Here is a 280,807-nt window from a genome sequence, read left to right as displayed (position 1 = left end):
ATTTTTCCATTGGTCATGTCTATTTCTAACAAGAATGTTGTTCTGGCCACATCTGTAAACCCCTTAAAGTGAGTTTCCTCCTTAAAATTTCATCTATAAACATCTGTCTTCAACCACAGTCACATCAATCCATGACACACGTTACAGAAAACTAAACCTCACAGGCCCTCCTTCCATGAACTCTCCTGGTCTTTCTCCAAAATTGTCCTACATCTACATAACTAAAAGCTCCCCCCTAAAGTTGGTTCATCTCAATTTTGTAATGGGTGATGTCTAAAGCAAATCAGATGCTATTAATAATTTAATAAGGATAGACTTTCTAGTTTTCAAACTGTTTGGAGTACTATTCACCACAGATCTCCTTCAGGAACTTCTCAGGCAATAGATCTCAAATGAATTGAAATATAGATCTCAACGAATTGATAAACCAGTTCCCCTGTGGTTCAAGAATCCTGTCTTTGCTACTCACTATCAGACTCAGACTCTGAAATTTCTTCTGTATCTAAGTAGTGTATTTCCTGGCATTTACCTCTCTTAAAGGTTAGTTGAAAGCTCATGTGAAAGCTACAAGGGTTGGATCTATGTGGTTTTAAAAGGCCTTTTGAAAACCAGGCAAGGAGATTAATGCTTAATTTTGTAAATGAAGAAGCCGAGTACTTAATTTCAAAGTAATAAAACATTAATTCTTGTCTTTATTAAGACTACAAATTTCAGCATATTGTGTATCAAGCTGTTTTCCAGCAAGGGATAGCTGTTAATTTTTTTTCTCCCTTTACCAAATGCTACTGTTAAGACATATATGCCTACAAGGTAAGACCAAGATTTCTATAAACTCTGGGGGTGGGGGAAGGGGAACAGTTCCAGATTGGAGAATTTTCAGTGCTCTTTAGTTTTATAATTACATTTCAAGAGGGAACATTTGCATATTCAAGGTGAAATTCTATGGAAAGACTCCTCATGCCCAGTTTTAGAGCATAATTATTTCTACATTTTTGAACTGGCACCACCTTCAAATTTGTCAGCTCAGACTGCACAATAGACAAAGGTATTAATTAGCCACGCTAATTATGTAGGCTTGTTTAGACTAAGCCTGTGATGAAATAGCTTCAATCTGTTGATAGTTTCCTTCCCCACCCCCCCCCAAACAACTAACAGTAAAACACGAACTTGTTACAACTAGTAAATTGCACAAACATAACTTGCAATAGAGAAAGAGATTCTGTGTTTTCCTGAATGTGGGCTTTTTTGCTCACTAAGTTTGGGTCTGCAGCCAACTCTGCCTCCAAAGGTACTTAGAAGAAAGGTCTTTCTGTCTCCTTACAGCGGAAAATCAATACAGCACGCTGGAGGGGAAGATGGAGAGTTAAAACGTCTCTTTACACGGGTGAGTAAATACCACCTCCCTCCTTCAGATGTCACAGAAAGGACCTGCAAACTCCAGATCCAGCCTGCTTTCCCCAGAGCAGAGCAGCCAGGCAGAACACGCTCAAGCCCAGGAAACTGGCACCGTGAGCCCTTGGCCTCAGATAATTTCATTTCTGTGCAACTGCAGATCCATGCGTGCCTGCGAAATTGCGTAATTTGCCATTTACCCAGCTGTGATCCAGCAAACCCATTCTTTTGCACACCCATTTGCCTGGGTGCTTAATAAACCCGCAGGAGGAGAGGACTCTGCACCCTCCGGCTGTGTCCTCAGCTTCTCCTTCCTCTCCGGATCCCTGCCCCTCCCAGATTTAGAGCAAATCACAGGGCCTAGAGCTTCCAAGAAAAGGGGCCTTGCCTTTGTCACCAGCTTGCTGGGGTCTTTGTATCTTAACCTAATTGTGTCTTCTTCTCCTGGGGCCTGAAGCAACGCTTCCCTTCCACTTGGCCTCTCTCTGGCTGCTCTCATTTTTTTTTTTTTTTGCCTGAGATGCCCTGGTATTTCTGGCTTCTCACCACACTGAGTCAGATCTGAGGGGGTTTGCAGAAAGCGTCTAACGTCATCACCAAATACTAAAGGTGGGCAGGCTCTGACAGCTCTTCGCAGCCCACTTCCTCTGGCTAGTATTTTTCCGCTACACTGAGGATGTAGGATTAGGATGCTGCTCCAATGTTCCGAAGCCGGGAGCCATCTAAGCTCAGGGCTTTGAAAATACAAAACTCTGTTAGTCCTCAAGGACAAAGTCCACATCTTTGTACCATCCCAAAACTCTCTGGGAAAAAATAATAATAAAGGGGGAGGGGCTCCTAATTATTCCCAATAGTGGGCTGATGAATAAAGACAAGGGACAGGGGACCCTCCATCTGCTGATGGAAGTGTAGAGAGGCTCTACTGCCTTCCCCCAAAAAACCTCCCTGAACCTACAAAGAGCCAAGGACTTTCAGTTGTTCTTCCTTATTCTTAGTAAAGTGAAGTTGTAAAATAATTCCCAAACTGTCCCTCTCTCTTAATATTAGACCACATGTCAGTGCTACTTGGATTATCAGCATATAAGGAAAATGCATACATGTTCCTGGGTTTACACAATAGATGTATATTTTGGAAACATGAGGGAATTATATTTTATTTAATTAATTTACATATCTATATTTATTTTTGGTGCTGGGGATAGAACCCAGGGCCTCATTCATGCTGGGTAAGCACTCTGAGTTCCATGCCCTACCCATGCCCTGCCTGAACTGTATTCTATAAATCAAATCAGAGCTTTGGGGAGCATCATTGTTTTAAGACATCTTACTCTATACCTACATATACTCATAGCATTTTTCATAAGTATAGTGCTTTTCTTGCATTTTTGAAATTTTTATTGTAAAGGTGACATACAAAGGGGTTACAGTTACATAAGTCAAGCAATAAGTACAGTTCTTTTTGAACAGTATCACCACCTCCCTCATTTTCTCCCAGTTTTTTTCTCCTCCTAACCCCTTCCCCAAGTTTTATAGTTCATTTCCAACATAGAATCTAGTGAGTATCGCTGCTGAATTGGTTTATCCTTTGTCCCGCCGTTTCCAGGCTTCATTTCATATGATCATATGCAAGTAGCTATTGAGCCCTTGAGATCCTCTCCTAAGAATATCCTCCTTTGGTCTCACTGTGTGAACGTTTAGTCCTGTTTATCATGTCCAAGTATAGTTTTTTGTCTTTTACTATCCATTGGACTTACTTGTAGATTTACAGGTACATTCTAATTGTTACAAATGAGGGAAACAATGAAACCCATGTTTCTTTGGGACTGACTTACTTTACTTAACATAATTTTTTCCAAGTCTTTTCATTTCCTTGTGAATGGAGTAATGTCATTCCTTTTGATGGAAGCATAGAATGCCATTGTGTATATATATACCTTGATCCATTCATCTACTGAGTAGTATCTGGGTTGGTTGCTTATCTTAGCAGTGGTGAATAATGCTGCAATAAACATAGTTGTGCTGGTAGCTTTAGTATGGCCTTGTTTGTGGTCATTTGGGTAAATGCCCAGTAGTGGGATTGCTGGATCATAGGAGAGCTCTATGTTTCATCTCTTGAGGAACCTCCAATACTGTTTTCCAGAGTGGTTGAGCCAGTTTACATTCCTACCAACAGTGTAGTAGTGTTCCTTTGTGGCCACATCCCTGTCAGCATTTGTGATTATTAGTTTTCTTGATAAAGGCCATTTTAACTGGGGTGAGGTAGAATCTCAGTGTAGTTTTGATTTGCACTTCTTTTATGACCAAAGATATTGAACAACTCTTTATATATCTATTGGCCAGTTTTACTTCTTCTTCTGAGAAGTCTCTTTAAGTCTTTAGCCCAGTTATTAATTGGTTGTTGTTTCTCTGAGGATTTGTTTTTGGGGGGGTTAATTTTTAAGTTCTACATATATTTTCGATATGAGGCCCTTGTCTGATGCATAGCTAGGAAAGGTCTTCTCCCACTCTGTGGGCTTTCTATTTATCCTGCTAGCTATGTCCTTTTTCATGCAGAAACTCTTCAATTTAGTGCAATCCCATTAATCCAGTCTCTCTTTGATTTATTGTGATTCTGGATTTTTTTAATATATTGTAAAGCTACTGTACAGAGGGGTAACAGTTATATGAGTAAGGTAATGAGTACATTTCCTCTCAAGCATTGTTATCCCCTCCTTTGTTTTTCCCCTACCATACCTTACTTCCCCATCTCCCCAACTCCTCCCTCCCCAACCCCTTGATTCTGGATCTTTACTTAGGAAGTTTCTACCCATGCCAAGGAGCCTTAGTGTTTCCCTATTCCTTCCCTTTAATATTTTCAGGGTATTTGGTCTTATATTGACGTCTTTGATCCATTTGGAATAGATTCTGATATCTTGCATTTTTTTCAAGTAGGAATTTTTCTCACTTGAAGATGGCATGTACAAGTGTATTTCTTCAAATGAAAATTCTGAATTTTAAAAAAATTGTCCAATCTATTGCAGTGCCCGTAAAGATTAGATTTTTGAATATCCCTAGCCAAATTCTAGAATAATCAAGACATAACTCCCATATCCCATAATAGGCCTTTCGCTTTATCTACTCAGGAAAACTCATTGACCTTGCCTTGGATTAGAGGGGGTGTTGTTGTTGTAGTTGTTTTTGATGATTTCTGCCTCTTGCTTAGAACTGCACCCTTTCTTAAGACAGAGATATCAGCAAAGGACAGGAATCATTGAGACACCTAACATCCCAGTTAGTCTCTCCTTTTACCTCTCTCTCTCTCTCTCTCTCTCTCTCTCTCTCTCTCTCTCTCTCTCTCTCTCTCTCTCTCTCTCTCTCTCTCTCTCTCTGTCTCTCTACTACTCTCACTATCTTTTTTTTCCTCCTTCCTGTCCTCCCAATTTCTCATGAGTAGATAGATTTTAATTCACTTTCTTTGATTTTCTAATACTTAGGGCTTCTTCTAAATGGAATGAGCTGATTTTTGCAAGATTGTATTATTTTTTTTCCTTAGTAAAAACATTCAGGTTCAGCCCAAATGGCTACTGATTAGGTATGCCAGGAAAGTGATTGAAGAGATTAAGGCTTGTATTAACCAACCTATAAGATGATATCCTTTTCAATTTGTGGAGATGAATGTATTTTTTTGTGCTCTGATAAAATGCTCCTAACATGAAAATTACCAGTAGTGACATTTAGTGTGTCCCTAATGATGTGCAAGCATCACCATTATCCAGCTCCAGAGTGTCTCATCATCTCTAAAGGAAGACGGCACCTATTAAGCAGTGACTCTCCCATCCCATCCTCCACCCTCCACCCTCCATCTCCTGGCAACCACTAACCTGTTTTCTGTCTCTATGGATTTGCTTACTCTGGATATTTCATATAAATGTAGTCATGATATGTGGTCTTTTATGTCTGTCTCCATTCACTTAGCATCCGTAACCCTTCTCTGCACAATAATTGCTAGTTAATTACTTTGAAATTCATCTTTCATTTCTATTCTCTCTGCCCTTCCAGGCCCTCTCTATGTGATTTGCATTGTGTTCCATGAGAAACCACAGACTCCTGGACAGCCTCTACCAACAGATATCAGGCTGACTCTCAGCTCAGCTGTGGGGGTCTAACTTTCCCAAAATTTCCAAATTTCAAAACAAAATGTAAGAGGCACTCCTTCGTGACAAATTCAAGTAATAATTACCTGCTAACAGAAAACCTCCACAGGTAGTGTCATGGTGGGCTTGTTCCAGTCTGTACTGCAGTTTCATTCCAAAATGACCATGTAAGTCTTAGATTGAAAGATCTGGTTATGATTATTCATACAAGGTGTGCAAGGCATACATAGTTATAAAATATCTACATTTTTGTTTTCTTTTAGTGGGGCAATCCTGAGGTTTGAACTCAGACTTCACACTCTGCTTGCTGGCACTCTACCACTTGAGCCAAGCCTACATTCATGCTTTCTGTGGGTTATTTTGGAGTTGGATTCTCATGAACTTTTCTGCACAGCCCGGTGTAAAACCAAGATCCTCCAGATCTCAGCTTTCTGACTAGCTAGAATTTTAGGAGTGATCCACCAATGCCTATTTTGCATTTTGATTTTGTTAACAGAAACAACAGAAGAAAGAACATAAGTCTGTGGTGTGGTGTGGTGTGATGTGGTAGGATGTGGCATTGAAGAATGAGGACTGGAGTCCAAGTGACAATGTATTGCTGCTATTCACTGCTGATATAACCAGGTCATGGAGCCAAGTTCAAAACATCCTGAGTCTTCAATTCAAAGGGAGGCTCAGTTTTAAATAGCAGTTTACCACTTATGGTTGTTGCCAAGACAGAAGCCAAGAGAACAATTACATACAGAAAAGCTCTTTGGAATCATGATCATATTCTACTAGCATATAAGCATTATGTTATGGACCAAATTGTGCCCCTCTAAACTTCATCTTTTGAAACCTTAACTCCCAATATGACAGTGTATGGGGATAGGGCATGTACAGAGATAGTATAAAAAAGTAAGAGACACCAGAGATCTCTAACTGTTTTTCTGCACACAAAGAAGATAGCCATCTCGACCAGCCAGGAAGAACACCTCATTAGAAACTCAATTTGTTTGATCTTGAGCTTCCAGACTCCAGAACTGTGAGAAAATAAATGTCTGTTGTGGTATTTTGTTAGGGCAGACCTGGGAAATTAATGGAGAAAATGAAAGCAGCAACTCTGTCATGATTTCTGCATCCAGGCTAACTTATTTGCTCAAGATATCATAGACACTCATGAGGTTCAAATTAATAAATGGAATAAAAGAACATGGTGTATTATCAGAAACCAGGGCCACACAATAACCCTCAAATGTGTGTCCTAAACTACCCAGAACCTAAGAGTGTCATAAAACATTCCTCTTCCTTTTAAATGCCATGGAAGTTAGACAGCAAACAAGAAAAATGATCCTACTAATGTGGGAAATGCAAAGGGAAAAATGAATTCAACTTCCAATAGGCTTTTATTATAGGCTTGAGAAAATCGACTCAAAAATTTCACTTCTTTTGGGATTCATTCTGCTTGCTCTCTACCCCACACCCACAATGTGATTACGCTGTAACTTCATGGCACTATTGCAAAGCGAATTTACTTGCTAATATGTGTGACATTGGAAGTGTGCTTATGTCAAGTCTAGAAGCTTCTCCCAATATGGAACTAGCTTACTTTCTCCCTCTTCTTCCTGCTTTTTTATTCTTTGTTTCTGTGGTGATTTTTTTGGTATGTTTCTCAGTAAACTTTTTAAAGCGTAAGCAGCAGAATTTAAAGTTCCTAATATCAATCCTATTATGTATTTCTAAATAACCATCATTTAGTTGCTTTCTTACCTACAAAGTATAGGGCCCAAGCCCCCTCTACTCCATCCTTGCCAACTTCTCCAGCTTCAACTCCTATTTCACATCTGCAGCTCCATCAAAATTGAATAGTACATCTTGCTCCACCAGCAAATCACCCAGCACCACCACCCTACCCACCACGCCCAAATTCTCACCATGGCATGTCCTAAGCCTCCTGCTAGCCATATTCACACTTTCCTCTCTAAGGAATGGGCCACCTGCCCTTTCCATGCTCTCTCTACCTGTTGACCTGAGTTTTGCATAGCATTGAAAAACCCCAGATTCAGTATCCCTTCCTCCAGAAAGTCTCCCATGATCCCACAGCCTTGATTAAGCCATTATTTGGGTTTCTAGAGCATCCTTATCAGTCTTTTTAAAGCACAGAGTACATTGTGCATCATCATCATCATCATCATCATCATCATCATCATCATCATCATCATCAGATAGGTCTACTCCTTGTTCTAGACCAGACATAATCCTCTCTGGGGTCAAGATCTTTGAAGCTGTGTCTCAGGGTCTCCAGGATACAGATCGCAGGATGCAATGCCAGGGCATTTAGCAAAAGAATCACAGCGAGTAAGACGACAGCAAGAAGAAAGTTCTTAGCAAAGTGAAATTACACCTTGAGGCATGAGGCAGGTAGTTGGTTCTCAGCTGACTGTGGCATGCTGTTGGGGCTTATGGGTTTACTGTCCGATAGGGTAGGTTTACTAGGTGATTAAAAAAAAATAGAGCCCTTCTCTTATGGTCCTCCCCAAAATGTTTCATGACTACACAGTGGCTGTCCAGATATGGAAGTTCATATAACTATGCTTGGTTGTCTTTTTTCAATGTGAGGTTGAACTCAGGACCTTGCATTTCATAGGTGGGTGCTCTGACACTTGAGCCAGACCCTCTTTTGTTTTCAGTGTTTTTTGGTTGTTTACTTGTTTTTTTTGTTGTTTGGGGGTTTTTGTTTTGAGGAGTATCTTTTCTTTGCCTAAGCTAGCCTTGAACCATGGATTGTCTTGTCTACCTCTTCCAAGAAACAGGATTACAGGTGTGCTCCATCTACACTTTTGAGAATAGGCATGATCTTGTAGACTGAAGGATTTCCTATTCCTGCTCATGTCTATCTATGTGCACTAATAGATAATTTTAAATATTTCAGAGAAAAAGATTATAATGGTTAGATCCACTTTAGATTAATATTATCAGATGCTAGTGAGATGATATTTGGAGCAAAAACATGCAGGGAATGTGATTATATAACTCTCTCATTTTCCCAGAAAGCACTGGACATCTGTATTCATGAACACCAATGAAACACTCAAAGTCCCACCACTAGAGAAGCGGCTTGCTTGAGTAAGATCATTCTGGGAAGACTGATTGATTGACTTTACAAAGGGACCATCTGCAAAGGGAGACTCCCTTGTAGAGAGTGTAAAGGAAACACAAGAGGATCTGGTAACCACTCCAGAAGTAACTCCATCAAGTTTGAACAGAACTTCCCAGTTTTGATCCTTGAATTCCCATGTGCTGGGCGGTTTAGATCTCCCTCCATTTCTTGCAAACTAGGTAGTTTCTTACCCTCCCTTAGGCGAAGGTAGGGAGGAAGAGAGTGGTTATGAAAACCTAAAGAGAAATACAGAACCAATGAAGAAAATGATGATACTCAGACAAGGTAATGTTTTACCCAAAGTGACTTTACAGGGACCTTGTCAAGTAAAAAGAAACCTTCACCCCACTCCTCCCCTTCCTTCTAAAGGCCTGCCAAGGTTTGGCTTTGAGCTCCTCATGAGACAAAGCCAGCCACAAGGCTGGTCCACAGAGCATTGAAAAAGATACAGAGTAGCTGAATGCTGGTGGCTCATGGCTGCAATCTTAACTACTCTGGAGGCTAAGATCTCAGGATCGCAGTTCAAAGCCAGCCTAGGCAAGAAAGTCCATGAGACTCTTATCTCCAATTAACCACCAGAAAACTGGAAATGGGGCTGGGCTCAAAGTGGTAGAGCACTAGCCTTGTGAAAAAGAGGTCAAGGACAGCTCTCAGGCCCTGAGTTCAAGCTCCATGGCCAACAGAAAAACAAAAGAAAAGAAAGATACAGAATGTACCCCTAGCCCAGCCAGCAGACCCTCAAAAAAGAGACCAAATAAAAATCCTCAAGTCTTGTTCAGTATGGGCCTTATTCCAAGAAAGAAGATGGCATTCCTAAATGCTTAATCCTTCTTCGTAATTTCCAAATAATTCCACCATAAAGGGGTTGGAACTGAAGAGAGAGTGCTTTGAAATTCTTCTGCTACCTTGCCTCCCATCCCTTTTCAGTCTGTTTCTCAGCTTGCTATCCCACATAAATGATTATCTCTGGGCTGCTGTATACAGGTTCAGGGGTAAGATGCAGTTCCTCCCTCCAATCCCACCCACAAGAAGAAACTCTACTCAGGACAAACAATTGTATTTGTCAGAGCTTACTGGAGATTTGGGGAGAAACCGAAGAAGAGTTACATACTAAAGAACTTCAAATTGGCAAAAACAAAAGACATCTTTATGCTTGGAAGCCCTCAACTTTCCCCCACCCAAACACTTCATGACTGCTTCATCTCTGGAATTCCCAAGTCTCATGCCAGATCTTCATATCCCTGGCACCTCTTCCCATTCATACACATATATGTATGTATTAAACTTTGTGGCTATACTAGACATTGAACTCAGGGCCTCATACTCGCTGAACCAGACCCTTAGTTCTGCTTTTAGTTTATTTTCAAGTAGGGTCTTGTGTTTGTGTTACAGACTACCATTTTGCGATCTCTGCCTCCTCAATGGCTGAGATAATAAACATGTACCGCATGCTCAGCTCTCCTCTCCTTTCTCTTCTACCTTCCTTTAATCATGTAAAAAGAGCTGTCTCTGGTCGTTGTGCCAAACAGTTTTTTCTTCCTTTCCAGGCCTCTACAAGACTGGTCCACACTCACACTTGGGGTTGTACCTTTTTCTTTTGGAGGATTCCTAGAGGACTCTGCCTTCCTGAGATGAATGCTGCCGCAGCTGATAGCCGAGAAGTTTCCCAGCTCCTGATATAACAGTGCTCCTGAGAAAGCAGTTGATTTGGGTGTAATCCTTTGAGAAGTGTATTAATCACTTGCACATGAGCCCGTATCTCTGGCTTTCTTGTTTCGTGGAATTCAATTCATTGTCTGAACATGTCACAGTGCATTACCCAGCTCAGAGTTAGCACATTTGAACATCTTGTCATCATCCAAATGGCACAGTCGTAGCAGACTCGAGCTCATCTTTTTCTTTCAGAGGCTGATTCTGGCGGCGTAGGATCTCAACTCTTTAAAATTGCATTGAGATGAGTCTTAACTGCATACACGCCTGTCTTTCCAAATGTAATTTTGATGGCTCCCTCTTAAAGAGTTATATTCAAAGTATCGAATGTACATCTAAGCCTTTTGCCAACCTTAAGTTTGCCCTTAATGTAAATGCAATGGTGAACAAAAGGCCAAGTTCTTTCAAGAATGCTCAAGTCTTAGAAGCAGCTTTATTTTAGATGCTGCTGGCCTTAATGTGAATAGCAAAGGGACGGGCTTGAACCCAGTGTACAGAGCTGGGGTCCGGCTCCCTGTTTGTGCTGTTTCTTTTGTGCATAATAAGAGACAGATTTCTGCAATACCAATTCCTGCTTGACTTCAAGGTAACAAAGGATCTAAAGGAGACTCCAGAGTTGAATGTCTGGGACAAATGAGGATGTTTTTAACTCATTAAAACCACAAAATGTAGGGTTTCAGAGCATCTGCATTGTTTAATTCAGACTTCAATATTTTATATTAATTCAATATTTTTTAATCTTAGGACCTCTATTTAGTTCTGCTTTTACTGTTTTTTTTTCCGTTGGATTTGTTCTAAAGATTGGCATGAATTAAATGTGATTTGAAAGTGGTCTCTTCCTAGGCGTTATCCACACATATTTTATTCCATTGTGGGAATATTTTATACTTTTTCTAATTTTATATACATGACAGAGAGAGAGAGGTATAAAATAAGAGTCATCATAGGTCAGAGCCTGAGGCTTTAGCCTTAGTTAATGGAGACATGAACTCTAAGAATTGAGATTTAGTTGCTGTTACATTGCAATAAGTCATAGGATAAAGATATAGCACAAAAAATACCTAATACAAGTCAGGCGTTGGTGGCTCACATCTGTAATCCTAGCTACTCAGGAAGGATCACAGTTCAAAGCCAACCCAGGCAAGAAATCCATGAGACTCTTATTTCCAATTAACCACCAGAAAACCAGAAGTGGTGCCATGGCTCAAAGTGGTAAAATGCTAGCATTGAGCTGAAGAGCTTAGGTACAGCATCCAGGCCCAGAGTTCAAACCCCACAGTGAACGAAGAAGGAGAAAGAAGAAGAAGAAGAAGGAGGAGGAGGAGGAGGAGGAGGAGGAGGAGGAGGAGGAGGAGGAGGAGGAGGAGGAGGAGGAGGAGGAGGAGGAGGAGGAAGGAGGAGGAGGAGGAGGAGGAGGAGGAGGAGGGGGAGGAGGAGGAGGAGGAGGAGGAGGGGGAGGAGGGGAGGGAGGAGGGGAAGGAGGAGGAGGAGGAGGAGGAGAGGGAGGAGGAGGAGGAGGAGGAGGAGGAGGAGGAGGAGGAGGAGGAGGAGGAGGAGGAGGAGGAGGAGGAGGAGGAGAAGAAGGAGAAGGAGAAGGAGAAGGAGAAGGAGAAGGAGAAGGAGAAGGAGGAGAAGGAGAAGGAGAAGGAGAAGGAGAAGGAGAAGGAGAAGGAGAAGGAGAAGAAGAAGAAGAAGAAGAAGAAGAAGAAGAAGAAGAAGAAGAAGAAGAAGAAGAAGAAGAAGAAGAAGAAGAAGAAGAAGAAGAAGAAGAAGAAAGAAGAAGAAGAAGAAGAAAATATCTACCACTAAGGAAATGGTGTTTTTATGATTTAAATGCCTCTTCACTGGGTTTTCTCTTATGGCAAGATGCTAGACTTGGCATATCTGCAATTCTTCTGATGTGAGAGAGCGTTCCCTCATGGTCTCAAAACGGCTATCAGAGATATAAGCATTTCACATGGCCATCATCAAAAGCAGAAAATAGGCATGTAGTCAGGGAAATCAGAGAGGAATTTCATTGTGTACTTCTTTCTTTTTATCAGTGAGGCAAAAAATCTTCCCAGAAACCACTAACTTCCATGTACTTCCTCTGCTGTCTTATTGCTCTGAACTAGGTCATATGGAAATATCAAGTTTCCAGAGAGCAGTATAACCTTACCATCTTTTAGAATTCAGGCAAACAAGGAAGAAATTGGCATGGTGTGGCTGGGGCGGTGGATCTTCTTGATAATTTTGCATGACCAAGGATAGCCACTCATAAGAAAATTATGTAGAACTTCTGTATTTATACTGATTTCACAGCCTCATGACAACCCAAATCATATAGATATATACATCCCAGACTGAACTGTATCTTGCATGATTCAAATGATGACAATAAGGAAACCTTGCTGTAAGGAAATAATTAAAAAAGAAAACCAGAACTTGGAATCAGGGAAAAGATTACGAAGAGTTTAAAGCTGTCAACCAAAAGATATCTCAAGCCTTTCATCAGTCAGCAGATCTTACTAATAAATCAAACCTGGAAGAGTGAGCAGTAAGTCTCTCACTAAATCATTCCATGTCCTGAATTAAGAATATATTGTCCTGATGAATTTAAATTAGAAAACAAATTGCTGAAGGTCTGCTTGTCTCACTTTTCAGACATCTCCCTGTAGCTCCCAGCACCCACTCTTAAGTCAATGCCATGAGCCCAACCTACAAGCTTTGTGCATAAAGAAGAATTAGTCAATGCAGAAATTAAGCTGCAGATTAACAATAAGCATTTAATGACTCATAGACATATACATCATAAGAGAAATGTCACAGACTTGGCAGGTACAAATGCCTAAAAGAAAACATTGCAACAGAATGTACTAAAACACACAAAATCCAAGCACCCAGCCAGGCTTTTTAAAGCAAATTCAGGGGTTGTTGGGAACATCAGAACACACACACACACACACACATACACACACACACACACACACACACACACACATCCCAAGTGTGTCTCTTCATTGTTTTTGGAAATGATACATAGGTTTATGAGGTTAAAGCTACTAGGCTGAGCAAATTTAGAAGGTAATTATTAAATACCTTTTGACCAGCTGGTCCTGAGTTTTTTACCTACCAACAAATGTCTTTCTGGGAAACTGACTTTAAAAAGGGGTTGTTCCAAGCTCAGTCTAAGCAGAGAGGAGACCTTGACCCAGTCTTCTCAAACAGAGATGTCCCCCTCCACACACACAGTGGTTTTTGTCATATCTTAGAAATGTTTTTATTCCCTATACTAGAGAATACCAGATCATAATATAATTCAGGGAACCTGGCTTGTTACCGTCATCCAGTTCTACAGCAATTTAGAACCCATTTTGGTGATCAACCTACTCTGAGAATCAAGGTAAATCTAGAAGGCTGTTAGAGGATGAATACTCTAGTAGAAAACTTAGGGCCAGGAACATTGATATACACCTGTAGTTGCAACTACTGAGTTGGGAAGGCTCCAGGAAGTGAAAATGGAAGGTGACTCTCTTTTTTCCTACTTGGTGAGAATGGACACAAAAGCCTGATGGATGAGTCAGACCAGCATTACGCACAAGAAAGTCAGGAGCACAAGAGTGTCACTCCAAAACCAGCGGCCCACTGCATTTACTCCAAGAGACATAGGATTGGGCTGAATGTTTGAGGCCATCAGAAGAATCCCTAATTCCTATATGTTGGAATGTGGTGGGACCTTTGGATCCCTCGCAAAAATGAGATCAGTGCTCTTATAGGAAGAGATCTCATTAGGTGAAGCTACAATAAGAAGGCCACCAACTTTAATCAAAAATACCTACCATTCTGGCACCATGATTTGGGGCTTCTAGAACTGAGAGAAATAAATGTTTGTTCTTCAAACCACTCAGTCTGTGGTGTGCTGTTGCTGCCACCCAACATGATTAAGACAAATTCTTTAACAATATTCTCTCCAATGGTCCCCAATCTCTATGTTAAGTAAAGGGATGCAGAATTAGTTGTAGCTGTCTGGCCAGAGAAAATATTCACAGAATTGGGATGGAAGGAGAGTTCTAGTTGCATATAACTGGGAAACAGCTCTATATAGAGCAATGTATTTTAAATGTGAGACTTCAAGAAATTGCCTACTTCAGTCTAAACAGGTGAAGCTGGGAGTCAAGTTTCTTAAACTCCCTCAGCCTTGGTTTGCCTACAAAAGTGAAATAATACTACTACCATCACAGTACCTTCCAGGATTGCAAGTAAGTCCCTCTCTGGACTGAATGTTCATGTTATTTCTTTGGAATAAAGAGAGAAGAAAGTCGTAGAACTCTAGAAGGCGAAGACAAGACAAGGGGAAATTTCTCTCTCTCTCTCTCTCATTCTCAGGCAAGAAAATGCTTTACAAAATACAGGCAATGCTATTTCTCTGTGTGTGTCTTTCTCTGTCTCTTTCTGTTTCTGTCTCTCTGTCTCTCTCTCTCCATCTCTCTGTCTCTGTCTCTCTGCTCTCTCTTCTCTCTTCTCTCCTCTCTCTCTCTCTCTCTCTCTCTCTCTCTCTCTCTCTCTCTCTCTCTCTCTCTCTCTCTCTCTGCTTCCTCTTCTCTGTCAAAGCTGAAAAGAATTGCACAGAAGTCTCAGGCCTCTAGAACTAGAACAGCTCACTTGGTCAGAGAAAAAGACCCAAAGGAGTCTGCCTGTAATCCTTGGGCAACATAGACAAGAACTGGCAACTGCTTCAAAGGCGAGAATGTTCTTGCGTTTTCATAGAATCCCCAAGTGGAAACAATAGAGGCAACCAGTCAACCAGCCATATTTTTATATAAATTCTTTTTTGAAAAATTGAAAGTGAACTGGCATAGTTTTAAAAAGAGATTTGTCCTAGGGAATTTGCAAACATGGCATGTTCTTTTCCATTTTAAATATGCATGCTCTATCATCTGGGAAAGGGCACAAGGATCTTTACAGTACCTTCACTAAGAAAGCAGCAATCATTACAGCATGTTAACCTGCTTTTTACCAAAAAGAAAAAAAAATGACCTGGTGAATATAAATGTCTTGAATGGAGGCAGGTGCATGGAGCTCACACATTCACTAGGTGCTATGAGGCTTTCGTGAAATCCACACAGGAGCGGATGCAGTGTCCTCCCAGTGTCTGTGCTTTCTACCCTTATTAAGAGCTGATTCTCTTCTTTCATTTAAGCTCATGTCAGTATGGTGGGCAGTGAAGATGAATACTTGAACAACTATTCCCTAATGCCTCTGATTGCCCCTAAAATGGAGCAAAAAGGCTAACACATTTTTTATGTTTTTTATTGTAAAAATAGTGTACAGAGGGGTTACAGTTATGAGTAAGGTAATGAGTACATTTCCTATCAAGCATTGTTACCTCCTCCTTTGTTTTTCCCCTACTATCCTTTCCCTCCCCACCTCCCCAACTCCTCCCTCCCCCTCCAAGTTGTAAAGTTTGTTTTCAACATAGTGTCTTGTACATCTCATTGTTACAATGGGTCAACCTGTTTCCTTATTTCAGCATTTTGTTTTATCCCTTTCCCTCCCCAACTTAGAAAAAAAGGTATAAACAAGATGCAGGGCACTGACATCAAATACAGTAAAAACGGGTTATACCGTGGAGGAAGAACACACAAAAGAAACAAAAAGAAATCACATAGTACATTTTAAATATGTTTAAAACAATAGCAAGAAAGAAAAAAAACATTTGTGTCCCTATCTTGAGCTTCATTTCACTTAACATCATCTTATAATGTCATACGTATATAGCTTTTGACCTTTTCTGCTTGTCCGTTACTTATACTAGTTATTGCAAGCTTTACATGCTGGAAAGAGTTATAACTCAGAGAATTGAGCATGAAATGTTTGATGGAAAGAAGAGTGGATTTTCACTTTTGATGTCACACTGCAGTCAAAACATTTAATTCTCATGTATTATCCCTGTAGTCCTCTACCTTTCTATTTCCCCATGCAATTTTGTGCAGTGATATGGCTAGCTTCAGCCCATAACCTGTCTGGGTTATTCGATGTTGAGTCTTCCAAACAGCCTTCCTTCAACAACATGGGAGAAGCCTGGATCACCAAGCTACCCACAGAACATGGCTTCTCAGGGGAGTGCCTAACCAGCACTAAAAATGAGTGCAGTGTGTAAATGTGTGTGTGTTAGGAGGGGATTATTGTGTGCATCCACTGAGATGTGAAAGTTAGTTAATGTAGCATATTATTTGACTATTGAGCATAACAAATTACTTCCAAGCTTACCAGCTAGAAGCAATAAATACTTATTATTTCACAGGTCAGGAATTTAGGAGTGTTTCAGGTTCACAACACCTTGTGAGACTGAAAGCAAGATGTATACATCTCAAGCCTTGACTGGGGCTGGAGAATCTGCTTCCAAGCCCATACACAGCTGTTGGGAAGTCTCAGCTCCTTGGTGGCTGTTTGCCAGACACCTCCCTCATCTCCGTAGAGCTGCTAATTGAAGAGCAGCTTGCTTCACCACAAGATAAAGGCCATCATCTTTTTATAACCTCAGCTCAGATGTACCTTCCCATAGATATAAATTATAAATATATATGTAGACCTAAAGATGTCATATGCATATATATACATATACAAACATACAAATTATAGTATATTCAGGGAAGGAGTTCCATGGTGTAACTCTTTTGAACAACTTATAGTTTAACAAAATGAATACCAGGAAGCTAGAACACATGTTTGTAAAGGACAGTGAGGTCAAGGGGAGGGGAATAGACCAAAGGAGAGGTGTAGATGTGTAAATGCAGTCCTAATATTCAATGTAGATATGTGAAAATGGAAGTAGGAAAATTGAGGTTATGTGTGGGGTTGGGAGAGAGACAAAGAATTATAAAAGGGATGACATTGATTGAGATGCATTGTTCTCACAAATTGGCATATTGAATTGAAAGTTTTTTGTACAATTACTTAAGGATAATAATTTTTTTAAAGTAAATAATATATCTAAACTACTTCCCCCCAAAGTACCTTCCCATCACTTCTACCTTGTTCTGTTTGTTAGAAGTAAGTCACTCAGTCCACCTTACCCCACTGGGGTAAGAAAAGCAGAAAGGCATTAATACTAAATGCCAATAACTGGGGACCAGCCTAGAGGCTAACTGTCATCAAGAGCATAGTCTAGCTGGTGTCAAGCAATGAAATATTCTTCTGTACTATTTGAAAACTTTTTACAGCAAGCATGAGTTACTTTTATAATCTAGCAATAAAACTTTATATGATAACCTAAAAAAAAGCTACCTGGCTAGAATTTCACCTACCTAATAAGAGAGGCAGAAAGGTAAAATTATCCATTTTGCCTCTCTCTACTCCAAGGAGCCCATTATTTTCAAGTTCTCAAAATGCACATCTTGAAAGTGACTCATTTTATCCCAGCTCCATTTATGCTTTTGTCACACCAAAGATATTTTCTTCACTAAAAATCTAAACTACTGGGAGGTCACCTGAGCATTTTTTCCAGAAAAAAAAAATGCTTTCTTTTCTATTTCCTAAGTGTTAATTGCTCAGAGCAGCCGCCTCTGAAGTGAAAATACAAAGCGAATCAGACAGCAGCTCTGTTGTAAAGTCAGGTCCTCAGAGTTGACAGCAAGCTTAGGAGGTGCCGCTTGGTAGCAATTAGCTCTGGATCTGCACGTGGCTGCTAGTGTACAGCCACTGTGGCTTACCTGCATCCTCACCAGAGCTCTTCAATATTCTAAGATAACAAGGCAACTGGGAGACTATGCTGTAACTCAGAGATGTCAGTTTGCCACACCAGCAGAATTTGAATCAATCTTCCAAGACAATCACTCATTTCAGGTATCTGCTTTCTCTATATTTTTAATTAATTAATTAATTAATTTTGTGTGCAGGTACTGGGGCTTGAACCTAGGGTCAGGAAACTCATTCTTAGCTTTTTCACTAAAGGCTGGCATTCTACCATTTGAGCCATACCTCCACTTCCACTGGTAAATTGAAGATGAGTCCCTTGGACCTTTCTACCAGGCTTTGAATGATAATCCTCAAATCTCAATCTTCTGAGTAGCTAAGATTACAGATGTAAGACACCAGCAACAGGCTGTATCTTCTTTTTTAAAGTATCTGAAAAGGCAGAATGAATTTTCATCAAACTGTGAATATCTTTAAATAAAGGTTAAAATTAAAATTTTCAAGAAACTTCCTCTATGTTTGGAAGGAAAGGACTAAACAAACAAAAGTATGGAGATAACTTCAATGAGAAAAAAATTCCAAGACATGAAAAAAAAAAGAATTGAAGGTTATCAGGAGATAAGATTAACATTGATGATCTGGTAGATTTCAACTTTCTAAATAGTCATCAAATTCCATGCCATTGTGAGAACAGACATATTTGACCATCTGTGAACTTTTTGTTAAGGGCTAGCTAAAATTCAAGAGAAACCAACAGCACAGTAAAGTGGGTGAGTGACTGTAAGTCATTTTTAATAGTTGCAGTTTATAAAATAATGGGTCCTGGGGGAAGAGAGTGAGAAATCTTACCACAGCTGGGTAGTCTCTATAATTTCCCTCAATTTTCCTCTAAAAATCCCACATCAGCAATGTAATTGTCTGCCTCGCTGTTTCCCTTCCACCCCAGATGGAAGATAGAGAGCACTGAAGAGAATAATAATGTGACATTCAATAAAATATGCTCAGCAGAGCCCCAGGCTGGACTGGGCAGGAAAGTGAGATCCAATGATGGCAGGCAGGTGCACAGTATGACTTCCGATTATTGTCCTGGGCTTTACCTGGCCACAACAATCCAATGGAACCCATGTAGGACCAGGAGAGAAATTCGAATATAGCACTGTCATCACTTTTATTTCAGAGCATTTTGGATTATGTTTATTTTACAATTCGACTTTCACCCTGGTTTTGTTTGAAAGCCCTTGGAGGCTGAAAAAGAAAGTGGTGGATGAACTATCTCAGAGATTTACTTGTTTGGTAATTGATTGTTCAGTAAATGAACTGGAATTTTTCAGGCACTGAAGGTAAAGAAATATACCACAAGCTTTTATCTTTCTACAAATGTCCAGGACCTTCTAAAGGAGAGTAAAACTCTCTACACTTGAGTTATTTCTCTTTGGTCTTCTTGTCTCAAAGGGTGTGGCTACACACAAATGATAATTATATTCTCAGGGTTACAGGTAGGGCTGCCTGTGATGGATACTGTAGTCTAATAGTGGTCTAAAAAAAACCAAACATATCATGGCTCCACAAGCCCTATGTGCCTGCCTTGTAGCTCATGACTCCACCATCCCTGAGGTCTAGCCCCTCTCGTCTTCCCCCTCTTCTCCCCAAATTGGAATGTACTTTAGGAACAAAACTGGTATTCCAGAGAGCAAAAGGAAGTAAGCACACTAACTCTCATTGCACAAGGTCTCCAGAGCTACCTCTGCCAGGTCACTACTGTGCAATAGCGCTGAGTTAAACTCTCCTTTGTTCACCACAATGTGGTGGCTCTGTTTCAGGCAGCAAGTCTGACCAGCCTTGGCACCATGCTGCAGTTTGGTCTCCTGTCTACTTTATGTGCATACACTCCATGGCCCAGGCCAATAGAGTTGACATTTTCCTTAAATCTGTCTTATCTGTGGAGGAGGTAAAAAGGAAATCAGAAGGAAAAAAAGAGAAAAGCGGAGGGTCTCCAGAGTATAAGCTTTGAAATGGCACATCACTTGTGCTGCCCACATACCACTGACAAAAGGCTAATCACACGGACAAGTTGAGTGTCAATGAGATGGGATGTACACTCTTCCCATGCAAATTTAACAGATAGGAGTGAATGGTTCTGAGCAATATTATACTATATGATGGATCCTCTTGAGTCCCACCTGTAGGAGCCAGACAAGAGCCAGTAGAGGTAAGCATTCTGGGAAATTTGTAGGACTTCAGCAACTCTTGAGCTGAGTTAACATTCTCCCATACACTATTTCATACCTTCTAAATACAAGTATATTGGCCATGCCTAGGTGCGGGGTAATTTCTCCTCTAGGTAAATATATACAAATCTGAAAATCAGTTCTAATCTTGGGGTTCATTTCACCTAACATCAACTTACCTGATCATTTCTGCTTGTCTCAGACATATACTAGTTATTGCAAATAAGGGAAACCATGGGACCTATGTTTCTTTGGGCCTGGCTTACTTCACTTAACTCAAATGTTTTTTTTTCTTTCTTGCTATGGTTTCTAACATATTTATAAGACATTTCTTTGTTGCTTTGTATGTCCCTCCCCCACAGTATAACCCCTGTTTTCCCTGTATAGGATGTTGGTATAATTTGTGGAGGGGAAGGGAAAAAACAAATTGTTTAACTAGGGATACAGGTGGACCCATTGCAACAATGAGTTGTACAAGACATCAAGTCAAAAAAACAAACTTTACAATTTGGTGCGGGGGTGGGGGGGTGGTGTTGATGGGAAGGGATGGGAAGGGGAAACAAAGGAGGAGGCAACAATGCTTGATGAGAAATGTACTCATTACCTTGCCCATGTAATTGTAACCCCTCTGTACAGTATTTTCACAATAAAAAATAAAAATAAAAATAAATCAGTTCTACTCTTTAGGAAATAGTTAAGATGAGATTTTAGGCTGTCACTTTGAATAGCTTGAAGTGCACTGGAAAAGTGAGAGTAAGAGCAGATCAGAACCAGAGAAATACAACTGTTTGGCCACTGCTAAGAAAAATATAATGTTGTGGCTCTTTTGCACAATGGGTAATGCATTAAACTACTAAAAATACAGCATTTTACCCCAACCAAGACATCATCAATTAAAAGATACTTCATGATTTTTAATACATTTAAGAAATTCAAGGCAAGCACTGGTGGCTCATGCCTGTGATCCTTGTTCCTAAAATATGAGGATCATGGTTTGAAGCCAGCCTGGTCAGGTAAATCAATGGGATTTATCTCCAGTTATACCAAAAATCCTAAAGTGGAGCAGTACCTAAAGTGATAGAGTTCCAACCTGGAGGGAAAAAGCTAAAGGACAATTCCCAGGGCCTGAATTCAAGAGCCATTATAGAAACAAAAGGAAGGAAGGAAGGAAGGAAGGAAGGAAGGAAGGAAGGAAGGAAGGAAGGAAGGAAGGAAGGGAGGGAGGGAGGGAGGAAGGGAAGGAGGGAGGGAGGGATGGGGGAGGGAAGGAGGGAGGGAGGAAGAGAAGGAGGAAGAGAGGGAGGAAGAGAGGGAGGAAGAGAGGGAAAGATGGATAGGGAAAGAAAGAAAGGAAGAAAGGAAGGAAGATAGAAAGAGTGGAAGGAAGAAAGATAGATAGAAAAAGCGATGAAAGAAGTTAGAAAAACTGCTGCTAAACAATGATGATGCTCTCATTTCAAACACTTACCCAAAAGTATAAAATTCATATAAAGTATAAAATTCAGCATTTGCATATAAACACAGTCAGATGAACAGCACCCTGATCACAAACAAGAGCATTGTCAGAATGGGAGACTGGGAGCTCAGAGTTACTCCAGCCCTCCAAAGGTAACCATTAACCTGGCTTCTAGCAATGTACAGAGCACCTACCTGTTTCTGAATTTTATACCAATGTAATTATATACTATGTACTCTCTTTTAGGTCAGGCTTTGGTTGCCCAATATTATATTATTTATTATTACTACACTCATCCATATGTCAGGATGTTCCTCAACCCACAATGGAGTTACAACCCAATAAGCCCACTACCAAATGAAAATATTGTAAGTTGAAGTTGCATTTGCATTTAATACATTTGCATATCATAACTTAGCAATGCCATTAGAGAGTACAGGGAAAAGTATTGTCACAGCACTTTATCATCAAGTGACTGAGAGCTGTGGCTTCCTGCTGCCAGCTAACATCAAGGAAAACTATCAAGGGGCTGTTGGAGGACAGACCTGTTGAGGAGAAAGTGGTTCCCCCTGTTTCCCTACAGTTTTGTTTAGTGTTTTATGTTAAGGTTCAATATGACCTATATAAATCTGGCGTTCACTATTTCTGGATTTGACCGGCTCTGGGTCAACAAATTACTGTCTTCCTCCCTTGACTTTCCATGTCAGTCTCTTACCTCCCAACTCCCCTTACAGCTATGCACCTATTGTCTTGTTTCAGACTCATGGCATTGCACCAAAAACCTGGGTGCCTGTAACCCACTGTCTTCCTTCTGCATGTATACAACTTCAAGGGAGATAAAAAATAAAGCATTACGTGAGATGATGGATAATCAGTAATTGCAGTATTTTGTACTCACGGTTGTATGGTACAGCAGATCTGCAGTATTGCAGAGTAAGCAACCATAGCTTACAAATATGACAAAAGTCACTGTCTATACAGACTTGCACAGACTTTTTTTCTTATCAGTATTCTCTAACCAATACAGAATAGCAACAATTTACATGGAATTTACACTGTATTATTATAACTAATAATCTAGAGATGGTTTAGAGTACACAGGAAGATATGGTAGTTTACATGAAAATATTACACCATTTTACATAAAAGACTTGAGCATCTGTAGATATTTTTTTTACAACTGTGGGGCTCCTGGAACTAATCCCTAGCAGAAAATAAAGGATAACTATATTTTGTTGTATGAGTCTGCACAATATAATGGCCCATTTTATTATTGATGGGCATTTAGCTCTTTACAGTTTGGGGAATGTTACACAGAGTGCTGCTATAAACATTCTCATTTTTTTGTTCTGATGAATATTTTAATTCATCACTGGTGGATATTTTATCTAAATGTATATTTAGTAGTTATTATGGAAACATTTTCAGGAGTCCGGTGCCCAGTTTCCACTCCCACAAGCAGCATTCCAGAGTCCTAGTTGCTCAAGAAAGCCACCTGATATCATCTTTCTAAGCTTCAGAAATTCTCACTGGTATGTCATGATAGAAAGATTAAGAGTGTGACTTGCATCCTCCTTAGAACTAGTGAGGTTAGGCACCATTTACTAATCATTTACTAATCATTTGGTATTTTCATTTGGTATATGTTCATCCAGGCTTTTGCTCAACATCTCTGCCAGAATATTTGTATCTTTGTTGTGAATAGGTAGGAGATCTTTTCTTTTTATCATATTGACTTTAACCCTTTGTCAGACATATATGTTGTAAAATTGTTCTCCCAGATTTGAGCTTATTTACCACTCTTTTAAGGGTGTAAACAAGTCAAATGATGCATTCTAATGAAAAGCATCATTTGTAATTGAACATTCTCCAATTTATATAAATCTTGCTTAATAAATATTGGTACCATGCAAGCTCATGAAACTGGTCTCCCATATTACCTTACAACAATTTCATTATTTGACCTTTCTCATATAGATCTACAATCCTTCTGGGGTTGATTTTTAAGTAAGGGGCCAGTTAGAAGTTTGAAAAACATTTTCCAATATGATTAACCAAAAGGCTAACTTTTCTTCACTGAATTAGTGTTACCTTATTTAAAATCATCATTTAAAATTTTTGTAGTTTTGAAAGAGTTCTTTTACGATTATGTTGATAAAAGTTATTACATAGTCACTATTTCTCATATATTTAAAGGAAAATAAAAGCCGAACAAATAGGCTAAAACATTTCAATATTCAACTTACATTGATGACTGTTTTTCTCTGTGTTGGCAAGCATGTTGATAGAGAAAAAGGATATCACTCTATTTATCCCAGGCTTTTTACAAAGACTTGGAATTTATTCTGCATATTTTTAGTACAAAGTACCAAAAAAGGGATAAAAAGAATGATGTCAAGGTAGCCAACTTCAAAATTGTTAAAATATGAAATGGCATGTGGCTTAAAATCAAAGAAATGTGATTCTTGTCTTAGGTCAGGTTACTAGAAGCTTGAGACCGATTTCAGTGCATGTCATTAAGTGAGGAAATACTTTCCAGGGGAAATTACCCACTAAGGTAAAACAGCAGAACAGAAAAGAGAAAGAAGTTGAGCAAAGATATGCTCTTAGGAGATCTTAGATTTAGCCTGCGGTATTCTGGGGATGAAAAAGATGAACAATCAGGCAGAGCCTATAGCCTTTTCTAATATCTGCTATTCAGTCGCTGGCTACCAGCAACAGAGAAAAGGGTGGGTGGCAAATCCTTCATCTAGGTTTCTTCCCCTTCAGGACAATAAGTCTTCAAAAAAGAGATTAGCTGAGCTATTTTAGCATCAACACTTGAAGTACCTTAGCAAAGGGAATATGGACTGGACAAAGTATTTACTGCTATAGTCCTTATGACTACATGGCCACTTACTGAATACCAGGCATTTTCTCCCTTTATTTTTTCCACATAAGGAAATTAAAGTTTGAGATATCGTTGTAGTTATACATATAGCTGGTCAATGGCAGAAATTGAACATAGGTCAACTGACTCCAGAATCCTTGTGCTATAATTTAGATCCTAAGTTTTTCTACCAAGGCCTATATACTAAAGGCTTAGCATCCCTCTTGTGTAATTTAAGGGGTTGGGCCCAGTGATAAGTGTTCCAGTCATTGAGAGTAAACTCTTGAGGAAAAGAACCTCCATTCCTTCTCTTCCTCCCTTTTATATAGCAGGATCAGAAAACAAGGGTTTGCTTCAGCACGTGCATTCCCACAATGAGCTCCTCCCCAACCAATGGCCTAAAAGCAAGGAGTCTGCTTCAATATAAACCCCCCAAACCAGGAACCAAAATACATCTTTTCTCTTTGTGAAAAGATGCATGTCAGTTATTTGTTACAGTGATGGAAGGCTTGCTAAAATGCCTTGCTTTTAAGAACTATACCGTTCTGCTTCTAAACAGACTCAAACAGACACGTTATGTGGGGGAAAATCTGGCTAAATAAGCAGAACAGAGAGATTATACTGAGCTTTTAAATACAGGTGAATTTTCTAAACTCACTCTTTTATTTAACTTCAATCTCATTTTCTTTAAATCTCCAGACAGTGTCTGGAGCCAAAGGAGGATAACAAAAGGAATTGATCATACCTCGTGATGCTCCTTTAACTCTGGACATTAATCATCTTAGTGTGGGTCTCTTGGATAGTTACCATTGCTCTTCAGAATCGCAGTTAAGCCTTGGGTCATGAAGGAACTTTGCAACACACATGGGCTGATTTTTCTTGAGTGGCAAGGATTACTTTGAATCTTGCAATCTAGATTCTCCTTCATTCCCCCTTTGATAATCCAAACTGTTTCTTCCTACATTTCTCCAATAGCTTTAAGTAGCCATTTATAGACACACACAGCAGGTTACCAATCACCTTTGTTTCTATACAACTAATTTGGCCGCAAAAAAAAAAGCAAAAAAAGAAAAATGCATCTTTACAAACCTATTTAGTCTCATATTGAAATTCTCTCATAGGGTTGTTTTTTGTTTTTTTTCTTTTTCTTTTTTGGTCTCAACTATCATTGCATCTCACATTTTTCTCCTGCTTGCCTATCTTCCATTGCAGATCCATCCATATAAGGTACTATTTAAAAGAAAGTAGCACCTTGAAGTGTTAAACCTCATGTAAGCAATACAACATGTAAGTCTGGGGTCCAAAATATAAACTAGTGTCTAAAAACACTTTGCATTGCCATCTCCAAAATCGATTCTAGGATGCCCCCAAGTTTGTCTTACCAGCGAAACAAGCTCAGGTTAGCAAGGCAACTGGGGACTATACTTGAATCCCATAGTAGCTCAAAGTGACTTCATGCTTCACAACTGAGCCAGGTAATAGGCAACAAAAAGCCTCCAGCGATTCTTAGGGGGCACAATAGGAGAAAAAATAGAGTACTACAATGTTGCAGGAGTGAGTGTCAGCAATATCTGAAACCAGAGGAAGTTAAAACACTCTAAGGGCAAAATGGATCTCCATCTTGAAAATTGTGTTTGGCCTTCAATTTGCAAGTAAGACACCTAGGGTTGAAAGGAGCAGACAGACACCTCTGTTTTAGTCCTTATGGTTCAGAATCTTTTATTGTGCTTAGAAAGAGTCTGGCTGAGGCCAAAGGAAAATACTGCTCAGTAGGACACAAAGTTGGCCTCAGGTGTCTTTTCACGTCCTTTTTAGCCTTTGCGTTTCTATCTAGTGCCTACTGCTCTGGGTTTCATTTCCTCTCTTGCTTTTGTATGATAACTGAAGGGGTGTGAGCAGAAATTCATATCTTCATAAAAAGGTATGTCCATTTTAGACAACAGTGACAGAACTTTCAGAGGGAGAAAGGAGCCTTCAGGTTGATAATCCTACATAAGCAAAACCAATTACTAAGAAAGCTCTGCTGATCTAGAAACCCCTATTGATGAGGGGACTTTGGAAATCAGGAATTCTTATCTCATTGCTCTGTGTTTTTCCAGTTACATTCTCCAGTTTTAGTGGGAAATAGGACAACTAAGGATGGAACTTCTGACTTTATAAAAAAAAAAAAAAAAGCAAACACAAATGAATAAAAGGATTCACTTCTTTAGTGTGATAAAATGGAATAATGCTGAAATATTTTCATGGGAACTTAAATGTCTTTTGACACAATAGTCAATTCCCTTCAAACTTGGAATAAATGACTCCAATAATTAGAGTCCTAAACAAAATGCTTTCTCAAAGTGCTTTTTTAATCTATCTTCCCATAGCTCTATGAAACTTTATGAAATAGGCTGGCCCATGTATGCAGGTACCATTATTTCCACTCTAGAGATTGACAGGCCCAAGTGTACCCTAAAGAGAAACTAGGTCAGAGTGTGGCTCATCTTCTACTATACCTCTTTGACTCAGTCATCTTCCCACCTGTGATTCTAAGGTTTGTGCAGGTACTGAAATCTGTGGTGATAGTTACATTAACCTCAGCTGTTTTTCTTTCTTTTTTGTGATTTATTTACTTTCTCTCAGTACTGGGGTTTCAACTCAGTGCCTCATGCCAGAACAATGTGCTTTATTGGCAAGTGCTCTACTGCTGAGCCACACCACTATCCCTTTTTTGTGCTTGTTATATTGAGATAGGGTCTCATTTTTCACCCAGGCTTGCCCTATATTGCAATCCTTCTATTTTATGCTTTTCGTTATAGCTGAGATATCAGATGGCAGTTCCTTCTGTTGAGATATAATCTCAAAAACTTCTTTTTTGTGCCTGAGCAGGTCTAGAATCATGATCCTCCTGACCTCAGCTGGAATTCCATTTGGCTAAGATGACAGACACATGCCACTAAACCCAGCTATTGGTTGGGGTTTCACAAGTTGTTTTTGTCCTGGCTACTTTTTAACCCTAATCCTACCATTTCAGCCTCCCGAGTAGCTAGACAGATGTGAGCCACTGGTGCCCAGCTTCCACTCCATTTTCATGAGTCTCACAATCTAGAGTAGCTCTGTCAACAACTCCATTCAAACTCATTTCATGGTTTATCCCTCTGTCCTGGTTTCATTTGTTTTTGCCTAAATCGGCTCCCTTGATCCCTTTTCCTCTTTCTGTTAAGATAAAACACACAAATGAATTGTGTCCTCCACCTGGAAAGGGAGCGCAGTGAGACATTGATAAATCAAGCAAAACAGAGCAAAGAAAAATGAGACAGAAAGCCCGTTTCCATTATTACACTTGAAAGGAGACTGCTTTTTTTACAATAAAAGCTACTCAATACCTTTCTTGAAAAACCTTAGTAAACCACAGTGAAAGGTCATTTCAGTGTGCGGGCCTTTTTGAAGAATTGAAGAGCTGACGTGTTTGTGGGAATCAAATTCAAGGAGCAATAGGGTCATTGTGGGAAGTGTTTTTATTGGCCATCCTTTATTTCTGACAATCGTGATCTAGCTAATGACAAGTACTGAAAGCAAGTATATCCCATGTCTTATCAGCAGAGTGGCTGCTGAGAGGACATTAGTGAACACCAGACATCAAACATTTCACCCTCAGAGACAGACAAGGAACTATAAAGTAACAAGATATTCAATGTTAAACATTGAACATAACTTCAATGTGTTACTACTATAGAGGAAGAAAAGGCAGGGTAGGACACAAGAAATGGTGAAATCTAGCACTTACAGATGGTCATTGTAAGAAGGGTGCTAGGCTGGGTCTCAGTAAGAAAGTGCCACTTAAAACGGACTTGAAGGAATAGGGGCATTAGCTAGAGTAAGCTAGTGCAAAGGCCCTGAGACAGGTATATGTTTACATACTAGAAGAACAATGAAAGCCAGTGTGGCAGGAGCAGAGAGAGCTGCTTTTGTCAGGCCTCAAAAGCCGCAAGGATTCAGGCTTCTCCTCTCAATGAAGAGTTATATTGCTTCTGAGAAGATGTGACACCAAGTGTTATGGATTATTTCAGAGGCTCAGGTATGAAAACTAGTGAGAAAGGAAAGGGAAATGACACTGGGGTTTGTGGTTGGAAGAACACCTCAGTTGATGAATTCCTAATATCTCCTTATATAATATAGGCATTGCTCATAAAACCAAGTTCTTATCACTTTGGAATTCTTCATAGATGGTCTGACATTCGATTATGGAAATACTCAGAATAAATCATGTTAAACTTTGAGGCTTCATTCTCAATGAATGAAAATTTCGTTCTCAATGGTGCTAATGACCTAGCCCCCCTTAGTATCTTATTTACTGCCCTGAGTAAGAAGATCTGCTAAGAATATGTCAACAAAGATGATGAAACTTCTTAATCTTAAAAGGCCTAGAGGCTAGTAGCAGGACAGTCCTGGAAATAATAGTTACAATACTGAAAAACAAAGATGAGTACAACAAGAAATGTAGGGACTGCATGGTATGGTAACATGGGATAATTAATTTAGCTGGCCAGAAGAAGAAGGCTCCTGGCATGGAGTTCTGACTTGTAAGTTGAGTAGGGAGTAGGCAAGTGGAGATGAGAAAACAATGTTTCAAAGAAAGGAAACAGTTTGACCTCACCATAAATGCTGGCAAGGGCTTGGAGGTGCAGCTCAGTGGCAAAGCACTTGTCTAACATGTACAAGGCCCTTGGTTCGATTTCCAGCACCATGGAAAATAAAGAATTCCATAGAATGCTAGCATTACATAGCAGGTTCAAGGACTACATAGGCACCAAGTGAAGCTGGCTTATGACAAAACAGGTTTGAGCCAGGTAAGTTGGCTCATACCTGTAATCCTAGCTACTCAGGAGGCTGAAATCCAAAACTTATTGTTCAGATTCAAAGACAGTCAGGGCAGGAAAGTCTGTGAGACTCTCACCTGCAATTAACCACTAAAAATCCAGAAATGGAGTGATGGTTCAAGGGGTATACCCATGAGTGAACAAGCTACAGGACAGCTTCTAGGTCGGGTTTACGCCCTAGAATTGGCACACATACACAAAGAAAGAAAGGAGAGAGAGAGAGGAAGGAAGGAAGGAAGGAAGGAAGGAAGGAAGGAAGGAAGGAAGGAAGGAAGGAAGGAAGGAAGGAAGGGAGGAAGGAAGGAAGGGAGGGAGGGAGGGAGGGAGGAAGGAAGGAAGGAAGGAAGGAAGGAAGGAAGGAATGTACTCATTGCCTTATTCATGTAACAGTAACCCCTCTGTACAGCATCTTTACAATAAAATAAAATTTTAAAAAAGAAAGAGGGAGAACAAAAGAGGGAGAGAGAAACAGGGAGGCAGGGAGGGAGGGAGGAGCCTAGTATCCTAGGCTCATGGGGGACCATGATGGCTGGGGCACAGTGGCATGCACTCATCATGCCTGGGAACATGCAAAAGCACAGAATGAGGAGTGTAACCCAGGCCAACCCAGTCAGAAAGCACAACCCTATCTCAAAATAATCAGTCCAAAAACAAGGGGCTGGAAAGGTGTGGCTTAAGTATTAGAGCACCCGCCCACCAAGCAGAAGGCTCTGGGGGAATCCTTGGTATGACCAGAGAGAGAGAGAGAGAGAGAGAGAGAGAGAGAGAGAGAGAGAGAGAGAGAGAGAGAGAGAGAGAGAGAGAGAGAGAGAGAGAAAGAGAGAGAGGGAAGGAGGGAGGGAGGAAGAGAGGAAGGGAGGAAGGAAGGGAGAGCGGAGAAAGGAGGGAAGGAGGGAAAGAGACACTACAGATAGACTATGGAAGGGATAGAGTGTGGTAATCAAGACAATGATAAAGAAAAGGAGATAATAAAAATAAGCAAAAGAGAACTGGGAAAGTGGCTTAGTGGTAGAGTGCTTGCCTGGAATGCATGAAGCCCTGGGTTTGATTCCTCAGTACCACAGAAACAGAAAAAGCTGGAAGTGGCACTATGGCCAACTGGTAGAGTGCTAGTCTTGAGCAAAAGAAACTCAAGGACAAAAAAGCAAAGCAATTAGAACAGTGATATCAGAGAGAATATACAAAAGAAGTAGGTACACAGTGATGGTCACTTTTCTACAAATTGAGATTATTTTCTTCACTTTTCAAGTGCTTATTGCCTGCCAATATTTCTCTACCACAAACTTATCACCCACAGAGCTTGAATACAATCTCTGAGTAACTAAGTAAAGAAAGATAAAATCAGGAAGGCAGTGTTAAAAGGGAAAAACTTCACATAAGTTAAATTTGATAGAGTTCATTTGAGTAAAGAACATTTGTGCACCTTTCAGGACCAAAAGAGGCTCAGAGATACCCACTGCCAGCAATGGAAGCAACAGGCTGAAAATAGAAGCAAAGTAGAGAGACATTACACCCAAGTGCCTACAGTTAGTCAATTGTGGTACTTGGGCAGGGTGTGATGGGATATCAAAGCTTACTGAGCTGATCAGTTGGCTGACTTACAATTTGCTGACGTTCAGCTGTTAGTTACAATGTGCTCTAAATTAGATTCTGGCTTATTTATGTAGACAAGCTAAGTACAAGACAGCTTCAAATCAATGGCCTTCTGAGTCTTTAACCTATTAGTAGTAAGGAAAAATAAGAAGCCATGTCTCTAAAATCTGGTTAAGATCTCAACTGCCATTAGAAGTGCCCCCAAGGAAAGGTGTCTAGAAACCATAAAGCCAATGAACAGGTCCACTTGTTGCTGTGGATCCTCAGCCAACAGGCCTGTCTTCCCTGACCTGTTCTCTGCGGTCTGCTGGTGATATGGAGTCGTGGTGAGGGTGTTCAGGGAACCAAGGGATGGGTTTTCCCAGCTCCTGCTAAAACCACTTTCTGACAAACTTGTCCTTCCGACAGACTATGTCTTGGCATGTAGTTGAAAACATTTTTTCTTTTCAAATATTTCAAAACATATCAGCACTTGTCAAAAATGCAAAATACAAAAAAAATAAAATATGATTAATTTTTTCCTAATACTGAGAACTATAGAATACACAGAATAAGACATTCAGGCTGTGCAATTTCCTTACTTTCTCTCTGTCTCTGTCCCTGTCTCCCTCTCTCCCTTTCTCCCTCTCTCAGTCTCTCTCTCTGTCTCTGTCTGTCTGTCTGTCTCTGTGTCTTTGTCTGTCTGTCTGTCTGTCTGTCTGTCTGTCTGTCTATCTGTCTGTCTGTCTGTCTGTCTGTCTGTCTGTCTGTCTGTCTGTCTGTCTGTCTCTCTCTCTCTCTCTCTCTCTCTCTCTCTCTCTCTCTCTCTCTCTCTCTCTCTCTCTCTCTCTCTCTCTCTCTCTCTCTCTCTTCATTAGAGAAAAAAGCCAGTTGGGCAGAGAGAGGAAGAAGCAACTTATGGAGAGAGATGTAAATGGGCTAAAAGACAAGACAGCAAATCAGAGAAGAGAGGTAAGAAGAGGGAGAAACAGAAGAGAGGACAATGCTAAGCCCAATCATCAGAGCCAATTCAAATAGGAAGAGAAATGTCTACAGGAATGGCAGTCAGCAGAGCGAGCGATCTTTCCAGCTTAAGATGGGAGCAAGAGGTATGGGCCATCCTGGAAAGCCAACGTCAGTTGCATGCACCTGTTCCCCAACTGTGTACCTGGAGGGGGCGACAGAGATGCGACCTGTACCTCCATTTGGTGCTTGGATTTAGACAGGACAAGTTGTTACCTTTTTTTTTTCCTTCTCCCAGTTTTAACCGTTTGAAAGACACCATTTCCATTGTATAGCTGCTTTTCTTTTCAGAATTAGTTTAAAAGCATCTGCTCATTCATCGGCTACCCGGTCTTCTCACCCTATGGCCCTTCCTCTAGGCTTCTGGGTGATTCCTATGCCCCAGACTCAGGGACAGACTACTTCCCAGTCACGTAATCATGTGGTGGGAAGGTCATCGGTCATCTCATCACAGAAAGCTTGCTCCATCATCAGAAGAGGGAGAAGTCACTCAAGCTTTGTGGCTCCGAAATTGAATGCCTCTCAAATATAAATGAGGCCACCATGGCCAGCTCACAAATTATTTTCTCCTGCTTTTCCACCTGTTGCAGATTCCTGGAGGAACCTTTCCCTCACTACTACTACTAATGAAATTTTTTGTATTTTTTGTTGTTATTATGAAGGTGATGTACAGAGGGGTTACAGTTACATAAGTCAGGTAAAGAGTACATTGCTTTTGGGGCAACATCACCCTTTTCCTTGTTCTCCCGTCCCTCCCCACAAATTGTAGAGTTCACCTTCCACATAGTGTCTAGTGAGTACCTCGCCTACATTTGTTCACTCTTTGCCCTTCCACTACTGCCCCCCTCACCCTCCCAAAGACAGATAAATGAACAAACAAGATAGAAAGAAAAGAAAACAAAAACAACAAAGGAAAGCCTCTTGTTTCCATTTCCTGGAGCTCATTATTTTTTATGATCAGAGGCTCCTTTGTGTTCCTCCCCTAAGAATATCCTCCTTTGGACTCATTGTTTGTGAATGCCTAGAAACCTGTAGAATTTATCATGCCCCAGTGTATTCAGATCTCGCTTCCACATATGAGAGAAAATGTGTGCAGTTTGTCTCTCTGAGCTTGGTTTATTTCACTCACCATGATTTGTTCTAGGTCCACTCCATTTCCTTGCCAATGACATAAGATTCTTCTTTACAATAGCTATGTAAAGTTTCATGGGGCATAGGTACCACATTTTTTGGATCCACTCGTCTATTAATACTACTATTTTTGTAAAATATCCCGCTGTGACCTTTCATTTCCAATTCAGTTCCCTTCCTTCTGTATGACCTTCCTAAGAGAATGGAGGATGTAGCTACCCACCTCAGACAACAGATCCTTCAGTGCCACAGAGAGTTGCTTCTATTGCCTTTCCTCCAGGCAGAATCCTCACACTTCCTCTACTCGCTCCGGGCAGGTACTGCTTAGATTGTTCAGCCTCCTGGCCCATCAGGAACAAAACACAGAAGGAATAGAATCCAAGAACCAAACATAGAAGGTTCTGGAAACAAAGCCAGAAGAAAGAGGTAGAAAGAGTAAAAGGTTTTAGAGAGCTGGAAAAGAGGAGACAGATGGGTTGTCCCCATTACCTGAGGACGCATTAGCACATTAGCCTTTTACTCCTAATAGTGACTTGCCACTCATAGGGCAGTGACACCCCTGAGCCTGCCCAAGCAAAGGAGCAATACTGCATCTCCCCTACACAAGGCCCTGCACAAATTCTTTATATTTCCATCCTAGAGATAGTTCTTTCCTCCAGCCTTCCTTCTCTGGGCAATGGAAGTTAAGTGATTAATGAGTTGTCTCTCCTTAGCAGATTTGTACTTCTTTTCTCTTCTCTTTTGTTTTCAGTCCTGAGGATTAAATAAAGGGCCTCACAAAGGCTATGAAAGTGCTCTCCTACCTGAGTCACGTATTTGTATTTGCTTTTGAAATAGAGTCCAGGCAACTTTTACATGAGCTATCCTTGATCTTGTGATTTTTCTGCCTATCCCTCCAAAGAAGCTGGGTTTACAGGCCCAAGCCACCACAAGTGACCAGAAAGCAAGTACTCTTTTAAGAAAGACAGCTCAGCCATTCAAGTCAACATCAATATTTAACACAAGGGGGTATTCAACATCTTGAGACCAGGGATGGAGATGGAGACATTGGGCTGCTTGCTCTCAGCCCCGTAAATTCTACCTTCTCTCCTACTCCACCCAGACCCAGCTGGAACCTGCCCACAACCCCTCAATTATTTTGCCAACAACTCCTCTTGTATTTTCAGTGATCCTCCCAGACTTCTCTCCTGTGAAATTCCCTAGGCCTTCTTGTAAGATAACTTGACTTTCAGGCCTCCTTCTCCAGACTCCTCCTTTGCTGTCACTTTGAGCTGCACCAGGCTCTCTAATGAAGTGGTAACTTCATTACAGATGGCTTGATTGCTACAATGATGAGAGTGCCATTCTTAACAGTACATAGAGCTGCAACACACATTTGAAGGCGTGCTACACAACCTTCCATCCAGCTCATAGGACAGTAATACAATTAACTTCCTTAGCTACCAGTTTCCCCTGCAAAAGATTTAGTACTCTGGGCTGTGGGATTTATTTATGGTCTATATTCCTTGGAATATAGAGTTGTTATTTTCCATGAGAATTGCAAACATCTTTATGTTTATGGTAAGTTGTCTATCCTCTGAATTTGTAATTCTATAAGTATTAGTTATGACTTATCTAGGACTTAAGAACTGGAAAGATGATACTGCTCCAAAGTGCATTAAATAATGTAATGTGTAAGCTCCAGCTGGGTAAAGAAATTGTAAAGCTAAAGAATTCAATTTAGTTTCCAACTCCCTCTGGTCTATGTAACCTTACAAAGCCTTTGAGGCCATGTTTCAGAACTCCTGCAAGGTTGAACTGGAATATTGTTTTAAACATGTTTTGAATTAAATGGAGGTGGGGGGTCTCTGGGATTCCACAGAAACTGTCCAAAGTAATGCAGTAGTTTCCATCCCCCACCCCACCCCTAGGAAATGTCCTCTTGATCTATGACACAATTCACCTCTAAATGAATGGTTTCAATCTATGAGAGTATCTCAAGAAAACCACTTTGCCCCAATCCAGCTTCTAAATAGAGCTCCACTGCCCCATTGTCCATTATCACTGGAGCTTCAAGTTCTGAACTCATTTAATAGTTTCTGTGCAGACATGCTCCAAGATGCCTCAAATGACCTAAATACTGCTGTCACAGTCTGACTTTGGTTGGTTATCTGGGAAACTCCCAGCACAGCAAATTAAGGACAAATATGAAATTCTTTCAGACAGTCGTCTAGATGGCAAGGAGAGGCAGTCCCACCCACAGGGTTGGCACTGCAATTTGGCATCTCCCTTTCAAGCCTAGCTAAGTCATGCTGCCTCAGAAAGATGCCTAACGGAGTTCCCAGACGTGAAACCAGCACAGCTCTGTGCGCCTGTACTTTGGGTGCAGTTGTGAACACCCTCTACAGAGGAAGTAAAATGTTTTTCAAAATGAGAGCAGCTCTTTGTTCCCAAGAACAAAGCCATGACATACAGTAAATAACCCATATGAAGCATGTTCATATACATAATATTATTCATCTTTATAATGAACCCAGGAGGGCAGCTGTTTGATGTCTTTTACAAAGAAGTTGTCCAAGGTCATACAACTATTGAAGAGTACAGATTGGGTTGGAGACACTGGGTTTTTCATTCTGATTCTCAGTTTTGTGCTACTTGTGTTATTCTGCATTAGACTTGTACCAACGTGTGTTTCTAGATGTTCAGAAAGACAATTTGACTAAATAGGTAAGTGATTCACTACCTTTTTGGTCTTAGGGGTTCAATACAAGTTACATGCTACTTGAGAGTTGCCAAGTTCATCATCAATCAAGTAAGATCAGTCCTTTAAGTATTCAGCTTAGGCACTCATTTTAGGAATCCTTAGAATTGCATAGTTAAGGGCACTTAGATTGGGTGGAACTTAGGAGACAGCAAGAGCCACAGCCAATAGACTGGCCAAATTCAAAGGAGATAGAAATCCTATTATGTCCTTCCAATCTTATCTTTGCCATGTGCAAGATAAAACTAAACCTAGATATTTCCACAAATATCCACAAATGCCAACATAGAAAATTTTACTATTTGAGATTTTTGTATTATTTGAGGCAATTGCATCTTAACCAATAGTGCTAAAGTGATTGCTTTTAAAAACTTAGGGAAAATTGGGAAAGATGGAGGAGAATGCTGGAAGAAGTGACATTGATCAAGATGGAATTTACTTATAAACCTGTTTGTTGTACTGAAACTTCTTTATACAACTATTTAAAGATTATACATGTATACATATCAATGTGTGAATATATATGTATAAAACTTCAAACTGGTCAAGTATAATAAGAATACAGGAAAGTACACATACTTTAATTACATGGTTTGATTGATTGCCATCTACCACATTACCAGCATCCAAAATAAAAGAATTAATTCTTAGCCCCTCTCCCATCTTTTCTTAAAGTCTTCTCTTAAGAGTCATCTCTCTACTAGTTATAGATTTGATCCTTCTCTCTAAAAGAAATAAAGAAATGTGTTAAAATAATTTATTTGGAAGCACTTCTCATCAGTATTTAACATGAGGAAGACCTCAAGCAATTGTCAATTTATAATAGGCCGCTATAATAACAGTTCAGTGAGTACAGTCGAAGCACATAAAACCTATTTTTGAAAACGTTTTATTCTTCACAGAAACCTAAGGAGACTGAGATGTGAAGCATTCAAAGAGAGTCAGGCCTGACATCTGAATCTTCAACTTCTTCTCAGAAGAAATTCTTTTGTAAGATGATAAGCAAGAGTAAATATTTTCAGACAATTTCAAGAAACGCTTTTGAAATGTCTTCTATATGAGCTTGAGTCAAGCTCTCCATTTCTATCTGTCTTCATTCTTTCCGTTAAAATCTTGATCCATTGTTCAGCACGAGGATTATTCCCCTGTCAAACCCAGAGCTACATACGTGTTGTTAGAAAAGTAGTTAGTATTCAAGGCACCAGGGGAAGCTCTTTCTAAATTAAATGAAATTTCAATGTGGTTATATAATACCAAATCAGATTGCCTGATTTTTAACAGAGATTTGGTTAAACTCAATTTTATATGTAATTTTCTATTTGTAGAAACTAATAGAAGGAAATTGTAATAGACATGAAAGAGAACAGGAATCTTATAGAGTTTGTCATATTCTGTTATGTATTAAAATGATAACACTGATTTCATGGTCCACTATTTCATTAAGTTTCCTGCTGTCATTAATGCTGTTATAATTAAAATAACCTTAAATTTAATTCAAAATGAAGTCCATATTTACAACCTTACTCTAACACTTGCAATCCGATTTTTGAGGGTTTTCTCCTTAAAAGGGTGTGATTAACCTTTGCACCAGAGCCTATATTTGATTTTGACAACCAGTAAAAAGAAAAGAAAAAAGCTTATTCAATAGAAATTCTGCATAAAGTATTTCCTAGTAGGTAGGATTACACAGCAAATAAGGCATAGTGTGCTCTAGGAGATTTTCTTCTGAATTATTAGTCTCTTATTGAGTGCTGTCTAGCAGCACTGACTTTCAACCATCTGGGGTTCACTATTATCTGCAATTTCATAAACATACTATTCACATATAAACCTACCCACATATACAAATTATGTTTTCCTCCTCATTCGCTGTATATCTATATAAATATGTAAGTTATATATACATATATAAAGAACATATATAAATATGTATGTTATATATACATACATATTTATATATGTTCTTTAGTTACCTGTGATATTTCTTTTTGTTATGAATTATGGTCTGTGTGCACATGTGGATGCATGGGTTACAGGTGATAGATTCTAATTCAATTATCTGAATTCTTATGACTTTTTCAAATAGCTTTGTGATTCATTCCACTGTCAGTTAAAACTAATAATAGCCAACGTTTATGGAGTGTTAAGTGCCAAGCATGTTGCTAAGTGCATCAATCCATACAAAGAGCTTACAAAGTGGTTGCTATTATAAGCCCCATTACACTCATGAGAAAACTGAGGTTTATGTTGATAGGGGTGACATTAGTCAAGATGACTTGTATTCATAAACTGCTTTGTTAAATGGCAACTCATTTGTACACTACTTAATGATAATACAAAAAAGAAAATAATAATAAAAATTCAGTGCCTTAGTCAAATCCCGCAGCTATCCAGAAGGGCCAAGGCTCAAATTCAGATCACCCTAAAGGCAATGTCATACAATTTATCTGCTCTACTATGCTTCTGCCTACACACGCTCAACCACTGTGCCTCTTATCTGTCTTCTGTTTTCTAGAATTTCACTGGTAACTCCTTGAAATGATCTTCATATTCATTTTAGAATTAAGAAGAAATATGTCCAAGTACCTATCTGGATCTTGATTGGAGATGCATTTAACCTGTAAGAATAGCTGAGAATTGATTTTGTATTTCTTTTTTATTATCTTTAAGTAGATTTACAAAGGGGTTTCAGTTCAACATGTCAGTTTATGAGTACAACGCATCTTGATCAATGTCACTCCTTTTATCATTTGATAAATATTTTATCAAATTTGATGAATATTTTATCTCCCCATGTGAGACATGACATTGCTTTCTCTGCTTCAATTTCTTTTTATAAACCACCTTTTCTATAAATTATCCTTATGTAAGCCACATCTTTACTACTGTTGATAAAAAAAGACCCCTCAGTGTGTATGTGCATGTGGGGGGTATGTGTAGGGGTGTGTGTGTGTGTGTGTGTGTGTGTGTGTGTGTGTGTACGCGCGCGCACGTGCATGTGTGTAGTATTACTTTGGTACAACTGTGTATCTCAGAATTCACATGGTTGGAATTAAATCTCCAAAGTCACATGTTCATGGTACCTGGAGATGGTACATTCAGGATGCAGCTGGACCTTGAGGGATTCATGGATGAATGGATTAGTGAATTATAAAACCAAACTGTCAGAAATATACTCCTTACCTTGCTCATGTGATTGTAACCCCTCTGCACAGTATTTTCACAATAAAAAAAACTTACTAAAAAATAAAAATAAATAAAACCAAACTGTCTAGGTAGCTTGCTGTATCTCACCATGTGATGTCCTCCACCATTTTATGCTTTAGCAAAAAAGCTCTTCACCAGATACCAAACAGAAGTTGATGACATACTGTTGGGACTGCCAGCATCTGGGACTAGTTGCTAAACAAACCTCTATTCTTTATGAACTACATTGTCTATGAACTGTAGTTATAACCACCAGAAAAATGAGTAAGATGGATATTAAATATGCATTACAGTTATTGTCAAGAATTGTATGGATCTATGATTTTTCACCAGTTACAAGCTAATAAGCCAACCTATAACTGTCTTGTGAATGCTGGAATCAGAGAGGAGGCTCTTAGATTAGAGAAAGTACTTCATTATTCACAGCAAAAGCAGTAAGCAGAGTGTCAATAGGGAATGCATATTTTCTTCCTGTGGGGGTAAAACAAAGGGCCTATTTATGGAAGGCTTCACATGCAGCAAGCTACATTTAAATTCTTTTGAGTTTACATTACCTTTCTCTCTGACTATTTTCAAAGGTGAGGTGTGAGGATTCATGCGTGTAATCCCAGCAATGATGAAGTGGAGGCAGGAAAACTGTGGTCACTATTCACCCTGGACAAAAGCATGAGACACCGTCTGAAAAATAAACTAATACACATGGGGCTGTTCACCACTTGCATAAATAACAAAAGCAAACCTTTCTTTGTTTTTTGCCTAGGTAGAGACACTCCTCATCACTCACAGAAGCTTGCTGCAAGCATAGCCAGAGAGAGGACAGTCATCAAGAATAATCAGGTCAGGGGTTCGCATTCTTGGCATAACCAATAAAACTATGTGTGGCCACTTACAGCCAATGGTTGATTGCCTCTCACAAATGTATACATGAATGCTGTTAGGTTTTATGCACTTATCTTGTATGTAGCAAACTTACTGAAATCATTATTTTTGATAAAGTGTGATCATTACTTTCTCTCCTCTCTGTTTCTGTCTCTGTCTCTGTCCCTGTCTCTGTCTCTGTCCTTCCCTCTGTCTCTGTCTCTGTCCATCTCTGTCTCTGTCTCTGTCTCTCTCGATCTATGACAACATGATCAAGACTACCTAGATAGTAAATTCCATATCTGGAACTTAAACTCTACTATTCTAATTTAAAATGCTTTACCTCTTCTTTTCACCATGCTGACCAAGCCAAATTATGTCTATTTTATGAGAAAAATATATTTTATAATAGCATTTCTATCACCATATAATATTGTCAATATCCATTCATACATACATTGATCCATCTGTCTTGAAACACAGACTGTAAATTCTCTGAACAGAGATGTAAGTCTATTCACTTTGCAGCCTTAGTGTCTCATTACAGGGACTATAAAAAGCTAGAATAGGGAAGAAGTAAGAGGGAGGGAGAGAGAGAGGGTGAAAGAGAAGGAGAGAGAGATGGCAAGAAGAGGAGGGGAGAAAAGAAGGGAGAACAGATAGATGGATGAATGAATACTAAATGGATATATAAATTCATTTTTGCCCAGTGTTGTCATACATCCAAGAATAGTGTTTCTTTGATAAACATGTTCCCCAAAAATTCTTTAAATAACTGATTTTATTCGATTATTTCTGGATAAAAAGAAACTACCAGATGGGTTTCTAAAATGGTATGGAGCAGTTTAATTGATTTATATGATTTTAATGAAGACCATAAGATTGATGAAGTTCAATAAATGAGTCTTCACATTTACTGTTTTTTATTTTTTAAAAGCCAACATGAAGCAAAATCAGCATATTTTTAAGCACCCTTATTCTCAGCTTACACTTCCTGTATAGACACAGCCTTTATATAAAAAGATGGTGATAAAAGTCTGCACTGCCAAGACTTTACAATTTGCTTTATAGCATATGTACTATCAGGTTATGTTCTCAAAAATGCACATCTGATCACATTATTTCCCTATGATGGAAATAACCCCCCCCTCCCACACACACACATTCCAATGATACCTGTTTGCCTTCAAGATTAAATTGTCAGGTAAGGGCCACAAACCTCTGTGATATGTTCACTTCTCAATCTGTTTTTGTACATTTTTTATTGTAAAAATGCTGTACGGGGAGTTACAGTTACGTTAGCAAGGTAATGGAGTGCATTTCCTATGGAACATTGTTGTCTCCTGCTTTGTTTGCCCCTACCATTCCTTCCCTCCCACCTTCTCAACTACCCCACACAAACCCCCACCCCCGGCCGTAAAGTTCGGTTTTCAACATAGTGTTTGTACATCTCATTGATACAATGGGTCAACCTGTATCCTTATTTAAGCATTTTGTTTTTTCCTTCCCCTCCCCAAATTAGAGAAGTGTAAGATGAAGGGCACTGACACCAAATACAGTGAAAACAGAGGTTATACCGTGGGGGAGGAACATACAAAGAAACAAAAAAGTCACATGGTAGGTTATAAATACATTAGAAACAATAACAAGGAAGAAAAAAGATATTTGTGTCCCTATCTTGGGGTTCATTTCACTTAACATCATCTTATATGGTCATATGTACATAGCTTTTGGCCTTTTCTGCTTGTCCTACACATGTACTAGTTAATGCGAATAAGGGAAACCATGGGACCTATGTTTCTTTGGGCCTGGTTTACTTCACTTAATATAATTTTCTCCAAGTTTTTCCATTTCCTAACAAATGGGGCAATGTCATTCTTTCTGATGGACGCATAGAATTCCATTGTATATATATAACACATTTTCTTGATCTGCTCATCTATTGAGGGACATCTGGGTTGGTTCCCTGTCTTAGCTATGGTGAATAATGTTGTGATAAACATAGTTGTACAGTAACCTTAGTATGGCCTTGTTTGTGATCGTTTGGGTAAATGCCCAAAAGATTGCTGGGGGGAGCTCTATGTGGAGTTTTTGGAGGAACCTCCATACTACTTTCCAAAGTGGTTGAACAAGTTTCCACTGCCACCAACAATGCAGTAGGGTTCCCTTCTGTCCACATCCCCTCCAGCATCTGTTGTTATTAGAGTTCTTGATTATAGCCATTCTAACTGGAGTGAGGTGGTATCTCAATTTTGTTTTGATTTCCATTTCTTTTATGGCTAGGGATGTTGAGCATTTCTTCATGTGTCTATTGGCCATCCTTCTTTCCTCTTCAGAGAAGTTTCTCTTCAAGTCTTTAGCCCACTTATTTATCAGGCAGTTGTTTCTTTGATGATTTGTTGTTGGGGGATTTAATTTTCACTTCTCAATCTTTGGCCCGCAGTGTGCTATTCCTGAGTCTATGTTTCAGTCTTTCAACACAGTTGGCATTTCCCAAGCGAGTCCAGCCCCAGGTCTTCCTATGTCCTGTTTCCTCAATCTGGAATGCTTGTCCATATCTTCTCTCTGGCCAACATTTTATCAGCTTCAAGATCTACTTCAAATTGCACATTTTATCAAAAGCTTTCCCTGAATGCTCTTCTCAGTAAACTGATAGGATTCTATATGGTGTGCTGGCCAACTATTGGCTTTTCTTCCTCGTCCTTTAACCTTCTCTTCATGAATAAAAATTTATTATCAATAAGGATATTCCTTAGTGACTGTATCTGAGACCTACCTCTCCTGAAAAAAGGCAAAGAAGTGGACATCTTAAAGTGATACGATTTGCCCTGTGAACACTTCTTAGTAACTAGGATGTCTACAGAAGAGACATTCTACATGCCCTGAGAACACAAGCTTAGGGGTGGGGTCAGTATCCACTCGTGCCAGGATGCAGAGCGTCCATCACAAAAGCACAGCCAGTCTCAGTAGGGTGCTGTGGTGCTCTGCCAGAGAGGAGAAGATAAGGCCTCAGGTGACTCCCTCTCTAGAAATCATCACCAATCTGAAAGATCATTCCAGTGCCTGATTTGCCTTTTACTTCTAAATTAATCTAATTTTTGGTGGTAATGAGGTTTGAACGCGGGACCTTGCTGAGAAAGAGCTTTATCATTCGCAACATGTTTCCAGCCCCTTTTGCATTAATTTAATTTTCAGAACACCATGCCCCACCTTTGAAAAGGGTCTGATAGGAAATGTAAACTCAAAAGAACACATCAAAGCATCAAGTAAAGATATTTGGGGCAAGTGGACAATCCATGTACCTATCTAATTCAGATTCAGCTATTTCATCTGCCTTTTGAAGTCAGGTAAGGTAATTTATACATACCTCATGCTGTCTAAAACTACAGGGGGGATAAAGGAGAATGTTTTCTCTTTTTCTTCTTTCTTCCTTTCTCTCTTTCTGTTCTCTCCCTCTCTTTCTTGCTTCTCACTCTCTTTTTCTCTCTCTTCATCCTTTCTCACTTGTATAAATATAGACATTATTACTTTCCTTTGTAATAAAAGGAAAGACACAAGATACTATCATTTCTAAAGTAATTCTTCAAAAGACAGCATGAAACTGAAGAAATAATAATTAAAACTAGATACATAAGGACAGGTAACCTAAAATGGTCCCAGTGATAAAGTGCTGGAGAATGAGGCAGCAGCTGAGCGGCTTCCTAATGACTAACAGCAGAGAAACAGTCGCATGCTCAGAAACTGCATATGTGCTGCTAGCTGCCCACACTCTGATGCAGGCTAACAACACCAGTTATTGGTACCAGTTGTTAAAAATAAACTGTTGAGTTCTCATTACTGCACTGAGGACACACCATGAGGGTTTCAGCAAGGTAGCTCTCACTGCCTGACTGTGAGAGAGAATCCCCACAGTGAATGCAATTACCCCAGCCCTCCAAGTAGCCCCCCACCTCCCTAAGATAAACCCAACCAGAGATTATCGCTTCCTAACCTGGAAAGGGACAGGAAGAAGCAATATTGTTACATTCTCTGTGTGGTAGTCATGTTTGCTACTGGATTTTCAGGAGAGACAAAGCCATCTCTGCTGAGCCTTAGGAATGAAACGGCCAGCATTTTCTTGCAATTTGACATGTGGGTTCAATAAGAAAAAAATTCTCCACAATTTTCTGAGGATGCTTTCTACTGCCTCTTGAGCTCATGGGTAGTTTAAGAGAAGATTAATCCAAGAGCTTATTATATTACACTTACCTCGTTAAAATATCACATTGGAAAATGTGTTTAATACCCAAGAATCCGGCTGATCCTCTTTAAAGGAAGTCTTTAAACAGTGAGCAGAGCTGAATATGATAATGTTCATTTAAGCTCAAGATTCACGTCCCTACCAGGGTGCTTACATGCAACGTTAGATGATCCCTGAGGATGTCTTGGCACTGGATTAGAAGTCTATAAGACATATATATTATCCTGAACTTTCTGGAGAAAGAGGAAATGAAATTGCTCTACCCCTCCCCCGGGTACTCCTATAGAATAGATGCCAAGGGTTAACAAGTTGGTTATGCATAAGGCAAGCATTGTTCTCATGTGGTCAATAACGTTTTGAAATAGATGCTGTTGGAAACTCTCTTCCAGATGAGAAAACTGAGGCTCGTAATTTGCCCAAGTAACTTGTCCACGATTCATCCTTGTGTACTGTAACGTCATTTAGGTTATCACCAATTCTTAATATCTCTCTGACGGAGATTCTAGCTCTAAAAGAGTGCTCTTCACTGTACTTAGCCTTAACCATTTTTCCCTTCAGGGACCTATTCCTTCTGTTCTCTCTTCAGTCTTTAGGCCATACATCTTCTAAGGGAAGCAGAATCATTACAGCCAAAGAACTTCCCTTGGCTTTGGAAGAATATACTCCTTTTGCATCTTTTCTACTCTGCTTTTATTTATTTTTTATTTGGTGGCACTAGGTTTTGAACTCAAGGCCTCAGCTTGCTAGATAGGCAATCTACTGCTGAACCTTGCCTCCAACTCTGATTATTGCTGGTTATTTTTTGAGGTAAGGTATTGTTTCCTATCCAGCCTTGTATCTAGACCAAAATTCACCTGTTCACCTTTCCCATTATTAGGGGATGACAGTCACACCCCACCATGTCCAGCTTTTTTCTATTAAGATGGAGCCTCTGGAACTTTACTGCCCAGGCCAACCAGGAACTGTGATCCTCCCAATCTGAACACTACACAGAGTTTGTTTTAGGGCATACACTGCCCTGAGCTATATACTGAGAAGGGGTTTTGTGAACTTTTCTACCCTGATTGGAATTAACTGGTAAGCCTCCCATTCTCAGGCTCTCAAATAGTCAGGATTACATGTATGAGCCACTGGCACAGAGCTCTGACTTGACCACTTTGACCTGAATCACCTGCATGTCACTGAGCCCCATTCTTGCTTTAATGAGAGTTATTATGAGATATGAGCCACATGAAATAATGAGAAACAATCTGAAATAATATGTGTGCAAATCAAACTGCAACATATAAAATGTTCACTAACATTAGTCACAATTAGTAAAATAAAACACATGAAGTATTCAATGGCAATAAAAGAAAATATGACATTATGATATGAACCTCTTAGGCTTCAAGAGTAAAACAACCAGAGTGGAGGTATCTCAATTAGGAAGTTCCTATGATAGAACCCAGTGATGACTAGTCTGACATTAAACTGAATCACTAGTTTGATTGTGTTGTCAGTTAACAAAAGAGCTTAATGCAGATGGATAGGACCTGGCAAAAAGAAACTTAGGGAGGGGGCTGGGAAGGTGACTCAGTGGTAGAGCGCTTGCCTTGCATGCCTGAGGCCCTGGGTTCCATTCCTCAGCAACACATAAGCAAAAAAGAAAAAAGCCGCAAGTGGCGCTATGGCTCAAGTGGTAGAGCGTTAGCCTTGCGCTGAAGAGCTGAGGGACAGCACCCAGGCCCAGAGTTCAGGCTCCCGATCGGACCCCCCCCCCAAAAAAAAGAAACTTAGAGAGATGATAGGATCAATGTTTGCCCATGCTATGATTTCTAATTACATTAATTGAACTTTTATAAAGCTGTTTCCAAGCATTAGAGTGAAGGTCAAACCTCAATAAAGTAATGTAGAGCTTTTTGATGATATACAAAGCAAAGAAGCTGAGCCGGGAAGGGCATCTGTAGTCTTAATCACCACTTGAATAAGTCTTGCCAACTTGGGCAAGACAAAGCTCTCTCATGTTCCCTTAAGGACAAAAGATCTATACAATGTAAGCCTAAAAGTGGGGACAGCAAAAGTATCAATGGAAACCAAGAATATTGAAGATACTGAGCTTCCCAGAGAGTGATGTAGCTGGTAAACTGGAGTGGACCTGGGATCCAAGGTAATTCTAGATCTCCACCTACTCCACCCACTGGAGCTTACAGAATTTCACTGTTAACATGAGTTCCACCTTCTGTCCCTCCTCCTATTTCTCTAACTAGTACACACAACTACCCATGGAATTTGGCTTCTACTTTCTAATAGCTTCTGCTTTCTCTGTTATTTATAATTCTTCTTTACCCTTCTGCCTAGGACCTTGCTACCTTCATTCTTTGGTTTCTCTTTAGAGTCTTGATTTGTCCAATTTAATTCGCCTTGTTCTGGTTGAACAAAGTTCTTGTTCTGTACCCTCATGGCTATAGATAGCTTGTCCTTGGTCAGATGCATACATCTGGTCCAATCTGTCATTTCCAGGAAGATATCGTGCCAACCGGAACCTATTTATTTAAAGAACTCCTGAGGGCCATTCAGGCAGGAAGGAAGGTGGCTCTCTAAAAGAAGAACACAGACATTGCCAGAATTCTCTAGTGTAGTCTAGCAAGTGTGGCAAGCTCAACATTAGAAATGTGTTGGAAGAAAACTATATAGGCCCTTCAAACCCAGAAAATATTTGAATTTAATAAAAGGACTTTGGCACTTGATGGGGCATAAAAGAAGTATCAGGGTCTAGGAACACAGACCAGAATTGTCTAAGTCACTTAGGATACTTGGAGGGAAGAAAGCCACACCAGCTGCATATTCAAACATAAAGCATTAGAGGTTTAATGCTATGGAGAGATAATAAACACTAATACTATTCATGCAGGCAATTTATTGCCATAGAACCGTTTAGGTTTTGGTACACTGTGAATTTTTCTAATTCCTTATTTTATTCAGAAATAGGCCAATGCAAACAAGAGTGACACTTGCCTGATATAAGAGACATAAGTTAAATTCAGAAACTGTCCTTTGCCCCAAGACTTTGCTCTCTGAAATTCTCATTCATTTTATTATTACACAACCAAGAAGGGCTTAAAGAACATGACAACTAAATGTAAGGTGCTACCCTAGATGGGATCCTAGAATAGGAAAAGGGCCAGGATAAAAACTAAAGAAATTGGGCATAACTAGAGGTTTCTGCTACGAATAATGCATTATTTCCTTGTTTATTCATCAGTGATGGAAAAGGTAATCTATAAATGTGAAATGGGCGAGGGTTGGGTAGGAACTCTCTGCTCTTGATTCTTCTGTAATTCCAAAACTGTCCTAAAAAATAACATCCATTGGTTTTTGTAAAAAGACTTGTGCTTAGCAATACATAATTCAGACACTTATTTACATGGCAAGTGATTTAGGGCATGGCTATAACAGAAACTTCTTGATAGTGATAAAATATAAATTAGTCAACTAGGAGATGATTGTGAGAGGAAATGCTAACGTTCTCATTTGTCTGCGCCATTATCTGACCTTGTCAGCAATCAAGTTAGGCAAGCTGTCATCGTTTATGCTCCACAAGCAACTGTAACTTAACTATCAGAGAAACTTAATCAGGGGAAGCTTCATGCTACAATTCTAAGGCCAGCACTCTAGGTTTCAATTCTCAATGTAATAGGCCATTTGACTTAAAAGAAAAATAAGAGTAAGAAAGTACCAAACAGGTGGCACTTGACAGAGGGCAAGAATAGAACAGAGCTCCTCATAATGAGAAAGCATCTAGCAAGAGCCATTTCAGACATAATCAGCTCAAGAAAAAAAAACTCAGCAGAACAGAATGAACATTCTAATTCAATTTATATTATTATATTGATGATGCATTTATGTAGTACTTTTTCTCGCCAAGGCTGTCAAATATATTAGGCTAAGTTTTGCACAACAGAATTCAAAATATTGAACAAGAGCTGCACTGTAAAATTCCTCACCTTCAAAAGTCTTTGAAGGAAGCTGGGTGCTGGTGGCTCACACCTATAATTCTAGCTACTCAGGAGCCTGAGGATCTCAGTTCAAAGCCAGCCTGAGCAGGAAGGTCCATGAGATTCTTACCTCCAAAAAAAAAACAGAAGTGGTGCTGTGGCTCAAAGTGGTAGAGTGCTAGCCTTGAGCAAAATTGCTCAGGGACAGCATCTAGGCCTTGACCTCAAGCCCCATGACTGACCAAAAAAAAGAGTCTTTGAAGGAAATCTACAAAATCACATTTGAAGAAAACTATGTGCTAGAAATAGTGTGTGTGACTTGGAAAAGCCAGTGATTGAAAAGAGAATTACCTTCACCAGTTTCACAGTCTTCATGGCCAAGGGCTGAAAATTAAGTCTAGTTTGGTGTTTTCTCTTGTTTGAATATCTGTGTCCCTTCAAAATTCATACTGAAACTTAATCTCCAACACCAGAGTAATAACAGGTGCCACATGTAGAAACTATTAGGCCGTGGGACCTATACTTCTTGGATGGGATTAATGCCCTTATGAAATGTATCCCCTTTTTCCTTTCTGCCTTCCACCATGTGAGAATATAGCAACAGCTAGGAAGCCAAAACCCTCTTGGACGCAGAAGGCAAGTCCCTCCCCATCAGCTACTAAACGTGCCCACACATTGATCTCAGATTTGCCAGACTCCAGGATGATGAGAGGTTAGCTTCTTTTGTTTTTACCATACCCAGTTTAAAGTATCTTGTCATCGCGTTAAGAAGAGAATAAGACTGTGCTAGACGTGTTGAAGGCGATAGGTAATAGTGAATGAATAGTGGCATTCATTCAGAGTTCACTGCCACTGCTAGTTGTAGACTACTGCTTGTTTTTGAGATACATGCATCTGTCTTTATGAAAGCCATCTCAATAAACAGAAACTCTCTTCAATTGATTAGGATGAAGGAATTTTTATTAAAAAAAATAAAATATAGTATGTAGGTGTTGTGAAAGTCAGCAATGAAAGAGAGTTGGAATGTGTGATCGTGAGGTTGTGTCCATCCACCCTGGGTGGCCCATTGGCTCTCAGGTCTGCTCCTGTCTGGGATCTGTCTTCCCCTGTGTTCCCTCTTTGCAAGCTAGATTTCTGGGCTTGTTCAGGGCCTTTTTCCCTCTCCCATATTTCTGTCAGGGAGAGCTTTGACCTATCAAAGTGCCAAATCTAGATCTTGCTCGTATTACCTTTCCGTTGTAGCATTCATCACGTGGTTCTACCTGTCAGTATCTCAATTCCCAGAGGCGATGGTTCAAACAGACTGAGTCCTGTGACACACAGTACTGCTAGCTCATCCAGGAACTGAGGACCACTGACAGCGAGTCTCTAAGAACGAAATGTGAGAAGTGAGCAAGTGATTGCCTTGTCAATATTCTCATCTCTCCTTTAAAATCTAACTTATTTATATTATTATACCAGTAATTTACATTCTTTACTGACAAATAAAGATATCAAGATAAGCAAACATCTTTAAATGCCTGTAATCTTACTACCTAAATATAACTAGTGCAAACATTTTGGCACAACCTCTCAGAATTTTTTTAAATGCATCGTTTTAGATGCAACACTTTTTTTTACAAAAATAATATCCCTTTATGCGTGCTATTCTAAAAATCTTCTTAAAATATATGTGAACATATTGGAACATATGTGAACATATTCTATGCACATAAATCAGTATCATTTTAATTACTACATAATATTCATATGAAGAATGTAATGTAATGCTTGACCTGTGTTTCAGTTTCTTTCATGTTAATAAAGAACTGAAAACATTTAGATAAATGTTTTTATATCTCTTCTTCTATATAATAGCCAAAGACTTTGCTCAGTTTAAATTCTTTCAAGAAGATTTTTGTTGTGGTGGTTGTTTTTATTGTTTAGAAGACAGGAGACATATGACCAGTATAAATATGCAGAAATGTGGTTCTGATATACATTTCTATGGGTACTTTATCTATAGGATGTGCCAGCTCCCTCATTTTCTGGGTGTTATCATTCTCTTTAAACTATCATAGTTTGCTTCTTAACTGTCTTATTTCCCCCTGATTTGCCATCTGGGAGGCAACTGGGGCTAAAGTCATCTTGGTTATAGCACCCGTTAGACTCATTAGCTCATCTGTGTCTCTCCTTGCGAACATGTTTCATTTGACAAAGCATTATTTTCAGTCTGACCTTTTTCTTCCTTGCTGTCTTTGTAACTTGCTAAAATATTTGTGGTGAGCATCTGCCTCTCCTTTACTAGCTGGGATGAATCCAGGCATGTAGCTTTCCTTCTGTACTTAAAACCTGTCAGATTCACCATTTCCTGTTTTAGCCCGAAGAATCTGTTGAGCACTCACCTTTGGTCAGAGTGTGCAGTCCTATTGCTGATACAATGAACAATCTGGCAAATTATCTGAGCACCTTACACAGAGTTACGCTTTGCCATATGTTATTTTATATTTATTAAGGTGTTTTAATTGTATATATGAAGGGGGTTCAGTGTCATAGTTAACACATGCTTACAGCATATACTGACAAACCACAACCTCCTTTTTATCTACTCCCAACCTCTAGTATTCATTTTTCTAAGTTAATTTCTACCTTTTCAAAATTCATGTATGAGATTCACTGTATTTAATGTTGATATAATTTGTGGAGGGGAAGGGAAAAAACAAATTGCTTAAATAGGGATACAGGTGGACCCATTATAACAACGAGATGTACAAGTTGTTATGTCGAAAAACGAACTTTACAACTTTGGCTGGGGGGGGATGAGGAAGGGAGATGGGAAGGGATGGGAAGGGGAAACAAAGGAGGAGGCAACAATACTTGATAAGAAATGTACTCATTACCTTGCCCATGTAATTGTAACCCCTCTGTACGATATTTTCACAATATAAAATAATAATAATAAAAAATTCATGTCTGTCAAGTTCACTTCACTGAATACAATGCATGTCCTCCAATTCTATCAATTTTTCTGAAAATGACAAAATTTCCTTGTTTATATGGATGAATAGTATTCCATGGTTTATATACCCCATGCTTTCTGTAACCATCCACCCACTGATGGACAGATTGATTCCAGATCATAGCTATTGTGAATAGTGCTGTAATGAACATGAGCACATGGGCTTGGAATGTGGCTCAAATGCTTCCCTAGCAGGCAGAAGGTCCTGAGTTAAAACTGTAGTGTGGGGGGAAAAAAGTGGGCTGCAGGTTTGTCTTCGGTATGCTGGCCTCATTTTATTTGGATATATATTCAAACACGAGATATCTAAGTCAGCTGCTTGTTGTCTAGGAAAAATACATATTCATCCATCCCTCTACTCATTTACTTATCCTGTATCTACCCATGTTTGCAGCAACTATTCATTTGTAAGTCTCTTCACTCTCTAAGGGAAAAAATTTAGCGAACATTACCCATAAGTAAAGCTTTTGGTTTTTTTAATATTTCAGCATGCTTTATTATTTATATTTTCATTAAGTAGTTGCACAAAGGAGTTACCATTCAACAAATCAGGTTATGAATAACATGAATTTTGATCCATGTAACCACTTTCATCATTCTCCCCCATCCCCCAGCCTTATCTCCCCTCAATTTTCTTAATTTTGTGGGATATGCATTAACTTTTATGACTGTATTCTCCTCCCCCCTTCCTCTCTTTATTCAAGTCAGTCTTTTAATGCTAAGGAGTTTATCAACAAAGACAGATGAGAAACAGGTGGGTGGTGACATGCTTAGGTGACGAGTAACAATATGTTCATGATTTTTAATAAAAGAAAAAATATGATTAAAGTAATTTCTTCAAATACAGGACAGCCAAAAACAAAATCCATCTGTAATTATATAACTCAGAGATAATCAACAGAAACCATACATTTAATTTCTATTTTCTGAGTCTTTATTTTCAGCCTCATCCCAAATAATAGCTGCTGAAGCATCACTTCCAAGGGAGCCTACAGGATGCAATTGAAAACATCTCTAATGTGGTCATTTGTATGAAATGAATGATAATAATTAAGCCCAACAAAGGACAGTAGCCATCTGAGCAATGATGAAAGGCAGAATGAGGGAGTTAAGGAGAGGGACGGGAGGAAGAAATAACAAAGATAGAAGGTAAGATCTGGGAAAAAAGAAGAAGAAATAAACAGAAAATGACATATGAATGAATGCAAATAGCTAATGGTTTAGAACAACAAAAGGAAACATACAGGAGAAAAAGAAAGAAGAATCCAGCATTACAGCAGATTTTTCATCCCTCCCCCTCTCTCTTTTGCTCCCACTCCCATCCATGGGCCTGGGCACTGTCCCTGAGGCTTCTTTTGCTCAAACCTATGGTTCTCTGCTCTCCTTCCTTCCCCTCCTCTCCTTTCCCTTTTTCTCCTCTCCTTCTCTTCTCCTCTTCTCCTCCCTTTCTCTTCTCTCCTTTCTTCCCCCTCCTCCCCTTTTTTTCCTCTCCCCTCTTCTCTCTCTCAACCTTTTTTGGTTTCAAACCATAAGCTATGAACCTTGTTTTTAATTATTTTACCTAGTATACCTTGTGTTATTGAAGCAAGAATTTGCTTAAAAACACTATGGCAATTTCCTTTGTACAACCATCTGAAGCAGATCATTATCTTAATCCATCTGACCTACTATGCGGTAAGTGCGTAAGAACAGGGGATCTGATTGATATAGTTTATACTACTGATTCCCCCCCTCTCCAAGCTCTTGGTGAAATATGACTAGCAAGGCTAAGAAAATATTTGCTAAGCTGGGCTGGGAAGGTGGCTCAGTGGTAGAGTGCTTGCCTTGCATGCCTGAGGCTCTGGGTTTGATTCCTCAGCACCATATAAGCAAAAAGAAAAAAAAACCGGAAGTGGCACTGCAGCTCAAATGGTAGAGTGCTAGCCTTGAGCTGAAGAGCTGAGGGACAGCGCCCAGGCCCAGAGTTCAGGTCCTATGACTGACAAAAACAAAAACAAAAAACAAAAAAGATTTTGCAAATCCAACCTTTCTGTGACTTTTTCAAATCATATTTAATTGACTCCAATATTTTATTGAGTGTCCAAGACTGTGCAACACATCATGCAAGGTACTTACATTGGTTCAATAAAATTATTACTTACTTTCAAAAAGATAAAAGCTTCTGAAGGCAAAGTTAGACTGCGACAGAAATAAAAAGTAGGCAAGTAAAGTTGAACCATTGTTTGCTGACAAGATGTGGGGGATGAAGCTGACAGCTTCAAGCTGGCTACAGATCTGCAAACCCTTCAACAACTCTTACATCCAAAAGCCCAACAAGCTAAACCCAGCATTTTACTGTTGCTGTTTTAAGATCAAGCACAATGACTCATAAAGGCTGTTTTTCCCCTTTCACCGTCTTGTTCTCTAAAGAAAGGCAGGGAAAGTTACTCTGTTTGAAGAGTCACAATTAAATTGGAGCCATCGCCATATGTTAACTAGATTGTTTGGGAGCTGTTGCAGGTCATTTAAAAATCTACTGAGTTTAACTGGACATTTAAACAACATTTAATCGCATTGCCTAGTTTTGGTTTGATTTGGGTTTCTTTGCCCTTCGTTATTCCCTTTTTGAGAGTTTAGTTTTTGTTCACTCGGCAAAAAGTAAGTTTTGCTTTAACTTCAATACTATGTGCACTGCCAAAGAGGAAGATTTTTTTTCTATTCTCTCCAATCATGATGCTTCTTACATTGAAAAAAAAAATCATGTTCCCTTCCCCCTGAAATTGTTGGAATAGCAAAGCCACTCCAAATAAGTCTAAATTTCATAAGTTATCCAGCTCCAAAAAATACCAAGAGAGTAATCTTTTGCTTCTTAGTCATCCTGGGAATAAATGGTCACAACATATGACATGCTATTGGGAGAGGAGACAATATTAACTAGTTATGGGACATACCTCTAACCACTCCCACATGTGGGACATGGAGAACAGAACAGTGAACACAGCCACTAATCTAAGCATGTCCCTCTTAAATAGTGTCCTTACCTCCCAGAATGGCTGGACCTCTCATGGTCTCCTTATGTACAAGTAAGCCAGGGATTCCTATAGTCTCTTCCGTACTCTTTTTAAAATATAAGGAATAATTATCTCCTATTTTTCCATCAGAAAAACAAATACCAATTAGATGTTATGAGCCTGTACATTATATGGAATCAGATGACTTCTCCCTCTGGTTATATCTCAGAGGGCTTTTATGCTTCCTTCCTTCAAACTACAAATGTCCCTTTCTTCTCTTTCAGCTGTGTCTTTTCCAATTTTTCATCTTTTACTATATGCTTCCTGAACTATTTTTAAGATTTTATTTCCAATCGTTGTAATAGAATTATTTTTTTTTTGGTGGGGGGGTCCAGTCGTAGGGCCTCAACTCTGGGCCTGGGTGCTGTCCCTCAGCTCTTCAGCTCAAGGCTAGCACTTTGCCACTTGAGCCACAGCGCCACTTCCGGGTTTTTTTCTTTTTGCTTATGTGGTGCTGAGGAATCGAACCCAGGGCCTCAGGCATGCAAGGCAAGCGCTCTACCACTGAGCCACCTTCCCAGCCCCTATTTTTATTTTTGTTATAACATTTGTAAATTCTAAGCACTCTCACTAGGATTGTGGCTATTTCTTTTTTTAGTACTCTGTTCTTGTTTCATTGATCCGGTATCTTTCCAAGGATATCAAATAATACTTTCAAAAAGTCATTCCCTGTCTGAATTGGTTTTGTGTCTCCTAGGTTAATTTTTTTTTCTATTTCTTTTGGTTGTAAATCTTTTCTATATACACTTCCTCAGTTGTCTGTTGTCTTCTCTAAATATACATTCCTCAATTGTCTGTTGTCATTTTAGGATGAGACCAAAAGTTTTATAAGCTTTGCTTTTGCTAGACAGTGATCTGACTGAATCATTTTATTGGCCACTGCCATATTTCAGCATCTTTTTTGGTGGTGGGCTGGGGTGGGGTGTTGTTGTTTTATGCCAGTCCAGGGGCTTGAATTCAGGGCCTGGGCACTGTCCTTGAGCTTCTTTTGCTCAAGGCTAGCACTCTACCACTTTGAGCCACAGCACCACTTCTGGTTTTTGGAGATAAGAATCTCATGGATCCCCATTTCCATATAATCTAATCATTCTTTTTAGATTCTGAAGCTAGGGAAGTGCACATCTTTGGTTGCCACAGTCTCTCTAATCTTCGATTGTTTTCAGGATGTCTTAATCTATATTCTGTAGTATAACAAAACACCTGATGCTGGGTCCTACTGAGATCAGAAAAGTTATCACCATGTTCCAAGCTCACATTGCTGTTTTACAGGATCTGAACTACATAAAGGATCACTGCTTTAAGCTACTGTAGTATGAAGTCATTTTGTTACAAAAGCCATTTCATACAGCCTTTGAAAATCCCCTTGGTGTGGAAATTTAAGGGTTGAATGCAGGTACATGTGTTCAATTCCCCATCTTTAGGAATCCTTAATTGATTATTTTCTGAATATGAGATACATTCGGTTGGGAATCATAGAGTCATGAATAGATACCCTGTCAAAATTTAGTTGTAAAAATTTATCCATTTATTTTTAAATTCATTTCCTTGATTATTACAAAGCAACAACTTCACCAAATGCATAGCTGACAGTCTATGGTGATCCCTGTTGGTCAAAGAAGCAATTGCTATGATGATACATAGCACTCTGTGTGAAGTGTATGTTTATTCTTGATTCCTTAACTAAGAAAATTATGCATCTTTTTATCCAGCCTTTTATGCCTACCCAGTGTTCTTATTAGGGAGTCCTTTGACATCATTAACATTATATTCAAATCATTTTCTCTATTTTTTTGCTAATTTTCCATAAACAGGGATAAAGTTTTTTAACATAATAATATCATAGAGTCCACAGTTCAGCATCTTAAATCAAAATAGTAAGTTCTATGATCTAAGGTCTTAATTTATATTTCCTTACATGTATAAAGCCTTGCTTTGTTAGCATTCATAAACTGATTTTAGTTTTATCAACTTTCAAAACATTAGCAATTTTTATCATCTGAAGTTAATCATTTCCAAGTTTGATCACAAAAGAAGTGAGTGGAAATACTTCAGTAATCCATTGAGCAAAACAAAGGGCCTTCCATATATATGAAGAAAAACTGTGGTGCTTTTGGCTCTGATTATCAAACCAAAGCAGGATACTACTCTAACCAATAAAACAATGACTGTAATCTATCCTAATATAAAGTCCAGGAATATAATCATAATTACTTACAAGCTTATAATAATTTTTCTCAGCACTTAGATTTTGCTAAATATATTATGATTAAATGTGCTTATTTTAGCCCTAAATTTGATAATAGCTAATTCACAGCATTTTCAGGCCATGTAAAAGATTTCTGAGCAATATAGAGCAGACAATGAAAGGAGAATGCAATCATCTTGTAACCTATTAATAATCTATTTTATTTTTATTTATTTTTGATTGTAAAGTGGGCTTAGAGTTACATAAGTCAGATATTGAGTATATTTCTTTTTTGACAATGTCACCCCTTTCCTTGCTTTCTCTCAGTTTTTCCCCTCCTGATCCCCTTCCCTAATAATGTATTATAATCTAACCTATTGGAGTCTATTAATAGCTTGGTGCTTATTTTATATCCATCAATGATAATCACAATTTCCAACCCATAAACAAGAATGCCAATATCTTGGATGTAGCAACTTGTCAGGAACATATGAAAGACATATCATCTGGGAAGCATATAGAAAAAAATCAAGTCTCCATGAGAACAGGTGCTTAAAAATGGCAAAGAAAATAGAACATGGCAAGAGTCCAAAGAAGAAACTGATGAATAATAATAAAAGCTAGCATATGAAAGCTTATTTGTGTGTGTATATGTGTGTGGGGGGGGGTGTCCATACCAGGGCCTGAACTCAGAGCTTTGTGCTCCTGCTCTTCTATGCTCAAGGCTGTCTAAAACTTGAGCCCTGCTGCCACTTCTCCCTGTTTGCTGGTTAATTGGAGATAGGAGTCTCATAGGTCTGTCTGCCTGGGCTGGCTTTGAACAGCAATCCTCACTTCTCACCCTCAGTTCACACCCCAACAAGTATGAAACACTGGAATCCAGGAGGAGTGCTTCGTATTTTGCCAGGTGCCAGTGGCTCACGCCTGTAATCTTAGCAACTGAGGAGGCTGAAATCTGTGAGACTCTAATCTCAATTAACCGCCAGAAAACCAAAAGTAGCACTGTGGTTCTAGTGGTAGAGGGCTCACCTTGAGCTGACAAGCTCAGGGACAGCACCCAGGCCCAGAGTTCAAGTCCCATGACTGACCAAAAAAAAAGAAAAAAGAATGCTTCCTACTTTACCTCTGCTCACCAATATTATCAGATAGAAACATTATCATCCTTGTTATAAATATAAAGCAACTGAGAAATTAAGAAATTAATTAACAATTAACAAATTGATACTGCACAGCCAGAATGGAATATGGTGGGTGGTTAGATCCAGGTAGCTGCACCCCTAACCATTCTTATGCACACCTCATCCCTCAATGCAGCTGTGTATACATTGCTTTGTATGAATTTGGCCTTCTCAAACCCATTTTCCTCTGGCACTCTACAAAAATCCTGAACACATGAAAATGACTGCATAAGTATAAGTAAATTTATCTGAGGAATTGAATCTGCTTTTAAAATGCCTTTTTCTTGATGCCTCTTCTTAAAACTTCTTGTAGCCTGCTTTTTGCCTTTTGCCTTTTTGTTTGCTTCTGTTTTGACTTCATTTTTATAAAATGTTGATGGCCTATTTAACCACTAAAAGAATGATGACTTTCATGATTATTGCAAGAAGTCATAGTTTCTTTCTTGTTTGCACAGGTGTATAATCAATGCACCTTTTCAATTCTATGGAGTGTGGTCCTCCTTCTAATTGCACTAAATTGGTTGCACTAATCACTTTGAGTTGTTGGCCAACATAGTTATAGATTTGTACCAGGTGTTCTACCAGAAGATAATTGCTTAACAGTGCAGTGTTTCAACAGTCTTGATTATTTAAAAGAGAGAGAAAAAAAATCCAATGTAAACTCCAAATGCAGGTTTCAGAAGTCGTTCATTCTTTCACTCATTCAAAGGATGCATTGTATACCAAGTGTGCGTTAAGCTTTAAAAATAAACATTGGAAAAGTAAAAGGCAAGAGACACATTTCCTGGTTTTAAGAATCACAAAATTCAGTGGATATTACAATGAAGCCCAGGATGTCAAGAGTCACCAGGAAAAAGGGGCTATATAAAAATTACCATAAGACCACCCCCCCCAAAAGGAATGACTAGCTCTGCTTTAGAGTCATGGAGTCAGAGCCACAAAGCAGATAATGGCACTCAAGCTAAATCTTGAGGAATGTGTTCGGAATTTACTACTGTAGGGAAAGATGCAGTTCCTAGGAACATCAACACGCTGTGTGTCTGACATGAGTGGGCTGGGGGTTGAGGAGGGGGGAGCAGGGAGTTCTAGCAATGAGGATGTTTGCAAATGGATTTGTATTTCAGAACTTAACCTTTTTTTCATTATTAACAGGAAATGGTTGGACACTGTACTTTGAACGAAACACATAGCATATTGTCTTATATCTGTCTGGTGGAAGAATCCCTCTCAGCCTAGAGTAAGGGCAGGCAAGTTATTCCAGCAGTCCAGGGGAGTCGCCTGGTCTTTCCTCTACCTTTCATGCCCTATGATCTTCTTTGGGACTCATGCTATGAAGCCACTCATAAGTAAATTATGTGCATCCTTTTGTCTGACTCACATATTCGGCAAACATTTTTAGTTTAATCACATTGTATGATATAGTGATGTTTATCTATCTGAACTGTTGGAATTCCAACTATGATAATGCCTGCCTAAATATGGTGTCACCCGACATCAGCAAAATTCTATAGCAGCCATGCAACAGTAATAGGAGGCAAAAGGGTTATAAATAAGAGAAAGGGTATATGTTAATAAGATATGGAGAATGTAGATGATAAACTATAGTGAGGGTTCAATGCACATTTAAGTACCGTACTTTATAGCAGGAGCAGGAACTTTTGATAGCTAAAGAGCTAGAGAATAAACATAATGATTACAAGGGAAATGTTTAGAGAATATGATAGACCAAAAATAAAAAACACTATAAAAGATCAACTACTTCTTATAGTGATACTAGTGGCATTATGTATTTATGAAAATAGAAATCATTTTACCTGATTTTTAGAAGTACCTCTTGAAACAAAAGAAGTGAAAACATTTTTAACTTGTGTTCTATTCATTATCTCCAATTCTTCTTATGACTCAAATTGTTCTCAGTTAAAATCGTTTTCTTCCCAAATTCAAGCAAGGGATATAAGCAATCATTTTTCACCACTCCCTTTGTCTCCTACCATCCTTCAAGGCCCAAAAGGCTTCTAAATTACATTACCAGATATATTCCTAGCAGCAAGATTTTCCCAAGTGGGAAAATTATAAGCAGAAGAAATCAAACATTAGGAAGTGAATGCCTTTCTGTTTTAAGCACCAAGATGATTAATTCTCACATCACACATTCATAAACAAAGGCAAGATCGATACTAGGCCGTGGTGCTGAGACACAGACAAACAACATTTGAAAAAGCATCAGGCTATGAACAGAATTTTTTTTTAAAAATCAAGAGAAAGAAATGACTTGGTTTAAAGATATTAAATTTTGCCTTGGGCAAAGCTAGTTTGTGAGGAAGGAAAATTCACTTCTATCTTGATAAATGTCTTCCTTCATTCTTTATTCTGATTTACATAAGAGCTTAACCTAAGGAAAATCCAGTGCTTAAGATCTATAAAAATATATCTTCATCCTCATTTTTTTCTTTTTTTTAAATTTTTGTTGGTTGTGGAGCTTGAACTCTGGGCCTGGGCACGGTCCCTCAGCTCTTCAGCTCACGGCTAGTGCTCTACCACTTGAGCCACAGCACCACTTCCAGTTTTCTGGTGTTTTATTGGAGGTAAGAGTCTCATGGTTCCATATCTTAGCTATAGTGAAGAATGCTGTGATAAACATAGTTGTGTTGGTAGCTTTAGTGTGGTCTTGTTTGTGAACATTTGGGTAAATGCCCAGAAGCGAGATTGCTATGTCATAGGAGAGCTCTATGTATAGTCTTTTGAGGAATCACCATACTTCTGGTTGAACAAGTTTACACTCCCACCAAAAATGCAGTAGGGTTCCTTTTTGGCCACATTCCCTCCAGCATTTGTTGTTATTAGATTTCTTGATTATAGCCATTCTAACTGAGGGGAGGTAGAATCTCAATGTTGTTTTGATTTCCATTTCTTTTATGGCCAAAGAAGTTGAGATATGGAACCAATCCAGATGCCCCTCAGTAGATGAATGGATCAAGAAAATGTGGCAGAAAAGCTCAAAAGCTATGTATATATGACCATATAAGATGATGCTAAGTGAATGAACCCCAAGATATGGATACAAGAGTCTTTCTTTGTTGTTGTTGTTTTTAATGTACTATGTGATTTTTTTGTTTCCTTTGTATGTTCTTCTTATGGTTTATACCCTGTTGTCACTGTATTTGATTTGGTACTCTGCATCTTGTATATACATTTGTCTAATTTGGGGAGAGGAAGGGGAATAACAAAATGCTGAAACAGGACACAGGATGACCCATTGCAACAATGATACCACAATACAGGATATTGTAAATATACTTTACAACTTTGAGGGGAGGAAGAATGAAGGAGGTAGGAGAAAGGAAGGGATAGTGGGAGAACAATAAGGAAGGGGGTAACAATGCTTAACAAGAAATGCACTCATTCCCTTACTCATGTAACTGTAACCCCTCTGAATAGCATCTTTACAATAAAATAAATTTTTAAAAGTCTTACGGACTTTCCTCCCCGGGCAGCTTTGAATTGAGATCCTCAGATCTCAGCCTCTTGAGTAGCTAGGATTATAGGCATGAGCCACCAGTGCCTGGCTTTGTTCCCATTTTTTAAGAAATGAAATAAGCAAGAATATGGCAATAGAATGCCACTAATATTGGGAAATTGTATACAGGACCCTTGTTATAATTTTAAAGAAGTCTCCCAAAGACCAGTGATACAGGCTTCTTCATCACCCATGATATTGCTGGAAGGAAGTAGAGCCATTAGCAGATGAGGCCTAGGAGAAAGAAAGCAGATTGTTAGAGAATTATTCTTTCAGGTGATATTGACACTGAAGCTCCTTTCTGTCTCTCTCTTTGTTTCTAGCCACTGCCATATAAATACATTTCTTCTGCCTCACGATCCCCCTATAAAGTAATACTTTACCACAGTTCCAAAAGCAACAAGGCCAACCATTCATAAAATGTGCAAGACTGTGAAATAAACTTTCCTCCATATAAATCGATTACCTAGGGAAATTTGTCACATTAATGGAAAGCTAATTAACAAAACTCTCATGTCAAAGTGTCCATTTCATCCCTTGTTCTTAAGATCTACAGCTTGAAATCTCCCTTAATACAACTAAACTCTTGAAGGTCCACAGAGAACAAGATATTTCGAGTTTAAAACTCACTCATTTAAATCTATTTATTGTAACAAATGGAACAGCTTCTTATCAGATCAATGAATACATACAAGAATATACATCTGTTCTAAGAGGAATTTCTATCTCAAGCCACTTATTTTGGGGGAACTGACAAGTGTGATTTTCCTGGCCAGCAAGGCCTTGTGCCAGTGCTGGGGCCAGTGCATGCCGTGTGTCCTTTCTATTGATTGAATCAGAAGCACAACACAATCCAGAAATAAGTTAAAAGGCTTTCTTCTGAGGATTGAGCAGTATGGATTATTGGTTTTCATTTCTTGGTAACATCAAATATAACAATGCTTTTAATTAATTTTTGCTGAAAGGATTCATTGATTAATCCATACATTGGCTTATTTTTTTGTTTTGCCAAGGAGCCAGTTGATATGAGAACATTGTTTTTACATAGATATGTATCAACAATATACTCGTTAAATAGCATGTATTTATGAAGATCTTCTGTCTTTCACATACATATACACACCACATTTAAATTTATTTTGTATGTGAATGTACATGTGAATGAGAAAGAGATTTCTTGATGAGATGAGAGTGTACAAGTCAAACAGGAAGTGAGTTTTTTGACTTCAGAATCAAGGAGAGTTTCAGGTAGGAGTCATCTGCATAGAATTAATCATCGAAAATATTGGTATCACTGGGCTGTGGTGGCTCACATCTGTAATCCCAGTTATTCAAGAGGCTGAGATCTAAGGATTAAGGTTCAAAACTAGCCAGGGCAGGAAAGTCCATAAGACTCTTATCTCCAATTAACTACCAAAAAAAGTCAGAAGTGGAGCTGTGGGTACAGTAGTAGAGCACTAGCCTTGAGCACAAAAGCTCAAGGATAATACCCAGGCCCTGATTCCAAGCTCTAAAACTGGCAGGGAAAAAATAAACTCAGAAAGAAAAAGAAAAAGAATGAAAGTATTGGTATCAAAAATGAAAGAGAATACTTTAGTGAATGTTGATACTAAACTGGGCCTACAAATCCTTCAGAATTTGAGAGAATCATAACCCAATTTGTCAGCTAAACTAACTAAATATCTAATTTAGGAATATAATTTTTTCTTTTTTTTTTCTTTTTTTCTTTCTTTTTTTTTTTTTGGTCAGTCATGGGGCCTGAACTCTGGGCCTGGGCGCTGTCCCTCAGCTCTTCAGCTCAAGGCTAGCGCTCTACCACTTGAGTCACAGCGCCACTTCCGGCTTTTTTCTTTTTGCTTATGTGGTGCTGAGGAATCGAACCCAGGGCCTCATGCATGCAAGGCAAGTGCTCTACCACTGAGCCACCTTCCCAGTCCCCCATTATCTTATTCTTTTTGATAAATCCAGAAACTTGAGGGCCAGAAACACAGGCAACAAGTACAGGATCAAGATTCTAGCTGAGGCATTCTTTTTTTTTTTTTTGTCTTGGGGCCTGAACTCTGCTGGGCGCTGTCCCTCAGCTCTTCAGCTCAAGGCTAGCACTCTACCACTTGAGCCAAGCACCACCTCTGGCTTTTTCTGCTTATGTGGTGCTGAGGAATCAAACCCAGAGTCTTATGCATGTAAGACAAGCACTCTACCACTGAGCCACCTTATCAGCCCTAGGGATATAATTTTGTGTGTGTGTGTGAAAATACCATACAGAGGGGTGACAATTACATGGGCAAGGAAATGAGTACATTTCTTATCAAGTATTGTTGCCTCCTCCTTTGCTTCCCCTTCCCATCCCTTCCCATCTACCCCCACTCCCCACTCCCCCTGGCCAAAGTTGTAAAGTTCGTTTTTCGACTTGTACATCTCACTGTTGCAATGGGTCCACCTGTGTCCCTATTTAAAGGATTTGTTTTTTCCCTTCCCCTCCACAAATTATACCAACATCAAATACAATGAAAGCAGGGGTTATACTACGGGCGAAGGACACACAAAGCAACAAAGAAATCATCTTATAAATATGTTAGAAACAATTGCAAGAAAGAAAAAACATTTGAATACTTATCTTGGGGTTCATTTCATCTAACATCAACTTATCTGATCTCATATAGCCATCTAATCTTCAATAAGGGAGTTAAAAAAAAAGAATGGAAGAAATACAGCCTCTTCAGTAAATGGTGCTGGCAAAATTGGTTAATCACTTGTAGAAAACTAAAGCTAGATCCTTATATATCAGCCTGCACCAGAATCAACTCCAAATGGATCAAAGACCTCGGAGTCAAAGCAGACACTCTGAAAAAGTTTCAGGATGGAATAGGAGAAACCCTAGGTCTCCTTGGCACAGGCTGAAATTTTCTTAATAGGGATATAATTTTTAAATGAATAGAGGTGGAGGCATAGAATTCCATTGTGTGTGTGTATATATATACCCCACATTTTCTTGATCCATTCATCTACTGGGGGCACCTGGGTTGGTTCCATATCTTAGCTATGGTGAATAATGCTGCAATAAACACAGTTGTGCTGGTAGCTTTAGTATGGCCTTGTTGTGATCATTTGGGTAAATGCTTAAAAGTGGGATTGTTGGGTTATTGGGGAGCTCTATACTCTTTTTCAAAGTGGTTGAACAAGTTTACACTCCCACCAACAATGCAATAGGGTTCCCTTTCATATTGATTTTCACAATGATTGCACTAGTTTACATTCCCACCAGCAACATATGAGGGTTTCATTTACCTTTCATCCTCACCAGCATTTGTTGTTTATTTTGTTGATGACTGACATTCTAACTGCAGTGAAGTTCACTCACTGTAGTTTTGAATTGCATTTTACTCATGACTGAGGATGTTAAACATTTTCTCACATATCTATTAGCCACTTAAATTCCCTCTGAGAATTCTGTTCAATTCACTTGCCCATTTATTAATTGGATTGCATATTCTTCTGACGTTTAATTTTTGAGCTCTTTGGGTATTACTGCTATATATTAATTGGACAAAGTTAAAGGGTTCATTCAAAAAAATCCAATTTAACCAGCACAGTCTTCTATGGTTGTATTATGTCATAGTGCAGAGGATGGAGTGGATAATGCAGTATTAGACCCAGTTGGTGCAATGGCAGCCTAGAATAAAGGCAAGAAAGCATTCCCTTCCTGACCCTCAACAGCCCAGTAAGACTATGACCTTGTGTTTGCATAGCACTAGGCTCCATGCTCAGAAGAGCCAGATAGCATCCAAGCTGTTGCTGCATCTCATTCACTTCTGCTTCCTGTCCTTTAGTACTGCCTACTCACTTTCTGCTGCAGAGCTCTCAGAACCTCTGCTGGTTTTGAGGGACAGCCAATCTGCAAATTATCATTTGCTCTATTAAACCTTTATATTTGATTCATTGGAAGTTTTCAGTTTTAACCATTCCAATATTTGAAATTTTGAGTTTATCTCGATACCATTGAATAGATACAGAGCCTTTGTTCTTTTTTTGTTTGTGTTTGGTTTTAGATTTGCCTGCCTGGCATCAGGCTTCATTTGAGGATTCCAATGATGGTAACATCTCTCCTTTCGAGGATGAGCACACTTCCCCCTTCAACCTGTGCCACAGAAATCATTCCAGCGTCTTGTGCAATCAGGAAGACCAATTCATTTTAGCTGCAGCTGCTAAGTTGGAGGGTTGTAAAGCCTCGAGCTGTTGTTCAGTCTTACCTTCCTTCCTCTCTGAGAAAGCAGGCGGCGGGTCTGTGTGAACACAGAGGACAAAGGCTTCCAGGTGCAGAGAGTAGGCTTCCTGGTGGCCTACTATTCGTCATCTGTTCTATCAGATCATATTGTATTGGAGGTCCAACTACCTCTGGAATTGTCATTTGCCATGAAAAAGATCCTAATTAATTCAGGAATGAGTCAGCATCAGAGAAGGAAAAAAAAAACAGTCTCTCATGAATTTATATCTGTTATTTAAAGAAGGAAACATTTTCCTTGTAAAAGCAAAATTGCCAGTAAATTCTCTCTCTGTTGAATTGTTTGGTTTATTTCTTTGTTTTGAGGTATATAAACATTAATCTTTCCAGATCCGAGTTATAAAGACACAAACTTTCAGAATTATGGGACAGCCACAGAAAACTGGAGGACCCCCTGCCCCTCCAAGAGAAGCAAAGGAAACAATTAACTGGGGAGCTGCTATAATAGCTCTTCATTTTTCAAAATGGCTGCCTCTTAGCAACCCCCAACCTCCTCCACACTGCAAGCAATCATAGTTACTCAACTTCTTCTCCCTGGCTCTACTAGTTTTCCTTGATTCCAATCTACTAGTCTACTCAACCTCTCAGGCCAAATTCATATGCCATATGTCAAATGTAAAGTCATTTATAAGAAATAAGTTGGTGCCTATATTCATGTAGTTGATGTTCTAAAGAGAAACACTAATTTAGCTTTACATGCTCTGACAACAATTTGAGGCTTTCAGAATCCAGAAAAAATGTGAGAGTATTACTAGAATACAATAACCCCTACCATGTACCACAATGAAATACTTTAATTCCAACATTCTTCAGAACTGTAACCTTATCCTACCACACAGATATGACAGTAATGACTTACCTAGGTCACAATGAAGGAAAATATAAACAGCGCTATCATGAACTGAGTCTAAAATCCATATTCTTAACCACTGGGTTATATTGCTCCTAATTAACTTCTCTGCTTGAGGAACTATAGAGTGATATTTTTGCTACAGGGACTTTATTTGTAATGGTTCCCCCCAGGCCTTGAGCAAACAGAAAGAAGCCTAGAAAGAAACTTAAAAAATCATTTCTAAACTCCTAAATTATTGAAGTTATTGCAAAAAAAAAGTGAGCAAGACTCTAATTCAAGCTCCACAGTAGTGTCCTACTCAGTACTTCTATCAGGCAAGAATCATTTCCCTCCTGTTTTCTTCCCCACTGGGCTATGAACTTGTGGAAAAGAGAGACCATGTGCCATTGGTCTCTGAATCCCTTGAAGTTGACTGCAATGCTCCACCCAAGAAGATACTTATTTATGATGCGCTCCTATTTTCTTATTCCAGTCTACTCTTTTAAAATATGTTTGTTTATTTTTGGAACTGGGAATTGAACCCAGGATATCACACTTGCTAGGCAAGTGCTTTGCCACTAAATTAGGAAAATTAGTCGCAAGAAACAGGGCATAATTATGAGTCTTTATTGGAGAGCCAGAGGACTACTTGTGAACTTAGTCTCAAAGACCAGCAGCAGTGAATGCAGTTAGCACGAAGTTTATATAAACAAAAACACACAACGTGTGTGGAATCAAACCCAACAAAAGTGTTATTGAGCAAAGCAAACCAGATAAGGACACTTAAACCTAATAGAAAAGCAAACCATCTAGACAAACAATCAGGGGAAATCAAGGGCCAATTACCTAGGGGAAGGAAGCATAGACCCAGTCTCGTTATCACTACATCCCAACCCTAAAATTTATTTTTTAAGGTTCCTGGTTTTGACCTACTACCTTGATTTGTGACTCACTAATAAGTAAAAAGCCTACATGTAAAAACACTGCTATGAGTGTCACTATTATGGTTTGCCACTACAGGACTTAAGTGTTATGTTAAGCTAAAACTAAGTTATCAGCTACAGAAAAATCACAGGGCTTGTGAAAAAGTGAAAGAATCCCACAAAAATCTTAGAAAAGCTTCTGGTAGGATTGTTGCCAGCAAACAAAGAAGCCACAAAGAGCAATTTTTGTTTCTCAAAGCCGTCACAAGATCAATTAAATGGAGAAATCTTTGCTAAGCAGAATATGGCAAATAAGAGCAGGCCCTCTGATCGTTCTCCATCAGGGTCTTTTGCAGCTCAGAGAATGCTCACAGAGTAGCTGAAGGTTTTCTGACAGATGATGTGTGGTTAACAGGAACCATCATTAAAGCATCAGAGTATTTGGATGGAGAGATTAAAGTGCCCAGAGGTCTGAACTTTCTTCCTTGTCATAGACCTTGTCATCTATGAAATAAGGAGAATTGTTGAGTTTTTCAACACAGTCAGGAAGAGTAACAATTTTCTGCCTGGAAATCCAATAGGGTTAGAGGCCCAGAAACCCACAGAAACACTGAGTTGTCAGCCTTTCGATTTCCGGTGGCCCAGAAAAGAGAGTAAATGGCTATAATTTGTAGTGAGAGCCTCATAGCAAATGCAGTGGTAAGTACAACCTGCTGATACAATTCAAATCAAGGAAAAAAGAAAAGGTAAAGTGATGGCAAAAAGAGATGAGAATTACAGGCTAATGCATCTGCCTCCATATTTTATGGAGAGCTAAGTATTTTCAAGTATAAAACAAAAAGATGAAGAGTACAGTGACGAAAGTCTGATAAATAAAGTAACCAACCACCCTCATTTTCCTATAACTATTTCAATTTAGCACTGACAATCATTAATACCAGTAAAGCCCTCAGTGCTGAGCAACTTGTGATAAGTGGGCAATCCAATTAATTTACACCTTGCTAACAGTGACTTTTACAAAATTACAAATACTATGACTAACTCAACATCTATGAGCTTTAGTTTCCTCATCTATAAAATAGGGATAATAGAGCTAGATGCCAGTGTCTCATACCTGTAATCCTACTTGGGAGTCTGAGATTGGAGGATTGTAGTTTGAAGCCAGCCCAGGCAAGACAGTCCATGAGACTCTTCTTTCCAATAGACTACTCAGAAAAAAAAAAAAGAAAAAAAAAAAAACAGAAGTAGCAGTGTTGCTCAAGAGGTAGAGCACTAGCCTTGAACCAAAGAAGCTCTGAGACAGCATCCAGGCCCTGAGTTCAAGCCCCAGGAAAGGCACCGAAAAATAAATAAATAAATAGATAGATAAATAAGTATAACAATGTTTACCTATCACCAGTAAAATGAAACCATCAATTATTTTTAATAGTTCTGTACTTGCACAGTTGTAGGGGCTCTTCTTAGAGAATCAACTCTAAACACAGTACACCCAAGACAAAAATGCAGGAGGAACTGATTGAGTGATCCCTCTGTATGTAATTTGGCAACAGAAATATTGTACGTATTACTTGGGCTATGACACTCCTGAAAGCCTTTCGTACCTTTGTGACTGGGACAGCAACAATGGCCTGGCCACAAAGATGCTTTGAAGAACTAGAAAAAGATAGATTTTTATTTTATTTATTTATTTATTTTTGTCGGTCGTGGGCCTGAACTCTGGGCCTGGGTGCTGTCCCTCAAGGCTAGCACTCTACCACTTGGCCACAGCACTACTTCCAGCTTTTTCTGCATATGTGGTGCTAAGGGATCGAATCCAGGACCTCATGCATGCAAGGCAAGCACTCTAACACTGAGCCACCTTCTCAGCCTGAGAAAGATTTTTTAAGAGTAAATTCATTGTAATTTTGTACATGTACCCTGAAATGCCCGTGACAAATATACAAGCTCTCTAGCTTATTTTGCCTTAAAAGCAGAACAAAAATTATGGAGGATATAATTAATAGAAGGCATTAGTGGCAATGTGTAGTGGGGAGGGCGTGTGTGTGTGTGTGTGTGTGTGTGTGTGTGTGTGTGTGTGTGTGTGTGTGTGTGTGTGTGTGTGTGTGTGTGTGTGTGTGTGTGTGTGTGTGTGTGTGTGTGTGCTGCTCCTGGGGCTTGAACTCAGGACCTGACTTTCCCCCATTGGTCATGAGGCTTGAACTCTGGGCCTGGGCACTGTCCCTGAGCTCTTCAGCTCAAGGCAAGGTGAGCACTCTACCACTTAACCCTCAGTGCGACTTCCAGTTTCCTGGTGGTTAATTGGAGATAAGAGTCTCACAGACTTTCCTGCTGAGATTGACTTTGAACAGCCATCCTCAGATCTCAGGCTCCTGAGTAGCTACTATTCCAGACATGAGCCACCAGCACCAGGCTTGAGGACCTGACCTTGTTTTGCTCAAGGCTAGCAGTCTACCACATAAGTCACAGCTCCCCTTCCAGCTTTTAAAAATAAGAATCTCATAGTCTTTCCTGCTCAAGGCTGGCTTTGAACCACAAAGGTCAGATCTCAGCCTTCTGAGTAGCTAGGATTATAGGTGTGAGCTACCAGCACCAAGTGCAATTATTTTACAATCCACACTTGATGTCCTCTACATAGTCTCTATTGTTGAAGGTAGTTTTTTGCCTTGCTTAAATTCACGTAGCTGGCTATTCTTATTTGAGTAGCTTCACTCTGAGATTTCTATGTTCCAACTGAGTTAATAGCTCCTGGTTGTTTTTTGTTTTGTTTTGCTGTTGATATAGGCTATTACTAAGCTACTTCGTATTTGTATTTTTTACTTCTTTTGTCAAATACTTCTAGAAAGTGACCATATAATAGTGTTCAAAGAAATCCATATTTCCGGGGCTGGGAAGGTGGCTCAGTGGTAGAGTGCTTGCCTGGTGTGCATGAGGCCCTGGGTTCAATTCCTCAGCACCACATAAGCCGAAAAAGCTGGAAGTGGAACTGTGGCACAAGTGGTAGAGCATTGGCCTTGAGCTGAAGAATTCAGGGACAGCGCCCAGGCCCAGAGTTCAGGCCCCACGACAAAGAAAGAAAGAAAGAAAGAAAGAAAGAAAGAAAGAAAGAAAGAAAGAAAGAAAGAAAGAAAGAAAGAAAGAAAGAAAGAAAGAAAGAAAGAAAGAAAGAAAGAAAGAAAGAAAGAAAGAAAGAAAGAATAGAAGGAAAGAAAGAAGGAAAGAAAGAAGGAAAGAAAGAAGGAAGGAAAGAAAGAAGGAAAGAAAAAAAGAAGGAAAGAAAGAAGGAAAGAAAGAAAGAAACAAACAAACAAACAAACAAACAAACAAACAAAGAAACAAAGAAAAGAAACAAAGAAAGAGAAAAAGAAATCCATACTTCCTCCTTGGCCAACTTGGCCAAGGATCAATACAATCCTTCTAGAATAATACTCTCTCAAGGTGGTGTGTCCCAGTGGTTAGAAAGGGCTATTTTTAGCGTAATGTCAAGGAAGCTGTGGCACGGATTCATGAATGGCTAACAGAGGTAAAATGTAAGCAATTAAACAAAGACTATGATCAAGGATGATGAAATCTGGGAGGATTCAATAAGCTAATAGAAGCCTTATAAGCTTATATGAAGGCTAAGAGATTTTCCAGAGCAATGAAGCACAAATCTCAGGAAATGAATGAAGACCTTTAAACTATACTTGAGGCAAGAAATGAAAATAATAGAAACAAAATTTCAACATGACTGAGAGAACATAATGTTTAGGCTTTCAGCTTTGCACCTCATCCTGAATGTCAAACACTGAATTAGCTTTTCTCCTTGCATAAATTTTGTACTGGAATCATATTAAATCTGACAAAGGGTAAAGAACAAAACAATACTACAACATTGTTGTTGTAATTATATATATATATATATATATATATAATTGTTGCAGTATATATATATATATACATACACAAACACATATATATATACACAGAGATATGTCACTGTATTTAAAAGCATATGATTTAAATAGCAATAAAACTTAAGAGGGAAATAATGTTGGACATTGAAATAGTCTCATTGGAGAGTCTACCATTCCTCATCTTGAAAGCATCTCTAAAAGGTAACATCTGAGCTGTATATCAATATAGTTCATGTCACTTGATGGTGGGAAGATGTTTCACAGTTCTGAAGGTATCATAGAATGTACTCACATGATCTAAGAAGACAAGGGTAGAGCTGGGCCTTCACACTTGTAATTCTAGTTTCTTGAGAGAATGGGAATGGAAGGATCATGGTTCAAGGCAAGTCTGGGCAGAAAAGTTTATAAGGCCCCTTCTTAACCCTTATCTGAACACAACGACACTGTCTATCATCCAAATGACAACAAAAGCCAAAAAAAACAAGTGGATCATGCCTCAGGTGAGCACCTGGGGTTGAAGCTAGACCCTATCCTAAAATTAAGTGAAAAACAGGAGTTGTGATTCAGCATAGCAAGTATGAGGCACTGAAGGAAAAAAAGAGAGAGAGACAGAGGATGTCACTGTCATATAATGCCATGGTACCGCCTATGTTATATGATACGTGATTGTACTTTAAAAAGTTAGTGGAGATGGGAAGGAAAGGGAGTCCATCATTAAAAGGTCAAATTAAATTACAGACCATTATAAAAGACCCTGGCATGGCTTCAAGACATTTACAAGATGACAAAATAAATGCATTGTAACACAGTCAGAACAAAATACCTTAGGTCTGCAAATGGGAAGGTAAGCATAAAAGTGTGTTCAGTTCTGAAGTATTTTGTCTGAACGTAGCATTCTGCCTGTGCACATCTCTGTTAAACACACAGGCTCTCTCCTTAAGTCAAGAGGTTTATTTGGTACATATGCCTCTGTATTCTCATCTGAATGTGGCTCAGTGGTAGAGTGCTTGCCTACCATGCATGAAGCCCTGGATTCTAGTCTGTTAGGTAATTAATAGGTAGGTTTAATTAGGTAACTGATAAAGAGAACACTATGCAGTATTCAGGCAGGAACAGAAGTTTATTTACCTAACTGCTACCCAGCCATGCATGATGGAGAAGCAGATGGCTGAAGGAGCAGGCCAATGTCCCACCTGGGGTGAGGAGAAGGTGCAGCCAGGTAAGGAAGGTGTGGCAACACCAGATGCAGAAGTGACTTCAGAGCCTGGGACCCTCCCACAGTCCCACAGTCCAATGGGAGAGCCCAGGATGTGACCTGGGAGGAGGGGTAGGTGACTGCCTCCAGGTGTGCCAGTTACCTAGATGACAAAGGTAATGGGCAAAGACTTCACCAAGAGGAGGGAGGATTCGGCCTGGCCTTCTCAAGGTGAACCTTACCGATTCCTCAGTACCACATACACAGAAAAAGATGGAAGCGGCAGCTGTGGCTCAAGGGGTAGAGCACTAGCCTTGAGCAAAAGAAGTTCAGAACAGTGCCCAGGCCCTGAGTCTAAGCCCCAGCAATAGCAAAAAAGGAAAAAAGAAAAAGAAACAACTACCTCAAAATTGTCCCATGGACAAAGAGCCCCAAACAAATAATATCACAAAAGTCCTAGCCCAAGATAAAGTTGGTCAATCAATCCACCTGGAAAAAAAAAAAAAAAAAAAAGCGTAACTCCGAATGACTGAATAGACAAACAAGGGAGAGACTCTGCATGGTGCCTTTTTTAAAAAACATATCCATGTGGAGTTTCTTATAAAAATTTAAATAACCAAGATGTCTGTACTAACAAAAATGTACCAACCATAGGAGCAAATAAGAAAGAGAAAAACAGATGAGCATTGGAGAGTAGGAAAGAAGAAGAGAAAATAAAGAGGCGTTACATCAAGCCTCCAGAAAAGAGAATGAAGAAAAGAGAAGGAAGTCCCAGAGGCTCCTGCTGATGTCTTGCCATCCAAGAAAAACACCAGGTTCCTGAGTCTTAGAGTCCCACAGGCCTTGTTCCTGAAAGGCACATCAAGGAGGCTTACATAAAACATGCAGGACTGGATTTGTTTATCTCCTACACAAACATTACTTTCCATCTCCCTCAGATTGCACTGATTTGGATGTTTTGTGAGCAGAAACATTATGGCAGAGAATTACAGTGGTTATTTGTTTTCATGTAATTCACAAACATGTACTGAGGCCCTGTTAAGGTAGCAGCTGTCCTGCAGGGCCCAGGAATGGGGGGTGGGGGCGGGGAGCACCCTTTCACTGTCAGTCCAACTGGAGCAATGTCCATGGGTGTGAATTCTTGAGGAAATGAGATCAGCCTCCTTAGTACCTGTATACAAGTTCTTCCTGAACTGAAGATTAGAAAAGACACAATGTTAAAGCATCACTGTAAAGCTAATTGTGAGTCAGTGTACTCCCTTTGGAATGTGAAAAGGGAAGTGTGAGAAATTTGGTCAATTCCCAGCCTCCTGAAGGAGGTCTGAGAAAACTAGTCGATTCTTCACATTTTCCAGTGCTATTTAACATTCCACAACAGCCCGTGGAAGAAAGCACTGGCTACTACTTATTAAAACTAATAGCACTATAGAGAAAAGATACGTGTTTTTAACGTTGTCAAAACATGCATTCCCAAACAAAAAAAAAAATAAAAGTTGAATGGAAAGAAACAAAACACTATTTGGGGCTTAGCTAATGCTTAGTATCATCTATAGTTCACATTGCAAAGCCTTGAAAAAACAAAGAACATAGACAAGAAGCAGAACGCCCACTCAGCAGCGAAATCAATACAGCATCTACCACTTTAGCATTATGCTTTATAAAAACCTCAGCTTTCTCTCCAATGGTCTTGGTGTCTGCATTTTAAATGATTGTAATGATTTTATTCTCAATCTGAGCCAGAACTATGTACCTTTCCCAAACTAGTTTTCATGAGAGTCAATTTCACTCACTTTTGCTCAAACAAATCTATCGGCTTAGCAACAGGACTGATGGGGCGGGAGGAAGGTGTCAGGTGCAAAATACATAACCGAAAGATGCCTCCTGGGCTTTCTGGGATTAAACGAGGAGGAAGTCAATTACGCAAAAGTATAACCTAACTTCGGAACTTTACAAATCATCTGCACAGAACTCAGGAACAAAAGCTAGAATCTGAGTCAAGCATGTTACATTAATTTACCACATGCTATGTCACCTTATTCCTTTTGTTTTGTTCTGTACTTGTTTTGTCTGTTGTTTTTATTTTGTTCTTTTTTGTGTTTTTTTGTTTATGTTTGAAGTTTTGGTAGTACTGGAAAACCTCACACTTGCTAAACAGGTTCTCTACTACTTCAGTGCTTTCTGATTCGGGTTATTCTTTTTATTTTAGTTTTATATTTATTTTGTTTTATTTTTAGAGGCAGCTTTGCCTTTTTCATTCCAGGGCTGTCCTTAGACTATAATCCTTCTCCTTCTATCTCCTTTGTAGCTGGAATAACAGAGTAAACCACTACATCCAGTTTCTTGGGGGGAGGATAGGATCTCCCTGATTTTGCCTAGGCTGACTTCAAACCACAGTCCATCCATCTCTACTTTTCCCATAGCTGGGGTTGCAGAGTTTCTCTGGTACTCCTGGCCCTTTTTTGACAGAGAAGTGCAGATACTGCTATCCCCACATCAGAAAACTGAAACTGTCTGAGCCATTAAGTAAATTTCCCAAACCAGAATTTAAGTCCACATCAGTTTCCAAACTCTACTATGCTATTTTTACTGAAGATGTCTTCCCTTCTATCTTTTCCAAGAAAAGACATGGAAATGCCCAAATTATACTTGATTTTTTACATAGTGTGTACAGAGTTAAAGAATGGGAAAGAATTCTGAAAGTAATCTGATTAAAAGTCTTATCTGAGATGAATTTATGTCAATTACCTACAATGTATGTGTGACTGAAGACTTTATGGTTTTAGACACAAGTAAGTAAACTGTCCCTATATATTGGCAAAAAGACACCGCATTTCTAACCTTATTTTACTAGCTTAAGCTTTAGCAAAAGACTTGGGACTCAAAGTCATTTGTCAGTATACTGTTGAACTAAGGGCCATAACTAGGAACTGAGAATGCAGATTGGCTAGACTTGGTCCCTCTGAACACAGGATTAGAGGTAGGTAGGGATCTAAAGGAAAATTGAAATGCCATTAGCAGTTATGAACCCTGCAAGCTTTTTTTTCTTTCATTGCTTGCCAGTACATTAATTTCCTTTAGTTTGTTACTACCATAAAAAGTAATGTAAGGGCCAGACGCAAGTGGCTCACACCTGTAACCCTAACTGCTCAGGAGACATGAGGAAAAAAGTTTGAAGCCAGCCCAGGCAGGAAAGTCCATGAGACTCTTATCTAGAATAAACTACTTAAAGGCTGGAAGTGATGCTGTGGCTCAAGTGGTAGAGTGTTAGCCTTGAACACAAAGAGGCTCAGGGACAGTGCCCAAGCCCTGGGTTCAAGCCCCAGGACCAGTTAAAAAAAAAAAAAGAGGAAGGAAGAAGAATGGGGTCAACGTTCAAATCTTCAATATCAGAATATCAGGGCTTGACTTTGGTGTTGCTTCTTTTCCTTTCATTTTCTTCCTTCCTCTCTTTCCTTCCTCTTTTTCCTTCCCACCTTTCTTCCTTCCTTCCCTCCTTCCTTCCCTCCTTCTTCCTTCCTTCCTTCCTTCCTTTCTTCCTTCCTTCCTTCCTTCCTTCCGTCTTTCCTCTTTGTTTTGTGATGCTGGAGCCTAAACTTAGGTCCTCATGCTCGCTAGGCAGCTGGTACACCACTAGAACCACGCCAAAGTCTCTGCCCTACGCCTCTGATTAGCATTTCAAACTTTGTTAACCTAGGTGAATAGAGGGGAAAAAAAGATTCTAAAGTTCAGAGGGAGAAAGAGACTTATATATGTAAGAAGAGATGAGACAGCAAGTAAGTCCACCATTGTTATTCTATGTGATGGTGTTGCTTGAAGTCAAGCCAAAGGCAGCCTCAAGATTTTCTACACTTCTTCTAACCAACTGCCCAACAGAGGACACTAACAGGAGGAGTCCTCAAGAAAGTACAGGCCTAGTTGCACTGGGTAAGCTCAAGTACTACTAAAGAATCAAGGTAAGTTATCATATAGAAGAGACTGGATACAACTGGTGGCTCATTTTGTACCACATTTGCTAATGTACACTTAGAAATTCTAGGCTGCATATAGGACAACATTATGCATATTTTATGCAGCATACACTAAGTTATTGAAATGTAATGCAATCATACTGAGGCCCAGGTACATTAAATAGCTTTTTGAACACAGGGCTGCCCACATGTTAGGCAGGTGCTCTACTACTAAGCCACACTTCTAGCCCTTCATTGCCCTGGTTATTTTTTTTGGGGGGGGTCGGTCGTGGGCCTTGAACTCTGGGCCTTAGCGCTGTCCCTCAGCTCTTCAGCTCAAGGCTAGCGCCTTACCACTTGAGCTACAGCACCACTTCCGGTTTTCTGGTGGTTTACTGGAGATAAGAGTTTCATGGAGTTTCCTGCCCGGGCTGGCTTTGAACTGAGATCCTCAGATCTCAGTCTCCTGAGTAGCAAGGATTACAGGCATGAGCCACCGGCGCCCGGCTGCCCTGGTTATTTTTGAGATAGGGTTTCACCTCCTGCCCTGGCCTGTGTCTGGAACACTAGCCTAATTTTTCACTTCTCAGTGTAGCTAGGATGACAGGCACCTGTCACCGTATCCAGCTTCATTCTGTTAAGATGGACTATCACAGGTTCATCTGCCCAGACTGGCCTTGCACCGTGATCCTCCCATTCTCCGCTTCCCAGATAACTTGAGATCACATGTACACCTCACTTTGTCCACCAACTGGGGATTTGTTAACTTTTTTGCCTGTACTGGCCTGGAACTGCTATCCTCCCAGTCTCAACCTCCCAAAGTAGCTAGCTAAGTAGGAACCACTGGCATTGGCTTCAAATAGCTTATTGAAGGTCAAAATCTGGAGGCACCAGAGGCAGACATTGAAAGCAAGTCTACTGACTTCAAGAGCCTGAGGTTCTCTCGCGGATTCACTGTCATTTCCACCCCAGCCTCAACTGGGTCCTTGCTTCTTTCCAGTATATTTCTTTGGTGCTAACCTTCCTATCGCTTTCCTGAGTCTCTTAACTGTCCTCCACCCCTTCACTTCCCTTGTGAGGGTCAGCCCTCCATCTCCCTGGTGCCACTTTACTTAGCTACTACTTGGTTAATGAGCTTTCTCATTCAGTGACTCATCAGCTGGATGATTTTCTTCTAGAATTTGGAGCTTGGTACCTTGTCTTGCTTACTTCCTCCTGTTAGCCCACCTTTGGTCCTCAGCTCCACCCAGACCTGATCTCCTCCCGGCCCTAGAGTTCGCTCTATACAGCTGGCCCCTCCTTCTCTTGGCCCAGACCCACCTGAGATCCCATCTACCTCACTTCCTACCCCCTGACTCTGCTGCTACACAGATAGTGGAGGCCACCACGTGATCTCTCTCCAGGGAAAAACATGGCTCCTCTAATAAACCTTGTAATAATCTCTCTCCTATGCCTGCCTGCCTCCCTGTGGTCCCTTGGGATGGATGTGATGGATCCTTTCACCTCCAAGGTAAATTACTACCTGCCATTCTACTCTGCTTGCTGAAGTTAATGGGATTGAAAATAACCTTTACCAAGTTCCAAGATGATCACAGTCATGATCGGTTGATTTATTTAGATATGTTTGTCAACAAGAAATTTTGAAAAGGTCTTTAGGTTTTCTTCCAGGAAAATAAAAATAAAAACTTCCACTTGAGGCTTTTGACCCACAGCCTCTTAAGAATAGGTTCAATGAGATGAGACTAGGACCTATATAATTTAAAAGCACATTCTGTTATTGAGAAACTCTCCAAGGAATAACCATTACTGTAGCTACTCTGTACTGTAGCTTGGCGATAGAAGTAAATTTGACATATACTTGGATTTTAACCTCCCAGACCTGCTCCTGGGACTCCATACAGACAAACAAAAGCTTTTAAGTTTAACAGTAAACATATGTTTGTGATGACACTAGGTAAAATGGCAAAACTTAAAACTATGTCTTAGAAAGAAGTAGCATAGGGGCTTGGAAGGTGGCTCAGTGGTAGAGCGCTTGCCTTGCATGCATGAGGCCCTGGGTTCAATTCCCCAGCATCACATAAGCAAAAAGAAAAAAAGCCAGAAGTGGGGCTGCGGCTCAAGTGGTAGAGCGCTAGCCTTGAGCTGAAGAGCTGAGGGACAATGCCCAGGCCCAGAGTTCAGACCCCACGACCGGACCAAAAAGAAAGAAATAAAGAAGTAGCATAAATCACGGTACCTTCAAGGTAAAAGTGAATCCTTTTTAAATAGTAAGCGAGATTTATATTTACCCATGGGCATCTTGATTCCTTAATCTGAATGTCAATGACTCACACCTGTAATCCTAGCTACTCAAGAAGCTGAGATCAGAGGATCGAAGTTCAAAGCCAGTTCAGGCACACAAACTCAAGAGACTTTTATCTCTAGTTATCCAGCAAAAAGCCAGAAGTAGAGGTGTGGCTCAGGTGATAGATTACCAGCCCTGGGTTGAAAAGCTAAGGGATGGAGCCCAGGTCTTGAGTTCAAGCCCCAGTGCCATCTTTCTCCCTCTCTCTCTCTCTTTCTATCTCTCTGTCTCTGTCTCTGTCTCTCTCTGTCTCTCTCTCACACACACATACACACACACACACACACACACACACACACACACACACACACACACACACACACTTGATTATGCATGCATCTGCCTGAAAATCTGAGTTGTGCGACCAAGTATTAGAAGTTTGGAAAACCTTCTCCCAACATACTCTCAGAATGCTGAGAGTTTCCTGGAAAATTCAATCAGTCCTGGCTTAACAGAAATTAAGATTTCTATCCCGCCTGTGGTCTAATTCAACCCTTAAACTGCTTTGAGCCTAGGGGTAGACTAAGGTTTATGCAAATTATAAGCTGTTTACTGTTTGGCTCTAGTTACCAAGATGAGGAAGTCACCTACCACTTCTTGTATACAAAATATGGTCACATGTTGATGTTTATACCTCACCTTCTGCACATACTTCCCCAAGCAAAACACAATAAAAACTTTGGTTAGTAGAACCTTGGGATCTGAAGCTGGCTGAAGGCTACACAGGTCCCCTGGTACCCCAAACCACATTTCCACAGCCTGGTCTCCATTGCTGCCTTGTCCCAGGTCATGTCAGGTTGCCGCATCCATGGTGGTCTGCAACACACATCCAGTGAACACAAGTGTAGGCCATTCTATTGCTTCACTGAATCTGGCTTTTTCCTAGCTCTCCCCACCTCTAAATTCCTGAGTCATTCCTCCTTGTAAATGCTTTGATATTTTACCTGATGACCCTTGGTACAGGGTCATCCTAACATTCAACTCTCAGTGGTCTTCAGTGAACTCTACATGCAAATAAAGAGCAATGTCTAGATTACTGTTGAGAAATTATATTCTAGCATATATTTTTTAATATAAACCATGTTTAACAATATAGATGTAGCGGTAGATATAAAGATTCACATTTATATAGATTTGATTAAAGTTGTTGAGTTGTTTTTCCTGCTCATTTTCATTGGTAACTTCAGATGACAAGGATGGGAATGGAGATCTGGGGAGAGTACATTGCCGCATTTTTTTAAACTTACAAATCCTTGATTTATTTCGATTGTTAAGGCACCACATTTAATTAATAAAGATAGTGTTAGAAGTGGATCTTCAATAACAAATGTTCAAGGGAAAAGCTTCTATAAATATACCTATATTTTTCAAGGATGCCATTCATCTATACATGAATGCCATTTTTCTCCTACTTCTTTGAAAGACACCTCAGAACACAGTATGAATATTGCTTTCTGGAGTTACATAATGCAGAAACCTGACAGAATACATTCTTGGCAAAAGGAGTAGAAAGGTGGGGAGGAGAGGAGACACTAATGGTGTGAGGAGACTGGCTCCCCTGTAGACGAATGCAGCACTAACGGAGAGCAAGAGAAGCTAAACTGGATTCTGCCAGCAGATCTCAACATGTTTTTCTCCAAAAGAGACATGACAGATATTCTGATTCACAAATTCTGATTCACAACATCCCTCTGTGGGCACACCACCATCTGATTTAAAACAAACAAAAAAAAAAACTGCAGAGTAATAATCCATAATCACCTATCAGCCTATTAGGGATGGTTACAGCTCTCAAAAGATTTCAGCATACATAAGATTAGCTTCCAGTTATAAGCAATTCCCCCAAGAAGTGCTTGTAACATTCTACCTCTCATTTTCAGTCAAGCAAACCTCTCAAAGGCAAGGAACACTGACTAAAGCTGAATTGGAGCAGCAATCCACTCTAATACGTGTTTGTTGGGTAGTATTTGTTTCTTTGTTCCCGTACTAGTGCTTGAACTCAAGGTCTGGCGCTCTCACTTGGCTTTCTTGCTCACAGCTAGCACTCTACCACTCGAGCCAAGCCTGTCATTTTTTTATATCATTTTAAAACTTCAGTTCTTCTTATGAGCAATAACTTACATGAAGCACACCTAACTGTGACTGTGCACACGTAGATGGAACAACCGTCTATCAGAGTATTGTACAAAACAGTATGGCTCTAAGGAAAGTTTTAAGCATTGGTAATATGGTGTGATTTGATTTTCCAAAGTGTACCTTAACAATGGCAAAGGAACTGTACCTGACCTGCCTGTCCCCCACCCCACTGTGACACTCCAATCACCATACATTCACCTGCACAACAACAGACAGGAGCCTTGTGTGTTCGTCACCTAACTTCATCCTGACTTGCTTGTCTTTACCCAACTCAGATTTTTAGTTTATCCCAAATGAACCTATTTTTGTCCCCTTTGGCTTCTGGTATTTGGGCCCATCAATGTTTTGAGACTCTGTTTTCCCATAGACTGGTTTCAACACGCCTGCTTATGCAGGCTGAGCTTGCATAAATACTCAATATTTATGATAATAATCAATATTTATCACTGTCCTTGGAGGGAATCCTAACCAATGAAGTCCCAGACCCGCCCTAAGGAAAGGACTGGAAATGATGAGTTAGGAATAGGGGAAAAATTGAAGAAAGAAGTAACCAGGTGAGAGCAAAATTACAAGAAAGCAGACCAGAAACAGTGAGAAAATTTTAAATTTGGAAAAGGAACAGTACCTTAAAAAAAGAACTGAGTTGGGGCTGAGAATGTGGCTCAGTGGTAGAGTGCTTGCCTAGCACACATGAAGCACTTGGTTCGATTCCTCAGCACCACATAGACAGAAAGAGCCTGCAATCCTTCAGCAAAAGAAGCTCGGGGACACTGCTCAGGCCCTAAGCTCAAGCTCCAGGACTGACAGGAAAAAAAAAAAAAGAACTGAGTTGACAGTGCAGTTTTATGTGAACAGATAAATTCATGCATAGTTTACTAAAGTTGCTAACTTAAGTAAATTATACCCACATACCATGTAGAAAAAAAGAAAATATAAATGGAAACTTTAGTATTTATTCTAACCTCTCCATACTTGGAAACTTACTGATTTAAAACAAAGCAAAACAATAAAAAAAATCCTCATCCATATATCTTTTAAAGATATTATTCTGAAATATTCTTGTAGTCCCTTGCTTGTCTCCATTAGAAGGAACATTTCTGGTTTTAAGGCTTTTACAATCATTGCAGAAAATTCTCTCACTGCATGCAATTGTTCAAAGTTCAGGCTTTAAGCACAGTATCTTATGATTCATAAATCAACCACAGTGTGTTTTATGTGGTCATTTTTTTCTTTTAGCTCAAATTGTATCTTGAAAGGTATTACAACTTGATGGGTGTTATGCTTGATGGAAATAAAGACACCAATACCTTACTTGCAACATCCTTCCCACTTTTATGGGAACTTCTTGTCCCTGTTTACATTTATGTGACTTGCTTGGCCCCTCTAAGCATTTCCATTTACAATCCCTCGTATTATTTTCATAGCTTTACCTATACATCTTTCTACCTGCTATCGTTCAAGTACTGGTAATATGGATTTAAAGGGGTTTCACTCTCCTACAATATTCATTTTTCATAGTTGTCTGCTGCTGACTGTTAACCTAGAAATTCTCCAAACCTCTCAAACTCCATCCTCTCTTTCCCACTTGATGGTTCTATCCCTCCTCCCTTATTCTTTCTCCTACCTTAATCAGGGATTATAAGTAATTCAGATTAAGAACTGCCTGAAAAATATCCTCACCCTATCAAAGTCATCACACTACTTCACAGGCTGAGTTAGTGTATTAGGCATCTGCCTGGGCTCTAACAGGCAACTGCTAGAAGAGCACTAAAAAGTACCTTCATGGCCTCCACAAAGCCCAAGCAACACTATTTTTGCAAGAGGTTAATTAATTAGAACATGAAGAATCTTCCATCTAGCTCAGTTAGTTCGTAAGTCATGTGATTAGACAGGCGTAGACATGTTTTTAATCAAGTATCTAATCACATCATATGTTCAAACCATCACCATAACAAATTACTTGTATTACTATCTTTAGATATGACCTTTTTTTTTTCTAAATTCTCCATGTTTCACATATCTCTACTTGGAAATGTGGTAGCATGGACAACATTTTTTATATTGGTGAGGTTAGGATGGCCACCGTTTATATGGCAGATAATTACTTGACTCTACCAGTGTTACAGACTGAAGACTCTTGTTGCCTAAAATTCATAGGTCAGAGGTTGTAGCCCTCACCCCCAATGTGACTGTGATGGTAATTGTATAAAGAATTAGTTTTAGTTTAGGTCATGAAGGTGGTTAATGCCCTTAGAAGACAAGATAGGTAGAGATTCCCATGGTATTCTCTCTCTCTCTCTCTCTCTCTCTCTCTCTCTCTCTCTCTCTCTCTCTCTCTCTCTCTCTCTCTCTCTCTCTCTCTCTCTCTCTCTCTCTCTCTCCCTCTCTCAACAACCAAGGAAAGGCCATATAAGCTTTCAGCACGAGGCAGTAGTCTAAGCCAGAACTATGAGAAATAAGTATTTGTAAGTCACCCAGTATTTTGTCACAGCAGCCCCAACTGAGTAAACCACCTAGTCACAAGTGCAATAATCATAAAAATCAAAAATAATAAACTATAGTTGCTCACCTAATGGCCAGTCCTTAGCACACTAATTTCCGTGTACATAGAACTAGCCATGTTGTTTACTCATTGGTCACTGAATGAAATTAAGACAGGAAACAGTAAGTTTATAGTTAGTGCAACTTATGTAACAGGTAAATGATCTTTCATTTGAGGGAACTAAACAGAATATTCTCCACAGATGTAACTTAAATTAATGCTTGTTCCATAAAAATCCAAGCTGAATTTTCTGTTTGGATGGTTTCAGCCCCAGTGGAGTTAATAAAAGCTGCTCACATTCTTGTGGCTTGAACATTGAATTGTTTTATTTCCTCACCCTTCCATGCTTTATCTGCGAGAAGAAATCGCAGATACTATGTAAAGATTTCAAGGCCAATTAGGTTATTCAAAAATTATTTTTATTTCCTGCTCTGTATGTTGATGGTTTCTTGCTCATAGAACTTCCTGATGATTATGGTATTCAACAATCTTTCTCTTATTCTTTCATGTAAGGAAAAAGGCTGCACCCAGGATTTAACATAAACGGACCCCCTCTTGCAAGCTCCTAAAGTGGGTTGTCTGTACTTGTTCTGACAGAAGTAGAACTTAAAAACATTAGAAGCTAACAAGAAACATCTGCCTTGCTGAACCAAACAATCTAAAGCTCTCAGAATTAGAACAAAATTGGACACAATGTGCTGTAGTTACAATGTGTTCCTCCTGAGACCCAAGCAAACTTGGTGGATTTATGTACATACACAGATTCCCTGGATTTGTATAGTTTTTATTTCTTGACTACATATAATTTTTCCAGAGCTTTTAAAAGTATGTCTTTTTCTGCTTTTATGGGTAATTGCCTATTATTGCCTGCAAGGATAATCAAATTATTTTTTATCACTTCTTCCTGGTCATTAAAAAAGATAAGTGGCCCTAGAATAATAACCCCTCTAGCGTTCTTCTAGACAACCTCTTCCTCACTCAAATCACAACAGGACCATGTTTCATTATGTGTTAACATGTCCTTTCCAATCTGTTCTCCACATGGGAGTTCAAAGTGATTTTTCTAAGACATGTCACCACTCAGCCTGAAACCCTTTTACTACCCTCTCATTAAACTTATAGGAAAATCAAAATCTTGATTGTTCCCTCAGCTCTTTAGACTTAGTAGTACCATTTTCTTCTGTATCTGTACCCTGGTTACAGTGGACACTTGTTAGGCTTTCAAAGAGAACAACATACCTTTTGCCTTAGGGCCTTTATACAAACATGGGCCACTGGTCTGTATTTTGGAGCTTAAGTTTAACTAGCTTCTTATTGACTTCCTTTCTTCTTTCTGAACTTCTTTTTATTATTTTATTGTCAAGGTGATATACAGAGGGGTTACAGTTACATAAGTAAGGTAGTGATTACATTTCTTGTCTTTTTACACCCTCCCTCATTTTTCTCCCTCTTTCCCTTCCCCAACACCCCTCCCCAAATTGTACAGATCATTTCCAACATATTGCTTTGTGAGTATCACTATTGCATAGGTTTCAGACTTCTTAATAACATGTGGCACAACTAAGTATTGTCTGTCTCCTCAGTTTGACTATGAGTTTCTAAAGGCGGGCTTGGGTTGTCCTGCTCATCACTCCATCCTCTGGTATGCATTATAGGTATTCAGTGAATATTTAGGGAATGAACAATTAAATGAGGAAGCAAGCTTTTGAATAATAAACTGACTTCTAAATCATGTAGCATTTTTCTACTGAAAACAAAAAGAAAAAAGCATTGTTTTCCCTTTTCAGTCATTCAGTCATCTCAGTAAAAAGAGGCAGCACACACAAACACACACACACACACACACACACACACACACACACACACACAAATTGACAATGCATAAAATTTCAGTTTAGGGAGAATGGTGAAAGGTGTGTCACTGATCAAAACACATGTTATTCATAAACCACTTCGTTGAATGGCAACTCCTTCATACAACTATTTAAATACAATAAAAATATATTTTAAGAAAGAGAAAGTTTGTGCCATAAAACTTGGATGATAAATCTACTATGTTTAAAAGCTTCTAATTTTGGACACATGTGACATATTCCCTTGGGATAATCTCCCATTTCTCATGAGATCACAAAGAACATCATAGTTTGAACAGTCTTTGAGCACAAAAGCTTATGGAATAAAAGAAGACTGTATCCTGTGATAAGCTAAAAAAAATTTTAACAATTGAGCATTAGAGAAAAGATATATAGTATTTTCTGGTTCTTATACTGCAAATACTCCCACTGTGGCCAATTTTAAGCTGTGTTTAATAACTAGCCTAAAAATTCCTAGAAATTCAAGAACTGGCTCCCTCAAAACTCTATAAGCATATCTAGCATCTCACTGAATACAAAATTTCACAAATATATTTTTATATTTTCACATACACATATAGGATATAGAATAAACCAAGTTCACTTTTAAAATACATGCTGTGTTGCAATATAATATAGAATAAAGATAAAAACACCTTGTAGGTGAGCAGGTTCCTTTTATGATCATTTGATTTCTTCATGTTATTCATATATACCTCATGCCCCATGAAACTTTACAGCTTAGGATCAACCTGTGTCACTTTACTGTAAACTTTTTTGGGGGGGGGTCCGGTCATGGGGCCTGAACTCTGGGCCTGGGCGCTGTCCCTCAGCTCTTCAGCTCAAGGCTAGTGCTCTACCACTTGAGCACAGCGCCACTTCCGGCTTTTTTCTTTTTGCTTATGTGGTGCTGAGGAATCGAACCCAGGGCCTCAGGCATGCAAGGCAAGCGCTCTACCACTGAGCCACCTTCCCAGCCCTATTGTAAACTTTTAAGTAGTCACATGGAAGGTATTGAATACCACAGTAGTACTTTCCTTTGAGTTGCTAGGAGCAACTAACGATAGCTTAACCCCAGCTCACTCACTGCCCTCACTCACTCATTATGGAACGTACTTTGTGTGTTCGTCAGGAGCTACTTACTGAGCTGTTAGGTTCTGGGAATTCAGACAGATATGACTCCTAGCTTTGAAAAGCTCATAGTCAAATCAGAAGATGGACAAGAACAACTCCTGGCAGGGGAAAAAAAAGAAATCTAGGACAGAGATAATCACAGGAGCCTAGAGAATACACAGGATGTTATATAACTCATCCTACATTGAAGTTACCTTCAATGAAGTTTAAGCTTAAAGGATAGAATTGGCCATGGAAACAATGAAGGGGAAAGCATTCCAGGAAGCAAGAACAATTACAAAATTACATGAGGACCGGGCATAGCCGTGACTGACTTAACTGTTGCACCAAGGGTAAGAAGAGATGGGAGGAATATTGAGAACTGAGGGACAGGTGGTGGGACAAGAGTCAGGGCTGAAAAGATCCACCTGTGCTGTGCAAAGGGGTTTTGATTTCATACCAAAGACAACATATTGGGAGGGGGAGCATTCAAGTCTTTTCACTTGATGAATAATTGGATTCTGCTTTAGAAAGATAGTTAGAATAGGACAGCAGTAAGGATTTTATGTTCAGTGGGGTGAGAAGGATTGAGAAGTTTTCCCCTGCTTCCTGAACACTTGAATTCTTTGTCGTTCTCTTTTTTATTTTGAAGGGGAAAAAAGGGTGTCACTCTTGTCTCTTTGCTCTCCATGTTTTCTCAGAAGAGCATTCAACATGGGTCAGCATTTTGCATCATAAACTTAAGGGTGGAAAAGGCACAAGGCTTGCGAAGTAAAGAGATCAGCTCTAGCTGGGCACCAGTGGCTTACATCTGTAATCCTAGTTACTAAGGAGGCTGAGATATGAGGATCATAGTTCAAAACTCCATGAGCCACCACTCCACCACCCACCCACTCACTTCCCTACCCCACCCCCCAAAAATAAAGACTAGAAGTGGAGCTATGGCTCAAATGGGAGAGTGCCAGCCTTGTGCACAAAAGCTCAAGGCCAGTGCCCAGGCCCTGATTTTAAGCCCCAGGATAGTACACATTTTTTAAAAATCAGATCTAACTTGGCACAGTGGCACACATGCCTGTCTACCTATGTGAGAGGCTGAGATCAGTAGTCATACTTCACAAGCCTGGTGAGAAGTCTTCAAGATTCCATCTCAACAGAAAGAAGCTGGGTATGTTTGCACACACCAGCCATTTCAGACAGAATGGGTGTGCCCCCATCTTAAAAATAACCCATGCACAAAGGGCAAAGGGCATAGGTCATTGGTAGGGCACCTACATAGCAAACCTGAGGTCTTGAGTTCAAGCTCCAGTACCACAAAAAAATAAAATAGATAACCAGCATGTGTTTAAGCTTGACTAGGGAAATATCATGGCTGTTTTAGTTATGCATTGCTAAAAAATGAACCACCTCAAACTACAATAATCACCATTGTTACCTCTCAGAGTTCAGACGATTGACATTTAAATTCATCTATATTACTTCAGTCTCCTCATGCTGTAGCTAGTTGTGGTGGCCTCAGTACTTACATATCTAGGGATCCTTGCTGACTATTGGTTGTAAGGAGGCCTCTCAATGTGGCCTGGACTTCCTCAGAGCACAGTAGCCAAGATTCCAAGATGAAGCAACCTGATCTAGGTATTCACAAAGTATCTACCATATTCCATTCCTTAGGAGTGAAGCATTATTCACAAAAAGATGAATGGGACATTTTACTGGTTTATGTTAGAACCATCACAATCATTTTCATGTTTTGATTAATACAAGCCATATCCATTTTGATTTTGGTGCAGAAAGCAAGTATGACAATACTCAATCATAACCGACAATATTAGAATATATCTAAAGGTCTTAACTCTTCGCACCTATAATTTCTGATAAAGATTCAGGTCTGATAAGGCTTTGCTTTAAGGTTATTACTTGAGCAAAAGCTTAGAACATGTCATAAAAGTTCCTTCGAAGAAGCAAACATTTCAAATACACTAAGAAGAGAGCTCAAGACCATTCTCTCAGCATTCCAATATGAGAAGAATCTGAAGATCATTAGTAAAAAATGTTTGTTGTGTGTGTGCATACACAAACATATAAAGTTGTAAAGTGATAAATAGTTACTATATACTATGGATTAAATAATTTTCAAATTATCCTTTACACCTTCCAGAGGTAATATTAAAAAAAAACCACCTCTACTTATTATATGTATAGATACCTGGGATGCCAGAGTGACAAAACTAGATTTCAAAAACTTCCCTGAAAGAATTTTCCCTTAATAACATTTATTTTTGTCCAGATATGATACACTTTTCATATTTACTCATGATGAGGAATATTTGAAATTCACAAATCTTTTAAATAGATTAAACTAATATAATTTACAATGTCTAAGATAGGTAAGCTTGTTTTTAATTTTTTTTAAGTTCTGATAAGAAGAGTGGCTCATGAATTCATTAGCTGTCAATGCTAAGACTAAAGGGAGGTTATTCTTTCTACCTTGGTTTAATAGTACTACTGAAATAGAAGTAGAAAGCACCTGTTTTCTTACTCCTTTATAGATTGTCCAGTTTCTCAATCTGTTCTTCAACAGGGCAATTGAGATTGAAAGAACAAAGTCAGAGACTGTTCTCCAAATGCCGGAATACATGATAGCACTACATTTATTAACTTACTAGTGGTCAAATGGTTCTCAAATTTTAAAGCTCACAAAATTATCTGTGGAGCTTATTAAAAATAGATTCCTGGGTGTCATCCCAGAGATTCTAGTTCAGCAGTGTTTGGGGTAAGAACTGAAATTAATTGAGTGCCTTACATGTGGCCATCACTACTTTAGGCAGAAAGAATATATTTGTGATTAAGACAGTCTCTGCTCTCATGAATCTGACATTTCACACAGAGTGATGGATAGCAAATGAGTAGGCATAAAATATTAAGCAATGATGTCTTATAAAAGAAAAAGAAGCATTCTAAGTATTTAAGTGGAAATATTTTCATTGTTTGTTATAAATGTAACTTGTCTAAACAAAAAAAAAAGTGTGCAATAGAAAGCACAAGTCCCTGGAGAGATAAAAATGATTAAATCGTGCCCATTTCCCTGGGCTACATCTTGAAAAGAAAATAATAGGAAACATCTTGAATATATTCATGCAGAGATTCTAAGACCCAACTATTCATTAAACAATTATCTTCTGCATACCACTGCCAACAACTGTTCCAGGAGCTGGGAGGAAGACAAAGCTCCTGCTGTCTTGGGGCTTACATTTTTTATAGTGGGGTAAAATTGCAAGTTTTGAGTAAATAATATAACTTCAGCTAGTGATAAATGCTATAAAGAAAGTTAAGCAGAGGAAGAATAATGTTCAAGTTTGAGTTACAAGAAATAAATGAAATCAAGAGTGAAAGTGTTTCTTGGCAAATAAAAGCAGAGAAATGTATATCAACAACAGAAAAAGAGCAAAGAGAAATGTTCGCATGACTGAGGGAATGAAGCTCATGTCAGCTGACCTTGCATTCTCACTCCAGTAAAAAGTCTTGTCCTTGAGAGTTAATAGGAAACTGGGATGAGGTCTAGAAAAATCGGAAAATCTGACTGAAAGTCCACTAGATAGGTATTAAGAGATAATTGAAGAGCTGAAAAGCTCCAGAAAGATCTAGACCCTGAAAAACTTGATGCTAGCCTTTTCTATCTCTCTCCTGAACCATTTCTATGATATCTGTCCACATTCGTCAAAAACCCTGGTAGGTTGTCTCCCTACATGCACTCCATTCTATTATCTACACTGAAGCCTGAACTAGGTGTCTTGTATTTCCCTGACAGACGGAGCTTTTCCAATCTGTTATACTCATCATCCTTAGTGATGAGGATTTTTTTCCAATTTTAAAGCATTTTAATTGACACATTCTTTGCACATACTAATGGGGCATAGTACAATAATTTGGTACATGTGCACAATGTATAATGATCAAATCAGTGTAATTAGCATTTTATCTCATACATTTATCATTTCTGTCTGTCACTAACCTTCAGACTCGTCCAGTTATTTTGAAATATGGGATATTTTTTCAAATTATGACATACAATGTCGGGGGGGAGGGGGGTATAATTGGGTGGGGGGAGGGGGGAGGCTGGGAAGGGAGGTGAAGGGTAAACAAAGAAGGAGGCTGCAATGCTTGGTAAGAAATGTAGGCATTATCCTGCCCATGTAATTGTAGCCCCTCTGTACAGTATGTTCTCAAATAAAATAAAATAATATTAAAAAAAATTCAGGAAAAAAAAAATAAATAAAATAAAATCTCATCTTTTCCATTTTAAAATCTTTTCTACTAAATAATATATAAAAAACCTATAAATTTTATAATATATTTATGAAGCAACATTATCTGTAACTAATGTTCAGGTTAAGAAGTAGAACTCCTCCAAAATGCTGTGGAAACTAGTTTAGAAAGGAAAGTCTGGGAGGGCCTACTGGATGATAGACATTAGTGAATCTTGAAGAGCTGGGAAGTATGGCACTCCAGACAGAAGGAGCAGTCATGGTGGAATCTCTGAACTAGAAAACTCCTGGATATGTTCTAAGATTAGCCAGAAGGCCTGTATAATTTCAATAAACAAGACCTATGACTTAACGTGAGACCAGAAAAGGCACTATCCATGGAGCAGATATCTGGGCAATGTAAATCATGATAAAAAAGTGTGGATTTTATGTTGAGTATGATGGAACTGCAAAATATGTTGAGTGAATGATGTGTTCAGATATCCCTTTTGAAATGATAGTTCTGGATTTTATATGGAAGACATCCCAGGGGGAAATACTGAGACCAATCAGGAAGTTACCTCAGTAGTCACAGCAGGATAACGAGGGAGGTTTTGAATCTGAGCAACTAAATGCATAGTTGTACCATTCACTGAGTTGAGGTTCCTGAAGAAGGGGCAGATTTCAAGGAACACATAAACATAATAGGTAAGTTTGGTATGCAAAGTAGATAGCTGAGTGAATTGATCAAAGAAGAAATGAAGGGCTGGGAAGATGGCTCAGTGGTAGAGCGCTTGCCTTGCATGCATGAGGCCTTGGGTTTGATTCCTCAGCCCACATAAGCAAAAAGAAAAAAGCCGGAAGTGGCGTTGTGGCTCAAGTGGTAGAGTGCTCGCCTTGAGCTGAAGAGCTGAGGGACAGCGCCCAGGCCCAGAGTTCAGGCCCCACAACCGGACCAAAAAAAAAAAAAAAGAAGAAGAAGAAGAAGAAATGAAGTGTTAAAGATATCTGTTCAGGGGAAACAAGACTTGGTAGTGAATATAAGGAAGTAGGGACTCATAGAGAAAGAAAAACTAGTCCTTTGTTCCCTAAAAGTTACAACAGATAAGGATTGAGGTGTATATTATAGGAAAAAAATAGACCTAGGCAAAAGATGAAAAACAAGTCAATGAGTTTTCTCTGAAAACAAAGGAAGAAAGTTTTCCAAGAAGAAAGTAATAAAAAGTAATGGAGGGGGTGGATTTGATACATTATGTACATGTGTAGAACACTATAGACCCTCCTTGGTACAATCAATATATGCTAAAATGCAAAAACAAACAAAAGAAACAAAATTACAGCAACCAAAAAGATTTAAGTGGAGCAATGACCTTGATAGAAAGCTACCAAGAAAGTAAGAATTTACCACTGTGACAAAACTAATGTCCTTACTAATCTTAGTAACACTCAAGAGATCAGTTTCTCTGAACAGTGGGAATGAAAACTTGTTTATAAAGGCTAACCTGGGGAGAGGAAACATGGTCAGAGACAAGTATAAAGAGGATTACTTTTTTTAAGATTTTTGCTAAAAGAGGTGCAGATAGCTACATAGGTAAAAATGATATGGAAAATTGTTTTAAAACTTGATAATAAGGCTGGGAATGTGGCTTAGTGGCAGAGTGCTTGCCTAGCAAGCCTGAAGCTCTGGGTTTGATTTCTCAGTACCTTATAAACAGAAAAAGCTGGAAATGGCACTGTGGCTCAAGTGGTAGAATGCTAGCCTTGAGCAAAAAAAAGCCTAGGGACAGTGCCCTAGGTCCTGAGCTCAAGCCCCAGAACAGGTTAAAAAAAAAAAAAAACCAACTAGATAGTAGATCTGCATATGCCAAAAGGAACAATCCAATAGACAAATACTTTGATAATGGAAAAAATGGGAATAGTATAATTGTAGCACAATACTTAAGTTAAAGGGGATAGAAACTAGTACTGGATTCATTTTTATACTACTGGGACAAACAGATTATTTCTGTCTTTCTTTTCAAACCCAAGGGAAAATAATTGCCTTCCTTAGAAACAAGGCTAGTTCATCCTTAGTAACAGCAGAATGGCACCATCATATCGATTTTTTATGTACCCCTAGGTTATTCTCATAATGCTTGACCCGTAACTACATTTGGAGAAAGACTAATTTAGATAAAGATTTTTCTATTTCAGGAAGGAGAAGAGATTCATTCGTGTGCTGATATGAGATCGGAGCTGGAGAATGAAATGTGAAAAGATATCTGGGTACTGGTAGCTCACATCTGTAATCCTAGATACTGAGGAAGCTGAGATCTGAGGTTCACAGTTCAAAGACAGCCCAAGCAGAAAAATTCACTAGACTCTTAGTTCCATTAAGTACAGCTGTGGCTCAAGTGGTAGAACACTAATCTTGAGCTCCAAAGCTCATGAACAATGCCATGACCTGAGTTTAAACCCCAAGAGTGGTATGTGTACGTGCGCGCGCACGCACACACACACACACACACACACACACACACACACACACACACACACACACACACACACACGCCAGATTTGAGGTCTTGACCCCATCTAAAATCTGAATTATTCACAGTGATTAAAGCCAATGTTACAATTTATGGGACTATCTAGATTTTAGATTCAAAAATATAAACAACTAATTTATTTCCCATTATAATGTGTTGCTACTTACATATAGTTAGAGAATCCAACAGACCCACAGAGAAAGTGCTAGTATAACAGTAATGTGCTTAGAACAAATTCTGTTCTCATTATAGGCTCAGAACCATTAAAGTGAGATTTTTACAGCTCATGATCATTTTAAGCACCATGGATTTACGAGTATGGCTGTTTCTACAGTTTCAAAAAGTTTACAGAAAAGTCTATAGCTTCTTGCAGTCCTCTAGTATGGAGATGATGTAACCACATTCTTTATTGCGGGAGGAGGAGGAAAGGATTGTGAGAAATTAAGAACAGAAAATACAATGTAATTGTGCTAGGCTTTAAAATAACATTTTCTTTAACATCTGTTGTATCTTTATCATTGAGATATGAGAATTATTTTTTCTTCAGTTTTCCTTTAGAGGAGAACTTTTCCTTTTGAGGCAGTGCCTTTCCATAAATACCTTTCATTTCTTCAGTCTTCTTTCGTCTCAGCTTGGCAGTGTTTTATAACTAGGTCTTTAAAATGTCCTCAGATGTGTCACATTTTTTTAATGTTTACTCATAACATACATCATGGCTAAGCAGAAAAGAGTGAGGGGAGGGCCACATTTCCTTCCTGAGGGTGATATTGCCTGCAATTCTATTTTCTTGAGAAAATAAAGGCAGTGCTACAACACCCCTTCTAGTTTGTCTGCCTTTAAGTAGGAAAGCCAACTCTTTTTGTGATAACATCTATGTCATAAAAGGGCCATGCTAAGATGCCTTCACATGTCAGGAATGACTAGTCAAGATGCTGATCCGTGTATTAGCCAATTGGTGAATTGTTGTTGATCCTTGTAACTTCAAGTTATAACATTCTAAACCAAACTTGAGTAAAAATGCATACTAATAAGTGAAAATATTTTCTTGCATTTTTAGAGTTACCTGTCTTATACTTTTAGATGTGAATGTCCCCTTCCACAATCCCAGTGTTTTTCTGTGCAATAGTAGAGCACCTCAGTACAAGCTTTTACCCAACCAGCCTACCTCTGAATGCTCACAAAGCCCCCAGACTGCATCAGGAGTCCAAAGATTCAGCTGATCTATTCCCAAATCACTTTGAATCTAAAACTCATAGAAGTTCCCTGGAGGCAGGTAGAAACCCAGCAATAATGTTGGTTGAGTTTCTTCAGAAGTTAACTTGTTAAAATGCAAATAGTTAATCTCTGTGTACCCAAGTCAATCCTTTGGTCTCACATGTTTCTACCATTTATAGTCATTTATCGTGGGATTTTATTATTGAGTTTTTAAGACCTACCCTGTCGCTTGAGTTTTCTAAAGACTGGCTAGTCTAACTCAATAAATCAGTATAGTTTTGAATTTGAGGGCATCACAATCTCTTCTGTTCTACAGGGTCACTGAATTCCTAATACAATTTATTTTACCTTCTCTTATCAACCTTCAAGTTCTATAGTGGAGATGCCAGAAACTAACCAAGTGTGACTAAAGACTATTAATACATTTTGTCACTTTGGGTGATAATTTTTGTGGACAAATTCACACACATGAACCCACACAGACACACATACACAGGAGAAGAAACTGCAGATTTTACCACAGAACAAAGTAAAGGTATTCTTTTGTAATGAAACTGCTGTGTACCTTGGTAGCTAACTGCCCAATAGTGGATTTGAGCATTAAGTTACTTGGTAAATCAATAGCTGTCAGTCACAGCATACAACACATCTCCAACTCCCAACCTTAATAGTGAGCACAGCAGCGTTAGCATAAATGTGATCATCATTACCAAGTAGGTAAGAAGACCTGTAAATCTTACTTATTTATAATTGTAGACCTTTATTATTTCAGCATTGTATTTTATTACAAATGCATCCCTAGTAGGCTTAGACATGACTATTAATAATAATCACAAAAGCTTTGCATTCTGGCCAACATTTCCTTATTTGATATGTATAGAGTTTTAAATGCATAACTATGGCAAAATATGCTCAAGGTTATTCACTACCAATGTTTACTCTATAAAGTGCCTTAAGGCATTTTTCAGTATAAGGATATTATATCAAATAATATTTTCCATTGCTATTATTATTGTAATAGCTAGAACACCTTCAGAGTTTTAAGGTAGGAAAAATCACTCAGCAATGTCTTCCACAAATAAATAGAAATGAAAGAGCAAATAAAAAATTTATGTCTATTATAGATAAAAATCACATTTGTGCTTAATAATTTAAACTCTGTACATACAACATTACACTGTCATTAATTTTTAACTTTCTTCTTCATACCTGTTTTCCTTTGTATTTTATATTTTGAAGGTTAAGCATTGATATTGTTTTCATTCTATTGAATTAGCAGCACAAATTATACATGGATATTCTTTTCTCTTTAGGAAATATAAAAATAGTAAAATGCAAAAAATAACATGTAAAGCTCAATTAAGTCCCAAAAGGAGAAGACCTACCTAGGTGTAATCCAGGTCAGCATATATTATGGGTATTTATTCTGCAGGGTAGGGACACATTCAACACCCCCAAAAGTCTCCCCCTGCCATATCTGTCCAGAGATGGACACAGTTATCCCTTGGTTTCAGCAAAGGATTTGTTTCTAAGACCTCTGCAGATATCAAAATCCAGGGATGCTCTGATAACTCATATAAAATGATGTGACCTATACTTATTCTCCAGTATAATTTAAATTATCTCTAGATTATTTGTAATACCTGATACAGTGCAAACGTGGTGTGAATAATTGTTACATTCAATTGTTCAAGGAGTAAAGACAAGGCATGTTCAGTACAATTATATTTTCATTCCATGGTTGGTTGAAGCTATAGCTGTGGAGCCTGTGGATACGAACAGCCATCTCTACTCTCCCAACTTACAGAATAATTGCCACCTGGCTTGGTTTTCGGTTTACCACCTGGGCTTGCACCCTCTACCCTGGAGCTCCTCTCCACCCCCTATATTAACTTTATGGACATTGAGTGTATACTGTGTCATTGAGTCTGACTTCCTTCACTTCACATTGCGTTTTGCAGGTTTATTGTCATGGGTATGTAGATGGCATTTCTTCATCTTTATTGCTCACTCTATTATATGAAAGAATGCAAGTGAGCCGGACTCCAGTGACTCACACCTATAATCATATCTACTTAGGAGGCTGAGATCTGAGGATTGCAGTTCATAGGCACCATGCAGGAAAGTCCATGAGACTCTTATCTCCAATTAACTATCAGAAAACCAGAAGTGAGGCAGTGGCTCAAAGTGGTAGAGCACTAACCTTGAGAGAAAAAGCTCCAGGATAATGTCTAGACCCTGAGATCAAGCCCCATAACTGGCACAAAAAAATGCAAGTTAATTATGCATTCTATTTTGGATGAATATTTGGATCATTTATAGTTTGAAACTAAAAAACTGATACACCACAGGTATTTGAAACAATGCATTTTTCTTATATACATATTTTTTATTGTACAGAGCGGTTACAGTTACATGAGTAAGGTAAAGAGTACATTTCCTATGGAACATTGTTACCACCTCCTTTGTTTTTACACCTTCCTGTAAAGTATTGTAATGTCAGCACAAACATAAGTAGATAGGTAATTATATCTAATTCCTGACACCTTTGTGGGCATATCTGTTGAATATGCACCTAAATGAATTCCTCAGGCACCAGGCATGTGTGTCTTCAACTTCCCATAGATTATATCAAAGTGTAATGCCAATATATACTCTTAGAATTAAATCAATGACCAATTGCTCTTCATTCAGACTTCAGTTTAAATTTGTCTCCTTTGAGTATCCTTTCCCAGCCATTCTAAATAAAGATTCCCACCTGCACCCATCCACTTGCCCTTAGTCCACCAGTGATTTATTTTCTTTGAGGCCCTTCTCATTACCTTATACCTTTTCCTCCTGGAGGATGAGCTCTATGAATGTAGGGACTTCCTCTTTCACATAACTATTGTCTGGAACACAAGAGATTCTTAACAAATGTTTGTTGAGTGACTATTATAAATAACATTCAATATTCAAATAACATCAATAGAAAAGAACTTTACAGAACATAAACTTTGAATGTCCTCTTCTAAGAAGCAATACTTTTTAAATAGGAGTTTCATGATCCATGAAATGTGTTTAATACCTAGCATTCAGAAAACAATTATCCATTTAGATCCCTCTGTAATGTGACCACATGACACATGTAGAATAATTTTGCCTGTTTCATGAACACAGGAAGCACCATTTCATATCTACTGTGAGAAAACAGGTGCTTGTAAATCAAGACTTCTTGTTTTTTAGAATACAATCCATAATAATCAATTGACATGCCTGCTATAAATAATAATGCATGGTTTCTCAAGGATTCAAGCATGTAATTGATCCTCTGCTCTGAAGAAACCGTGGGGCTATGGGTGTTTTTTCTTAATATTTCTGCTATCCTTCAACTAACTATATTGTCTTGCTTTTAGCCAGCACTTCAAATAAAATTCATGAATTTTTATTGTGCAGCCAACCTTTCTGGAATCAAGAAGTAGTAAAGTATGAATCTTGCAACATGCTCAGCCTCATCTTTGTACTTCTACTGTAGGGTCACAAAGACAAAAATCAGATGTCAGTTCTTTGCAGGACCAGACCCAATTCTGAGTGAATTTAAATTTTTGAGCAGACAATGACATATTAAACCATATTTCATTATAGGCTGATCTCCCTCAAGTCCTAAATTACTAAGTTCCAATCTTAGCAAAACATCAGGAAGGAATACTCAATGTTTAAGTTCGTTACTGGTACATCATTTCTTCTTCATAAGGAGAACTATCAGTGATCCTACCAATCTGACCATCTTATTTGGACCAGGGATGACTGCCTGACTCAAAACTGGCAGTGGCCTGTCCAGTGACATAATACATCTGTTTGCAAGGTTACTCAGGAGAATGACCAACTAAACAAACAGGATTATCTCTCTTAGAGAGTTTAAGTGCAGGACATTACAAGAAAGTTGGCGAGAGATGAGATAAACATAATGTGATTTTTTTAACTACAAAACTCAGGCAATACAAATCATAGTTTTATTTCTTCTGTAATCCGGCAAGTATTAAAATTATTCATGAAGCTAGGAAATAAAAAATAAAAGCTATGAGCATAATCTTGTGCAGAGATCTCTGATTAAAAACCTACACATCAATTTCTGTGAAGACGGCTACAAAGCCATCAGTTGGGAGAAAAGGCAGAGTAGGCAGAAGTGCAGGGGAAAGGCAAGAAGCATAACCATGCTGCATTGGAAGCTGGACAGTTTTAAAAGAAATAAGGAGAGAGCATAAATCAAGAGGTGGCAAATAGATTTTAATTAAAAATGGAATAGCTCCAACCCCAGAGAAGTTTCTGATTTGGTAGATCTGGAACATGATCTAGGAATTTTCATTTTATATATCTAAGTCTGAAATACCAGTGAATTATCTCCTAAGAATCACTGATCAAAAATCTCCTGAGACTGTATATATTTCTTAAAACTTCAGAAAGAAAAAAATCTACCAAACATACATTGCTTCTTGGTTTTTATAATCATCTTCACATTAAATACGATTTCTATAAATGATGCTTTTTAGATATTTCAAGATAAAAGGCCATTTCCAACTTGATCTCAGTGGACTGCACCAGGCTTGTATCCACTGTTCCCTTGAAGAATTCTGCACTTATCAAAATCACTGATTCCAAAATGGGCCAAATTCTGTTCATGTCGAAACCCACACATATGACCACCCATCCATTTTCCCATAGGGAAATAGTAAGGAATGAGCACTACAAAGCTTGTGTGGAATACTGAGTCATAACAGTGCTGATTCCCACGTGTTGATGAAAGGGGGAACTTCTTGTTAGAGATGGTCCAACCCAAAATAAAAAACCTGTTCAAGTCAAAGTCCACAGATGAATATCAGTGGAACAAACAAGTCCAAAGACCAATGTCAAACCTAGAGGCAGGAATCAAGACCAAGATCTCATAGGTAGAAGAAAAGGGCCAGTAGAAATATTGTCCAAGTGAAAAGGTACCAGACTATTTCGGATCAAATGGCGCAAGTGCCATCAGGAGGTTACAGTTTAAATGTATTGGCTGGTGGATTCATGATGAATGAGTGATTCATATTAGCCTCAAGCCTCTTATACATCAACCCTTCTCCTAACAATTTCTTTCAGATTCTTGTAGCATGGGAAGTTGGCAGAGATAGTCTTTGTTCAGATATTGTACTATTTATGGATAGACTCTCCTATGCCATTTGACTGATAGGTGTTGTCTGCTTGTGAAATGTTGTCTTAATACCCTTATCTGTAAAATGGGAATGATAGACAGCATATAACTTAGTAAATATTAGCAGGATTGACATATGAAATAATATAACCATCCCTAGCACTTGCCACCACTGTGACTGTATGTTATCATTGCTATTGGTTAGCTATTTCTTATAAACAGTTAATTATTTCTGACATCTTTATGCTAGATCTCTGGATACTCATTCCTCCAACAGGCCAGACCCCATGCTGGCAGCTATTAAGTCTCCTTGTAAGTGCTGTGTTTCAAGTTGAACTTTTTCCAGCAATGAGCCTGTCTGATTCTGGTGCTTTACTCACCACTTACTACTTCCTTAATATTCTTGAAAATATTCTTGAAGGCCTAACTCAAATTCTTCCTTCTTCATAAAGCTTTCCATAACCTAAAGGGTTCTTCTAGTTCTCTGGAATGCCTACTATACATGATCTGAATAATTAATCTACCAATTAATCATTTACTTGTTGGAATCTTTTCAGTAGGCCTCATGAATTGTTGTTTTAAGTTGCCCATTATTTATTTAATTTATCATAATCTCTCTTGTGTACTTAATAAAATGGTACCCTCTTGATAATAGCAACTATGTCTTATTTGTCTTTGTATGCCCCATAGCTAAAGCACCAGGCTTTGCACAGAGCTCAATAAATAAGTGTGATTTGATTTGAAATGCTTAGTTAGAATACCATAAATGACTGTACCATTCCACTTTCTGAGGAAGTCATTAAGATTTAAAGAGGCCATTAAGGACCAATCCAATAACTGAGAAGAGACTAAATTGCTTACTTTTAGGCAGATGTGCTAACTTTCTAGGCCACTAAGGCTCTATTTAAGCAATTTACTAAGAGCAGATTACCAAGTGGATCCAGGTAGTTCAAAAAGGTTAATACCCATTACTTCCTACTAAGACGTGAGTCATGAAAGCCAAGTCCATCTATTGCTTGTAATATATTGAGAATCATATTGAAGTGGAGTAACCATTTGGGTGGAACTGATATAGCTGATATAGTCCTGTCAACTGTAAGATTGCAGTACTCTGCCAGTATCAGTTGCTATTGACTTGCTATTGACATCATTCTTTCTTTCTATTACATATTCTAAAGTGCTTGTCTAAAAGATGAAGAATTAATTCAGTTGCTTTCTGTGTTAACCGATGCCAAAACTGCACCTAATGGTGCAGTTTTAACACAGAAAATGTCACACCTGCTTGTAGAATGACCATTCTAATTGAAAGTGAGGAGCTAGGGAGAGAAGTGAAATAGGAAGCATATGGACAATTGTGATACATGTTTTAATAATAACATTTGCAAGTTTTCTGGGAGATAGAGGAGAAAGGAGGAGTCTTGTGGCTTTGGAGGATAAGTGAGAGTAGCAGATATGATGGTGGTGGTTTGAAGGGTTGTTAGGAGTTCTTCAAGGAAGACAAAGAGAGGAAACATTCCATACAGCTAGAGATACAAGAACAACAAAATAGTTTGACAGGTAAATGGCAACAATTATGGAACTACAGGACTTATGAAGACCACTGAGAAACTTTAACCTATATCCTATATTTTATAGACTAAAAAAGTATTGAAAAGATGAAGACTAGTTAAGGGACACATTTTCACACAAATGGGAATGAAAAAAAAAACAACCTTGAACGTGCATCTGTCTAACTTATATTAAGTCTAGCATTTTGCCTACCTTGATAAATTGAATATTTAGCAGAAGTTCAAGGCCAAAAGAAGATTTGGTAAACAGCTTCATGGAGCATTCTACTTTGTTTACAGTTTTTTATTCACTCAACCAATCCTTATTAGCATCAACTCTAGTTAGTTCACTAAAACATAATAAATTAAGACTGCAATAGTCTTAAGCAGACGTGTCTGAAACAGATGTAAAATATGACCTCATGGAGCAAGCAAATTAGTGGAAATTATGGACAAATATGCAGGTAGTTATAATCAGGTTGAAGTGTTGTGACTGAGAAGGTAGGAAAGGCTATGGGAGTATGAAGGACTTGGGAAACGTTAGTGCAGAAAAGAACATTTCTCCCCAGGCAAAACTGAAGGATGTGAAGCCAACAAGATGTTCTAAGAGGCAATGGCACACATAAACGACCAATGGTAACAAAATTCCAAAAAGTAAAGGTGCATTGTGCATAAGAAGAACTAAAATTTCAAATGGGGCAATGTCATTCTTTCTGATGGAGGTATAAAATTCCAGTCTGGTTGGCTGCCTTCTTCCCTATGAATCCCTTGGCCAACTTCCATTAGCACCTTCATTGACTTTCTCAAAACACTGCATTTTTCCCCAGTGTGAACTGCAATTGTTGATTTAGGATCTGGTTTTCCCACCAAACTGTAGGATCCTTGAGGTCAGGAATGATGCCTTGGATCTCAGTTGCCTCTTCAATACCTCATATGTGGTCTTGTACAAGAATGTGTGGGAGTGAATATATACACATTGTAATAGACTGAAAATGCTCCCCAAAGATATCTAAGTCCTAATCCCCAGAACCTGCAAATATTTGCACATATGATCCAAATAAGGATTATAAGATGGGTAGATTGTTATCCAAGTGAGTCTAAATGCAGTAAGACAGAAGCAAAGGAGAAGTTGGCTACAGACAGAAGAAACCATATGACTACAGAGGGAGAAATGGGAGTGATGCATCCACAAGTCACCAGTAGCCCACAGAAGATGGAAAAGATAAGGACTAAGATGATTCTCCAGGGGAGAATCTCCAGGCTTTTTTATTTTATTGTAAAGATGCTATACAGAAAGATTACAGTTACGAGTAAGGTAATGAGTACATTTCTGCAGAGAATTGTTACTCCCTCCTTTGTTGTTCTCCCACAATCCCTTCCTTTCCCCACCTCCCTCACTCCTCCTTCCCCCTGAAGTTGTAAAGTTCATTTCCAATATACTGTCTTGTGGGTATCATTGTTGCAATGGGTCATCCTGTGTCCATGTTTCAGCATTATGTTATTCCCTTTCCCCTCCCCAAATCGGACAAATCTGTTTGAAGCCATCACATTTGTAGTCATTTGTACAATACCCACAGAAAACTGAATCAAAACAGAGTTATGTATGTTTTCTTGTAAAGAATTTTTTGAGGTGGTTCGGCTTTTTTTGTTTGAATCAATTCGTTTGGTTAGATTCGTAAAAGTGGAGTTGCCAATCAAAACATAGGAACTTTTTAAATAATGTAGTGAAGATCACTAAATTGATTTTAAGAACCAGTTTTTATAAACACCATTAATATGAAAGGTTCTACAAGTCATACCCTCTGCATCACTGAATATTTTCATAAATTTGAATGCGTGCCATCATATTCAAAACTAGTATTCAATCTAGTTTTAATTTACATTTCTTTGGTTGTTAATGAAAATGAATATTTTGCTATGCTTGTTTATTGGTTTTATTTTTTGTGTTTCAAGTTTATTTTTAGAAAGACCTGTGTGTATTATTTATAGAGAAAAAGGTATTGATTTTTATTTGTTAAATCTAATAAAAATGTTTTATTTTAATTCTATTGTTCACCAATTTATTTATTTAGGATTTAGTTTCTTTCCTATTTCTAAATGGACTATATAAAACTTTAACTATGAAGTACTGATCATTTCTTTGCAGCTTTTATTCTTTTGCTTCTAAGTTTAGAAAGTTCCCCTTTCCTAAAAGAAAGCCATAAAGAGTACATCTTACATTTATTTGTTAGCGTATCTATGGCTTGACTTTTAGGTTGAAGAATGAGATTATTTTCACAATGAAACAATGCCAATTGTTGTAGCCCTACTAAAGCATTGTTGTTTTTTTATTCAATTGCTATATCATACCTTATTATGTATAAAGTTTTCATATATTATGATGTCTTTTGTAGCTTATATATTATTTCTCTGATCCAATGGTCTATTATATCAATTTCATATATTTTCAATACTGAATTCTAATTTTTTTTGTTTTTTGTATGTGGGTGTGTATATTTGTTTGTTTGGGGACAAGACTTGACTATGTAGCAAAGACTGGCCTCCAACTCTGGATTCCCCTGCCTCCACCTCCTGAGGGCTAAGTGGTGGCATTTAAGATCATGCCCCACTCTTGAATTTTAAAATTTGTTTTCAAACCTTGTAGCTTCATTACCATCTGTAACATTTTTTAAAGTACTTCATTGCATTTTAATCATCCATACTTTTGTTGCATTTTAATCATCCATAACTTCGTAAGAGTTGTTTTAAGAATTTTATGTTATTTTAAGGGAGATTTTTATTTTCATTTATTTTTAAAGTCGAATTCATCTGATTTTCTCCACACTGAAAGGTAATGTGACAGATCCATGGTAAGTGCTTATAAATAGTAGCTATTATTAATATTACAAAGAATAACTTTCTTTTTCTTTTTTTTTTTTTTTTTTGTCGGTCGTGGGCTTGAACTCTGGGCCTGGGCGCTGTCCTTCAGTTCTTCAGCTCAAGGCGAGCGCTCTACCACTTGAGCTACAGCGCCACTTCCAGTTTTCTGGTGGTTTATTTGAGATAGGAGTCTCATGGTCTCTCCTGCCCGGGCTGGCTTTGAACCGTGATCCTCAGATCTCAGCCTCCTGAGTAGCTAGGATTACAGGTGTGAGCCACCAGCGCCCGGCTTACAAAGAATAACTTTCAAAACACACTGTAGTATATTTGCTTTCTGCACTATATAGGGTAGTTTTCATATTTTTTTCAATTACAAAAAAGAAAGCCTAAGCATGTTACCTAGCCTTCTTTTAGAGAATAATATTATATAAGCATCCCTCTTCCATATTGTTGTCTTTCTCCTTCTCCCTCCCTCCTTTTCTCCTCTCTCTCTTCCTCCTTCCCTTTCTGTGTCTTTCTCTCTCTCTTTCTCTCTAAGTAGTATCTGTATTAAAAGACATTAAAACATGAGTAGTGGAATAACTCTTCTCATTAATCCAGACTGCTTTCCAGAACTGTTCTTCAGTTCTTCAAAACCACTGACCAACACTTGACCTATGAACCTTGAAACCACAAATGCAGTAAAATCCAGGCCAATAGTAAACTGCGACTGGTAAAGAAACCACTCACTTCTACATTGTGTGTATCTTCCAAAGTATATAGCATTGCTTATTTGCTGATTTAACACTTCCTTTTAATCTCTTGCCATACTTTGCCAAGTCAATCTTTAGGAATCACCTACTTATACAGTCTAATGTTGTTTATTCTATTTCTGTTTGTGTCTTCTATGAGCTAAGTGTGGGTACAAGAATTAATGATTATGTCTGAGCATTAGGATGCTCAGACATAACAAGGGAAGCAGACATGTAAATAACCAGAATGGAACCCTGATGTAATGGCTCACTTCTTTCAAATGGGATTGGCAAAAGTTTTTATCTTGAGGTTAAGCACAGTAGAAACCACAAGAATCCCTTTCCTTAGCCCTAATTCATTAAATTTGAAATAACAACTGACACCTCTCATGATGATAAGACAAGGGAATTAAAACTGTGACAACAGACTTTGGGAGAGGCCCACAGAAAAGACTGTATTTGGGGCTGGGAAGGTGGCTCAATGGTAGAGCGCTTGCCTTGCATGCCTGAGGCTCTGGGTTCGATTCCTCAGCACCACATAAGCAAAAAGAAAAAAGCCAGACGTGGCACTGTGGCTCAAGTGGTAGAGCGCTAGCCTTGAGCTGAAGAGCTGAGGGACAGCGCCCAGGCTCAGTGTTCAGGCCCCACGACTGGACCCAAAAAAAAAAAAAAGAAAAGAAAAAAAAAGTGTCATAAAGAATAAGAGGTTGTTTAGGGTTTGGCTGTGTGTGTGTGTCTGTGTCTATGTGTCTGTGTTTCTGTGTTTCTGTGTGTGTCTGTGTGTCTGTGTCTGTGTCTGTGTGTCTGTCTGTGTCTGTGTCTGTGTGTCTATCTGTGTGTCTGTGTCTGTGTGTCTGTGCCTGTGTCTATGTGTCTGTGTCTTCTCTGTATAAAATGACGGAAAGCATTTCAGGAAAATCTTCTGAGACAAGAAATATCACCAAAGTTTTTGGAGTTGAGTTTTATACAAATGTAGAAAAGATAAGACAGCACATAGCAAGTCAGTCTTTTGCTAAGCTAGAGAAAGAAATGCAGCACATTTGCATTTCTGTTGTCAGCAAGAGCCACATGAAGTCCTAAAGTAACTATGTAAGGTGACTCAGTCCTTTCTGTATCTCACCAACATCATTTAACTAAAATCATTCTTATTGGAATACCAAGTCTCCATATTGTGAAAAGATAATGCTATTGGATATATAATAAAAGGTTGATAGACAATGATTAAGACTGGGACAGCAGTGACGAAATTAAAGCAAAAAATGATGGAGACTTGAAAAAGGGAATTGGGAACCATACATTGCTATATAGAATGATTACCAAGAAAGTTCCTAGATTCTCCAATGGACCAATCTGTGGTCAGTCAATGATAAGGAGAGGGTAGTGAGGAATCTAGGACCATTTTATGCCTCCATATTTGGCCAATTGCATGGGGAAGATGAGCAGTTAGAAGAATATGATAGTCATTTCTACAGGAGTCTATGCTGAATTTGAGTCTAGGTTATTCAGGAAAATGGTTCAAAATAGAAATGTGTCTGATGTGCAAAAGTAAGATGTGGATTTGGAAATTGTGTTTGTTCCTATTGACCTTTTATTCTACTACTGTTCTCATAAATTTATAGCTGAATCTGTATGTTCGAAAGGATGATCACCTTATATCCATGCTCCAAATAGCAATGTTTCAATCGTCAAATGACCATTTATATGAGGGTGAACCAATAAGACTGTACACAACTGAAACTTCCTATTACCCAATGACATCATAAGCATCATGGAGTAATAGAGAATGCATCACTCATGTTTGTGATGCTGGTGTAAACAATCCTACAATATTGTTAGTTGTATAAAAGCTATACTATAGCATATACATTTATTGCTTGAATGGGATAATAGGCAGTCATTTTATTGGTTTCTATAGCTACTGTACAATGCCATTTATCATTATTTTAGGGTTACTCCTATCTATTTTTAAAAAATGACTTTCTTAACCTATACCACCTAGGTTTATGGAGGTCCACTCAATGATGTTCACACAACTAAATTTCCCAAAGATGCATCTGATATGTCATCTTAGCCAATATTATTTAAGTCATTTATAAACTTTAATACTAGAGAAGAATTGAGTGACATGGTTGTGAACTTAAGATGATGTCTAGATGTTGTCAGAGTACAAATTGTGAAGACCACCATGATATTAGCTTGTGAGAACATGCCCACAATATGAAAACGCATCCTTAGATTCTCCTGATATTGCTCTAATTCTATTCTTTGAAAAGACAGATGAATTTTAAGTGAATTTTTAAGTATTTTGTATTTATCAGCCTACTTCAATATGGCTGTCACAGCCACTGTTCCACAGAAACCATTATTATTAAGATCACCAATAGTTTTTGTGTTACAAGTTCAAAGGACATTTTTTTCCTGACCTTATCTTAAGCAACTTTCTCAGCTTTCCAAAGGGAAGTGCTTTTCCTTCTTGACACAGTTTCTTGCTTGGCTTGGCTTTCTCCTAACTCACTGGTTAGATCACCTCAGTCTCCATGGCCACTTCCTTCTCCAGTATTTGACCCCTAAATATTATATTTCTTCAGACTCAGGGAAGGAGGAGAAGGAAAAATGAGGGGGAATGAGAGAGGGAAGGAGAGAAGGAGGGAGGGAGGAAAAGAGGAAGGAAGAGAGGGAAGGAGGAAGGAAGGAAGGAAGGAAGGAAGGAAGGAAGGAAGGAAGGAAGGAAGGAAGGAAGGAAGGAAGGAGGGAAGGAAGGGATTGAGTAATAGGGAGAAGGGAAGGTGATGGAAAGGGAGAGGAGTTGAAAAAAGGGAAATCGTGAAATAAAAAAGAAACTGATCATAGGAAACTAGAAACCAAGGGTTTGGTATTCAGGAAAACTTTAGAATATATGTAAAGACTGTAGCTTCAAAGCTGGGCACTTGGTGGCTAACCTTTGTAATCATAGCTACTCAAGATCAAGGTTCAAAGCCAGGGCTGGGAAGGTGGCTCAGTGGTAGAGTGCTTGCCTTGCATGCCTGAGGCCCTGGGTTCGATTCCTCAGCACCACATAAGCAGGAAAAAAAGCCGGAAGTGGCGCTGTGGCTCAAGTGGTAGAGTGTTAGCCTTGAGCTGAAGAGCACCCAGGCCCAGAGTTCAGGCCCACCACTGGACCAAAAAAAAAAAAAAAGGTTCAAAGCTAGCCCAGGGCAGGAAAGCCTATGAGACTCTTTATCTCCAGTTAATCACAGAAAAAGCCAGAAGTGACACTGTGGTAAATGCTAGCCTTGAACAAAAGGAGCTCAGGGATTGAGCCCAGGCCCAGAGTTCAAGCCTAAAGAGAGAGAGGGGAGGAGGGAAAAGGGGGGAGGGAGGAAGGGAGAGAGAGGAGGGGAGGAACAGAGAGGAGCAGAGAGGGGAAGAGAGGAGAGAGAGAGGAGGAGCTTCCGTTTTTATTGGTCTTTAACACTGTATCAGAGGAACTTCTGTGAGAAGACATTTGGGATCTGCCTTGTGACACCAGTGTTCATACAACTGAGAGAACTAAAGCTGGCAATTATGGCTGGCAATCATGGTTTTGCAGCTCTTGTGGATTTAATAACCCTTAATTTGCAAATGTTTGTGACAGAAAGACTGCATCTTTGAAAAAATCAAAAACATGAAACCATAACTAATTAACAAACACCCTATGTTTGATTAAATATCAGAGAAAGAATGAAAACCTGAAGAAAACAAATAAATGATTCTGCACATTTTAATAAAAACAGTGAGGGAAACATGGATCAAGCTGCTGTCAAGAATGCTGGGGTGAGTGTTCAGAACTGTGCTTTCTCCCCTGTCTCAAGGGAAGAAATGAAATCTCTCCACCTGGGCTCCTGGACCCACTTCTTTCCAGCTCCTCAAGAAGCTCACCTCAAAGGCAAGGTCCTTTTTCTCCTGTTTTTCAACACCTTGTTCTTACCACAGGTTCCTTCTCAGAAGTCTAATAAACCTCAACTTTCTGTTTAAAATAAAGTTGGCCCTCGATATCCATGAGTTTCACATCTCTGGATTCAACCATCCTTGAGTTGGATATATTTAGGCAAAAAGAAAAAAAATCCTGCTTGTCATTTTTCCTATAACATTCACTCTGTATTTGGGACTATAAATAAGATAGGGATGATTTAAAGGATACAGGAGGGGTACCTAGGTTATATGCAAACACCATGCTATTTTCTATAAAAATAAATAAATAAATAAAACTGTTGAGCATGCAGATTTGGGTAGCCTAGTGAGTCCTACTGGAGCCAATCCCCTGTGAATACTAAGAGATGACTACATACACACTTGGAAAACCAAGTGAACTATAAAGATTCCACTCTTAGAAGATCACAAGTTGGAGGTCAGTTGTACTATATTGTGAGCAGTGAATTCCAGGTCAGCTTATATTAGAGCATGAGACTCTATCTATCTATTTATCTATTTATCTATCTATCTATCATCTCTCTATCTCTTTAAAGTCTCTCTCTACTCTCCCTGGATCTCTGTCTGTCAATGTAACTATTCTTATTACTCTGTTGGCTCTGTGCTGACAATGGTTACCTCTGCCATCCTAATTCCCTAGCTGTTTTTATTTACCACCTTGACCTCTCTGGAGCATCTGACCACATCGACATCTCCTTAATTGGAATCATTTTTCTTTTAGTGACCAAGATATTGTCTTGGTCAATGGTCAAGGATTATATCTCTTTTTCTTTCTTCCTTCTTTTTTGAAATTTAAGTTTTACTGTAAAGGCAATATACAGAGGGGTTACAGTTACATAAGTCAGGCAATGAATACATTTTTATTTCTTCCTAAACTAATGTTCTCCTGTGTGATCTCATCCACATGTCAGTAATACCCAAATCCACACTTCTAGGTCAGATGTAATTCCGGTGGTCCACAAGTACCTATTTTTACTGCTCCCTGAATAACCCCCAGTCTCTGTGTTTACTCATCTTCTGAACTTTATCTTAACCATAGCCCAACTTCTATCCAGTTTTCCAAATCAGGATTCTTGGAATCAGCATAGACTCTTCCATCTTCATTTCAACCCATGAAGTGTTATCCATTATATGAATTGTCTAACCCCCTCACCCCACTAGTCACCTCTCTCCCCTTTATATGTGGGTATTGTCTCTTTGGTTTGGTTTAGAGGGTCTAACTATGTAGCTCTTGCTGTCTCAAGCTCTTAATTCTCCCACCCCTGTCCCACACACATGTGGAGTCTACCTTTTCCAAACCATTTTCCAATCTCTCTCCTACTTGTCAGTAATGTGGCAATTGCTTTACTCATGCCCACTGAAACAGTACTCTAAGGCTTTTTTGTTTGTTTGCCTCCAGTTGAACAGCCCTTTTATCCATCTATCATATCAGAGTCAAAATGCTTTTGATCTCAATCTGTGCAGGTCTTTCTCTGAGGCCCACTTACTCAATCGTGCCTGCTCACCCCCATTCCTTAGCCTGGAGCCTCTTGGTTTTTATTTACTCCCAGAGCATTTGTGGGCTTACAGGCACATTTCAAGGTTAACTTTCTCTGTGGAGATTTCTTAAGCCTCTCAACCCCAGAAAATGATGAGTCATTTTTATACTCCCATTACATCGTTCTCTGACATCTGTCATGCTACCCAAACACTCCATTGCACCTAAAAATAATTCTACTGGATTCTAAGTTCTCTTTGCTCTATTTTAGTGGCCTTGATGTCAGGAACTAGAACGTACTTGTTTGTCCTTCTACTCCCACTACAAATATTGTGGGCAACCTTAGAATCTTGCTGAATGAGTGAGTAGCACTTTCCACTGTCCACTGTCAATAGAACACAAACACTATGCTGAGGGACAGCATAGTCTAAAATGGATAATAGGGTACATTAGCAATTCATTGCGTGAACATTTGTCCCTACCTTCAAATCTGGCCCTACCTTATATTACAATCTTAACTGAAACAAAAAAGAGGCATATTAAAATAACTTCCAATGAATAATATTGTCCAAGGCAGATGCAAAGTGAAGGCTTTCATGGTAGCTTAGAGACTTATTTATTGTACAATACAGTGAGATCTTCCATTTGCCACCTTAGGCATTGCTCATTTTGGAGAGTTCCTTCAGACTCTATTTTCACAGCTGTAGGCCCTGAGTTATCTACATCCTGCTGGTGCCTATGACTATGGAGGGCAAAGAGCATAAGATGCACCATTTTACATAGACCCTCTGAGCTTTATGAGGTATCCTTGGTCTTGGCCAAGTCTATGCTATGATCTAACTACTGTACTAACTACTGCTACCCAGGATTCCTGACCTCACTTCACTTCTCTTCCTTCCTGAATTATTGACTACCTGAATCTGACCCATATCTTACCCTGTTTTGTTTCTTCCCAGTGCTCATTTCTGGAAGACACAAACCACATCTGACAAGCAAAGGATACCTCTAGGTAAGAAGGAATTCACTGAAACTTGGCAGGAATAAAAAGAACACGGAGCCAGGCACTGATGGCTCACCCCTGTAATACTAGCTACTCAGGAGGCTGAGATCTGAGGATCACAGTTCAAAGCCAGCTCAGGCAGGAAAGTCCATGAGACTCTTATATCCAATAAACCACTGGAAAACTGGAAGTGGTGCTGTAGCTCAAGCAGTAAGAGCGCTTACCTTGAGCTGAAGAGCGCAGGGACAGCACCCAAGCCCAGAGTTCAAGCCCACAGTCAACCAAAAAAAAGAAAAAAGAAAAGAAAAGAGAACACAGACACAACATGTATCCCTGCCACCAGAGGTCAGAAATCAGGATTTGTAAGGAATTACTAGTTTGGAGGAACCCTCAAAAGTCAGTAGAGAATAGAGCTGTTAATGATGCAATTATGAAAACACACACAGCTCAGTCTTGATATAACTCCTTGAAATCAACAATTACCTGATCCAAGGGGTTCAATGTTGATGAAGGAAGACCAGTGTGAAGGATTATAAAGCACATTGCTAGGCAGCTTGTACATAGGATGTGGTTACTGTTCACTCTACTATTAATATCTTACACTTGACCCCTCAAGGTCACCAGTCACTTTCTCTTTCCCTGAGATTTTTTTTTTCTCACCATCTGCAAAAGATTAAGCTCAGCAACTCCATCAGGTTCAGCTTCTTTGAAAATGTTTATAAGATATTCATAGATAACTCGAAGTTCACGGTGAATCTTTACACAGAGCATTATCACAGAGCATTACATACTCAAACTTTTCTTCACCATATTTACCATAGTAACTTTGTGACTTTAAGCTTAGTCCTCCTCCTCTCGTGAGTTTTGCTTTGTTTTACTAAGCGTCTGTCCATTTTCTCCAGCTATACCTCTTTACTATGCATGACAGCCTTCTCTTTCTCCACCAAGCTTTAATTTCTAGAATTATATTGGTCCTCCTCACTCTGCAGGACTAAAGTGTTATAACTCACCAGGGCTTAAGGAAGATGCTTACATTATTATTCGTTAAATTGCTAAATATCCAGAATGAATCAATTCCAACAGGTTTCCTAATAATATAATGATGTCATAATAGCTACGCTTTGTTTCTCATAAATGTACACACAAGAGGAAGTGGCGCTGTGGTTCAAGTGGTAGAGCACTAACCTTGAACTGAAGAGCTGGGGCTGGGAAGGTGGCTCAGTGGTAGAGTGCTTACCTTGAATGCATGAGGCCCTGGGTTCGATTCCTCAGCACCACATAAGCAGAAAAAGCTGGAAGTGACACTGTGGCTCAAGTGGTAGAGTACTAGCCTTGAGCTGAAGAGCTGAGGGACAGCACCCAGGCCCAGAGTTCAGGCCCCACGACCAACCAATAAAAAAGAACTGAAGAGCTCGGGGACAGCACCTAGGCCCAGAGCTCAAGCCCCAGGTCCACCGAAGAAAGAAAGAAAGAAAGAAAGAAAGAAAGAAAGAAAGAAAGAAAGAAAGAAAGAAAGAAAGAAAGAAAGAAAGAAAGAAAGAAAGAAAGAAAGAAAGAAAGAAAGAAAGAAAGAAAGAAAGAAAGAAAAAGAAAGAAAGAAAGAAAGGAAAGAAAGAAAGAAAGAAAGAGGAAAGAAGGAAAGAAGGAAAGAAGGAAAGAAGGAAAGAAAGAAAGAAGGAAAGAAAGAAAGAAAGAAAGAGAAAGAAAGAAGGAAGGAAAGAAGGAAAGAAGGAATACACAAGAGAACACATAAAATATATTTTACTTATGCATCCAGTAAAACAAAGAGGTAGATTTACAGGATGAATAATCTTACTAAAAATTAATGTCTTATCACAAGAAGTCCATAAGGAAACCAAACATCCTTTTAAATGTTGTCCTACTTATACCAGAGATTTAAACATATATTTCAAAGAAGCTTAGAAGAGAACAGAGAGAACTTTGTTCATTTTTGTCATGTTTGTATATTCAATTTCAAACATTTGGCTCCATGTAGAAATGAAAGGACCAGCAATTTCAAAATTTACTGCACGGCACACAGAGTTATTCAATATAATATTCAATATAAATTTAGCAACACGGATTCCTCCAGATGGGTAACTGCATAATGTTCTCTCAAACTAATAGTTCCTCCCCCCCCCCTTAAAAAATACTTGGAGGGTTTTAAAATTGAAATCTGACCTATCATAGGAATAAAAATGTTTTATTTTTCTTGTGTCTCAAATTTTGTTATTGACTTACATGACAAGTACATGAATGAGAAGCGTTTCTGCTTTCTGCAATCACTACTCATCATAGTAGCACATCACTCAGATAGTTAAGACTGGGATCTGCCTAAGCTATGATAAGTGTATTGTTAATACTTAATGTTAGTAGTAAATATTTATTTTCATTCCTAAAAAAAAGTCCAGAAAACTTTGAAGTTTAGGAATGGATTCTTTTAGGTACTTAAGTTTGGGGTAACAAATTCACAGCGTTATATTAGATAAAAGCATGATTACTTGCATGTTAAATGTTTTTTGTATGTGACTAAATTGATTGGAGAAAAATAGAAGAAATATGTACACATAAATGGTTATACTTACTGAATAGATTTTTTAAATACCTTTGCAATTGCTAAAGACATTTCTTTCCAAAGACCTGTCAATTTCTAGGCTCTCAATGCTTGGTTGAATTTTTTTTTTAATTGTATTTTATTTTATTTGAGAACATACTGTACAGAGGGGCTACAATTACATGGGCAGGATAATGCATACATTTCTTACCAAGCATTGCAGCCTCCTCCTTTGTTTACCCTTCACTTCCCTTCCCCGCCTCCCCCCTCCCCCCACCCAATTTTACCCCCCTCCCCCCACCCAATTATACCCCCCTCCCCTCCCCACCGACATTGTAAAGCTGGTTTTGACATGACATTTTGTACTTCTCATTGTTGCAACAGGTCCCCCTGAATCCTTAAACGACTTGTTTGTCCCCATCTCCTCCACATGTTATACTGACATCAAATATAGTGAAAGCGGGGGTTACACTGTGGGGGAGGGACATACAAAGCAACAAAGAAATAATCTTATAAATGCATTAGAAACACATGCATGAAAGAAACGAAAACATTAAAATACATATTTAAGGGTTCATTTTCCTAACATCACATTATCTGACCTTTTCCGCTTGACTCATACCTATACTAGATATTGCAAATAAGGGAAACCATGGGACCTATGCTTCTTTGGGCCTGGCTTACTTCACTTAATATAATTTTTTCCAAACCTTTCCATTTCCTAACAAATGGGGAAATGTCATTCTTTCTGATGGAGGCATAGAATTCCATTGTGTATATATACCACATTTTCTTGATCCATTCATCTACTGAGGGGCATCTGGGTTGGTTCCATGTCTTAGCTATGGTAAATAATGCTGCAATAAACATAGTTGTGCTGGTAGCTTTAGTGTGGTCTTGTTTGTAAACATTTGGGTAAATGCCCAAAAGTGGGATTGCTGGATCATAGGGGAGATCTATGTGAAGTCTTTTGAGGAACCTCCATACTGCTTTCCAAAGTGGTTGAACAAGTTTACATTCCCACCAACAATGAAGTAAGGTTCCTTTCTATCCACATCCCCTCCAGCATCTGTTGTTGTTAGAGTTCTTGATTTTTGCTGTTCTAACTGGAGTGAGGTGATATCTCAATGTTGTTTTGATTTGCATTTCTTTTATGGCTAGGGATGTTGAACATTTCTTCATGTGTCTATTGGCCATCCTTCTTTCTTCTTCAGAGAAGCTTCTCTTTAAGTATTGGCATAAGAACAGACCTCAGGACCAATGGAATATAATTGAAAACCCAGAAATGAACCTACAGACCTATAGCCATCTAATCTTCGATAAGGAAGCTAAAACAATAGAATGGAAGAAAGACAGCCTCTTCAGTAAATGGTGCTGGCAAAATTGGTTAACTACATGTAGAAAACTAAAGCTAGATCCTTATATATCACCCTGCACCAGAATCAACTCCAAATGGATCAAAGACCTTGAACTCAAAGCAGACACTCTGAAAACATTACAGGATGGAATAGGAGAAACCCTAGGTCTCCTTGGCTCAGGTCGAAATTTTCTGAATAGAGACCCGGAAGCACAACAAATCAAAGAAAGGTTGGACAAATGGGATTGCATAAGATTGCAGAGCTTCTGCAGGGCAAATGACATAGCTGGCAAGATCAATAGAAAGCCCACCGATTGGGAGAAGATCTTTACTAGCCATACAACGGACAAGGGTCTCATATCTAAAATATACTTGGAACTCAAAAAATTAAACCACCCAACAACAAATCCTCAAAGAAACAACTGCCCAATAAATAAGTGGGCGAAAGACTTAAAGAGAAGCTTCTCTGAAGAAGAAAGAAGGATGGTTGAATTGTTTTTCAGTGCTGGTTCCAGTCCCCCACAATTACCTTTCAGTGTTGTGAGCGGTTATTTAGTGTTCTTAATGAGTTTCTTCTGCATCTCTTCCACATACTTCTTTTAAGTTTTATACCAGCAAATGATTAGAGAACTTACAGCTCTTCTATCCCTCTTACATCTTTCAAGAGTCACTATGAATTCCATTTTAAAAGTTAACTTTATACTACCCTTTTAAAGCCATGAAATTTAGAATCAGAAGACTGGCAAGCCAGTTTTATCATTTACCTGCTTTGCAAATGTAAATAAAACATGGGTCTCTCTGAGTCTCAGTTTCACCATCTGTGGCATGGGATCCACAATTATGTCTCCTTTACCTTCCTAATCTTCACCAGTCACCAGTGGCTTACTTTAGGCATATCACTTAACTTTACTGTGCCTCCATAGCAATAGTACCTGTTTTGTAAGGCTACTTTCCAGTAAGGTTATTTAAGGATTAACTGAGATAGTATATGTCAAATGTGTAATGCAAGTACATATTAAATGTTCTCAAAATGTCATCTCTTGTTATTACTGAAAAGATAAAATGAACTAGCACATTTCGCATAGGATAGTGGAAAAAGCCCAGAGTCTAACAACTGTGGTTTCAAATCATGCTCTGTCATTTATTGGCTGTGACATCTCATATAACTTACTCCACTTCTCTAGGCCTTAGTTAACTCAAAGTCAAAATATAAATATTAAGAGCAGAGTGAGTATTCAAGACATGATGGAATTCTGAGTATCATGACAAAGTAATTTTTAAAATAATCACTACTCAAAGAGTAGATGGAGAGTCAATTGTGTATTCAACATGCTTGACTAGAGTGTCGATAATCTTAGGTATTATGCCTTCACTTGCTGTAATAGTTGGACCATGATAAGTCTACATAGTTACCTTGTCTCAGGGTTGTGAAGTCAGATTTACTCTCATATATTAGGAGTATAAACCTCTCTTAAGTAGCAAATTATACCTGTGTTATATCAGACTGACCATGGATGAGTATCTTTCTTTCTCCCTATTGTTGCTTCTACTCCATTATTCCTCTTTCCTCCATTCCATTTACTTTCATTTCTATGATGGTTACTTCTATATGTCAGCTTGTCTAGGCCATAGTACACAGTTATTTGGTTAAATATCAGTCTAGATATTGCTTTGAAGATATTTCTTGGATAAGATGAACTTTTAAGCCAGTATATATTAAAAGGGGGATACATAGTGTTGGTGGGAGTCTTCTAATCAGTTGGAAGTTTTAAAAGATAAGTACTGAAGTTCTCCCATGATAATAGAGTTCTGCCTCCAGATTGTGTTCAGAACTAAGCATCAATAACAATTCTTCCATCTTCTGTAGTCTGCCAACCTGCCCTGCAGATTTCATACTTGCCAGTACTCATAATTGCATGGATCAATTACTTTAAAACTAAATATTTTTCCTCTCTAGTATACACATATACACAAACACAGAGAGATACACATACTTGTAAACATAAAGACACTAAAATGACAATGGTAGAAGATAAGGTAAAAATGATAACCAAGAGAATAGATGTAAATACAGGTCAAGTAGCTTATAGAACTTCAAATGACTCTCTCAGTGAGTTAGTAAGCCCTAAGACATTTTTGTAGGTGTGATATGATTCGACATTTAAAAAAAATCACTCTGTAAGCAAGTTGAGAATAAATTACTATTCAAAATAATTTAATTTTTCTGTCTTTTTTGTAAGATCAGAATTACAGACTGATCTTAGTTGCATTCAATTACTAAGAAATCATTTAAAATACAAATGGAAAAGTTTTTATCATCTCTGATTTAAATGTTTTATAATGATGACACGCAATAAATCAATTGTTGGCACTATTTTTGAATGAACATTGACAGAATTTAATTCATGATGATTTCGGTTGCTCACCAAAGTGCCCTTCAAATTCTCAGTACTAGTTGTCATAGCCTCCCAGATGTTTTCACATCCTCATTGAAACTTGGCTTGAAGAGCTTCTGAAAGGAAAAATGGCAGGGATTCAGCACACACAAGATTTATTGTGACTCAAGTCTAGACAAAACTAATCAAGTCTTGGCATGAGACATTGATGTACACTGTATTGAGATGTGTTGTTTCCCTGATAACACTTGAAAAAGAAATCCCAATGCTATTGACATAACCAGACCAAGCTACTTGAGATATTGAAGGGGTTTTTTTCTGTGTTTAATTTTCATTGTGAAAATAGGTCATGGGTATTAGATATCTTCTCAAAAACAGAACCAATGAGATGGATTGATGCATAGTTAGGTGATGGGTAGGAAAATAGGTGATAGATGATATAGGGTTATTTTAAGGTATTTTCTCTTGTGACTGAGTGTGGGTTCTAGGGGCTGCTAAGATTGAAATTGGTGGGGCAGATCAGCACTCTGGAAATTCAGGCAAGAATTGCTTGAATTGCAGTCTGGAGTCTAAATGTCAAAGAGCAGAAAAGTTGAAACTTAGAAAAGGTTTCTGTGTTGTGGTACTGGGAAATTTCAGTCTGTTCTTCAGGCATTCAATGGATAGGATGAAGCTCATTCACATGGAGAATAAAATATTTCACTCAAAGTCTTCTAATTAAAATGTTCAATTCTATTTTTAATGAACCTTTTAATGCACCAGTCTTCAATCAAACAGCTGGATATCATAAGCTGCTCAAGTTGACCTATAGCATTAATCTATACCACTAACCATCATATAAAGTTAACCTTCAGTTCAAAGGTCCTTTGCATGATTGGCCTCAGGACTCAGCAGATGATTAATTCCCAAATTCTCCAACTAATTTGGAAGTTTTATGATATTCCAAACATATTTTCATTGTTGCTGAAAATAAAAGCAGGGATCACATTTCAAACTTCCATTATTTTTTTTCATTTTATTTTTTTATTTTTTTGTGTGAACATACTGTACAGAGGGGTTACAACTACATGGGCAGGATAATGCCTACATTTCTTATCAAGCATTGCAGCCTCCTCCTTTGTTTACCCTTCACATCCCTTCCCAGCCTCCCCCGCACCCCCCATCCAATCCTCCCCCCCCAACTTCCATTATTAATAAGTACAATTAGGATCGTTAAATGAGGAAGGGTAACATTCTTTTACTTCTCTGTCCTAAACTTGCTCACCTATTGTTATGAAGTACTTGCATGCTTTCAACATTCATACCACTATCTTATATGATGGTATTTGAAGGTGGGCTTTGGGGAGGAAATTCAGTCTCAAGAAGCAGGGCTCTTAGGAATAGTAGAGCCTTTATACAACAGACCCCTAGAGATCATCACTGTCCCAGTCTATCATTAGAACTTACAGGAAAATGAAGGTTATCTATGAATCAGGAAGTTAGCCCTCACCAGATACTGAACCTGCTAACCACATAGATGTTAGGTTTTCCAGTTTCCAATACAGTGGGAAAAAAGTTTATAAGCCATGGTGTTTTGTCCATGGTGTTATTTTTATAGCAGCCTGAATAGACTAAGACATCTATCAAATGTGAAGAGTTACCTGATAATATACCAGTTGAGTTTTTTGTTTGTTTGTTTGTTTTGTCGGTCATGGGCTTGAACTTTGGGCTTAGGTGCTATCCCTCAGCTCTTCAGCTCAAATCAAGTGCTCTACTGCTTGAGCCACAGCACCACTTCTGGTTTTCTAGTGGTTTATTGGAGATAAGAGTCTCACGGACTTTCCTGCCTGGGCTGGCTTTGAGCCTTACTCCTCAGATCTCAGCCTTCTGAGTAGCTAGGATTACAGGTATGAGCCACCAGCACCCGGCACTAAAGTATTTTAAATAAGTTAAGGATGTTACAAATGTCTAAGTGTATACTCATGGGACATGAAGCGCTTTTCTTTTCATATCCAAAACCACTGTATTTCCACATTAGTGTTTCTTGCACAAAAAAAAAAAAAGAAAAAAATCTTCCTTCCAGAATAATGTATAAGAAGTTCTACACTAGCCTGTTGGATCACATCATTTTACTTCGTTTCTGTCAGCTCTGAATCTGTTGTGGCCTGGTACTAAGAATCTCTCATGCTATAAAATTGCAATACTCACTTTGAATATCTATTCTAATTCAATACTGACTGTGGGTTTTTTTGTTTTTGTGTTTATGTTTTGGTCTTTCGTGTGGGTCCAGGAGCTTGAACTCAGGGCCTGGATGCTGTCCCGGAGCTAGTTTGTTCAAGATTAGTACTTTACCACTTGGGCCACAGCTAGACTTCTAGCTTTGCGTAGTTAATTGGAGATGCATTTCATGGACTTTCCTGCCTGGGCTCACTTCAAACTCAGACTTCAGCCTCCTGAGTAGCTAGGATGACAGGAGTGAGTTTCCAGTGCCCAGCCATGTTGACTGTTTTTAACCAAATAGGTATCTCATTTTGGAGAGGCTCTTTTGTTCTTGTTGACTTCCCTTCTTTGTAGGGAAAGGACACCTATCTCAGCACTGAAGATGACCCTGCTCAAGGTTCACTGCCTCCCTGAATTTCCAAGTCCCAATGGACTGGTCTCCTGGTAACAGCTCTGTAAAACTCCTTTAGGTTACACCTGCCACCTCAACCCTTCATGTCCCTTGAGACTGGGCAAACCTCCCCATTGCCAGTGGAGTCTGCAGGTCTGACTAGGTCCTCACTTTTCCCAGAACACCTGTCCCCCAACATAACTCACAAAGTATTATTACCCTTTTATAAATGGCCCTGGTTTCTCTCCTCTGTAAAATTAGGAGGTTGGACTAGAGACGACCCTTTCTGTTCTGACAGCCTTATGATTCTATAAATGCCTTTTCTATTTAATGGGCCTTGACGGCACTGCAGAGAAAATAAAATCACGCCAGCTCCAGAATAGATTATAGCTACTCCAACATTCCTGTGCCTAGATCTCTTGTCTCTGATACATTTTTCATCATTCCTTTGGAGTAATGCTTCTATGTCTTTGAAAGTACTTTCCCTAAATACTATAGTTATTATCAGTTCACTTAATTTTTCTAGTCAGATCATTAAGGAATGTGGTATAGATTTTTCTTCTGCATTTCTTACATAACACAAATTGAACTAAAATGGAAAGCATTGCTAAGCAATTGCTTCCTGCCCTTCAGGAACTTGTCACTGAACCTTCTGGCAAAGACCCAAGCAGGCCTTTGGTAATGGGGCCTTTGCTAGCTAGGGCATCATTTGGCAGATACTTACTCCTCCCTTTTGGTAAAAATGATTCATTTTTACAACATATTTATTAGAAATCTTGTTCCCTGAAGCTTCTATGTAAATAGAGGATTATGAGCATAACTAATTTACATGAGATACAAAATATATTCATGAAAGCATAACACATTATAAATGATACACTGAACAAAAATTAATGGAGTTTCCATTGCATAGCCAAACAGTCAAATCCTCTTGTCATCTACGTTTGCTTTTAAAAATAAAGTTCCTGGGGCTGGGAAGGTGGCTCAGTGGTAGAGCACTTGCCTTGCATGCATGAGGCCCTGGATTCGATTCCTCAGTACCACATAAGCAAAAAGAAAAAAGCCAGACGGAAGTGGCTCTGTGGCTCAAGTGGTAGAGCGCTAGCCTTGAGCTGAAGAGCTGAGGGACAGCGCCCAGGCCCAGAGTTCAGGCCCCATGACCGGACCCCCCAAAAATTAATTAATTAATTAATTAATTAAAATAATGTTCCTGGGGCTGGGAAGGTAGGTCAGTGGTTGAGTGCTTGCCTTGCATGCTTGAGGCCCTGGGTTCGATTCCTCAGCACCACATAAGCAGAAAATAAAAAAAGCCAGAAGTGGCACTGTGGCTCAAGTGGTAGAGTGCTAGCCTTGAGTTGAAGAGCTGAGGGACAGCGCCCAGGCCCAGAGTTCAGACCCCATGACCAGACCCAAAAAAAAATTAAAAAATAAAATAAAAATAAAGTTCATAACAATTTATTTTACTTACTGAACTATTCTTTTTTTTTCTAATCAGAAAACTTTCAACACAGACTGTTATAGGAATGATGATATCTGTAGTGCATACATAAACTGAATCAGAAAATGATGGAGATTGTTTTCCTTCCCTAAACTGAATTAAATAAAAAACATGATCAAACCACACTTGGCTGTACAGAAGTCAGTCATTAATATTGCTTAAAACTTTAATAGGAAACAGCTGATTCAGTCGACATAGATAGATATGGTCTCTGTAGAGTTGAACTTATCTGTCCTGTACCACATTTGAAGTTATTCCAATAGCTCCAAGCAAAATAGTGACAAAGTAATTGGCATTAAACAATATAAAAGATATGTGTTCTTTGGCTATTGTAAGAGCAACTAAGTACATTGAAATACTATCAGCCAAAAATATAATTTCCAAAAAGAACATTACCGGTATAATAAATGTTTGTGACCTTTAAGTCTTCTAAAGATTTAGTATCATTATAGGAGGAAAGATTAGACCTTCACACACTGACCTAACCTTAGGCAGGGAATGCTTGTGGTAAGAGATCACCTTAAAAGATCAGTAAAAAGCTTTCCTGGTCCCAAGTTTCTCACACCTGCTGAAATTCCACCCTGAAATTGCCACTATCCATCTGTTAAATCGACAATACGAGAGAAGAGAAGCCATATTTGGCTTCAAGATGGATTCACTTGAGCCGGGCACTGGAGGCTCACACCTGTAATTCTAGTTATTCAGGAGGCTGAGACCTGAGGATCGCAGTTCAAAGCCAGTCTGGGCAGGAAAGTCCATGAGACTCTCCAATTAACCACCAGAAAACTGGAAGTGGCACTGTGGCTCAAAGTGGTAGAGTGCTAGCCTTGAGCTGAAGAACTCAGGGACAGCACTCAGGCCCAGAGTTAAAGCCAAAAAAAAAAAAAAATGGATTCACTTGTAAATTTCTTTCTTTGAAAAAGGATGGAGGAAGTTGAGGGTGAGAAAAATACAACGATGTCAGGAGGTGGAAATCAGAGGATGAGAATTTAAGTAAAGTTGGACAGGGAGTGGGAAATAAAAAAGGAACTATCAGGTGGTGAAGACATTTTATGGAATGTTATTGTGCACAGGATCTATCCTGACCTTCAAAATACCTGCTTTAATTTGAAATAGATAATGTTGTAACATATTTAGAGTGACATTGAGAGAGAGAAGAAAAAATACTTGATGAAATAAGTAAAATATTCATCACCCAGAATTCACCTCTGATCTTAATTAAAGGCCACATGGATTTCTTCACAAGACTTCAGGTAAAAATGTTATTTTCTTGTAGATACTTCTGTTGGTTCTTCTTTATGTTTTATAATACTTGAGCTCTCTACACTGATTGGCTTGACCTCTCTTCTCTTTTCAAAATTCACCTTTCTTTGTTTCTGTGCTACCATACTCTTCTGTAACTTCCTTCCTACTTACCAGTCACTCCTCCTCACTTTTCTCTTATTAATTGGCTCCATCTTCCCCTTCCATCACTTGCTCCTGAAATGCTACTGTGGCTCATATTCTCTAAGGCAAAATTTGATCCTTTCCAGAAGCAATCATCAATTGTCATTTTTTTTCTCCTGAGACCATTTTGCTTCTCTGGGATACATAATTTTTTAATGTAAAGGTCATGTACAGAGGGGTTAGGGGTTACAGTTACATAAGTAAGGAAATGAGTACAATTCTTGTCAAACATTGTTACCCTCTGATCTGATGTTTAGTGGACTAGTGGACATCTCTATCTAGGTGTGCTGGCTCAAAGTGATACTCACCACTTTCTGTCTCCTCTCCCCACCACAATCCCTCTCCTGTGTTCCCTATCAGAGGGGAAAGTGCTACCATTCATTTGAATATCCTAGAAACCTGAATTCATAGGTTATGTGAATATGAAGCACCCTTAAAAGGCTCATGTGTTGAGGGCTTAGTCTCTAGTCGGTGGTGCTATTGAGGCAACTGGATTGAGAAGAGGCTAACTTCATCAATGGATTAATCCACTGATAATTTCTGAACCAAATAAACTATTAAGAGGTGGGCCAACTTCGTGGAAGTAGGTTACTAGGTACATGTTTTGGGAGAATATACCTTGACTCTCCTTGGTTGCCCATTTTTTTTCCAATACTGGGGATTGTGCTTGCTAGGCAATTATTCTACCACTTGAGCTGTCCTTCAAACCCTCTACTATTAGGTATTGATTTGGGGGATTGGGGGCTCACACTAATTTGGATATGGCTGGTCTCTTATCACAATCGGCCAACCTCCTCAAGTAGCTGAGATGACAGCTATGTACCACCATGCTCAGCTCCCTCATGTCTTGTCTGCCCCCCTCTCTCTCTGTTTTCCTCCTGCTTTCCCTCCCACCCTCCCTCTCCTCTCTTTCCCTTCCTCTCTCTCCCTTCTCTGTTTTGCTTCAGACTACCTTCCTGCCACCATAAAGTTCTGCCTTATCAAAGGGCCACAGCAAAACCTCCAAAACTGTAAGCCAAGACAAGCAACTCTACATTAATGGAAAGAAGACAATATTGATAATGGCAAATAATGAATAGTAAAGACAGTTTATATTGAATTTGAAAATTATTCTTTGTACTTAACATCTTAATATGATAGTGACTCAATAGTTCAGAAATAATACATTGGACACTGAACATTTTTAGTATGTATACCAAAGGTCTGGTCATCTGAGTTACATTCTCTGCCCTCTGAACCTGATTTCATAGTAGGCATTAATTCCATCACCTCTTAGATTGATGCAAGGAGTTCATGGACAATTGGAGTCTCTCAGCATAGCTGAAGCAAGGTGGTGGCCTGAGCTTGCTGAGGGAGAACACTTTGAAAAGCCTTCTTTTCTAAGGTTTTCTGCTAGTGGAAGAATAAATCTATTTTAAATAGACTAAACTAGTGTATGTAACTTATAGATCATTTAAGCCTGGGACCACAAAAAGCTCAGTTTACCTAAGACAGTAAAAATATTAAACATTGATAATTAAATAGCAGAAAATGATTTTGGTACCAGGATAGTTTCTTAAAAGCACATTATCCAATATCTTGAATATTAGATGACAAGATTATGTAGGCTTTCCACTTGCAGTGAAGTTACAGCTTGGCCTAAGACAAAACATCAAAGAAAGATTCAATCCTTTTTGTCTGGGTTCCAAAGCTTATTGTGCCAGATGTGAACTAATGTTGAAACAAGTTGTCTGTCTTCCTTTTCTGTCTTCCGTGTTAACCCTGTGTCCTAGTTTTGTTTCTCATCTTCTCTAAGGAGTTATTTCATTCCTGAACACCTTCATTCATTCATGTAACAAATGAATCTAAGCATCTACATAACTAAACATCTACTTGGTGACAGGCCCTCATCCAAATGCTAAAGATTCAGTGGCAAACTAAACACATAAAGGTCTCTATCTATCTGGAATGTTCTCTTCTTTTCAATTCTCTTCCTTAGTGGAGACAGGAGCTTAATGAAAGCATGAGGCCATCAGCTACAAGTGGGATTCAGAAAGTAGAGAATGACTCCCGCATTCACAGAGCTGGTCATAACTCAATTCTTAACATGGTCTCTTCAGATTTAATAAGGGATGCTCATGAAGTGGCTTGCCAGAACAAGTCTGAAGCGGATCCTAGGAGGTGGCTCTGGGGAAATTGTTAAGTATCCTGATAAGGGTGAGCAACAAAGTGAGAAGGGACTTCTGTGTCAGTCCTGGGGCTTGAACTTGGGTCCTAGGTGTTATCCCTTAGCTATTTTCTTCTCAAGGCTAGCTAGACCTCTGTCACTTGAGCCATACTTCTACTTTGGGCTATTGGGTGGTTAATTGAAGATAAGAGTCTGATAGAATTTCGTGCCTGGGTTGGCTTCAAATCCTGATCCTCAGATTTCAGGCACCTAAGTAGTTAGGATTACAGAAGTGAGCCACTGGTGCCCAGCCGAGAAGGGACTTTTTTGAGTCTTTATCTCCTCCACAGAAAGATGGGATGCAGTGGGGAAGAATAAATGTGCGTGGTAAGCAGCTAGCCCCCTGCCTTCATGTGAGGCAGTGACAAAGAGCAAAATGTCTGGAGGAGCCTTGCTCTCCTAAGTCCTGGTCCCTGGAGCACTAAAGGTCAGAGCTGTGGGGACTCTAATCCAGGAGGACTATCTGCACAGCTGCTCTGGGACTCTGCCCTTCCGCCTCTCAAGCATAGGCCAGCCAAGGAAGGCTTAGAGGTCTCTACTCGTTTATAACATGGTGACTTAAGCCAGGCATTTCAAGGCTAACATTACTTTATGAAAATTTGTACATGTCTTTATAAATTAAGGTTGACCAGGGGAAGATCTTCAGTCTTACCATAACTCAGGCTAGCCCTTTACCAGCTGCCATCCTGGGGCTATGTGGTGTCTAGGAGAAGATCTTGTTTCAAATCAGCCAATAACCATCTGACAAATTGCCAAAAGGGAGGAGGAAAAAGGTGGGGAGAGACAATATGAAACAGCCATTCTGTGACCAAGTGGTAGACAACTGGTTTTGGGGTCTGCTGCTGCTCACTCTCCTGAGTGGCCTTTACTTTTGCCTTACTAAATGAACTCTTTACAACTGGGGGGGTGGGGGGGAAGAAAGTAAGTTAGGGTTGGTGTCTTAGGATTGTTAGATCTAGTAATAATGCTAGGGGAAAAAGTTGTGGTGTTGAGAATGAAATCCACTGGTGACAGGAATTAGCTGATATAATGGTCTAAAGTGCTTACCTTTTTTTCAGTTACTTAATTCATTTTGTTGGGTCTGAGAATAAAATTTTTATGTTGAGAGGCTCTGATACAATTCCTTTCATATTCCCTGCTGTGTGAGTAAGGCTCAGGACTACAGGAATCCAAAGGCTTAGACTGTTCTTTTCCATCACAGTTGGTACATATTCAAAATGCAAACCTGCCTGGGTATTTCCAAGGAGAATATTCTTTTCATGGTGAAAGCTGGAGTAATCTATTCTTTAGTAGAAATGACCTCTGTTTTCATGGCTTGGTAACTGAGCAGTTTCATATGATTTTATATATTCTTTGAGATCAGAAAAAAAAATCTGTCATAGATCTTTCCTGAAGATTAGGGCAATAAGCAACCTAAGGTTCTCTGATCTTCAAAGAAAACTATAAATAATGACTCCAAGGTCACTGGGGAAAAAAATAGTACAAGCAGCAAAAAGCCAGACTAATGCTTCATCTAATTGATATGTGCTGTTTTCCAAAATTCAAGGAGCTAAAACTTTAAAAAAAATTTTAAAAATATAAATCTAAAAAGAAAACAGACATTGATTTAAGTTAAACAGAATTCAAGGTAGTATTGGTCACAACTGGGAAACAAAAAAATAGAAAATACTCTAAAGGTTTTCATTGTATATTTGAGAATAAGGACTGCTTTGCTTATGCCATTTACGTGCTTAAGAACAGTAGCTGCCTTTTATTGAGTGCCTATTCTAAGTGTCTGGCATTGTGTTGTGTTCTACATACGTGTGAATGGTTGAATTTGCATGCTCTAAAGTCAGACCACCTGAGTTTAAATGCCTATCATTTACCATTTGTTTGATCTTGACCACATTACTGAACCTCTGCCTGTTAGTTTGTTTGAAAATTGAAGATAATAATAGTATTAACATCAGAGGAATGTTTGAACATTAAATGCATGACATACCACCGGAACTCAAAACTATATTAGCAATTATTGTTATTTTATTTAAGGCATGTAATCAGAGGCCTCTTCCCCGTCCCCACATTTTGAAGGAGGAAATGTGAGATACAAGAAGGTTCTTTACCAGATTAACCACCTAGATTAAAACCAGTCATGCTAAACAATACAGATCTAAGCTTTTATCCACTACACTATATTGTATTTGCAAATACACTTAGGGACCTCAGTGCTTTTCTGTTATAGTCAGAGTACAAACAGGTAAGTTATACATGTCTGAAACTGGCAAGAGTTCCCTGTAAAGAGCCTTTTTGTTGCCACCACAATTACTAGATTCAATGCTGATGGGCTCTCAGGGACTGGAGATAAGATTCCATCCAACAAGTATTTTCAGTTCATTATTGTCAATCAATCATGGCACAAAGATGTATGCACTGAAATAAGCAGTTAACTTAGAATGCCTTTATTTGATTCTTCCTTCCCTCTTTTTTTTAAATCCAGATGGGACAATTATTTCATAAAACTACAAGAGAAAATGTTATTACTATTATAAATACCTGTAGGCTCTTTGGTCTAGTTTTGCGATTAAGAAGCTGAGCTGATGAGGACAAAACTAAATCAATCTATGTTTGGCGTATTTAGAGCCAGGATTATGTCTCTGACTAGTAAGTGCAATGCTGGCTATGCTGTCAGAACACAAACCATACTAAATAATAATAAATGTGGTATAGAAGGAGCTGGTATAGAAGTTGTCTGGATTGATGGATCTCATTTGCCATTCTATATTATTCAACACCAAAGGAAATTGCAACTTGCTTGGAAGGAGATCTCATTTAACTAAACTTTCTTAAAAGGTCCCTTTCCCTTTTATTTATATTTGTTACTGAATTAGTTTTTCTTTTAAGAAAATATTCCTTCCAGGGGGAGTTGAAACATTTCACTTGATTTGGCAACATACCAAATAGAAGATCCACTATCATCCATTTTCTTTCCAATTCAAGATGATGCTTGCAGTGATAAGACAAAAATTCCCGGTCAAACCTCATGACAATGATGAGAATCTCAAATAATGGAGCAGGGTTTACATGGCTTGAAATAAATTTTTATTGGTGGTAAGAGTTAAAAATTAAACCACTGTATATGATGACAAGGAAGAAAGTGAAATTTAAAACCAAAAGATTTTTATTCTTTAAGGGCATTTGATGGATTGAGAACCATTAGAAAAGATGTCAAGGGAAAAAACAAGCAGACCTTGTACTTCCTCAGTCCTAATTACATGTTCTTGAGAAGTTCAAAACTCACTTGGAAAAGAATTAAGACCCACTTCAAACGAGTTGCCTTATTAAAATTTTTTCCTATACTTTTAAAAACGGTTGGCAGCTAAGAACGTGCTGAAAATATCCAATCTTTTTTTTTCTATGAAAGCTCATGAGCAAAAACATTTTGACCAATTTCAGAAGGTTTAAGAGATTCTTTGAAGCCAATTTATGGATACAGAGGACCAAGTTAAAAACTGTGAAGGAAGTCGGAGACACTATTTCCAATTAGTCAGAAAAAAGCCATGCCTCTTGCTATAGAGTACCAGCCATGAGTCAGCAATGGGGCCCCTGAATTAAAGTTTCCCTACTGACAAAAATTTAAATTTAAAAAAGAGCCATGAAGGTCCCAGTAGAAGTATAATTTATGTTTTACAGGTTGAAGATCAGAATAATATCCAAGTAAAATCATTACCCCAGTTGCAATGGAACTGTTACCAATACAAGGGATGGTAATATTAATAGATTTCAAAGTAATTTTTCATGAATTACTTGGTAACAGCCTGGATGGCCAAGTCGGAAAATTAGGTGACAAAAAGGGTAACTTCTGTGCCTTGCCAAGTATTCTATGCCATGTAGCTTACCAATGTCTAGAATTAACTTTTTTCCATGTACCCTTGTGAAACATATCTTTGGATATGCTTACTAGATCCTTTCCAGTGCAAGGTGTTAAGAAGACACCTAGAACAAAGACTTTCAAGCTTTACAGATTGTGTGTTATTCATCTGAAACAGTTGGGGCCAAAACTTTTTTGGAGTTTGGAAAAATCTGAAAATCTGAAACCCAAAACCCAAACTTGTTTGAGCATTAGCACTGTTTTAGAGTACTTTAGATGTTTAGATTAGGGATGCTCAACCTATATCTCATGGACTTGTCTTTGAAACTATTTCAGGGAAGTACATGAGGTCCTTCCTTTACCAATTTATCTACTTATGTGAGTCTGAATTTCTTCATGTATTTCAACTAAAACATTACAACAGATTGGATGAAGAAACTGATAAGAAATGGCTGTATAAAGCTTGATATTTAGATTTACCAAAATGGAAACCATCCTTTTGGAAAATAGTAATAAAAGCTTATGTCTTCACTTGAAAGTTGTCCATAAGTATTTCACATTTTAATTTCTGAATAAAAAATAGCAATAAAGACCCACAGAAACAAAAGCTTTCTGGAGTAAACTTCAAGAGTACCTGGGTACCACCAAATCTAAGACCTGACAAGTTTAAGACACAGCAGGATACCTAAGCAAGGCCAACTGTAAAATGGATGGAAAGTCAGGGGCTCTTGTGGGCATTGTGTACATTGTTTGGGGACAAGGTTCCCTGGATGTTACTAGAGTAGACAGTCTTGTTTATTTCACTTTGCTCATGGCTTGTCCAAAACATAGCTGTGGCAGTGAAATTAATAGAAAGAGATCTCAAGAAGCAAGCAAGTGGAGCTTAGGAAAAAAACCCTTGGGATTCAGTGAACACCAAAGCAGCTTTATTCTCTCCAAATAATGGACAATATTTTTAGAGTTCTGGTTACTTTTTGTTTATCCAATGTTAAACATATTTGATGGTGGGATTTGTCAATATGTGTTAATAAATTTCTCCTTTCCTCTGGTATGGTTTTCAGAAAAAATACCTCAAGGAGGACAAATCAGAAGACTATGTACTCTCCGAGAAAGTTCGTGTACGATTTTAACGTTTACTTACTAGGCATCAAGCATTACGCTTGCTTCTTGTGACACAGGAAACACCGTTTGGGAAAGAGATGTGCTTCTACTTTGGAAAGAGCACACAAATGTTCCCAACGACTTCCTGGCTCCATGGCTTTTGTTTTGTTTTTTAGGTTAAGGTAACGTCTCCCAGTCTCACTTTCCCCCCTATAAAATACGGGTAACATTTCTCTCACAAGGCCGGTGAGGATTCTAGAGACATCACCGTGTCAGCACGACGGCCTGGCGCCCCGCGGGGCTTCGGGGAGCAGCGGGTGTCGGTCAAGGCCGACGGTAAATCTCGCGGGAGACAGGACCTCCTAGACAAACGCTTGAAAAGCGCCGGGCGCAAGGGCAGCCTCGCCAGGGTCGGCGCCCACTTCGGCCGGGGCTGGGCGGCCGCGGGGCAGGGGACGGGGCGCGCACTTGTTGGGAGCTCGGGGAAGCCATGGGGGGGTGCGGGCGATCGCCTACCCGGGCTGGCGCCGGTCCGCACCCCACCTGCGGGTGATGACCCCGCTGACTCCCGCTCCCCCACCCCCCGGACTGGAACGCCGAGCCCGGCCCATCGCGGGGCTCGCGGAGCCCTGGAAACCACCTGGACCCGCCACCGACCGCGACGTCCCCAGTCACCAGCAACCACCTCCCACTCCAGCCGGCCGCGTGCACCGACGGGTCGGGGAAGGAACTTCCAAGTTGCCAGCTTCCGACCCCCACTGTCTCCCCGACACGCGGCCACCTTCCCCCCGCTCAGTCCGTCCCCACTCTTCTCACGGGGCGGATGGGGGGGGTGGAGCCCAGGCCTGGAACTGCCCGGATCCCCGCCGAGCCCCCCCACCCCCCGCCGCCGCGAGTTCTTGAGCTCCGGGGAACCCAACGGCCGGCGTTCGTGCATTCGCTCATCCATTAGTACTGCCTGGCTCCGCCGGCTCCAGCCACAGAGAAAGCGGCCGGAGACTGGGAAAGTCCAGCGGAGCAGGGGGCGGGGCCCACGGCAGGCAACCCGGGCGATTGCCGATCGCACGGATGGGAGCCCGAGCCGGCTCGCGCTCCGTCTGGCGGGTGGCGGGATCGGCTCGCCAGTGCGGCGCGAGGTCGGAGCTCCGCGTCCGCCTCGCTTCCCTCCTCCTCCCGTCGCCCCGTCGCGCCGACGCGGGCGTCGTTTGCCCCTGCCGCGGGGGAAGGCCGTCCCGCGTCGGGCGTCTCGCGCGGCCCGAGCGGGAGCGGGCACGCGACCGGGGAAGCGCGCGCCGGAGGCGGCGGCCCCGCCCCTCCTCCCGCCGCCGCGGTGGGCGCGCGCCAGGAGCGCGCAGGCGGCCGCGGAGGGAGCGCGCCGGGCACGCGCAGGCAGCCGCCGGGTTCGGCGGCGGCGGCGGCGGCGGCGTCTAGCCCCAGCTCCTCCTCCTCCTCCTCCTCCACCTCCATCTCCTCGCTCCCTCCATCTGCCGTGGTTATGGCCCGTCGCTGGAGCACAAAAGAGTCTCCGTGGTGGAGGTCGGCGCTGCTCTGGCTCTTCTGCGCTGGGGTGTACGGTGAGTGTCCGCCTCCCTGCGCCCCGCTGACCGAACAAAGCTCGGACGACCCCGGGCCCCGAGGCCTCTAGGACCGGAGCCCCCGGTGTGTGTGCGGTCGGGGAGGGGGGTACCCCGGCGCCCGGCGGGACAAAGCCTCGGCGAGCGTGGGTGCGGTGGGGGGACCGGCCCCGCTCGGAGATGCTCTGGTCCGCTCGCCCCCCTCCGGGATGGGAGAGGGGCTGGAGGGGGGCCCGGCGAGGCGGGGGGAGGGGGGCGGCCGGCGGGGCCAAGGGGTGCGGGCGGACTTGCCACCCTGGGCGGCAGGGCCCCGGCCGACCCCTCCAGGAGTCGTCGTGCTCCCGAGTGCAGTGCTCACACAAAGATGCAGGACCGTGTGCGCGCTGGGGAGGTCGCCGCCGGGACGGTCCCGCCGCCCCCCTTCCCCCCGCCCTGCCCGGAGTCTGGAAGTTCTCTCTCCCCGGAGAAAAAGCCGGCGCCCCGACCCCGATCATTCCCCACTCCCCGGAAAACGCGCCGCCGCTGCCCCCCCTTACCTCGGGGCTCTGGGCACGGTGGGTCCCGGGCGTGCAGGATCCTGTTTTGTTTTGTTTCCCCAGAAGGAGCTGGCTTAGAGAAGGCCAGAAAATAGTTTCCCAGACTGCTCGTCTGCCCCTGACTCCGGAGTTCAATTGTCATTGCGTCCCTCGTCCTCGGTCCGCTACTGTGGTCACGGTCTGCCTGGTTCTAGTCTGTGGCTGGCGCTGGGCATACGCATTTCGGGTTAAAAAGTGGACTGAGGACTTACTAGGACTGTGCTTTAAAAAATAATAATAGTAAATTTAAATTTTGCCTCGGGGTCAGAACGGAGTCAAGTAGAATTAATTGGAAAGGAATATCCACGGCTTGAGAGATGAGCTGTCTTCACCTTAGTTATCAGAGGGGCATTTCAGAGAACAGTTCATTCTTTTCAGAGTACTGTCTTTAAACCCTTCCCCCTTTGGGGGGCTATTGCTTTGATTCTCCAGAAGAAAATAATTTGAAGTTACCAATCTTGTAAATTGTATAGAAAGACTTACTAAGAAGTCAGTCATTGGACTTGTAAAATGGACATGATGATGGGATTCTGGTCCTGTGGAATTCGCCAGCGTGTGTCATCTCTTTTAAAATCATTTATCCGTGGAATTGAAAGTGATAATTTTTAAAACCTGAAAAGTCACACTACATAAAAATACACAGTTAACTAACCTAACTTTGGCGTTTACCGACAGACAGATGTAATAGTCTTTTCAATAATTTAGGATGTGTTGCCCCCTCGCCTGAGTCCTATTTTTTCTAATTTTGGGGAGGAGGATGGTATGGGCCACATTTGATGGGCGTGATTGCCCATGATATGCTTGTGTGGGACCAGAAAACCCAGTGCATGACTTTTGATCATTAGTTGCATCAAGTGGCTGTGATCCCTGCTTGGTTGATGACTTGTGGGTTGGTCTACACCAGAGATCAATAAGCTATTATGTTGTTTCTGCTAGCCTGAAGGTGGGAATAGTTCTGCTCTAGGTTTGATATAATGGCCCACAAGAAAGAAGAAAGTGATAGGAATCTTTAATCTTGTGTAATTAGGAATGTCCGGCTGTTTCTGTCCTGCACTATAACTAGAATTGAATTGCTCTGATGTCTCAGACTAGATTTTTAAAAAATGGGCTCTTCCTGTAATAAAAACCTGTGTCATTAGTGTTCAAAAAAAGAAAAAGAAACTTTTCCCTCTAGAGATTAGAAACTCTGAACCCCAGCATTTATCTTGGTATATTCATTTGTATGCATATACAAAGTGACTGCCTGGTGGGCGCGTCTCAAAAATTTATATTTTGGGTGTGTTCAGTGAGGAATTGTTAGTTGTCAAATACTAACACTCCTTTTTCCCACAGTGCAGAGCCAGATTACAAAACTAGCTAGTGATTATGCCAAAGGTTGATGTCTCAAGCCACAGCAAGTTTCAGAACATAAGAAAAAAGACATTTGAGCCCAGCAGAACATTAACTTACAATAACAGAGATTCACGGAACCTGACCCTGCATGTGGGAAATTCTCTATAGAGCTGTATCTATGTGCATGTGTGTTCTGTACTCCCAACTAGATGTGGGTTTATGTAAGTAGGGAGGGAGTAGTAGAGGATGTACTTCCATGGCAATAATGATGTTGGGATAACTGAACCATGTAGTAGTTGTGATATTTAGTGGTTGTATTCTATGATCAAGCTATAACATTGAGCATCTTAGAATGGATATTAAGTGGAATTTATGAAACTCTCTTATGCAATAAAAAAAACAGAGTGGCTTCAAAAATGATCAGAAAGCTCTGTTAATTAGTACTGAATTTTCAGTGAGTATTTTATATAACTGCACCATTAAATGCCTCCTGGGTGTTTTTTGAGTTTGAAACATTTTATATGCCTTTAAAGAATTCTTATTTGGTATTTATATCCTTCACATGATCATTTTTGTGGAAATACCATATGTAACTATTTTATTCCCAAATTATCTTTCTGGATGCCAAAGTCTTACATGAAATTCAAAACTGTAAAGTTACCCAATTTAGATTTTTATAGTAATCTACAGTTAATATTTTCTAAAGTAGTTGTTATAGGACCAATAATTATCCAAGAAGAGCTGTTGTGTCTTAACTACATTGAATGTGCCTAAGAGGAGAAAATAAAAGTTGTCCTTTGCTTTCTTTGTAAGGTTGAAGGAAAAGTACTTTAGTAGTGGTATCCGTGCACATCAGTGAGCCTTTCTGGGCAGTATCCTAGGCATCTATCAGGGAAGAAAGTGATTCTTCTCACGTTGAGATGTCTTTTTCCCAATGTATGTTACATTGCTAAAATTTCTTTCAGACATAGAAGCGATTGTTTTTCCTCATTCTCAAATCACAGTTTAGTACTTACACAAGTACTCTTGCTTTATTCTTTCCTCTTCGGTTTGTCTCCCAGATCAGTGTTTTCTGACTTGCACTTAAAATTACCCTTCCCTATATACACAGAGGAAAACCCTTACTCTCTGTGATATTACTGAAATATTTTATTCTGTTTACTTTTCCTTCTACCTTCCCTTTCTTAATGCACTGGTCTGAATTCCCTAATTTTGGATGTACTAATTGAGTGCATTTCTTAGTTTGATAAGCACTGTCCTAGATGATGCCTTAAAATGTAATTGAGAATCTTTGTTGTGTCTATATATGATCTTACATTAACCTTGAAAAGTTGCAATTGTTTTTGGCTTTTAGGTATTTGTTACCAAAACATTCCATAGCAATAAAAACTTCCTTATGTATTGTGACTGGCCTGTTATCACTTCTTTTTTGTAAAAAAACAGACAAAAATCCATATTGTCCGTGTTGTGGTAGCATAAAGTATTCTTTTACTTCTGCATTTTATATCTGATGAATGAATCTTTTCCATAAATTTTATAGACCATTCAACAGTACTGTAAACTTTTCCAATATAAGGATACACTAGAAGTACCGATTTTAGAAAGGTGGTAGAAATAACTGGAACAGAAGGGGGAAGCAAAGAAGCTGATACCAATTACTGCTAAAAAAGCCAAACTTGATTACCAAAAATCATGTTGAGTTAAACTGAATTAATTGCTTAACACAAATGCTTCCTTGAATTCAGAATCTAAATTTTATCTCTATCCTAGGGAGAATATAGAAATAGTGTCTTCACACAATTCTATGGGGTTATCTGGCAGAAAGTATGGAATAACTACTGTTAGAAGGGCAGCTAAAGTGTAGGAAGAAAATATATAGTAAATGATTTAGAAGGTTTCTAGAAAATAAAATCCCCTTTGAAGAAAAGGTAAAAGATTTTAGACTGAAAATTGAGCAGCAGTTATTTTTTTCTTGATTAGAAAAATCTCATAAGAATTTAAGGAAATGATGAGATTTTGTGGTTTTGATCTGAGGTGTTTTATTGCTTTTTTTGGTTTGTTGTAAGTTTTTCCCTTTAAACTTTGTCAGCAATATTAACTGAGAATAAAAGTTAAAAAAAAAAGCAAATACATTATTTGTTTTAGTACAAATAAATGTGTATATACATATTAGACGTACATATGTGTGTATATAATCAAAAATATTTTGAGTTGCAAATAAGTATCAATCTTGTTCTTGCTGTAGGTCTTTATAGGTAAATGAAGATTGTTCTAAATTTAGGAATTGGAGTTAACTGAGGATCTCTAATTTCTTGGTTACCACTTCTTCTGTTTCTTCTTTTCTCCTCAACCACTTTTCCCCCCTTTGTGAAGAGATAGTAATAGACGTATCCTTCTTATTTCAATTTTCTTCCAACTTTCTAACACTTAGGATTCAAACTTATAAATACAATTTATCTCTCTCTCTCTTCAGGTTTATATTATTCTCTTTAAGTAGATATAAATGTATATGTAATTTCAGTATTGAAATTAGCTTGGAAATTCCCACTGTGTTTCCAGCATTTATTAAATTAACTTTACACCATTTATTAAATTGTAGGCACTGTACTTGGTCATTACTCATTGACAATTTTTAGTAGAACTTATTTAGCAGTACTATAGGGTATTTATTCCTTTTTAATAGAAGAGAAAATTGAAGCTTAGATAAGTGGCTTATCTAAGATCAAACCACTAAGAAGTAGTAGCATCAGGATAACAACTTAATCCTATCTCCATTTAACAAGCAATTGTTTGTTGCATGCTTGTTTATGTCTAGTCTTGTGTTGGGTACAGCAACCTGATGGACATAGTCTCTGTCTTCATGGTGCTTATAGTGAGTTATAATATATTCTCTAGCAGAAACAAAGGGCAGAGGTAGCAAATATTAGACAGTAGAATGCTTTAACAAGGGATACTTTAAGATTTAAAGAATACCTAACCTTGACTGGCATCAGTGGCTTACATCTGTAATCCTAGCTACTTAGGAGGCTGAGATCTGATGATCTCGGTTTGAAGCCAGCCTGGGCAGGAAAATCCATGAGACTGGAGCTGTGTCTCAAAGTGGTAGAGCACTAGCCCTGAGTGAAATGCTAAGGGATGGCACCCAGGCCTTGAGTTCAGGTCCCTGTGCCTGTGTGCATGTACACATGTGCACACACACACACACACACACACACACACACACACACACACACACACACACACACACACACACACACACACGAGCCTAATTACATTAGAGTCAGAGTAAAATAACCTTGCATACAGGAACCAGCAAACAGCTTATGTGGAAGAGCAAGGGCAATGAATGAAATCACTGTGGCTGGGAAATCATGGTCCACAGTGGGAATGGTTGAGTTAGAATAGTATGTAGAAACTGAGGGACTTTGAAGAGAGTTTTTGTTTTGTTAACTAGTGAAGAGGATTTAGTGACATGATACATATTTTAAAGCAGTCACTTTTACCACTTAGTGAATATTGTAAAGTAGGCAAGAGCAGAGATAGGATGGTCAAGTAGAAGGTTTGATTGTAGTCTAGGTGCAAGATAAGGTAGGATTGGTCCAGGTTGCAATATTAAAGGTAGATGAGTTTGAACTACCCTGTTGATGGAGGAAAAAAGAAAAGTTGCATCAGGTACTTCTGTCATTACAAGAGAGAAAGAGAAATGGTGGGGCAAGTATACTTGCTGTTTACACATGTTAGGGTGGAAAGATGGAGATGACATCAGATTTTACTCTTTTTTCAATATACATGAGATCATTAGATAAGAAAGAAGAGGAGAAATAAAGAGTTTGAGGAGGATATCTGTTCTCTCCATTTGGTACAACAACTTAGTTGTCTAATTATTTAGAAAAGAAAACGGATGTTGTAGTGAGTACAAGAGTTATATCATACAAGACATGACCAGAAGTTAGGAGGAGTTAGGATGTTATAAACTTTAGAAAGGTCTTAAGGAAATCTCAGCTTAGGGCAATCATTTTTTGTCAACCGGATAAAACCAATATAATTTTTTGGCTATGTTTTAAGAGTATTTCAAAACAAAAAGCAACAGGACAAATGCTAGATTTCATATACTTTTCCCCCCTAAATTACATGCTTTAAACTAAGTGACCACTAAAAATTGCTTTTTTAAAATGTCTTTGGAAGAGTCAAGACTATATTAATTAATGAATGTCAGAGAAAATTTGGATGAATTCATGACTTTTCACCTTTTTTTCTTGGATCTTGTAACTTATTTATAGAAGCTATAACTTGAGCAGTTCCCCAAACTTCAAAGTTAGTGAATCTGATGGTCCGGTTTTCTAGTTTTCTTCTTAATATTTGATAACTCCCTGCCCTGCTAGGAGTACTGTCAGGAAGTGAAATTGTTTTACACTCATGTTCTTTTGATACCTACTTTTAATTCACTCAGTTTTTAGAGAAATGAAAAAACGATGCTAATCTTTTAATATTAGAATTAATGAGAGCACAGTGGAATGTTTAGTAGTTGGAACTTACTGTATTAAATATAAGGAAGGGAATAAGCCTTTTATCTGACAACTTCATTAATAATTAAAGCATCTTTAAGATTTTAAGTGTATATGTCAGATGAATCTTGGTATCTCATGATTTCTGAAGTGTAATTCAGTTTCTTGGAATTATTATTGCCTCTTATGATACCGAAATCTCTTACTAATGGTGAGAAGACATGGTTGCAAAAACATGCCATAATTAGGGCTGGGAATGTGGCTTAGTGTTGTAGTGCTTGCCTAGCATTCATGAAGCCCTAGGTTCAATTCCTCAGTACCACATAAACAGAAAAAGCTAGAAGTGGCACTGTGGCTCAAGTGGTAGAGTGCTAGCCTTGAGACAGAGAGTCTCAAGGACAGTACCTAGGCCCTGAGTTCAAAAAAAAAAAAAAAAGCCACAAATAATTTTGAAAGTAATTGTGAAGCTGGTATTATTACCAAAAGAAACCAGATCTTTGAGAGTAGTGAGTTTGCCTAAAGTTCACATCTATTCTACATTCTGTTCCCTACTCTTAAGAATACATGTGTAAATACTAGAGCCTTTAAGACTTGGCTGGTTTTTAACCATTCTGCTCTATCTCATGTGACTCTTCTTCACTTATGCCTTTTCTCCCCCTAAGTTGTGTTCATGCATCCTGCTTGTTGCTCTTCTTAGCCTTTACATACCTCATTCCCTCCCCCTAGTGTACCTTCTTTCCTTTACAACTTTTTGCTTGTCCTTCAGCTTCCCTTTGGATATCACCACCTTTGGGGATTCTTTCTTGGTTCCTCAAAACTAGAAATATCTCGTATATGTAAGCCTCAAGTGTAAATCATGGATGGATGTAGTTTTAACTATAAAGAGAAATAAGACAACTGATGAAGTTAAAAATGTACTATGTCTAAAATATTATTATTTGAACAATAGCATACTCTGAGTTGCTTTTCATACTGAGTCTTCAAAATTATAAACTTTAAATATATAAATTATAATTGTAAACTATAATTTGTAATAAATTTATAAATCATGTCAATTAAAATGTTTTAAATGCTCAGTAACCACTTGGAAATACATTGTCTATACACAGTGGCCCAGCAACTCTGATTCTAAGTATGAATTCACAGGAGTAGGTACATAAGGTATGCCAAATAATATGAACAGGAATATTCAGAGCATTCTTATTTGTTGCAGTCCCAGAGTAGAAACAACCCATTCGAACATCAGCAATAGAATGGGTTATGGCATATCAATGTAAGGGAATGTAGTATACCAGCAGTTCACAAAATTGTAGGTCTCAGGATTCCACAACTGGTAAATCCAAAGGATAAATGAGCTCTTTTAAATAGTATTAAAATGGAAAGATTGTTATTAATTTTAAATGTCAAAAAATCCTTGCATTACTATAAATAGCATGCTAAATTAAAATGTGTAAAATGACAACTATATTTTCCAAAACAAAAAAGTAATGAAAAGTTTTACATTTATGTCAATTACTATAGAACTAGAGTTTTGTGTGTGAAACATACCTGATATAATGCCAGACAACTAGGTGAAGAATTCATTTATTCATGACTAGAGCAAATTACATTCATGTGATTCCTAATGTTTAACTGTTTTTACATTCATGAAAATGCATGACCACGTTGGTAATGATGCATTTTAATCTGCTGGAATACATTTACTAATATTTATCAGACTTTGCATTTATATAGTTCATAGTAAATCTACACTTTTCCTCTTCTTCCTTCTCTCCAATTACCTAACTTTCTTTTCTCTTTTTTATTTATTTTTATTTTTTTATTTGGGGGGGGTCCGGTTGTGGGGCCTGAACTCTGGGCTTGGGCGCTGTCCTTCAGCTCTTCAGCTCAAGGCTAGCGCTCTACCACTTGAGCCACAGCGCCACTTCCGGCTTTTTTCTTTTTGCTTATGTGGTGCTGAGGAATCAAACCCAGGGCCTCAGGCATGCAAGGCAAGCGCTCTACCACTGAGCCACCTTCCCAGCCCCTCTTTTCTCTTTTTATCTGATTTTTACATTTTATTTATACATTCCTTTAGATGTACATGTACTTTTTGTGTTGTTGATTTCAGGTCAGAAACAGTATCAGTGTGCACTTTTAATGTTTCAACTGTGTTTATTTTGTTTTTTAAGATTAGATAAAGGAAGGCAAGTGCTTCTGGCTCATGCAGTAATCCTATTCAGGTGGATGAGATCTCAGGAACTCAGTTTAAAGCCGTGGGCAGGAAAGTCCATGAGACTCAAACTACTCAGAAAAGGCCAGAAGTGGCTCTGTGGCTCAAGTGGTAGAGCACTAGTCTTGAACCAAAAATGCTTAGGGACAGCACCAAGCTCCACAGTGTACACACACACACACACACACACACACACACACACACACACACACACACGCACGCTCCACAGTGTACACACATACACACACACACACACACACGCACGCTCCACAGTGTACACACATACACACACACACACACACACACACACACACACACACACACCACACAAATTAGGAAAGGAGAGCTGTATTTGGTTTTGAATTGTACAGATACTATGATAGGGAAGCCAAATTGAGTAGATTATATTAATACAATCTGGCAAAGAGAAATAGCATCCTTATCATGGTTAAATTTCATTTCACTGAGCATAATAATAGAGAAGAGCCTTTAAGATATAGATCCCCTCTTATGAATAAGCCTAAGACTAAATAAGTCAGTAAGATATCTTAGTGGAGATGAATTGGTCCTATGAGAACTGGAACTCACATTTGAAAGGCAGATGTTGTGGAGGCTAACATGGAAATGGCAAATGTGAATTGAGCTGAAGTCAGGGGTTAACAGTCTATTAAATCACCTTCAGGTTCAGTATACCTATTTTATATGTTCAGTGTTGAATAGAATGCTTTTTAAGTACAAAACATCCAGTATCATCTTAGTATATATAGGTATAGAAGTTACTTTGAGTACCATGGAAATTGATTGGCTATAGTTGTGGTCCATATGAAAATTTCAAATGAGTGTAGATAAACTTGCATAACTAAATTTACCTAGGATTAATTCCACATTACTTTTTTCTTCTAAATTACCTTAAGGGCAGAGTTTGTTTTTTTAAATAAAAAAATGTATTATTTTATAATATTGTACATTTTTATGGGGTACAATATAATAATTATATCATTTGTATATATTGTCAATAGATACATAAAATATGTATAAATTTAAATATGTATTAAATGATACTTATTTAATGTGTTTAATTTATATATCTAATACATGTAGTATATCTTATATATGTAACATGTAATAATAAAATTGAGTAGTTAGCATTGTTTTACTTAAACACTTATTTCTTTATGTTGGAGACATTCAGACTTCTATTTTTTAAATTATTTATAAAGTATGGTATTGCTGGGCAAAAATGTCTGACACCCATAATCCTAGCTACTCAGGAGTCGGAGAGATAGCGGTTCCAAGCCAGCCCCAGCAAACATTCTGGAGACTTTCTCCAATTAAACAGCAAACTATCAGAAGTGGAAGTGTGGCTCAGGTGGTAGAGTGTCAACCATGAGTGGGAGGAGGAAAAAAAAAATAACAAGTGAGGTTGTGAAGCCCTGAGTTAAGCCCAGTGCTAGTTCAAAAAAGGAAAGAAGGGACGAAGAAAGGGCATGGGGAGGAAATAAGTTGTGAATTGCAGTCTTCTTGGCACTGCAGTCTTCTTGCTGTGCTGTGGAACATTACAACTATTCTTCCTATGCAACTCTATTTTGGTACCTATTATCTAACCTCCCTCTAGAGTATTTGGTTTGATTGATGTATATAGGTGGGTTAGAGAGAATTAGAATCAGAATATAAGACTTCTTGATTTTTCCCCCAATACTGGAGATTGACCTCAAGGCTTCCCACTATCACTTGGCTTTTTTGCTTTCATCTAGAGCTCTGCCACTTGAGACCCAACTCTACTTCCAGCTTTTTGCTATTTAATTGGAGATAAAAGTCTCAAGGATTTATTTACCTGGACTAGCTTTAAATAGCAGCCCTTAGATCTCAGCTTCCTGAGTAGCTAGGATTATATGCATTGAACTACACTGGCTATGGGCCTTATTCATGCTTTCATTATGTTTTGAAAACTCTGAACTAAAATAGAGGGTTATTTATAAGAAATAGATGTTATATCCAGGCGCTGGTGGCTCACACCTGTGATCCTAGCTACTCAGGAGGCTGAGATCTGAGCATTGTGGTTCAAAGCCAGCCTGGGCAGGAAAGTCTGTGAGACACTCCAAGTGGCTCTCTGGCTCAAGTGGTAGAGCTTACCTTGAGCCTCAGGGACAGCGCCCAGAGCCAGAGTTCAAGCCCCATGACCAACCAAGAAAAAAGAAAGAAAGAAAGAAATGTTCTGGAAGTGGCGCTGTAGCTTAAGTGGTAGAGCGCTAGCCTTGAGCTAAAGAGCTGAGGGACAGCACTCAGGCCCAGAGTTCAAGGCCCATGATCGACCAAAAAAAAAAAAAAAATGTTATATTTCTTAAGGATTTAGTAGAAGTCTAAAAGTATAGTATATGTGCATGCCTCTTTAGGAATAATATTATTTTTTCAGTTTCTTCAAGTTACTTTTGCTAATTTATATCTTCCTAAAATATTGTTATTCTATCTGTTCTCTCATTTGCTTTAAAGTTATAAATAATATTCTCAAAGTGCTTTTTGCATCTGTAATGATCATCCTTGTCATTTTTAATACCCATCCATCTGTTTCTCTATCATTCTTAAACAGACTTAAACAGGTTTCTCTATTTTAGGTGTTCTTCCCAGAGTCAGCTCTCTAGTTTGGGTTTATAGTGTACTGATTTCCTTGTTTCATATTTTATTTAACTTCTCTTGCTTGTTTTGTTTCTTTCAAGATGTTTAGATTTGCTAGGGGTTACCTTTGGGGTAGGTGTGCTGGGGATTAAACTCATGGCTAGGCAGACATCGTATCACTGAGTTAAATGCCCAAATCCACGTTTGTGAGGAGTAAAAACTAGACTGAAGCCAGGTGCCAGTGGCTCATACCTAAAATCCTAGCTATTCAGAAAGCTGAGATCTGAGGTCAGAGATCCAAAGCCACTCCTGGCAGAAAATCTGAGAGATTTTTATCTCCCAATGTAATCAGCAAAATGCTGGACAGGGGGTGTGACACAAAGCCCTGAGTACAAGCTCCAGTACCAGTACTAGGAAAAAAAAAAAAACAAACTACTAGTGAGGGAGGAGGATTCAGAAATGATAGAAAAGGAAGCTCGTTCACTGAATACAGATTCTTCTATCTTAGAGGAAGGAAAACCAAGAGAGAGGTATACTAGCAAGAAAGTTTTTGTTTTGTTTTAATGGACAAGAGAGGTCTGAATATGTTTGTAAAGGAGACCTGAAGAGATGATAGGGTCTGAAGGTAAATCTAGAGAGCAGTAACTATTTAGACTCTCATCTTTCATGCATAATAGAAGTAGGGGAAAAAAAAGACAACAGCAAGATACTGGATGCAGAAAAGGAAAACATTGAGTTAAAGCTGGGAGAAAATAAATACAGAAATGTTATTATTTTCTTAAAACTTAGTATGTTTCTTTTAAATGTTAAAAGTGTAGACTTCAGGGGCTGGGAAGGTGGGTCAGTGGTAGAGAGCTTGCCTTGCATGCCTGAGGCCCTGGGTTCAATTCCTCAGCACCACATAAGCAAAAAGAAAAAAGCCGGAAGTGGCACTATGGCTCAAGTGGTAGAGCGCTAGCCTTGAGCTAAAGAGCTGAGGGACAGCACCCAGGCCCAGAGTTCAGGCCCCACGACTGGACCCAAAAAAATAAAAAATAAAAGTGTAGACTTAAAAAACAGACTAGTCACTGGGTACTGGTGGCTCACACCTGTAATCCTAGCTACTCAGGAGGCTGAGCTCTGAGGATCACAGTTCAAAGCCAGTCTGGGCAGAAAAATCCATGAGACTCTTATCTCCAGTTAACCACTAGAAAGCTGGAAGTGGCGCTGTGGCTTAAGTGGTAGAGCACTAGCCTTGAGCTGAAGAGTGCAGGGACAGCGCCCAGGCCCAGAGTTCAAGTCCCACGACAAAAGGAGGTTAAAAAAAAAAAAAAAAAACTAGTCTAGGTATGGTAGAGCATATCTATAATTGCAGTTACCTCGGAGGGAGTGCCTGGAGGATTCCAAGTAGAAGGCCAATTTGGGCAAAATAAGGTAGACCTTATCTCAGAAACAAAATACAAAAGGGGGAGGAGTTCAGGGCATGACTTCAGTAGTATAGCCCTTGTTTAGCATGCTCAAGGCCCCAAGTACTGAAAAAAAAACAGCATCAGCAACAGAAAAACCCACAAAACTGATTTTTAATTTTTTATAATTTTACTTTTAAAGGGCTATTTTCTACATCCTAATATTAGGATGTGTTCTTTTTTAAATTTTTTTTTTATTTTGAAAATACTATACAAAAGGGTTACAGTTACATGAGCAAGGTAATGAGTACATTTCTTAGCTGGCTACATCCTAATACATTTTTAATGTTTTATTTTGATGTTTACATTTACCTGTTATTATAAAACCAGTGCTGTTCCTGTTTGTTTTTATTAGTTTGTACATAAATGTCAATTTGGTAATGGTGTTAGCAAACTAGGAAAATACAGCCACTTACCTAGTCTTCTCATTAAAACAAGAACATTTTTCAGCCATATGCCTGTAATCTCAGTTACTCAGTGGGAAATGGCAGAGGTATTAGAAGTTTGAGGTCAGGCAAAGATAGAGTACTTAAACAGCTTTTAGAGGATTGACAGGAAAGGGGCACTAGCTTTTTATGATGGCTGGAATGTTCTGTTTTGGTTGTAGTATTGTATGTATTCATCAGAATTCATCAAACTGCAGCTCCAAAGTCCTTTTTTTTTTCATAGAAAATATGCCTTGACAAAACTGATTTCTAAGAACTACTTTTTTTCCTTTGTATTTCATCAACTATTTATGACATAGACTTGATTATCACCAGCTTCTTGCTGTCCTTTCTCAGCCCTAACCCCACAGTGTGAAAGATTTTGCCTAGGGGGAAATAAAGAAAAGCTACCTGTATTTGACAATTTCATGTTTCTTCTCTATTAAATTATCATGTAACAAAACAGTAACTAGATTTACCAATTTGGTTATTGTTCTTTGAGTATAATAGGCCACTTTCAGAAATGTTACCTAAAAGAAATGTTACAAAAAGAAAATAAATCAGGAAGAAAAAAGAAGCAAAAACAGTATTTTGAAACAATACACTTTTAAAGCTCATATTCTTAAATGAGAATAAAACACATAACTAACAGCACCCAGTTTGTGAAAATATGTTATATATTTGTATGTGTGTTATATAAACACAAACACATTTTAATAAACTTTTGCCAGCTTATTCTGAACTTAGCCTACTACCTAACAAAAACAAAGCACAAATCAATTTTTTGTTATAAGCTGTAAAGATCACGTAACAAAATACTATAGAACTATATAAATATGATGTGAACAGATCACCAAAAGACATAAATAAATTGGACTATCTCACAATATATGTGTCCCATCAAGAAAGGAAAAAATTACTGGATATCATGGATCACTCTTATAATGCTAGATATTTGTGAGGGTAGATCTGGTTGATTGCTTTCCAAAGCCAACTCTGGCAGGAAAGTTCACTAGATTCCATCTCAAAAATAACTAGCCAAAAGCAGAGCAGAAAGAGAGGCTCAAATAGAGCACCACAAATACAAGTACCCTAGTACCACAAAAAAGAAAAGAAAACACCGATGGGCTGGGGAGGTGGCTCAGTGGTAGAGTGTTTGCCTTGCATGCATGAGGCCCTGGGTCAATTCTTCAGCACCACATAAGCAGAAAAAGCCAGAAGTCATGCTATGGCTTGAGTGGTAGAGCACTAGCCTTGAGCTGAAGAGGTGAGGGACAGTGCCCAGGCCCAGAGTTCAGGCCTCATGACTGGCCAAAAAAAAAAAAAGGAAGAAAGAAAAGAAAAGAAAACACCGAGCTATAGAAGGGGAGAAATATTTGCACTTTTTAAGTATATGAACAATGGTTAATGGCACATATAAAGAACCGCAACTGAACAATAACCGCCCCCCCAAAAAAAAACCAGACAAAAAAATCCAATCAAGAGGGGCACAGGATTTGAATGGACATTTCTACAAATGATATACAGAAAGGGTCCCCAAGAGTATGAAAAGAACATTACCATCTATTCATTAGTGTTATGTCAAAACCATGAACCTAGTGGAATGACTAAAAAAGATAACCACAAATAGTAACACGGATGTAAAAAAAATTGAATCCTCACACAAAACCTTGACTAGTCCCCTGTGCCATTTATTGACCTGCTACATTCTTTCTTCTCCGTGTTTTTATTTTTGTTTTAAGAAAACACCAAAGCTGATGGCTCACACCTGTAATCCTAGCTACTCAGGCGGCTGGTATCTGAAGATCACATTTTAAAGACTGCCTGGGCTGGGAAGTCCATAAGTTCATGAGACTTTTTTTTTTTTTTTTTTTGGATCGGTCATGGGGCTTGAACTCAGGGAGTAGCCACTGTTCCTGAGGGTTTTTTTTTTACCCCCACTCAGGGCTAGCGCTCTACCTCTTTGAACCATAGCACCACTTCCAATTTTCTGGTGATTAATTGGAGGTAAGTGTCTCGTGGATTTTCTTGCCGTGGCTGGCTTCAAATTTCAATCCTCAGATCTCAGATCTCTAGGATTACAGGTATGAGCCACCTGGCTCGATGAAACTCTTACCTCAACCACCAAAAACCTAGAAATGGAGCCGTGGCTCAAATAGTAGAGTAGAATAGATAGGCCCAGAGTTCAAGCCACAGGATTGGCACGAGAGAAAAAAAGAGAACATCAGACATCATTACTTTCATTCATTTTTTAGAGTACATTTCTAAAAGACAGTGAATTCTTTTATTTAAATAAATGTGAGTGCTACACTGTTGTCCCAGGAATTCATTTTCCCTCTATTTCAGTAATGTAGGTGTTACAAATCAAATATACAATAATCTCATTAATCTCTCAGAATGAATCAGAATCCACATAAGATCCACACTTCATAATTAATTAATTTCCAGTAAGCGTTTTTCAGTCTATAAGTTCATTAACATTTTTTAAAAATTTTATCATATATTTGGTAAATTCTTCAGAATTTTTCAGTCTGGAGTTAACAGTATCTGTGTTGTAAGATTTAAAAGTACTGTCTCTGCTTTTCCTATAAATCGGTCATGGGGTTTAGGGAGGCCACTGTTAAAAGTTGAATTAGTTAAAATAAAAGTAACCTATTTGCTAAGGTACACTGGCTTCATACCATGTGGCTAATGGCTGCCACATAAGCTACAGTTATAGAAAGCACTGCATGACCGTACTGTGGTAGGTGGAGACTTGATCAAATTCCATTTCCTTTTTTGTATATGTTTATCCTTTAGGAGGTACAAGCAGTTTCATTGACTCTTCCTTTGAAGTAAATATCTGATGTTATTAGTTCATTAAATGACTCTGAATGCTGATTATAGGAGTTTAAATCGTCACAAATTGTTAAGAAACTTACTGCTGAGTTAACATTTAATTGGGTCTTGATATTTCTCTTAAAAATTGATTTTAAAAAAGTTGATAAGCCAAGTTAAAGGGACAAGAGCGAGAAGATGAAAAAAACAGATGAATTTAATGCACAAAGGTGTCGAGGAAATAAAAATTGAAAGGACGTTTGGAGCCTAGACTCTGTAGATCCTGAGTGCATGGATAAGGAGTTGGGCTTTATTTGGAAGGAAAAATGCTGCACCTTGGTTTGTTAATTGCCTATAATGTACTTACTTCTTTCTTGTTTTTAATAATATCCTTGTGCTCCTGAAAAAATTAATTCAGAAGCTTATTTCTGGTCTTAGGCCAGTCATCATTACATTTTATTTTTCTTGACAGAGATGGATATGTGAGTAAACTGAAGGAAAATCATAGTTTTGGGTTGAAAATGACAGGACACAAATGATCTCTTCCTCTTGAATGTGATGGCTGGAACTGCTACCATCTCTGTTAGCCTAAAGGAAACCAGTAAAGCCAACAAAATCAGCGAGAAAGGAAACTTAGTATCTGAATTAAATCATGTTTAAGTCCAACCTGTCTACTTCTTGACTTAATTTTTAAGGTTAACTTTATTAAGGTATAAATCCATCATGTTAACATTTGTTAAACATGTAACACACTCCAGTCACAATGAAGAGCATTTCTTTTTGATAGGCTCTTTCCTGCCTCTTATAAGTCTGTCACCTTACTTCTCATCCATGCAACCACTGAGCTGATTTCTGCCACTGAAGATCAGTATTTCCTCCTCAGAATTTTGTGTAATAGGATCGTACTTCTTGAAATCTTTGGTGTTTGGTGATGGCAGCCACTTCTCTTTGTTCCTCTTTGTTCTCTTTGTTCTGATTTTTTTTTTCTCTTATCAAGGTGTGCACTTTTTAGGTCATACAAATACATGTTCACTTTGAAAAGAAACTTTCCTGAAGTAGTTGCATTATTTTATACACTCAGCAGTGATTTTGAGAACCCCAGTAAATGTTTGCTTTAGTATTAGGATACTTATGAGTAGCCTTTAATCTAGAGCTAAATTAAATGAACTCTACTCCTACCGTGTGTACAGACTAATAGTATAGTCATATGTAGGTGTTCTCCTAGGGTCTGCACTTTGGGATTCTCTCACTCTTTCTAATCGGAACTTCAGTATTTTCTACCTTGGTGTGAGGAGTTCCTGACCTGTTCACACAACCTGTCTTGTGAAGTCTCACTTTACGCATTTGCAGGTTAGCATCCAGCCCAAGTCTAGTATTCCTGAGGCAGATTTTTAAATTATTTGTTCTTACCAAAGTTCCTCCATCCCTGGAATTCTGAACATTTCTGCTCCCCAACCTCTAAACTTCAGTGTCTGTCTCCCCAGCTTAGCACCATCTCCATGCTCTGCCTGGGTTTCCTCTAGGTGCTCCAGGCTCTTGGTTATCTCTAGGCAGTACAATAATCAGGCTTACACTAATTTGTCTCTCTTTATCAGCAATCACAGACTTATTCAGACTTGTCCAGTGTCTGAATTTTATTCACATTTTCCCTCAGCTTTTTGACTTGTTCACTACAGAGACTTCCTGGTCTTTTAACAATTACTCTGTTGTGGCTAACAGCAAGAAGCCTGTGTTTGAGTCTTTTAAATACTTTTTTTTTTTTTTGCTGCTACAAAATATGAGGTCTTTTATTCCCCTGTGGTATCTTTTTATTTGTGTTTATGAGAAATTTTAATTTCTGTATGCCACTACTAAATTTTCCTATTGTTTTCTATTGGCTGTCTTGTGTATTGCATTTTTCAAATAGATACACCATACTATCAAATCATATCGTTTGCAGGTACAGCTTTACATTTCCTTTGCAGTTCATATACCTGTAGTTTGGGGTTTTTGTTTTGTTTTGTTTTGTTTCCAAATCACACTAGCTAATATTGGAAAAGATAGTGGCCATTCTGTCTTGCATTCTGTGTCTAGTAGAAAAACAACGAAGGCTTTAAATTTGACTATGAAACTTACTAATTTTAGCTTTTATTGCTTGCTACTGTTTAACATACTTCTTTATTTTCTCAGTTGTCAATCTTTGCAGCAGGTACTTTGCATACTTATAATATCAACTTGGTTAATCACTTATTGGAGCAGATATGGACTATCTTGTGTTCTGTGCTAATTATATGGTTGCAAAAGACCAAAATCCAGCTACCATTCCATTGCTATCCCAGGTCTCCAAGATTAGGACATTAGTAGAGAATATGGGAATTACACACATAACTGACAATTTTTTGAAAAGTCATATACTGGAAATTAAAGGTCCCTGTAACACAATGGATGAACCTAGTAAGAACTAATAATAAAGGAAAGTTCAAAGTCTGGAAAGATCACTACACTTTTCAAGAAATGAAATGGAAAAGTGCGTAACAAAAGATAAAACTTGATGGGGCTGGGAAGGTGGCTCAGTGGTAGAGCGCTTACCTTGCATGCCTGAGGCCCTGGGTTTGATTCCTCAGCACCACATAAGCAAAAAGAAAAAAGCCGGAAGTGGCGCTGTGGCTCAAGTGGTAGAGTGCTAGCCTTGAGCTGAAGAGCTGAGGGAGAGGGCCCAGGCCCAGAGTTCAGGCCCCACGACCAGACCCCCCAAAAAAAAAATTAGAAAAAAAAAAAAAAGATAAAACTTGAAGGAGATAGGGTCTCACTCCTGTAATCCTAGCTACTCAGGAGGCTGAGATCTGAGGATCAAAGTTCAAAGCCAGCCTGGGCAGGAAAGTTGTGAAACTCTTTATCTCCAATAAACCACCAGAAAACCAGAAGTGTCGCTGTAGCTCAAGTGGTAGAGCACTAGCCTTAAGCTGAAGAGCTGAGGGACAGCACTCAGGCCCAGAGTTCAAGCCCCACACCCGACAAAAAAAAAAAAAAAAAGATAAAACTTGAGATATAGTTAGGGAGAACTAAACTGGAGCACTTAATATGCCTGCTTAGCATTTTAAGCTTTTTCCCAAAGAACAGTAAAATATAAATAATCTTTCCTTGTTCTAGGTTTATGTATGTATGTGTATATATATATATATATATATACACACACACACATATATTCATATATGTATCTATGTCTCATAGCTGCCATCATTGCACAGTGGAAAAGAAATTGTATGATGCTTGAGCATGTTATTCACTTCTAGTAGGGGCTAGCAGTGGTTGATCTTTTCAATTTTAAGCTAATGTTCTCCCCTCCAACCCACAGATTGGAATCGTTTCGGAAAGTAGATTTTAAACCTGAATACTAAACACTATTTTATAAACAAGAAGCGTATTCATGACTCTATCCTTTAAAAGAGAAAAAGTAAAACACAATAACTGCTTAATGCCATGGAATTGGTATAGAAACTGAATTGTTTTTAGAAAGTAAAGAACACGGACTTCTAATGGCTCATATGAACACTGTAGCAATAATCAGGAGAGCAGTGTGTGCATGTCCATGTTGTCTGCTAGTTCTTGGGTCTTCAGAGAGGGGCACTAGAGAGAATACAGTTTCCAATGTCTTAAAGCAATTTTTGGCTATCTTCTGATAACACAGGAATCATTATGTAAGTTAGTTTGTGAAAATATTTTTTAAAGAAATTTTTATACCTAAATAAAGTAACCCACTCCAAATTAAGTATCTACTATTAGAACAAAATGGATAGTTTCTTGATGTGGACAAACATCATGATTTTAAACTTTTCAATAAGACCCTGTTTAAATTCGAGTTAAATGTATGGGAAATTAGCATGTCATGTTACATTTTTTAAATTGTTAGTGCTTTTTTAGAAATATAATATTTGACACAGAATTAGATTCCTCTTACATAGAATGGCAAGGAATAAATTTGACCAATGTTCACCTATTATTTTTTTGTCTTTTAATTTTTTTTTGAGGGGGGGGTCCGGTTGTGGGGCCTGAACTCTGGGCTTGGGCGCTGTCCCTCAGCTCTTCAGCTCAAGGCTAGCGCTCTACCACTTGAGCCACAGCGCCACTTCCAGCTTTTTTCTTTTTTCTTATGTGGTGCTGAGGAATCGAACCCAGGGCCTTGAGCATGCAAGGGAAGCGATCTACCACTGAGCCACCTTCCCAGCCCTTTTTTTTGTCTTTTAGTAATATGAGTAACATGAGGTGACTATCAGAAATTTGGGTAGTATAAAAGTATGCCCAGCAAGTATTTTAGTTTCTGTTCCACAGGCTTTTCTCCCTAGTTTATATATGCTTTTACACTCATCAATGCTTGCATAAATGTGTATGTGTATGTATGACATGCATACGTTAACATACTCATAAACTACACATATATAATTAAAATTCAATTGTATTCTAATGCTGTTCTGAAATATTTTAATTTATAGCTCTCTAAGTTATTTATAGTACTCTAGGATTATTCCAGCTTATTAAATCTTTATTATAAGGCTATGTCAGTTTATTGATTTACATGTTGATATAGAATTAATTTTTTCTATTATAAAATAGAATTCCATTAAATCCTATGATACAGATCTCTATTATAAGGACACAATTTAGGCACAAAGAGGTTTGGTATCCTTGAACGTAGATTAAGTAGTGGAGCTGGTATTACCTGGCAGTCTAATCCAAAATCCACAAATCTTAAATAGTGCCTTATGCTACTTTACTTTTTTTCCTTCTGCCAGCCTTTATTTCCTGAATTGGAAAAAACAGATGTCTAATATGTAAACTACATCCAGTATTAAAACTGATTGTTTTATGTGCTTCTTGTAAGTATATGGGAAACTTTAGTATTATAAACCATAAGGTTTGTAGTTGTGTAAAATACAGTAGATGATTTAAGCCAAAACCTTACCAATGCCTCTCAAACTTTAATGTGTATACAGATGGCGAGGCTTGAGAAAGAGTCTTGTTAAAATGTAAATTCTGACTCAATAACCTGAAGTGGAGACCTTATATTTCTATTAAGTTCCCAAACATTTCAGTACTGTTCTTGAGTTCATGAGTAGCAAGGATTTAGGCAATTTTTCCTGATCTTTGGCAAACTTTATTAGGTATTTTATTTAATCAGTTTCTTATTTTGTTTCTGCAGCCATTGTATATAACTTGTACATGATAAAGAAATGGGATAGTTTTATTTATTTTTTTTTAGGGGTCCAGTCGTGGGGCCTAGGCGCTGTCCCTCAGCTCTTCAGCTCAAGGCTAGCACTCTACCACTTGAGCCACAGTGCCACTTCTGGCTTTTTTTTCTTTTTGCTTATGTGGTGCTGGGGAATCGAACCCAGGGCCTCATGCATGCAAGGCAAGTGCTCTACCACTGAGCCACCTTCCCAGCCCCGGGAAAATTCTTTTTAATAGTTACAGTTCTATGAATGTAAGATTGAACATTGCTGGGAAAAAGAAATTGTGTCTTACATGGTGTTGACACACATAAAATAACTAATCATGTTTGTTTATATATTTGATATGACTGACAAACCACCTGGTCTACTATATTGTGCTTAATTGAGGGAAACAATTTATTTTGAAGGATTTAGGTGGAGTTGAATAAAAATGTGATTTTGTCACTATTGGTTTATTCTTTAGTAGTAATAATAGTTTGCACAGCTAAAAAAAAATGAATGCTTGTTCAATGCTGTGTGCTTATTCAGTGTCAGGTACTGTATCAAGTGCTAATGGGCATAATTTCGCTTACCTTACCATGCCATCCCTCATTTTATTCATCCAGCAGCTATTTCAGCATGCACACTGTTTTGGGAGCTATACATACAGTGGTACATAAAATAAACACAGACTCTTCTACAGCTTAATGCCATTCTGAATGTTTGCAATAATCAGTAACCATAGAAATGTGATCGTTGCAAAAGAAAAATTCTTTTGCTTTCTAAGATTCTCCGACCTAGCTTCTTTGCCCATGTCATCCCCATAAAATTATTTCCCTGTTGGCTTCCTCACTCTTGTGATACCAGATCCAGCTAATGGATGGAGAGAAACAAAACTGTAAAGAGCGTTGTCCAAGACAGAACAGTGAGGATGAGGTTGGAGCTCAGTAGTAGTACTGTACTACTGGTAGGGAAGGCTGGGGAGGTCCCAGAAATAGAGATGCCAGATTAAGACCTATGTCCAGTATTTTTCTGGTTCTTGTCACCATCAAAGAAAGAATTCTGAGGTAAGACAAAATTAGAAATTTGGAAAAGTTTTCTTACAGAGAGAGTTGCCTCCCTGAGGAGTTGGGGTAACTCATCTTTTGATCAAACTTTAATGGAAAGACTACTAATCAGATAACACGGAGAAAAAGAGGGAAATTCCAGACACGGGTTGGACTTTTCTTGAAATTGGAATGCCTTTTTCTGCCCTTCTGTGAGATTTTTACATGTGTCCCTGTACCAGATGCATGAAAACAGCCATTTTGTAAGGCTAATCAGAGATGCCATTAAATGAAACAGTGAAGCAAAGGACAATTAGCAATTGTCATTGTTGGACAAATGTACCACATCTGATTTTTGAGTGGTCTTTTGTTTTGCTGTCTTTTTTTTTTTTTCTTTTGTTCCATGCTCTCCTGCATCAGCCTCAAGACACCTTGTAAAGTTTGCCTCTTTTTGTCCAATTTTCATTTAGCCTACTTCATCGCTGCCATTCCCCATGCTTCAAATGCCCTTAATCTTTAGGAGTTGTACAGAGGTAGAGGTCTAACTTCCATAACGTGTCCTGTTAGGGCTATTTGCATATCTATTGGAGTGCAAACCTCTGGCTGTTTAAGCAAAAGAAGTCTGAGACTCTTAAACTTGGAATAGGCTAGAAATTTAAGGCTTGGAAAAAATTATATTAAGTGAAGCAAGCCAGGCCCAAAGAAACATAGGTCCCATGGTTTCCCTTATTTGCAATATCTAGTATATGTCTGAGTCGAGCAGAAAAGGTCAGATAAGGTGATGTTAGGGAATGAACCCTAAGATATTTATTCAAATGTTTTTTTTCTTTCATGCGATTGTTTCTAACACATTTATAAGGTTATTTCTTTGTTGCTTTGTATGTCCCTCCCCCACAGTATAACCCCTGCTTTCACGGTATTTGATGTCGGTATAATTTGTGGAGGGGAAGGGGAAAAACAAATCGTTTAAATAGGGATACAGGTGGACCCATTGCAACAATGAGATGTACAAGTCGTTATGTCGAAAATGAACTTTACAACTTTGGTGCCGGGGGTGGGGGGTGGAGGAGGGGAGGGAGGGAGGTGAGGAGGGTTGGGGGGAGGATTTGGGGGGGGCAGGGAGAGGATGGGAAGGGGAAACAAAGGAGGAAGCTACAATGCTTGATAAGAAATGTACTCATTATCTTGCCCATGTAATTGTAACCCCTCTGTACAGTATTTTCACAATAAAAAAATTTAAAAAAAATTTAAAAAATCAGTTTTGTAATTGAAAATATACTTGGATAAATACTAAAATATCAAAATGGCAATATACTAAGAAAGGCTGAAGCATATATTTTCAGAAGATCTAATAGGACTGGGAATCTATATTTTTTTATGACTTCCAGTTAAGATTACACAGTTGTTCCTGGAGACAGCTAGAATTTATCCACTTTTTTTTTCCCCTAAACAGAATCTAGTGGTGTTTTGTTTTTTTTTTTTTAAAGCTGATTGTCTTAATAGCTGGCATAGCACTTAACAGTCACTTTTTACATCTAAGCCAGCTCTCTGCTTTGTGTTTTTACCAGTTACGTTGGTTATACTTTACTGTTGAACTTTTTTCCTACATATGTTACTAATAGAGGATCGTTATTTTTAAAAAGCTTGATTTGGGGCATAATATTTTTATATCAGTGCATTAAACTTTTGCCTTGGGAATTTTTTAAATAACCTTTAATGATAGCTAGCTTACACCAGTTATTTTTCTAAGTTTCATCTTTACAGACCTTTTTGTGATATGTTTTAACTTTTTGGTTTTGCCTTTATCTGATTTCATTTTAGAACATTTACAAAAATTTTGAATTTGGACTAAATTATTACAAAATGAAAGTATTTTAGTGAAAATATCCTTTGAAGCAGCCATTATAGGTTAGTTATAGAAAAATGTTACACAGTGCTGTGTGTCATTTTCTTTTGTGACCCCTCCCCCCCACCAAAGAGAACTAAAAAGGTACTCAAGTATTTAGCCACCTCCAAAAAGAGAACTCATAGGACCTTGCCCCTGGATCAGACATCTTTGTTCCAAAAGGAAAGGTCATTTTCCCCAAGGGTCCCCAGTGCCGAGGAGTGGCAGCTATATACCTACAGAGACGGAATGTCTGCCTGGTAGGGTTTAGAATTGGTGGGAGGAGGGGTTGTCTTCTGGGCTAGCAGTGAACAAGTATGAAATTTAGAGAAGCAGGGACAGATACAAATAATGTGTTACAAGGGTAGATACAAATAATTTGTAACCATTTTTTAGAAAATAAAGAGATACTGTTTATATTATTTTAATTTTTTATTTTCAAATGGCTGTTTAAAGGTTGATTACAATTTAACATGTTCATCTATGTATCCAGTGCATCTTGATCAGTCACCCCTTTCCTCTTCCACTCTCTCTGAGTCATAGCAACTTTCCCACTTGTTTACATTAATTTGAGGGAGAAATAGCCACAGTACTTTTAAAGGGACTGACTTAGAATCATGTTTTTACAGGTAACATAAACACTACTTTTATTAGGGACTTAGGCAAGCCCCTCTCTAGGCTTATGGAGAATGGTGCCATCAAAGAAAAAGGAAGTTCAATGGCAATTGCACTGTGTCCCTGTTGGATCAGTGCCATCAGATACTCTTGGCCAAAACACAACAAGAATTCCTTAATCTTCTTTTCACCTAACTCTATACTGTCCCTTCAGTTAGTTACTCGAGTACTTCCATGGGGAACGGGGTATAGAGAACCAAGATATAATTCTACCGCTGCTTTTAAAACAATTAGAATTATTGGTACAGAAAGGTTAAAATAAGACAGAGTTTTAAAAAAAAAAAAGTACCAACATGTGGACCTTACAATAATCACTAGCCTGTGCTGACTAGACACTCTTAGAGGAATTCTGTTTAAACTGAGCTGTGGTTTCCTCTCTTCAATAGTGGCACCAGAACTTCCTTATTGATGACTCCTTGTTAGAAATTTCTTTCTGGTGTCAATTAGGTCTATGTATTTGACCTTTTTATTACAGTATATTGTTATGATTTCCAAAGTGTTTGTCTTTTCCCCTACTACTATTATGGTTCAAGGCTCCTTAATATTGTGTTTTAAGATTATTATAAAAAGAAAACTTTATTTTGTAAATATTAAAAGTAGCTCGGTGTAGTTGTTTCTCTTTACAAATTTTATCTTGGAAATTAGTTTATTCATTATGTTTAATTTTAGGAAATGGTGCTCTTGCAGAACATTCTGAAAATGTGCATATTTCAGGAGTACCAACTGGTAAGTCATTTTTGTAATGTTTAAATTTCATGCATGATTTATGTGGTAAATATTGAAAGCCACCTAGTATCTTATAAAGTGATATTTGGCTATAAAAATTATTACTGCTTTTGCAACATATAATAGGGAATGAAGTAACTGGAACATAGAGAAAGTCTCATAAGATAAAAATGATACTTACATGCCTGTGGTTTGATTATACTTTCAAGCGATCTGCTTATTTTAAACCAAGAGAAAAGTTGGGTAAGTTGAACTAGTATTTTCTTTCCATTCAAAGTTTATTTGAAATGAAGTAAATTAAAATGTAGTTTTAAATGTTGTCCTTAGGATTTAAAACCTTAGAAATTGTTTGGCTTTTTGCTGGTTAATTGAAGATAAGAGTCTCATGGACCTCCCTGCCCAGGCTGGCTTCAAAATTTGATCCTCAGATCTCATCCTACTGAATGGCTAAGATTACACACATCAGTCACCAATTCCTGGCTTGCACACAAAAAAATAAATGTACTACGCATTAACCTTACTCTCATAGTATTTTAACATCTCAGAGAATACATTTATTTTTTCTTTCGTACTTACATATTATTTTAATGCTTGCTTAAAATTCTCATCAAGTAGCTACATTACAGTTAATTTTTTTGTACATATGAATGTGTTCTTTCTAATGAATCTTCCTGGTATGGATCATTTTGTAGAAGGCTTCTTTATCTAGCCCTTTTTAAAATTTCTAAGGCCATTTCCTTAGCACTAATTTTTAAGAGTAAAATTTTGTATCAAAGGTCATGAATAATTTAACAACTCCAGAAACACTTTAATAAGTTGCTTTCAAAAGCGTTGTACCAATTTACACAGGTCTTTGCCATGTATAAGAGCACTTACATAGCCAGGCGCCCTGGTGGCTCACGCCTGTAATCCTAGCTACTTAGGAGGCTGAGATCTGAGGATCACGGTTCAAAAGCCAGCCCGGGTAGGAAAGTCTGTGAGACTCTTATTTCCAGTAAACCGCTAGAAAACCAGAAGTGGCATTGTAGCTCAAACAGTAGAGTGCTCACCTTGAGCTGAAGAGCTGAGGGACAGCGCCCAGTCCCAAAGTTCAAGCCCCATGATTGACCACAAAAAAAAAAAGAGCACTTATATTGGGTATGTCCACCACTTGCTTGGAAGTTTTCCTTATTGCTTTGTTTCTTTTTCATTTTCATCTGAAACATTGATCAAAGACAACATGTAGCATTGGTCAAAAGAACCTGCAAAATTATATTTAGTAACTAGCAAGAGACACCTAATTAACTGTTACTAAGTCCTATAGGAAAGGTGAGAAAGGACCACTTTGCCTGCTGCTTACAGGTATAATTTTCCTGTATTCTAGAAGTAACTGCAAACTGCCATCAAATAATCACGGCTTACGTTTTATTTTCTTTCAGATTCTTTATAAGATTTTAAAAATTCTAGAGTTGTGAATGCTCTATCTAGTATTGATGCCCTTCCAGCAAAGCCTCAAAATACTCTGTAACAATATCTGAACTTAAATCAGTGGTTAAAAACAAAATCTAGTTTACTATCAGGTTTTATGATTATCACAAAATGCTGTTAATTTGTAATCAAATCAATTGCAATTTATATATCCTCCTTTATATGTCCCTAATTTGAAGAGGCCACTGCTAAATTATTAGCTTTAAAAAGCTAATAGTATCATCATTAAGATAGTCCTGCAAGTACTGGAAGAGAATTTTTTTTTAAAAAAAAAGCAAGTCTCTACATAGCAGGTAATAAATAGTTTGGATAAGTGATTTTTGAGAGGGTTGGAGCCTTAACAAGTGGAAGACTAGTGGAGGTATTTAGAGAAGACTTATTAAATCATGAGCTCCAAGTCCAGTTTGTTTCTTAACAACTGATCTCTGCCTCCTCTCTTCTGTGCTTCTGTGTTTTCAGCAAGAGTCACAGCAAGCTTCAAATATTAGTAGTTTTACACACTTGGGAAATAGAAGTATAGCTTGCTTTACATTTTTGTCTTTTGTGGTGGAGAAATTAGAAAATGTCACCACTGTATCAATAGTCTGTGTACCCTGGCAGGGGAAAAAAAGATGGTCCTCTTCTACCCTTAAAAAATGGTATTAAGCCGGGTGCTGGTGGCTCACGCCTGTAATCCTAGCTACTCAGGAGGCTGAGATCTGAGGATCGCGGTTCAAAGCCAGCCCGGGCAGGAGAGACCGTGAGACTCCTATCTCCAATAAACCACCAGAAAACCGAAAGTGGTGCTGTAGCTCAAGTGGTAGAGCGATTGCCTTGTGCTGAAGAGCTGAGGGACAGCGCCCAGGCCCAGAGTTCAAGCCCCACGGCCGACAAAAAAAAAAAAAAATGGTATTAAAGGATGAATCTTCCTTATTCATCTTAGGCTTTGCTAGCAAAGATCAGTTATTCTTCCCACTTAGAAACTTTAGAGTGAATGTAAGTTTTTTAATTGTATTTTATTATGGCCCTGTTTTTCTATTTTTTTCTTTTCTCTATGTGTATTTTGTACCCTTTCTACCTTTTTTTGTATTTCCTTTACCCTCACATAAATCTTCATTACTGTTTGTTGGTGATCTTGAAGAGACCAATGAATTACCTGTTTTGATTAGAGTTAATGTCCAAATAAAATATTTTAGTTACTGAAGAATGTGACATATCACAAAGGAATAATCCTGTTGCTACCCTTCTTAAATATAAACTGAGACAGGAATATTCATGTACATTATAAGCAGCTGTGGATATAGGATTTCCCATTTGACATAGAAAAATGATTTCTAGTAATTGCTTTGAGACTAATGAGAGTTCTGAGTAGGAATGACAGTTCAAAATTTTTTCTTGCACTTATTCTTAACTGTTACATGTTAAGTTAAAACTTTCCTATCCAGTTTCAGCTTTTTGCTTGTGAACCAGAGATAGGAATCTTGCTAATTTGTCTACATAGGCTGGCTTTGAACTAGATCCTCAGATATCAGCCTCCTGAGTAGCTATGATTACAAGCATGAGCCTACTGACACCCAGCTTCTCTTCTGACTTCTTGTTTTTTTTTGGGGGGGGGGTCCAGTTGTGGGGCCTGAACTCTGGGCCTGGGCGCTGTCCCTCAGCTCTTCAGCTCAAGGCTAGGGCTCTACCACTTGAGCCACAGCACCACTTCCGGTTTTTTTCATTTTGCTTATGTGGTGCTGAGGAATCGAACCCAGGGCCTCAGGCATGCAAGGCAAGCACTCTACCACTGAGCCACCTTCCCAGCCCTCTTCTGACTTCTTTAAAAGAATGAAAAAAAACTGGAGTAATTTTTAGGAAATTCTATTTATGGCCCATCTTTGTGTCTACTCAACTATCTTCCAGCCTTAATTAGTTGACTGTTCTGACATTTCTGTTGTGAGAGAGCTCAGCTTAGTTTCTCTGTGGTCATAAAATTCATTCAAGGAATCTGTACAGCAAAGGGTTAAATAAATCAAGACTTAGGCAACAAATCCAGTTAAGTTAGAAGAAAAAGCTTTGAAACTTAAGCCATTTTTTTTTTCTTCCTAGCCTTGGGCTTCCTAAGTTTCCTATTCAGCTTGCAGACGCCACAACATTCAGACAAAGAGCTACTGTAGTACTCTTAACTTCATTCATCTTAGATATTCCAACACTCATTTGCTCACTTTTCCTGTGTTATTAATGACCCATAGACTTCATTCTATGCTTGCTTTCAAAGTAACTATCCATCCCATCCTAACATATTTGAGAATACTACTGTAGATACTCAGCTTACGTGCTTTCACCATCCATTCCTCTTTTAAAAAATAACTTCCTCAGTCTCCACTTATTTCAACTATTTTATTCCAAGCCCTTAAGCATTATACCCATAGTTACCTATGTGTGAATTCTGCTTATCATGAAAGGTAGAATATAGGATGTGTGTTAGTTTTCTTACAAAGATACCTAACATAAACATTGAAGGAGAAAATCTTTATTTCGGCTCATCATGTCAGAGGTATTAGTTTATGGTCTTTTGGCCTTTTTGCTTTGGGCCTATGGCAAAGCTGGACACCATGATGGAAGCACAGAGCAGAAGACTGCTTATCATGGTGGCTAGAAAGCACATGACAGAGAGGAAGGAGACAGGGTCCTAATATCCCCTTCCAGGGCACTCCGCAGTGACCAACTGCCTTCCAAGATATGCTTCTTTGAGAAATGCCACCGCCTCCCAGTAGCACCATAGGTGGTGACCAAGCCTTGTGAACCTTTTTAGGAGACATTGATGTTCAGAACCATAACTGGTGCTGTTTATAAAATCTCTTTTTATTTTCAATTTCAGAGATACTAAGAAGCAGCTTAGTACTACTTACTGTCCCTAGAATTTTAGCAAATAAGATTTAGTCTTCAGAAGCTTTAAAGCTAAGTATACTCTTTTTCCCCTACAGTTATTTGTTATAGTTCCTCCACATCCATCTTGATATAGGGCCAATAGGTCACTCTTCTTCATTGAAATTCTGTTTAAGCAGCTTCCTTTTACTCCCCTGATAATTACTTTACTCATTATGGAGAGCTCCTTAGTGGACAGGCATTTGCCTTGGTGGTTAAGTGTCTAGCTTCTGAAACCTGGCACCCATACTTGCAACTATGACACTTGCTTTTTGTTTCTTTGTTGCCTAAAAATTATTACTTTATTTCTGTTTCTTTTGTCCCCCTCCCCTTCACTTCCTAAATAGGGATGATAATACTAAGATTTAAATGAGAAAAAGGTCCTGACAGATAATATGAGCTAAATACATGTTAGCCAATTTTTAGCATCATGGATCTATGGGCCAAAAACTATATACAGAGATCTTGAACTTCAGAACTATAAACTTCTAATTTGCAACAGAAATCTGATCAGCAGTACTTTTTCAAATTGCAATTGATTGGTCTCCTAAATTGACAGTTGGTCAGTAGATATATAATATTCAGGGCAGTCATTTAACTACATATTCTAATTTTTCAATGTATCATTGCCATTTAACATTTGCAAACTAAGATAATAATGAGCAGTACAGGAGAGTGTTGGGCTAACTGAAAAAGTGACTTACGGCTCTAGCCCTAGCTACTCAGGAATCTGCAATCCTGAGGATCGAGTCACAAGGCTAATCCGGGCAGGAAAGCCTGTGAGGCTTTATCTCCAATGAACCACCAAAAAGTGAGAAGTGGAGCTGTGGCTCAAGTGGTAGCTTACTAGCCTTGAGCAAAAAAATTCAGGATAGCACCCAGACCTTGAGTTCAAGCCCTAGAATTGCACAGAAAGAGAGAGACAGACAGAAAGACAGACAGACAGACAGAGACAGAGAGAGCAGAGACAGAGAAGGAAAGGGAGAGAGTAGAGAGGAGAGAACACACTAAACAGCTTCCTTCCATGCCAGGGAAGTATACGTGTGGCATGAATGCAGCATGCACTGTTTTTTAGTAGAATTGTATTTGTATAATCACAGCCCACCTTCAGTTCTACCAGTCACTGGCTGAGTTATGAGGAGGTACTTTCACTCCCATCTTCAGTGGGAATCTTTCCTGAGATGCTGTCTTCCCAGTGCAGGGTGTCTAGAGCAGTTGTGATTTGAGAAAGGCCTTCTGGAGCAGGAGTCATGGCTTCAGATGGCAAGGAATAATAGTAAAGTATCCAAAACAGCTGTGCTTTCACGAAGGCTCCAGCCTCCTACCAGATAACTGGCAGTCCCAGCTTCAGGTTGCCTGGCCTAAGAGAAGGATCCAACTTTACCATACGTCCACTTCTGATACTTTCACCATGGCCATCTGATTTATCTGGAGCTCTGACTGACTAAGGCCCAGAGGCAAGTACTGTGTCTCTGAGTCTTCCCCTTTACTCTTCCTGGGTCTTCATCATTGTCCTGGGACCACAAACAACCTTGTAGAGATTGTAGGCCAGGCTTCAGGAGTCAGGGACAGGTTCTTAAGAGGCCTCCACTGTCCCAGTTCAGCTGATCCTGTTGCCTTTTGAGCAGAAGCAGCCAAAATTAGTAGTCTCATTAGGAAAAGGCCTATTGGTTGAGTCACAGTGGGTAAAGGGCACCATGGCAAGCTCTTGCCAGGGAGAGAGAGAGAGCACATGGTGAGACAAGATGCCAGAGAGGCTTATTCGTATTTCCAGAACTTGGCATTTCCTTGTATTCATAAAATAATGAAATCACAAGTATTTATAAGACTCTGTACTGTAGTCTTAAAAAAAATAGATGACTACGGTCACCCATAAACACTGTCATTTCCTTATGATCAGCATGAGCTTGGTTTTACTCCATAGTAAAATTTTTGTAAAATAAAATTATCTAAGAAGAGGAGCTTTTATATTTTATTTTTAGATGATCTCTTTGCAACACTGCTTTCTCACAAAATGATATGCATCATATTCCTTCTTTTTATAGTAAATCCACCTTTGTTTAACTAGTGTTTATAGAAATACTAAATTCTTCTAACAATATGTTTCTGTTAAGCTGTATTTATTTCTTAATATAATATAATATATTATATTATATTATATATTATTATATTAAGAAAAAAATATTTGTTTATAATCAAGTCCCTCCCTGTCCTAAACTTACATTAATACATTTTTCAAACTTTTTTTTACTATTATTATAAAGGTGATATACAGAGGGGTTACAGTTATATAAGTCAGGTGAAGAGTATATTTCTTTTTGGATAGTGTCACTTGTTTTCTCGCTCTTTGCTAGTTTTTCCCTTTCATTCCCATCCCTACCCACAAGTTGTATAGTTCATTTTCAGTGTAGTGTTTAGTAAGTACCCACGTATAATACATTTTTCATAAATTTAGTCTCCTATTTAAAATACCATGTATCTAACCTTATATATGTAGTTTATATTTTATCATTTCATTCTTTCTATATTGTATTGTGTGCTCTCAGGTGAATTGTTTCTTAGATTCAGCTAATCATACATAATTGTTACAAGTTGTCTCAGGAAATTAAGTGATCAGTGAACATAGCTTACTTTTGATTCTATTTTAGTTTTACTATTTATTAAAACCTGACACACGGTTTTCATGCCCCTTTTAGTCTCAACTACTTTTTGCAATAAGGTGTCAAAGGTTGTCAGTTTTAAAAAGAAACCTACGTTTTTATTTTTTGAACAGGAAATTGTACTTTTTTCTTTGGTAGATAAGTAAGCTCTAGTCATAAATTTCTTTGCCTACTTCTTTTTCTCTAAGCTTTAAAAAAGTTTGAAATTGAAAGGCATTTTATTTGACATTATTTTGAAGTGATCCTCTCTTCTCCAGTGTAGTCTCTTTAATAAAAACCATGTGAACACTTCAAATTCTTTTTTTTTCTATTTGAAAGTTTTTGCATATTCATTCATCAGTTTTCTATTTTACTGGTTCTTTTCTTTTAAAAAAAAGTCATTGTCTTGAGTAGTTTCACAAAGGAAGTGCCAAATAACCAAGCAGTTTATGAATACAATGCATTGTGATCGGTGTCACCTCTTCAGCATTCTCACCCCCACCTTTGACTCGCCCCTTCTCTTAGTTTTCTTAATTTTGTGGTATATGCAATGAATTTTTAGCTTCATTCCACCTTCTCTCCCCTTCATTGGTCTACCCCTTTCCCCATACCTCCCTCCCAGCTTGGAGCTTACCAGTCTGTTTATAGATTTATAGGTATATTCTAGCTACCACAAATGAGGGAAATCGTGTGACCTTTGTTGCTCTGAATCTGGCTTCACTTAAATTTTTTCTAAGTATTTCCATTTCCTTACAAGTGATGCAATATAATTCTTTCTAATGGGTAAATAAAATTCCATTGTATATACTCTGGAAAGCAATATAGAGGTTCTTCAAAAAAAAAAAATAGTAAACAAAACTGTCCTATGACCCAGCAATCCCATTCCTGGGCATTTATCCAATAGTACACAGTTACAGAAATGCCACTGGTACAGCCATATTTGTTGTAGCATTATTCATCATAGCAAGATCTGGATCAGCCCAGATACCCCTCAGTGGATGAATGGATCATGAGAATGTGGTATACAGGCACAATGGAAGAATACTCAAATTCTTTGCATTTGGGCAGTACTGGAGTTTGAATTCAGAGCTGCACTAGACAAGTGGCACTGTTCCTTGAGCCACAATTCTAGCACTTTTACTCTGGATTAATTTTGAGATAGAGTCTCTCCTGGGCCACAGTAGCTGTGTGGCACCACCTCCACCATTTTTTCTGTGGAGATGGGAATCTCCTACACTTTTTTTCCAAACTGGCCTAGAACTGTGATCCTCCCAATCTCAGCCTTCCAAATTGCTAGAATGACATGTGTGTCTAGGTATTGATTGAAATGATTTTCATTGACCTTGACCCAGGCTTGACTCAACCACAATATTCTTCCATTCTTTGCCTTCAGATTAGGTAGGATTGCAGGCATGAGCTACAAGTGCCCAGCAAACACTTTGAATTTTTTTAATAGCTCTAATACATCAGTCTAGTTTTAAAAACATATTTCTGTGCTTTTCCATGAGAATATTTAAATGTTTTCAGTAAAAGCACATAGAAGTTTTGAGCATTCTTCAGTCAGTTTTCACCTGATTTTCTGAACTATACAATATCATTTGAATTTTAAGCCAGAAAACTAATACCAAAAATCTTTCTTTTTTTTTTTTTTTTTGGTCCAGTCGTGGGGCCTGAACTCTGGGCCTGGGCGCTGTCCCTCAACTCTTCAGCTCAAGGCTAGTGCTCTACCACTTGAGCCACAGAGCCACTCCCAGCTTTTTTCTTTTTGCTTATGGGGTGCTGAGGAATGGAACCCAGGGCCTCATGCATGCAAGGCAAGCGCTCTACCACTGAGCCACATTCCCAGCCCCTAATACCAAAATCTTTTAAGAAATCCATTGAAGAAGTTCTGCCTATATTCATTCTTTGTATATTCGTTCCTAATTGACAGCATACACATAAATGCAAACAGTGTATATTTACCTTTTAGTGTAGCTTAACCCCAGGTTAAAACCACTGTGTTGAGTTTATTATTCCAAATGTCCTGAATACTAGACCCATTGAGAATTAAATTAACATACGTTTTGAGCAACTAATAGATAACATAATCCAAAAGAAGATGTTGTCCACATTGAAAGTTTCTCTTTGTTGTTATTTTAAGGTGTGTGTGTGTGTGTGTGTGTGTGTGTGTGTGTGTGTGTGTGTGTGTGTGTGTGTGTGTGTGTGTGTGTGTGTGTGTGTGTGTGTGTGTGTGTGTGTGTGTGTGTGTGTTGGTATCTTTTTTTTTTTAACCAATACTAAAAAGCCCTTTAATTTGAGGGAGGGAGGGGCTTCTATTTCTGGAATTAAAGGAAATTTATAGAAAGTGTATTTGTTATATAATCATCCAAAAAGCCTAAATTTTGTTTATAACTGAGGACACTGACTAAAATAAGTTCAGTAGAATAAAATTGTAGTTGAGTTTGAGTATCAGAGCTGAAGTGTTACAATGAGTGGGGACTGGGAAGTGGTGTATAAGGCACTGAAATCATGGAAGGAATAGGGTCCAGAAGAAAGCAGTTGGAAGATTTGGGCAGACAAAATGTAAGCAGTAAAACACTTCTGATTCTCTAAGAGGTGGTAAAAAGTAAGCCCTATTTCTGACTGACATTTACAGTTTTTGACATTGTGAGGTCTTCCTTTTATTCTAATTTCCTGTCCTTAAAAATCCTAATATTGTTTGTGATTTGGTAGTGGTGGTGGTGGTTTTTGTTTTTGTTTAATCAGTTGTGGGGCTTGAACTCAGGGCCTGGGCACTGTCCTGGAGTTCTTTTGCTCAAAGCTACCACTTTGAACCACAGTACCACTTCTGGTTTGAGGGGTGGTTGATTGGAGATAAGAGTCTCACAGGGACTTTTCAGCCCAGGCTGGCTTTGAACCACAATCTTCAAGTATGCCTTCTGAGTAGCTAGGGTTACAGGTGTTAACCACAGGTTTTTAAAGCCCCTTTTTACTTGATGCAGCCAAGTGATGCCTAAGCCAATGAAAATTCAGAATATAGAATAAAGAGGATTTGGAAACACATAGATCTGATGTTAATGAATTTGAACTTAGAATGTCCAGTAGATATTTCATTAAGAGAAGTTTCCAGGTTTGAGAGTTTAAACAGAAACGTATAGATAATAGTTGAAATTCTGTGGGTAGATGAAATCTTCCATTGAGAGTGAAAGGAGGAGGAAACTTGAGAAAAAAGTGTGAACACTACTATAATGGAGGATAGCTGAGGAAGGAGGATCTAGTGCTAGAGAACTGGCACAGAAATAGTAGTAGAGGGGTGTTCTCAGCAAAGTCAAGGTAGAATAAAAGAAAGTAAATGTCAAGTGCTCTGGAAAGATCAAGTTCGTTGGAAACTGAGGGTACGCTGGATTAGGCAGTGAGATGAGTAATAAATGGCCTTTGCTTCGTAGTATGGGTAAGAATTGAAAATCTGATTTCAGCATGTCAAAGAAAAAACTGTGAGTGAGGAAATGAAAAATGTATTGATGCATTCTCATGAGCATGTGAAAATACATCATGATAATGAGGGTAACAGGAGGGCTGAAATAGACCACGGAGGAATTCAAATAGCAGCTCCTTAACACATGAAGAAGTTTAACACCGAACAAGTTGTAATAGTTTATAGTGTGACAAAGCTAAGAAGTGGCAGATGGAACAAACAGCATCTGCGTTTAATGATTGCATATTCACCAGTATGTATAGACAAACTTTTAACCCAAAACAGTGGGGGAAATTCAGTGGTTTCTTTTAGGGATCAAATCTATTCTTTCCTAAATACAAAAGAAAATAAGTTGTGATTAGGGTGTGTTTAGTACTTGGGAAAATGTGTTGATTAAGAAGTCTCTGAATCATCATAAAGAAATGACTGATAAATATTTAAGGAGCTAGTATGTTTAACAGGATTTAAACATTATGCAGTAATAGTACATGTATCAAAACATTACAAGTTACATCCTTCACATATACAGCTCTTATATTTTTATGTGTTAAAGAATATGTATTTCAAAAGCCACTGGAACAAAAATACCAAATTCATCCATTTTGCAAATGTGTAAAATGAAGTCAGTGAATTCAAGCAGAAACTTTGGTGCTATAGTGGGTTTTTAAAAGGGGAAATCATTGGTATTTCAAAATAACATTAGCCAAAGTACATGTGAAATTAGAAATAATCTTAATAATTTGTTTATCTGCTCTTCTAGGGTTTAAACTTAGGGCTTTTGTCCTTGCTAGGCAGGCACTCTTACTACTTGAATCACACCTCCAGCCCTTAATTTAACATGGTTTGTGGGGGCATATCTTACCCTGTACATTTGTATGAAAATATTTGTAACATGTTTCTGAGCATCATATAAGAGATTAACTCTAGTTTTTGATATAAGAGCACCACCTACAGGCTTCTCAGGTATATGGAAATATAGTTTTAAACCTAATAAAACCTGATAAATTCTTTCAACTTTATTTTCTATAATTAGCCTGTTGGTTATTTAAAAGTTGTCTGTTTGTGAGACAGTGCTCCCATATAATTGTCTGCTACATAGCACTGCTATCAAATCAGCAGTATTTGAGTGTGTATATGCTGATATGATATTATAATTTGGAGTTAATATAATTTAACTGAAAATTGTTACTAGTTTTAATGTAGATTAATCTTTGAATGAAAATGAACAATTTTCACAGTGGGAGAATAATTTTTCATATTTTGATTATTTTGCCTGCTTCTTTGTATGTTTGTTTCTGCATGAATTTAAAAATTTCTTCAGTATGCTTTGCTAAGAAACAAAACAGATCTTGTTATCTTTTTATTAAATTCTTGTTAAGGTAACTCAGAGCAAAGAAGCAGCTAACCTAGTATTTTATTATCAGCTCTTAAAATAAAATTGCATTTGGAAAAGCTATTTTTTCTCTAACATATCATTCATTAAAATTTTTCTTACAAGGGAATTTACTCTTAATAAACTTAAAGACCAGTAGAAAAAACAACAAAAGAAGGAAGTATTGGCTGTGCTGGCAGTGGAGATGATTGCTAAGCTCTTTGTGTTGGGCCTGTGTATCCTGTGCAATGATCTCTGTGTCCTGAAAGCAATTAAAAGCAAGATCCCTTTTGTAATATACTCTGATTCCATTGTAGACACTTTTTTGACATGAACACATTTTCTGCAGAAGAATATATTTTTTAAGTCTTTTTTTTTCTTTTTTTCTTTTTTTTTGGGGGGGGGTGGGTCCAGTCTTGGGGCCTGAACTCTGGGCCTGGGCGCTGTCCCTCAGCTCTTCAGCTCAAGGCTAGTGCTCTACCACTTGAGCCACAGCGCCACTTCCGGCTTTTTTCCTTTTGCTTATGTGGTGCTGAGGAATCGAACCCAGGACCTCAGGCATGTAAGGCAAGCGCTCTACCACTGAGCCACCTTCCCAGCCCAGCAGAATATATTTTTAAACCCTTGACTGCATATTTTCTTTAGAGAATGGGTTATTTTGTGGAAATGTGGCTTGGCTTTATTAGGAATAAAGTTTTTTTTGATAAGATATTTTCCAGCATTCTTAATCTAAGTTGAAAAGACTATATGATATCTGTTACCAAAAAGAAAAAAAAACACTTTTTTTTTCCAACTTATAATTGCAGTAAGGTTATTTGGCTATCTACAAATTAGGTTACCTGGTTTTTAAACTCAGAGCAGAACTTAAAGAGCATGGTAGCTTAATCTGTATAGTGTGCCAGGCACTTTGTTTGATTCATTCACCCACTCAGCAACTTAATGGGTATGAGAATAAATTTACTAATAGTATACCTCTTTCCTTGTGATTTCAAAGACAAGCAGTAATATATATACTTTGAGTTCTCATGTGTTTTCTTTAACTTCAGTATGCAGTTTCTAAGAATTTCCCAGTATTTCTAATAACTCTAACATTCGTACCTAGTCTCCATACATACCATTTATAGTTCCTAATTCTCTGTTACTTTAAAAATCAAGATGTTAACTTGTTGAGATTTTATTAAATAAGAGGTTGTGCTTTTTAAATTCTAATGAGCTTTCCTCATTTATTTGTTTATTTTTTGTAGCTAAGTAACTTTATTTTTAATTGAGGGAAAATAAATGACCAGATCATGACCTGAATTCAAGATTGGTAAAATGTTTAACTATGTTACAGTGAGACTTCAAGATAATACAAGAATTAATAATTCAGGAAAGTGTTGGCATTAGTTTTAACTTACTCTATAAGCTAAAAGATTTTCTTCTGTGATAATCAGATATATAATTTTATTTATTTATTTATTTATTTTGTCTGGGTGAGGCACTGTCCTTCAGCTCTTCAGTTCAAGACTAGCACTCTACCACTTGAGCCACAGCACCAATGGAGATAAGAACCTCATGAACTTTCCTGCCCTGGCTGGCTTTGAACCGTGATCCTCAGATCTCAGCCTCCTGAGTAGTTAGGATTTAAGGCATGAGCCACTGGTGCCCAGCCAAATAATATTTTAAGCATTATTTTATGAGTTTATTTGTCAATAGGTGGAATCATTTATAATTCTGTAATAGGTTTAAGATATTAATGGTATAAATTTCTACTTTGCAGGAATTTTGAATATTTTGTTGTCTTTATCCAATCATTCACTTATTAACAGAATCTTCAATCTAGTATCTTACTGTACTGTGTTTATATATAAAGTGCTGTAAAAGCAACATGATGATTTTAAAGATTTGAATGTTGTTCAGTAAATATTGAGCTTTAGGTAAATTAAAATAAGATAAATACAAATGAGCTAAAAAAAAAAAATATGGATGAGCTGGGCATTGGTAATTCACACCTGTAATTCCAGCTACTCAAACAAAGATTCAGAGGATGAGGTTCAAAGCCAATCTAAGCAGAAAAATCTGGGAGATTCCATTTCTAGAGCAATGAGTGAAAAGCTGAGCTGGAGGTATGGCTCAAATGGTAGAGCACCAACCATGTTAGCACAGCACCCTGAGATCAAGCTCCAGTACTGAAAAAGAAAAACATGGATGATTCAGTTACCTAGCAATCCAGACATAAAAGATCCAATTTGAAACCTTCCTTGTCTGCCCAATGCATGTATGTTTTTAATTAGAGTGAAGTGCTTTCTCTAAAAGGGAAGAAATTAAATATCACATTGGAATGGTAGACGCTTTCTAAGATTGGTAAACCGTACCTTATTGTATACAATTTAATGCCTAAGATGTTGGGGTCTTTTGGTAAATGGTGACTTATTTAATTCTGTATCTTAAAGCATGATAATTTTCCAAGGTTTCTTTGGCTATCTTCCAGCTTGTGGAGAGACCCCCGAACAAATTCGAGCACCAAGTGGAATAATCACAAGTCCAGGCTGGCCTTCTGAATATCCTTCCAAAATCAACTGTAGCTGGCTCATTAGGGCAAACCCAGGGGAAATTATTACTATAAGGTAATTCTTTTGTATTACTATATTATACTTTATTACAAAACAAATTCAGTTTCCAAATTGGAACTCGTAAGGTATGGTGACTGAAAAAGATTTTTCAGAAATACAAATAAGTTGTGGCAGTGTCATCTTAAGAGTTAGAGTAATACTCAAAACATGTGTTTTAAGTAATCTTGGGCAATGAGATAAATAAAATTTACTAATCCTCTTGAAGATCAAGCTTATGTCTCCTTAGGTGAGTCCTCTACAAAAAAAAGTTAAAACATGATTTGTGCATGTACATATATATATGAAACTTTAAACAAACTGAATGCTACATCTAGAAAAATCTTTTTTATGTTTTTGGTTTTTTTTTTTTGTAACTAAAACAGAAAACATTGTTAAGAATACAAAATGAGATCTGGGCATGTAACCCAGTGGTAGAGTGCTAGTATACATAGGCTTCTGAGTTCAGAGGGAGGAAGAGAAGGAAGAAGAGGAAAGGAGAAAGGGAGGGAAGGATGAAGGGAGGGAAGGAAGGAAGACACTATAAAACAAAAAGCAAAATAAACATAATTTTAAGTTTCTGACAATATGATATAATAAGAAAAGTTACAATTAATTTTGGCCAGACACAGTGTTCCACACCAGTAATCCCAGCTGCTTGGCTTGGAGGTAGAGGCAAGAGGGTGGCCAACCCTGTCAAAGTCCAAAAACAGCCCTCAGAAAGAAACAAACAAACACCTTATCTGAAAAATAAAGTAAAAAGGATGAAGGTTCCCTTGTCTAGGGATTTCACAGTTCTAATTTAACAGCCTACCTTCTCATCTTTTTCCATCTTCCTTATTTATTATTTACTTTTTTCCTTTTGATTTACAATGCTGAGGCTTAGTCAGCGCGGGCACTCTGCTATGGTCCACAACTCCTGTTTTATATTTTTAAACTAATAAGAGAACCATTCTCTTGAGAAACATAACTGTCTCTGTTTTGCTTTTTCTGTGGGAATGGGCCATTGTTTCCCTCAGTCTGTCTCCTCCAGGCAGATTGATCAAGAAAGATAAACCAGCACAGTTATCTTTCTGCAATAGTACCATTAGAATTTGACAAATAGACCTATTTCTGTTACATATAATATGACAAAGTCTAAGTGTGCTAAATGTAATATTACAAACTAATTATACTAAATGTAGCTGTCGGGTATTTTAAAGTTCTAATAAAATAACAATTTTGCCAAATACGAGACTTCTAACATACAGTATCTAACATTTATAGCAATTTAAATCTTTTTTTTCTTTCTTTCTTTTTCTTTTTTGCTGGTCCTGGGGCTTGAACACAGGACCTAGGCTTTGTCTTTGAACTTCTTTTGCTAAGCGTTAGCACTCCACCACTTGAGCTACAGCTTCACTTTCAGCTTTTTTTGTTACTTGTTGGAGGTCAGAATCTCACAGACTTTCCTGTCTGGGCTGTTTCAAACTGTGATCCACAGATCTCAGTCTCTTGAAGTAGTGAGGATTACAGGCATGAACCGCAAGCCCAGCAAGATTTTCATCTTTTAACCTAATCATTAAAGTTCAGTTTATCAGGTCACTATGAAAAACTTGGAAATTAATGCCAGCCCAGGAGACTTACATGGAGATACCATCTCGTTTTGATCATGTGTTGGAGCAAGATGCAGAAAAAAATCAAGTGTATACTAACAAAGACAAAATTGGAGGTGAATTCTAGGTCTACAGGTAGAGATCCTAAATTCCAGGAGTTAATAATTTGGGGTTTAAATAGGTAAAAAAAAAGTATAGTTTATAGTAATAACCAAAACACTTTTAAATGATACATAAATATATGTAAAGAGATTTTTACATGTGATTACTAATATAAAACCTTACATTAGTCAAATGAATCTTATTCCATAAGCAAATGCAGCTTATTCCAACATGCAAATTAGTTAGTATTAGGAAATTTTACATTGATTTAACTATTACAAGTCAAAATATATATGATTAGATGCTTTAAAGTATTTCGGTAGAAAGAAAATGCACATTCATTCCTGAATATAAAATAAAAATCTTTACTAAAATTATATTAGAAACATGGTTTTAAAAAATTTGGATTAAGGAGGGAAACAATAATTACAGAGTATAAACAAGCAATACCAAGAGCTCTCTGTATAAAACTGGCTGAAGTTGGTAATGTAAAGGTAATTTTACTTGTATTCTTTCTGAAATTCCAGATTGAGTCTCAGTATCCTATTTGAGTCCAGCTATTTTGCTCAAGAAAGCAGAAAAAAAAATCCACAAACCACTACCTGAACCCTAACAAACATAAATGAATTTACTACCTACTGATTCTGTGGAGAATCTGTAAACCACCATTTGGTGCTAAATCTTGAGTGGAGACTGACTTTAGAAACAAGAAGGAGAGGGCTTAAAATGAGAAAAGGGTGTGGGAGAGAGAGAAAGGAAAAGGACCTAGGAAAAGCCCTCTATAAAATCCACTCACGGGGCTGGGAAGGTAGCTCAGTGGTAGAGCGCTTGCCTTGCATGCATGAGGCTTGGGTTCGATTCCTCAGCACCACATAAGTAAAAAGAAAAAAGCTGGAAGTGGCGCTGTGGCTCAAGTGGTAGAGTGCTAGCCTTGAGCTGAAGAGCTGAGGGACAGAGCCCAGGCCCAGAGTTCAGGCTCCACAACCAGATTCCCCCACCCCCCCCAAAAAAAAATCCACTCACAACCAAAAATGTTAATAAAAATGGCAAGTAAAATCAACCTGGAAGCCAGGAATGATGGTGTGCACTTATAATGCCAGGATTCGGGAGGCTGAAGCAGAAAGATCATGATTTCAAGCTTAGCCTAGGTTACATATCAAGGCCCTGTCTCAAAAAACAAACAAACAAACAAACAAAACTGGAATTTTATAAATTATTTCAGACATTCTAAGATTTATGATGTCAGGAAGGTCTTAACCTTTCATCTAATGAAATCTATAGATTCTTTTCCAGCATAATGTTATTTAATTCAAAACAGGTATATGTAGTTATAGTAAAATAGTTATTTATATATTTTTTTAATTCTCACTTAACAATATATGCTGATTAACACATTGACATAGCACGTGACAGTTTAATAACTTCTGTAATGTCAAAGTAACTTAAGTATGAGTACTGTGTTTTGATATTTATAAAACTAAGAGGTAATATGAAAATAATTGGTTTCTAATGGTGACATAATGGCACATATTATAAATATTACATGGTTTGTTTTTTATACCATAATTGAAAGAAATAGAGGCTTTTTTTTCACTAGCGGCTAGTGAAAGTAAAGTTATAAATTGTTTATGCATAATTTGCAAATTTGGAAAAATAGAAATACTGAATACTCCTACTTAGCCTTCATTAGAAAATAAAAGTGTGTTTTAGGATTTGAACTAAAGATATAATATAGATGAAAGAAATAAGAATAACAATCTTGAGCTTCTTGTAGAGGAACAGAACCTTAAAAACATTGATGTAGCCAGGTATCTGTGCTCACTCCTGCAGTTCTAGATACTCACAAGACTGAGATTTAGAGCATTATGCTTTGAAGCCAGGGTGGGTAGAAAAGTGAGTGTGATTCTATTTCCTACTAACCAACAAAAAGCTGGGCTGGAGGCATAACTCAAGTTGAGGCAGAATACCAGCCAAGCAAGCAAACTAAGCAAGCAAAAGGCCCTGAGTTCAAACCTCAGTACTGGTAGGGGAAAAAAAATTCATACACACATACACAGAGAGAGAGAGAAAGAGACAAGAATGAAGGAAAATAAGAACACTGAAATGGAAATTCTTAACCAAATAAAATTGAATCTTTAAAAAGCAGATTGAGTAGTCAATTTTATTGATTGATTGGTTTGTATGATCTTACTATAGACTACTTTATAACAATGCACCTAAAACAAAACTAACATAGAAAGTCTAAAAGGGGAAGACAGAAAAACCTTTAGAGATGCTAATCAAGAGAATGATAATATAGGAAGAGTGACACCAGATAGAATAAATACAGCTTGAGGCATAGTTAGTTAGTAGTATGAAATGGGATTATTCCCTAGAATGATTGATTAAAAAATATATCAAATTTGGTGTCTCTAATAACATAGCCTAAAATACATGCAAAGCAAAATGCAGAGAATTACCAACAAATTCGACCAAGCCATAGTTATAGAAGAAGGTTTTTAAATATACCTATGCTTAAATACAAAGTATATGGGACTTTTTTTTAGTGATTATAAAATCACAAAAGAATTCTTCATGCATTTCAAACCTACAATGTTCACTTTTTGTTTGCTCATTGTTGCTTGCTGCACAGTCAAAATAGAGTATTAAAGCCTATATGCTTGGAAATGTATTTCTCAGAAACTCATAATTCTTGCCTTAAAGAGGAAATCATAATGGGACTAATTTCTATTTTAGGGAAATGATAACGGGGGATTGAACTCAAGGCCTTGCACTATATAGGCAGGTACTCTACCACTTGATCCATACCTCCCAGTTCTTTTGCTTTTAGATTTGTGATCCTTCTATCTCTGCTTCCTGAGTAGCTGGAAATACATGTGTACACTACCACAAATGGCCTTTAAACGTTTTTTAAATAACCTTAGAAAAAGTGTTGTATATCAAAACTGTTGGGAGTGCATCAAAAGAATGCTTAGAAAAGTTTACCAGCTTAATTAAGCATTTCTTACTTTAAAAATCAGTTAGATGGAAAATAGGTAAGCTCAACATTTAATTCAGTGGTTTAGAAAAGGAATTACAGAGTAAACCTTAAAATAGAAAAGGAAGGAGCCAGCAATGGTTTCTTGACACCTGTAATTCTAGCTACTCAGAAGGATGAGATCCAGGAGATTTAGTTCAAAGCCAGCCTGGGAGGTAAATTTCTGAGATTTCTGTTTTCAAATGACCAGCAAAAAGTTAGGCTGGAGGAGACATGGCTGAATGCCAGCTGTGCAAGCAAGCCAAGCAAGTGCAAGGCCTCAAGTTTGAACTCTGGGGTGGGGTGGGGGGCGAGGAATCGGGTAAACAGTAAGATTGAATGGGTTTTCACCAAAAAAAAAAAAAAAAAGCTAGGCGCTGAATGAAAAAAATGTACAATAAAAGAAAACAATTTATTTTAAAAGTCATCAAAGATTAGTCTAGTTTTATTTAGATCTTTTTGTGTAGTTTGATGGAATGGATCATGTATTAGGGTTCGCTAGAAGGATAGAATTAATAACATATATATATATATATATATATATATATATATATATATATCTGTACATACCATGATAATTGTTAAAGTAGATTTATTAGACTGGCTTACATGATTGTTGTCTGGACATTTCCACAATGGCTGTCTGCCAGGTGCTGGAAAAAGGTTTGCTTTTGTCATAAGCAGTGGCTGATTTTGTTTATGTTCTTATTTATTATTTGACTTTTTTTGTTCTTTATTTGTGCCCATATTTTGTGAACTACATGATAATGTTTATAAAGTGATTTGTATAAAAGCAATTCCCAGTCTCAGGCTTTTCAAACTCTTTCTTGTTTCATCATTTTTGTTACTTTGTTCCTATTTGCTTTATAAAAAGTATAAGCTGTAAATTTTCTCTTTAGTAAGCATATGAGCAAGTTTACTCTAAGACAAAACTGACTTTCTCTGTGTATGGTTCAGTTCAGGAGATGATAGACACACTGGTGTTTCTGTTTCAAACACAGACAGTTTAGGATGTTGCAAATTAGTGGGTTTTTCTAAATATTTAGTCTCACTGAGGAAAAGGAAAAAGGTGTCAACTATCACCTAGTTTTGAGCATTCATTTGGAATCTCATATTACCTTATGAAAAAGAAGTGCTATTCTGGAATTTGGAAAAGAACACAAATATTAAGAACATAAATGCAATATTATTATTTATTAATGATGTGGCTATTATGATTTGTTGATGATGTGTTAATTTGTTAATAATGATATCCCAAGAAAGGATATATCACTGTTACTATAAAGGTTTATAACAGTGTCCTGTGTTACATTGAATTATTAGGAAATTTTTTCCAAAAATTTTTAAGTAGCCTTTTCTAACTTTTCAAAATGTTTTGTAGTTTTCAGGATTTTGATATTCAAGGATCCAGAAGATGCAGTTTGGACTGGTTAACCATAGAAACGTACAAGAATATTGAAAGTTACAGAGCTTGTGGTTCCACAATTCCACCTCCATATATCTCTTCACAAGACCATGTTTGGATCAGGTTCCATTCAGATGACAGCATCTCTAGAAAAGGCTTCAGACTGGCATATTTTTCAGGTGTGTTTCTAAAAAGAAGATGCTGTTGAACCAGGTTCTGTAGTATTAATTGTTCAGTCACTTCAGAGCTAATCTTCTGTGTCCATTTAACTGAGTAAACAAGGTAGCTGAGTTGAAGATTAGACACTGAAGTCAAGTACCTTAGAACTATACCTCCAAAAGGTGGTTTGTATAATCCTAATAAAATGATTAAGTTCATAAATTGAGGTTGGTTTTTTCCTAAAAATCTTAAATGCATTTATTTAAAATGTAGACCTTTCTCCCAAGTGCTTACCCATATCCTAAAGTTACTTCAGAATATACTTTTGTATGTATTAATTACTATCAGTCTTTACATCTTCAAAGAAAAGACTTGACCAGTTTCACCTCCATAGTTTCAGAAGTTTTTTTTTTTTGCTTTTCTGAAACTATTTCCAAAAAGTATAACCAGATCATACACATTCTTTTTTCTTAAAATTACAGTCTTTGTAATATTTACCTTCCAAAGCACATTTTCTATAATAAGTTTTAGGTGGAGAAGTAAGCATTGTTCCAGCATTGCCAGTTTGGGAACTGTGGGACTCTAACGTCGTTTGGATGCCTTACCCTATGTTATTATAAGGATTGTTTAAGATGAATACTAAAACTGTTGGAATCTATAAGCACATCAGTACTTTTTTTCTCCCTTGTATTTTGATAAAAAATGTCTTTAGTTTAACTTTCTGTGATACTTTGTGTTTATGTTTAAAAATAGAAATTACACAATTATAAATTACAAAAATAGTTATGATTGCATAAAATATGAACAGTTTAATGATAATCTTAGCAAAAATGAAGCCTAAAAGTTTGTAAAATGTGCCATGATGTATATAGCAAAGTATTAACTTGTTTATATATGAGGGACAACAAGGAAGTAAAGAATATGAAAAGAAGTTTGTGAAGGTGTTTGTAGTGAATTAATTTTTCTTCTGTTTTTGGTTTGTGCTGGTACCTTGAGCTCTCACTCAGCTTTCTTGCTCAGGACAGGCACTGTGCTACTTGAGCCACACCTCTAGCCCAGCATTTTGCCAGTTAGTTGGAGAAGGAGTCTCAAGGACTTTTTTGGCCAGAGATCCTCCAGATCTCCTCCAGATCATCGGTAGGCTTACTGGCATGAGCCACTAGTGTCTAGCTGAATTTTTGTTCTTTAAGAATATTTATTTAGGTGGGCACTAGTGGCACCCATGTTTATAAACGTAACTACTCAGGAGGCTGAGATCTGAGGAGCTCAGTTCGGAGCTAGCCCTAGAAGGGAAGTCTGTGAAACTCTCTCCAGTTAACTGCCAGAAGACCAGAAGTAGCACTGTGCCTCAAAATGGTAAAGTACTAGTCTTGAGCAAAAAGAGCTCAGAAACAGCACACAGGCCCCAAGTTGAAGCCCCACAACCAACAACAACAAAAAGAATATTCATTTAACTATTGTGTTACTTTAAAATTCTCAGTATATCCTACTTGACTTTGGTTCTGTACACCATTTTACTAAATGTTCCGTAAATGCTTCCAGCTATATGCAAAAACAGAATTGATCCATTCTCTCTTCAGATTGGGATGCAAAGAATTTCATAGAAAAAATAATTGGCATTTAATTAATTAGTAATTAGTGCCATTACTAATTTGTCACTAGAACTTAACCTATTTTGAACAGAACTTTTTAAAAGCCTTAACAGTACCTACTTTATGTCTTCTGAAGAGTGTGTTTTTCTTCTTCCTGCTCCTCTGGCCACATACTCACAGGGAAATCAGAGGAGCCAAACTGTGCTTGTGATCAGTTTCGTTGTGGTAATGGAAAGTGTATACCAGAAGCCTGGAAATGCAATAACATGGATGAATGTGGAGATAGTTCCGATGAAGAGATCTGTGCCAAAGAAGCCAGTCCTCCAACAGCCGCTTCTTTTCAGCCCTGCGCTTACAACCAGTTCCAGTGTCTGTCCCGTTTTACCAAAGTTTACACTTGTCTTCCTGAATCTTTAAAATGTGATGGCAACATTGACTGCCTTGACCTAGGAGATGAGATAGACTGTGATGTGCCAACTTGTGGGCAGTGGTTAAAGTATTTTTATGGTACTTTTAATTCTCCCAACTATCCAGACTTTTATCCTCCTGGAAGCAATTGTACCTGGTTAATAGACACAGGTGATCATCGCAAAGTCATTTTACGCTTCACTGACTTCAAACTTGATGGTACGGGTTATGGTGACTATGTGAAAATATATGATGGATTAGAGGAGAATCCACACAAGCTTTTACGTGTGTTGACAGCCTTTGATTCGCATGCTCCTCTTACAGTTGTTTCTTCTTCTGGACAGATAAGAGTACATTTTTGTGCTGATAAAGTCAATGCTGCAAGAGGTTTTAATGCTACCTACCAAGTAGATGGCTTCTGTTTGCCATGGGAAATACCCTGTGGAGGCAACTGGGGGTGTTACACTGAGCAGCAGCGGTGCGATGGGTACTGGCATTGCCCAAATGGAAGGGATGAAATCAATTGTACCATGTGCCAAAAGGAAGAATTTCCATGTTCCCGAAATGGTGTCTGTTATCCTCGTTCTGATCGCTGCAACTACCAAAACCATTGCCCAAATGGCTCTGATGAAAAAAACTGCTTTTTTTGCCAGCCAGGAAATTTTCATTGTAAAAATAATCGCTGTGTGTTTGAAAGTTGGGTGTGTGATTCTCAAGATGACTGTGGTGATGGCAGCGATGAGGAGAATTGCCCAGTTATTGTGCCTACCAGAGTCATAACTGCAGCCGTCATCGGAAGCCTTATCTGTGGCCTGCTGCTCGTCATTGCATTGGGATGTACTTGTAAGCTTTACTCCCTGAGAATGTTTGAACGAAGGTCAGTATCCAGGTAAAACTAGCGTGATTATGCTGTCTGCAACAGAAACACGGCCCGTATGTTTGCCACAAGTCCTTCCATGTTATTGCCAAAATATTTTTGTTTTATGTTAGTTTAGAAATGTATCTATTGTTTAACAACTTACACTGTTAGTATGAAAAGCCTAAGACTCAAGGCTAACCCAGTCCAACTATGAAATGCTTAGATTTATGAGAAAAGCCCATCAATGTTACCATCTCTTCTTTTCAGATGAACATGTTTGGTAGATCTTTTGTATGCTACAACTCTCAGTTCTAATTTTTTAACTTGTATTTTACAAGTGTTCAGTGATACCATGTATTTGTGGAAAGCACTCTTGAATTGAAAGAAAAATGAATAAGGCACAATCTCACAAGCAGTTTACAGTTAGGAAGAAGGAATTGGTATATGGAATAATATTACAAACTGCAAGTCCTAAAAGAGCTGTAAAACAGAGTGGTAATCTGACAGAAAGATATGGAAGGGTTTACTTGGAGGGGTGCCATTTGAAATGTGTGAGTAGACTATAAGTAGAGAAAAGGCATTGGAGTTAAAAACCTAAGAGACTGTAGAAATGGGAATGCCCTGCATTGCTTGGAGATGAGTATATAGTTCATTTGGTCTGGAGCCTAAGACACACATGAAAGACTAATAGGTGATGAGATTGGGCACAAATCCAGCATCCTATTATACAGTTTCATAAAAGCTGTGCCTCAGAGTTCTCAGTTCAGTAAGACAATTAACTATTAAAAGGATAACCTCTTTAGGGAAAGTAGTTTTCAGTGTAGGGCAGAGGAAATTGGACCTGGGAGAAGTTAATCTTACAGAAGGCCCCCAAATGGCTATTGTGGAAACAATGACTTCTAGTCTAATGGAGCACAAATAATAGGTTTAACAAAGGACATACCAGACAACTAGGCTTAAAAACAAACAGAAAGCACAGCATCATGATAGTTATAGCATCTTTTCTTTGAACAGTGAAATGGCAAGGCATCTTTCTGCCACACCTAAACAAAAGAGCAGCATGGGGCTGGGAATGTGGCTTAGTGGTGGAGTGCGTGCCTAGTATGCATGAAGCCCTGGGTTTGATTCCTCAGTACCACATACACAAAAAAAGCCAGAAGTGGCACTGTGGCTCAACTGGTAGAGTGCTAGCCTTGAGCAAAAGAAGCTCAGGGACAGAGCCCAGGCCCTGACTGGTTAAAAAAAAAAAAGAGCAGGATGAAGGCCCTGTGTAGATAGACTGTCCACTTCATTTTCCATTCCCAGGGTAAAGATAACACAGAGTTAAGTTTGGTTGAATGACTTCAGCTTTAAAAATAATCAGATATAAGCCAGGCACCAGTGGCTCATGCCTATAATCCTAGCTACTCAGGAGGCTGAGATCTGAGGATTACAGTTCAAAGCCAGCCCAGGCAGGAAAGTCTGTGAGACTTATCTCCAGTAAACCACCAGAAAACCTGAAATGGCACTGTGGCTCAAGTGGTAGGTCACTAGCCTTGAGCTGAAGAGCTGAGGGACAGCGCCCAGGCCGAGTTCAAGCCCCATGATCAACCAAAAAAGAAAAAAAGAAAGATATACAAAGATTCAGATGTTTTTAACTAGTAGAAAGTACTTGCCTTTTTTAACCCTTTTCTATCCTCTGTTCTTAAAGATCATTTGAAACCCAGTTGTCAAGAGTGGAAGCAGAATTGTTACGAAGAGAAGCCCCTCCTTCGTATGGGCAGTTGATTGCTCAGGGTTTAATTCCACCAGTGGAAGATTTTCCTGTCTGTTCCCCTAATCAGGTATATTGCAATTTCTGATTTTTATTGTCTCATAAAACACAATCTATACCTGAATGTGTGGTGAACAAGGACCCTTGATTGGTAGAAATTTGCAATCAAGTTAAGGACTAAATGTATGGAGAATTTAAAATTATAATTTTTCTTATATTTTAACACAAAATCAAAAGACTTTTTTATTCTTCTGATTTGGTTTGATTCAGCATTTTATTGTTAGAGTAATTTAATACACTAAAATTCATAAGTAACTGGCAAATTATTTTCAAATTGAAACATTCAAAGATGAGAAAGAATACTAAAGTTAATATACTAATGATGTCACATGTCAGACTAACCAATTAGAAGTAAAAGTAACTGAACTAAGTTAAATCTCTCTTGCAGGGGCTGGGAAGGTGGCTCAGTGGTAGAGAGCTTGCCTTGCATGCATGAGGCCCTGGGTTCGATTCCTCAGCACCACATAAGCAAAAAGTAAAAAGCCGGAAGTGGCACTGTAGCTCAAGTGGTAGAGTGCTAGCCTTGAGCTGAAGAGCTGAGGGACAGCGCTCAGGCCCCATGACTGGACCCAAAAAAAAAAGAATTTGACCCATTTTCTCTATATAATAGTAACTCATTCTTTATTTATGTTTCTGAATTTATTATTATATTTCCCAGTGGGTTTTTAAGCTTTCTTTTTTTTTTTCTTTTTGCTTATGTGGTGCTGAGGAATCAAACCCAGGGCCTCATGCATGCAAAGCAAGCGCTCTACCACTGAGCCACCTTCCCAGCCCTTAAGCTTTCTTTTTTAAGATTTAAGAATATGTCTTTGGGTTCATATCAGGCACAGAAGTGTGTGTGTGTGTGTGTATATACATATATATTTAAATTGCAAACTTACCCAGAAACATTTATAAAAATAGTCCTCAGTATTAGAATTAAGAACTCAGTGAGGTAATTTCAAAATAAGCACAATTTCACTTTTGATAGATGAGCTTGTTTATTATTATGGTCTTTATCCTTATAGGAAATACTCGTTGAAAATTTGTAGCTTTTGAACCTTTCTCTAACTGTTCCTTGTAATTTAGAATTCCCACTGTTTGAAAGTGTGTGTGCAAAACAGAATAGGAAAAAAATCTAAATTGTGGCTTCTTTTTGTAAGTGGAAATGCAGACCAAGGTTAATTCCACTTACTCATTCACTACTGCACCCCTGAACACTTACTAGAAGGCACACAGTATCCACAAGACTTCCCTCACTCCCAATACCAACTGCAAGTTTAGAGGCTCCCCCCAACAACCCTCAGGGTTTCATTTTCAGTAGGAGCACTCAGATAAGTCACTGGGGACTGTTTACTTCTTGCTTCCATTTATTACTAGATTCAGATTAAAACTGAAATTCGGAAGGATGCTGAACACATAACTTCTAGTTGCCATTTTACCAGAAACTGGAGAGCAGTGTCACACGTGTGACAGATAGTGTACAAGTGGTATTACCAACTTGACACTAACCTAAGCCCCCCTGTCTGGAGCTTTTATCACGGTCATAATTAATTGCCTAAGTGGCTCATCTCAGTCTCTAGACCCTCCTAAGGTTGACATCAGCTGACTAAAGCCACCACCACACTAAGTCAGGTTGTTGCTGTCTAGCTAGCACAAGGCCTCCAGGCAGACATTTCTGTCAGGCATGACATTCCAGAGGTTTAGAGATCATATCCCAGAAGCTCAGGTCAAAGGCTTTGAGTAAGATTAAATTCTTCAACTAAGATAAAAAGCCCATTCTCCAAGGTTTTAATTTACCCTTCTGTGGGAGCATTCTACTTCAACTACACATTTAAAGTGTGTTCATGAATACTAAGCTTAATTTTATTTAATGAGATTAAATTCAGGTTTAAAATTTCTGGTAATAAATTATCAAAATTCCATAGCAGTTTTGGGGAAAAAAATTATTATCTCATTTAAAATAAATGCTTTTCAGCATAGAGGTAGCTCCACGGGAAGAATACTTGCCTAGCAAGCACAGGCTCTGAGTTGAGACCCCAAAACTACCAAAGAAAAGGAAGAAAGGCCTTCTGAGAACGTGCTGTTTTATAATCTGAAGTGTAGAAAATTGTTTCTAAGACTTCTGTGAGATTCTTCCTACAGGGTGCTATTCACCTGGACTGTGACAGACTTGAGTGTTAAAAGTAGTATTAATATATACTGGAGACATTATTAATTTAGCTGGGTGGGAGCCACAGAATGGTACTTGAAGAACCTTCTATTCACTGCAGCATTTCACAACCTGTTGCTCACACAAAGCCAGACATCCTGAATGCTAAACACTGATCACTGCTGGAGGAGTTCATTTTGATGGGAGCCACTTCTTCTTTTCATTATGTATCTCTTAATTGGTGAGAAAAATCTAACTCCCTTGTACTGCAGGTCTATGTATACTGATACCCACATTTCCTGTTGACAATCTGTACTTCAGTAAAACTAAACTATGACATTTTCCTGTTTTAGTAGCTTCGTAGCCTTCTTTGGATGACATTCCTAGCACTATGGAAAGACCCATGTGGAAACCACAAAATCTCCATACCAGTCACAATGACCAATGGAGAACATAGCTATCCTACCTTCCTCAGACACTTCTCTTCTTTTTTCTGTGAGGGGAAAGACAAGAGTTTGTGGGAAGGCTTTTCATTTGAAGGAGAGAATATCAATACACCTTATTTTAAATGATCATTTATGCCAGGTTGAGTACAGTGGTTCAAAGTTTGAATACTTTGTTTTATGACCACTAGGTGGAGCTTAAAGACTATATTCTGTGCATTTTGTAAAAATATTTTTATCCATCTAGAGAAAATACATTTTTCTTTTAGTTGGGCTAGGCATTTTCATATGTACTGATTAAAAATAAATTTTTATTAACCACAGAATTAAAAGCTCAAAGTAGGAGAAATATTTGAGCTAGTGATAAAGACACACTATGATAGGAGAAAAAAAGTCACCACTAAAAAAAAAAAAAAAGCAAAGAAACCAGTATGATTTATGCCCAACACAAACTGTAGAAAACAAGATAACCCTTAAAAATTAAGACAGAATCTAAATGCCTATAATAACCTTGGTGTTGCCTCAGTATCTATTAATTCAACAAATCCTTGAAACCCAAGTCTGAAATATAGTTCTTACATATTTGTGCTAGGTCAGCCTTATAAATCAAGTATAACTTGTTTGTATTTTTTTTAAACCAAACATTAAAAGAAGCCTGGTTTTCACACTAGCCTCTTAGCAAAATCATATGAAAGATGTTTGCCTTTCTTCCTAGTTGTAGAAGTACCAAGTTATTTTATGTCCTACCTTTGTTACACTGTACTTTAGAATTGGATAATTATAGTTTTGAAACAGTAACTTTTTATATTTGACACTAAGAATCATTGTTAAGTTGAATGTTTAAAATGAAGTATCAAGAAAATCTTCCAGGGGCAGGACATGGTCCACACCCACACCTGTAATCTTAGCTACTCAGGAAGCAAAGATCAGAAGGATTTTGTTCAAGAACAGCCTAGACAAAAAGTTAATGAAACTCTTCCTCCCCTGACCCCATTTCCACAAATAAGCTAGGTATGGTGGTGTATAACTGTAATCTAACACAGGAGGTGTAAGTAGATGGGTCTCAGGCCAAGATGAAAACAAGACTATCTCAAAAATGGGTAACTAAAGTAAAAAGGGCTAAGAACATGGATCAAGGGATACAGCCTAACAAGTACAAGGCCATGAGTTTAGACCTCAGAACTAGAGTGTGAGTGAGGGAGAGGGAAGAGCTAGATGGAGAGAGAAGAGAGGAAGGAGTTGAGAGATCTTAAAAAGAGAGACATGATTCAAGGTATCGATTAGATTCTACAGGATAGAGGCCAGAGAATTTAACCCATCCTAATAACAATGAGTAGAAGAAGTTTTAGCCACAACATATTCTTAATACAAGAATGTTACCCATCTCAATTCTTTGTGTTACTTAAGATTTTTTCTTATTTTCCTAGGCTTCTGTTTTGGAAAACCTACGGCTAGCTGTACGATCTCAGCTTGGCTTTACTTCAATCAGGCTTCCTATGGCAGGCAGATCGAGCAACATCTGGAATCGTATTTTTAATTTTGCAAGATCACGTCATTCAGGGTCATTGGCTTTGGTCTCAGCAGATGGAGATGAGGTTGTCCCTAGTCAGAATACCAGCAGAGAACCTGAAAGAAATGCTCACAGAAGTTTGTTTTCCATGGAGTCTGATGACACAGACACAGAGAGTGAGAGAAGAGATACAGCTGGAGCTTCTGGTGGGATTGCAGCACCTTTGCCCCAAAAAGTCCCTCCCACAACCGCAGTCGAGGCTGTCGTGGGAGCAGGTGGCAGTTCCTCAACTCAAAGCACCCGAGGCAGTCACCCAGATAATGGAAGAGAAGTGACCAGTGTGGAACCCCCAAGTGTGAGTCCAGCTCGGCACCAGCTTTCCAGTGCTTTCAGTCGTATGACTCAGGGACTACGTTGGGTACGTTTTACATTAGGTCGATCAAATTCCGCAAGTCAGAACCAGAGTCCTTTGAGACAACTTGATAATGGGGTAAACGGAAGAGAAGATGATGATGATGTCGAAATGCTCATTCCGATTTCTGATGGAGCTTCAGACACTGATGTTAATGACTGCTCCAGACCTCTTCTTGATCTTGCCTCCGATCAAGGACAAGGCTTTAGGCAACCGCACAGTGCAACAAACCCTGGAGTAAGGCCAAGCAATCGCGATGGCCCCTGTGAGCGCTGTGGAATCGTCCATACTGCCCAGATACCAGACACTTGCTTAGAAGCAGCACTGAAAAATGAAACGAGTGATGATGAGGCTTTGTTACTTTGTTAGTCCTAATCACATAAGGGAGATTGTATACAAGTTGGAGCAATATCCATTCATTGTTTTGTAATGTTACAATTAAACTAGTTTTAGTTTACAAAAAAAAAAGATGCAGGATGATTTCTTATTATATGTTAGCCTGCATAGTTAAACAACTTGTAACTCTATGAACTTAGAGTTTACTCTTTTAGCAGCTAAAACTACATTATGTGTTCATATTGTTCAGTAATGTTCTTCCATTTGTTTTTAATTGTTTTCATCCTGGTACTGTAGTTCACAGTAGAAATACAGCTGCTTAAACTCAGTTGACTGTCATTTTATCCGTCCTATGTTAAAAAAGATTTGTTTGTACAAAATGTCTTCTAATTGAGTCTTTTATGCTTTTGCCAATACACAAATTATTACACTAGATGTTAAGGTTGTTGATGTAAAAAAGAAAACACTTATACTCACCTTGTTTGCATACATTTGTCCATTATTGAATTTCATTATAATATGCATTTATCAAAGGGAAAAAACTTCCTCAAAATTTTTTTCTTATGTTGAACATAGTGATATGAAATTTAGGTAGAGTTAGATAAATTAATGGCAAAAACAAAACCTTTTATAGATTTTCTAATATTGACTTTAATACTCAAATATGGTACAAACCAAATGGTAAAATCCCATTTCATATTTCTGTTTTCATCTCTATTTTGGGACAGAATTAAATGGATGAAGATATTCTACTATGCATTAAATCTTGAACTTTATAAACTGTGTACAAAAATGGTACATGCTAAGTTCCAGCTGGTCTTGTCTTTCCCTAGTCTAGGGGTACTCTTGTATTGGCCCTCGGGATTTGCACTAAAATCGTAACAAGGTCTCAGATGAGTTTAGTGCATAAGCACTATCACTTTAAATAGTATTCTTTGCTACCACAGTGACTATATATTTCCATAGCTTTCTGGAGGGATGGGGGATCATTTTTATTACAATTTGAAATTGCTTTGCTGGTTTCATATTTATTTGTTGTATTTAAAGTTTTCATTATTGTAAGAGTGATTTTTTTTTCAGTATATTTTATTCATGGGGGTCATGCTATACTCTGGAAGAAAAGCAAATTTAAAAATTCAAATTGCCCCCCCTTTTTTAAGTATAGTGAGTTGCAAAAACCCAGGGTTTTTTTTATTGTTAATTCCTATTTATTTATTCTTTAGCTGTCTGTTTTAGTAGCTTAATGATTGAGTATGAAAAATGTATCTGTGTGTGATTATTGCTATTTATTAAATTTTAAATACTTTGCTGAATGTCATTTTAAAGCATGTTTGAGGTCTTGTGTATTTGTCCTGTTATGCTGTCAGGAAGAACTGACTAAAATGTTTTAATATGTATCAGAAATTAAAATGATTTTTTTTATTGCCTTGAGGTACTTTTTAAACCAAAGTTGTTCTTTGTTTCCGTTGAATCTAGACACATGTACAAATTCAGGCATCAGAGTACGCAATACATTTAGAAGAAAATGGAAGATGTAGCAACCTTGACTTTGTAGTAAAGCAGTAGCTTACTCGAAGGGTAAAATTCCCTACAGACTTGAATATCATTTTACCTATTAAGAAAACTGTCTCCTAATTGATGTCTCATATAATATACCCTTTTTATTATTTTCATATACAAAACATTGTACTGGCAGAATTCAGGTTAGCAAATTAGTCATCTTTTTAGGGATGGGGAGCATTTTTCTTCTGCAAAGGGCCAATGTGAATATTGATAGCATTCACATGCCTAGATTTTTTAATTTCACGTTATTGATGAAGCTAGATTTATCTAATTTCAAGTCCCACTTGAGGTTGGGCCAGATCAAGTGAGTTTGCTGGCCATTTACAGCCCAGGGACCAGACATTCCCAAATCACCTCTAATGTATGTAGGCCCTAATAGTCTTATCCACCAGAGAGATTTGTGGTTTTATTTTCTCTGTTTTTTTCCCTCAAGTTCTGGGGATCAAACATAGAGTCTTGTGCATACTGCTGACATATTTTGTTTTGTGTTGCTTTTTAATTGACTTATACAATTCCCTGGTTTAAACAGTAAAAGGTAAGTTCCTCTCCTGCTCCTGAAACCCATCTTTTAGTTCCATTTTGAAATGACACCAGATTCTTATATATTTCTACAGAAAAAATCATATATTTGACATACAGTATATAAACATATACTATATGTGTATCAGTGCCATACATTGTAGTGTAGGTTATACAGCGCATGTTTGCTATACCCTTTCTCATGTGGAAATATGTCATTAGAATTTGAATATTTATGCATCTTTAAATTAATTATTTCTCTAAATTCAGGGCTTTTTTCGTCTCTTTCCAGGAGTTACCTAGTTTTCCCAAAGCTACTAAATAATTCTCTCTTTACTGATTTGAAATAGAACTTTTTTTTTGGTCGGCATAGTCCTTGAACTCAAATCTTGGGCATTGGCCCTGTGATTTTCTGCCCAAGGCTAGCACTCTACCACTTTGAGCCAAAGTTTCACTTAGAGTTTTCTGGTGGTTAATTGGAAATAAGAGTCTCACAGTCTCCTGCCCAGGCTGGCTTTGAACAGTGAGGCACCAGCACCCCACTGAAATAGAATTTGTATATAGTAAACTTCCATAATATTTCTGTGTTTTAAAACTAATTCTGTTCTCTCCAATCAATCTGCATCTCTTTGTACTAATACTTCATTGTATAATAACTCATTTTAAAATACATTTCAGATAGTCTTATTTTGACATTTGAACTTCAGAGTCAACTTCCTGAGTTTACAAAACTTTTTTCTGGGTAGGTTTACTATTAGAGGTTAATGAAGAGTAGGTAATTGGACATCATTGTCTGCTTTTCATCTAAATCATGACACCTTCTCTAATGGCCCTCATGTCTTGTTGTTTTCTACATATTATTTACATTCTGCTTTAGACATGTTTTTAAAGAATGTATTCTCACAAGTTTTATCATTTTGCCATAGGTAAAATTTTTTTCCCATTTATTTACTTAACTAAATTTTAGCATATAGAAAAGCTAGTAGGGTTTTTGGTCTATGTTAATGTTTTATCCAGCCCCAAAACTTCATTTTCTTAAACTTTCGTAGTAGTATTTATGTTTGTTATTTTATATTTTTCAACCACACAATTATGTCATCTGAAACACAGATCAGTAAACTGTTCCAGTTAACATACTTCTGAGTGTCTTAATTTAGTTGGATTGTCTAGTACTCTGGAACGATGTTAAATAACACTGACAATACAACAGTGAGGTACTGAAATAGATTTAGTCCTCACATTACCCGCTAATCCCTATTTTAAGCATATTTTTAGGAACAGATGCTGAATTTTACTACAATCCTTGCCAGCATCTGTAGAGATACTCATGATTCTTCTTTGGATTCTAATATAATGGATTTCGTTAATATGTTCTATTGGTTTGCATTCCTCTTTGATACCTGGTTTCAACCTACTAGGTCAAGATGCTGCCCCTGGGGCCTATATCCTAATTAGTTTTCTCTTTTACTACTACCTAAAAAAAAAGAAATAAAAAGATTTAAACTTAGGTATGTCTGACTTCACAGGTCTAACATGGACTGTAAGGTGAAGTTACAGAACAATCTGGAAAAACTAGTCTTTAGATTGAGTTATCCAAACTCACTGTGACAGATTTATCACCATAATGATCAAAGCTATCTCATAAGATTAATGTAAGGATAATAATAAAGACCTCATACATGTCTTGACTACCTATTGCTGCATAACAGATTACTCCTAACTTTTTTGCTTGAAGTAACTGCAGTCACAAATCACTAACTCGTGGCTGGTGAGTCAGTGCTGGTGCTGGCCAGAGCTCTGTCAGGAGCTTGGGATACTCTTCATAGTCCTTCCACTGGGCTAAGTGTGCTTCCCGACATGATAGAAGTACAAGGCTTCTTAGGACTAATTCTCGGAAGTGCTAGGATATGACCAGCCACACTGAATCTGTCTGCACAGAAAGAAAGACTCCACTTTAAAATAGCAAAGGGTTTATGGTATCTTCCATCTTCTGTAGATTTCTTTTAAATGACATTTTGAGGATTAATAAAATTTGGGGGGCAAGGGGGATCAACTTTGGAAACCAGGGTTAGAGCCACAGGGAAGCTTGATTAACGAGAAATTAGTGTCGAAAGTTGGGAGATACAGGCTTTGGAGTCTGGCCCATCATGCCTCAATTCTAGTTCCACCACCAGGGTTTTTGTTGGGTTTTTGTTTGTTTTTTGCCAGTCCTGGGGCTTGAATTCATGGCCTCTCTGTGCTCAAAGCTAGCACTCTACCACTTGAGCCACGGTGCTACTTCTGGCTTTTTTCTGTTTATGTGGTACTGAAGAATTGAACCCAGGACTTCATGCATTCAAGGCAAACACTCTACCACTAAGCCACATTCCCAGCCCACTAGAGTGACACTGAGTAAGTCATTTGATCTTACTGACCTTTCTGTCTCAGCTGGAAAGTAAGAATAACACATCCCACAAGGGTCAAACCCTGGAACTGAAGTGGTAAGGAATGAAAAAAAATTGGGGGTGGGGGAAAATTTAAAAACAACCATCAGTAGGATGGAAAGCGGACATAATGAAATAGATTAAGGTGGGGTTTGTTGTTGTTGTTGGGGCTTGAACTCTGGCGTGGGGCTGTCCCTCAGTTCTTTAGCTCAATACCAGTGCTCTACCTTTTGAGCCACAAGGCCACTTCTGGTTTTCTGGTGGTTTATTGGAGATAAGAGTCTCATGGACTTTCCTGCAGGGGCTGGCTTTGAAACACGATCCTCAGCTCCTGAGTAGCTAGGGTTATAGTCATGAGCCACGCCTGGCAGATTAAGGTATTTATGTAGGTAACTGGAGAAGATGGAGGTCTCAGCCATTACTGAAGCAATTATTGAAGCAATCACTTCATAAAATCAGGCTGGCCTTGCTGCACAATTTAAATATTTACCATATGAGTCAGAAATTCCACTCCTAAATATATACCCAAGAAGTGAGAACATGTCCATACGAAAAAAAGAAGCATTAGTTCATAGCAATATTATTTGTAATGGCCAAAAACGTAGAATATATCTAAATATCCATTACAAGATACATAACCAACAAAAGCCATGAGCAATGCAATCCCATATTCAAAACACCCAGAAAAGGCAAAGTTATGGAAATAGAAAATAGTGTTTGCTCAAAGCTAAGGAAGGAGAAAGGAATTTGAGAGAAGGTGAATGCCAAAGGAAAACTGCACAGGAGAGCATTAAACAGGCAAGGACGGTTCAGAGTAGGAAGGGGAGAGCAGACAGACTCAGGTTTTTAAGAACTAGGATGAGTCAGTGGCAAGTACTAGAGGACTTTAGGGCAAGTCTCATCCATGTTGATTAGCTTTTTTATGTATGCTAATTGCCTCTAATTGAAGTGAGCCTCCTGTCCTCCCACAGACTAAGGAATTAGGCACTGTTTGGGGGAATCATTGCATTGAAAGGGATGGCTCTCAGGTCCTTGAGAACAAAGCTAGCAAGAGACTGAGAGAAAATATTTTCACTAGGCAAAGCAAAGACTTCCAAGTCCACGTTTTCTGAAGTAAACGCTAAAGAAAAGGAGGTCAGGGCTTCTAGCAAGTCATCTCTGTGAAGGTCAGTCAGGCTGCAGGCCTCTTGAACAGTGGGAATGAGGCTTCTTTGGGAGTTGATGAAAATAAGCCAAAATCAGTTTAAGTGAAGGTTGAAAAACTATTAATAAAAATTTATTTAACTATAATAATTTTGAATGTAAATTTTTTAAACTATAAATATAAATACCTTGGGACTGGGAAGGTGATTCATTGGTAGAGTGCTTGCCTTGCATGCCTGAGGCCCTGGGTTTGATTCCTCAGCACCACATAAAAGAAAAAGCCAGAAGTGGTGCTGTGGCTCAAGTAGTAGAGTGCTTGCTAGCCTTGAGCCGAAGAGCTGAGGGACAGCGCCCAGGCCCAGAATTCAGGCCCACAACCAACAGAAAAATAAAAATATATACACTCACACACACACACACACATACACACACACTCACATAAATACCATTGAACACCTTAAGTGACCAGTCAGGGAGATATGAGTGGCTCTGAGCCACTTGTAGACCACATTTTTTGGCATCTAGAATATCAGAGTTTACTGTCAAATGGCCTAAACCTACAGCTTGGCTTCCTGGTTGCCTGGTGCCTTTTCTTGATTTGTCTCTGTGGAACAATGAAGCTGTCCAGAGGCTGGGGTATCCATACCCAAGGCTACCAGGCCTCTCCCAAGACAACACAGGCCTGGGTGGGAGAAGAAGGGACCAGGGTTCACCCTCCACACTCCTGCCCTGAGCATTACAAATGCTAGGTGCAGGCCTAGTTGTGGAACTGGGAATGAGATAGCACCCCAAACATGATTTTACTAAGAATATTGAATGACTGGAAGAATAGTCCATATAATTTCTTTCTTCTATAAAGCCTATTCAGCTCCAAATATATAGCTTTGCCTGAGAATTCCTCTAACCCTGGAAGATTTCTTAGTTTTAACTGTATATAAATGAAAGTTCATTGCCTTGAACATTGTCTACTTTCACTTCATTTCTAGTTAATATGTTTTGTTGCTCCTTAAGCTCATTGAAAGGAAAATACAAGTTTTTATGATGGTGAAAATGCCTTATATATAAACGTCACTTATTCAGATTTTCAAGGTGCCATATACATTAATCTCTTCTCAGAAAAGAATGAGAAGCATTTTCAAGGTATTTCAAACTTAGTGAGTGATTGAATAATCTCTTTTATTTATGTAACATTAACATTTTGAGATTGACACACTTCCAAGTATACATCTTATTCAAGTATAGCTGATATCAAAGTTAATTACCCAAATATGACTATGTAAATCAATTATATGTGAGCTATGTAATAATATTAGAAATGGAAAACAGGCTTATTATTTAAAGAGCTCCCAGTAATAAATCTTTGTAAGGTCAATCTATATGTATAAACCTGGAAATTCATAATATTGTAATATGAAAGTAGACTGGAAACTTACAGATGTCCACAAAATGATATATATGTTAGTAATATTAAAAGGAACAAATGGGTCATTTCCTTTTCAATTTGAAGACAGGATAGCAACTGTGTATCAATATAAATGCTGAGACCTCAGGAATAACACCATTTTTTTAATGGCAAGAGAAAGCTAAAGCAGGGCACCAGTGGCTCACACCTGTAATCCTAGCTACTCAAGAGGCTGAGATCTGAGAATCATGGTTCAAAGCCAGCCCAGGAAGGAGTCTATGAGACTCTTATCTCCAATTAACCACCAGAAAACCAGAAGTGGTGCTGTGGCTCAAGTGGTAGAGCACTAGCCTTGAGCTGAAGAGCTGAGGGATAGCGCCCACTTCCAGAATTCAAGCACCCCCTCCCCCCCAAAAAAGAATAAGCTAAAGACATAGGTGGTCTTAATAAGCCATGTAATGGCTGGAGTGAGGAAACTTGCTTTCCTGGCATGTGAGACACCTGTAAAAGAAAAAAAAATGCCATCTAGTGGTGGGCATTAGGCATTACAATGACTTACTTTGCAACACAGATGAATAATTTGTTTGGTAACACTTAAACTATCCGGAAATCAAAAGATGGAATTGAAAACAAATGACAGGAAATAAGAGAAAGGGAACTTTATTATTATCTAATCAAATTCATTGACACTGAAGTGACATCAGGAGGGTAAAGATTGTGGGGAAAAAATTAGCAAAACTAGTCTGTGATAAAACTTTAAGTACTGGATAGCCTTCTTGGCTATAACCTCATGTCTAAATTGTATATATATTTGTGTATGACTGTGAAATCCATTATAAATGTAATTTTTTTAGAAAATAAGAAAATGATATGAAAACAATTTGTAACTGCAAAAATGTTTAAATGAGACTCTTGTGACCTTATTAACATGGAACAAACATCAAAGACCCACAATGTAATGAGGACAAAGTAAAATGAAAAGTTAATGAGATCTTCTCACAGCTGGTGCTCTACCATTTGAGTCACACCTCCAGTTTTGACTTTTTCTTGCTATTTAGAACTGAGTCACCAATTTGTCTTCCCCAACTGGCTTTGAACCGTGACCCTCAGATGTCAGCATCTGACAATCTGATAAATGTGAAACCTGCTGCCCCACACAAGTATTCATGTAATGTGAAGCACATTTTTAATGAAATTGGGGAAGATAGAGAACTCAATTCCTTAAATTTACATTTGAGAAATATAAGTTTGGTAAAAAGAGGTGGTGCAGAAAATGATGCTTGCTGAGGGGCACAAGTCCAGCTGCGAGGGGATGGAGAGAGAAGCACAGACAGATGGAAACACACCTTCACCGACTCTCACAGCTCATGGTTTTGAGTCTGCACTGGTTCACCTGACTTCTCGGTCATCAACCTTACTTGTGTCATGTCTCCATTACTGTAGTACTATGAGTACTGAAATAGTGTCTGCTCTTCTGGCTGAAATCAGACCCACCAAAGATCTCCTCCCTGCACCTCGCCCCTGTAAAAAAAAAATCCTAATACACTCAACTTTTGGCTTTAGACCTGGCCATCAGGGGTTTTGTTCTGTTTATCTGGTAGGAATAGTGCTGCCAAGTTGGGTGAGTTTTCAGAGTAAAGGTAGACCCTAGTAAACTGGCTCTGAAGTATAGAGTTACTTGTGGGTAAATGACAGGTTCCAAAATGAGAACTCTGCCCTCCCACATTTGCTTCTATATTGCTTCAGAAAACCATGGCCTCAAAAGGGCCACCTATCAAAGGCAGAAATCTTACTTAGCTTAAATAGGGATACGTAAAATAATGCAGGTAAAACATTTGGCCCAGTGCTGACTAAAGGTGAATGCTCGGGAAACCTTAGCTACATTAGCTACCCCACCCCACCCCCAGAACAGCTATTTTCTCACTGGGAGCAGGGCTTCAAGGATGACTATACCTTGGGAGATGCATGTTAGTAACCATTTCTGCTTGGCTTGGATATCATCACAGAGAACAGTGACCAAAAAAATGCTGCCCCTTCATCCCAAGGACTTTTAAAAACAAAAGTCTAGTTGGCGCCTCAGTTGTAGAGAGCTCTGAGCTTGTATGGCTAAGAACCTGGGTTTGGGCTGGGATGTAGCTCGGTGGCAAAGCGCTTGCCTAGCAAGTGCAACGTCCTGGGTTCGATCCCCAGTACTAAAAAAGAAAAGACAAAAAAAATACAGTTAAACAAACAAACAAAAGAACATGGGTTCTATCCCCAACCACAGAATGAGGGGGTGGAGGAGGGGGAAGAAGGAGAGGGAGGGGGAAGAGGAGGGGGAGAAGGAGGAGGGCAAGGAGGAGGATGAAGGGGAAGAGGAGGAGGGAGGAGGAAAATAGTACTGTTGTAGTCCATTTGTGCTGCTATAACAAAACACCTCAGGCTGGGAGATTTACAATGAAATTCATTTCTCACAGTTTTGGGAGTTTGGGAAGTCCAAAATCAAAGTGCTGCAAAGGTTTGCTGTCAAGGTCTTGAGGTTACTTCCAAACAGCATCTTGTTGACTATCCTGGGAAGGGACAAAAGGGCAAAAGGACCAAATGTTAAGTGAAGCCTCTTGGAGGCAACAATGATTGATTACCTTGCTCATGTAATTGTAACCCTTCTGTACAGTATTTTCACAATAATAAAAAAAGACCCTAACTAAATCACTTCCTTCAGATCTTACCTCCTAATACTGTTGCATAGACTAAGTTTTGACATTCAGATCCTGACAACTGCCACACTTTGTTTCCTAATTCCTCTCTGAATGTGGCTCCCTTTCAAGCCTATTGGCTTGATCCAAGAGGAGAAATCAGAAATCAATATGTCCTGAATCTAGGAAACAAGGCTGCTCCAGGCTCCAAGCCACTCAGTGGGACTTGAGAAAAGTTCCATTTAGAAATACACGAGGTGCTCTGTTAACAGATTCACAAAAGTCTCCGAGTGTGAATGCTAAGTGTTAGAAGGGCTTACCAAAGTAGATTTCATCTTTCAGCTGTAGAGACAGAAGCTGGGTGAGTAGGGGAATTGCCCAAGTTTCACACCAGAAACTGATCTCAAAGCCCAGACCAGACTCCTCATTCAAATTCCTCAGTCAGTTCCCCCCTTCTCCACTCCTTCTATGCTGCAGACCTGCTGTTCACACATCTATCACTGATCGGACATAAACACAAGACCTGCCAAGGAATTCCATCCACATATGGACCGGGGGTTGACATGTCTGGGTAAAAGGATGGTTGAATGAGACAAAAAAAAAATTAAAACTAAATGGAGGTGGTGAGTACCAGGACCAGCCCTCCTCTCAGCATGTCTGCTTAGGTTCAGCCTCTTGCCCTGCAAGGTGAGGTGTGGATGGCTAGAAAAGGGAAGGCAGATCCTTCTGCTCAGCCAGCCAGCAATTCCTGAATTTTCTCCCCTTTCTCCTACTATTGTGAACCTCAGTAAGCCATTTCCTCCAGCCTCGGTGACATTCTACAAGCTCCTTTTCTCACAAAAGTCTGAGTTAATTAAATGTGAGAAGTTTGTTTTGTGTTGTATTGCAGGGAATTGCATGATATAAAATGTCCAGGATAAGGAAACCTTAGAAATCATTCATCTAGACAGATTCAGAAAGGACACCATAGGCATGCTCACACCTAATCTTTTTCTCAAGGGTAGCATTGACTTGCACAGCTTGTAGGAGTTTCATTATGTGCATAATTACCCCCTTTCTCCTTCACACAAAGGTCCCTTGACAATAATTATATAACCTTCTTGGTCTTTTTTTTTATTTTTAATGTTCCCTGCTTGACAGCCAAATCTATGGGACTTTATCTACTGATGCTTTCTAATTTTTAATTATTTTGAGATTTAGGCAATCTAAAGCTTGAGTAGATTTAGCAAGAGGAACACTTTGCATGCCACTACTGAAACTGCCATCTCTGAGGTCAGGTATGACATCTAATCTTCCAACTCAAAGAAACTATCTCTCCAGTTTAAAGGAAACCTGGGGAAATGGATGGAGCTAAAAAAATTTTTTTGTTGTTGTTAAGTGAGGTAAATTAGGCTCTGAAAGATAAATGGCTCATGTTTTCTTCTCTCATATGTGAATTTAAATCTAAATTATAAACATATGAAAACATACAGGGATGGATGGATAGATGATAGATTATAGATAGATAGATAGATAGATAGATAGATAGATAGATAGATAGATAGATAGATAGATAGACAGACAGACAGACACAAATATGGCAGAATATGTCCACCACACCATCCAGCCTTCTGATGGAATTCCATCCTATTTTCCTCTTTGGGCTTCTGCACATCTATTCTCTTTCCATGGTGAACTTGTCTTCTCCTCTTCCATCCCCTGTAAGTAAAAGTGCATCTATCCTTAGCTACCCAGAGTTCAGGCTCCCAACTAGGCCACTCCATCCTCCTCTTGCCACCAGCCCCCTCCAAAGGGAGCAGTACTTTCTCACCTTCCCCCTCACCCCTACACACACATATCCTCTACATCTGCCTTTGTCCCTTTTTGTGAGGCCTCCACATCTAGTTTTCTTTCAGCCAGAAATAAACTCTCACCTCTCCTCTGCACTCTTATCTCTAGCTGCCCTCAAGGCGAATTTTCAGTTTGATGTAAGGAGCATGTGTGTGTGTCATCGCTGGCTCCAAGCTCCCTGAGACTCTCAATACAGGCCTCCACCACAGCTGATCTTTGCAAGGTAAGTATTTGTTAAAGAAATGTGTGTGACCCTTCCTGCCTAATGTTGTTCATTTGTATCTGACGTCATATCTGTTTCTCAAAGAAAATCTGTAAGACGAGCACAAACATTCTTTTTATAAATGAAAATGAAAGCCCAGGGGCTGGCGGCTCAAACCTATCATCATAGCTACTTGGGAGGCTGAAATCTGAGGATCAAGGTTGGAAGCCATCCTGGGTAAGAAAATCCAGAAGACTCTTATCTCCAATTAACCACAAAAAACAAACAAACAAAAAAACCAGCAAGTGGAGATGTGGCTCAAGTGGTAGTGTTAGCCTTGAGTAAAAAAGCTCAGGGACAGTGCCCAGGCCCTGAGTTTAAGCCTTCAGGACTGGCACAAAAATAAATCGATAGTTTATGTAAATAAATTAACTTAAATGAATAAATTAGAAAAATAACGAACCAAGAGAGTCAAAAAAAAAGGGGGGGGGAGAATCAAAGATGTAACCACAAACAGTGGAAAATCTGGAACATAGCCTAGGTTCCCCCCCCCCCTTTTTTTTTGTAGGTCGTGGGGCTTGAACTCGGGGCCTGGGTGCTGTCCCTGATCCACAGCGCCATTTCTGATTTTCTGGTGGTTAATTGCCTGGGCTGGGTTTGAACCGCCATCCTCAGATCTGTTTCCTGAGTAGTTAGGATGACAGGGGTGAGCCACCAGTACATAGCTAAACCTAGGCCTTTAAACAACTGCCATTGCCCCATTAAAGCCTGGTGTCATTAAGCCCTAGAGAACAGTGGAGATCAAGTAGGTCATCTTGGATTCTAACGGATTAAATCAGTCTTTCCCGCTCCGTGCCAGCTGATTTGCTCCTGGAGTAATTAACGAATAACTAAAAGGAAATCGGATGCAGCAGCTTGGTTCTGATCTGGGGGCTCGTGTTGCCGCGGGGGGGGGGGTCTCCCCTGGCGTCCCCCCCCCCGCGGTCCTGCGGTGCATTCGCACCCTAGGCCAGGCCATTTCTTTCCTTCCCCAAAGCACCTTACGCATGGACGAAAACACGACCCTCAAAGCCCCGCACGCCAAGATCTTCCAAAGACCCCGAGCCCCGGCGTCCGGCGGACCGCGCGGGCGCGCTCGGGGCCCGGGCTCCCGGCCCAGCCCTCCCGGGGGGTGGGGTGGGGTGGGACGGGGCGGAGCCCGCACCTGTGGCCGGTTCAAAACCCTCCCTTCCCAGCGGGATCGGGCCCCCGCCCCGGGACTTCCACGCGAGCCAGGCCTCGGCGCGCCCCGACCGCTCTCCCCGCGCGCCCCTGGCCATGGCGGCGCCGCGGCGCCTCCTCATCCGTGGGGGCCGCGTGGTCAACGACGACGCCTCGCAGGTGGCCGACGTGCTGCTGGAGGACGGCGTGGTGCGCGCGCTGGGGCGCGGCCTGCGGCCTCCGCCGGGGGACGCCGCCGGGGGGCTGCGGGTGCTCGAGGCCGCGGGCCTGCTCGTGCTGCCCGGCGGCATCGACACGCACACGCACATGCAGTTCCCCTTCATGGGCACCAGGGCCGTGGACGACTTCTACCAGGGCACCAAGGTACCCGCCGCGCCCGCCGTGCAGTCGGGGGGATCCGGCCGGAATCTAGGGGGTCACCGCGTGCGCCGCGCCGAGGTCAATCTGGGTGTCCCGGTCAGGGGCTCCGGCCTTTGGATAACTTGGCAAGGTGGAGGCATTCTGTCCTCTTCCACCATCTGTGCCTGAAACCCCCTGCTGGGTGTTCTGCCCAAGTCCACAGGACTTACGTATCATCTATAGAATCTCTCTGTCTCTGTCTCTGTCTGTCTGTGTCTGTCTGTCTCTGTCTCTGTCTCTGTCTCTCTCTCTCTATCTGTCTTGGTATTACGGCTTGAACTCAGGATTTGGTCCTCTAGTACTTGAGCCACAGCTCCACTTCCATTTCTTTTTTAATTTTATTTATTTTTGTGGTTAATTGGAGATAAGAATCCACTGACTTGCCTGCCCTGGCTGTCGTACAAGCCTGATCGTCAGATCTCAGCCTCTGGAGTAGCTAGGATAACAGATGTCCAGCTTAGAATGTATTTGTTGCCATTTCTCCCGGTCCTCCCTCCCAGCTATTCACTTAGCAGATACTGGCCGGGACTGTGGACTGGACGCCTAAAGCATCTGTGCCCTCACCTCCACCCAGCCCCTGGAGGAAGAAATGCAGCAGATCCATGAACGCCCTCCCGACCTAACGGGTGACCTGGTCCCGCCGCTTCTCCCCGTGCTGGACCCAGGGCCCTCCGTGCGGATCCCCGTCCTGGCAGCCTGAGTTCTGTGGGCATTAATGAGGGTGCGGGAGGCCTGGCAGATCGGGGTTCCAGCTGAGGGAGGCTGCCCAGAAGCAATGGGAGGAACTTACCGGGAGATTGACGGCAGGGCCGCTCTGTGGGCGCATAGGCTGAAGCTCCACCCACTCAGCTCGAGACCACGCCCACCTCATTCTCTAATTCCGCTCCTTGGGCAGCCTTGAGAGAAACGGCTTCTTCCCAGGATGTATTGATTTCCTACGGCTGGGGAGCAGGTGTGAGGTTTCCAGAGAACGTCGCCTTAAAGTGTGAACACAATCAGGCTGCATAGAACAGTTGTAGATGGACCAGTCTTCCAGAGTAGTGGGAATGATCCTTACTTGAATTCCAACCGTTTTACGTTTTACTCTCTTCACCCATCTTCTCCATTCCTTCCCTTCCCCAGTCCTCCATGGCAGACCCCAAGGTTGAACAGAAAGAAGAAAGACAGGTAGATTTGACCCCAAGAGGACAAGCTGCCCAAACCAGCATTTGGAACGCGCCTTCCTAGTTACTTATTCACAGGTCTCCTCAGGTCAATACAGTCTTTTTTTGGAGGACAAATTACTGTCTGTCTGCTTTCAAAATCAGAAAACTTTGTTCCTCTACTAAAACATAGTGAACTCATTGTTTGCATTTGAATTGATCACTGTTAGGCCAACTCACAATTATATAGATAAGTAGAAAAATAACAGAAAACTAGAAAGAAGAAAAATAGTCCCTTTACAAGATTCTTCTGTTAAACAACCACCAATGTTTGTTTGTTGTGGTGGGGGTGGGGGGTGGGGCTTGAACTCTGGGCCTGGGCGCTGTCCCTGAGCTCTTCAGCTCAAGGCTAGTGCTTTACCACTTGAGCCACAGTGCCACTTCCAGTTTTCTGAGTGTTTTATTGGAGATGAGCATCTTATGGGCTTTCCTGCCCAGGCTGGTTTTGAACCATGATCCTCAGATCTCAGCCTCCTTAGCCTAGGATTGCATTTGTGAGCCACCAGCGCCCAGCTACCACCAATGTTTTGTTGCGTTGCCTTTATGATTTTTAATTGTGTGTATGTACGTGAATATGTGTATATGTAAGTTTTGTTTGTTTAGTTTTTTGCTGATAGCTGAGTATTCCCTTGAACACTCCCTTTTGCAAGATAGGCAGCAGATATTCCTGCCCCTCAATTGTCAGGCCCAGCAGCCTCCTCGGAGATTCCTCTCCTTCTGATCTCTTCCTCCCCGACCTGCGTTTCCATCCAGATGTAGGAGCAGTTGGAGTGCTACCTTGGGCATTCACTTTTTCAGGGTCAGCTGTATGGTGTATGGTGTATCCTGAGATGTTAAGATCTAGTTGGAAACTTATCTGTTCCTTGGCCATTTCTGGAATTGTTCTAGCATAGAGAAGTGTGTAGTTCCTTCCTGAGAAGGTGGTCCTTGTGGTAAGTGACGGTCTGTTGTCAACATGTGATCCATCAGCTGATTCTCTAGCATTTCTAGTTTCACTGATGGTCAAAACTGTAAACAAAAGCTCCTACTCTGTGCCCTTAGGATCTGAAGCAAGAAATGATAAGATCAGAGAGTTGTAGGCTGTTGGTTTAGCTAGTACAAAATTCCTGGGAATTAGTTGATTGGATCTCAGGAGATAATGACTCCACCCTCCCTCCTCCCCTCTCCTCCAGAAACAGATGAGACTCCCTAGGGAAATAAGTGTAAATGCACTGGAACACTGGCCTGCTGGCTGAGTTCTGAAAGGAGGAAACCATGGAGTTCTTTCCTAGTTTTTCCAATAATTCTCAGGGATATTGTTGGGTCTCTGGTTTGAGAAATTAGACACATTGGTGTTTTTGTTTTCCACTGGTTCTTGAAACTTGCCAAGTACTTTCTTTTCTTTTCTTTTTTTGTTGTGAAAAAAACCATACAGAGGGGTTACAATTACATGGGCAAGGTAATGAGTACATTGTTTCCCCTTCCTATCCCACCCCCCCCCCAAAGTGGTAAAGTTCGTTTTTCAACATAACCAAGTGCTTTCTTATTAACATGGTGAAGTAGCATTTATTGTATCAAGTGTCTGCTACATACCAGCCATTACACTAAGTTGTACATAATCTTCCTACAACTCCATGTGACACTAGCTGTCTTTGCAACAAAGGAAATTGAGACAAGTTACTGTCTAAGGGTGCACATTTACAAAGTGGGGTTTTCAAATTTGGCCTTACCCAACTCTATTAATAAAGCTTTTACCTATTAGGCCCTATGGCTTTGAAAAACACCTGGTATTCAGATGTTTTAAAAGGGAAAAATGATAGACAAGGAAGCTATATACATTGCATGTTAATGGAAGATGTATTTCTCAAACATAAAGGAGTCATCTTCAGCAAATACAGAAGCCTCTTGCCTTTCCCAAACTGGAAACAGTTAAGGTTATCAAAATAAATAGATATCACAGGTATTATATTAGTATGGCACTGGTACATTCATTTATAGTCACATCATCTCCAAGGGTACCTTAAATACAGAAAGCCATAAAGTAAAATTGATACATCTCACTTTCAGGAGATGGCCCTTGAAAGGTTAAACCAATAGCTATTTGCTTTCAGCAAGCACCAGGCTGATCATTTATAATATCTGACAAATAGAAAGGATATTGTTTGTGGTATTCTGTTTATTGATTACTGTACTGTGATGAGACCCAATTTTTAAAAAATGAAACACAGGTCAACCAAAGGTTACATATTTTGTCAATCTAATTCATGTCAGACATTGGTTTAAAGCCTGTAATGGATTTACTTAATTACAGGTAAAAGCTTTCTAACTGATATAACTAATGGAAATTGCATTCTGCTTGAAAGAAATCATATTTCATTTTGTTCTTCTAATATGGCCTATACAGTGGTCTTCCAATAATTCAATATCCATGAGGAGGGACAATGTAATTTCTAATTCAGTGGGAATTGTGAATTCGATAAACTTGAAGGAATTTGGACTTTGCTTTTACCACAAAAGAGCACAAGTTATGAGTTCAGCAAGTTTCACACACACACACACACACACACACACACACACACACACACACACACACACACACACACACACACACACACATATATGCATGCACACACACATACAGATGTATTTAGTTGTGCATAGTCTGAAGTGGACTCACATTGAGAACCCGGTAGTGTTGGTAACAGGCAGTGGGATCATCTGTTAACAAAACAAACAAGCCAACAAAAGACATGCAGCATCTCCCCCCCCCCTTTTTTTTTTGGTTAAGGACAGATTTCTCAAAATTATTGATGAAGGAAATTACACTTTGCTTTGGAACTTTTTGGTGGCTATTCCCAAGGCATGCACCTAAGCCACATCTGTGATTGTATGTGCAGAGTTTTCTCACCTTTTGGAAGGACTTTGCTTCAGAACCTCAAAATCCCTTTTGCTGTTGCTCTCCAGGGCTGGCTTCAGTGAAGAGCTGGGTGGCTGGGATGGTTTACAGGATTCTCAGCATTCCCTTATCTAGGAAATGAGGCACTGGTTAGATAAACAACTCAAAGAAATACTGTTAAAAGTTATATAAATAAAAAAGAAACAAAAGTCTATAAATAACAAAGATTATATGCCGCGGACCGGGTTCTGTCGGGGCGACGGAGGACACCTAAGGGAGGAACCTGGAATAGGTGGGGAGATGGCAAACAGACAACTCACACACAAGAGGAGTGGATGCTGAGTGCTGAGTGCGATTTAATGCAGAGGATAGCAACCTTTTATAACAGAAGTCTCATGAGAAAGGGCAAAAGGTTACACAATCTTGCTGCATGGCTTCTTTCTTGGGTGGTCACCAGCTGGGCACCTGATAGGCATTTGTCTTCGGCTTATCTCTAAGGAATACAATGGGTTTGGGTTTCGATGTTTGTCACCAATTAACCATTACCTATTTTTATAGAGGCCTTAACTTTCCCATAAGATCTTTCCTGTCTCTTCTTTAATAGTAAACTTTAAGGAGACCTAGCAATTCTCTTAGTAAATAGCAGGAAATTCTCTCTCCTAAATAATTATCTCAGCAATTGCCATACATTCTTTCTGTTTTAGCTGAGCCTATAGCTTCTTGTAAATCCCTTACAAATAATTCCTTCTGCTGAAGTGACTTTGTGAAACCCCCAATACTTTTATATTTACTTATAACTTGTCTCCTAGCCTCCATAAGAGGGGTTTCAGGTTAGCACTTAACTCTGGTGAGTTAGTCATATTTTTAAGACACTCATCAGATATTGGAGTCGTCAACACTCTTAAGAGAGAGCTTTGAATAAGGGAACGTTGACAATGAGCAAGTACAAAAAGCAGTAGAAGCAGTAAAAGATTAACAGGCACTCTTATGAGGGAAGAAAGACAGAAACACATCTTTTCCCAGGGGTTTGCCAGCCTTTTTCCAGGAGTAGGCCTCTTAGAAGCCCTATTCTCCGAGGTAGACTTCGGTGAAGTCCCAAAACTTGGAGATAGGTTTCTGTAAAGCCCCATTCTCTGAGGTAGACTTTGGTGAAGTCCCAAAACTCAGAGATAGGTCTCTGAAGCCCCTATCATGGTCTGATAGATGGTTTCCCATGCTAAGCAGACTCTACTGGGGTCGGCGTGGCATTTGCCCCTTTTTTTTTTTTTTTTTTTTTTTCACCAGTCCTGACTCCGTGTATCAGTTAACTCAATTTTATGCCAGCTGTACTTGTAAGCTCCAATTTTAAGACATACTCATACCATTTGCGACATACTTAAACTTTCTGAGGTTTGTCTTAAAGACAATCCTTACTTTTCAAATTTCCCCAATTCTCTTTCCAAGGCTTTCTTTACTTCCTTCTTTCTTTACAATTCCTTTCCCAAGGCTTTCTTTACCACCCTCTTTCTTTACAATCCCTTGAGCATCTTTGTGGCTGGAGTTTAAAACTGCCCAATTTTCCTTTAGCTTGCGGAACCTTTATCTTAGAACAGCCTTAAGGCACCACTGTGATGCAGAAGCTTGCTAGATTTTAAGGCTAAGAGTATTACCTCCATTGATAACACACTCAGGTTATTACCATATCAGAGTCAAACTAGGCTGAGACCCTAGAGTGGATTTTCAGTCACTATGCACTGAAGTGCCTAAGACAAGCAAGCCAGTGATATCCATGTCCCCAATATCCACTGTGGGAAGAGAGAGGATTTCTGGATATCTTCCAAAAGAATGTCCCACAAGATTTTAGATTTAGCAGCAGTCAACCAGGAAGCAGACTCAGGTGATGGAATCAGGCAGGAGTTTTTCCAGGTGGCTGTCAGGCCGTCGTTGAACTTTACCCATTAGGGTATGCAGCAACAGCAGCAGCAGCAGCAACCGCAACAGCCAGGTCTCTCAGTGGCTCCAAGGGACTGTCACACCTCATGCTGGGCTGTAAATTCCTATACAGACTGGTTAAGGATACATTGCATAGGCTTGGCAGGCTTTGATCCTGCTGGTTTTTAAGATCTTTAAACAATAGCTCAGGACAATTTACTAAAACCACAACCTTTTTTACTAACCAGATATTTTTGTAAATCTTAGTCTTGTAATCATCTCTGACAGATGCAGTTTCCACACCTTGAACACCTACAACAGTTAACACTATTTTTTATGCCTTCTTCTTTTTTTTTTTTATTTTATTTTATCTATTTTGCCTCATTTCTCCAAAATTTCTGACTCTGGACCCTTGATCTTAAAATGGGGGTAGAAGGGCGAAGGTCAATCTTCTGTAACTTCTTCAAGCTGACTTCAGGGGCGTTGATCTTACCTAGCCAGGAACCTATAACCTTAGCCTATTTTACAAAGAGGCTATCAGGGTTAGATGTCATTAAGAACAATATTTAACTTTTGACAACTGCACAGACCTTTTCTCCGGCTACAGCAGTGTAGCTTGTTTAGTACTCTGGTTTGTAAAAGCATCTTTCTAGATGGCTTAGGAATGTGATCTCTAATGATCCCAAATAATGCCTAAGTTACCTTTGCAGGCCTTTAGACAGATATCAATAGAAACACTCTCTCAGGTTTACAAACTTTTTCCTGGGCAGATGAATTTCATGTAACTAGTGTCAGCTCAATAGTTACTGCCAATTAGAGCTTTTGGCACATAAAGGGGTTGAGATTTAAACTATCCCCCACATTTTATAACATTAGCTTTTTACTATCACAGAGGTCTGGCAAGTTCCTGTCCCTTACAAGGTAGTCATGAACATTAGGCATGCTTTCAAACTATCTTCCTATGACCTCCCGGCTCTGACCAGTTTTGAAGGGCCACGCACAAATGACTCTAGGATCTGACATTTCTGCCATCCAAGCAGTGGCTTTACTGCCTCTGGATGCTCTTCCATTGCTTTTGTCCCAGGAGTGTCTTCTTCACATTGGGATAAATGCCTCATTGGCATTTTCCTTAGCTGGTTGCTGGACTCAAACTTGGGGCCTGAGCACTGTCCCTCAGCTCTACAGCTTAAGGCTAGCACTCTGCCGCTTTGAGTCCCAGACTCGGGGCTTGAATGCTGTCCCCTAACTCTTCAGTCCAGGGCTAGTACTCTGCCACTGTGAGTCTCGAGCTTGGGGCTTGAGTACTGTCCCCCGACTCTTTAGTCCAGGGCTAGTACTCTGCTGGCTGAATAGAGGTGACAGTCTCACAGGGACTTTTCTGTGCCCGGGCTGGCTTTGAACCAGTTTGCAGATCAGTGAGTCTTACAAAAGGCCATTTTACTCCAATTGAAAGCAACAAGGTGGTCAACAAAGAAGTAGCTTTTAAGCATGCTCTTACCTGAAACTTATTAAGAGTCAAAGTTACATCTGACAACTTGTAAGAATCCTCTGTGCTTTGCTCTGGTCTTTGCTGGAAACTTAAAAAACAACCTATAAGAGCAAACTAGAATAGCAATTATTTTGGTAATCCTAATTTTTTTCTTTGTGCACATTGAGGCCAATGTTAAGAACAATTTTACATTTAAACTTTATATCCAAAAATCCATTCCTAATTTTTTTAAACCTCTTATTAATCACCTTTAATATTTTATACTTTAGTTTTTATTTGCATATGAAAAGATCCCTTGAAATCTTGAGGCCAAGTGTCACTCATTGCCTCTTGGTTGCTTGTTTTAAAACAGATACACATTAAGATTTTTTAACTCAAATGACAATTTTTCCTTAATGCAAGAATTACAGTCACCTTTACTATATCACGAAGCTAGACTTAACACCTTTATAACTTTTAAAAACATCCTAATTGTAGAACATAATTGAAAGTAAGCCATATTATAGAAATAACTTTTTGCCCTCTTTTTAAGGCCTTCCTAATTTTAATGTTAACACATCCAAGGGGAAGTTTTTCCAGTACTAATCAGATCATCACACCACTCATTTTAACCATCATGTTTTCAGTGTCTATCTGCAGGGAAAAGAGACAGAACAATGATGGGCCACTTGGCCCCTCCTATGGAATGGCCACACACTCAATCTGACTCTTTAGGGTTAGATGAACTGCGTTTGTGCCAGTTTGCCTCACCATGCGTGGACTCCTCCCAGGGCCTGTCCCACTGCATGACCAGCTGAACTGCACTTCTGCTTGTTCACCCCTTACCCCTAAAGATAGGTCTTCTGTTGGTTTCTAAGTTTTTCCCCGTCTCTTCTCTTGGTTCTCAAATGAAATACAGTTTTAGATAGACAGAACAGGTAACATCTTTGACAGTGTTAAACTAACCTTTACATTTAAAATTTTAATATTTATCCCAAATTTTAGCCAAGGGAATTAGATCGCAAACAGCCAATGCATTTTTGTTAAGCCAGATAACTTGATTACAGTATAAACAGTCTTATGCATTTTAAAACATTAGTCTTTAAAATACCAGATTTTCTAATTTGCAAGTTAAAGAATCTTTAAAAAGCCATTTAAAACAATGTGAAGTTTTTTTTTTTTTTTTTTTTAATTTTGGTAATGTCCAAACCTCATAACCTTTTGTTTTCTTTTTTTTTTTCTTTTTTTTTTCTTTTTTTTTTGGGGGGGGGGGGGGTCCGGTCGTGGGGCCACAGCACCACAGCACCACTTCCGGCTTTTTTTTTTCTTTTGCTTATGTGGTGCTGAGGAATCGAACCCAGAGCCTCATGAATGCAAGGCAAGTGCTCTACCACTGAGCCACCTTCCCAGCCCCATCAAACCTCATAACCTTTTGAATTTTAAATTTAAACTCACCCAATTGTTACAGCATGCTGACAATTCTTATCTTTGAACACGTTCACAGACACACACAAAACACTTACACAGATCTTAAAGCGCGCAAAAATCAAAATCAGTTGTACATACACCTTTTAAAGTTTTTAAACAAAAATTTAAGACAGTATTCCTTTTAAACTAGGTACCTTTGTTGGGCTTCATTTTCCCAGAGCTTGCTTGTTAGCAAGGCAATTCACTAATTAGTCTTTTGGATCTCTGTGCTGTTCTCATTCAGCAAGCTGAATCCAGAGTCTGCTGAGTGAGCCTGTCACACTCACCCAAATCTTCCCTACCTCAGAAGACATAAAACGAACACACACACTAAACAAGACAAACAAGTGGCCACAAAGACAAAATCAGGTCTCAGTGAATGGGATGACATCTCACCACTTACCAGGGGACTAGAACCCCCTCTACCCGATCTCGAGGACAGCCCCACCCAGGGGTCCAGGGGACGTCTCCCACTGGCCCTGCTGGCAGTCTTATAGCGCGTCCGCCAAGACTCTCCGCCAGCCCCAAGACCACACCTGCAGGCTTTCACCATTCCTGAAATATGAAAGTTGTATCAAATGATCTAATTGTTTCTTATTCTCTTGGGGAGGGGCTGGTTGCCCCTCTGCCCGTTTTTTGTTTCCTCTGGAAGGAGGAGTTCCCTCTTTATGGAACTTAGATTTACATTCACTTTTTCAATGGTTCCCTTTTTCCTGTGGGAACCAAGGATTAGTTTGTTCTCCCACTCCTGCTGTGGAGGCTTTAGTGCCTCGTGCTTTTAGCATATGTTTTAAAATAGAGACAAACTATCCTTATTTTTAGAAGATGAACTCCCCATGATTTACTCGTTATCTTTCTCAGTCACAACTGAGGGGCCTGCAGCACCCCAACGAGCTTCTGACTACTATTCCAGGTGAAAAGAAAAGAAAGAGAGAGAGAGAGATGCTTACCTCCCAAGGTTCCTTGACTGAAGAAACTGCTTCGTGCCCCGCTCTGAGCCCCACGTTGGGCGCCACCTGCCGCGGACCGGGTTCTGTCGGGGCGACGGAGGACACCTAAGGGAGGAACCTGGAATAGGTGGGGAGATGGCAAACAGACAACTCACACACAAGAGGAGTGGATGCTGAGTGCTGAGTGCGATTTAATGCAGAGGATAGCAACCTTTTATAACAGAAGTCTCATGAGAAAGGGCAAAAGGTTACACAATCTTGCTGCATGGCTTCTTTCTTGGGTGGTCACCAGCTGGGCACCTGATAGGCATTTGTCTTCGGCTTATCTCTAAGGAATACAATGGGTTTGGGTTTCGATGTTTGTCACCAATTAACCATTACCTATTTTTATAGAGGCCTTAACTTTCCCATAAGATCTTTCCTGTCTCTTCTTTAATAGTAAACTTTAAGGAGACCTAGCAATTCTCTTAGTAAATAGCAGGAAATTCTCTCTCCTAAATAATTATCTCAGCAATTGCCATACATTCTTTCTGTTTTAGCTGAGCCTATAGCTTCTTGTAAATCCCTTACAAATAATTCCTTCTGCTGAAGTGACTTTGTGAAACCCCCAATACTTTTATATTTACTTATAACTTGTCTCCTAGCCTCCATAAGAGGGGTTTCAGGTTAGCACTTAACTCTGGTGAGTTAGTCATATTTTTAAGACACTCATCAGATATTGGAGTCGTCAACACTCTTAAGAGAGAGCTTTGAATAAGGGAACGTTGACAATGAGCAAGTACAAAAAGCAGTAGAAGCAGTAAAAGATTAACAGGCACTCTTATGAGGGAAGAAAGACAGAAACACATCTTTTCCCAGGGGTTTGCCAGCCTTTTTCCAGGAGTAGGCCTCTTAGAAGCCCTATTCTCCGAGGTAGACTTCGGTGAAGTCCCAAAACTTGGAGATAGGTTTCTGTAAAGCCCCATTCTCTGAGGTAGACTTTGGTGAAGTCCCAAAACTCAGAGATAGGTCTCTGAAGCCCCTATCATGGTCTGATAGATGGTTTCCCATGCTAAGCAGACTCTACTGGGGTCGGCGTGGCAATTATATAAATAACAAAAATAGGTGGGATGGCTCATTCCTGTCATCCCAGCTACTTGAGAGTCAGAGGTTAGAGGATCTTGGTTCCAGGCCAGCCCAGCCTCATCTTGATATAAATATGAGACCACACTTTTAGGTAAGTGACAGCATGCTATAGCTTCCTTTATAAAGCTCATTACTCTATTTGTTATTAATGCATGCTGACAGCGGCTCAAGTGGTAGAGTGCTACCCTTGAGCAAAAGAAGCCCAGGGACAGTGCCCAGGCCCTGAGTTCAAGTCCCAGGACTGGCAAAAAACAAAAAATATTAATACATGCTGACAGATATGAGTCAGCTGCATGTATTGTATCAGTTATATTGTAGTAGTCCAGTGAAAGTGCATTACAATGGGCTAGATGTTCGGTGATGAACTTTTAGATTTCTTCCTATTCTTAAAATATCAGAGTCTAGATCAAGCTCTTGCTTATAACCCAGCTGTTAGCAGGCCCAGATGAGGCCAGCCAGGGCAAAAATGTTATTGAGACTCCATCTCAACCAAATAAACCAGAGAGAATGGTACTTGCCCATAAAACTAACTACAAGGGTGCTATAGATAAGAGCTTTACTGTCTGATGCTGACCTTAGGTGAAAATGCAAAACAGTATCTAAAAAAAAAATGAAGAATCAAAAAGAACTGGGTATGTGGTTCAAGTGATAGTATCTGCTTAGCGATCATGAGGCTCTGAGGTCAACCCCAATACCACCAAAGGGGGGAAAAAACTGTAAAAAACAATATGTAGCCCATTTCTGGTGGCTGACACTGGAAATCCTAGCTACTCAGGAGGCTGAGATCTGAGGATCACAGTTCAAAGCTAGCCCAGGCAGAAAAGTCCAGGGGCTTCTTATGTCCAGTAAACCACCCAGAAAAAGCCAGAAGTGGTACTGTGGCTCAAGTGATAGCACTTTAACCCTGAGCAAAAGAAAGCTCAGTGACAGCCACCCAGGCCCTGAATTCAAGCCACAGGACTGGTGTGAACACACACACACACACACACACACACACACACACACACACACACACACAATATGTACTTATTATCCAGCCCTTAATTAAATGCTTAAGCATTATAGTCACTCAACACACATTCACAACACATACTGATACACTGATAACCTTATAAAAGCACAATAATTAGAGAAAGAAAAAAGATGTCACTAGTATGAACTTCTCTCTACATCCTCATGGCTGTCTGCATAGTATGAGTTTTTTTCTGCTGTATCAATCTCTTTGCATTACTTATGAAAAGTAGGTCTTTATTTGAAAGAGAGATATCAAACATCCATATCAGGTACTGGGTTAAGAGAACATTTTTAATGATATAAGCTAAAGAGAACAAATTATATGTACTGGGTATTCTCATTATTTCAATGCATTCAAAGAATTGGGAAAAAAAGAAAAGAAAAAGTTATGTTAGAATCACTTATGATTATACACTTTGCTCCGTATTCTTTCCAAGCCTTCTTTTTGGGGCATGAGTGTTGTCATTCTACCTTCCATTATGCTCTCCACATCTTCACCTGTCGTTGGAGATCTCGCTGTGGCCCCAATGTGCTTTCTAGCCTTGGAAGCTCTTGGGGACCAGGACTCATTTCTGCCTCAAACATCCAAATCTAGATGTCCCAGAATACTTCATACTCAGTACACCGGGCACAAGTGTAGTCTTCCTCCTGAGTGCCCTCCTGTCCCTCACAGACTGATGTCTCCACTACAACTTCTCCATGGTAGGTGTTTCAGTTGTGTCTAGTTTTGTTGCCAGTATATAGCAAGGCTGGAACAGAAACCAGGTGTGCAAGTCATTGTTCAGATTCTTATTATGTTCAAAATCACTCAGCGTGCAATGCCTAGGCCAATGATTGTTGGAAAGTCAGCATAGACATTTCAGACACTCAGATTTCTCTGCAGTTTCTCTACTGTGTATTTCCCATATCACTGCATCCTGGCTATTTTTGGTAGCTGCTGGCTTTATAACAAAGTCTATGCCAATTTAGTAGGGAAATGAAGAATTTGTTTATGCTTTTTTAAAAAGATCATTTCATTAATCACAAGCAAGTTGGGACTGTCCTCTTGTGTATTAAGAGAATGCACATTCCAAGCTTGGTGATTTGTAATTGTATGTTTTCCTTGAATAACTATTTAACAATTACAGACTTAACCTTTGGGCCATGCAGAGGAAGGTGTTCATATTCAAGTACTCCATACTTTTTACTTTACAGCTCCTACCCAACTCCCCGGACCCCACTTGCCATTTGTCCAGCAAAGGTAGTTTAGATATGATTTTTTTTTTATTTTATTGTGAAAATACTGTACAGAAGGGCAAGACAATGAGTACATTTCTTATCAAGCATTGTGGCCTCCTCTTTGTTTCCCCTTCCCATTCCTTCCCAACCGCCCCCCGCCCCTCCCCCCAACACCAAAGTTTGACATAACAACTTGTACATCTCATTGTTGCAATGGGTCCACCTGTATCCCTATTTAAACGATTTGTTTTTCCCCTTCCCCTCCACAAATTATACCAACATCAAACACAGTGAAAGCAGGGGTTATACTGTGGGAGAGGGACATACAAAGCAACAAAGAAATAATCTTATAAATGTGTTAGAAACAATCGCATGAAAGAAAAAAAAAACATTTGAATACATATCTTAGGGTTCATTTCCCTAACATCACCTTATCTGACCTTATCATCTTTTCTGCTTGACTCAGACATATACTAGATATTGCAAATAAGGGAAACCATGGGATCTATGTTTCTTTGGGCCTGGCTTACTTCACTTAATATAATTTTTTCCAAGCCTTCCCATTTCCTAACAAATGGGGCAATGTCATTCTTTCTGATGGAGGCATAGAATTCCCATGTGTATATATACCACATTTTCTCGATCCATTCATCTACTGAGGGGCATCTGGGTTGGTTCCATATCTTACCTATAGTAAATAATGCTGCAATAAACATGGTTGTGCTGGTAGCTTTAGTGTGCTCTTGTTTGTAAACATTTGGGTAAATGCCCAAAAGTGGGATTGCTGGGTCATAGGGGAGCTCTATGTGGAGTCTTTTGAGGAACCTCCATACTACTTTCCAAAGTGGTTGAACAAGTTTACACTCCCACCAATAATGCAGTAAGGTTCCCTTCTGTCCCTCCAGCATCTGTTGTTATTAGAGTTCTTGATTGAGGTGGTATCTCAATGTTGTTTTGATTTGCATTTCTTTTATGGCTAGGGATGTTGAGCATTTCTTCATGTGTCTATTGGCCATCCTTCTTTCCTCTTCAGAGAAGTTTCTCTTCTAGTCTTTAGCCCACTTATTTATTGGGCAGTTGTTTCTTTGAGGATTTGTTGTTGGGGATTTAATTTTTTGAGATCCAAGTATATTTTCGATATGAGATAGATATGATTTTTTTCATTGTGAGAAAAATTACTCTACATATCCAAGTCAAAATAATTCTGAAGCTATTGCAGTGTATTTTTGACCTATTAACTGACAAGTAATACCAAACAACTCCAAGCTAAGGATTCTTCAAGATGGTAGATATCCATCACTAATTTGCCCAACAACAAATCCACTATATGCCAGGCATTGCAGTCAATTCTGGAGTTATAGAGATGCAATCTATGCATGGTCTCTGTCCTCAGGACAACTAGGCTAGAGGTAAAACCATCTATAATTTGAGTCTATAGTAATAAATTACGTACATTCTACTGGACTTTTCTGACTTCACTTTGGATTATGCCTGCTCTTGAGTGGCACTAAAGACCAGGTGACATGTTGCATGGGACACCAGTTTTGTAATGGTTTGCATCACCAAGCTGTTTCTGAGCAGGTGATTTGGCTGATAAATGAGTCTTGGCAACTTCTCAGCATCTGGACCTCAGTACCTCTTTGAGAACTCTTCACACTTGTCAGGTAACAGATTGAGGCAGGAATAAATTTTCAGTTGTGTTTTATTTTCCCTAGTAGAGAAATTTCATGTTGCAGTCATGAGTATCTGAGCCTGCAGGATTGTTCCCACATAAAAGCAAAACCTTAAAAAGTGAGCTTCTCATTTAATAAAATTCAACCTTTCTTTTCTTTTCTTTTTGTTTTGTGTGTGTGTATGTATGTGTGTGTGTGTGTGTGTGTGTGTGTGTGTGTGTGTGTGTGTGTGTGTGTGTGTGTGTGCATGTGTACACATGTTCTCCAGTCCCGGGGCTTGAATTCAGAGCTTGGGTACTATCCCTGAACATTTTTTGCTAAAGACTAGCACTTCCTTCTTGAACCACAGCTCTACTTGTGGCTTTTTAGTAGTTTATTGGAAATAAGAGTCTCACAGACTTTCCTGCTCAGGCTGGCTTTTAACTATATTCCTCAGATCTCAGCCTCCTAAGTATAGTTGGGACTACAGGCATGAGTTACTGGCACCAGTTTTCACCATTTGTTTTTGAATGAAGATGTTCTTTGAGACATAGAACCAGAAGTAGACTAATGTGGTTTGTTTGGAGTTTGGGTGAGCATTGGTCATGTGGTAGTCTTTGCACAGCACTGGACAGTCAGATGGGCTCAGGGTCTTCATTTCATATTACCATGGGAGCATCCAGGATGCCACATGGGCAGAGCTAGCAATCATCTTGTTTCTTAGGAAACACTATTTCCCAAGAATCTACAACTTACACAGTTTTTCCAGTTGCTACTGGAAAAGTGAACTATCATTATTGTAGTTCATGCCTTTGGGACAAATTAGTGCCTCCCTACTTGTTTACCCTGAATGCTCATAAATATGAGAATATTTATATACTGAGCACTGTAATGGGCATGTGGAGATGAAAACATCAATTAAGCCTGGGAGATGAGGTAAATTTCCCCACATTAAAAAAAAAATGTACAGGAGGGAAAAACTGGGAGGGAGGGAGAGAGAGAGGAGTGGCATGTCCAACCAGAAATGGATTCTTTACCTGACTTATGCAAGTGTAACCCCTCTGTAAATCACCTTTATAATAATTTTTAAATGTTGAAAGTGGTACTGTGGCTCAAGTGGTAGAACGCTAGCCTTGAGCACACTTTAAGAGGCTCAAGGACAGAGCCCAGGCCCTGAGTTCAAGCCCGATAACTGACAAAAAAGTAAAAACAATTGTGCTTGCTTATGTGGAGGGCCCTGGATCCAAACCCCAGTGGGAGGTGGGAGGAGGAAAAATCACTAGCCTAGGAAGAGCAAAGAATAGCAAGAGCCCTCGCTGTGATGGAAAAGACTCAGGGGTATTGGAGAGGACAGGGTAGCATTGCTGGTGTGGAGAGAACGAGTTGTCAGAGAATGACTGGATAGAAAGCTAAGAAGATAGCTAAACGTGAGACCACACAGAACTTTCTGGGCAGTGTGACTATTATTCTTCATTTCAAGAGCAAAGGAAGACAAGGAAGTGGCAGGTGAGGTTGGACAGGTGTATGTAAGAGTATTCTGACCTTGAAGTAGAGTTTCCACCTACTCAGGAGCATATTCTATGAGAGATTCTCTTCTTTCTTCTTTCCTTGCCCTTCTCTCTTCTTCACTCCACTGTGCTCATCCATTCAAAGAAGATGAAGGAAGTACAGGGAATGTAGCCACGGTACTAGGCCCGAGGCCCAACTCCCAGGATTCACATGTTGAGCCTAGCCATTCCCCAGTGGTGGAAGGCAGAGAAAGGAGATTTATTATGTGGCACAGACACACCATGGAAAGAAACAAAGTAAGTGTTTCAGCCCATCCCCAGGGTACAGATATGAGCTCTAGTCTTTTTTTTTAGTGATTATTTCTTTTTAAAATTTTTATTTTATTGTAAAGATGCTGTACAGAGGGATTACAGTTACGTGAATGAGTGAGTACATTTCTTTTCGAGCATTGTCACCCCCTCCTTTGTTGTTCTCCCACTATCCCTTCCCTCCCCACCTCCCTCACTTCTCTCCCCCCCACCGAAGTTGTCAAGTTCATTTCCAACATGGTGTCTTGTGAGTATCATTGTTGTAATGGGTCATCCTGTGTCCTATTTCAGTGTTTTGTTATTCCCCTTCCCCTCCCCAGATTAGACAAATTTATATACAAGACTCAGTGTACCAAAAGCAAGTACAGTGACAACAGGGGATAAATTATAGGAAGAACATACAAAGGAAACAAAAGCATCACATAGTAAAAACAACAACAACAAAGAAAAACCTTGTATCCCTATCTTGGGGTTCATTTCACTTAGCATCATCTTATATCGTCATTAGTACATAGCTTTTGAGATTTACTGCTCATCTGATAAAATTAGCCTAGACTATACTAATTATTGCAAATGAGGGAAACCATAGGATGAGCTCTAGTCTTAAATAGAGGAAGAATTAGGTCAGGAGATGAGAGCTATCTGTAGTTTAGCAGTCCTAGGCAAACTGAGGCCTGGTTGATCATTATTGATCTCAGTCTGATTCTGGAGAGAAGTCATTGCTGCCATTATTAAAGGGAGGAATCTGATTTGTATGAAGTAGTTCTTCCTGCACCGGGATGTAGCCTCGACATTGTAGGTAATTATTGTTCTCTACTTTGGGAGGGGCATCTATTCTGCAAGGCTCTGCTCCTCATCTCCATGGGGATGCTATAGAGAAGAGCAGTGCTTCCTGGAACTACAAGACTTGAAGAAACTAAGAGAAGAGAATCCAAGTTCTTCTGCTTTTAGTTAATCCATGGGTACAATAAGGCACAGAGTAAGTTCATGGGACATGGAGAAGGTTGGCAGTAGCCATAAGGAGGATTGTTGATGGACTGGATTTCAGTGAAACAAAATCCCTTGCTTGAGAATGAACTTAAAAATAAAATGTAATGACACCATAAGAAAGAGGAAAGGGGGGAGGGGGGAGGCTGGGAAGGGATGTGAAGGGTAAACAAAGGAGGAGGCTGCAATGCTTGGTAAGAAATGTACGCATTATCCTGCCCATGTAATTGTAACTCCTCTGTACAGTATGTTCACAAATAAAATTAAATTAAATTAAAAAAAAAGAAAGAGGAAAGTTCTTAGGATATTTTCAATACTGGTTTACAACCTCACTCATTCTTCAATAAAAGAATAATGTGATGTATAATGTGTAATTGTATAATGTGATGACTCACTGTTGGATAGAGTTTATCATGATTGAAGTTCCAGTGATTTGGGGACAGCATAGTCTCTCCTGCTACCCAACAGAGGATAAACTGGAAAGTTTCTCAATGGAGAACAATCAAAAAAAAGTAGGAACTGAACACTGATTTATGAGCCAAATAGATAAAATCATTTTCTTAAGCTAAATAACAAATAGAAAGGGAAAGAAATCAATCACTGGCAAAGAAACAAAGAGAATCCTTTAAGAGTCCAGGTAGCAATTCAGAAGCCCAGCCCTGGCTCTTCGTTGCTCTTCACTAGAGTTTCTCAATTCATTCCCAGATTCCCAGGCTGGGAGAGCAAAGCAGAACAGTAGAGAGGAGAAAAACTTAAGAAAGAAGGGGGGAAACCCCTAAATAAAAGTCTGTTTCTCTCCTTTCTCTTTCATATTTCTCACTAATTATGAAGGTAAAGTATAAATACTTGATCTTATTCAAGAGCTTAAAGATGGCCTGTCACCATCATCTTTATAGATATTGGCATTATTGAACGCATAGCCCTTGTGAGGCAGTGACTCTGTTGCTTGAGCTATATATGCCAGCCTGTCTTGTGGTGGTGGTGTTTTTCTGAGTCAGGGTCTCACTATATAGCTCAAACTAGCCTCTAGCTCACCACCCTCCTGCTTTAGCTTCCCAAGTGTAGGATTACAGATAAATACAACCACACCCACATTTGACTATCACATCTTCTGTCTACTAAGATTATCTTTGGTCTACTTAATACATAATACACACAAATACAATTACATCTTGTATGTCTTTAGGCCACATGTGTGTAAAAGGCTTATTTTTTTCTTATGAAGATCATGCTTTTTTGTACTGATAGTAGGATCTGAACTCAGAGCTTCTGGTTCTCACCTGGCTCTTTTTACTCAAGGCTGGTAATCTATCACTTGAGTCACACCCCCATTTCTAGCTTTCTGCTGGTTAATTGGAGAAGCGAGTCTCGCGTGGACTTTTCTGCCCCAGCTGGCTTCAAATCATGATCCTCAGATTTCAGCCCTCTGAGTAGCTAGGATATAGGCAAGAGCAACTGAAGTCACACTTCTTAATAGAAAATTTAGCAGATATCGAAAATAAAGCTTAACTAAAGGAAAATAAAAGCACCTAAAATAATACCATGCAGAAACTGCCACTGGAATGTTCGCTTGGCACTGTTTCGCTGTTGTGCTGTCCATATGTTCTGGAATATGTGATTGTGACCTATGTTACCATGTCCTGCTTCTTTCTCCCTGGCTCTCCGACAAGCTCGGGATCCTCTAAGCTCTCTCCTACTTCTTTCTCTCATCCTTGATGGCTCCTGAGCTTCCTCCTTGTGAATATCACTGTACTCCAGATCTTTCTAAACATCCATTGGTGGGGATCCTCCACTGTGCACTCAGTTGCCATTTTCTCAGACATCAAGGCTCATCTGGCTATCTTCAGCCCTACAAATAACCATCACCCTGCCCTGACTTCCTGCACTGGGTACCACCCCTTTATATGATACCCTGTGGCCTCAAAGCTGAGCCTGTGTGTGTGTGTGTGTGTGTGTGTGTGTGTGTGTGTGTGTGTGTGTGTGTGCGCACGCACTAGTACTGGGCCTTGAACTTAGTGCCTCGGCACTATACTTTAGATGTTGCCCTCTAGGCTGGCACTCTACCACTTGAGCTACACTTCCACTTGCAGCTTTGTGCTGGTTAATTAGAGATAAGAGTCTCATGGACTTTCTTGTGTGGGCTGGCTTTGAACCATTGAGTCCTCAAATCTCAGCCTCCTCAAGGTAGGATTACAAGCCACCAGCTCCTGGCTAATGATGAACTTTTGACCCCTTTTCAGGGGCCAATTCTTAGAGTCTCTCTTGAATCATTTTTTTTCCTTCTGGAAACACAGGCTCTGCAATCTGATGATTCTGACTTTGTTTTGCCCCATTAGCTGTGAGACTGTGGCCAAGTACTTGTAATCACCTCTCTGCTTAGTTTCCCCCACTCTAAAGCGGGGATAAAAATACCGCAGAGCTGATGATGAGTAAATCATGCCAAAACCCAGAGTAGTTCTTGGCACATGATAAGCGCTCGCTATGCCATAGATAGGCCATAATAATCAGCAAATTCCACGGGTTTGCCTACTTGTCATTTAAATCCAAGTATCCTTGGATCTCAGACTTGATCTTTCTGTCCTCCGAATTCCCAGTGGGTTTTTCTTTTTCTGTACTTCTCCTAGGAAGCTCAGAAAATTTATCTTCCTGATCAATTTCTTTACTCTTTATTACAGAACTAGATTTGCTGCTGTTACAAACCAACAGTTTCATTAAAAATTATTTATGCATATGAGTACACCCCCACCTGCTTCTTTCACTCCATGTATAATGACCGAATGTGAGAGACCTTTTAAAAAATTAGTAAATAAAAAATATTTATTATGATGTAGTCCACATTCGAGGTACTCAAGAGGCTTTCAGTTCAAGGCTCTGAAGGCAAAATTGTGAGACACTGCCCAGTATACGAAGTAAAAGCAAAGGAGGCGAGAGGCCCTGTGTTCAATCCTACTACCATCAAAAAACCTCCAATATATTCCTTTAGAAATAGAATCCCTCCAGGGCTGTCTGTGTCGCCCTGTGAATACACTTGAAGAAGAAAGAAGATGAGATGATTAATCTGTCCTCAAATAAAAGTACAAAACCTCAGGTCTTTTTTTCTAATGTTATCATTATACCAGAATGAAATCTTAGGAAATGCAAAGAAATGTTGCTCTGCATAGAAGGCAAGGCTGTTTAACAGTGGAGACAAAAGTGTAGACTCTTGAACAAAGAAAGTAAGATTACTTATAAAGAACAAAAAGAATCCGAGTGGGGCCAAGTTTCTTAGGGGGAAATATGTATGCAGGAACGAGGAGGGAGATTGAAGCTGGTGTGCTACTCGGTGTGGCTCACTGGCTAGACCTGCAGGGCTGTGTGGGGTGGTGAGGGATATGGCTGGAGACTGTGGAGCAATGCCTGGTGATACTCCTTCTATGTAGTCACATAGCCGCATTTCAGGCAATGAGATGAGATGGTACCTGAAAAGTGGAAGTTTCTCAGTTCTCTGAGGATGACACAAAGGCCTTGGTGCACCATGAAGTGAAGCTTAGTATATATCTGCCATGAGTCACAGTCAGGGCCAGGTATGTGTTGTACTTCATCCCCAACTCATCCTCCCAACTAGCCTTGGGCCTAGATGCAATGATCATCCTCCTTGTGCAGATGAGAAGTGAAAGGCACACACAGGTTGAGAAGTTGCACAGGGCAGGATAGCTAATGAGTGTGGAATCACAGCTTTGTGCTCAGGCACCAGTGAGGCCCCGGGGTCCCTGCCCCAAACTGCAGAATTGGTGGTTTCCTTCAACGACAACAATTAAAATCACATTAACCACCTGGTGGTTTTAGTTTAAACAAAATCAATTTAAATAATTAGTTGACGACACTTGTTTTAATAATGGTTTTTAAATTAGCTATAATGTAATATATCAGCAGGTCTTTCTTTCTTTCTTTCTTTCTTTCTTTCGTTCTTTCTTTCTTTCATATTGGTACTGCTAATATCTTGAACTCAGAGCCTCATACCTCATACTCTTACTCGAGTCACTCATTTGTTTTGACCTACAGTCATCCTACCAAATATCATGATTCCAGAATCTATTCCTCCCATCTATTTGTAACTTTGTCCCATTGACAAAGTTACACTCCTCCACTCTTCTTCCCTTAAACCTTTTTAATCCAGTAGTCTATTTCTGGCTCTTTCAAGAAGATGTGCCTGGGGGCTGGTGAAAGCAGAACTAGAAAGATAAGACAAGAATCCATTTAAAAAATCAAGGTGAAAGATAAGAAGGATCTGAGCCAGGCCTGGAGCAAGGAGATCAGAGGGAGGGCACAGGTGTAAATCAAAGATGGAGTTTCCCGTGGCTTTAGAGGATGGAGCCCAGGCTATAACCCTGGGGGGTTCCTGGGGTTCTGGGTGAATCACAGGGCAGTGGTGAGATACAGTCTACCAAGATGGATCCCAATACAAAGTCATCTTATAATAGCAAAATAAAGTGTTTGTCTTTTCCACTTTCCCATTTTAATTTTCTTTGTAGTCCTCACTATTTTCTTGGAATCAAAGCCCTTTTCACCAGGTGTGTGTGTGTGTGTGTGTGTGTGTGTGTGTGTGTGTGTGTGTGTGTGCTGGTCTTGGGGTTTGAGCTCAGTACCTAAGCCCTGGCCTTCTTGTTGCTCAAGGCAAGTGACTCTACCATTTGACCATAGCTCCACCTCCACTATTTTAATCTGATCAGCAATTTTGTTCTTTTTGCAAAGGCGATTCTAGTAGTTTTAGTACTTCACACTAACTTATAAACAGTGTATTTGTGGCCCTCAGGTCTTTTAAGCAGGCAGCATTTTTGTGTTATCTCCAAGACTCGTCAGTTCTACCAAAACACTCACAAATGCATGGTACTCTCCGTGATAAATGGCATACACAGAGATTGATGGTCGCTGTCTGAACCTCTGTGCTTGCAGGCTGCTCTGGCAGGAGGCACCACCATGATTATTGATTTTGCCATTCCTCAGAAAGGCTGCTCCCTCCTCGAGGCCTTTGAGACCTGGCGAAGCTGGGCTGACCCCAAAGTCTGCTGTGACTATAGCCTGCATGTGGCCGTGACGTGGTGGAGTGACCAGGTAAGGCATCTGGGTTCTAAGGCCTTTTCTTCCCATTTGATTCCCTTGTCCTTGTTCTGAGAGTAAGAAGTGAACAGAAGCCTTGCTCCCAGGGCAGCTGGACAATCGCAGGGATTTTCTTTGCATATTCTTTTGTACTCTTCAAATTTTGAATCCTGGATAGGATTACCCATTTAATATGCTAAATTTTAAAAAGTAATGAAAGTCAACAAATAGTCTTTTATATTCATTCACAAGTAAGTCTTTCACAAGTAAGCCACAAATTACAAATGTTCTGCGTAAATTTACAAGTACTGTTTTCTCTTATTTTCACCATTGATATCTCCAGAATCTTGTTTGTTTGTTTGGTGCTAATACTGGAGCTTGTTCTCAGAGTCTAGTGCTCCCTCTTAGATTTTTTTGAGGCGGGGGGGGGGGGTGGTGGTGCAGGGGGTAATAGTTCTACTTGGCTTTTTGCTGGCTAATTGGGAGTATCTCAGATTTGTCTGTCTGGGCTGACTTGGAACCATGATCCTCAGATCTCAGTGTCCAGAGTAGCTAGGATTACAGATGTAGTCCACTAGCCCCCAGCTAGAAATTTTAAACTAGTATTACCCCACTTATTAAAACATCAATAAGAAATGTTTAATTTAGAGGAGAAAACAAGGAAATTCAAAAGTTAGGATTCTTGCAACAACCTTCAACCCCACCCCCATCCCCATCTACTCTGGATACTTTTGCAAGGACAGTGATAGACTAAGACCATTTCCAGCTGTGTCCTAACCTCTTCCAATATTGCTCTGCTGGTTACAGTTCATCATAGCACTCAAACCAACCTCCCCTGACGGAGGCTATGGCAGACATGGAAACTAGATTCTGAGAGAAAAGCCAGATTTGAGAGCTGTAAAAATATGTGAATTTCTCCTTGTATAAATTTGTATGTGTACCTTGGAAGAAACTGAAATCACAACTTGTGTCTTCATATTGGACCTCATTCAGAAAGAGATCACCATGGTGACATTCTTTGGGTTAACTGTTGCTCCCAACTCCCCTCCAAAACTGGAATTAAGCCATCAAGTTAATATAAAACAAGTAAGCAATCTTTAGGCAAACAGTTTGGCAAACATACAACAGCAGAGTTTATAGTCCACAGCGAAAGTTGATTTTTCTCCAAAAATGTTTTAAGTGATGTGTCTGATCTGTTTAATGCCTTTCTAGTCCTTTCCCTCCTTTCCTCCCCTTCCCTGCTTTCCCTTTTCACTCTCTTTCTTCTTTCCTCTTTTATTTTTATAAAATAGATCAATGGTGGTGGGATTAGCCCTTACCATTACTTTAACATGCAAAGAGATCCCTTAGTGAATATTGTTAAAATACACATTCTGTTCAGTTGCTGTTACCAAGTGGCTTAAACAACCGATTATAGTCTCACAGTTCAGCAGGGCAGCAGAATGGGCTCCTTCTGTGGACAGATACGTACCACTCTTTCAAAGCTTCTGATAGTTTGCAAAGACCTTTGGCATTCCTTGTCTACAGAAGGACCACCTCCATTTCTGCCCCCATCTTCACATAGTGTCCTGTATGTGTGTCTATGCCCCAGTGTCCCCTTGCTTAAGCCACCAATCATATGAAACTAGTGCCTACACTAATGACTTCATCTTGACTAATTATACCAGCAGTGACCCTAATTGCCAAATAAGGGATTGGGACTTCAATGGATAGATCTGGGGCACAACCCACAGCAGCAGGGCAGAGGTAGATGAATGTTTTAAGTAATAGGAAAATTCATCTTTTTTATGTGTGTCCAGGAGTTGTTTGCCTTTACTTCACAAATAACATTACCTGGGCTGTTCAAGTTTTTCTTATTAAATTGGAAAGGCTTTTATCAACGAAAAGCAATGGTTCTATCCTTACTACAACCTTTCTTTGTTTAGGTGTGTGTTCATGTTATCCTACAAAATTCAACCAGTTTTATTGGGCCTTATCTACTTATTTTTTCCCTTTGAAATGTTAATCCATTTTGAGACTTGAATTGTGTCTGCAAAGGCAATTAGTGGACTAGTTTTGATATATTTTTATTATGTTCTTTAAGTAGTTGTACAAAGGGGTTTCAATTGAATCAGTCAATTATTAATACCATGCATCTTGATCAATGAGTTTTGATCTTAATTGGCCCCCTACCCTGGGTGACCCTGAAGGCTCCTAACCTTCTAGTTGGGTCAGTCTTGTGAGCAATGCATCCTCACCTCCTTGGAGCTGCATTTCTGCAGAGGTCCAGCTGGTGCTTCCTCGGGCAAGCCTAGGTCCACATCTACTCAGTCTGAACACATCCCACAGCTGACAGATCTGGCCCTGATCCTTCCCTCCCATAAGCTCTCATTCTTTCTAGATCCATCATGGCATGCTTCGGTGGCTACCACCTTAATTTTCCAGAACAATTCCCTCAAACTGAGAGACAGATGCTGAGAATTTCAGATCCAAGTGTAGACATGAAGTACTTTGGGAAAAGCAATGAACTTTCACATGATTGAAATATCATAGCAGCAGCAATTCAGCAGAGGAAATAGGGGATGGCATGGAAGAAAGATCCAGGACTTCATTGCATTTTTCTAGAACTCAACAGCTCTCATTAGTTGTTTCTGTTCTGAATGCAAGTTGTTGGAGAATGTTGAAACTGTCATCTAAAGTAGAGATATTGTTGCCTTTGCTCCTTTTAGGTTAAAGAAGAAATGAATATCCTTGCCCGAGATAAAGGTGTTAACTCTTTCAAGATGTTCATGGCTTATAAAGATGTGTACATGGTGAGAGACTCGGAGCTCTATGCAGCCTTCTCCCAGTGCAAGGAAATCGGAGCAATTGCTCAGGTCCATGCAGAAAATGGAGACTTAATCGCAGAGGTGAGAACTGCATTCCACCTTTCTATTGACAATGAAAACAGTCCTCACCTACTGTAATACAATTGGCCCTAAGAAAATAAACTCATTAAATGCTTTAGAGTGAGGATTTCCCTTTTCTAGCTACTTGCATTAGATTTCAAACATGTGCTATTATAAAGACCCAAATTGTTTTCTTTGTGTCCCTAAGCACTGTGTTTGTTTATTTATTTATTATTTGGTGGTGCTATTTTTATAATAGCTCAAAACTGCTGGTTCAGAAAGCTAAAATGTAGACATAAGTGTAATCTGATGACTTAAGCGGTGCATTTGACAGGTTTGTAAAGCCCTAATCATTTTAGAAACTGGGTATTGAACTGTGCTTAGAAGGAATCTAGATGATATTTATTTCTCATGTTAGTTCCATTACTAATGCCTATAGGGTATACCGTCTGCAGGATTTAAAGAGCTGTCTCTTACCCTTTATATTAGCTGATTTTTTTCCCCTCTCCCCGGGCTCAGCTTCCATTAAAGAGGGTGAGATTGAGGCTCAGTGGCCAGGAGGCAGAGGGAACAATCAAGAAGAGAGAAATGAGCTGTAAAATCAAACAGACCAGGTTTAACTTTACACTTTCACTTCCTGCCTGCATGGCATGAGCCAGTCATTTTACCCTGAGTCTTGGCTTCCTACCCTTTTACATAAGGAAGAAATAAAAATTGGAGAGGGAGAATAATTGTTCCAATACCAGTTGGGCTTAATGAGTTGGCTTGGGGAGCCAGTGAAGACCAAGCTTCAGTTTAAAACACACACACACACACACACACACACACACACACACACACACACACACACAAATATACGCACACACACATATGAATACATAAATGTATATATGTATATACACATGTACATACATACACATATATACATAATGAAACACATAGTATACTGCAATGGGCCACTTTTAGCAAGGACCTGTAGTGGTTTGTTTTATTTGGCTCACCTACACCAGTCATTAAGTTGTAAATATGGATATTGCTTTTCAAATAACGTGACTGAAACAAATCATTTCTTTTTTTTTTTATTATTGTTGGTGGTGGTAGTCGTGGAACTTGAACTCAGGGCCTGGGCACTGTCCCTGAGTTCTTTTTGCTCAAGGCTAGCACTCTACCACTTGGAGTCACAGCTCCACTTCCAGTTTTCTGGTGGTGAATTGAAAATAAGTCTCACAATTTTCCTTCCAAGGCTGGCTTTGAACCATGACAGATCTTAGCCTCCTGAGTAGCTAGGATTATAGACATGAGCCACCAGCTCCCAACTAACCTCACTTATTTTTAACTTTTGAATCAAAAGAATGTGAAATCTGCACAGGGAAAATAAACAGATAATGAGAATATTGAAATGACTTTTAGCAAACACTCCTATATGCAAATGCACATCCAATACCTATACCTAACAGATCTAAGTGTCTATGAGCGCCTTTAATTGACAACAAACGGATATTGCTTTTCATTACTGTTTTTTAATAATGTTGCTGCCTTTCTTCAAGGGAGCAAAGAAAATGTTGGCCTTGGGGATCACAGGGCCAGAGGGCCACGAGCTGTGCCGCCCAGAAGCAGTGGAGGCAGAGGCCACGTTGAGGGCCATCACCATCGCTGGCGCTGTGAATTGCCCTCTCTACATTGTGCACGTGATGAGCAAATCCGCAGCCAAGGTGATAGCAGATGCTAGGAGAGACGGTAAGCCCCAGGAGACTCACTGAGCACACAGAATTAGCTAAAAACCTCACAGAGCACTGAAATGCTCTATTCTTGCTTGTGAGATTTGTGCTTTTACCTCTTTTTGCCTTAGTCGTCCTTCATCTTTACACCTGTCTATTTCCCCTCCTTTTCACTCATCTTCATGGCTTATGTGTTTCCTTTAGGTTACTTTTTTTTTTTTTTTTTTTGGTCAGTCCTGGCCTTGAACTCTAGGTCTGGGCACTTGTCCCTGAACTTCTTTTGCTCAAGGCTAGCACTCTACCACTTGAGCCACAGCACCACTTTTAGCTTTTTCTGTCTATGTGGTATTGAGGTATCGAACCCAGGGCTTCACGCATGAGAGGCAAGCACTCTACCACTAAGTCCCATTCCCAGCCCCTTTAGTTACTTCTTTATCCCTAAGGCTTTAAACTGTTTCTTTCAACCTCACAGCCCCATCCTTAACACCACAGGCAGTCACTTTTTAATCTGATGGCTAATTTTAATTTAAAGTTTTAACTTTAAAGTTAATTTTAAATGAAGCATCCCCTCTTACCCTTCTAGCATGCATTTTAGGGAACAAGGTATCTGCTCCTAAACTTTTTTTTTTGAGTTAAATTGATTTGTCTGAAAGTAGTCTGAGAATCTGAGCAATAACCAAGTAGTATTTTCTCTTTTGTGTCTGTACTAGGGCTTGAACTCATAGGCCTCAAGATCTTGCCTCACTTTGTCATTCAAGGCTGAAACTCTAACCCTTGAAGCACGGATCCACGTCTGGCTTTTCAGTAGCTAATTGCAGTTAAGAGTCTCAAGAGCCGGGTGCTGGTGGCGCACGCCTGTAATCCTAGCTACTCAGGAGGCTGAGATCTGAGGATCGTGATTCAAAGCCAGCCTGGGCAGGAAAGTCTGTGAGACTGTTATCTCCAATAAACCACTAGAAAACTGGAAGTGGTGCTGTGCCTCAAGAGGTAGAGCACTTGCCTTGAGCTGAAGAGCGTAGAAACAGAACCCAAGCCCAGAGTTCAAGCCCCATGACCAACTAGAAAACAAAACAAAAAAACAAAACAAAATAAGAGAAACTCTTATAAACCATCCTACCTGAAAACTGGCTGTGTTTCTGGAATGTGAATTATAGAGACTAGGAGAATAGATTTTACTATATCTATAATTGATACCAAAATAAATTTTGTTAGACCTGCCTCGTTGCAAGAAGTTTTAATAAGGAGTTTGGGATAGCTGCACTTTTAAGATTTTATCCGCAAACATATCGTGATAAGAGTAAGATTAACTTTACACAAGAGCTAATGAGGTCTTACCACCAAATATGTGATTGTTTTCCACCTACACTCCACATGAATGAGAACTGCAATATAAAACATAGCAGCCTTTAAAAAAGAACATAGTGAAATACGGTTACAGACTCTGTTTTCCCACCAGATGGCGCTGTTGCCAGCTCTGTGGAATTGCTGTGATTTCTTTTGTAAGTAATTAATGCACCAGGTCCTTAATGTTAGAATGGAATTTAAGCAACACTAAAACCAGCAGAAATGGCCAAACTGAACCTATCAGCATGCCACCATTTTGACAGTGCTGTCAGAAAGCAGCTCATGGGTCTTGGTTATTTATTTAACACTGAGATCAAATGCCAATAATAGAATAAAATTCTAGACATTCACAGAAACCTAAGTTTGAGAAATGTCATTTTATCTTGAATCAGTCTTACTATTCAGTTTTACTACTTTAACATGTAAATCACTTACATGATGACAAAACCAAAGCTACATATACAAAAGATGCTCCTGGGTTCCCACTTTCTTCTCTTCCTTTGTCCCTTCTATCTTCCAGGACCTTGACACAGTGGGTCCCTAGGATGTAGCACTGGCATTGCCTGGGAGCTTGTTATGCATGCAGAGCCTTGGCCCCCATCCCAGACCCGCTAAATCCAAGTGCACACTGGAACCCCAGATGACTCATATGAATATATAGAATTTCTGCTCAGAAGACACAAAGGATATCCAGTTATTGATTGCTTCTATTGTAGTTGCCTAGAAATACAATGCTAGTCAATTCAACTTCATTGTTTAGTTGCCAAGTCTACCCCCAGAAGAGAGGGAATATGATTAGCCATTAACATTGTTTGTTGAGTGCTTAATATGTGGCTGGCACATAGTAGTATTTTAATATCTTTTATCTCATTTCAGGTTTTACTCAAGTTTATCTCATCAATGTAGTTTAATCTGTATTATCTTTTTGTAAAAACAAAATTGTCATAATAGCTGGGTACCAGTGGCTCATGCCTGTAATCCTAGCCACTCAGGAAGCTGAGCTCTGGGGAGCGTGGTTCAAAGCCAGGTGGGGCAAGAAAGTCTGTGAGACTCATATCTGCAATGAGCTACCCCCAAAGCAGAAGGGCAGCTGTGGCTCAAGTGAGAATACTAGCCTTAGAGCAAAAGAAGCTCAGGGACAGCTTAGGGACAGACCCCAAATTCAAGTCGCAAAACAGGCACCACCAACCAATAAAAAAATGTCATAATGCCGGAAGATCAATTCTATTTCTGTATTGTGATGAATGAAATAAAACTTTGCAGATGTTAAATTAAGCTTATGATCACTTTATCAGTCAGTGTCTAATCTATAATCAAGCTCAATTCCATTGGACTCCATAACTAATTTTTGATGTTATACAATCTGAAGCCATATTTCCCATGGAGCGGGAATACTGCCAACCCTTCTTGTCTTCTCCCCAACTACCTTTCCCCTCTCACAACTCCTCCTGCTCTTCTGAGCCCTGGCTGTTGTTCCCCTGATTAATTTTTGCCACCCCCTCTGTTTCTACCCAACTGAAATCCATCACAGCCCCTAGTTGGCCTAGTTGCTCTTCTTGTTCAGTGTGGCTGTGGAATCCTTCCCTGTGTCCTGCTTCACTGGATGCTGATGTGGATTGGGAAGGAAGATGGGGAATATATGTTCAGTCCCTCAATTATGTGCGTGTATGTGCATGCGTGCATGCATGAAAGCATTTGCTGCTGGTCCTGAGGTGTTTTTTTTTTTTTTTTGGTCCTGAGGTTTGAACTCAGTACCTGGATGCCTTCAGTTAGCATTTTCACACAAGGCTGGAGTTCTACCACTTGAGCCACAGTTCCACCTCTGGCTTTTTGCTGGTTTATTGGAGTTAAGGGTCTCTAGGATTTTCCTGCCTAGGCTGGCTTCAAACTGCCATCCCCTGAGCATCTAGGATTATAGGCATGAGCCAATGGTGCCCAGCTCAATTTTATTTTATATTCAAGCTCCTATCTTAAAGACAGAAGTACGATACTCATTTGGGTTTATTGTTACAGCGTTTTTATACTGTTCATAAAATAACAAATCACTGGACACCAAATGTATGCTAAGTGCTGTGCTCAAGGCAGTGGATCTGCGAATTGCATCAGGATTACGCCGGTTCTCAAGGAGCTATCAGTGCACTGAGCTACCTTGTGGCTGGTTTGATGTTTGTTTATTTGATTGTTCTTTGCCTGATTTGGTTTGAGTTTTCATACAGTAGAAAGCTCTCCTTTCCAGGCTTATTGTTATAAAACATAGTCGCACAGAGATTCTGTTTCAGCTCTCTCCCTCCTGTAAGCTCCAGGTGCTAAAACATTACACAATGCCCACCCTCTCCCCCAATGCTCATGTTGACCTCTGTTTGTTTTCAATGGATAAGAACCAAATTCATTTACAAACAATAAAACATGCCGGGCCTTCTTTCTTTTTACTTCCTTGGTCTTTAACATCTGAACACTCTGCTGTCTTTTAAATTTAGTCTTAAAATTCATTTCCAGTCATGGAAGGAAGTAGCCATGACAAACAGTCCATTTTTAAGTATTTCAAAAAACAGAATTATGAGGCTAAAACTTTTTTTTGTGTGGGGTATATTCGTTTGTGAGGACTGCTGTCATAAAGGACTACAGCCAGCAAAGTGTCAACAACACAAATGTATTTTTACACAGTTGTGGAGTTTGAAGGTCAAGATGAAGATGTCAGCAGGGTTGATTCCTCCTGAGGACTAAGGAAGAAGGATGGGATATTCCAGGCCACTCTCCTTGATTTGCAGATATCCTTCTCTTCATTATCATCCTTCTGAATGTATCTGCACCCAAATTTCCTTTTTCTAGAAGGATCCAGTCTCACTGGATTAGGGCCCATGCTAATGACTTCAGTTTAGCTTCATTCCCTTTAGAAAAATCCTATCTCTATACATTCTTAGGATTTAGTGTTTGAGTTTGGGTGATGCACACAATTCAGCTTATAAACATGAAGAGGTTCCAGAAACCTACTCAAGGTACTTTCCTATGCATTAATTTATTTGACCTTCACATCTTTATTTGACCTTGCCATATTAGAAGTACAGTGAGATGCCATTTCATAAAGGAGAAAAAGGAGATTAGAGCATTGAGTCATTGTGCACAAAGCTAAAGGGTAGCTAAGTCAGGGTTTTAGCCTGAATTTGCATGATCCACTCAACCAGACTGCTTCTACATAATTTTCTTCCCAATTATTTTCTTCTTTTGTAAAGGTAATATTTTGAATCAAAACAGAGCCCTGTAAAGTTTCGCCCAGTTTTTCAGCTAGGAACATCTATTTTTGTACATGTGTTGGCGTCCAATTTGGTTAGCCGATTTTTTCACTCCTGGGTACCTGTGCAACTTCTCTTGAGTCTTTCAACTCTCTCTAACAGATCCCACAACTCAAAAAAGTGTTGCTCACAGACCGTTGCTAACATCTGCTTTCATGTAATCACTGAATTGTCTCATGAAGGAGGATTTGGACTGCTTTAATATGCTTCCTTAGTAGGGAATCTTTAAAGTCTCCCAAAGAGAAAATTTGCCTTCAAGAAGGAGAATTGCATCAGAAGTACATATTTTTGTTCTTTTTCTGAACCAGAGGATGGATAAATAAAGCAAGAATATCTGTGGGTTGACAGAGTACCACCTAATGTGGAACTCGCTAAGGCAGTGGGAGGAGAGCGATGATGAAGATGTCTCTATTTCCTAAGAGTTGTTGGGACCATCTGGTTGCAAGTGTAATCAGAAGAGTATTAGATTAAAGACAGAGATGGTGCTTTATCATTGCCAACCTGCTAGGAGTAGTGAATGAAAACCAGAAATTGGAAAAGTGCTGAGCCCCATCCACAAATAGCATGTGGCTGACTTCACATTTAAAAAGTACATGTTCTTTTCCAAGACAGTAATAGTGACACGTTTCTTAGTAACATCATGCATATGATTTCATGTCAGAGGATGAGGGAAGCTTTCCTTCCGGCTCTATTCTTGACTCACTGACCGGCAGAGTGGCTCCAGCAAATGAATTAGCCTCATTGGGCATCCATTTCTTTATCTGTCAGATCAGCATGAGAAGTGTTGTGAGACCAGGAGAGATGTTCACATGTTCTCATGTCACACCTGTGTTTGCTTTTTTTATTGACACTTCATTTTTTTAGCCCCAAACTATCAGAGCCTGCCATTGCACTGAACATCCAGTTTGATTCTCTTTGTAATTCTTCACCATCTTTTTTTTGGTCAGTCATGGGGCTTGAGCTCTGAGGCTAGGTGCTCTTTGTAATTCTTGGACTCTTTGGGCTCCTTTGAGATATGTCTTGGAGCCATTGTGAAATGGAACAAAAGGTAGTTAAGAATTTTTACATTTTAATTTTTTTATGTTTATAAATACTCAGTGGAGAAAAAAGTTGAATATGACAGAGTCAAGGAAGAGCTTGTACGTACCAAGAGTGGCATGTCACATCTTAGAGGAGCTCAGCCCTTCCGGGGAAATTACCTGTCATCTGGTTTCAAAACAGTGCCGGCACGTACCTAGTAGATGCTGACACTTTTAATTTTTCCTGAGCGCCATTAAAATGGTAGGAGTTTGGGAGCTATACTCCTGGATCACTGTGATGTGCAAATGACTAAAAAGAACATGCGATCGGGATCTTTCCTCCACAATGAAGCAACCCAGAAAATCCTCAGTTGGCAGCTCGTCAAGTGATTGCAAATCAAATCTCTGAGTTCTCATTGTCCATGCAACTATAAAACACTCTCTCAAAATAAAAGTTCCTTTGACCCCGCAGATAAAGATGGTGCCTGCCTTTGTCTCTCTCTAGTAGGTAGTATGTTACCTCTTGGCTCACTGGAGATGAGTACTGCTTACTCTGTATACCTGAGAGAGATCCTACGGGCATTTCTCCTTTTGAGGGAAGAAGGAAGCATGAATCAGGAACAAGATAGATGCATGCAGGCATGCATACACATCATGGAAGTAAAGTATCTCAGCAGTGGTTAAATGCCCATCACTTTCATAGATCATGAGACTTGGTCCTTTAAAAAGTGATGTTCTGGGGGTGAAGGGAGAATGGGAGAAAATGAGGGAGGGGGGAACACTGTTCAAAAAGAAATGTACTCATTACATTACTTATGTAACTGTATCCCCTCTGTATATCATCTTTACAATAATAACTTCAAAAAGGAAGTGACGTCCTTGGGCTTTGGCCAGCCTAGCTTTGACATTTTCTTCAATGTCTTAGGCTAGCTAGAAGAAGGTGGCTAGTTAGAGGATGGAGAAAAATGATCTATGAGATAATAGGGTGCTGCCCTCCAGTTTCATGCGACTAGGCAGCTGGTGGCCATACACTGTCAGTACTCTCCAAGGAAATCAGCTAATCTCCTTCATATATCAGGATTGTCACTAAAATCTGGCATCTGATTAACCAGAGTGAACTAATTTGGTATGCCCGCATCGCCTTTCTGTGCACTCTTCCTTTTGATTGCTTGCATACGATGAGGTTGATGCCAGTGAATCTATTATTCTGACAAATGCTAATCAGAAATAGGATTCTGATTTTAAATTCAAATTCACTGTTCACTATTAAGTTTTCTAACATTGTGTGCTTTTGATGGCCTCATTTGCATGATTTTTAAAAATATGCATTTGAGGCTTTAATTTTATTATCTGAGTGTTCTTTTATTTAATAGGTTTTTTGAGGAAAGACTTTTTTTTTAAGGGTATGAAAAGGTTATCAATCTGTTTGCAGTAGAGATATGCTGTGGGTGAATTCCATATGACCTGTATTCATTATTACCTGTCATCTGGCTAGGACAGCAGAAAAGACCACTGGAATAAAAATTCTGGGTTCAAATCCAACCACCTCTGCTCCATCTATAAAGAGCATATTTAATGTAATTGGAGAGAAGTTATATAATCTCACAGCTTCTGCCTCATCTTTTAATGGAGAGAATAACAGTATTTACCTCGTTGAGAAGATTCCATTAGGACAGCATATGCATTCAGCACCTTCCTACTACATTAGGCTGCAGTAACAATTGAAGTTTGTTTTGTTTTGTTGTCAGTCGTGGGCCTGAGCACTGTCCCTCAGCTCTTCAGCTCAAGGCTAGTGCTCTACCACTTGAGCCACAGCACCACTTCTGGCTTTTTCTGCGTATGTGGTGCTGAGGAATCAAACCCAGGGCCTCATGCATGCAAGGCAAGCACTCTCCCACTGAGCCACCTTCCCATCCCCAAGTTGAAGTAAAATAGGAGTGGCTTACAACCAGTGAGTTATTACTCCTTCATAATCATGGCCATCATGAAGTAGCTATGTCTCTGCTCTACAATCTATTCTTTCTGGAACAACGAGGAACAACACCCATACCCATGTCATAACACTGGAAAAGGGGGATGACAGTACTTGGAGACAGCCATTATAGCTTCTGTTTGGAAACTGTATGTGGCACTTGCATTCATATCAGATTGGCCAAAGTAAAACCAGCTTGGAAATTCTGATAATAGGTCAGTGGGTAGCGTAGCCTCCCATACTAGGCAATGCCCACTGATTGAACACAGATTGAAAACTCAGTTCTTATTTGTAAATCCTGTTTGCAAAAGTAAGTGATAAGTTGGGATTCTGCTAAGCTAATGCTAGTATCCTCTGCTAAGACAAATATGACCCGTGTTTCTATTAAGAGCAAATTAAGGTGCTGAATGTTTCCTTTGAACTTTCCAGGGATGGTGGTCTATGGAGAACCCATAGCAGCGGGTCTCGGCACTGATGGGACCCATTACTGGAATAAAGACTGGCACCATGCAGCCCATTATGTCATGGGCCCACCCCTGCGACCGGATCCGTCAACACCTGGCTTTCTCATGAACCTACTAGCTAAGTAATCACTTTGAAGTATTTCATCAAAGAAGCTGCTTTAAAAGGCTCAGGTTTGATTGGAGGAGAGACAGGGGTATACAGTGCCTTTGAAACTGCCAGCCCCACCTCAGTCCGCTCTGCATGCTCTGATGGTTCTCCCACCATCTTACCTGGGGAGGGAAAAAAAATGCTGCCTTAATATATGTTCATGATATGTTGTCAAAACCTCTCCTGACTTTGAGAAATCTGATCATTTCATCAAGTCTATCTCCTGATATTTTTCCATTGCTGTTGCTCAGGTTCTTTTATTTATTTATTTATTTTGCCAGTCATGGGGCTTGAACTCAGGGCCTGGGCACTGCCCCTGAGCTTCTTTTGTTCAAGGCTAGAACTCTACCACTTGAGCCACAGCACCACTTCCAGCTTCATGTATGCTAAGCAAGCACTCTACTACTGAGCCACATTCCCAGCCTTCCAGATTCTTTATTATCCCCTTCTCCTTTTATTCCATGACAGCTTGCACCCTAATGCCAGCTGCTCATGAGACAGAGATAGGGAAGATTTCAGCTCAAAACAATCCAGGACAAAATAGTTTTGAAGAACCTGTCTCAGCTTACTAGCTTACTAGGTGGCATGTGCCTGTCATCCCAGTGACAATGGGAAGTATAAAAAAGGGGACTGCAACCCAGACCCTATCTCAGAAATAACCAGAGAAGAAAAGGGCTAGAGGCATGGTTCAAATTTCAGAGCACCTGCCTAGCAAGCATTAAAGCTCTGCATTCAAAATTCACAGAAAGAGAGAGAGAGCGAGAGAGCAAGAGACAGAGCAGAGAGATGAGAAAAAAGGAGGGCAGAAGGGAGGGTGAGCAGGAGGAAGGAAAGAGAGGGCAGGAGGAAGGAAAGGGAGAGCAAGAAGAAGGAAAGGAAGGAAGGAAGGTGCTTGCATTCCTCTGACTTTCTTTGAAGGAGGAAGAGTAGGTTAGGAGATGATAAATATTAGCGTAGTTTCCTTCTACATCTTCCCACCACTCCCATGTTTTCTTCTCTTTTCATGTACAGTGGTGATCTATCCACAACAGGAACTGACAACTGCACTTTCAACACCTGCCAGAAAGCTCTTGGGAAGGATGACTTTACGAAGATTCCCAATGGGGTGAATGGTGTTGAGGACCGGATGTCAGTGATATGGGAAAAAGGCGTGGTGAGTTTCCCAGGATCTATCCTGGCTTTGCCTCCTTCTTCAGCTAGGATCCTGCCAGGTTGAGTGGCACACTTACCTAGAGAAGCTTTCTGATTGTTTTTTACTCTCGTGGAATCTGGGAATCTAACTCCATCCCACCAAGACAGCATCTGCAATCAATTCTTTTCTTTGCTCAGTTCAGCTCAGAAGATACACTATTTTTAAATGTCTAGAGTGGGTCCAGAGTGTTATTCTGGAAGTTTCTGACATATGTGGCTCTTCCGCTTTGTTTCTCACATTCCTTTATCCCATGTCTCAAATGTCTCTGTATGGTGGATACTTGGAATGATGGAAAGCACATGAAGAATGTTTATTACCTTTGTACCTTTATTACCTCCTTTTCATGAGACCTTTGTAACTGGCCTATTTAAAAATTTTAGATCTATTTTTTAAAAATGCTATATGAAGGGACATGAATAATAACTCTCAAAGTCTAGGGAGAAAATATTCCATGAATAAAAAATGTTCTCCCTAGGATGGAGAAGGATCAAATGATGAAGTGTCCATGTGCTGACTTGTCAAGCTAATGGATATGTGCAGTTGTACAGATGGGTGGAGGAGACTGGCTAGATCTCAGGTCCCCTTCTTAACCCATCTCCCAGAAGCCCTGTCTTAGATGACATGAGTCTTATTTTCACAATGCAGAATATTGTTTGATTATTTTTCTCCTATGTATACTACCCACTTCTAATTCTCATTACTTACCAACGTCCTGTCAATCACAATTCGAAAATATCTTCTTCCCTCCACATGAATGCAGGCAACCTGATTGTAGGTTTCTGTTTTTTTGCTTGGATCAATACCAGTCATCTCACATCAGTATGTCCTTGTTTTCTGGGCCCCATTTGCTACCATCCAGCCTATATTCCAGTCAACATGAAGTTGTGTTCACACTACTTTCAGTCATCCTTTTGATTTTCTCCATTACTGAAAGGACAGTATTTGAACCATTCATTTACTACAAGGATCTTCAGGACATCTCTAACTCTAGCTTCTATTGATCATCCTCTTTAGCTTCTCCCCCTCCCCCTTCTTTAACCTTCCCAGATGACTCCCCTTCTTTTTCCCTCTACTGAGATTTTCTTGATTATAGTCCTTGAACTGGTATTATTATAAGTATCGTCATTTCCACAACCTAGAATAGTTCCTGAGAATAAAAAGGCTTTAAAGTGATTGGCAAGTTCCTAATAACATGCGTGGAAGTGCTGTTATTTTCTGAAACATTTAGATGATTTACTTTTGGGACCACTACTTCCAGTACATGGATTTTAATCATTTCTGAGGCAGGAATAATTAAATAAACCTTAGGATCATGCTTATCATATAAATATACATAGAGATAAACCCTTTATCATCTTTTTCATATTAAATCTCTTGCAATAGAATGTCCTTGATTGTTGATCATGTAAATTTCAGTTACATAAAATGGAAGCCCTTAAGTAGATTTTTTTCATCTTTCTGAAGGCATTGTCATCTGATTTGAAAAGCCTCACCACCAGTCTTATTTTAACTGTAACATTTTACCTAATATTTACATGATCATATCATAAGTCTTAGGTTGGCAATAAGTAAGCCAGATCATAAAAATAGTAGTTAGCAGAGCAAACTTTCTATGAAGACTGAAACCTTTAGGGCTCATCTGTAGGAACCTTAACACGACGGTTCAGGAAAGATGGAGGAAAAATTACTGGCGTTGTTTTTAAGCTGATAGGCTTTGAGAAGTCAGGCTTCCATATGTGAGCCATTATCTCCATCATTGCCATTATGATTAAGGCTGGCTAGCATCCACAGATGTGGTAGCTTCACAGTAGAAAACGTTAGGTAGAGTTTTATTTGCCGGAAGAGATGCAGAACTCGTGCTTTGTTTTGTTTTTGTTTTTGATTATCAAAATCCACATATGTTCTTTGGATTGTTTTACAGCATAGTGGTAAAATGGATGAAAACCGCTTTGTGGCAGTTACCAGTACAAATGCAGCCAAAATCTTTAATCTTTACCCAAGAAAAGGAAGGATCGCTGTAGGGTCAGATGCTGACATTGTGATTTGGGACCCAAAAGCCACACGGTAAGTCTGAGTTCTTACAGTCCATGGTTTTACCCTGGAGGAAAAGCACTAACTTGCAAAGCAGTTTTGCTTTGCTTTTAATCTTGCTTTGGTTTTTTTCTTTTCCTTTTCAATGTTTTAATTATCTTCAAATAGTTGGACCAAGGAGTTTCAATTTAATGTGTCCATTTATGTGTACCACGCATCTCAATTACTGTCATATTCCTCCATCATTCTCCTCCTCTGAGTCAACCTTTCCTTGTGAGGTAATTTACCATCCTCAGGAATTTTGAGCCTGTGCACAAGATAAATTTTCCTTCTGAGTGTTGTCTTTTCCCTGGTGTGTGGGAGTGGGGGAAGCATAAAAAATGTAAAACCTGTGTTGCCTTCTCTGGAAATGGATCTGCATAGAAAACCCAATATGAATTTACCACTTCAGTGCCTGGTCAAGTTCACTTGAAGGGAATGGACAACCATGAAGAAAAGAAAAGGTTTAATTTGAAAAGGGATGAATTGCAAACTCAAAATTAATTACAATCTTTTCAAAGCTTTCAGATAGAAAAATTCCAGCACAGAAGATGTCACTTTGAGTTAGCCAAATTTTCCAGTTGAGTTCATCTCGAGCCTATCGTTCCCAGTAGACTCAGCTTTTGTTTTCAATTTCCATAATTCTATGTTAATATTGCAGGCCTGGCAAGTTCCACCAATTCAAGAAAGTATTGTGTCAAGGTGGAAGTTCTGCTGATTTCTCCTCCCAGGATGCTAGCACAGATAGAACCTGCGTGCTGACTTGTATTTCTCATAAATGCTGTACTTGTGATGGAGGAAATCCTATACTTTGCATGCACACATGCATATGTAAATAGGAATACAACAGGCCCTGCCTTCATGGTAGAGTCATTTATTCTAAGTCTAGTAAGTTTTTTTATTGTAGTAAGAAAAAATGTATAGTTTCTTTGAGATGATATTGTCACAAAGACCCAGTTTCACCTGGGTACTGGTGGCCCATGCTGATGATCATAGTTACTTAAGAGACTGAGATCTAAGGATTTCAGTCTGAAGCCAGCCCAAGTAGACAAGTAATCAAGAATCTATCTCCAACTGATTAGCAAAATGCTAGACTGGAGGCATGGCTCAAGTGGTAGCACTCAGTCATGACCAAGAAGACTTAGTGAGACTGCTAGGCTTTGATTTCAAGCCACAGTATTGGAACCAAAAGAAAAATTAAATTAAATTAAAAAGACTCAACTTCAATTAAAGTGTTCCTGATACACCACACTCTGGAAAAAGATGATTATTTTGTTCAGAACACTAAGCTCTAAAGTGCTGTGAATCTAAAAACAAACCTCGGATGGTTTCATAAAATGCTACCTGCTGAGCATTAGTTGTCTCAATCTAGGGCTAAGTTCACATGGCTGGTAAGTCATGGTCAGGACAAGTCCCTCTTAGCTAACCACCACCATCTCATGAGACTGGCTTAAAATCTGTGCAGTGTAGTGATTGGTGGTATGGTTGCCTAATTTACATAAATATCCTAAGACCCCAATGAGGTACAGCTCAAGGTCTTTGCTATTGGGTTCACAAGGACCAACTGCCTGACAAGGATTCACTGCCTTGTAGATTCAAATGTAGATGCTTTTCTAGTAGGCTAGAAAAATTGTGCTTGGGAAAGCATGTGGAAAACACACTGCTCAGGTTGGTCTGTGGATGAATGGAGCTGGCTGCATTTAGAGACCTGCTCTGCAGAGGCTGTTGATGCCCACACAGGTCATCTTTGCTGTTACTCAAATCGTTTAGGCTACCTCAACAACTGGACCCTGATCGGTCCTTTGAAACATTTTGCAGCTTAGGGAGATCATGAGGTTTTGATTTTTGTTTCATTTTGGGGGCACGGGATTTGAACTAAGAGCTTCTTCATATTTGGTGGGCAGGCAACCTGTCATTGGAACCATACCCTCAGCCCTTTTTTATTCTAGTTATTTTTATTTATTTATTTTTATTCTTTTTTTTTTATTCTAGTTATTTTTCATGTTTTGTTTTTGTTTTTTTTTTTTACCCTGGCTGGCCTTTTACCTTTATCTCATTTAAAGCTGGGACCAAAGGTATATATCTATATCTATATCTATATCTATCTATCTATCTGTCTCTCTATCTATCTATCTATCTATCTATCTATCTATCTATCTATCTATCTATCTATACATACATACATACCAATATGCCTGGCTTATTAGTTGAGACGGGGAGGAGGGTTCCCTCACTAACTTTTGGCCCAGGCTGGCCTCAAACCACAATCCTCCCAGTTTCTCCCTCCTGAGTAGCTTGGATTATAGGCATGTTCTGCCATACCTGGTCAAGTATGATGTTTCATTAAAAAAAAAAAAACCTAGAAAAATTTAAAATGGAGACATTTTCAACATTTTTTAAACAATCATACAGATGAAGTATTTGTGGAAAATGGTTATTTTTAAGTTCAAAACACAAAAGTCATTATGATAATTAGTATTAATTTGTATTTGCACAGATCTCTAGTAGGGGTGGGTAAAAGATACTTTTGGTGCCTAAAATATAATTTACTAAGCAAGGCAAATATGATTAGTTTACCATGATGAGGAAAGTGTAACTGTACAATGGAGTGACGGTTTGGATATGGGGACTTGTCTACTGGCTGTGACTTTATTACCTTGCACGCTTTTTTTTGTGAGATTTGGTACCTTGCACTCTCCTTATTTCAAAGAAGAACACTTGGTGTTCTATTTCACTGTTCATGTTCCATGCATTCCATCCACTTTGGGCCTGGAACCTCTTGCGGGGTTTGATTTTGCTCTCTCTTATCAAGGTTGAAAGAAAAATGAGAAGAGCCTCTTGAGCAATATGACTGTCCAGGTTAACTTGAAACTTGAAAGGCCTTCATGTGGTTCTTCTTCTTAACTCTCCCTAATTATGGCAACATGCCCCATCCTCGAGATCCTCTTTGGCTGTTTTAGTTTCTGAGGATGATGTGTAGTTTCAGAGGCTTAGGTATAAAGCATTGTCTTCCTATGACAACTGGACAAAAATAAATGACCGGAAAGTAAAATTGTGAATAATTCCCTTGCTTTATTTATCACATATGGCTGCCTGGGGGTTATTTATAGACTGATTATGTCTCCATGAGTCATGTTTTAGACTATACAAATTTAGATACTTTCTCACAAGTTACTGATTTCTATAACATTGTTTTGTCCTTCTTCTCCTATTCAGCTGCTTTACAATAGTACATAATGATCCAGATGTGCAGTTATTCTACATTCTTCTATAATTATTCTACATATTACCTGCTTAATTTCCTTTGTTTCTACTTTAAGAATAACTAACTTAAGGTCAGACTAAAAAGCTTCTAAGCATTTAAGTTGTTTTCTATCTCCTTCATCAGTTTGTTGGGTATTTCTTATATAAAACTTGTGCTGCTTTTATGTAATAATGATAAAAGAAAAAATCTTAAAGTCCTTATATGTACTTCTTTTGCAATAAAGGTATGCATTTGGCACTTACTTATTAGTACAAAGTCTTTAGTACTCTGTCTACTGTAGTACTAGAAAGGAGTCTAGTACTCCAGAGACCTCAGCTTAGCACTAGAAACCATGAAAACCAGCTGAGGGCTAAGAGCCTGATGTGTTGGTCTAGAAAACTGAGCTCTGTCCAAGGTCATTTAAGGTCTTTGTAGTTCTGGCTCAGTCCAGCATACAGAGGTTTGATGTCCAGTAACACACACACACACACACACACACACACACACACACACACACACACACACACACACACAAATAAGATAAAATGACTGCATGTCTACCCCTTCGTGTGTAAAACGAGATTAGCAAACTTTGCTGTGCCTACCTACCTAATAAGGTTTTCATTGGGTTGCCATGAGATAATCACTGTGATTGTGCTTTATGAACAAGGACAATGTGACACAAACACAACATATGTGTTATTGTAACTTTTATATTTTTCTGTAAGGCCAATGCCAGCCTTTGAAAAGCATTTTCATTTTTGGTTATTTTCAGCTAATTTGCCTGTCTACCAGGAAGGTAGATGAGCCAGATGGTTCTGTTTCTCTGACCTTTAAATTCTTTAAAAAATAAACTAGAAAGCCAAAACTGGTGGCTTATGCCTATGATCCCAAGTACTCAGGAAGCTGAGCTCTGAAGATCATAGTTTGAAACCAGCCAGGGCAGGAAAGGCCACGAAAAATTCAGAAGTAGAGCTGTGGCTCAAGTGATAGAGCACTGAACTTGAAGGAAGAATCTAAGGGACAGCACCCAGGCCTTGAAATGGAGCTCCAGTATTAGCAATAAACAAACAAATAATAAATAAGCTGGAGATCACTTTCTGTATTTTACTATCCTATTGAAAAAAATGGAGGAATGTTATTATAATTATTATATTCAGCTAACATAACCCCCTCTTGGTTTCTTTGAATTCTTTTGTTTTATTTTTATTTTTTATTTCCTGACAATCTTGGGGTTTGAACTCAGGGCCTCAATACTACTGTCTCTGAGTTTTTGTGCTCAAAATTGTGCTCTACCACTGCCAGGCTGGCTTTGAACCGTGATCCTTGGATCTCAGCCTCCTGTGAAACTAGGATTACAGGCGTGAGCCACTGGTGCCCACCTCTTTCTTTAAAAAAAAATTCTCTAAGCCACCATCAGAATAGTCTACACTATCACTACTTATTTTTTCCATGTGAAATTTGCTCAGATTGTAGAAAGGGTTCTCATTCAAAGGGAGAGTGCTAACCCGGAGGATTGCCACACCTGCATTCTCTATTCCTGGCCTGTTTGCTAGGAGGTAGTTACTCATATGGCTGGATGTCCCCCATTAAAATTTATGCTGATGACCTCAACTGGGAGCTTCCCAATGGGTCACACTATTTTTTAGCCTTCTTTAACTTTCTACATCAGCTATAGCCTTCCACGGCCTTTAGACACTAGATGAGCCCTGGCCTCCATGTGGGTCCCCCACCCTCCTCCTTGAACTCTAATGCATTCCACACATCGTCCACAACAGTGCATCTCAGTCTCTTTACTTTGACCTTCATTCATATTTTCCAGGGCTAGTTTCATGTTGAAAAGAGATGTTTCATTTCAGAATAGTTTTAGACTTATAGAAAAATTGCAGGGATATTACCAAGAGTTCCCATCAACTCACAGTTATTTTTTAATATCTTAACATTGACTGTCTGAACATTAGTCTGGTATGTTTTTTACTACTAATGAACCTATAGTACTATAATATTATTGTTATTGTTATTATTATTGTTATTATCATTATTGGTTGTTCCCTGGGGCTTGAACTCAGGGTCTGTACACAGTCCCTGAGCTCCACTTCTGGCTTTTTGGTAGTTAATCAGAGATAAGAGTCTGACAGGCTTTTCTGCCTAGCTGGCTTGGAACTGTGATTACAGGATTACAGGCATGAACCACTGGTGCCTGGCACTATGTTATTATTAACTACAGCCCCTTTATTTTTTTACCTAATATTCCTTTTGCTTCACAGAATTTCATCCCAGACCCCACATCATGTATACTTAGGCAGCTCTGCTTTGTAGTCGTTTCTCTGGCCTTTTTAATGAGTATGTCAGCCTTGAGGAACATTGGTCAAGCATTTTGCAAGGTTTCTTTCTATTGTGATTTTTGAATTTCTTTTTCTTTACTGGCCACAGGTATTCGGGTAGGAAATTATAGAAGTAGAAAGCTGTGGCTCATGCCTGTAATCCTAGCTACTCATGAGGCTGAGATCTGAGGATTGTGGTTCAAAGCCAGCCCGGACAGGAAAGTCTGTGAAATTCTTATTCCAATAAACCATCAGAAAACTGGAAGTGGCGCTGTGGCTCAAGTGGTAGAGCGTTCGCCTTGAGCTGAAGAGCTGAGGGACAGTGCCCAGGCAGAGTTCAAGCCCCATGACCAAAAAAAAAAAAAAAAAAATTGTAGAAGTAGGCACCACATCCATCACATACATGAGGGAGCATGCTCTAGATATGGCATTCCTGTTGAAGTTGGCCCAGCTCACCTGGCTGATGCATAATTGATTTCTCCACAGTATGGTTATTTAGTCTTCCACATTGTACTTTCTGGAAGTCACTATGGTCAGCCCCTATTCAAGGAGTGGGAAATTATGCTGGGAAATTATGAGGACATAGTCCTGGCCTAGCTCAGTGTAGAGTAGAAGCACAGCTGTCAGATAGGTGAATGAGAAGGATACAGTCTTCCATGGTGCGTGGAAGATTGGTGGATGAAGCAGTAGCATCAGGGAATACTAGAAAGATATTCAGCAACAGCTGTGCGGAGGGAGCAAATCAAAATAGCATCTCTTCAGTTTCATTTTTTTGTGCCAGTACTGGGACTTGAACTCAAGGCCCAGGCACTGTCAAGCTTTTTTGCTGAAGGCTGGTGCTCTGCAACTTGAACCACAGCTCCACTTCTGGCCTTTTGGTGGTTAATTGGACATAAGAATCTCACAGATATCCCTGCCCAAGCTGGCTTCAAACTGCAATTCTCAGATCTCAACCTCCTGAATAGCTAGAATTTGAGATTTGATCCATCAGCACCCAACACTCACTTTATACTTTTAAGTTATTGCATGTGATCAATAATTGGCTGTTTAAAGAGTGGAAGAATACAGATGAATATAGTTTTTTTTAAAAGCTGGGGGGGGGCATGTCTAAAGACTGGAGAAAAAGCTGTTTTACTGGTTTTGTTTTCTTTAAGTATCCCTTGATTGGTTGGGAGCGATTTGCCAAGCAGAGCTCTGAGGGAGAAGAGCCACAGGCACACAGGACCCCTTGGGGGACCCAGGCACCACTGGTCAAGATGCACTGAGTCAGGCCCTGCCTTTCAGAAACTTTCAGTCTTAAGAGAGATGATGTTCAAAGCCAAATATTCTCAATCTAAGAAAGAAATCTGTGTCAAGGATATCACATGAGAGTCAGAAACAAGGTGTCACAGAAATTCAAGAGGAAAACCCTTTCTTGTGTTAAAGCAAGTAGAGTCATTAAAAAAAATCACATAAGAAAGGAGAATAACTGAAAAGTTATTCTCTCTGAGAAGCTCTCTCTGAGAGTCAAAGTTAAAGTGGAGGTGAGGTAAACTGAGGCACTGATGGAGGAGCCATGGATTACATGAGAAGAAAAACAGATTCAGCTGCAGAATGGAGCACAAAGGCAAAGATGCCATGAACTATCTCCAGCTTTAATCTCATTATTAGACACAGAGGCGATTTTGAATAGAGCTTACCTTGAGGAGTAGTATTTAATCGAATCAATCAATGGATATATTGATGGAAGAATTTTTCTTGCAAGAAATTCCTCCTTTTGGGGCTGGGAAGGTGGCTCAGTGGTAGTGTGCTTGCCTTGCATGCCTGAGGCCCTGGGTTCAATTCCTCAGCACCACATAAGCAAAAAGAAAAAAGCCGGAAGTGGCACTGTGGCTCAAGTGGTAGAGCACTAGACTTGAGCTGAAGAGCTGAGGGACAGTGCCCAGGCTCAGAGTTCAGGCCCCATGACCGGACCCCTCCCCCCCCCAAAAAAAAAAGAAAGAAAGAAAGAAAGAAAAAAAGAAATTCCTCCTTTTTATTTTACCTACCAGATTTTAATGTTAACCTCAAGCTGGTGATATTCAGGCTTTATGTTTAGCCATAACATTTGATACTGGCCAAAATTTTCCTGTTAAATTTCCTTAAATGGCTTTAGCAAAAAACAACTATCTGTGCTGACAGGAACATGCCTTGCATGCCAGATCCTGAAGGGGGCACCCACAGCCCACACTGCACTTGACAACTCCCAATCAGGCCATCTGAACTGCTGGTTATGCAAGAACAAGGCAGCCCCTGGAGTGGACTCGTTTGCTAATGATTTTTGGCCTCGTGATCCATAGATGTTTTCATTTGTTTCTTTTATTCTTGTTTGGTATTAATGATGTGTAGAAGTAAGTGTGCTTCTCACACAAGCTATAACCTTAAAAATGAACCATTACGGAGGGATTTCACTAGAAGGAAAAACCAGGGCAGCCATGCTTAATTTGTTTTTAACTTTTTTTAAATTGTTATTTATAAAGGTGATGTACAAAGAGGTTACAGTTACATAAGTCAGGTTAAGAGTACACTTCTTTTCGGACAGTGCCACCCTTTCATGCCTTATTTTCATGGGTGTGGGGGGGGGATGAAACTCTTTAAAAAAACAACTGGATGTGACATGTGGTGATGGATGGTGAGAGAAAATTGTGAGTGAGCATCTGACAGGGAAGGTTTGAACACCCTGATGAAGGATTACCTAAGACATTATTAGCCTGTAAAAGTTCTGCAAAAATCAGCTGCAATAACTCTTCTGTGTCACTGCACAATAAAATAGCAAAAAAAAAAAAAATACTGCATTTAGTGCAAAGGGAGCATTCACCTTTTTTTGGAAGTAAATGAGTCTTCTGTATTGAGCCTGACAGCTCACTGAACCAGTATCTATTGCTTGTGGCAGAAGTGTGTGTCCCAACGCCTCAGTACACAGGTCAAAGCCTTAAATCTAGGGACAATTTCTCTTATCTAAATGTTTGACCCATTTCTGTAGAATACTTTGATATTTGCAACCAAAGGGAAGAAACCAGGAGTATGGTTTTCTTTCGGTTTCGAGACAAGAGTCTTGTGGTGGGATTTGGTCAAGACAGAGATCAACCGAATTAGCCAACTTGTGAGAAATCTGATTAGACAGAAAGGCACGTAAGCTACTTGAAGGCCTGCAGCAGCGGCAGCAGCAGTGGCGGCAGTAACTCATGTTCTGGCAATTTAAGGCTATCCTTTGAGCTTCAGTTCTTTGGTATTCATTAAATAGCACTTAGTTACCATGGTAACTGTCCCTTTTCAGTATTTATGAGCTACAGGGTATCTCACAGCATCTCAAGAACACAAACACACAGCTAACACATTGTGTGCACTGGAACATTTAATGAAGACTTCTAGCTGAACTGCATTCTGCAGAGCAGGCATATTTTTGCTCACAGCTATTTTGGTTTATTATTATTTTTTAACTCAATTACATCAGGCTTTGACCTTGAACACACCTTTTATTTTGGTGGAGGGGACTAGGCATTGTGCTTCCTTTCCTGCTGAATTTCCTTTCTTTTCTCCTTGAAGATAGAGATAAATGAATTTAACTTTCTCTTCAGTGGACAGCAATGGCTTGAAGCTTATGAATGTGCCCCTTTGGGTTCCAGAGGGGGTGTGTGAAATTAAGCAGAGGAAGAATGGCTTCCACCTTGAGGAAGTGAAACTACTGGGTATGGAGAAAAGGAAATAACAAAGGATAGTCATGAGGAGGAAAGAGTGACATTGGTGACAATGATGGCTTATAAATAGAGCTGTGTTATCAGGGATGGCTTCAAAGAAGGTAGGAGGCATTTTCCCTTGGTCTTGCATCTTAGCATCAGCTGACTAAATTTCCTATCAGACTCTTCCTCCTCCAAAGAACACACATACACACACACACACACACACACACACACACACACACACACACACATACACACACACACACACACACACACACACACAGCAATCTAACAGCAATTTACCATAGATTTATAGGGTCATTATGATGATTTCTTTGCGAATGATAGTGAAGAATCGTAAGGAGTGAGTACTGCTGAACTAAGTTATTTTCAGCATTGTAGTTTGGACAAATTCAGCCTGCCGTGGAGCAACTGGGGAGACAGTATCACAGTGGAAGGACAATGGCTTTGGGATGAAGTTATTATTTCTACTTACAAGCTGTGTGCAACCTCAGGCACATGGAATCTATTGTATAACATTGTTTCAAGTATTTAAGATCAGGTACATAAAATACTTGGCACATAGTAGGTGGCTCATTCATTAGATGGCTCGATATATAACAGGTGGTCACTTTGTAAAATTAGCAGAGCAATCAATGACTAGCCTTCAGTTGTCACTCAGAACCCAAAGATACTGGAATTATATTTCATACAAAATCTTCACCTTCCATTTTACTTGTGCACTTCCTATTTTCACCAAGCGTGACTAAAATTAAGGAACTTGGATAGATTCTTCTGGCTAACACACCCTGCTGATAACAGAATTCTTCAATGTCCCTAGAGCTGACACCTTTTAAAAATTATTTGCAGTGAAACTGTTCAAACAAACCACCAAAGATTCATTTTGTGGCCTTCAAAAGACAGCTTAAAAAAAAACAACCAAGTTTGGTCTCTGCATGAAAAAGAGCTAGCTTTGCATTACATCTGGGTTAAAATTCTAGCCACTATTTATTCCAAGTTGTTTATTTAAACATGTTCTTATGCAACTGAACCTTTCAAGTGAACTAGAAATGATTTCTGGGGACTGTACTACTAATAGCTGTGTTTTATTTTCCAAATGATAAAAGAAAAGCCGCTTAGAAATGAATCACAGAGGTCCAGTCTATCATTGATCATTTGCTTTGCCAGAGTAAGCATAATTTATTCTCGGCATTAAAATTGGGCAGAAATAAGCACTAAGGAGAGGTTCTATAAAAGACACAGGCTTTCCTAACTAAGCATCTGCTTTATTTTCATTCCCACCTGATACATTGTCTATGTTTTTGTCTTTGGCACTTGCCTTTCTTCCTGTATGATTTCGGGTATTGTAGGAACTCATAGTTATTTGTTGAACAAATAAACCCTATTAGTTGTATACCAGTGAACAAATGTGTAAATTTTTTTCTGGACCTTGTTTGCCTGCTCTTGGAACTGACTTATGTTCCACATTTTACCATTTTTTAAAAAGAAAGAAAAAAATTTTTCTTTGGGCAGTCCTGGGGCTTGAACTCTGGGCCTGGGTGCTGTCTCTGAGCGCCTTTTGCTCACAGATAATGCTCTACAGAGCTAGCTCACAGCTCTACTTCCAGCTTTTTCTGAAATTAATTGAAGATAAGAGTTCCATGGACTTTCCTGCTTAGTCTGGCTTCGAACCACGATCCTCAGGTCTCAGTCTCCTGAGTAACTAGGGTTATTAGCCACCAGAACTCTTGACCGCATTCTCCCCCATTTCTCCTCTAGTGTCTCTCAAAACATGTTCTGCGGGTTATCAATTTTATTATTATCTGGGAATTAATTGAAAATGCAAATTCTCAGGCTCTCCCTGTCACCTGCTGCCTCAGGGATTTAGAGGTGGCACAATCCACTCACGTTTGTTTCAGCAAAGCTCTACAGGAAGTTCCGCTGCTCACTCAGGGCAAGTTCCCCTGGTTTAGACTCATAGAGTAAGGTAAGACTTGGAAGCTTGCAAAGTTGCTTGTAACTCAACTCCCAGGTCAGAGTCCTCCTTACCCTGCTGGTAGTGTTAGGAGATTTACTACCTAAGTAGTACAACTCCCTAAGATGTACAACTCTCTTTTGGTCTCTACTCCATTTTATTTTAGTCTACATCTATGAATTCCATCTTTAAAACCCATATATTGGGCCTGGGTCATGGCTGGGGACCCATATCATGGATGGAAGCAAGTGATACATCTCAATCCCATTCTGTGCCCAGGCAGTAAAAGCAGGGCCAACGGAGCTGGTAACTTCTGCTTTTTGCTTTAGTCACTATTTTGTTCTGTTTTCTATTTAAGTGTTAGGTATTTCCCTTTATTTGTCCCTGGATGTATTTGATGTAATTAACAATCATCACAGTAGTTGAAGAAGTAACCAGGACCTCTAAACAATATAAAAATACATTTTTTTCACACTGGCTATTTTTTTGCAATATGGTCTTGAAGTTTTCCCAGGCCTGGGCCTACACCATAATGTTCCTATTTTATGCCTCCCACTGTTGCTGAGATGATAAGGAAGAGAATACCACAACTTATTCTGTTGAGATGGAGCCTCATGAATTTTATTTTATTTTAATTTTTTGCCTGAATTGGCCTGACTCCAGCATCCTGGTATCAACCTCTTGGGTAGCAGCTAAGATTACAGGAGTCAGCCACAGGCATTGGCTTCCTATGAGAATTTGTGTGTGGAGCGGGGGGGGGGGGGGGGGCACCTGGGTGCTAGCCCATTGCTTTTTCGCTCAAGGCCAAGAGCTCTACTTTTTCAGCTACAGGTCTACTTCTGGAGTATGACTAGTTACAGATAAGAGTCTCATGAAGTTTCCTGCTTCAGTGGGCTTATAACTATGATCCTTAGTTCCCACTCTCTTGAGTAGCTAGGATTACAGGCTGAGCCACCAGCATGCAGCCCTATGCAGATTTTTAAAGACTCTCCATGATGAATTGAAATTAGAAAACATACTGAAATTAGAAAAGTCACTAAAACACACTGAAATTAGAAATGCACTATGAACTCACAGTCACATTTCAGTTAATGAAGAGGAAGATGAGAGAGTCTAACACCGAAAGATGCAAGCGAAAGGTTAATGATAGAAAGAAGAAAAGCAGATAAATCAGACTTGAGGAATTGCCCTTGCCACAATCAAGGTTTGGGATTCTGGTATAGCTACTCCATGGGCTGTATTTCATATTCTCTGAGAATCTAATTCATTATTTTGATAGTTCAAGTCCAAGAGTTTTGAGGCCAGGCTGGGCAACATACTGAGTGAAACCCCAAATATTTAAGCAAAAATACTTACGATGCTTTTTATGAGATAGGTTTTGCATGTTCACAGAATACAGAGGTGAATAAAGTGCAATACAGCCACCAGGGACCCAGAGACTCGGACACTAAGTCATGTAGTACACAAAGAGGATACAATGGAAGCATTTGTTGGTCACTGGGTTTCAACCTGTGCTTCTGACCTTCCAGATTTTACTTCTCCCTGTAGAGTAAGCCCACAGTTCTGCAGGTTCCCTGGCCAGATGGTCTACTCCAGAATCATAGCTAAGCCTGTGGGCCTAGAGCTGGGACTGTGTGTGGCAATGAGAGAATTGGAGATGACTCAGGCTTGGAGGCTATACTACCAAATTCTCATTCTTAGACTTGAGTCTGTACCTAGTTTGGTGTTGTAACTATCCACTTAGGCCATGAAATGTAGAATATTGGCATCTGCCACATGCGCACAGGCATTGAACCCTTTCTGTTCATCAGGGATTCTGATTATAGCTGCCCAGATTTTGCACAAAATGAGTTCTTGGGTTCCTTACTCTCTTGACTATAAGCTGAAAGCCACAAATCCAAGGTCAGGGCTTCCTCACTGAGCTCCAGGACAACAGATTGCATGTCTGTCCTTGATTACAGGCGTGTACTTGGCCGGTGTGCTGCACGCATCTCTGCAAAGCTGCCAGTGCTCCTGGACCTCAGTCTCAATGGCATCCTGCTGGCCAAGGGGCCCCTCGGGACACCAGAAAGCAGTTGACTTCTCAGTTTAAAGGAATTCGCATTGCTTGCAGAGCACCTACTAAATGCCCTCCCAGAAGAATTTGAGGAGGAGAGGCAGGGTACACTAGGTTGATTTTGCAGCTGTGGACTAGAGTCTCATTAAACCTATTGCCTAATTTCCTTTGTCTAACTGGATTTTCTCTTTGGCTGGGAAGCAAATGGATCAATATTGTTTTTTATGCTGTGATGATGTTGCCTGAAGGAAATTTTCCATCGGTTCACTGTGCCTGCCTTCGGTCCTGTAATTGGGGCTGCAAGCTGTCTGGGTAATGCAGGCCCACCCTGGCCATGTGCACAAGGCCTGCCATCTGTGCACGTGGGGGCCCATGGAGAGCACCTTCTGCAGGGGTCAGCATGGGCCACCCCTCTCAGGGCAGAGCTTGGCTTTCATTCTGGGCTCTTTGCACATGTTTCTTTGGCTGTCTTCTAATCGAGCTTTGTTTTATGTTTTTCTTCTCTACGAAATCCTCTCTCTCTGCCTGTTCTCTAAATCCTTTTCTATATTTGTCATGCTCTCTGCCTCTCCAAATTTCTTAAAGGTGGTTTCTTTACATTTTCTGATATCTTTTCTTCCTGTCAGCCTCCTCACCCCACCCTACCTCATGATTCTGCCCTTTCTTTCTCACCAGGAAATGTTCCTGCTTTGCTCTCAGTTCTATTTTCCTGCCAGGCATTTAAGCAAAGATATGATTCCGGAAGAAGAATAATGAGAAGCAATTTACACACACACACACACACACACACACACACACACACACACACACACACACACACAAGATTGGAGAATTTATCTGAGCAGAAGGACTGCTGAATTCCTCACATGGTAGGAGGGAAAGACAGTGCTAATCAATTACCTGTAAACATATATTTGCTGCATGCTTTCTACAAATAAGACATTGTTCTGTACTCTAGGGGACATACATACAAGGGATCATTTCTGCTATTAAAGAGGCTGTGTTTGATTGGATAGGTAAGATGTGAACATGGAGAAAGAAATAATTTTTGGAAAAGAAAAATTAAACAGCTCATTATATCAGTATAAAGGATAGACAATGGATTATGTGCTTAAATCCTTGATTAATGAGTGGTCCCAATAATCCCTTGAGTTCACAGAAAGCCAGGTTGGGTTTAGGAAAGGGCTCTGAGTAGGCAGATGGGGTAGGTGAGGCATCCCAATGTCAGAGACACATGGAAAGAAATGAGAATGATATACTTAAGGGATAACATAGACACTAGAGAATGAAGAGAGCTGAATGGTAAAGAATTGCAGAGAGGATTAAATTTTGACCTATCTGCCAAGGGCTTTGGATGCTAGGTAAAGTACAGAAGCATTTCAGCTTGAGCTGAATGTTTTGGAGTGAAAGTTTGAGTCTAATTCTGGACTTTCTAGCCTCTGCTTGACTCAAGGCAGAAAATGGCATTCTTGAATAAGAACATGGTGGTAAGGCAAAAGGGCTCTGGAGACCAGAAGGATAGAAAAATGTAACCAATGTGTCCTGGTTTGCCAAGGCCTTGGCCAGCTTACACACTGTCAATACCTTGTCCATGGAAATCCCCTCAGGCTAAGCCTTCCCTGTGACTGTTTGCCTGCCTGGAGAGAGGTGTTTGGTCAAAGGTAGTCTGTCTATATCTGACCATCACTAGCTCTGGGAGGTCCAATCTTATGTGTAAGACCATCAGTTGGGAAATCTAATTAAATATTAACGTAGGGTAATGGATTCGAGTGGTGGAGAATGGTCAGAGGCTGTTGTTGGAATCTGGCTTGAGAGGATAAAGATTCAGGCAAGAAGGAGGCAAAGAAAATGGGAAGGAAGAAAAGGACTAAAAATCACATCCAACAATCTAGAGAAAGATTGAAAGTGAGCTGGAGAGAAGAGACAGATGCCACTACAAAAGCTTCATTCGTTCATTAGTCATCTACCTATTTACTGAATACCAGATGAGGTCATTACATTGTACTTAGAGGTGAGTGAAAATTTCTCACCCTAGCTGGGTGTTGGTGATTCATGCCTGAATCCTAGCTATTCAGGAGGCTGAGATCTGAGGATCAGGGTTCAAAGCCAGCTCGGGGAATGAAAGTCTCTTATCTCGACTAAACCATCAGAAAACCAGAAGTGGCACTGTGGCTCAGGTGGTAGAGCTCTCTCCTTGAGCTGAGGGACAGCACCCAGGTCCAGAGTTCAAGCCCCATAACCCACACAAAAAAAATCTCACCCTAAAAGAATTGAGGATCTAATTGGTGAGGATGTGTGGCCCAGTGTTTAAGAGGTATTTAGATAGAGCTGAAGGAAGTAACCAGAGTCAAGAGCAAGTTAGTTCCCTGCCTTCTGTGAAATGTGCACATGGTAATAATGGTACCAATATTTGGAGATATTGGAGGGAGATCATTCTTATTGGTAGTACGTGGTAAAACTGTAAGAAACATCTTTCTAATCATGCATGCATTAAATGATGCACACTAGATATTTATAATTAGCAAAAAGTCAAAAGAAATGACACTTAGGATATGGAATCCTAGAGAATAAATGTTTGGCTTGTGGTATAGCTTGGTGCATGTGCAAGGCTCTGAAGCACCTCTCTCTCTCTCTCTCTCTCTCTCTCTCTCTCTCTCTCTCTCATAAAAGAAATGAACATTTTTAGGATAACTACAATAGTCCTGGATCCCAGTTTGTTTCTGTCATAATTTCATCTCTTCTTCCCTCATGTAGTCTTTCAAGGTACATTGTGAATCACATTTTCACAGGAAGGCCCCTTTGATACTACCATGTGTAGGACCATTATCTATTTTTGAGATGATCCAAATGTGTTTTGGAATTCTTTGGTTCTCAGATATTCCGCCTGATAGCATGGAGCAGTGGCTTCAGGGGGAAATTTTTCTCTGTGCCAGCTTTTATAGCCATGGGTAACTTTTACACTTTTTTTGCTATTTTAAAACCAATGTTCTGATTATTTCCATTAGATAGATGACTAGAAGCAGAATTACTCTTACAGAGAGTATGATCATTTGATACAGCACAATCTTTTACTTTGCCTTTGATTTTTTTCTCCTTTTTTTTTATAAGGGTAAAAATTGTTACCTTTCAGCTGCAATTGCATATATTTGAACAATAAGGAAGTTGAACACTTTTTCATTTGTTAGTCATTAGAATTTTTTCTTGTAAAGAAGTATCTATTCAAACCCACTGCTCATTGTTCTTTGGGTAAGGTATTATTTGTATCTTTTTTGAAATAGTTTGTCACATTTCTTGCAAACTCCCCAAGGACCTTTTGAGAAATAAATTGCTATGGTTATGTGAACGTGATTCATGCTGGATGCAAGTGGTTTAAGCTTATAATATAATCCTACACAAGAGGCTGAGATCTGAGGAAGATTGATGCTCAAAGCCAGCTTATGCAGACAAATCCAGGAGACTCTTTTCTCCAAATAACTAGGAAAAGCCAGAAGTGGAGGTGTGTCTTAAGTGGTAGAGCACCAGCCTTAAGTGAAAAAGCCTGGAGGATATGAGTTCAAAGCCCAGTACTTACACACACACACACACACACACACACACACAGTGACTTGAGTAAACTATAAAGCACTGTATGCATGCTACTATTATTGAAATGTTGATGATTCAATATATGTTAGAATCATGTTTATAGCAGTTCAGAAACATCATGACTAGAGTGTCAGCTTCATGGGGGGCAGGGATTTCCATCTGTCTCTCTACTGCTCATCTCAGCCCCTAGCCCAGAACCTGGCCCTGAGCAGGTAAACAACAAGTACATGCTAAATGAATGAGTGATCAACTCAGGGACGGATAGCTTCCTATGTTCTTCCACCTAGATTATGTCTCCATTTTCTTTCTTTTCTGACTAAAACCAGAAGTAAAGAAGGTTTGCATAGAGTGAGTAGGCCAAAGCTGTGAAATAATGCTCTTGAGATTCTAGATTTAAGAAACCCAACCCTTCTTTATGTAACACTATAAACCTAATTAGTAATTCTACCTCATTTAAGTGAGAAATCAGAGACAAAAAGAGTTTAATGATGCAAAAATGACTGTCAGCAATATGATCAAAGATCTGAGTGGTTGTTTGTTTTTAATATGCCAGTATTTCCAATACTGCTTGAATATATGGCAAACCTACTACTACTCTTCATATATATGCCTCAAGCGATAATACTTTTCTGGTACCTCTGAGAATAATTTGTATGCAGGTTCTAAAAGAAAACATGACAATAGGCCTTAAAAGTTGACGCATTCTTTAGTTATCTGTTTAGGGGAAAGGTTTTCATAGAAATTTATGCTGATGAAGATAGTCTATTCAGCTGTTCACAGGTGCCTGGTACCACTTCTTTTCTAAAGACATTCCCATTAAAGTAAAAAAGTGAAGCTCGTGCTAATCTCTAATTTTAATCTCTAGTTATCCTATATTAAATTATGTTTTCCTTCTAGGGAACTCTGGTATTTCTAGAAGATGGGCAGAATTTATATGTGCATTTAGCTGCAGACTTGCATTCTGCATGGAGGTCATAACAGCAGCGTTGTATTCTAGCCACATAGGCTTTTATTTATGATTAGAGGTGAGTTGTGTATAAAAGAAGTATAAAGTAACTCTACTTCCATAGAATAGCATTGAGGATTAAATAAAATGGTGAGGAAAAGCTTCTAGCACAGTTTAACATTTAAGTATGCAGTAAATGGAAGCCACACCTAGATGTCTTTATTATCATCATATTAATCAGAGATGACTTTGGCCAGGGCTTCCAGCCACTGAAGAGTTATTAGTAAATGCAAGAAAGCAAATGAAGATGTCAAGGGTAAATGCTTTTGGATTCCAAAAGATAAAGGAAGAGATCCCAAGACACAGGCTGATGGCTTATGTCTATAATCCTGGCTACTTAGAAGACTGAGATCTGAGGATCATGGTGTGAAGCCAGCTCTGACAAGAAAATACATGAGACTCATCTCCAATTAACCACCAAAAAGCTGGAAATGAAGCAGTAGCTCAACTGATAGATCAGCCATGAACAAAAAAAGCTAAAGGGTAATGCCTAGGCCCTGAGTTCAAGCTCATTACTGGTACACACATACTGCACATGTGCATACACACACATACACAGATCCTTCTGATCCAGGAAGTAACTCAACCGGGCTATGTTAGTCAGTGCTCAATTTAAAGTAGTAGAAGCTTCTGTGTATGTGTGTGTATACATACATGTATGTGTGCATATGCATGCATAACATACATGCGTATGACCTGGCCTTCTACAGTGGTAGGAGAGTTGTCTTTGTCTCTGATACTGGAGCAGAGGTCAGGTAGCTGGGAAGGGGAGATAAGGCTGATTCAGGAAGAGTGGGGGGCAGGGGCCAACAAGCCTGGGCTGGAGTCACAGCTCCTGTTCAAGGTTCCTGTACTTTTCATGTCTGCCCTTGGCCAAAACGTGAAGCACACACACCTGACCCAGGACACTGAGCCTCTGAAGGAAGCTGTGGTGCTCACCCTGCATCATGATCTGATCAGCAGATGCACGTACACAGGTAGTGGCTGCTGTTCACTCCACTCTCAACCCTCTGAAAGTGTGAGCGCCATTATCCTCAAGGGTGTCTGTTTCTAGATGAAGACATTGGTTCAGAGGTGAAGTCATTTGCTGGGCTCACCCAGTTTGGCAAGAGAATGGGGGGGTGGGGCTTCCGAGGAAGCCTGGCCAACTGCAGTGTCTGCTCTTGGGCACACCTCTGCCGCAGCTTCCACTAAGGGCCGTCAAGGAACAGCTGATAGCACAGGACTTGAGGCTTGGTCTCCGGAACCAGATTGAGACTCTAGTACTCTCCTTGGTAATCATGTAGCCTTGGGTGAGCTCTATAGCCTTGGTTTGCTTTAGTGTGCTCATCTGATAAATGGGAAGAATGATAGAACCTTTATCAAAGAGGCTACGTGGAGTCAGCAAGTTAATATGTGTGAATTCTTTGCAACAGTGCCCAGCATTTTAAGCATCGCTTAAGCTGGGCTATTATTACCCCCAGTTTGCTCAAGTCAGCGGTTCTCTGGGTGTCTGGTTGTGGCTCGTCATGCCTTCCTGGGTGCCGGGTGCTGCTCCCCTCCCAGTTTCTAGGTGGGTGATTTTTGCCCTGAGGCTGCTCCATGAGTCAGGCTGGCAGTCTGCACTTCTGCAGCTTTTCAGCCTCCCTATCTTCAACTACAAGCCTGGTGCCTGCTTAGCAATATGTTAGGACCACATTGGCACCGATACCCTGCAATGGCTCCTGATGTTTTTGAGAAACAGGTGCTTTTGGGGTTGGGTCACATGATTGCTGATTGGGAGTCTGAGTCTGTGCATCTGTCTCTGACAGAGCCTCTGAGATGCTAGAGCATGCCAGCAGAAGGAGATGATTAGCTGTCCAATCACCCAGATGGAAAGTCATTCATGACCATGAAAATTCCAAGCATTCTGGGGAGTTGTTTCAGTAAGTGAAGAGCATCACACCTCATTCATTCTTTGAGCCAGGGTCACAGTGGCAGGAGAGGGAGAGAACAGGGCCAGGCACCCTCTTCTGTATCTGATTTCTGGTTGTGGACTTAGGTTCCAGGTAAATCAACCTCTATGAGTCTCCATTTCCTCACTGGTTAAATGGTAAATAGTAATGTGGGCTGTTGAGAGACTGGAGGAGGCAATGTAGATCCAAGTACTGATAGTATTGCAGATGCTCAGCCCTTGCCTGGAACTTGTTGTAGTTTTTTGTATCCTTCTGTTTTCACAATTTTAGTCCCTTTTAAATGGATTTTCTTGCTATTCTTTTTTATTATGTTATTGTTTTTCTGTACTTCTCCCCCTTTCTCCCTTTCTGTTCTTGTTTGCCATTTCTCTTTTATATGGGTCTTGGACCTCCTGTTTTAGGTCTTCTAATTACTCCCTCTAGAACTTTGTATTTTTGTTTTGCTTTGTTTCTACTACTGGAGACATTTAGAGCAGACAAAAACCAATCTTTGTGTGAAGGGCCAAATAGTACATTATTTAGGCTCTGTGAGCCACAGAGTTTCTGTTGCTACTGCTCGGGTCTGCCATTGCAGTATGAAAATGGTCATAGACAACTAAGTAAATGAGTGTGACCTTTCTAATAAAACTTTATTGATACAAATAAGCTGTGGGCCAGATTTGGTCTGTGGGCTAGGTGATATAGTTTGTCAACCCCTGGTTTACAGATTAGGAGACTGAAGATCCCTTTCATTAACTATCCAAGGTCAGCTCCTGGATAGACAGACCAATTCCAATTCATACCAAGACAGTTAAGAAGGCTTTGGCACTTCTATAACTCATGGTCTGTTTTTTCCACAGCCAGTTCCTCAGACGGTGAATCAACACAAGATTGGAGGGCTGGGTACGATGACATATGCTTGTAATTGTAGCTACACATGAGACATGTATAAGAGGATCTTAGTCCTCTGGCTGAGGTGGTTAAAGTACAAGACCCTTTCTGAAAAACAAAGTAAACAGCAAAAGGACTGGGGCAAGGCTCAAGTGGTAGAGCAACTTCCCTATCAAGTGCAAGATGCTGATTTCAATTCCCAAGACAGCCAAAAATTAAAGAGTGATTGGAGAAGCTAGCCTGAGCTAATGAGACCCTATATCCCTCACAAAACAAATAGTGACTGATAAAGATTACTTGGTTCTGCCCAGCTGAATCCCATTCAAGTTTAAGGGATTCTGAATGAATTCCTTTCAGGATTTTAAGTGGTTCTATCAATTCAAATCCTACTGATGGCTTTTGAGCAGTCAGCAGTAGGTGGAACTTCCTAGCTGTGGCAGGAGTATTGTAAGCATAGTGCCTGTGTGTGTACTTTGCTTGGTTAGTGACTGGCTCAGGTGACCTCCAAATGAACTTGCAGATTGAGGTTAACAGGAGCCACTTTTCATCACTAAAGGGAAGGCTTTTCACATACTCGAGTTCGTGGTGTGGCTTTACTGTTTGCTTCCTGGGTCCCGTACAGTCTCACCTCTTTCAGCCTCAGTTTTCTCATGTAGTAATAATATCACATGTGTTAGGGAAGGATTAAATAGGATAATGCTTCAAATGCCTAGCATAAGAGCAGAGTCCATAAATATTTGTTTTGACTAGGAAAAGAAAATTCTTTGGTGAGGGTCATTCAGTTTGCCTTGTAGCCTTCTCAGGAGTGCTGGGGTTCAGGGCTTGAGTTTCAGGATCGCTCAGCTGAAAATTCTCTCTTGCTCTTAAAGGAGATGGAGCCTATCTTGTCGATTTCACCAGGCCTTCAGCTTTCTAAGTCTTTCTGAATTTCATGGTTATCTGGCCTAGCTAAGCAAGTTCCTTTTCTCTTTCACTAGCACACCTCACTCCCAGACTGTGGAGAAAGTAGTATCTGGTGTCAGATTGGTCTCACCTACCCTGATGATGCTCCCTAACACCTTTTGTTCCCTTCAATAGGCTATCTATTAAGGAGCCTGAGCTCTGATGATTGCCAACCCAGGGAAAGGAAGTCTCTGAGACCCTTATTTCCAATTAACTACCAAAAAGCCAGAAGGGGAGTTGTGGTTCAAGTGGTAGAGTATCAGCCTTGAGCAGAAAAGCTAAAGGACAATATCTAAGCCTTGAGTTCAAGCACTAATACCAATACACACACACTCACACACACACACACTCACACACTCACACATACACACACAAAATAGGTCATCTTCCCTTCAATAAGAGAAGGGAATAAAGTTTAGAAGATCCCTAGATAATTCTACCCATGCAGATTCTTTTTCTATGCCCTCAGTTGGAGCCTAATTTCCTTTTCTATACTAGTTGTTTCCTTTCTTTTCCAAAACCTGGCATCAGAGCTGAACATAATATAGTCACCGACCTTATTGTTACTTTCAGAAGGACATTACATGGGTTAGCCAATATTTCTTTATAAAGAAGATCCTTTGCTGCTCACGTTATGCTGATGGAGTCTGTTAAGCAATGTCATCTTGTCAAAGGCAAAGTAGCTTGCCAGGCAGGTGACAATAAAATGAGAAGACTTAGTGCATATACCACCTCAGGAAGTTATTTCCAACTCTTATCAATATGTCAGGCCAATTGGCTAGATTTCCAAAAGCTAATAATCATCCCTTACCTATAAGCACTTAGCTGTTTAATATTCATAGGACATTTCTCCTAGTATTCATGCTAGCATGGCTGATTCACATTCAATTCCTTTTCCTTCAAGACACTGAATTATTTTTAGTTTCCTACTTTCTGAAATCTAGTGGATAGAACACGAACTACTTTATGTTGAATAGTTATCCAGAAATTTACTACGACCTTATTTTCAGATAAACAATATGTATGTAAAATGCCTCTACTTGCTCAGCTCTATGAGAGGCGCAGGAGCAAAGGACATGGTACCTACTCTAAGGGCAGATTTGCAGCATCTCTACCCAATTCCTCCTCCTAGAATATATACCACCATCCACAGCCTGGATCACCTGGCTCCAAGGACAAAATGATGGGTGATACCAACTGTTTATTCCTTTAAGATAACTCTTTAGCTACCAACTGTTTATTCCTTTAAGATAACTCTTTAGCAGTGTTTTAAGAAACCTACATGAAATGTTTTGTCATCCACAGAGCACCAATAGAGTTCCATGTTATCATCCAATTTAGATTTAATAATGTAACTGGAGCAATTTCCATTTTCTCCTCTGTAGGAGGTAGGTGTGGAAGTCTGAGTGGAGAGAGGATGATTGATGGGTGCAGTGAGTGGCAACTCTGCTTGGTAATGACAGGGAACTTGGAGTAGCACCAGTTAGCATTTCCAGAGCTGTAGTCTCTCTGCATCTCATTTATATAACTTGTCATGTCCAGGAAATTGACAGAAGACGTAGCTGGAAATAGGCTGTTGGAACACGCCTCAGAAAAGGGGAAAAAATCTGCTATCTTGATCACATTGAGAATCACCAGTCAATTTCAGCCTAGGGAAACTTTAGCAGCTTCTTAAATCCTTGGTGCTAAACAGAAAACAGACCAAGGGAACATGGAATGAAAGAGCTGAGTCCCCTTTGTTTTCTGGGGATGAAGAGCATTGTTGTTCACTGAGTGACCTCCAGGAGGCACCCTACAAAGCTTTGAAAGGGCAGTAAGAGCCTGAGCCCTGAAGCCAAAGGCCTAACTCACATTCCTGCCTCTGTTACATGAAAGCAGGCTATGTACCTTAGGGTATATGATAGATTTTCTTTTTGAACCTCAGCCTCTTTTATCACATGGGGACAATAATCATGCCTCTCTCGTAAGGCTGTTGGGAAGATATAACAGGATGAACTACCATTATTCAGTGCCAAATGTGCAGGTATCATATAACATGGAGAAATGCAGTCTCATTTTAAAAACACCACTAATAGCCTTGACATGAGTCTATTAACTTTTTTTTTTTGGTTCTCATGGCAACCAGATAAGAATCCATCCTTGCCATGAAAACAATGACTGATTTGGAAGAGAACATAACCAATACCCAAGCGAGTCATTTCTCTGGGGTCAGCAAGACCTAGGGTACACTCAGCAGTGCTCTTCCCCGCCCAGGGATCCTCTCTGCATGCACACGGCCAATGTCGCTGTCTCCCCCAGGCTTTGCTCCAGTGATTTTTCTCATCTGTAAGGGCATGCAGCTCTTTGATAGAGAGCTATTTGCAAAGGGACACAATGTGTTTCTGTAGCTGTGATGTGGGTAGTATCAAAGCTATTGATTAGGAGGAACATAGTTTAATGTTCTCTTTGGGGCCTCTGCTTCCCAGCTGGTGTCAACCTTGCAGATTGTACTGTGAAGTGGGATGCAGGGTGACAAGGGTGACATCTCGACAGTGAGATATGCCTGTGACACCCCTCTCTAATCCAGATTCACAGTGAACTTGACAAAGGGCAGCCTCTCCCTGGGGCAGGGTGACCAGGAAAACACCTTTCCTGGGAATCTGCTAATGAGGAGGCAATGGCCCAGGGACCCAGAGAGAAAGAATTAATCATTTCCTGTTCTTCTCATCTCTACCCGAGCAGAGCAGCAGGTCGGCATGATAGCTATTCTGTAATGAGAAAGAAGGTATTTCTCCCAAAGGCTTCTCTGTGCTTGTTTGCATACTGTTAGATTTGAAAACTATTTGATCATGTATAGTACAGTTCGTTTTTACTCACAAATGGAATGAGAGCATCTCCTCCTGATTACTTCTGTCCTGCAGGCAGGCTTTGTTAAAAAACCTTCTCAGTTCTTTCTGAGTCACAGACATTTTGGGACTTTGCCTTAGAGACATCCATGGGCTCTTAAAAAAAATTGCTACCTATTTTTAGTACTCATAAATGGTACATATTTATATGTGTTACAAATAAATTGATTGTACATACAAATAATGTTCAGTGTGGTATTTTCATACATGGCTGAATAATACTCTGTATACACATATTATATATATATATATATATATATATACACACACACACACATATATATATATGTACATTCTCTTTATCCATTCACCTGTTCGTGAATATCTTAGGTGATTAAGAATATCTTAGGTGGTAAAGGACAGAGAGAACCCCATGGCTAAAAGATTTGCCAACCATCTCCTTAGAGGAAAGCAAGTTTCATAAAGGAAAACAGATAGCAGACAGTGAGAGCATGAGTGCAGAGGGATGAAACTACAGTGTTGCCACCTTGTCTGCTTTAGGACAGAATCTGCATGGACATTTGCTAGCATTAACTGCAGTGCTGCTGACCCTTATAATGATGCTATCATCCCTTTGGCTGAGTCTGGCTTTTAGCTTGAGCCTGAGCATGTGGGTTCTCTCCTGGCATTCAAAGGAATGTCCACTCGTGGCACGATGCGGAGCCTTCCAGCTCTGCTGGAGACGTGATACAAGGTGGAACATGGATTCACACCAGCCCAAGGGAAACCTTGGAGGGAGCATCCTTGGAGAACTTATAAATATGGGGGATGTTGTATTATACCACAATGAAGACACAGGAATTGTTCAGAGGGGCGGGCCTAGTCCTGTGTGCTCTGTGGCACAATCTGAGACACAAGTCAAAGGCCATGGATAGTGCTTACTCCTGTCCAGGGCATCTCCCAGGGCAGTGCCTGGTGGGCATTCAAGAAAGGACTCAAGATTTATACCTTTTTGCATGTGTGCCAGTCCTGGGGCTTGAACTCTTGGCCTGGGTGCTGTCCCTGAGCTGCTGTTCCTGTGTGCATTCATCCTCCAGGAAATTCTCGCCAAGGCAGAAGCCAGGACCATGCCTTCCCATCTCCTCCATAACTGAGCTCATGGGCTCTTTTGAACTGCTACCCTAGAGCTATACTTTTTGTCTGGCAAATTGATGACTTGAGAAGAAGATGCCACAGGAGCTCATGCTGGTGAGGGTGAGGAAGATATCTCTGTGTTCGGAGCTGAGTGACAAAGGTTCCAGTAGCGCGGCCATGGCTTAGATCTGTGTCTAGAGCAGCAGTGGGGCTGTCAGCTCAATGGTGAGCCTGGGGCGTAGGTCCTGGCTACACAGACTCTCAGCTTAGTCTTCTAGACCTTCTGGAGATTACATAAGCCATCCAGCATCTTATATCTGACAAATACCTCTTCTATTTAACCACCCAAGATAGACTGCTTTTCTGCCTGCCTGCCTGCCTCCTCCTCCTCCTTCTTTCTTTCTTTCTTTCTTTCTTTCTTTCTTTCTTTCTTTTTCTCTTTCTTCTTTCTTTCTCTCTTTCAATCTTCCTCTCTCTTTCCTTCTTCCTTCCTTCCTTCCTTCCTTCCTTCCTTCTTTCTTTCTTCCTTTTCTTTTCTTTTTTTGGTCAGCCATTGGGCTTGAACTCTGGGCCTGGGCGCTGTCCCTTAGCTCTTCAGCTCAAGGCAAGCACTCTACCACTTGAGCCACAGCACCACTTCTGGTTTTCTAGTGGTTTATTGGAGATAAGAGTCTCACGGACTTTCCTGCCTGGGCTGGCTTTGAACTGCGATCCTCAGGTCTCAGCCTCCTGAGTAGCTAGGATTATAGGCATGAGCCACCAGCGCCCAGCTTTTTCTTTCTTTCTTTCTTTCTTTCTTTCTTTCTTTCTTTCTTTCTTTCTTCCTTTCTTTCTTTCTTTCTTTCTTTCTTCCTTTCTTTTCTTCCTTTCTTGGGCTGGTCCTATGCTTGAACTCAAGGCCTGGGAGCTGCCCCTAGTATTTAAGCAATTCTTTATAATGTTTATACATCATGATATTACATTGTTTTTAATGTTGAAAGTTACTAATTAAATATGGGAAATATGACAATGTTTTTTAACTCTCTTATGAAAGAGTTACACATATCATGATGTTTTCCACAGGGGAAAGTGGTTTCTATCTCTCAGAGGCTCATAAGGTATTGAACTTGAAACCTTTCTTTTTTTTCTTTTGGTCATGGGGCAGCATGGGTACTGTCCCTGAGCTCTTCAGCTCAAGGCTAGCACTCTACCACTTGAGCCACAGCACCACTTCTGGTTTTCTGGTGGTTAATTGGAAATAAAAGTCTCACAGATTTTCCTGCCTGGGCTGGCTTTGAACCACGATCCTCAGATCTCAGCCTCCTGAGTAGCTAGGATTACAGTTATGAGCCACCAGGGCTTTGTACATATTCTTAAAAAGTTCTAGGGGAGAATTACCCAGGAGCAAATAAGGAAACAATACATGGCTGTAGATTTCTTATTATTGATAATATTGTTATTACCAAATATTACTAGGTATTGATGAACAAATGCTTCATATGATTTGGTAAGATGCAGCTAATTACATGTTACTAATTAAGTTGTGCAGCTCACCAGAAATATCAAGTTCAGAACAGAACTTCTAGATTGGACGTTGACTTACTATTTAATTCTAACAGCAGAGCAGGGAGGAAATCAAGCTGATCTGACTATATAGAAGGACAAAGCATGAAATCCCTTTTGTTGGGTCACTTTGTATTTGTAAAACACAGAGGATCAAAGTGTACAACACTTAGGGTAATGAGCCTATTCAAAAGATAATTATATTATTCTTAGATGGGGGCTGGAAGTGTAACTCCATACTAGAGTACTTGCTTGGCCTGGCATGTGTGAGACCCTGGATTCTATTCTCAGCAACAAAAAGAAAAAAAATACAACCTAAAACACAAAACTTGGATGATACTAACATTCAGGTGGAGAGATGCTCACTGTCATACTGGGTCACCAAGGTTAACTTTTAGAGAGCAGCATTTTCTCAAATCCACTTTGATTCAATCATAAAACATACATACAGTGGGGTCAATACAGGCGCAGGGTTTTTGGTGATCAGCTTAGGGCAATTGATTGGCCATCACCTATGACATTGATCGCAGTGAGAACAGGTCTGGATTCTCAGCAGCTTGCAGGCAGGGAGGGGGCAGGAGGGAGGAGGGCATTCAGGGTGAAGAAAGCTGCAAAGCTTCAGAAGTGTTGAAGCGCCTAAGAATTGGAGAATTACAGCTCTGGCTGGAAGGAAAGAGTTGGGTAACGAATGACACCCTTGTCAGACACCTTCCAATGTGACAGTGGAAGTATATTCTTTCTGTGGCTGGTGATAATGCCTAGGATTTGCATTTTTGTTAACTTGACTTCATTTCCATAATGCCCTATTATCAAGAAATTGCATAGGTGTTGTCTCAATTGTCCACCTTCTCTTGCTAACCCCAAGGATGAGAAAGTCAAGGTAATGACCTGTATTTGGCAGGAGGCAGAGAAATCTGATTGGACATTTTTTCTGTGTCAACCTACAATTTAAGTCACAGATATAATCAGAACTCTTGAGGAAATTCTGAATCCTCCATGTGCATTTTTGCATGCTTCCTGTTTCATCTTTTCCTATGTACATGTCCACATGTGTATGAATTTCCCTGGTAGAGGTGGTGCTCAGCTAGTAACACAAACATGTCAGAAGATAACTGCACATCAAAAAGCCATTGTTATTGTAGACTTTTTGAAAAATCCAAGTTTTATCTAACTAATCAAATGTTCTCTGATGACTCTTTAAATCTGTCTAGGAAAGCTGTGCTTGGCATTGTAGAGATTAAATATGTGCTCACACTGGAGACTCCTCTTTCTCTTTCCCATCATGAATATTGCTCATTGAGAGCAGTTTTTTTTTTTAATTTTTAGGTATCCATGTTGTGTATAGTTATTGTTTCAAGCAGGAAAGTGACATAATCTGTGTGTGTGTGTGTGTGTGTGTGTGTGAGAGAGAGAGAGAGAGAGAGAGAGAGAGAGAGAGAGAGAGAGAGAGAGAGAGAGAGAGAGAGAGAGAGAGAAACAGAGAGACAGAAAGAAAGAGAGAGAGTGAGAGAGATATCCTGGGACTTGAACTCAGGGTCTGGGTGCTGTGATCAAGGCTAGCACACTTGGGCCACAGGTTTACTTCCAGCTTTTCTGGTGGTTTAATTGGAGGCAAGAGTCTCACGTACTTTTCTGCCCAGGCTGGCTGCTTTGAGCCTTGATCCTCAGAAGCTAGCCTCCTGAGTAAGCTAGGATTACAGGTATGCATCACCAGTGCCTGGCTCTGCCTTTCATTTTTAAAGGATCATTTGAACAATTCTATAGAGAGGGTAAAAGAGGCCAGGAAGAGATTTCTGAAAAGTCTATAGTGAAGAGGTGATGGTGTGATAGCCGCTAAGTAGTTGCAGTGGAGAGGGAGAGGAGAGGGCAGGTTTGTGATTTAGGTGGGAGAACGTAGGACCACCAAGCTTGAGGAGAGATGAGAAAAGAAAACGGTGCTGTCACTGACTGAGATGAGAAACTCAAGGGAGGAGAAAACGCTCATGAGGCATTGCCGACCAAGATTCTGTGTGGGCAGATTGAGATCAGAAACCAAATCAGAAGGTGGATAAAGGAATGGAGAAGCAAGGAGCAGGCAAGGGTTTTCTTGTTCATTTCAAAGTCTGCACACAACACCTAGGGGTTCTCAGCTTAGTTTTCCCACATTAGGGCTTGGGGGCTTTCAGCTGCTCTTCTTCGGACACAGCCTTGAGAACTTCAGTGGAGCATTACCTGAGAGGGATTATAGAAGTTTCTACTAGAACCCAGACTATATGCATACTGTTCACTGCTGCCAGATTTTTCTTTTCACTTTTCCATTCAATGAGACTTAAGGAAAGGAAGCACTCAGCATTTCCAAATACCCAATCTGGAAGTCACCAATTATATTTATAAGACTGAAAAGTGTCAATAAGCTACTGAGATAAAACAATCCTGCTGTGCATGTATATCCAAAGTATGTCCAAGAGACACCTGTGCTTCTGTGTTCATAAGAGTCAAGATTTGGAATCTACCCAAGTATCAACCAATGGATGAATGTACAAAGAAAATATGGGGGGCTGGGAAGGTGGCTCAATGGTAGAGTGCTTGCCTTGCATGCATGAGGCCCTGGGTTCCATTCCTCAGCACCACATAAGCAAAAAGAAAAAAGCCAGAAGTGATGCTGTGGCTCAAGTGGTAGAGTGCTAGCCTTGAGCTGAAGAGCTGAGGGACAGCACCCAGGCCCAGAGTTCAGGCCCCACTACCAGACCCCCCCAAAAAATATGGCCATATATTCATCATGGAATACTATTCAGCAATGAAAAAAGATGAAGTCCTCTCATTGCAAAAGTATGGATGTCAAGCAAAATAAAACAGGCACAAAAAGAGAAAGACTATCATTTAATTTATATGTAATCCAAAAAGTTGATATCTTATAAATAAAGAGTAAAAGGAGAGGGTGAAAGAGAGGATGATTGTGATAAATAAATTCACATGCATGTATGAACATAGAATCTTGGAATCCTATTGGTTTACAAAGGGGAAGAAGGTAATAGAGGAGGTGAATTTGATTAAAATATAATATATGCACCTGTGGAAAACATGATGAAACCCAATTAATATATGCTAATAAAGAAAGAGAAAGAAGCTAGGTGCTGGTGGCTCATGCCTGTAGTACTAGCTATTCAGAAGGCTGAGATCTGAGGATCGTGGTTCAAAGCCAGCCCTGGTAGGTAAATCTGTGAGACGCTTATCTCCAATTAACTACCGGAAAACTCAAAAGTGGTGCTGTGGCTCAAGTGGTAGAACGCTTGCCTTGAGCTGAAAAGCTCAGGAACAGTGCCCGGGTCCAGAGTTCAAGCCCCACAACCCACAAAGAGAGACAGAGACAAAGAGAGAGGAGTGGAATAGAACTAGCATTGCTAGTAGTTGAGGGGTAAAGAAATGTTGGCCAAAGAATCCAAAATTTCATTGAGACAGGTAGGATTGTAAAGAGTCTTTTGTACAATGGAGCCAATATAATAATTTGTTATGTTCTTGCATGCTGAGAATGGATAGAAGGCACCCTCACTATAAAAATGTGAGTTAGTGTAGTGGTCATTTAATCATTCGATGATGTTGACATACTTTAAAATATTATGTGACAAAAGTAAATGCAGGCTGGGAAGGTGGCTCAGTGGTAGAGCGCTTGCCTTGCATGCATGAGGCCCTGGGTTCAATTCCTCAGCACCACATAAGCAAAATAAGCTGGAAGTGGCGCTGTGGCTCAAATGGTAGAGCACTAGCCTTGAGCTGAAGAGCTGAGGGATAGCGCCCAGGCCCAGAGTTCAGGCCCCATGACTGGCAAAAAAAAAAAAAAAAAAAAAAAAAAAAAGTAAATGCATATAACTATTGATAGAAAGTATAAAATAAAAAAAAAACGTGCTACCTAGAGTGATGATAAATATACAGACATATGACATAGAATATGCTAGTAGAATAAATACATTTGGTTATTCCCATTGTCTTCAAGTTTCTAATTTTGCCACAAAGGGGAAATTTTCAGAATATTTTTCCTTCATCAGCACTAAATTTAATGTGTGTGTGTGTGTGTGTGTGTGTGTGTGTGTGTGTGTGTGTGTGTGTGTGTGTGTGTGTGTGTGTGTGTGTGTGTGTGTGTGTGTGTGTGTGTGTGTGTGTGTGTGTGTGTGTACCAGTACTGAGGCTTGGATTCTTCCTAAGCTTTTTGCTCAAGGCTGATGTGCTACTACTTGAACCACAGCTCCACTTCCAGCTTTTTGTTGGTTAACTGGAGATAAGTGTCTCACAGACGTTCCTGCCTGAGCTGACTTGGAATCGCCATCCTCAGATCTCAGTCACCTAAGTAGCTAGGATTACAGGCCTGAGCTACCAATACCCAGCCTTCAACTCAATTTGATAACTATGGAGCAGCCATGGCCTCTGGGAAGGCAGGAGGCGTGGGACCTGGGCAGGTGCTGAGCAGCCCTGCACTGGATCTGCAGAGAAGTTCCCATTCGCTAGAGCTGGGGGTCAGGTCAGTGTGTTCATGTCAGGTCAGAGACTCTTGTGTGTTTGAATGTGTGTGATTAAAAGATGGGAGAATGCATCGCTTGTTAACATGTCTAGAAACTTAACCGTGAGGGATGGTGCCCTTTTCCCACCCACTCCATCCTCATTCATCACCTTAAAGAATGATCTCTGGGGCTGTTCTCTTAGAAAATGTAATTACTCTGTAATGAAATGGTAATGCCATGTTCTATTCTTAAAGTCACTCGTTACAGTGATGAAGCGATGGCTTAATGGAGTTGCTAAATTTTCTCCTAAGTCATTCTTCTTTCAATATGTTCTATTTCCTCAAATGAGCTTGTGATGGGCTGTGTCTTTTTGTTTGCTTATTGTTGTTGCTGTACGTTTTTACAAACACAGGACTATCTCAGCCAAAACTCATCACCAAGCCGTCAACTTCAACATCTTTGAGGGCATGGTCTGCCATGGAGTGCCGCTGCTGACTATCTCCAGAGGCAAAGTGGTATATGAAGCTGGAGTTTTCAATGTCGCTGCAGGAGATGGGAAGTTTATTCCCCGCAAGCCATTTGCTGAATATATTTACAAACGAATCAAGCAGCGGGACCAGGTGAGTAGCACCCAGGTAGACTAGTATTGTGGGCTGGACTGACATCTGCTCCTGGGTATCTGGGTGATGGTGATGGTGTTGGTGATGGTGTTGTTCCCACTCAGTGGCTTCAAATACTCTTGTGTCAGGATTGATGGGAGATGTGATAGGCAGATACTCATATAGGCACACATCTCTAGCCCTAACTATTGCACAAGTGGAGATCAGGGGTTTTGCTGTTCAACGCTAGCCCAAGAAAAAAAGTTCCTGAGACATTCCTCCCTCTCCCCCCAAAAATAAAAATGTTGGGAGCTGGTGCAAGTATCTATCTTCACAGCTACACAGGAAGCATACACAGAAGATGGTTACACAAGGCTGTTAAGAGCAAAAAAGCAAGACTATATATGAAAAATAATGAAAAGAAAAGGGGCTGGGGGCAAAAGTGAAGAGTACTTGGCTGTCAAGCACAAGACCCTGCATTCAAACCCCTGTTCTGTGCCTGCCCCACCCCCACCCCAAATGTTCTAAAGAGAAAATCAGTGGAAGAATGCATTTTCCTTTGTCAATAGGTATCTATTATGGCCTTCCTCATGTTTTATCCAGCAGGTCAGGGTCTTTGGGGGCCTCTGGCAACTGTGTTAAATAGAGTTCTCTCACATATCCACATGGCTACTGGTGAGAAGAAATGGGAGGGAGCTGAAATATCTACTGGCGGTGCGGCCTTCCTGTAAACCCCGAGTTCAGTGCTCAGCCTATTCCTTTGCTCCCTGTAGTTGAAAGCTGAAAGGTGCCATCTCATGACCACCAGCTCATGATTGTGTTTGGGTCAATATAGATCTAAATATGAATTCTGCTTTCCCTCCCACTTTCTAGCTATGTGGCAAGTTCCCTATCCTTCATTGTTGGGATGTTTTCTCATCTGAAAAATTAAAGCATTTCCTTCCTAACAAATTATGAGACTCAATTAAGATTTTTTTTTAAATATACGTCACATGGTAGGAAATCAGGAAATGTCAGTTCTGACCCTTTGCTTTCCCATTTTGGGGAGCAAATCATTAACAAAGGCCTCCATGTTTGTGTAACACTTCTGTGTTATAACAGAGACATTTTTTTAAAAGAGGTATTTGTTTTATCTAGGGCTTTCACATTCTTTTAGTTGATATAGAGTTTTAAGTAGTCTCTAAATTTTACTGTACTTTATAACTAAATATTGGAATTTTCCAGAGTAAAAACAAAATTCAGTTTCTGGATTTTTGGAGAAGAGAGGTAGCCCCATGTTCTTTCTCAATCCCATATCACAAAAATAGACTATGGCTGCACGAGTGGCCTAAAGAAGACAGACATTCTGCTTCCCAACCAGCAGTCTCACTCTTGTTTCTTGTCTGGCCAAACAGACTTTGTTACCGTTGATTCTCTCTGAAGTATCCCTCTCTTCTTTCAGCTTTTCAAATATTCACGGATTTTGCTAAATTCTCCAGCTGTTTTTTTTTTATTCATTTCACTTAGTTCTTGTAGTCTCTTTGATTTCTCCTCTAATGTCTTGTGAAAAATTTTTACTTTGTTTTCTCAGAATCCAGCACATAAGATTCTCATTAAACACACACACACACACAGGTCACACACATACACACACACACACACACATTTCCTAAGATGTTGAATTGGTGTTCTAGAATGCTTAAGTTAAATTTCTTAAATTAAGTAACATGCTACAATTCTTGGGGTCTCCCCACTTTCTTTTTTAATATTTTTTCTTTTTTTAAATATTTTTGGCATTGGAGATCAAACTCAGAGCTATATGTATATATGTTGTATATGTGTGTATATATTAATTAATATATATTAATTAATGTCTATATTATTAATGTAGAAGAATTAATGCCTACATCATTTTTATGTGCTGCCTATCACACTTTGGTTCTTAATATTTTCTTCTGATATTAAACTTTCAATGCATTCTGTTACATTATTATTTTTTAAATAGCAATAAGTAATAATTTTATTATCATACATTGTTTCTAGAACACTAATGGCCTATAATCATTATATTTAAGCTGTACGTTCACATGAAAGAGACTATCATGCTCATTCTCAGCTTCTTAATAAAATAGAAAACTGAATCTCATTTAAAAAATTAAGTAATTTTGATAGGGTAAGAAGTAAACATAAGAGCCAAAATTTGTGATAAGGTCTTTTTTATTCCAGTGTACCATAAGCTATCTACAGAAAAAAGAATAGAGGGAAAATAATTGTGAAATTCAAATTCCATTATTTTAAAAAGGTACTGGGAAATGAGATTTGAAAGTTTCTGGAGATGTTTCAGACCCCTCTCCTAATTAGGCAAATAAAAATAAAAATATGACACTAAGGTTAAGAAAATAAATTGTCTGGAATGCTAGATTTTAATTTCTCATGAGGTTATCAGAACTGTTCCCTTGGTTTTCATTTAAAATACTTGACATTTCTTGGACTGGGAAGGTAGTTCAGTGGTAGAGTACTTAACATGTATAAGACTCAGCATTTAAACCTTAGCATCCCAAACAAAATTAAAATACTTCAACTGCTTTATGAGTGAGGTTAAGAATTTGAAGGCAAAAAGGAATATCCTTCTTATCTGTTTCTCTCCTCCCAAACATTAATTACTTCCAATTCAGGACTCTCAGAACATAAACTACAGCCGGAACCAATGGCTCACACCTGTAATCTTAGCTACTCAGGAGGCTGAGATCTGAGGATCACAGTTCAAAGCCAGCCTGGGAAGGAAAGTCCATGAGACTCTTATCTCCAATTAACTACAGGAAAACCAGACCGTAGCCCTGTGGCTCAAGGTAGAGTGTTCACCTTTAGCTGAAGAGCTGAGGGGCTGTGCCCAGGCTCAGAGTTCAAGCTCCCCACCCCCAACCACCAAAAAACAAAACAAAACAAAAAAACAAAAACCATACACCTCAAAGCAATATCACTATTTACCCACTCCAGGGCGCAGCAGATTATCTGTCTCCTTTAGACAGATAATTCCATGTTGATACTTGACATATAGTGGGCATTTGGTAAGTTAATAAACTAAGAATGAAAGGGCCAAGGCCATGTTTGCAGAGGAAAATAGAAGGAAATTTAAATAAGTATGCTCAGAAGATTAATCCTGCTCCATCTTAGATAGTAGTGTAATCTGTAAGCTTGATTCTTGTTTGTGATTTTATTATTTAATAAAATATATACGCATCAAGAAACTAAAACTATTATTGGATGGTATAATGCACTTCAAAAGAAGTAACAGACATTTTATCCTATTTGACAGTTTGAGAGAATTGTTATTTATTTTAAAATTTAGACAGCTGATACTTAGGGGGAAATTTTTCCATCAAATGATGAGATCAAACTGATACATATAGTATAATAAAGCATTCAATTGTAAATAAAACATCATTTAAGGAAATTTTGAAGGGAAGGAAAGAATAACAAAAAGAATAAGAAATAAAAGTAACAGCAACTTAGATATTCGAACAGATTCCTCAAAGGACAAAGTTACATACTGTTATTTCTAACTATTATATAGCACTTCAAATTGAAATGGATTTTATTTCTGGAATTCTGATGTGTTTACAGTGATATAATTTCCTCTAAAAATTGAAAGTATGGACCTTCCTTAGGTTATTCTCTAAGTCATCTCTTTTTCTCTTTTTCCCACCAGTCATAACAACTTAAAACCTCCGTGGGAAATACAGATCCCGTTTGATTTTATAGAGAAACAGGCACAGTCTGGTGGGGTAGTATATGGTTTCAGAATACTGATGTTAAAGCTTTCGAACTGGATTGTATCTTTCCAATGATAAGCGTAATTTGCCTTCTAGATAAGATAAAATGGAGTGGATGACTGATTTGGTCCTTGAAATGAGTATTTTCGATTTTTTGAGATAACAGTTTGTCAATGCCTTGCTCAAAGTGGTAGTTCAGAGAAAGTAATTTAAGACTTGCCACAGACTGCCATATAGATGTAATTTCCTCCAATCGATTGCTAATAAGAATAAAAGGCAATGCCTGTGCTGGAGCCAGCTCCTCCTGCCCACAAGAGATACTCGTGTGTATCTCTGTGCTGATGTGACTATCACTTCCACGGCTTGAAAGTAGATTGGTGGGAGTATTTACACCACAGAAACAGGCAAACACTATCAACTAGTATTTTAAGGATGATGGGAAAAGAAAGGCTAGGGCTGGGTATTACCAGAACACTACTGTATTTAGGAAAGTTTCTAAATGCAATTTGAGCCTGAAATCCAAAATGCTCCAGAAACTCTTATGTTTTTAAGACCGACATTACATGAGAGCACTTCAGTTTTCAGTTTTCAGATTTTTGGATTCAGAGTGTTCAACCGGTGAAGTCTATGTGAATAGTTAAAGTTACAAGGAAAAAATCCTTAACACATCAGGTCCTAAGCAGTTTTGCTAAGGGATTTTTTCCCCACCTGAACTCTCTCTTTATGTGTTATCTAATAATTCAGAGTTCATTGAAGGGTAAACAAAGGAGGAGGCTGCAATGCTTGGTAAGAAATGTATGCATTATCCTGCCCATGTAATTGTAGCACCTCTGTACAGTATGTTCTCAAATAAAATAAAATTAAATTAAAAAAAAAAAAGAAAATACTTATTGGTCATCAAGTAGATTCAGTTATGGTCTGAGTCTTCTAAGAACCATGGAAGGAAAACAGTATAGTATTCCTATTGTATAGATAAGGAAATTGGAGTTTAACATGGCAGCACATTTATCACAAAGTTTAATGCTTGCACCACACAAGGAGAACAGATGCTGTTCTCTGAGACCCTGTGTGGGTCTCAGAGGCAGGCCGGCAGTGAGACGGTGCAGAGCCAGAGCCAAGCTGGCTCATCAGACCAGAGACCTGTAACCGTCATTGTAACCAGGAACCAGACCACACCTAACACTGCCCTGCTCTCTGAACAACCAGAAAGTCATTGCTAGACAATCAGTGACCTGGGATCTGCCCACCAATCATAGCTGGCCAGCAAGAAAATTCAGCCCAGAGAAGAAATACACAATTAAGCAAGACAAAGGAGTAGGAGGGACGTGTACTCAACCCAGGCCAGGACAACCCCACCTGGGAGAGCAGAAGCAGATGTGGTAGGGAAGGCTCTAGCCCCCTGCTGTCCTGATTACCTGGGCCCAGTTACAAACAGAAACTCATCAATACATAGGCCAAAAGGAGCACAGGCATCCCAGCCTGTGCAAAGGCCCTGGATTATCATTTGCCTGGTGCAGGTTGTAGGCTTCCCCCTGAGCCTGCGGCTGAGGTAGACTCAATCAAAATACTCAAAGAAACCTTGATATTTTTGTTTTCTTGATTATTATCGTTATACTCATTCGGTGTCCTTCTCCATTTGTCTACCTCCTCCCACTAGTCCCTCTCCCATTCCAAACATATTTGAGCTTCTTGATACTCATGTGAATTGTTCAAAGTGTTTACGTCATGGAGCTTCACTCCTGTGCTTACTTTAGTCATGTATCGATGCATATGACCCTGTGCCACAGGGACAGGTGTTGGTGACTGGAATGCATTGGTTTGGGTGGCCAAAATATGATTCACAGTAGTTGGTGTATATGCTCATAAGGGTGTGTATGAATGCATGTGTGTATTATTAGTATTATTTCAATTCTTAGGATGTTCTTCTCCCCTAGATGTTATTCTCCACACTTCCCTTATGTTTACTCATCTTAACATTTCATCTTCCTAACCACTCTTGAATGTGGGTGGTTTTTAATTTTATTTTTTGTTTATGTGGTATCAAGGAATCTAACCCAAGGCCTCATTCAGGCTAGGCAAGCACTCTACCACTAAGCCACATTCCCAGCCCCTAAGTACAGTTTTTTAACCCCAATGTCAGCTAAAGAAGCTGGAGCACAGTTGTCAGGCTCTCTGTTTACAGAGCCTAGGCCCTAAATCACTGGGGTTTACAAACGGCCATTTGGTTTGCCAGGAAAGTGCACATGTTCACAAACAGCATGGTTTAGTCACTTAGCTTACATTCCTTTGCTTAGGAAGTCCAGGTTTGAGAACTCTCAAGCTCTGAATTAATTCAGATTTGGGTATGTAATTGGTCACTGAAAAGGTGAGACTCTGCAGGTCTGTTAATACACCAAGGCAGTCAGGAAAATGAGACACACTCATGTGAATTGCTGTTTGAGGCAGAAAATGCTCCGAAAGTAGAGGAGGTAGACAGGAAAGGAATGCAGACAACTGGGCATAAAGTGAGCAGAAATGGTAGAATGGTGGACAGGGCTGTAAGAGGTGGGATGGGACTCTGAAGAGGGTGAAAATGTGGCAGAAACCTCAGTAGAACATTCTCTGAGATTTGATGCAGATTAACACCAACAAAAAGAAGATAGTCAAGAGACTCAGTTTGCTGGAGATACAGTAGTAGGGCAAAAAAGGGAGGATGGCACCCATAAGGCAAAAAAGAGAGAAAGACAAAAGAGAAAATTATCAGGTTCACTTGTACTCTGTTTCATAAAAGATGCTCTAATTAGCTTTGAATTTGAGATGTCAGTAAACCACAGGAAAAGAAACAAAATATGTTCTGTTTCAGACTTGCATGCCAATGCCAGTGGATCGAGCACTGTATGATGGAGAAGTTATCACACTGAAATCCAGAGGGACAAAAGAGGACTCCACAGCCAGGGCCCAGATGCAGGCTCATTCCTGATCTGGGTGCTGTGGGTAAGGAACGTGGGCAAAGGGAAGTATTCCTGTATGAATAATCAGCATGAGAATATCAGTACAGGAAATGAGCATCTCTTTCTTCTTGTGTCTTTGAAGAGACCAAGGTCAGAAACTTCAAAGTTTTGATATCAGACTCAAGGATAGTTGAGCCAAGAGAAGACTGATTAAAAAAACCTGTGGACAAAACATTTTGATGTGCCTTCTGATTGAAGAGGGCCTTGGGTTACCTAGAGATTCCGTCTCTGGGAAGTTAGGGAACATTCAACAGAACACAAGAGACTCTTCACAAGAGACTCTTCTATGAATGCAAAGGTGTAGGCTGGTAATATGCACAAGGTCCTGAAACTATACTACTTAAAACGGCACCATTTCACAGTCAGTATTTATAAACCCACTGGAACTGTATATGGAAAAATGAATCTTTGTATTGTAGATGCAATTAGGTTCCAGAATTTAGAATGCATGAAGAATAAATAGAAAATTCACAAAGTAAAGAACTCAGGAAATAAATTATTCAAGAAATAAATTATATCTCCCCAGAGGGAGATATAATTATATAAGGGAGATAAAATTTTTCAGGAAAAAATGATTTAATAGCAATTTATGTACATTATTTCATATTTAATTTTTGAGAGAATGTTATAGATAGGATAATGTTGGCCGAGATATTTGAGTATTTCATCAGTTTCCTATCAGTCTTTTGATATTCAAAGAACTTTCTGTTTGAAAGTTCTGTGATCACTATTTTTTTTTCATTTTTTTTTCTTCAATTGCTTTCTGGTCCTGTCTGGCAGATCAATGGCTTGTCTATGTTTTGTTTTGTTTTTAACATTTATTTATTTAGTACAGGTACTGTTGAACTCAGAGCCTTGTACTTTTGCCTGGCTTTTTCATTTAAGGCTGGCACTTGAGCCACACCTCCACTTTGGCATTTGGCTGGTTAATTGGAGAAGAGTCTCATGAATGTGTTTCCTGGGCTGGCTTGGAACCACAATCCTAAGATCTCAGCCTCCTGAGTACTAGGATTATAGATGTGAGCTATCAGCACGTGACTTTTGCTATGGTTTTAACATCTCTTTAATATCAGTTCCACTTGAGTTCATAAATTATGTTGGCTAATTTTGCAGTTTCACTAGACTCTGAATTTTTGTTCATATGTGGTACATTTTCAGAGGGTTCAAGCAGTCTGCAAGGGTCTTACACTAGCTGTTTATCTGATGGATAGGGTAGACATTGGTGTGAAGTGGAGCTATTACTTGTCTAAACTCTGCTTTGCTATGTTCTCGGCATTGAACATTTTCACTTTTTGACTACCTGTGCTTGCCTACAGACACCTTCTGATTGCAAGGATTTGGATAATGAATACTTGAACAATAAAGCCTTCTTTCTTTCATTGTTCAACATTGTCAATCTTTACCAGTGTGATATATCTAATCTCGTGTTTGAGCATTTCTATCATTTCCAGATCACTGGAATTATTCCTTTACTTCAGAAAGCTTTGTTTAAAATTTCAGAGGAAGATGAGCAAGAGAAGAAATGCAATTGAATGCTATCACATGCTATTACCAGCGTTTGTAGGGGCAGGCTTTGTGTTTACTTTGATTAGCGCATTCCATGGGGTTAGCTTGAATCCCGTCCCTTTGTGAGGAAGCATGTTATCTGAGTTCTTTTCATTTTCTTCAAAGGTAAAATCAGAGCAAAGGATGCTGAAGTTCCCTTCACAGCCAAATCCTGTCAGCCCATCGAGAAACAGGTCTTATTTCAACTCTGCAAGATCCTTTAGGAAAAATAATCGCTCTGGGTCTCTTTGATTCTCTTTCACAAGCAAGACCTGTCTTCTGCACTGTGCCTTTGTGGCTGCATAAGATTGAAGATATAAATGAATATTATTATAATGGAAAGTCTGTTTGAAGAGTCATTGATGATACTTTAAAATATTATCTTGGCTTGCACTAGATTTCTGCCTTTGAATTTTTAAAAATCATTTTCTCCTTCCTTAAAAATTTTTTAATGGCTATATTTGTTTTAAGATGATACTTTGATTTTCCTTTTTGTTACAATTAATAAACATTGAGCACTTCATTTTATATTCCACTTGTCTGAATTATGTGATTTTCTTTGTAGCTAGTGGTATTAGGACCCAGGTTTGTTTTTTGCCCAGAGAACATGATTTCCTATGTAATGTATATCCGTAGATTCTGAAAAACCAAGTCCCTTGACAGATCCTATGTAATTAAACCAGAGGCCCAACAGTCAAATAAGTTCACGGCCAACTGTCCATACCCAGTCATCACACTGATAAGTTCTGGATTTCAGGGGGTTACATGGAGATCGATTGCATCAAAGATGCCACATGGACACCTTCCTCCCCTGCCCTTCTCAGCAACTGCATGTGAGCTGAGAGGATGAGCTTCTATTTCTCCCCCTGGGTAAGTAGGTCAAGACGGATATTTAAAACATGGATTAAAGTCAGGGCAGTTTGGCTATCCTGCCCCTGGCAGGGGACAGGTTTGCACATTTCACAAAGAGCGGGAGGAACC

The 280,807-nt window shown here is 39.3% G+C and overlaps 2 protein-coding genes and 1 long non-coding RNA gene across 9 annotated transcripts; 2 read left to right on the top strand and 1 right to left on the bottom strand.

Annotated features, from left to right (window-relative positions):
- The first annotated feature begins 131,338 nt into the window (after positions 1 to 131,338).
- Lrp12 (LDL receptor related protein 12) lies at positions 131,339 to 188,541 on the top strand. 4 transcript variants are annotated; one of them, XM_069991243.1, is made up of 7 exons: positions 131,340 to 131,481; positions 156,867 to 156,923; positions 171,215 to 171,350; positions 177,424 to 177,626; positions 179,379 to 180,495; positions 182,156 to 182,288; positions 186,280 to 188,541. In XM_069991243.1, exons 1-7 carry the CDS (start codon positions 131,403 to 131,405, stop codon positions 187,141 to 187,143), a joined length of 2,589 nt encoding a protein of 862 aa, XP_069847344.1. In that variant the 5' UTR covers positions 131,340 to 131,402; the 3' UTR covers positions 187,144 to 188,541. The 4 variants fall into 4 exon arrangements, with proteins under 4 accessions (XP_069847346.1, XP_069847344.1, XP_069847347.1 ...); XM_069991244.1 differs by having other exon boundaries at positions 131,341 to 131,481; positions 179,379 to 180,483; XM_069991245.1 differs by lacking the exon at positions 156,867 to 156,923 and having other exon boundaries at positions 131,339 to 131,481.
- Positions 188,542 to 195,908: 7,367 nt separating this feature from the next.
- LOC138805933 (uncharacterized) lies at positions 195,909 to 200,247 on the bottom strand. 3 transcript variants are annotated; one of them, XR_011365683.1, is made up of 4 exons: positions 199,907 to 200,046; positions 198,435 to 198,533; positions 196,615 to 196,709; positions 195,909 to 196,352 (listed from the first exon to the last, which is right to left on the bottom strand). It is a non-coding gene; the product is annotated as an uncharacterized lncRNA (long non-coding RNA). The 3 variants fall into 3 exon arrangements; XR_011365684.1 differs by lacking the exons at positions 195,909 to 196,352; positions 199,907 to 200,046 and adding an exon at positions 200,072 to 200,247 and having other exon boundaries at positions 196,588 to 196,709; XR_011365682.1 differs by lacking the exon at positions 195,909 to 196,352 and having other exon boundaries at positions 196,588 to 196,709; positions 199,907 to 200,043.
- Dpys (dihydropyrimidinase) lies at positions 200,114 to 280,354 on the top strand. 2 transcript variants are annotated; one of them, XM_069991242.1, is made up of 10 exons: positions 200,114 to 200,451; positions 223,106 to 223,264; positions 225,958 to 226,137; positions 227,664 to 227,853; positions 235,889 to 236,045; positions 237,083 to 237,224; positions 239,185 to 239,327; positions 271,353 to 271,560; positions 278,134 to 278,264; positions 279,953 to 280,354. In XM_069991242.1, the coding sequence occupies exons 1-9, from the start codon at positions 200,185 to 200,187 to the stop codon at positions 278,248 to 278,250; spliced, it is 1,563 nt and encodes a 520-aa protein (XP_069847343.1). In that variant the 5' UTR covers positions 200,114 to 200,184; the 3' UTR covers positions 278,251 to 278,264; positions 279,953 to 280,354. The 2 variants fall into 2 exon arrangements, with proteins under 2 accessions (XP_069847343.1, XP_069847341.1); XM_069991240.1 differs by having other exon boundaries at positions 200,120 to 200,451; positions 223,157 to 223,264.
- Positions 280,355 to 280,807: the final 453 nt, after the last annotated feature.

This window comes from Dipodomys merriami, unplaced genomic scaffold (assembly GCF_024711535.1).
Source record: "Dipodomys merriami isolate MVZ:Mamm:240054 unplaced genomic scaffold, mDipMer1.0.p SCAF_4, whole genome shotgun sequence".
Taxonomy (NCBI): domain Eukaryota; kingdom Metazoa; phylum Chordata; class Mammalia; order Rodentia; family Heteromyidae; genus Dipodomys; species Dipodomys merriami.
The sequence above is the reverse complement of the archived record's forward strand: the minus strand, read 5'-3'. Positions and strand labels throughout refer to the sequence as shown.

What these genes read in the sequence shown, in the direction of transcription:
- Dpys (XM_069991242.1), top strand. Translation starts at nt 200,185, where the DNA reads ATGGCGGCGCCGCGGCGCCTCCTCATCCGTGGGGGCCGCGTGGTCAAC. An exon ending in ATGGAGACTTAATCGCAGAG is followed by an intron (nt 226,138 to 227,663) that starts GTGAGAACTGCA and finishes CCTTTCTTCAAG; the next exon opens with GGAGCAAAGAAAATGTTGGC. An exon ending in GAATCAAGCAGCGGGACCAG is followed by an intron (nt 271,561 to 278,133) that starts GTGAGTAGCACC and finishes GTTCTGTTTCAG; the next exon opens with ACTTGCATGCCAATGCCAGT.
- Lrp12 (XM_069991243.1), top strand. Translation starts at nt 131,403, where the DNA reads ATGGCCCGTCGCTGGAGCACAAAAGAGTCTCCGTGGTGGAGGTCGGCG. An exon ending in CTTCTGCGCTGGGGTGTACG is followed by an intron (nt 131,482 to 156,866) that starts GTGAGTGTCCGC and finishes GTTTAATTTTAG; the next exon opens with GAAATGGTGCTCTTGCAGAA. An exon ending in TATTTCAGGAGTACCAACTG is followed by an intron (nt 156,924 to 171,214) that starts GTAAGTCATTTT and finishes GCTATCTTCCAG; the next exon opens with CTTGTGGAGAGACCCCCGAA.